The 267,147-nt window shown below is 44.0% G+C and overlaps 26 protein-coding genes across 28 annotated transcripts; 13 read left to right on the top strand and 13 right to left on the bottom strand.

Moving 5' to 3' along the window:
• Window positions 1-22,236: 22,236 nt before the first annotated feature.
• Window positions 22,237-22,966, bottom strand: LOC128715242 (uncharacterized). Its single transcript, XM_053810123.1, has 2 exons — window positions 22,659-22,966; window positions 22,237-22,570 (listed from the first exon to the last, which is right to left on the bottom strand). The coding sequence occupies exons 1-2, from the start codon at window positions 22,964-22,966 to the stop codon at window positions 22,237-22,239; spliced, it is 642 nt and encodes a 213-aa protein (XP_053666098.1).
• Window positions 22,967-40,251: 17,285 nt separating this feature from the next.
• Window positions 40,252-43,791, bottom strand: LOC128714605 (uncharacterized). Its single transcript, XM_053809478.1, has one exon. The coding sequence runs from the start codon at window positions 43,789-43,791 to the stop codon at window positions 40,252-40,254; it is 3,540 nt and encodes a 1,179-aa protein (XP_053665453.1).
• Window positions 43,792-54,789: 10,998 nt separating this feature from the next.
• On the top strand, window positions 54,790-57,021 carry LOC128711529 (sphingomyelin phosphodiesterase-like). The gene is made up of 3 exons (XM_053806408.1): window positions 54,790-54,937; window positions 55,176-56,605; window positions 56,683-57,021. The coding sequence occupies exons 1-3, from the start codon at window positions 54,790-54,792 to the stop codon at window positions 57,019-57,021; spliced, it is 1,917 nt and encodes a 638-aa protein (XP_053662383.1).
• Window positions 57,022-59,750: 2,729 nt separating this feature from the next.
• On the bottom strand, window positions 59,751-141,115 carry LOC128714585 (signal-induced proliferation-associated 1-like protein 2). The gene is made up of 4 exons (XM_053809458.1): window positions 141,013-141,115; window positions 122,346-122,424; window positions 60,352-65,277; window positions 59,751-60,281 (listed from the first exon to the last, which is right to left on the bottom strand). Exons 2-4 carry the CDS (start codon window positions 122,400-122,402, stop codon window positions 59,751-59,753), a joined length of 5,514 nt encoding a protein of 1,837 aa, XP_053665433.1. The 5' UTR covers window positions 122,403-122,424; window positions 141,013-141,115.
• A 1,594-nt stretch (window positions 141,116-142,709) lies between these two features.
• LOC128714417 (protein fuzzy homolog) lies at window positions 142,710-144,249 on the top strand. Its single transcript, XM_053809292.1, has 3 exons — window positions 142,710-142,787; window positions 142,866-143,944; window positions 144,192-144,249. Exons 1-3 carry the CDS (start codon window positions 142,710-142,712, stop codon window positions 144,247-144,249), a joined length of 1,215 nt encoding a protein of 404 aa, XP_053665267.1.
• A 1,726-nt stretch (window positions 144,250-145,975) lies between these two features.
• LOC128716065 (proton-coupled amino acid transporter-like protein CG1139) lies at window positions 145,976-153,234 on the bottom strand. The gene is made up of 4 exons (XM_053810987.1): window positions 153,202-153,234; window positions 146,845-147,604; window positions 146,466-146,775; window positions 145,976-146,393 (listed from the first exon to the last, which is right to left on the bottom strand). The coding sequence occupies exons 1-4, from the start codon at window positions 153,232-153,234 to the stop codon at window positions 145,976-145,978; spliced, it is 1,521 nt and encodes a 506-aa protein (XP_053666962.1).
• A 986-nt stretch (window positions 153,235-154,220) lies between these two features.
• Window positions 154,221-154,625, top strand: LOC128712104 (dolichyl-diphosphooligosaccharide--protein glycosyltransferase subunit DAD1). Its single transcript, XM_053807000.1, has 2 exons — window positions 154,221-154,428; window positions 154,495-154,625. The coding sequence occupies exons 1-2, from the start codon at window positions 154,221-154,223 to the stop codon at window positions 154,623-154,625; spliced, it is 339 nt and encodes a 112-aa protein (XP_053662975.1).
• Window positions 154,626-154,909: 284 nt separating this feature from the next.
• LOC128710838 (uncharacterized) lies at window positions 154,910-156,754 on the bottom strand. Its single transcript, XM_053805693.1, has 2 exons — window positions 155,054-156,754; window positions 154,910-154,996 (listed from the first exon to the last, which is right to left on the bottom strand). Exons 1-2 carry the CDS (start codon window positions 156,752-156,754, stop codon window positions 154,910-154,912), a joined length of 1,788 nt encoding a protein of 595 aa, XP_053661668.1.
• Window positions 156,755-159,573: 2,819 nt separating this feature from the next.
• Window positions 159,574-160,482, bottom strand: LOC128713813 (palmitoyltransferase ZDHHC3-A). Its single transcript, XM_053808682.1, has 2 exons — window positions 160,367-160,482; window positions 159,574-160,267 (listed from the first exon to the last, which is right to left on the bottom strand). Exons 1-2 carry the CDS (start codon window positions 160,480-160,482, stop codon window positions 159,574-159,576), a joined length of 810 nt encoding a protein of 269 aa, XP_053664657.1.
• A 1,424-nt stretch (window positions 160,483-161,906) lies between these two features.
• Window positions 161,907-166,079, top strand: LOC128715847 (signal transducing adapter molecule 1). Its single transcript, XM_053810764.1, has 6 exons — window positions 161,907-161,949; window positions 163,581-163,741; window positions 163,810-163,926; window positions 164,007-164,279; window positions 164,346-164,408; window positions 164,478-166,079. Exons 1-6 carry the CDS (start codon window positions 161,907-161,909, stop codon window positions 166,077-166,079), a joined length of 2,259 nt encoding a protein of 752 aa, XP_053666739.1.
• Window positions 166,080-167,579: 1,500 nt separating this feature from the next.
• On the top strand, window positions 167,580-168,526 carry LOC128715849 (uncharacterized). Its single transcript, XM_053810766.1, has 2 exons — window positions 167,580-167,645; window positions 167,720-168,526. Exons 1-2 carry the CDS (start codon window positions 167,580-167,582, stop codon window positions 168,524-168,526), a joined length of 873 nt encoding a protein of 290 aa, XP_053666741.1.
• A 414-nt stretch (window positions 168,527-168,940) lies between these two features.
• Window positions 168,941-169,482, bottom strand: LOC128715850 (bis(5'-nucleosyl)-tetraphosphatase [asymmetrical]). Its single transcript, XM_053810768.1, has 2 exons — window positions 169,282-169,482; window positions 168,941-169,193 (listed from the first exon to the last, which is right to left on the bottom strand). Exons 1-2 carry the CDS (start codon window positions 169,452-169,454, stop codon window positions 168,941-168,943), a joined length of 426 nt encoding a protein of 141 aa, XP_053666743.1. The 5' UTR covers window positions 169,455-169,482.
• Window positions 169,483-169,932: 450 nt separating this feature from the next.
• On the top strand, window positions 169,933-170,954 carry LOC128715848 (mediator of RNA polymerase II transcription subunit 30). The gene is made up of 2 exons (XM_053810765.1): window positions 169,933-170,053; window positions 170,125-170,954. Exons 1-2 carry the CDS (start codon window positions 169,933-169,935, stop codon window positions 170,952-170,954), a joined length of 951 nt encoding a protein of 316 aa, XP_053666740.1.
• Window positions 170,955-172,085: 1,131 nt separating this feature from the next.
• LOC128710795 (cysteine protease ATG4B) lies at window positions 172,086-173,520 on the top strand. Its single transcript, XM_053805648.1, has 5 exons — window positions 172,086-172,197; window positions 172,285-172,630; window positions 172,690-172,769; window positions 172,831-173,391; window positions 173,456-173,520. The coding sequence occupies exons 1-5, from the start codon at window positions 172,086-172,088 to the stop codon at window positions 173,518-173,520; spliced, it is 1,164 nt and encodes a 387-aa protein (XP_053661623.1).
• Window positions 173,521-174,175: 655 nt separating this feature from the next.
• LOC128714209 (PCI domain-containing protein 2 homolog) lies at window positions 174,176-175,363 on the bottom strand. Its single transcript, XM_053809085.1, has one exon. The coding sequence runs from the start codon at window positions 175,361-175,363 to the stop codon at window positions 174,176-174,178; it is 1,188 nt and encodes a 395-aa protein (XP_053665060.1).
• Window positions 175,364-175,821: 458 nt separating this feature from the next.
• Window positions 175,822-178,470, top strand: LOC128710836 (protein asteroid). Its single transcript, XM_053805691.1, has one exon. The coding sequence runs from the start codon at window positions 175,822-175,824 to the stop codon at window positions 178,468-178,470; it is 2,649 nt and encodes an 882-aa protein (XP_053661666.1).
• Window positions 178,471-178,968: 498 nt separating this feature from the next.
• LOC128710833 (uncharacterized) lies at window positions 178,969-179,499 on the top strand. The gene has a single exon (XM_053805687.1). It carries the CDS (start codon window positions 178,969-178,971, stop codon window positions 179,497-179,499), a length of 531 nt encoding a protein of 176 aa, XP_053661662.1.
• A 519-nt stretch (window positions 179,500-180,018) lies between these two features.
• On the top strand, window positions 180,019-180,534 carry LOC128710831 (uncharacterized). The gene has a single exon (XM_053805685.1). The coding sequence runs from the start codon at window positions 180,019-180,021 to the stop codon at window positions 180,532-180,534; it is 516 nt and encodes a 171-aa protein (XP_053661660.1).
• A 361-nt stretch (window positions 180,535-180,895) lies between these two features.
• Window positions 180,896-181,532, bottom strand: LOC128714973 (uncharacterized). Its single transcript, XM_053809856.1, has 2 exons — window positions 181,520-181,532; window positions 180,896-181,425 (listed from the first exon to the last, which is right to left on the bottom strand). The coding sequence occupies exons 1-2, from the start codon at window positions 181,530-181,532 to the stop codon at window positions 180,896-180,898; spliced, it is 543 nt and encodes a 180-aa protein (XP_053665831.1).
• A 950-nt stretch (window positions 181,533-182,482) lies between these two features.
• LOC128714972 (uncharacterized) lies at window positions 182,483-186,073 on the bottom strand. Of its 2 annotated transcripts, XM_053809854.1 has the most exons (4): window positions 186,061-186,073; window positions 183,701-183,937; window positions 183,168-183,442; window positions 182,483-183,094 (listed from the first exon to the last, which is right to left on the bottom strand). In XM_053809854.1, exons 1-4 carry the CDS (start codon window positions 186,071-186,073, stop codon window positions 182,483-182,485), a joined length of 1,137 nt encoding a protein of 378 aa, XP_053665829.1. The 2 variants fall into 2 exon arrangements, with proteins under 2 accessions (XP_053665829.1, XP_053665830.1); XM_053809855.1 differs by lacking the exon at window positions 183,701-183,937.
• A 2,062-nt stretch (window positions 186,074-188,135) lies between these two features.
• LOC128710826 (mitochondrial uncoupling protein 4) lies at window positions 188,136-192,983 on the bottom strand. Its single transcript, XM_053805679.1, has 5 exons — window positions 192,953-192,983; window positions 189,551-189,804; window positions 188,948-189,057; window positions 188,378-188,863; window positions 188,136-188,313 (listed from the first exon to the last, which is right to left on the bottom strand). Exons 1-5 carry the CDS (start codon window positions 192,981-192,983, stop codon window positions 188,136-188,138), a joined length of 1,059 nt encoding a protein of 352 aa, XP_053661654.1.
• Window positions 192,984-195,553: 2,570 nt separating this feature from the next.
• On the bottom strand, window positions 195,554-196,317 carry LOC128711849 (uncharacterized). The gene is made up of 3 exons (XM_053806735.1): window positions 195,999-196,317; window positions 195,806-195,907; window positions 195,554-195,694 (listed from the first exon to the last, which is right to left on the bottom strand). Exons 1-3 carry the CDS (start codon window positions 196,245-196,247, stop codon window positions 195,554-195,556), a joined length of 492 nt encoding a protein of 163 aa, XP_053662710.1. The 5' UTR covers window positions 196,248-196,317.
• Window positions 196,318-197,581: 1,264 nt separating this feature from the next.
• LOC128713758 (zinc finger protein swm) lies at window positions 197,582-203,732 on the top strand. Its single transcript, XM_053808625.1, has 2 exons — window positions 197,582-198,415; window positions 200,727-203,732. Exons 1-2 carry the CDS (start codon window positions 197,582-197,584, stop codon window positions 203,730-203,732), a joined length of 3,840 nt encoding a protein of 1,279 aa, XP_053664600.1.
• A 2,511-nt stretch (window positions 203,733-206,243) lies between these two features.
• On the top strand, window positions 206,244-209,495 carry LOC128713672 (exosome RNA helicase MTR4). The gene is made up of 3 exons (XM_053808534.1): window positions 206,244-206,383; window positions 206,452-206,562; window positions 206,633-209,495. The coding sequence occupies exons 1-3, from the start codon at window positions 206,244-206,246 to the stop codon at window positions 209,493-209,495; spliced, it is 3,114 nt and encodes a 1,037-aa protein (XP_053664509.1).
• A 5,119-nt stretch (window positions 209,496-214,614) lies between these two features.
• LOC128715875 (voltage-dependent calcium channel subunit alpha-2/delta-4) lies at window positions 214,615-266,630 on the top strand. Of its 2 annotated transcripts, XM_053810792.1 has the most exons (19): window positions 214,615-214,757; window positions 219,463-219,544; window positions 229,920-230,030; window positions 259,805-260,275; window positions 260,358-260,522; window positions 260,602-260,718; window positions 260,794-260,986; window positions 261,241-261,764; window positions 261,839-261,936; window positions 261,998-262,113; window positions 262,237-262,442; window positions 262,578-262,786; window positions 263,111-263,143; window positions 264,913-265,020; window positions 265,118-265,231; window positions 265,304-265,451; window positions 265,519-266,139; window positions 266,200-266,356; window positions 266,436-266,630. In XM_053810792.1, the coding sequence occupies exons 1-19, from the start codon at window positions 214,615-214,617 to the stop codon at window positions 266,618-266,620; spliced, it is 3,801 nt and encodes a 1,266-aa protein (XP_053666767.1). In that variant the 3' UTR covers window positions 266,621-266,630. The 2 variants fall into 2 exon arrangements, with proteins under 2 accessions (XP_053666767.1, XP_053666768.1); XM_053810793.1 differs by lacking the exon at window positions 263,111-263,143.
• LOC128715876 (collagen alpha-1(IX) chain-like) lies at window positions 240,265-243,097 on the bottom strand. The gene is made up of 8 exons (XM_053810794.1): window positions 243,075-243,097; window positions 242,932-242,975; window positions 242,419-242,843; window positions 241,972-242,346; window positions 241,833-241,904; window positions 241,419-241,763; window positions 240,462-241,359; window positions 240,265-240,389 (listed from the first exon to the last, which is right to left on the bottom strand). Exons 1-8 carry the CDS (start codon window positions 243,095-243,097, stop codon window positions 240,265-240,267), a joined length of 2,307 nt encoding a protein of 768 aa, XP_053666769.1.
• Window positions 266,631-267,147: the final 517 nt, after the last annotated feature.

Genomic DNA, 267,147 nt, shown 5'->3' with positions numbered 1-267,147 from the left:
GTTATAATTAGTGCTTTGCGTTTTGTGTTGCTTGCTTCAACACGTCGGTCGACTCGTTTTTATACATGCACAATTAAAATTGGCACCTAAAACTATCCCTTTCCCGGGCCCCGGTGGTACGACGATAAAATGGTAAAAACGCACATGTATGTGTGTGGTTGTGTGGAAAATCGCTTTCCCATGGAGCGTGAATTACACTCACGCTAGAAAGCAATACGTGTATAATAAATAAATTGAGCACAGTTTTCCCATTATTGACCTTTTCAGGAAAAATCACTACGAGCAAAAGAAAGGTTAAAGTGCTCTTATGAATATTCAAACAACAAGCATGAAACGAAACGAACGACAAACGAGGTGGGGGAAAAGGACGGGAGGTGGCAAGTGTGGTGGTATTATGAGAGAAACCAAACACATAGCCGTGTGGATGGAGCGGACACAAAATTTATTGTGACCCTTCCGGGCAATGCGCGAAGCACGGGAGACGGGCGCGTAAAGCGATTTACTCGCAAACAGTGGAAACACAATGCCAGGTCAACCGGAAGGAGTAATGAGAAAAAGTTTTACTTACTTTTCTGGAAAGTGTAAATTTATGCAGGCAATGTATGATAATTTTAGGGTATAGAAATATATTCATTCCAGGCATTGTGTGTTAAGCCGGTCGAATAAATGAAGATGAGTCTAATGTTGCGAGACACTGGCCTTTGACGCGGAACAGGGACATATAGTTTTTCAAACGTTAAGAAATGGCTTTGATATGTTAATAATAATAAAACTTTTGTTGTGCAAAGTAAATCAAGACATTTAAATGTGTTACAAAATGTGACAGAAAAACTGAACAACAGATTGCATACATTTAGGCGTTTTAAATTATCTCAAAAACGTAAACCTTTGGGACATCTATGTTTTAGCATGAAGTATAAATCTTTTTTGTATTTCTTTCCTTTCTTTTAGCCGGATTATCAGTCCTGATTTATGGTGTACGGAGGATTGGTCCGGATGGGAATTTGGACCAGTCCTGTCATGTGAAGACCGGCGGCGCTACGAAGGCACCATCGGGCCGCCCTAAGAGAAGCAAACATTTATAAAAAAACCGTTCTAATCATTTGTACTGCACAATTGTAAAACGATATTGCTTCACGATTAACTTATTAACCCGAAGTTCGATAGACAGACTGTCAACAACACGCAGAAACTACGGCGTGCCCACCATTTGTAACTCGGAAACCAAGCAAGCGGTGTACGGAAGGCACACGTATAGTGCCTCTTTACAAACATTTGCAATGATAACGACATAAACGAGCCCATTATAAATTTTTAAGTATCCTGCCTTTTTTGCGTTTTTGTTTGAGAACCATTTTGTCTTGCGAAGCGCTGAAGACTTCCTTCCAGCCGAGGACAAAAGATAGAAACTAACAACACGGGAAGACGGAATTCTTCCCAGCAAGAACAATAGCGAGGCGCACGGGTAAAGTTCAATTACCTTTTCTCGGCACGGTTCAGTGCGACCAAAACCACGCTACTTTATGCTTGCCACACCGTCTGTTATCGCTTAACGTTTGGGCCGCGCTTTGTTTGCTCGTTTATGCAAAATGATTGTACAGCAGCACAAACTCTTCGCTCTTTCGCTCTCTGTTTTTTCTTCTCATTGTTGCTCTGTTGCAACGTGAAAGTGCAGCACGGTACAGCGTCTCCTGCCGTGTATGTAGCATATCTTTCATGGCCAATTTGTGCATTATTTTACACCCCATGCGGCCACTGTACCTTCTTGTGGCTCACCTTTCTTGGTTGGCTTTTGGCGGGTCACTTTTATGTTTTTGTGCGCTCTTTTCATGCATGCGCTCGTTTTTGTGCGGCGCGAGCATAAGAAAATGGCTGACAAGCGGAATAAGTTCATTTATGTACCTCGGCAAGCTCTTGTGGCGTTAGCGATACGGATAAAGTAATTGGAGCTTGTTTCTTGCGAAAGTTTACATTTATGCTGCATGGTAGTGTGCAGGTGATGGTGGATTTCCATTACCTCACTACTTTGAAGCTAGTACTCGATTAAACGATTTGACAAATCATTTTTGAAGGGTTTAAGCATGGTTTTGGTATTAAAAAATTCACAAAGGTCTTCACACTGTCGAAAATATTCTAAAAGTAAGAGGATTGTATCATATTCCCATGATAAATGATTAAAAAATTAGTTTAGATCGCTGGTTTTTGGAGTATAAATCAAAAGATGATAAATTCAAGAATAAAACTATTAAATAAAGTAAGTGTTCAGACCAATATTTATGCAAAAATGACATACTTTCTCATGTCGTGGCGCATTCGGTAGCGGTAGCCGGTCTTCACATGGCAGGAACGGGACAAAATCCCAACCGGACCAATCCCCCGTACGCAGGACTGGCTATCAAGCTACACGTAAATAAAGTCGAATAAAGGCCAGAAATGGCAGGCACAAACTTCTAGCGGATGTAGTGCCAGTAAGCAAGAAGGAAGGATACTTTGTCATGTGTATTGCATATTTTTAGGCGCTCTTTTTCTCGGGTGGGCTTACATCAAAACGAACGCAGTAGGCATGACCAAACGACCAGACCACCTATCTTGCTATTATCTAGCAACACAAATAGTGTGTGTGTACCAGACAGGTTCAGATACGGCTTGGCAAGCTTTGCAAAAAATATGCATCGCAAAATGGAGACGCCTGGTACTTTATGACGCGAAACAAAATGTTCCTCTCATCACTCACCGTTGCTCTAGCACACAATTGTTTGTCTTTTGCTCTGGGGTGTTCACAACATTGTGAACAGCGCACACACACACTAAAGCAAATACTGCTCCAAATCCAGCAACATAAAAGAGGTTGAGAAAGGACAAATAAAAACGGCACCAAAAATATTGGACTGAGATTATCGCCACTAAAACTTTGTAAACGTGCGCTGTGTACGAGGCCGGGAGTGTAAATCATTCTCACTTCTGGGTTTTGGTTTTGTTTTGCTTCGCAATTAACCAATCCCCGTTGAATCAAAGCGCACAATTTTGCACGAAACATAAAGCTCAGCTCAACCGTATGGAACTTTAGGCGAGCGGAGGGCAGGGTTAGAGGACAGTGGATCCACACAATGACGACACGCGAATAGTGTACTACATTGTACGGGACGGGAATTCCCTGGGTGCAGTTGAACAACGTGAAAAAGGAAAACCGAGTAGATAATGCGTGAAAGAAAGGCTGTTTCTTTTTTGTTAGCAAAAGGTCTATGCTTTTGTTCTTGAGGGGAGTCCGGGGTCCCGTTTGTTGTGAAGTTTGTCTGTATGGTATGTTGGTTGGTTGTATTTGGAGTCGAATGGTTGAAAAGTTAGCATTTAGTTCATGGGGCTGTGAATAAACTGAATGCAACCACGGTTCGCTCGTGACAAAACAGCATTCAGTCCAGTTGAAATATGAAAAACAAAGGTGAAGGAAGAAGAACCTTTGACGTTTGCCACATACGCTTGAGCTCTTTATTGTGGCCAGAAGAGTTACATGTAAGATGAAAAAAAAAGTCAACTGACCTTTAAATTCCTCAACTATTCGCCTCTTGGTCGCATTACTATTTCACCCGTTTGTCGTAAGGTTTTATCTGTAGTGCAAAGAAAAAAAAAGGGTCGACATTGTGACATTCTTTACTATTATCTCTCACCAATGGGAATATAGCGAAGACCAAGCACAAAGGTATTAATTGAAAATTTACTGAGAAAAAAGAAGTACGTTTTGTTAGAGATAAATATCTGTTGGTGGAAATAGTGGTGAAGGTGATGAAAAAATTAATTCAATTAAAAAAGAAAAAGATAAATTCCTTGTATTCCAACATATTTTACGTGGAATTCATTACATAAAAGTGTGTTGCAATTTTCGTAAACAAGAAACACAATTCTTGATTTACTTTAAATACTACTACCACCGTTTTCAATCACGGATCCCAATGCAGCATCGTTTGCTCGTTTTTGCTGCAACAATAATGGCCGCTCATTTACGACACTGGGCTAACAAATGGTGTGACCGCTGCCTGAAATAACACATCCACTGCTACAAGCACCACAACGAAGCAGGATGCGATAAAATAGGTACAAATAGCCATAACCGGACGATGTCCATTGTTGAGGAACGATCGTTCGCTGCAACAGCCGAACGTTAACCTATTTAACAGTGCGCGCTTCGCCGGCAGCATCATTGCTACTGAACGGGAAGCAAAATGTTGACCATCATCCCAGGGTTTACAGAAAGCTTCCAGAGAAAAAGAGCATTCAAACAGTGCAGGCGAACAACAAAGCGCACATTAACGGACACTTCAGGCTGGCTGAGCTGGTTCCATTCATGCCTCAAGCCGCTGCAATACCATCGAGGAACAGCAAGCAAGTGCTAAACAAGAAAAGCAAAATAATCACCAATTCTATCGTTTGTGGAATTAGAGTGGGCGTGCTCTATGGAGATGGGTGGCAAAACTGCATCCCCGACGGTCAGCCCTTCCGTACGTGGCAAGCGGAATGAAAATCGTTCAGGTTGAAAGTTATGTTAATCCGATGTAAAAGTTACGATTATTGTTCCAACCATTCAGCATGCTATCGGCTGGAATCGAACTGCCAAAAAGGTCACTGCGAAGCATTATGACCGGCGTTACCGGCATTCGGTTTGATGAGGGAAAAATCCTACAATCGTGCGAAGCACCGGAGCATAGAGATGAAACGCGCCGGTGTTGTTTGAACTGCTGTTACGACAAGTTGGTCATTTGAGCCATGGTCACGAAGTGCAAATATTCTACAGTAAAACCTGAGACTGAGGTGTGGTGGTGACAGAATCGATGATGGATAATCGAGAAGCGGAAGGATAAATCGTGTGAAAGATGATGAAGCTGAAGGGAGTGAAGATAAGAAAAAGGAAATTCCAGATAAAAAGCGCCATTTTGTAAAGTAATCCCTCAATTGAAAGAAAAAGGGTACAGTTTAATAGGTAGGCAGAGGACAGAAAAAAGAGGATTACAAGTACATCAAATGATAATAAATTGAATAAGTACAAGGATTAATACAGGATAACATGAGCAGGTCTCAGTTTAGGGCGGCCCGGTCTTCACACGACAGGACCGGTTCAAAATCCCATCCAGACCAATACTCCGTACGCAGGACTGAGTATCCGGTTGAGGGTAAATAAAGGCAAAGAAAGCTAGAAATGGCATGTCTTGAGCACGTCTGTTAGGCCAATAAACAGTAAATTTGAGTTATTTGGGTAGCAATGTTATGTTAGTTTAATATACATTTAAATATTTTTAAAGAGCAAATGATTAAAGCCCGCTTGGTTTGCTATACAACTATTAAAAAAAAACAGTGATATCGTATTGTGTTGGTTGTTAGCAGTTGATTGAATAGTTTTCATTTAATTTAATAACTTAATGAAACCTGACAGTATGATTCCGTGACTGTTCTCGAGGACACGAATATAAATACAGTGTGTTATAAGACTTCTTCAAACTACCCAACCACGTAACAATCGGGCAAACGCTTCAAATATCTGTATACTATTCCATGAAACAGTTTCCCAACACTAGTTACACAAAACCGAAATGGATTGCCAAAGTGTCGCCAAAGTTTCGCGCTCTTATCCGGAGCCGTCACGCAAATGTCGTCCGAATAGGTAGAGTTGACTTTTAACTGACTGTAGCTTTTAATTAAACATTCACGTCATTCGGTTCCGCTACCATGCACGCGAAATATTATCGATTTTTGAACTTGCCTCATGCGCACCGGGGTTGATAAGTAATGCGTAAAACGTTCCACTTTTATACGCCTCTGTATGTCGCGCGTATCCATAGGAAATGGGGGCTCTCAGGCCAATCGATGATTAGGGCCAGGTCGAGTCACCGTCTTTTTTTTCTGTGCACCACAGGTTACAAAAAGGATGCGTCAATCGCTTTCAAGTAGACCACGGTGCCGGAAATTGGCTGTTGTTTGAATTATGAACTGCACTGTCTGCATTATGCACGCGTTGCGCTATGGTGCCGTGCAGGATATGGCACGCAATGTGGATGGACCCATACACACTCACATCCATATCTAAACTGGAGCACTCTTTGGGTACTTTCGTTCATTTATCGATCCGAGTTGGCCACTTTGCAACGCTCGTCGATAACGTTGGGTGTGTGGTTAAAGGTCGCATACCGGTTCGGACGCACATCCGCATCTAGCGTCCGGTTGTTCTTTTCCGTGAAACATCAGCGAGCTTTGTACGGAGGTGTGGATAATAGTCCTCTGGAGGTTACCCGGTTTTATAGCGTCGAGTTACAAGAGAAGCTCGTGTGGTTAGGTTGCCAGTTCAAACTCAAACACAGTACCGCTTTTTCGGCTGCAACAATGAGATGCCACAAAGGACGGTTTGCAGCAGTTTAGGACATTTTATGATAATGTTTATTTTTTAAATTTATTTTTCATTAATTTAGAAAGCAAAACTTCTAAAATGAAGATGCTCACTAAATTAGAGCAAGCAGAACCAATAATGTATACTGGATTGTATACTTTGGGGAGCAAATGTAAGGTTTGAAGTCAAGCTTTGAGCCTAAATTTATGCAAACCATCTGAACTGATTACTTCTTTATGAAAATTTATCAATAAAAGCGTTCGTTTTACACGTTCTTGTTATTTATTTTCCGGAATTTTGACCCAATAGCTACGCTCTTGTCCAGCATGCTCTATTTGTGTTCAATTGCGAGACAAAGTACGGGGAAAAATCACCACCACGAAGGGTTTTCCGGATGAGTGCACGACCATGTTGTGCCCTGTTGCATCAGGGTAACAGTTTGATTCAATCACGTCCTTACTTTCTGCACACCTCGAAAGAGCCATGTTCCGGTGGGGTATGGGAAAAACACAACCCACCGTCAACGCGCACCACCGCTAGGGGTCGTGTTCAAATCACGGTGACGGTGACGAAAGTGATGACCGTCATCGTTCGCTTCGCTTGCATCGATGTTTTCCAAATTTTACAACCCAAAAACCACATCCTTCCCGGTTAAAGCTCTCGACCAGGGACAGCAGGACAGCAGTGCTAAGCGTTCCTCTGGGTCACTCGAAACAATGGCACATAATTGATCATTTCCCTCCGATAAAGATGGTGGAATGCGGACGAATTATTCCACCCCGGGAACACGATCGATGGTACCCCTATTGTGCGATGAAATTCCTGAAACAACGCCACACTCTGCAGCGGTTGGGAACGATTTAATTAAACAAGGACTTTCGTATCCGCCGCTGGCCACCACCATGCGGACATCGCTCTCTCTCTCTCTCTCACTTTATTGCCCTGTGGCCAAGGACAAACTGAGTTTGACCCTTCGCTGCGAACACTTCATCACGATTTGCGCGATTAGAGCATGCAATTTGCGAAACTCCGATCCGGCCGGCTGGACAACAGAATGTATGGTGGGTAAGGATTTATGATGAAAAATAAGCCACCACGTGTTGCGAACATCGTTGGGTTGGGTGGAGATTTATTGTATGGCGCTAACGCCAGCGAATAAATTGTGTGACCAATTACTGGAAAAGCTTCGTCCAGTGGGCTTCATTCTAAATGCCTCACACAGCGGAACACGCAGCATACACGCGGGGGGTTTTTCCACAACAATGGCGCGTTGGGTAACGCCTCGATGTGTGTGTGTGTGTAACGTGCGTTTAAATCGCTTTTAATCATGCACTCACTCCCCCATCCCTGATGCGAAAGGTTTTCCTTATCGCGAAACGTCACCATATGAAAAGCGTCACACCTCTGTGCTATGCTACACAATGCTCCCCCTGGACCCCTCTGGATTTCCACGATCGCGCGCTTTCGCCTTGAATTTCTTTTGTGTGTTATGTGTACGCTCCGAATAAAGAGCCATACGGGGAGAAAATTTATGATACTTTCAGGGAATTAAACACCATCCGGTTAGTAGTGGGATGAAGTCAACAGGCTCCGGGAAGTGTGTGTGTGCTTCATTCCATGCGATTGTAGCGGAACAGCATCTGGAAAATAGCAGCATAGGGATAATACTACTGCTACTACTTCTACTACCACTACTCCACTCCTTTTCAGTGCGATCGTCATTTAGCGCGACATTCCGAACAATCGCTTTAACCAGAGTGCGTTGCTTCCAGCGTCATAAATCAACGAGGCTAATTTCGGAGCAGCGCACTCACGGCCGTTAATTTATAATTAAATCATTATTCATGGTGCTCCACTTACGGTCCACGGGGCCGGTGCATGCGGGATAACATGCGTGAAGTTTGCAAATTGTTTTCCTTTTTTCCACCTTTGTTTTGTTTTGCTTTTTTGAAATTCAAGAAATCAAGGATTCAAAAAGGGTAAACATTTGGCTTAAACTGTTGATGAAAAATGGAAACGATCATGTGCATCCAATCCAGCGCCCCTTTAGTCGTCGCTAAGGGGATGGTTATGTTTTTTTACCCATAATCGTGCCCCAGCGGCCCTTTTTATTCGTTGCGTGGCTGATAGCGTACTGACTGGAAACATTTTAATCTGCCACTGCTCATGGTGGTGCGTGATAGAGACAAAAGCCTTCAAAAGCTTGATGAAGTAGACACACGATGGTGCAGTTTAATCCCCAGTAGGGAGCGATCGGGTTCCGATGGACTCCGGAAGGGTATTTAAATATTGCCCCAAGGCGGAAATGGAAGGGCAGCTGAGGCGAATGATAAATCGCAATGACTCTTATGACGTGATGTCCTGTGTCAGTGGGCGGCAAAACTCATCCGTCAAGCTTTATCGCCATTGCCTGTGAGCAAGACGCGTAAACTGGTGAACGTAGCTGAGTGAGTGAACGTGAAGTGAGAACAAATGTATCTCAGTATATAGCATTAGATTATTAGACAGGATTTGACAGCGTATAGGAGGGATATGATGTAAATAATATTTCATAATTTTTGTAAACACTTAAGAAAGATTTCATCAGAAATTAAAAATTTATGCTCCTATTTGTCTGTTGTCTTTTTGTAGTGTTTTTGCATTAGTTAGAGAACTCATATTGTTTATTTGTATCATAATTGATGAATTCATCTTGTTTTAATTAAAAAAACGACCACGTTATACTGGTTGCTGCCGAGCGTTTTCTCTGAAGGGATTGTAACAATATTTTTAATTAAGAAAAGCAACCCGAAGGGACAATTAATTTGATTCGTGGCACACTTTTAAATGATTTCATTCAATTTGTCCCCCGTGAGCGGTGGGTACCGTAAACATAAACCGAACAAAATGGCCATGAACGCTTTTACGTATCAACTTTAGTGCCATTTTGATGACATCGGATATGATGACGTGTAGTAAATATTATATTTTAATCGATTTATTACAAAGCTGGAAAATTGGATCACTTCAATATTAAACCAATATACCACACTTTTTTTTTCAACATCATTGCTCTGTGTGTCCACTGTTACGGCCAAATGCAATCATAAATGTGGTTGTTTTCGTTTGCGTTCCGCCGGCTCTATCGTGGTCGATAAATATAACGATCGGATGGTATTTTCCGTGTGATTCCGAGTTTTCCAATATCCGGGAAAATGCGATTTTCAACCTCAACAATTACAACCGGCTTCAAAATTGAATCAACAGATACCGTACATTAAACAGGATTGGAAATAGTGTGGTACGCGTTCGGTGAAAAATGAATATGGAATCCTGTGGTGGAATGGCACGATAGTGTGAGAAGCGCAATCCAATGTTGTTAACAGCGCACATGACGCTTCCTTTTTTATGATGTTATTTGGCTGTCCAATAATCATAAATAAATCCATAATAACTTTGATACGCACCTTAACCTTAATGTGATTTTAGGAGCTTGTTTATCTTTATCAACATTGAGTTGGAAACTAGGGGCGTAAAAAAAATGTTTATAATGAAACCAATGGAATTATCTCATGAATTCGATGAGTTGGAAACAATTAAGGAATGGATCAACAACGAAAGTCCAATGATTGATCAAACACGAAAAGCAAAAACATGGCCTGTTGCCACCTTTATTTCTTTTGGAATGAAAACCGAGAAATAAAAACAAAAGCAAACCCACAAAACAACAGGCACAAAGCTGATCCGAGGTAGGTCGAAGTGGAAATTATTTGATTTTCTTCGTCTCGCTTTCATCAATTACATTACGCGTCGACGGGATACCGGTACAGTACGGTACAGTGAATTTTTATTGGTGACATAGCGCAGTTTGCTTTTCAGCACCGTGACACCAAGCAGAACAACGTGAAATTACGAAACAGGGTGGACAAAAAAAAGAAATTGTTAATTCTGTTATTATCCTCCGGCAGCTGGTTTTCACGCTGTTGCGTTTTCGTGTTTTTTTGTTGTTGCTGTTTTATTACCTTTTAGTGAGGGAACAAAGCGCACCCAACCATGGTGATGTAATTGCACGGATGTGTAAACTAGTTTCAGTAAAGAGAGAGAGAGAGAGAGAGAGAGAGAGAGAGAGAACGATACCGAGAGCGAAAAAGCAAAGCATATGCTAGCAATAAAACGTGTTTCGTTTTCTTTTTTCGTGCATCCATCGTGAACTACTGGGCGTCTCCATCGATGGGAGTAAATTTTTTCCTCAAAAATAAAAAAAAACTGATGAATAAATAGAGCCACAGTAGGCCAAACACTTACCGGTGGGGGAAAAACTGTACATCAATCACACACTGCGGACAATATGGTTCATGTGCCTGGTGTGCCGGTGGTGAGCGTGAGTCCTGTAAAGAAAATCGTAATAAAAGAAAAATCAATAAACATGATCAATACAGCCGCGGCAGGACGAACATTCGAACATGACAGGACGACTATATGATGACATACTGATGACGCGATTAAACGTACACCCATGGACCGACAGGTCGATACGTTCGTTTCCTCCTCGTACCCTACTCGCAACACACACACGCACTAAACCACTCCTGGGACAGATGTAAATATTTAATCAACCGATAAAGGCATCCCTGCCATGGTCATCACACAGTATGTGGTTTGAAAAAATCTGTCACAATCCATGCCTGTCAGACAGAAAGATTTGAAGAGGACATTCTTCAACACTTACCCCATCAGAACGCACAACCCATCATCTTATGGTAGTGAATAGGAAAGCGAAAAGAAAAAAAATACAAACAGGTGTGCCCTTTTCTCACCATTTTCGTTCGACACTTGACCGGAAAGCCGTATCGAAGTGGGAAAGAAAATAAGTAAAAAAAAAATCCCACCCACCCATGTCGGCACCCACACAAAAAGCCTTCGGAGGTGAAGTTGTCTTGCTCTGCTGCTTTGTGCAGCACTAAATGCTGATCATGATGATGTTCTTTCCAATCCGCCCAGTAAGTGTGTGGCTAAATATAGCCATCAAATGGATGGTTATTGGATACCGGTTGAGTCGTGTAACGTTCGACGTTGCACCTCCCGCCAAGACCACCCGAGATCTTCCCTTATAGCTGCAGCCACTAAAGGAAGTGCCCTTACCCGAAATGATAGAAAAAGGACAAGGAGGTCGCTCGCCATCTTCCTCTCTCTCTTTCGTCATGCAATCCCCACCGGGATACTCCGCGGTGAGAAGATGTGCATTTTATTTCGGTTTGTTTGTGTTGTTTTGGTTTGTAGCTTCCGTTTTGGTTCTTTTGTGAGCGGTTAGGTGTTCCGTTTATGACGATATCTGGGATTTTCCACCTCACCCAAGTGTTGCTGACACGGGAATGATTCTAGCAGCGATGTTGATTCTGTTCATTTGCGTATACCCATCGAAAAAAAAAAATACATTGCGTTTCGCTGTTTGGAACGTTCTACCTGTTTGGATTTTTGGGACTTTTTTTATCTCCATAACATTTAAACCACCGTTTAAGCTATTTTGTTTGCTCCCGTACGGTGCCATCTCGTTGATTGCAGCTACGAACGGTAACATCATTAAAATGGGTGGTTTGGAAGGAAGACGTTCAGTAATAATAACCTCTTTCACGCCATTAAATCGGCTATAGTCGTTTTGGGTTGACCTGCATCGGTTGACGTTTGGTAATTGTCCAAAAACACCCATAACAATAATAGTCGGCGCAATCCCGAAAGCCTTGTGGACGAACGCGAAAATGGACTTCATGCACGTTAAATCACATCCTGCTGTTTCGCTGTCCGCTTTATTCCCATCATTAGGGCGAAAATGGAAATTGTTTGAGGTTGGGATTATACTTCAATCCAATTTACGTGCATTATCGGGTAAACAGCTTCTATGTGCCAAAATGTGCCACACACGCAGTACCATTGGACCACACGTGTAGTGGTGAGCGCTCCCCACACCCCCATTTAAATTGAGTTCCGAGGAGTGGTTTCGCTTAATGAGGGTTTTTTACTGATTGGTCGAATAGTTCCGGGGCAGGCTAGGTAGGTGCATGCGGTTATGATTTGTTTCCTTGTTATAGTATAATAGTTGTTTTCCGCACACAAGTTTTAATTAATGCTGATTGAGCAGGTAGTAGTTGACCGCTTCAAATCACTGATGGAGGAAGTTTTTTGTTACATTTTGTGTATTTTTTGTACAAGGTGTACAACTATGAAACCAGTTTTCTGATGGTGCAATAAATAGCGCTTTATACGGCCAATAATGAATATTAATGGGTGGTAACACCTGCAGTTGATAATGCGATAAATAATCAGTAAACAGTAGAACAAATGATTAATATTCAATTTAAAATTACGCATTTAAAAGTTAATTAAAAAACAAAGAAAATAAATTTAAAACGAACATTAACAGAACATGAAATATCTAAATAAAAGGTTTGTGTGTTGCAGATTGCATAATTTAAGCGCATTAAGATCAATTTTAATCCAAGGCGCTATGACTGATCACTTTTACTAATACAGATAAGTTGGGAAGATACGGGTTTACTTTAACCTTGGTAACTATATGCTTAACTTATTTGTATTTTGATTGATGAGTGTAAGCAACACCCTTAAATGTATGCAATAAAATATTTTTATTCATTATTCACCAAACAAGTGGTTGAGATTGAGAGTAAAAGTGATTTTTTCTTCAGGAAATCATCATTAGCAAAATAACACATTTAACCCTACACCTCGGTATTAAAAGATGTCTTTCAATGAACGAAATAGTTTAAAGTTGAAGGTAACGATCGCTATATTACTTAAAGGCAGAACCAACGGGAGAGAAATGCTTTAAGTATATGGAACGACAGGCTGCTAACATTCAAACGAAGATATTATGCACTTTACGGTACTTAGTATAAGAGACTCTTAATCTGGCATTCCAAAGCTATTTGACGATTCCACTCCAACGACACGTTATATTCGACTTAACGTGTTTATATTTTATTTCGTTTTTTATCTGTGAGCTCTTTTCCCAGTGCTCGTGGAAATACGCAAACGATGGGAATGCACGCCCCAGTATCACCATGCACGGCTGGCTTTACGATGCAACTTATACGAACCAGCAGCCCATCATCTTCATGCCGGCGTTCTGACGGCGAAACAGATCTTCTGCAACAGATTGCAATCAACACAAGCGTATTGCTGCTGGTGATGCCGCTACCACTACTGCCGCTTATGGAAAATTGATTTTCCACGTTGCCAACAGGCAACATTCGGCACGACATGCAAGATCCGGAGACGGATCCGACATGGACAGACGGCAAAAGCAACAGAGGAGAGACAGCTTACCACAATAATCAAATCCCAGGCAAACCCACTTCCGTTGCATTTGCTGTTGCTGCTGCTTTTTTGGGGCACAAGGGCAACGCAAGGATCCTGGTTTTTGTTTTGTTCTTCATACCGTTCGTGGATGAGGTCGTGTATTCCAGGGTCGGGATATGGAAAAATCGATCCTTCAACCCCAAATCCAATCCTTTGCTGGCGTTCCCCCCCCCCAACCTCTCTTCCGATTTCCCGATTTCCGTCCTCAGGGAGCGACGACCTCCTTCATGACCCATCAACGCACCCATTTCCCGTCCGAGGGCTGACATCAAGTCGGGAATGATTATATTATGATGTTTTCCTTTGCTGCTGCCAAAAAGTCAGTCAGCATCCACGGCATCCGGAACACGTCCCGGTGGAAGCGCGAATGGGTACCGACTGGCGGAGAGACAAGCCTTGGTAAAATTATGTTTGGTATAAAATGAAATTTATGACTTTATTTATGACCTTCTCTTCCCTTGGTTAGCCTTGGGAGGGCTTGGCTAACGGGGAGTGTAAGAAAATGCGGCGATCAGGGGGAAGAAACGGCAATGCTTGCGATTTGCATTTTTTCTCCCTTTCGTTCGGTTCATCCCGCACGCTTAGTGCGTTTCCTTTTTGCGGGCTGGGTAGATGAGCAATTTAAGCAAGAACATACTACGCCTCTTCCTTGGCTGCGTCCTTACGAATAAATATTGCCTCATTTGGGGGGACAGTGTGTGTTGAACAATTTCATCAAAACCTCGCCCCAACGGTTGTTCCTCCACATGCAGCATTAAAACAATTTTAATTGTTTCCATTTTCTTCCGTGTGGGCGATTGGGGTGAATCCCATGGCCCCTTTGTATTCCGCCCCAACACAACCAAAATGTGTGTTGTGTAGCACATAAAGTGTCGGATATTTGCAAGGATTACGAGAATGCTGAAGCATAAAGACATTAAATTGCATCATCAACGTACCGGACGGGGAATCGATGTAAGAAGTGCAGAAGTTCCTGCCGTTTGCTAATCCTGGCGCTCTGGAAGCTTATCCGAATTTTGACTTTATTGGTTTGCGTAGGAAATGGACCAAAATGAGAAAAGCCACTTTCCATCCGGTGCGGAAAGAACCTCTTGCCGGAAACGGGTTCGACTACAGCGGCAGGATGAAAACGGTGCAAATTGCTATCAAAAGCATCCGCTTAAAGCAAGAAGTTGTTGCGATGAGGAACAACACCCCATCACACACACACACACGCACACAGGGGTTTTAACGTCGATCGTCTTGTGACGTGTTGTGTTCTACCGGAATGGACAAAAAAAACTTCTCGATTTTTCTCTTCGGCCACAATAAACACGATAGTCGGTGCTTTACAACAGATTTACCATAAATTAGTTTACAGCGCTAGGAAACCCTTCTTTACAAACTGAAAGAACGCTCCACCACATGAAGGTGATCTTAACGCTTTCGAAAAGAAGTGAGTGTCTGCTCGGTAACTGGAAAATCGCACTACACCTGGCATAAGCTTGCCGGGTTTGATGTGGTTGAAACCTTTTCCCTTTTTGTTATCTTGTTTTGCTCGAGACACAAACATCTTACCGGAGAGTACGCACAGGGAGAAAGTTTCATGCTAATACTACACCGTTGCCTTGGGCTTCTCGTTCAACTTGCCGGCACTAACAAGGCACCGTCATCGAGATAGTTCGTATACCAACACCGTACAACGGCACTGCGACACTGCTAATGCTGTAGCTAATGATAATAGTGTTGGCGAAAAGTTTTTCGCAATGCTTCGGTAAATGCAAATTTTGGGAATTTTCAGTTCCAACGTATAGTTTCACAGCATACATTGTGCGTTTTTCATGTGAGCTGTTGGTTTAGTTTAATGAATTCGACACATTTTTGTAATGAAAACAAAACTCATTATTAAATGTATTTCAATGTAGTATTGATTGCATACGTTTAGGAGTTTTTGAACGATGTATTATACCGTAAATTAATGTGCGTTGCACACATAGATTTCTTCGTTTGGTACAATATTACAATATTAATATTATATTATATAAATTATTCCTTTTTTGTAAAGTTTCAGACAATGTTCACTTTTGATGACTGCTTTGAGGAGTTCGAAAAGTTGTTATTTTCAAAGCCTCGATTACTTCGTCCAATGTCTAGCAATACATTGCATATCTTCAGGCGCATACAATCAAAAAGCAAACCAGCAGTAAACTAATAGTGAACTAATAACAATGTACATTCTTCTCATAGCTTATCCGATATTTTATGTTACTAAGAATCCAAATAGGTTATTTAAATATTACAGCTATTGTTTACTCTTTTCCACGAAGTAAAGCGTTTATGTCAACTTTAAACCAACATAAACTTATATCAGCATTAGCTGAATCTTCCGAAATTATCCGAATCTTAAAGTTCCTAAACGTAGTATTTTATACCAGCGATAAAGAAACACAAACAGTCTATTGAAAAAAATGTTCCCTAGCTTATCTTGTTACAAGTTGAAATCGATCTTTAAGGGTGTTTTTCTTGCTTTTTTGAATTAAGATAAAAAATGTTTCAATTTTTTTTCTTCAATGGTTTCAGGTCTATTCGTGATTTTCTTACTCTATTTCCCCACCTCCAGTTGGTGAGAAAAACAAATCAGATGAAAAATGGTGTGTTTTGCTTTCATTTTCTAATAACGTTGCATAAAAAGAGATGAATTTCCGCCTTCCGGCCAAAGCTTTTTTTGCTTCTTTTTTGATAAACTGAAATATCTTCCCGCTTGTTCCCGCTTCGATCAAATTTGTGTGAAAGAAAAACAATTTGTTTTCCTTTTCCCCCCGTGTTGCTGCTACGAAAAAGCTTTTCTTCATCTCTTTTTCAAGAACCTCGTACAATGTTTTTTTTTTATCATTTCGCATATCCCCCTTTTACGCTTCCACCCCGCCTTGAATGATACAGAATCGAATCCTTCTCAATTCCAGTTTGGGGAATCTGTACAGCTCCATTGAGTAGCAAAGGGGTACTGCAAGGCGTAGACAAGAATAAGGAAAAAAAATGCCCATTTAATTTTTATTGCAGCCCTTTTTTCGTCTAACGGCAATCGCGAACGAACGCTCATGAGCTGAAGGGTGCTTGAACGCTGTCACGCTCTTGTCACTTCGCTAGGGCGTAAACTGTTTTGGGGGACAAAAACGAACTCTAGCTATCTGTTGGTGTTGATAACGAGTGCGAACGGGCGCGACAGGGATCAGGGCCGGAAGCCTTCTAAGCGATGGTTCTTGTTGGATCCAGTTGAAGGACCTACTTGATGCTGATGATTAAGAGGCCGCTCGAGATCTCCTCCGCGAGGTACAAGTATTATCGTGTCTGGTAGAGTGTGGGGTTGCTGATAAAGGATGCTTCCTTGTTTTTTGTTTTTTGGGGGGGACAGAAAAATTACAAGCTGTTGTGAAGTACCTTTTTTATGGGATTTTGATTTGGACAACTTTGGGATAGATTAGCACGACAGGGTGGAACAACTTTCGTATTCATCCCCTATGGCAAGGGGAGATAATTTGTATGCATCTAATAGTTCTTCGCAAAATTAAGGATTTTTGTTAGAAAGTACTTTATGATATCTTTTTCCTTTCTTCCTAGGAAAGATTTTTTTCTACTATCGGTTGGAACTAAACCATGAGTTTGATTCCAAGCAAACAGGAAGTATTTGCTCAGCCAGACCGCTCGCTCGAACTGCTTCCGACGGACGAACACGGATCATATTCCAGGAAAATATTTTAGCTCCCAGCTTAACCGAACAAACAATCGGTGGTAAAGTTGAAGCGTCCGTACGGTGAACATTACCAAGATGCGACTCATCTCATTTACTGCCAAGTACCGCCACGACGTACACATAAGAAAGTTCCGTTTCCCGTTTGCTTTCCTGTGGGTTTTCTGCGCTGTTTCTTATTGCCCTGCCAACGTACGCCACTATCATTTGCAATCAGAGCAAATCCTTCTCCACTGCTGGGAAGACTTCATCGATTCGGCCAAACGCCAACACGGATTAGGGTCAAGGAAAATGGTGAAAAACGATAACTTCATCTCAAATTTGTTGTGGAAAACTTTCCGACACAACCACGCACGGTAGTAAGACGTGGTTCCGTTCGCCACAGAACACACACATACATGCGGACAAAACCCAGAAAGCCATAAAATGAGCGCAGGGATCAACTTTTCCTATGGTTTAGCTCTGTTGCAGCAAAATGATGCGTTCGTGCAAGAAATGCAACCGTCTTCCCGTACACTGCAAGCACAGATCTGGCCACGGGGCATTCTTCTGGAATGTCTGGATCATCAAGACGAGTAGGGAAAAAATGTGAAATACTTTTTTAATATATGTGTGTGTGTGTGTGTGTGCACAGGAGCACAAAAAAACTTGTTTGTGCTGCCAACTTTGCATTGGCAGCATGACCTGCTTGTTTGCGCCAGCAGAAGAAGCTGCAACAACGCTTTACGCTTCATAATCGTCTATTTACTTTCTAGATGGAGAACACTAAGTAAGAAAAAATCCCTGTTTTCTTTATACTTATTTGCGAACATTAGCGAACTACAGACAATTCGTAATTGTGTCTCTGATAAATATCTAAATTGTCTTATTGATGGCATACTTTTATAGAAAAGTAAAAGTGAGTATGTTTAGAATTCTTCAACTGTGTCGCCTGCTTGTATGCATTTTGCATACCCCTACATTTGACATTTTTATTAGCATTTTCAATAAATCTGTACGAATAAAAAATATAGAAAATTTTCAAATTAATTTTAATTGGAAATCGATCATTTAATTTTATGTAAATGGTCAGCATTGTGCAATAAATTTGTTCCATAAATTGAATTATTAAATACAAGGCAAAAATAAAAAATTAAATTGGTTTGCTGCTTTAATGTTATCAAAACTAATTAACCTCATTGCAGCTTTCATCCCACGTAGGAAATTAAAACCACTTTCGCGTAGATATTGTTCATTAAACAAATTGCTTAATACACTTCGTCTTCCCAAATCCTACCCAACACTCCGTAACAAGTGTCGTGTCGTTCCGGCACACACTCGGGAGAACTTTCGTGGGGTGCATTAAAATCAAAGTTCCAATTTAGTCTAAAACAAGCTAGCGCGAAAGGAGAGAGATAAAAAAATGAGATACCTCCGGTCAGACTGCATACAACCGCACGGGACCATAATCCTACCGAACCAAACAGCGCCAAGGACTCATGCTCAGAGTAAGTAATCACCATTAACATCATGACGATGGCGATGGTCCTCGACGTCATTAAAATCTCTATCTCTGCCCCGAGAGTGGTGGGCGCACTCCTGAACACCCGATGGACCCGCTTTTCGACACAACCGTGGCACCGTTTCTTCCAGGAGCGAAGATATTTCGCGGATCATTTCCACTGACACTGGGAAACGGCTAAAGTGGTTGCTATTGGGGCAAATAGAAATAAAAAAAAAAAATTCTCACCACTATAACCGAACGTGAAAAGGAACTTCCCCCCGGGTGAGCACATTTCAGTCTCGCCGTTCCGGATAGTTTAACACTGCATTTGGCTCGACATGTCAAAAGAGCGACCTGACGCTGGTCACCTCGGGGCAAGCGAAACAAGAAAAAAAACACAACAGCAGAGGAAGAAGAAAAAGCGAAAATGGCTCTAGCGTTAGCAACCAATCAATTCCGCTTGTCGCTTTAAGGCAAACCGGGCCAACCGGGCCGCCTCTCGGGACACGGTATCAGTCTTTATTTCCTGTCATCTACCCCTTTTGGGGGGGGGAGTGGTTGAATATGCTCGGCACGTCCATCCACACACAGCACCGGAAGACTGATACGGTTTCGTTTCTAGTGGTGTGTTAGCAAATGAATTCAGTGTGTCGCTTACATCCGGTTCTAGAACGATTCTAACACTCTCACGAGGACAAGTACCGGTGACACCTCCCGGGAGCTGCGTAGGTCTTTTGTATGGATAAATGTGTCCCTGCTGAGCATGTGTGTTTGGACGTTTAAAGACGAACACGGGCGTGATTGGGACTGACCAAGCGTAAACATCCAAGCGTCTCTTTTGCTAACGGTCGAAATAATGTCCCCCGAGTTTAGCGACGAAATGTCCCACACCTAGGGAAACCATTATCTTAAACCTGTCAAGTCGGTGCGTCACATTCTTCCATCACTAACGCGTGGATAGGCTTTCAGAACATTCCCGTCAGGTTGAATCAAGCATTGGGCTGTACGGTGAAATTGAACACCCAAGCACCACACGCTACCGTACACAAAACGTTAGGGCTGAAACTTTTGCACAGGGTTTCGTTTCCCCCGAAAACGGTCTTATTAGCGGGTGCCGAGAAGATGCGAAAATTTGGAACACCAAGAACAAAAGAAAGTGACAGACCATTAGCTAATTTATACCACATGATAAGTTTAGCAGCAGGATTAGTATAGATAGTAGCTTTGGTCGTGATTCTTGACAACAGTACACCACGCTCGCTACCAGTTCGTTGTCGCTGTGGACAGATCTAAAATACACCCCCAAAATCCGATAATGTGCCCAAACATATTGGGCCCATCAGTTTGCTACGTCTTAGTAGGGATAAACGAATCTGTTGCACAAAATGGCTGCAAATTAGCACCAGAAACTGTCAGCTCCACAGCTTATGGTTGGTTCGTTAACATCTTTTTCGGGTGTTGTTTGAACTTGTGATCAAATGACAGAACTTATCGTTATCTGCATTATATGGTATTTGTTGTCTATTGTTTACTTTACATAAATTCTACAGAGATATTTCTCTACAGACACTACTTATCTACAGACATATTGACGGACGAGAAATATTGTTAGAAAATTAATTGAATGTTTAAAACAAGAAAGAATATTATCCACTTAAAGGTTCAATCCCGCAGTCAAACGCCGAGTACAACAATCTAACATATACACAGCATATGCTGCTCATCAATTGTGTTCCACAAATATCATTACTCAGTGGTTAAATGTGAGGTTATAATTTTCACTTTTCCGATCGCATAAAGAGCAAACCCTGGCCACAACAAATTAGCGGTCACGTGGTCCTTTTTTTCTACCAGCCGTGATTGAAAAGTAGTATTACCAATCTAGCATTCGCTCTGTGTGGGAGTGTAATTGCTGCTTTTCTACTTGTTTGCCGATGGTTGTTCGTGTCCGTCGCGTTGCGTACTTGCATGTACCGAGGAGGAGCAAAAAGAAAAAAAAATCAAGTCCATTAAAACTTGGTCCACTACCAGTACTGCCCGGTGGACATAACAGAAAGTAAATACTGTGGTTGAAGCAGAAAATCAAACTGCTGCCCCAATTTTACAGCGAGTGCTTTTGGTGGGTTCCTGTGACCAAGCACGGGACCGACAACACAGGATAGAATGTGTGATATCGATCAGCGGACAGTAGCGTTGGTACCCGATGCACCTCCGACGGTTGACAGTCGTGAAGGGGCGATGGACGGCGAAAGTAGAATCAAAGCAGCCGGCAACGGAACACACTGGACGTCGTAAAGAATCGGACCAACGAAAAGCGTAAATGTCGGTGGCCCAGAACTAATCTAGCTCGATCCAGGGCAGTGGAATGTTTTTTTTTTCCTGCTACTGCCGTTCTGCTAGGTTTCATGTTCCTTTCGCTAGATGTGCATCGACCGCTTCGTCCGGCAAAGGCCAACAGTCATTGGGTACACTTTGCCAGCTGGCTCTAGCACGCGTACAAGTGTTACACGCGATGGAAACGGTTATAAGCTATCAACAAACAAAAAATGGGGGAAATCCTTACTCGATGCAATGTTGCATTTTGACCTCCTTTCCAAACGTTCGGATTGTTTTTTTGTTTCTTTTTTGGTCGGTTGAAAGTGGCACGCGTTGTTTTCTAAAGTACCTATCTTCAGTGACTGCGAGAAATGGATAAATCATCTTCATATTCTACGATATGGTACCATTGTTTTTCTTGGGCTAAACTGAAATGCACATACTTTTTTACTGCTGCTTTTTGCATAAAAAATCAAAGCATTTCTGCTTCGAAAAAAACTTTCTGCTTCGACGTACCCACAATATAAATACACATAAATTAGGAAAATCAAGATAACATTGAGATTCATTATACTGGATAGAACAATCCGCTGAAGCCTAAAAGGATTATTTTAAACCTCTTCAGCAAAATTACCGTATAAATAGAAAATAGAAAAACCCTAATGTAAAATCCAACCCCAACCCCAGCCATAAGGCTAAAGAATAAGTATGTATGAATGAAAGGATTACCGAGTAATTCCAACAAGATCTCACAACACATGTACCTTTGCCGCAGTCCCGTTGGATGAATAAAAGCTTTAAAAACAATTCTACGTACACGGGGAAAACTTTCAATGTATAAGTATGCAAAATGTATTAATGATCATAAATGATAAATTTAAAACCTATCATGTCTACTTATATCTAAAACTTTATCCCTAGGGTCGTATTAACAAACGGAACTAAAGGAACTATCACGATATATGCAGGTTTCGCACAAGTATCACGCTAATCAATCCACGAATCGCCGAAAAAACTATTCCCGATCGCCGTCTCATAAACGGCCATTTGTAGATGATCGTTCAAATCGTCGTCGATGTAGTAATCGTTTAGTAGTAGCGTAATTTCCTCCTCCAACGGTTGGTTCTTTGGCTTCATATCTGGCACTGGCATATCCCAAGCAATATCTTCCTCCAGTAAACACTCGTCGTACTCGTCCAGAAAGGTGCTCTGATAAACGTGGCTTATGTCACTGCAGTTAAAGTTGAAGTTATGCTCCTCTTCGTTGTCCTCGAACGGCGCGATCGCTTCGTAGGATGGTGGTTCCGGCTGGATGTGTTTACTACAAGAAAGAGTGGAGAGAGGAGGAGCAATTATTATAAAGTTCTGGAAGCGATTCTGTGCGGCACAGATAACTGCCACAAACTTACCAGAAACCGGCCGTTCGGAAGGGTTGCTGAAGGTTGTTCTCGTACAGGTGGTTCTGTGTCTGGTGCAGCGTGCGCGAGAAGTAGGAAGCCTTCCAATACTCGTCTGCTAGCTGACCGCAGGGCAGGCTACGCCGGGGCGAACATTCGTGGCAGTTGGGCAACACACTCAAACGCGGGAACATCTTCAGCAGCAACCGATACCACAGATACATCAGGATTCGTTGCACCAGCAGCATGAGGCTAATCTCTTCGAAGCACCAGCACATGTTGTCACGTTGGTTGGCACTTTGTTCCGCGAAGCTGCACATGGTGCTTGATTGATTAGAGTTCGCACTGGAAGTTTCACTCACTGGATGTGCTAAAGAACAGCAAATGCTATATACTGCACTTGCGCTAATACAACACAGATAGAGATGAAGATCGCGTAAAGTATTGCGGCTTGTAAGCGGTGACTGTTGCCCGTTGAGCTATCTGATAGCGAATGATGTTAGACACACCGGTGAGCGTAAGTTAAATACTGAAAAAAAAACCTTTTCTGTTGACCTGACCTATCCGGAGACCACCCATCCTAGCCTGTCCAATCCGTTTGTTCTAGTTGACCTGCAAAACAGATGGCCTACCTACACCATGTATGCACGTGAGCAGCATGCCTGCCTGCACAAGGAAAGGTTGGGATGCTGTGCAGAAAAGAAACAGAGGGCGTTACCGTTCCAACACGATCGCAAACATTGCAAAAGGTACAACCCGGACCACAACGTGCCCGATCATGCATTCTTCAGAACACCGGTAGGCATCTGCCCGTTTGTAATGTAGGTAACAAATCTCCGATATAGGACCAGGTACACCTTCGCACCCGTTTGAGATGTCAACGTGTAATGCTAATGTTGTTTTACACTCAGCCTTACCTGCCGCGTGTGAAATGGAACATAAAGAGGAAACCTCCTCCGTTGGCACCTCGTGCGGTAGCAAACAACGGTTATGTCGTTCTCTTCGAAGTGTGTGTATGTAGAGTGTTTTCTACCCACTGCTGAGGATCTCTTGATCGATCGAGTAATTTTAACCGAACGATCCGGGTGGATATAGTACAGGGACGATCAGGTGCGTTAGAAGGCTCCTACCCGTGTGGTGAAAAACATATACTTTCCATTTCACTGTACCGTTCCCAGTGTTACTCTCGCATGTCGTAACGTGTTCTGGTTTCAACATTGTCAGCTATGGGCCCTGCATGTGCTTCAGAGAACAAAAGAAATCCATCCACATAAAGGCACATCTTAGGGCAGTTACGGTCACAGAATTGTTTCATAAATAAAATTTGCACCCTTCATCGCCGGCTGAAGGATGCCTGATGATCTTCCTAGACCTTTTCGGGTTTGGGAAAGAGTCATAAAAAAAGTTGAATGAAGTGTACAGGTTGTCAATAAAGTTTCGATCGACCAAAAGGAGTGCTTTCTTTTAACAGCATAAGGCACTTCGTAATAGTTTCTAAAGCATCAATATTTGTTCTTTTCACAGATTCCAACTACAAACAAAAGGTCATTAAGTTACCATAATAGTTCCTTCGTTCTAGAGAAATTATGCAAAAGGAAAACTGTCATAAAAAATAAAAGCAATCTCCAAAACAAAAAAAAAACGGTATACTGCAATCAAGATCAACATACACAATCCCTTCTTGTCTTCATTGCCCTGAAAACGAAACGCCCCATGGTAGGGAGACGCTCGCAGCGAACGCTAACAAATTTATCATTATTCATATTCACACCCGAACCCTTGCCGTTATGTTCTAGCGCATATTGAAAACTTTTCCACAAGTTTTTCTCCCAATTCCCATCCTTGTCAACTCCCACCTCCCACCTTTCGCTGCACAGTAAAAACGCTTGATTCAGTTGCGGCACCCAGCGGGAGGTCGCCGGATAAGCAGGACGGCAAAAACCTGACAGGATTAATCTTCTGAGACGGTTCGCAACATACCGACCTGCGTTTCCGTCCATTCCAACGGGGGTTCGGCGCCGGCAGTAATCAGACACGATTGCGAGAGTTTGCGGCTTAGGCTGCCGTCTGTTAGGCTCGGGTGGAGCACAATTCGGGTTCGCCCCGGGTTGGGTTAGGCGGTTAGGTTTAAGCAATTGACGAAAGCGACATACGTGTATCATCTCATTAGAGACAAAACGGTTATTACCGTTTTGAGTGAGAGGTATGCCCCCTCCTCAAAAAAAAAAAAAAAAGAACAAGCTGATTAGTAATTGCAGCGGAAGCAGAACGGATAGCAGCAGTATGGGATCCGGCATAAAAGTGCCTTATTATCACGTGCTTTTGTGCGGCTACGGGTCTGGTTAGCAGTGCTGGAGAGGCACACGGGCAAAAGGTGGTAGTGTAAGTGTAAGTAAAAAAAAAACCCTCTACCGTGGAAAGTGTAATCAAGAACATTTTCGCTTAACAGGTGCTGTCGACACCTTTACCCACGATGGTGGTGGTACGCCGGCGAATAAATGGTGGCAATTTATTTGCGGAAGCAGTAGGATACGTCAGCAGCCAAGTTCATGCTTAAAATCCTAATCTCGGCGTAAAGCAATAAAGGCAAATAGATGTGAGGCTGTGGGATATCTAGCTAGGGGGACCAATTGTTATTTAATTTTTAATAATTTATTCCTTCACCTATCTATCGCATAACTTATCCAGTCATTTTGGAAGAGTTTTAGATAAGTAAAAGTGATGTGAAATATACGAAATATCAAATAATATATAAAATATCAAAATTCTAAAAGTATTCCTGTTAGCGATTTATTAGGACAGATATACTTTGTTAAACGTTTTGTTGAAGATCTGAATAGCTGTTTCTAGACATAAGATGAATATCTTGGATGAGATGATCTTAAAAGTGCCGGTACTGTAAGGAATTTTAAATTATGGTACATTAGTCTTCTACTATCTTATCTAACAGTAACTTGCCAAAATTTTGCCAATGTATATAACATTAAATAATTGCGAAGTGTGATATCACATAATATTGAGCTCTTTTGAATATCTGAAAGGATATTTTATACAAATATTTTCATTCAAAATATCCACAACACCACAATTTATTTAACTTGACTTTGCGGAGTCGTTTGCGGAGTGGTTTTGCGGAGTGGCCACTGATTGAGTGGCGTCGAAGGCATTGATGGTTGCGGTTTGAACTCAAGCTTGATATATTTTAACGATTTATAATTGATTTGTTTTGAAACGGCAGGTTAAACGAATTATTTGAGCGAGATAAAAGAAGGAAAGACTCTTTTTTATGAGGAACAAAAAAAAAAACGAAGGTTCTGTACCGTTCGTTTACTTCCTTATAACGAACGAATTAGTTCTCATCTTCGACCAGAACCTCGCCTCAAGTATAAAATTATTATCCTGATAAGCGATATAAATAAGTCAAGTTCGCCAAGCCAAAGACAAACAGACTTGGTTTGTCATTAGTAGGAAGGTAATAGTAGGAAGTGTAATAGAATCGCCCGGTTCAACAATCTTAACTTACAAAAGGTGATTTGCCTCGGCAAGTAAATTGTAGTATCAGTTAAATCGGTTTGCATAATCTTACAATTTGCTTTTATTGCAGCAGCAACCAAAATAAAAAAAATCATACCATTCCACCCAACAATCCAAACAGATGCAAAAGCATTGATAACACACACAAAACCGATTATATTTATCAAAAGGTGGCTGACCTTTCACCATTGTCAAATCGGCCTCCGGTTGCGAAAGGACCATTAATCTCAACCGATTACGATTATGATGTTTCGCTTGCTGCCACGTTCCGTTTCCCAAGGTTGCTGCTGAAGGCTTCGTTCTTTGCACCCCACTACACCGCCCTTCCCCCCACCAATCCACACCTCCATGAGGTTGCGGAACGTTTTGAAGATTATCCGTTTGCGATAGGAACCATTGAGTACCATCGAAATCCGCTTCCTTTTTTGTCCGTCCAAGGGTTTGGCTTTTCTTTTACACCGCAAATAAAGTGCCATTTTCTTTGCTTCTTACTTTTGAATTCACGCAAAGGCAGCGTCGATACACCGGGGGTCCCAAAAATTCAGCGAGCACGATTAAACGAGATTAGGAAAACGTGATTTTTCATATGAATTTTTTGGGGTGGCAAATAAAATGGTGGTCCTGAGTGGGGTGGATTTCAGCCCGGGACGTGTAAGCCCACCGGGGGAAGGAGCTCCTGGGGTGTGTGCGTGTGTGTATGGCTGTGTGCGGAATGCCAAGTTTCACTACTTTACCTGGCGATCGAGACATTTTTAGGGCCGTTGGCAAAATGTGAGGCAATGGTCTACCGTAGCTGTCGAAACGAGTCGAAGCAATTTGGGGTTTTCCCAGGGGTGATCTCTTTCTTATCTACTTTATTACATTAGCGAACGATGTTGTAGAATGTGCGGCATGGAATTAACCGCCTGGTAGTGAAAATAATAGAAGAAGATAGAATAAAAAAAAAGCGTAAGCAGTACATCGTTACGAGAAAACCCGCATTCCTACGGCTCGAGAATGGTAGGCATAAAGCGACCATATCCTGTGTTAAGTGGTTTGGAAAATTGAACATTTTAAACTGCTGCTCAAAACGATCATATGCAAGCATCCAAATTAAACTGTAATAAAATATTAAATTATTTTAAACAAACCCAACGTACGCACATTTTTGTATCTTTGGCCTGACTTCAAACCCTGGTTTTACATACCCGCCTGTATAGCCCATCCCGTCCCATCGACCCGGGTAATAGAAAGGAAACGAAACTAAAAGCTACAATCCATTACTGAATGGGCCAACCCATTTGACCGTCGGCGTAAAACAGGGCCTTCGTTTATATATATTTTTTGCACTGTTTGTTGCAAACCAAGGGCAGCCTTCTTGCTCTCTCGAGATGTAAACTTTCATCGGGTTTGCTTTATTTTTCGAATGTCGTTATGCATAAAAACGAGTAACGTAATTTTACAGCGTGACACAGGGCACACTTACCGGAACAAAGAACACAAAAAGGGACAGAGACCCGAAGGTCTATTATTTTTGGCAATCGTTGCCATTACAGAACCGACTTTTTCACACCATAAAGATTGAGGCAGAATTTTTGCAGGAGGTATCACATTTTCGTACCATTAACTTGCTTGTGAGAAGGGGGGGAAGGGTTTGTATTAGAATTCAGATTTTTTTCCGCGATGTAAGAACAAAAAATTACATATACCGGTGGAAAAGTTAGAACAAAAACCTTCAAACCTTCCGTCCCTTGTTCGTGTACTTTACGATCGGTACAGCGAACGTGTTTATGGAGAGCACAAATTGCTTCGATTTACTTTGCTTCTGCTACTTTTCTAGGACAAAGAAGTGTATGGACGATGCTACCAAACGATTGCAAACATTTTGCAATCTTCCATTTGGTCATAATTTGTCTACATTCTTCTTCAAGTGTGACGAGCTAAGAAATTCAATCTTGAACCTTCAATCACCGGATGCCTTCAGATGGGTAGCGACAAACGCGTGTTCATGATCACGACAAAAAAGGTTACATTTTCAATATATATATTAGCGTTTCTGGAACAGTTGATCGAGCTGTAAAAGCCTCTCAATCACTAGGAAGGAGATAAAATAAAATAAAATAAATTAAATTTACAAATTCGAGGAAAATGAGACTAGATAAGAGACTAGAGATGGTATTTAAAAACAAACAACGACGTCATCGAAAAATTTAATGCCAAACTTAATCTTAACTTAAACTATGATCAACTGTGAGCAGTTTTAACACTAGCTTATCGTAACGTATCGTATCGTTATTTCGTAACGTAGATGAGGATCTAAATTTCAATCCAATTCTAAATGGGATTTTTTCTCGTGGCACTCAGCCACAACCAAATCAACGAAAGCTGACGAGGGCAACATAACAACATACGTTAGAATTAAACGCTTGTTTATAACAATTTAAATCAATTTTAATGTTGGTCAATTTCGCAGAAAAGAGCTCATGATGTAGCTTTTTTGTAGCCTATTCGATTCGTAAAACTTTAATCGAAAGAAGAACGGTTCGCGGTACAAAGCATTCAACACGCTTTCAGATCGAACACGTGGATCCGACCGTTCCTAAATTCCTATTCCACTACCAGACTAGAGACCGGAGAAAAGCCCGAGACACACTCGGTCACGACCGGATTTCTGGCCGCCGGTCGCTTCCGGCAGAGAATTTATTTTGCGGGTGAGGCCGGATTCCGGGACACTTCGGACAAATCCACCGGGCGAAAAGGAAGCACACGGGTTTGATTGCTTCACGACGGGCGAAAGGAGTGCGCTGCTGGTGGTGGGTTGCCTATGTTCGACCTGCTTTCACACACGTCGCCCATCTCCGGGTTCCCGTCCGACGAGCGGGAAAAAAACACCGGCCGCTAGGTGGCTAATGCAACAAGGGAAGAAAAAAAACAGGAAAACTACCCGCAAGAAATCAAATCCGGTGTCCGATGTGAGGAAAGCTTCGGGAAGGACAAACGATTCGCGTGGCAAAAGCAAATATGTACACACAGACTCAAACGCACGCACACATGTGCGAATGACACAAGGCCACAAGGGAGAAAAATAAAGAAGCGGAAACTAGGACAGCTAAATTGTCCTCCGCGCGACTGAACACAAACTGTATGCATTCATTTGCATCTGATTCGTTCTGGGATTCTTTGGCGTTCGTTTTTTTTTTTCTTTCTTTCTTCGCCTGCTGTAGCGCTCTAGAAGAATAAGCGTGCAAATCGCGCCCGGAAATGGATTTTGGGTAGAGTATACGGCATACAGTGAGAAATAAGGCCACCCAGTTGGGGTGGGTGTACACACCATCCTACCATGGCGACAGGAAGTCAGCATCATGAAAGTGGCGCTCGAAACAACCGGTGCTCGAGCGGCCTTTGAGCGCGCTCCCAGTCCGGTGCTTGCGGGAATAGAAATAAGGGATGGAACGGTTAACGAGTGGTGAAAATTTGCACAAAAACTACCATACTCTGGATGAGATTTGGTTGGAATCTTTTTTTTTTTTGGTTCTTACTTCTACCAGGTATTTAACAGGAATTGCTCTTTAAAAGTTTCTCCCGCTGCAGTTGTTCGGATGAACTGCAAATCGATTTTAATGCAGTAAAATGAATATCATGTAGACAATCGAGGGAAGTTTTTGATCAGATCAGATAGGATGGATTACAAAAAATCAATGGCTCGAGCAGAGTGCAATAATGTCACAATTTTATTGCTCCAAATGTTGTTTTCCTTTTTGGAACGAACTCTTTCCTCTTTAGGCAAAATTGTTGTTAGGGAATTTACTGAAAGATTCCATCACGGCCAATATTAACATTAAATTATTCTGTTTACTTTCACTCAAACAACGGTTCTAACACACACACACGCACACACAGCCTCAACGGCATTGTACTTAGGAGGACCGTCGAAAAGTTCTTATCATCCCCACTACCATCTGCTCCTTTTGCTTACGGCACCACGAAGGGCCCATTTTTCACTTCAATATCTGCCATCCGTATGTCATCCATCCACTTACTGTCGTGTTTAGCCATTTTATATTTTTGTCTTGCCTACACCAAACCCACCAACGTGCCTCCCCTCCCAGCCCTCTCTTGTTTTAACCTACGCATCACCATGCCCAAAAGATACTCTTGAAACACCCCATGCGACAGTATAACAACGCCAGGTTAACCAACCAACAACATAACTCCAGCGTGAGGCTTTGTGTGTTTTCTTGCGGCACGCTTTCCAAACCTTCGGCATGCCCAGACCCTGCTGTCATAAAGCAACATTTTCCCTAGCTCGTGGCAAAAGCTGAAACATGGCACGCACGATGACGCGAAGGGCGGCTCAAGTGTTTGCGCCGTAAGGAACCGGCCTGGGTGGATAGGTAAATTCGATTTCACTCGAAAAACTTTTCCCTACTACACGCCAAAAAAAGTAAACACACCAGCTGGCGGGAAGGGGAAGAAGTGACAGCACGGGACAAGTTGGGCGGGCGGGACGTTACATGGTGGGATGAAAAGTTAGTCCCATTTCCAGCATCCTTTTTGCGCAGAAACATCCGTCTAAATCGTGGTTTCTCTAGCTACTGGAAAATATTCTTCGGTGGAAATAATTCTTCGTTAATGTTTCCCCTTGCGTACGATCGTGATATTGGATGCAAATTGGTTTGTTGTGCGTTAATAGTGGTGTCATACGTTAGAAAAACTTATTTACCAACGTACACTTTAAAAAGAGGTCACTAAATGTTTAGAATTTTTCAAGACACCTGGTGGTCGTCCCACCAGCCAGTAAGGAATATAAACTAACGTATGCAATAAAAACATTTTTACCAACAATAAAACTAAAATCGATGAAGTTTGTCGTTTTATTTTAATGCATACGTTAGGTGTCAGCTTCATCCGTTTATTTACGGTAGCTATGAGAAGAACAGTTAAAGATCTTCGATCTATGGCTTGTTCGTACCACCTGCTCCACCAAAGAATAAAAAAGTGGATCATTGTGACCCAATTCGTGATGGAAATTCGTGACAATCGAGGAAACATCTTTGATATTCTTTCACTTTTGTAAAACGGAGATCCATAGAACTGAAGCAAGGTTTCATCCATCATACGGAGTTAATTCGGAAGAAGGAAACGAAGAGAGAGATGAGAGAAACTTCAATGTTTCAAAGTCTCTATGATCTTACAGCCAACCAAACATACGGTAGATGGAATATATAACCGAAAAATATTCGAAAGTGTGTCGAAAAATATTTGTCTCAGATGGATATCCACATGAAAAAGCGTTACTGTAAGTCACAACGTTACTTTGACGGAGAATCAAGCGACAATCCAGAAACAACGGCAAAGAACTCTGGTCAAAGAGATTGTCGAGGTGAATTTGTTGTTCATTATGGACGACCGATCGAGAAGTTGTTTAGCAATTGGAAGAAGAGAACATATTCCAAATCCTTGAGATCGTCCACACGAACAGACGTGGTAGGACTCAAATTGAAATATAATGAGAAGGGCAGCCCAGTAGTGTATAGTGGAGCCGATCTTAACACGATAAGACCAGTCTAGAATCCTATCTGGAACATTCCCCCGTAGCAAGGACTGGAAATCCAGCTATCCAGTAAATAAAGTCAAAGATAGCCAAGAGAACTTCCCTCTTGGAGTTGTGTTGTGAGGTGTGTGTCGAAGAAGATGATGTTGATGTATCTTCCAAAAAGGCCTGGGATAACAGTTTGTCTGACGACAGCACTCGACGGTTTAGCACAATCCTGCCGGTCTACTCCCAAGAGACAAATCACATCAAAAATAATATTCTGTATAAAGCATTAAACAAATAATGTTTCGTACATTGTCAATTCACCAGAGATATTAGCTCGATATACTCAGAGCACTACTTTTTCATGCACTTGAAATGCAAGAGCAACTTTCGCAGAGTTTCAAACACAAATGGTCCGGTAGTTGGTTTGTCGCTTCTTAATTCAATAAAAATACAGAGAGCAACCATTAAACATTACATCAACCTTCGACTGTCAGCGTAATCGGATTAAAACACAGCACACCAGCATCGTTTATGTAAAGAGCATTACGCGAAGCGAAACAAACACAGCCATCAGGCATTTGTTACACATTTACCACATTTTTACTTCATTTTAAACAGCTTCACGCATCCGGCAACGAAAGAGGTCCGTTGAAAGCAACGTAACGACGCTTGAAAATAAACGGCGGAGGTCCCTCCAGGACTTGTGGAGAGCCTATTGTTGAAAAGGATTCGCAACCGGCGCCAATAAATTTCACACACAGAACATGCAACGAGAAAAGCTCCACCTTCATCATCAACATGATTACCGGCGAAAGTGTATCATTTGCTTCATTAAAACGGTACACCGTTCCACGCATTTATCATCGCAAAGCGCGACACGGCTTATAAAATAACTTCTCCCAACGAGCGAACCTTCATTTAGTTGCATTCGTGTACGGGGGAGGGGGGACACACCCGCGTTGTGGGGTCGCAAGCAAGGGGTTGGACGGACGTGTGAGTGAGTTGCGGTTTGACATTTAAGTCGATAAACAATGTAGTGCTCGGTGCGGTATCGACCGCATCAAATGACAACGGCACGATGGCAAAATGTGGAAAAGGGCCTCGGAAAAGTCATTCGACGTTATGGTATCGCGTTTGCGTTTCAATTGTGTCACCCTGTTCCGCATCACCGGCTCATTTTCATGTCGTCGTACCGCCGTGGGTGGCGGGAACAGATATCATCAATGCCACGCACGTACAGCGTTTGGGGCCCATGACTTTTCCGACGGCGCTTGCCGCCACCATTTTCCATGCTTTACGTGTTTCACTCTGTTTCGTAAATCGATCGGGAAGCAATACACCGCAAGGAAAGGAAACACTCCCTCCTTTTCGTGGACATGCGTGGAGGATTACTCCCTTCGGTCGGTCGCTAGTAGTTTTCTGCTGATCTTGAGGCGACTTGAGCGGGCTTGGCACGGTGTAGGGTAATAGGTGTCCCGGTACCATATTTATGTTCATTAGCCTAATGAACGGTGAACCGTGAATGCTTAATGTACCCACCGTATCTTCACGATGAATGGGCCCCGTGATTCGTTCGATGAACCGTGCCCGAAGCAACGCACAGGGAGGACCAACACGTTGCCGGAGGGAGTTGATTTAGATTTACACCTTTGCCGGAAGGAATCGCCATCTGGTTCCGTTTAGAACGTAACTAAAGGATAACTATTCGCCGACGGGAAAAGCCGATAGGTGGCACGTACTGGAAAGGGTAATGAAAACTAATTATTGAGCACGAACTACGAAACACCTGGTTCCACCAAACGACACAACATAGAAATCGAAAATAGACCATCATCGAGGAATCGTTCAGACTGTGCATTCTGTTATCTACGTCATACCAATAGGGGGGAGATTGCAGTTAAGTCTCCGTAGGTGACAAGATCTTTCACTGCAGATTCCGTCCACCAGTGTCGTGTGGTTCTGTCTATGATAACTGTTACAGTGAGTGTGTGTGTGTTTATTATTGCTACATCGCAAAATTACACCCTTTTGCAGTAACTTCTTGCCCGATTGCTTCCCGTATGGACTTACATGGAAGAAGTTTGATGACGAAGACGATGTGCACCCCAACTAAGGACAGTATGTTCATCTTCGCTTAGTAACGATGTAATTATCAAGCGTGATATGGGTGCATCGGATGCTTGCTTGATGACAAGAAATATGCAATAAAGTGTAAACGGTTGAAAATTATACACCTTGGCAAAGACCATAATGTAAATACCTTAACCTAATCTTTAATTAAATAATCTACAGATAGAACTAACAAAATGGAAAGACATCAAAGACGGGCACCATGGAAAAACCTACCTTCGTGTGTTATCTCCTCAAGTATCTGCTAAGTCTCCTAAAGAAAAAATACTTTAAACCCATTAAAAATCCTTGTAGCTTACTCAACAGTTCCTCTCGGACAAACCTGTTAAAACGGTTAAAAATTCAAATTTATACATTTTTCAACTCACGGATAATTCGCCCACCGGTTAATCAGGGCCCGGATAATCGACCATCTATTGTATAATGAAATGCTAGTCGATGTTTAATAAATGCTATTGATCAACATGGTAAAGTACACGGCTTTAGTTCCAATAACGAAGATCTCTGTGACCGCTCTCTCACATGATGAGAATAACGCCAGTAAAGAATTGGGGATTTTCTAGTAAAGACTAGTCAAGTTTTATACTACATGTAAACAAGTGAAAGCTTTAGAAAATGAAGAAATATTCAAGACATACCATTTCCACAAATTCCAAGATTATTTTCATCTATCTTACATGTTTTAATCTGCATGCTATAGCTAAGGATTCATTGAGATTCACACTAGTCAACATCATGTCCTAGTGATACTGACACAAATGAAGGGATTTTCTGCCCTTATTATCGGTGATATTGAACCTAATGAACATATCGATACGTCGAGCGTACAGCAGACCTGCGTTGGCAATTTTATTAACCTCTCCTCCTATCGGACCTTGAGAATTATGTGTCTTATACAACCGATGTCCTAACCAACAGTAACATCGGGAGAGCAGTTTTTCTGAAGACCAAAAGGAATTCGGGAGAAACGTTAGCAGTACACTGGGGAGCATGAACAGCACGGCATCTTTTGCCGTGCTGCATACGATTCCTGGACAGCTCGGCCCATTCAAGGACATCCAATAGACAAAACTAAGAAGCATCGGTTGAATGAAGGAAAATAGGTTTAAAATAAACTTGACCACAAGCAGGACTTGACCGCAAACCAATTATAGCGTTGGATGGACGAGTAATTAAAGTGTCAAGGCGTTTGAAAGCAATACATTTCTGATGGAAATTCTTTGACAATGCTATACTAAACGTATAAGCTAATCAACGTAGACTGCACAAAATAACAAGAAAAGCAACTATCTCATGATAACTTTGTTAAAATGACAAAAAAAAGCTAGCAAGATGAATTTGCAAATTGGTTCGAATAGCTTTAGGAGATTTTCTCTGTGGCCAATAAGGTTTGCCTAAACGTATACAAATCCTTGTGATGGCGTTAGTAATAGCTAGTATGTGGTGGTTTCTCATGATCATCATTACGGCACAGCGTCACATTTGGTTGAACAAGATACAATGCACCAAATTATGCCATCAAATCCTCTTTCACACATCGCACGTCCAACTCTTCTAATGAAGAGCCTAAAATGAATTAATGCATACCTTTTTGCATTTTTAGAGCAGCACCGCAAGCAGTGCGCACAAGGATACGCTAACCGAGAAAAGTGTGTACCTACTGCCGAACTCAATTTTACTCCACCACGGAGACGAGCACGGGTTCAATCAGCAGTCCACAGATTGAACACATGTGCGCCAAACATCGGCTGTACACCCGTTGGTGTATGTATGCAGAAGAAACACCATCACCGACAGGACTTTATTCAATTTCTCAAACCGGCCGCTGCTGTCGAACCAGTGAAGATGACACATCCAATCCAATGCGACACGAGGCGCCCCATCACACACTGAAGGTGATATGGTACTACCCGTGGCGGATGCCGCTGACGTTGAGAGTCGTGCCTGGGCGCCCTTCCCTATCTTTCGTACCAACGCTCTGCAACGCTGTTGTCGTTGGCCATGAATTATTTAACAGCTTTTTACCATCAAACCAGAGGAAACTTTGCTCGAAAAAAAAAGACCGACAGAACAAAAACTCTCATCCTTCGGAAAATATAACAGCCTGAGTGTTGTTGCCGTGGTTGGTGTGGTGCCGTGCGTGAATCCATTTTTCCGTACCTATTTATCAAGTGAACACGCTTAACAGCAACGAGCACAACAAAAAAGACCTGATCGAAACGAATATGATGCGAATAAATTTTGCGCACATCGGTACATCAACCATGATTGTCGCAACACACGGAGTACGGAGTTATTGTGCCGACGTTTGCTGTACGTTTTCGCCAAAAAGATGCTAATGGAAATGGGAAAAAAAAGAAGTATTCGGGCGAAAATATGCTTTCAACCAGATGATGAACATTAACGGACGAGTTTCAGTTACGGCTTGTGGTACATTTGGGTCTGCCAGGCATGGAGAGCAAACGAAGGATTGAAGGAGCTGTACGAAAACCACTCCTGAAGCCATCGTAGTCTGACACTTATTTTCAATCGTGTAAGCATTGAAGTAATCCTTCAACTTCACAGAAACATGCGATTACAAGCAATCGCACACAATTATTCGAAATCCGAATGCAATCAAAAGCTAACCTATCTCCGTAAGCCCCGGCACACTAACAGGCCAAAGCCCCGTTTGATTCGGTTCGCAGTAAGTACAACCGCAACATTAAAGCAACATCCCACTTCCCCCGTATGGGGCGCCTAGCGTCTCCAAAACCATCCACCCACCGACGTGGGACCATAAATCGGATAACGAACGAAATTACGCGCAACCTTCTGCTGTGTGTGAAACCTGACACAGACGAAAGCATAAAAAGGTACGGCACACCCGGGTCACGAACGCACATGGCTACTTTAGAACAGAGAAAAAAAGATATCGACTCGATCGGAAAATTCTTTTCCAAAACTCAATCCAGTCCAAAAAACAAACCGGGGCCACCACACCGGAGTGGCATTTTCTTCCGAAATGAAACGAAGGAAACACATATCTCACCGACCGGTGCGTGGAGAATGTGCGATCCTTAAGTGAGGATTTACGTGTTTGTCCTATGTTTGTGTGTGTATGGAAGGTAGAAATGTAGCGGCTGTGTGTAGAACGAAAGGACACACGAAAAGGTACGGAATGTTTGCTGCAGCAGCTGCTTCAATAGTTTGCCTCGGTGGATTGTGAATCAATAAAATCCGAATTTCTCCATCTTGGCATCGTTCGACGTTCGACATTTGCCTATGTGGTCAGGTTTTAAAGGGATTATTTACATGGAAATAGAAAGCGCCGGCCGGGAAGGAAACGATCCTCCATAATGTAATCTGCCTTTCGTGGTTCAAACTAGCAAACTGGCCGTGTTTAGAAGTGAAACCTTTAAAAATCTTTGTAAGCAGACCTTTTTTTTGGTGAAACTTTCAATATCAAAACAAAAATTAAAACATATCTCTTGCAATATAACACTTGCAATGTTCTTGGAACACTATTATTTTCATTGGTGTTAAACATTACGATCTTTGATTTTAACTCTCGTGAGAACGACTAAATAGTGGAGCGCCCATTATCCGCACACATCGGGACTCCACGGTTATAGTAGGCGGATCTCATTTGTATGATAAAAATGAGCGTGTATTGTATCATGGGCAGGGATTTTTAAGCGTATAATTAGTTTTTCCTGTGTGTTTTATTTTTTCCCAAAAATTTTAGTTGTTGAACTCTTTTTACCTTTTAAAATTTTGTCTTTCATTGCTTCTATCAACGATGTTGCATCGAATATGTCAAATTTCCGACATAGCACGGATAATAAGACACCCGGTTACATGGACCCGGATAATCGGTTTTACACTGTAATCTTAAGAGGAAATGAAAATCGTCGCAGAAAGAATCGAAAAATGTTTTTCACCAAACGTTTTTTTTTTCTGGTAACGAATCACCGCTGGCACAAAGTTCTTGGTGGGAATAGCTGGGGGTTGTTTATTGTGATTCACCTTGTTGGTGTCATTTCAAGGTACGACTTCAAGGCACACTTCCTTGCGTTATTAAAATATTAAAAATAATAATATAAATTTTAAGAAGGAAATTGCATAACGCGGGAAAAATATCTACAAAAATTTCAATAATAGTTTAGTTTTAATATTATTAGTCAGATTATGGATTTAAAAAAAACATCATATCATTTTGAAAAATTGAAAAAAAAGGAAATATGACCTTAAATTATAAAAAAAAGATTGTTATTACGCTCTGCAACCCTAGAAAAAAATTATATTTGATAGAGTCTTTACGCACTTCCCTTTGCAGTTTACTGTCTGTCATCAACAATTGAATCCCTAAACGCTTCCGTGGCGTCATTTGATCGTTTTGTTGTTTTCAAATAAACAAATATTTATTACTATGTATATAATATATCTTTCCCAACATCACACTCGTCTGGAACGGTTTTCCCCCTCTCCGTGCTCCCGGTTACACACATATAAACACATGCTCAAACGAGTCTGCACGTTTGTAACGCATTTATGTATTTTTTTTTTGTTTCATATTTTAATTTTCTCATCAAAATTACTACCTTTTCTGGCGGTGTATGGGTGTGTGTGGTTCTTTTTTTTGCACATATCCAACGCATCTATTCCACAATAAGGAAAAGCGACATAAAAAATAGCTCGTAATCCCATTCCAAACCAGTGTTTGTGTTACACATCCTTACTTAACGAGTGGGCGCACTTTTCTTATCACTCTATCCCACTACGAAGATGGGATTTTCATTCTAATGCAAGCCCCACTATCATTTCGTCGCTTTAGCGCAAAATTTAAAGGAATTATACCCTTTCGTTTTTATTCGACGTCTCGTTTGTTCACTCTGCTATTGTTGCCTTCCATCTTTGTTCCAAATATACTAGAGCACAGGGATGCTGAGTGTTACACCGGATAATAGTCTATGTTATGTTGGGTATAGATTTTTGCATTAAATTAGACGCGATATCTGCCCCCCTCACCCTCGTTCTTTACTGTTTCGTTTCCGTCGGTTACTTATTGGCAATGGAGAGTTGATAAATCTCACCTCGTGCGCCTACAGCGCGGAGGATGGGATGCCCTTGCCAACCCGACGCACACACGCTGATACACTGACTGATGGTACATGGAATTCAAATCATGAGAAAACACACGCCATTTCCAAGCACACAAACACCCACGATGTGATCGGTGTATCGGTGCCTGCCCTGTCTGTGCCGGTGTACGAATACGGATTTCTTTAGATTGGAAAGATCGGAAAAAGTGAAACGGAAAACCCGAGAAGAAATGGTTGGCAATACGTTACTTGAATTATTTAGAGGTTTGAAGCCAACATATACACACGCACACTCATTGCAAACACACACACACACATTGCGTACAGGTGTTTTAAGGAGACGAGGGTAGCGACCTATATTGATCATACGCACTACCATCCCCCCCCTCTGCCGAAACCTACAAGGCTCCTAACAAACAACGTGAAAAAGCGTTCCGGTTTTATTTATCCTCCTCATCGATACTAATCCTGGTTGATACGAAATCGCAATGTATACTCCGGCAACAACAAGTACCAAGTTCTGTACTACTGCATTATAATGCCACAAAAGGATTTCGTCCTCTTTTTGCATCTTTGCAAAACTTAACTCCTCAACCTCCACACACACACACTCACGTACTATTCGTATTTGTTATACAAAAAATTTGATTATCTACACTACACCTTTGGTTACTCGCGCTACTTGCATAACGATTTAAGCATCTTTTCGCTGCCCTTTGCAAACAACTACGCTGGCCGGAATAATGCTTACACGAACACTGCTTCCCCCATGCACGCACACGCTGTGCGCTGTTTTGATTTATGTTTCCCATTATTCTCTCTTCCACCTTTTGTTTCGTTGTATCGCATATATTTGTCCGTGTTTTTTTTTTTTGTTCTTTACTACCGACGGCCGAATACTTCGTTACGCTGTGTTGTGTATTTTACGTATCAGCCTCAAAGTCGATCACTTTGGATCTTAGTCTTAAAGCGCAATGGTAACACCGGTTTGGAGTTGTAGCATTCGTTTCACGGTTCACTGTACACCTCCTGCTAGGCAACGATTTATTCTACTACAACTCTATTACTCTTCCCTTCCGAACAGCACACAACAAACAACGACAGTACTCCTTATGATAGGCACCGAATGGGTGCAGATGACCTCACTTGGAAAATTCGCATCTCGGATAGGTGGATCTAGTTACTAGTCGTGGAGATACTTGCAGGGAATTGCCCAGCAAACAACAGAGTACAGAATCACCGAACGTGATTTCACATTCGTTTAGGACTCATTGGACGACATTCTTGGACATTCTAACTAGAGTTCCCGCGGTACCGCACGCATCGCTGTCGCATCTTAAGGTGACTGATCCGTGTAGCCAGTGGTGGTCACCAGCGGAATCAACCCGGAAGAACGTGCCCCACCACAGCTGGAGTTCGTGGTGGCTGAGCACGCGGGATAAACGTGTCGGCAGGGCTGAGGAGAGGTTGGATTCGATAGGCCGGACTCGTGGATCGGCGATAGTGTTGGGCTGCGGTTGCGAATAACATTCTTACGGCGACTTCGCCTGTAGTTCATCGGCGGATGGACCGGACCACGGACGGATGATCCCGACGTAGGGGACGGCGTCGTGATGTCTCCAATCAACTCCGGCAACTGTTCCACACAACCTGTACCGCCACCTTTTAGGCGACGCCGTGCCGGCGGTGGTAGAACCGGCATCGTGATGGCTGACGGTGACTCTGCCGCACCGCGAATCGTCGACGTGGGCAACAGCGAACGTAGCTGCACGGACGGAGATCCCGGTCCCCCGGTCGACGACCCGGACGGGGAGGCAGAGGCGGATGAAGAGGACGCGGCGGCCGCCGCCGCTGCTGCTGCTGCCAGTGCCGACGCACCAAACCCGGGCACCGTCAGTAGGGCACTCGCGAACTCGCTGGACGTAAGGGGGCGCACCTGATTCTGGCGGATCAGCGTGTGCTGCTGGAGGGTGGTGCTACTACTACTACCTCCGGAACTACCGCCACCAACAGTCACCGATGCGCTGGTCCCGCTGGTGCCGGCAAGATTCGTCCGACACCGTGGTCTACGGTACCGATCGATCATACGCATCATGTGCCGCAAACGGACCACCGGCCAGGGACGGACGAGTCGTGCCCGGGGTCGTTTCGGCACTGGGGAAACGCTGGCCTGCGAAGCCGTACTTGCATCTCGTTCGTAATCCAGCTCGTTCCCGTTGGCATCGGAGTTTAGAATTTCCATCGCAGAAGAGGCGGATGTGGGCATCGTGGTGTCTTGCTCGATGGCGGTCTCGTCCTCCTTGGCAGCACGCACGGCGGCCATCGCACGGGAGCTACTAACACTAACGCTACTACAGTTATTGTTGGCACAGTTTTCATTACAGGTCAGTTCTGGTGCGCCGTGTGAGTGACGCTCAATCGATGTCGCTGGTTGCTGCTCGCCGACGTTCCTGATCGTCGGCAGATTGGGCTGCGCACCCGTATCGAACTGTGCAGCCATTACCGTGCGGCTACCGGAAACGGATACCGTACCGGAGATGGTTCGCATATCAACCGGCACGTCCGGACTATCCGGTACACTCGAGCAACAGTTCCATTTCCTTTTCCATCGATGATGCGACTTCACCGCGGCGAGTGATTCGCTCGCACAGCACAACCGACGCCCACCTTGCTGCTCCACCAGCGTCGGCTTATCGGCACCGCGCCGGAAGGGATGCAAATCGTACGCGTGCAGGTGATGCCGGCGGGTGGATGGCGTCCCATCGTTCGGCGGTTGCGCGACGGGTTTCTGCATCTGAAAGCTGCAGCAGGAGCACCGTTCCGTGTACTGGATGTATGCCTCCTCGGACGTCGTGGTGGTCGTTGTCAAGGTGGTCATGGTGGTTGCGAGCAGCGTGGCTGCCGTTGCCGCGGCAAGAAAATCATTCCCGTGATGGTGGTGGGGCCGGTGGTGATTGTTGTTGTTCGTGGTCATCGTCGAGGAGGTATGTGCCGCTGCCATCTGACGACTGTACTGCGAACAGCAGTGAAATGTCCGAGTGCCCTGGCAATTGCCGGAGGTCTTGCCCACGGCAAGGTCTTCATGCGGATCATCCTCCAGCATCGAGCAGAGATAGAAGGCAGCCTTCTGCTGATGATGATGCTGCTGCTGCTGAAGATGTTGCCCCTGGGGGTCGTCATTGCTACCGTTGGCGGACGTCGTTACGGTGCTAGACGAGCTAGAAGCAACGTTAGCAGTTGCAGTCACGGTACGCAACCCGGCCGCTGTGATGTTGTTCCGGCATTCGGTGCTACTGCTATCGCAGCAGTGTAGGGTGCGTGGCCTCACGCGATTAAGATCGTTCAGTTGGCCGGGCAGAATGACGGCGGCCGCATTTGGCATCGTTGGACCACCTCTCCGTCCCATGAAAGACACCCCCGTCGGTGGACCGTTGATGGTGGCGGTAGTCTTCTGATTGATCGAGGAGCAAATGTACACCTCGGGGAATTTGCGTGACCCTGCATGGGTGCAGTTCGAAAACAGGGTAAACTTCGACGGTGCACTTTCAAGCTCTCCGCCAACTCGCGGTGGTCCATTGGCAAGGTGCGTTCCGTGCTCTCTACCACCCGCTCCGTTCTGTTGCGCTGCAGCAGCTTGGCGATTGTTGCGGATATACTCGTACGTAGTGAGTCCCAGAAACGAGATGTACACATGAAAGAAGCATAGATGTAGCAGTAGTCCGGCAGCAATGGCGGCCAGTATCCCAAGGGAGGCCACAAACACCAGAAACACCGTGTGATGAAGGGCAATTCCTTCGGCAGCAGCAGTAGCTACACTGGTTGTCGTGTTTGGTTGAGTCGTCGCGTTCGAAGAATTACCCATCGTACTGATGACGGTACTGTTCCCGTCTCCACCACCGAAAATACCCCCCACCGTCCCATTTAGCAAGATGTCCTGAGCGGACGTGGTCAAGTTTTCGAACAGCAACCCACCAGCGGTGCTCGTTTCGTCCGTAAACGTGGTGCCCACCGAGCTGCTCGAAGCTGTAGTCAGCTCGAGCTCGACACCCTCATCCGGCGCCGTTCGGTCGCCGACGTCCAGCAACCCAAACCAGGCAAGATTAAGCCAACCCACCGGCTGCACATGGTACAGCACGATCTCGACGATGGCTGCGGCCAGGATGACCAGCGCCGCTATGACCGCACTCACCACACACATCAGAAAGGCGACATAGTTCCGTCCACCGACGCAATGGTTCAACCATTTGCAGTGATGGTCGAAGATACCGACGCACTTGTTGCACACGCTGCAATGCTTCGTCCGGACGCTGGTCGTGCGGATGTTGCAAAGATGGCACCGTCCGTTCTCGATCACGTGCGAATGCCGGGTACGGTCGAACTCCGGTACCACGGTTTTGCTGGCCGGCGCCAACCGGCGCAACTCCGGATCAGCCGGATCAAGCAACAGTGCGGTAAGATGGGAGACCAGATGAAACCCGTACAGTGCGGCAAGGGCAACGTACAGCGGCGGTTGTAGCGAGGACTCTAGGGCCGGTATTAGCACACCGAACGTGGAGTAACCGAACAGTGCCAAAGCAAACCAACCGACCAGCTGCAGCGGATGGAGCGGCAACTGCAGACCGTGCACACGTCGATCCTTCCTGTACTCCGATGCACCGAGATTGTCCTGCGAGGAGCAGAACCGATTGCGCGTTAACTTACGCGCCCGTTTGGTGCACTGTTCGCGGCACCGCCGAAGCAGTGAAGTCGTCGCGGCGGTGTAGGAGTACGCTTTGCTGGTGCCGGTCTCCGGTCCGGTTGCTGCCGCGATACGGTTGCTTCTGCGGATGTTGCTTTTGTGGGGCGTCGCACGCTCGACGACAGACGCTGTGAGCATGATACTCGGTCCAGGAACGGCGAGGGGTAGCAGCGTCGTTAGGGATACAACCGGACAAGGGCATCCTATCGCGCGCGTCACCGGCCAAAGGTTTCATAAGATCCGTTACGTCGTTCGACGCCGTGGAACGCTGACGCTTGATACACCACCTGCAGCACGGACTGCACTCGCACACTGTACGCGGCCACACGAAGGTTTACGTTGTGGTACAGTTCTCAATCGCAGAAACTCATCACCAACGGTACTGGGTAGTGGCGTACACTGCATCCATCTACCACCACGTTCCGGTTTAGTTTGGTGACACCGTCAAAGTACGTGCCAGACCTTAGCAGGCGGTAAACGATGCGTTACTATGGGCAACAAACAAGACGTTCACAATCACACCATCGACTGCTTCGTGAGCCACTGTCAAGGCCTTACTACATCCACTCCCGACGGCCAATGTTCCGAAACCGAACATTCGCTGCTCGTCAGGGTGCCGAACGTTACACAACCACTGCTCGTTATCTATCACACAGACAAAAAGGCGCACACACAGGCGAAAGTTTCTCGCCTCCTTTTTATAAGCCACCCCTCTAACACACACACACGCACACAGATACCCTCGGAGGGGGGGGGGGAAGATACACCAGAAATTACATAAGCGGCATCGTGATCCACAATCCGACACGTTTCAAACCGTACACACACACACCGGGGCGGCGTTCCTGTTGCTCCTGGGTGTTGTTGGTGGGGGGGAGTGCAGCGATAGCCCGAACACGGCGAGACGATGACCAGATACAGACAGGAGATGAAGTGAAGGAATAGACAGAAAAGGACACAGTTTCGCAGGATGGTGGGAAGATAGAAACAGCGCACGGCATCAACGGTTGATGACGATGTGCCACAGTTGTGTTCCCATTTTCGGTCACGCGGTTTCACATTGTTGGCGGTGTAGCCTTCACCACGGTCCAACACATCGCAGCAGTCCCACACATCCCACCTCCCCATGTACCGTGAACGTGAAGCATCAATTTGTGTGTTGTTTCACTGCGGGATTGTTTTTTTGTTTTGTTCGTCCGCCACCCTGAAGGTTTCGCGTGCGCCTTCCAGTGCTCCGGGGGTGGTGGATTGCAAAAATCGAAGGACTACTTTTTTCGATCCAAAAACCGTCCCCGTTGGGCTGCTATCGTTGCCCCAATGGTGAAAGGACCAAACGTGCTGGCCCGTGTCCTCGCTGGTGGGCTTTGGGCGGAATTGTGCATTCGATCCGCTGCTGTGTGCGGTCTCGTGAAGCACACTACAAGAAAGCGTTCCCCCAGATACCACCGACCGAGTGGTGTTTTATGCTATCGTATCACTTTTCCCGACCCGTGCCGGGGTGTTGGGTGGAGCAAGAAATGGGCACAATATTCCACGTCCTCGCGTCACCACTACATAGCGACCGGTTCACAACACTGCCATCACTACGTGTACGCGGGCGGATAATGCGGGTTGATTACGTACGCACGCGGTGTACCGAAGGATATTTCCGTTTTGTCGTGTCATTCAGAACGCCATAGTAACCGCACACCACTTTTACACGCACCGGCCACCTACACAGCCCAACGTTACACACTCACGTACTCGGGCGCGGGTTTGTTGCTGTACAGTCTAATTTTAAGGAACTTGGTGGCCTGCCTTATGCCGCATTGCTAAAAATACTTCCACCCAAAAACCAACGGTAACAACGATTGCTTGGATCCACTTGGCTACTAAACAAACCGCCTACTAACGGCTCTCAAGCGAACGCCCGTCTGGGTACGTTCAGAGTCACCACTGGCGCACTGGGCGAGACGGCGGGCGTATAATGCGGGTGTGTCTGCAACTGTTGGTGTGAGCATGTGTGTGGTAGGTGTGTCTGTGCGAGGGCACGCGAACCGGATGCGATTTTGTTTCTGTCCTCACCGAACGCAGCACAACCAGGACTGACTGACCCCGGACAACCGACTCCCTGTATGGCTCAACTACTACTACTACTATTGGCAGACGAATGCCGAGTGCGAAACGCCGATCGCAAGGATACACCCGAACAGGACACAGATACAACCGAAAAAAGGCTAGCACGCGCGCCTCCATCGCCGTGACACGAAGTTTTATCAATACCGAAAGGGGAAGCGTACCGTTTAGAATCGTAGATTCAGCGATCGAGTGCGCCACACAGAAAGCCGGCTAGTGGAATTAAATGTTATTACACTTTACATAAAATTCGATTCAACTTCAAAGAAAGAAAATTTAATATTGTTCAAACAAAATCATTTAACGTAGCTTAAACAAATGAAAGGACTTTTTTGAATTCTCTTTCGCGGCAGAAGAACGGAACGTGCCTGAAGACGGCTTGAAATGCTTTGCCGACCCACAGCGCATGTGCGTTTCCTTGTTGTCGAACGTAAACAAACCATATTGCTTGTTTGCAATCGGGGGGGATTTTTTTGTTACCCTTCCCAACGGCGTCAGAGCAACCGTTTGTGTATGGGGGAGTTGGAATTTTACGTAAATCCCAAACAACGACGAAAGCGTTAGCGCCAACTCACACCCCAAAAGGAGGTCCCCAACCAGCCCGCTACACACGCTCGTAACGGTCCCAGTGCACAAATAGTTGTGCAGTTACCATAAGGTAGGAACTGATTAGTGCCGGTCGTCAGGATTTTAGCGATATTTTTGCTATTCTTCGCCTCAGGTAGTACACCTCATTCTTGTACCTACCACGTTAGGTAGATGACTGGGGCATTGCGCGTAGCATAACTGTAGGCGCAAGTAAAGGGTGGCACCGTTTTTCGAAGGTTCTTCCCATAGCCTGACGTCACCACACGCTCGTATGAATATCGCAGTCACGTACTTTTGTGAGTTTCTTTTCCTTCCTTAATCGATTGATGGTATGCCATCTTGGTAAGCCCCACTAGCCCCTCGTTAGAACTATTATTCATTGAGCAAAAGGGACAAAAATAAACGATGAGGAAGCTAAAAATAAAAGGGATAATGGAAATACAGAAATGTATGCCTAGAATTAGCTGCCGGTCGTATAGGTCGAGTGTGGCATGACTGTACGGAAAAGCTTCAACGGAAACAGCGACATTGTAGGAACGTGTAGGAGTTAGGTACATTTATGCTCCAAACACCCATTCAACTGCAAAGTTCGCTTAAACTCTCGAATTAATACGAGGAAAGGGCATTTATTGTATTTTACCCAAGTATATTTAAAGCTCTTTAATCCAATTAAATGACGAGGACATTGAATTGACATTGACCCCCCCCCCCCCCCCCCTAAACTAAGGTCTTATGAAAAAGAGATGAACTTGGCTGCCGTTCTGAGTAGCGCTAGTTTATGACCACTCTTGATTGTTCCGTTCACAAGCACAGTGAAAATACATTGAACATGAAATTGAATTCTCCCAATTCGCATTCTCGTCAATAGCGCCAAAATATAGGCAAATAATTTTACTAAATCACTATAAAGCGCCCTCCATGCTGTCTAAAACAGCTTGTCTAGATACAGACAGGGCCCAATTAGAAAATTAGTTTGAGCTGCTTATTAAAAGAAGAGTATCGTATAATTTAATATCAATTTCTTTTGTAGTACCAAAGGGTTTGTAGTTTACAAACATTAACTATTTTTGTTGTAAATTTAAACGTTGTATTTTAAATAAAATAATACCAGAAAAAAATATAATTTGCTTAATAAAAAGGAACAAAGTCCAGATACTATTATCAGTGTATTAAAACCCTTTAATAATATGTTGCAATGTACAAACCGAGAAGATCACTACTCAAATTTTTTTTTTTCTTTAGCCGTACAACAACTTCAAGTGGTCTAGGCCTGCTATTTCTGCCTTTTTACAGGGAATAAATAACTTTTATTTATTAAATTCATGTTTCCTGAAAGGTCTGAAGGTTATGAATATTTCTTGCTTGGATATTTTTCGAAAAATACACACAATTAATGAATATTCAAAAAACGAGCATGCCCGTGATGATATATTGTAAACTTTTCAGCCCATGGGCGGCTCACAATACGGCGAAAAGCCACAATTCTCAATAATAAAACAACAAAAACTTCATAAATATTCAAAATTAGTTGAATCAATAGCGGTCATATAAAATTGTGGCTCCAATAAATGGTTTGATCCCAGCACAATTTGTACGCCTACAAGGTATGCAATCACTTGCACGGTCACGTGTGGTGTGAACAATTTAAATTTGCCAAGAATGATAATAGTGGAGCGAATATATACATAAAACGTACTGCAACAAGTTGCCAATACATTATCAGCACTTTTATGGGATGTATTATCGCAAGAAATCACCGTCAAACAAACAAATCGCTGCAGTCCTTATCAGACCATCCATCTATCTCACGTGTGCAAGAAATGAAGTAATGAATTGGTAATCGCTTTGAAAGCAAACACCCCTCCCGTGCATTCGCTATTTCTTGCTGATGCCACATAATACACCGTTTCGGCTGGAAAATGGAATGGAATTAAAAGACACATCGCTACACAACAAGCCATTGCGGGTTAAAAGATCAAATAAAACATATCCACTCCGTTCCATTTACCTTATCATGCAACAGCATCGTGGCACAGTGTTGACGGCTGGCATTAGTAGTAGTGGAAGGAGTTTACTATGTAAAATTTGGTGAAAAAGAAACACCCGCACAACAGCGTACGTGTGACTCTCCCATCCACATGCTTCCCACAATTTCTAATTTGTGGAAAGTCTGTGTTGTGCTTCCACATTTTAGCATCAAATCGAATATCCCATAGCTTTATCACAACATCAACATAAAAACGTATGTGTGAAAGGCAACAACAGCCGCAAGATGGAGATTCGCGGGAAAGTGTGTGTGTGTGTGTGTGGAAGGCGGAAAAGTCGTCATATTAACTTTTATGTTTATGTCGGCGCAAATCGGGTTCCGAAAATTCGCAAACGACGACCCTTCGCCACCATCACCGTCACACCCTAGTCCCACAGGTCACCAAACAGCAAAACCATCGTTGCAGGCTTTTGCCGGCTTAATTTTTGCACCACCACGCATTCGTCGATGCGTTCCTTCCCCCCAAATGGAGTCGAAATCGTCGTTCCATTTCCATCTGTTGTCTCTTCTTCCTACTCGACCAGTGTGACGAGGTTTAATATTGCCATAAAACAACAGCTTTGCGTTTCCAATTTTACTTCCACACTGCACAAAGGTGCACAGAGAGAGGGGATGGTGAGTTCCGAACATAAAAATGAGTGAAAGAAAATATTCAAACCAACTTTTACTACATTTATCATGCCTTTTTTTGTTTTGGAGCAAGGGAATTCTATTTCCGCCTGCTTTCATTCTGCAACGGAGGGTCCACTTTGAATTGGGAAACAATATTTGCAACGGAAAATGGCAAATGGCAGAACATTAAAGATACGCATACGTACGGCGTACTGTTGCAGCTTTGCGGGAAGTGATTCTGTAAATATTCGCGCTCACGACTCTATCCACTTGAAGGCAGGGAAACAATGCACTGCAAAATGGACAATACCCACAGAGTGTCCTTTTGATTGTGTTTGGATATTTGAATTATTCGATAAGCGGGAGGGCTTAGAGGTTAATATTTTCGAACCAACTCCTTCCGCCAGGTCGTTTATATTACTTTTATACACGTTTTTTCCGCAATACGTGCTGGACGAACCACTGTCAGCAACCTTCTCTCTTTGACCGGAAAGTTATGCATGGGGAAAAGTATAAACCTCCTGTCCGCAAACCACCCATCCATCGCACAACTGGCGCAAACTGGCTCGGTACACCGAGAATGGAAGAGAAAAGATTTATCCATCCGTCCATCCTGTACGGCTGGTTGGACAGCTTCCGGTCGTACGATTTATGCATGCAAAGTAATAAAAAAGGCAAGCAAAGAAAGCAACACGAACCGAACTTCCCTTAGCAGATTGGCCGCTGGGGTCGCCATTATTGCGTCACCCTGTCCGTCCGTCCGTCCATCCGTTGTCCGAAGGCGCTGCGTCACGATGACTCGTTCAAAGTACATTAAATTATCATATTGTTGTGTTGCCTTTTTGCTTCGATCCATCAAGCGAGATTTGTCTCGTGGGTTAAGATGATTCCGGATTCACGATATTGCACTACGCAACTACGAAATCGCGTGCTGGAACTGATGGTATTAACACACACGCACACACAAAAATACCAAAAGGCAAATGACATAAGAGCAAGCAAATTTATCGTTTGGAAAGGTGTTGGAAAATTGGATATTGGATGATCATTTTTATGCCTTCCGGTAGCATATTGTGACAAAGGATGTATTGTATGCACCGGGGGAACCGATCCAAAATCCCCCGAAATCAAACAGAGATTATTAATAGATTTATGTATTCGAGGAAACATTGAATATTAAAGTTCAATTATAAGTGTAGGTCAGTTTAAAATTTCATTCATTCTCAAAAATAGTTTTATGTTTGGCTATTTTATAGTTTACATATAGCTTTATTATCCATATATTATACCTGTGATTGACAAATTTAACAGAATTGTTTAACATTTTTTACCGATCCTGGGTCAGTGAGTTGAAAAATGAAGATGGTAAACGAAGTTAAATGATAAATGCAAGCCTAAATATATTGCATACATCTAGGCGCATACGCGAGTAGTTTTCATCAATCAATTGTCGACTAACGAATGCAGTAAAAAGTAAAAAAAAAATAGTTTCCTTTAAATAGCAAGGTTTAGAAAAAAGAGTAATTGAAAAAGTTCCTCCATGGGTGCACTTTTACAATCACATTCAGCATGGACATAAAAAGGGAAACCACACTCAATGGATAAAATTCCATCCCATCAGCGAACTAACAACATCCGAACCAAATATGTAAATATGGTTTGAGTGAATAAAATAAATAATCCATCGGATGAACACTGCCCATTAATTGAGTTGAACGAGTGGAAGCGAAGGAAAGGACCAGTTTGCAGATAATGCCACAAATGATGGACTAGGGATTATGGTTATCGTCCTTGTTCGTGCAAGATTAAGCTTAATCGTTGCCAGATGGCGTTCACGAAGGACGAACTTTGAAATGTCGTCTCTTCTCTTTATCCAAGCGCTACTGGCAGCCCCTCCTCAAATGTTAAAATTGTGTCCTGTTTAATTTGTTTAGCTTTTTTTTTAAGGACAGAAGCAACAAACCAACCAGCAGAGTCCTTTTTTCCAAACCCAAGTTAAGCAACGAACATCATCCGTCTGGAAATGAGTGGTGAAGGTGGCTCGAAACCAAATAGATTAGCGTCAAAAAAGTAAATCAACGAAGGCGTTGTGACTTAAGAATCATACATAAACCTATTCCAATTCAGAAAGGATTACTCATTTGATGTGATAATCCACCATTTTTGTTTGCTAATTGCGTATATTAAGTCATTATATTGACTAACCCTATCTGTCTATGCATGATAAATCGTATAAAACGCCTAAAGTTATGCAATGAGCGTAACAAATTTCTTGCTTTTATGAGAGTTTTCTTATGCCCTATTTAAGAGGGAATATCTTTTACTACATCTAATGAATCCAAAGTATCTTGAACCCTTTCTTTCGGAACAAATTTTATAACAATGCTAATGCATGAGGCTTAAACATTGAAAAAAAAAAACAAGAAATCCATACCATTCTTCGTCAAACGATTTCCACTCAATCAATCCAGGTGCGGTGAAAGTAAATTGATGGTGATCGATCATAGTAGCCTTCCGACACCGTTAAATACACTTCATTGCGAATCTTCCTTCGCCGGGGAGGGCAAGTAACATTCGAAACCTGTAGCCATCTTTAGCCATCTCGCGAAAGGAAATAGAAATCCTCAACACTGAAGCGAGTGTGTTTGGCAAAAAAATAAATTGAAAACGATCGACGAACGAACGGGGGCATCAACCAAACAAGCAATAAAATACACATACAAAAAAATATAGAAAAGGCTGCAAAAGCTTCCCCGGATGTGCTAAGGCGCCGCTGGACGAACACGATAATCTACGGTGAAGTGGTGCAGCAACAACAGAAAAAAGGTGACGGGAAGGACGTTAGAACAGAAAGAAGAAAAACCCCAATTCATCCTTTCACCAGCAGCGGGGTTCTGCATCATCTACTTCCGATGTTCCACATTCGCTTCTAGTTGTTCTTCTCATCGATCAGCACCAATAAATCATCCAACCAGAGAGTCTTTGGATTTGGCAGGCGAATAAATAGATCCTTCTTCCCCGCGATTCCACAAGCAAAAACAACAACAACCAAAAAAAAAACTATCCCACAGGGAATGGCTGCTGCTCGGTTAGCCTCCCGTTAAGTTTCCCCAGCAGCGGAATGGTTTTTGACGTTCGGTTTGTTCCTTTTGACCATGGCAAATACCGCACCGCTTCCGCTCGGGTTCGGTTGATGAAGTTCCACCACGTGCCTCGTGACTTGTGAACGTTGGGTCTCAAAAAGGTACTAAACACAACCCGATCATGGGTTGGCCTTCCTTCCCCGCATCGAATGAAGGCGTTAGATATAAATAATTTCGTAGATGAATGACGGATTGCTTGGTAGAAGTTGGCTGTCGAGCTGAAAGGTTGCAAAGGCGAACTTCTTCCACAAACGGACCCTTCTCTATCGGAACTTTTCCAACCGGGGTTAGCGATGTGGGTTGCGGTCGATGATACGGTGGCAACAGCATCCGACGATTAATCTTTAATTGCGAAGATACAGCGGACGGCAAATCAATAACACCAGCACCTCAATAGAACGATAGAAAAGATTATCCGCGAATGAACGGATGTTGCACGAGATGTGTTACTACCGCTGCTAATCATTCTGTGAGAAACGAAATATAATCCTTAAAAAGACAAAACATTTCCCATTTTTTTAAATTTATCGACAATTGGCACTTGAACCAACTTCAAACGAGCTACTTCAAAATAATTAAGCTACTCGTTGAGCATGAAGTAATGAGCGTTGGAAAGTAAAAATGAAATCAAGTGCCTGTAATTGTTCTAGGAAGACGTACACAACGATTCATATTTCCCCTGCATAGATCGGAACTATCAGAAACCCTAACGAAAGATAGAAAAAAGCCGATTTTCCACGAGCCCTTTAATGCTCTCCGTCGATAGAAAAGCGGTTAAGAGGATGGTGGCAAACGATGCATATTTAATCTTTCTTTTCGCTTGAAGTCGTATTGATTCGACGAGTGCATACCGGGACAGGTTTTACCGAGAAGAACCCACAAGATGTGGGAGGAAAAGCTTCAATGACGGTGCTTGCAAGCAACCGGTAGATTTGCCAACCGAGCGGCGCTGTTCGTACTCTCAAGTGGTTACCGGTTTGTGTACCGTGTAGTTTCTGATCGGAAAGAAATTATTGATAAAAAAAACCGCCTCCCTGTAGCGCATTGCATTGCGTTCGAAGTGCAAGTTACCAGGGAAGCGGGCAAAAGAAAAAAAAGTGGTTGTTCCTTTTTAACAATGCTCTTTTCATCGCTTCACCACTGACCTGGAGCACTTGGCTGCCAGTATGGCATTACAAATAGTGTACACCCTTGCCATCTGGCGAAAGGCATTTCATCGTTTAACGAACATTGTTATTACAAATGGTCCTTCTTCCCGACCTGTGCAGTGGCGGACATTAAATGGTCAACGAGCACGAACGACGAAGCGGAGGTGAGCGCCACAGCAACCGTAGCAACTGAGCAACGCTATAAACTACAGCGTCTGGCCGAGTTAGCTTCGTTTTATAGCTCACAAGAGTATTTCCGCTTGAATAAAAATGGTCAGCCAATCTTGATTGGCTGTTAAATATACATTTTCTTCATCTATTGCAAAATAATTCCCGTCTTAAATTTATTTATTCACGTTTAAGGAAGATAAATCAAGCTCATTCGCTTCATAAGGCACTGTGTGTCATAAGGCACTAGTGTCCTTTTGACAGCTCATAACTGTCATTTTAAATGTGACAGGACAACCTACTTTGTACTACATATTTTACCATAGTGAAGCAGCAACCTTTTTGACAAATGAAATGAAAAATTTGGAAAAAAATATTATTCCCAGGATGACCTCAAGCTAATCGACATTAAGGTTTGACTCCAAGATAATTCAATTGATAGTGACAACAGTGATTGATTGACAGTGATAACTTCGAAACCAATTCATTGGAAATCATTTTTAAACGTTGAACTTGCGACCAAGTGCAAAGTATTATAAGTCCCATATACACATCACTTCATCATTGATGCTATTAATAATAAAACGTGAAGTAAAAATCAAACATAGAAATACTCCAAACGATTACTAATTGCGTGTAAAGTGTTTATGGACACTCCACTTTCACCAATAAATCATTATAGTAAAGTGAAAGTTTCTGTAATCACCAATAAATTACCTAGGCGTACTTTGACCGTACTTCTGCCTGAAGCGATCGTGCCTCAAAATCGTTACAAATCTTTCGCTCATAAACAGTAGATATTGCCCGATTTGCTAATCGGATTGCACGAATTAAATGTCCAACAGAGGCAACCCTCGTCGCGTGATCACGCAGTGTTTACTACTTCACCCTAGATGCTAGCCCTAGATCTTCCGCCAAATCACCCATCCAAAAGCCAATGATCCCTAACACGATCGTAAACCCAATATCGTTTAAGTAAAGCCACAGCAAATCTTCGCTTATCGCGTATTTCTCACCCACGCCACCGTCGAACCACACCGAAGGAAATTCATCTGGAGAACCTCCGTTCGTAAAGTGGTCAAGAGTGTCAAGTAATCAAGAAGACAGAGCTTTGTGCACGCGAATTCCGATACCGCGTTTCCAACCCATCACCATACGGTAGCGCAATTGATTGAGGCGTATTTGACTTACCTTATCGGGACGGTTTCCCGGCGTCGGTGGTATAAAAACTCACCGCAACAAGGCGATAGCACGCTATAGTGTGCTGGACATCTGGAGACGCGTGAACAAACAAGTGAAGTTAGCAAGCAGTGCAATGCAGCGCAAAACGTCGGTGCTGCTTGGGAGAGCCACGTTGCTGTCCCTGGCGTTGTTGGTGGCACTGCAGACACCTACAGCAGAGGCCGATCGGTTGCAACCGAAAGGATATCGCGAAACGGTCGAGAAGCTCCAAAAGTTTTACGGTAAGTGTGTGCCCACCAGTCCCTAAATGTGCCCTTTTCCGTGACGCAAACAAAGTTGTTATCAATAAAAACGTGCGTCGATCGAACGATCCTTAAGACCGTTGCTACTCGTACGCTTAATCTTATCACACCCTCATCACCGCAATTCAACACGTTCCTCTTCATGGGGGGTTATTGTGGGTGCTTGTGCTATAAAACGGATTATCATTAATTATCAAACGCTGTTTGTTTTGTGCAGTTAAGTTTGAGGACAAAGTCTCGCGGGAATTCCGTCGATGGAAGACGGACGGCACCATGTCGCCGCACTTCCGACAGCTGATCCACGGGTCCGCTATTAGCAAAAGTGAACGTGCTCAGGAAATACGCGAACTGCCAACGACCCGCGAGGGCCCGCTGTGTGCGATCTGTCGTGGGTTCGGTGGATCGGTTCTGGAGTTCCGCCGGGAAGGTGCCTCCCGGGAGGAAGTGTTCAACACGACGGTGGAACTGTGCACGATGCTCAATCTGCAGGAAGAATCCATCTGCCGGGGGCTGATAGAGCTCAACATTGATCCCATCCTTTATATTGTGGACAATCGACCGGATCTAACATCGGCATCGTTGTGCGCCGTGGTCTTCCAATCGGGTGCATGCGTGCTGGACGATGCCACCTTTACCGAGTGGCAGGTGGATGTTGATTCGAACGGAACACCAGTGACCGCGTCAAAGGCTGGTACGGCCCAGCGGGGTCCAAACGATCTGAAGATCGTCCAAATCACTGATCTTCACTTCGATCCGAACTATCGCACCGGATACAATGCGGAATGTGGGGCACCGGCCTGCTGCCGGGAGTCTCAAGGTATCCCAGACGACCCTGCAGCAGCCTCCGGACATTGGGGTGACTATCGAAACTGCGATACACCGTGGAACGCGGTCGAAGATCTTATCGATCGCGTAGCGGAAGAACATTCCGATGCGGACTTTGTCTACCACACCGGTGATATCATCGATCATGGTATCTGGGAGACCTCGATCGGTTACAATGTGCGCTCGATTAACCGAGTGATTAACAAACTGCGTGAAACGTTCCCCGAAACGCCCGTCTACAATATTCTTGGCAATCACGAAGCACACCCGACGAATGTGTACGAACTTGGTGAGGTGACGCGTCCGGACTTTTCCACGAACTGGCTGTACCACTTGTCCGCCGATCTCTGGAGTCACTGGTTGCCCCGTGCAACCGAGCAGACGATTCGGCTCGGCGGGTACTACACGGCCCTGGTACGACCCGGATTCCGTGTGATCGCACTCAACAACAACGACTGTTACACCTTCAACTGGTGGATCCTATACCAACCGGATGCGCTCAAGGGACAGCTGCAATGGTTGCATGACGTTTTGCTGCAGGCGGAACGGGCCGGCGAAAAGGTACACATCCTGGCCCACCTTCCAATCTCGTCCGACTGTTTCAGCGTGTGGCAGCGGGAGTATCGACGAATCTTAGAGCGCTTCCGTGATACGATCAGTGCGCAGTTCCACGGTCACACACACAAGGACGAGTTTAATGTGTTTTACGCGAGCGAAAATCCCGAGTTTGCTGTCGGTGTGGCGTGGAACGGTGGCAGTGGCACGGCACACACGAATGTCAACCCGAACTACGTCGTGTACTACGTCAATCCGGAGACTTATGTGAGTTTTTCTTCATAGAAGACCTTTTGGAAGTTTAAATCACTATAAGCCTTTTTTCTCTCCTCTTCGTCTTACAGGAAGTGACCGATTTTGAATCGTACGCGTACAATCTAACGTCCGCTAACTTGACACCGGATGAGCGCCCGGACTGGTTCCTTATGTATTCGTTCCAGGAGGAGTTTGGTTTGTCGGATCTGAGTCCAGCCGGTGTGGATGAGCTAATTCAACGGTTGGGAACGCCCGCGGGACGGGACGATTTGCGCCGGTACTGGGAGTATAAGGTTAAACTGGCGGATGCATCGCTTGCCAACGACTGTGAAGAGGATTGTCTGCTGAATCATCTGTGTGAGATCGTCACCAATCAGGCGGACGATCTCCGGAAGTGCCAGGAACTGTCGGACACATTCTTCGACTAAACGGTGTTTTATTGGCAAAATGATTACGTTTTATAAACGTAGTGAAGGAAAAATATATCTAAAATATGAATTTTTAAAATGAAATGAGCGCCAAAAATGCTGTTTTCATAGTCAAATAGTGATTGACCGTGTACGGAAACATTGGCCTTCATTGATGGTCATTTCCTGGGGTCATTACACATGACGTAATAATAATTAACCGATATCACGTATCGCGTGGGCTTGGTTGGATGATTCTTGTAAAAGGTGCCAACAATCAATGCCTCCAAAGTACACATGCAATCGATAAGGAACGCAACATTTGACGTTGGTTTTTGTCGGTCATGTTTTTAAGACAAAGTCGATTGAATCTTTTCAATGACAGTGATCGCGATGTCGCTGAAAGATGTGAGGTAAGGCTGATAAGGTTGATAGCCGAACGAATTTACGAAAGGTGGTAGCAAGTGGTTAGCAATATATAAGCAATACATTTATTACTTCAATAAATGGTATAAATATGATCAAATCATTCTACTTCACACGTGCCACACGTGAGGAAGTTGTCTATATAATTTAAGAAGTAATTTAAATAAAAATAGTAAAACAATCGTTACTCACCACGTGTGTTTCGCTCACAGTTGGTTGTGTTCAAATTCTGTGCTGTACGCAAGCTCGGGCACAAGCAGCCGTCACTTTGCACGCAAAACACTGTGCCGAATTTGTCGCAAAATAACACCACTTCCGAGAAACCTCTCGTACGCACGGTAAAGGTAATAATTGAAAGAAATTGATACTGTTTGGGACACTGTATGTTACTTATTTCACTGTAATTCAAGCAATTTTAGCAAAATGACACATTCAACATCATCTTGTTGAAGAGGAAGCTGCGTAATTTGCTTTGATCTTTTACATTGAACAGCTTACCGGCTAGTGTTAGCTTTCTTATCCTTCTTAGGTTAGCCTTTCTCACTATCTATAGAGTCACTCGGAAGGTACGTGAAAACCACGTTAACCGGTAAAATATCACCTAAAACTTTAGTATTTCTATTGCAGAAACAACGACCGAACACACCGCACCGGGGAGCACGAGTTAAAATGTAAACAAACCATTTGCACTGTGGGATACGCACGTCCATCACTAGTGACACCACATGGCGACGTCGGCATGAAACAGTTGAGTCGGCATTTTGTAAACAGTTGCGCTACCAACCGCATGGATTTAGTGGCGCTAATATCGGCTATCTGTTGCTTTGCTTCAAACATACAACATAATGCAAACAATTTAAAACTAAAATGTATTTTCAACCTCTTCGAGTGCTGAATGCTAAACAGCACTCAACTAAAAATCTTAATACTTGTTATGGCTCTATACGTTCTTTCTCCAATTTCATAATAAAATAGAAAACTGTTTAAGAGTTCTGTAACATTTTATTTCACTTTGCTTCATGGATTCGCACATTGCTTATTGGTCTAGTCTATTACAACAAAGAGTATAGCGATAGTATTACCGATAAATTAAGAGATACTAAGGAGATGTTCTTTACACTGTTCATGTCGCACCGTTCATGTTTTCGTTTTATGCACGAGAAATTATGCCGAAAGTTGATAGACAAAAAATTGGAAAAAAAATTTCTTCTTTTGTTTAATGTTTAATTAACATTTTCTCAAACCACGTCACTAACAGAAAGTTATGATCAATTCTGCAAACATGTATTTTCACTATTGTTCGGTGCACGTCTGTTTGACGGAAAACGAAGCTTATAAAATAACAACTTTACAAAACAGGAGAGCTTAACCATTCGCACCTGAAGCACCGAAAAAGGGGTGAAAATATCGTAATGGAAACACTGGTTCGCTTATTTGTCAGGACAGAAATCAATCAACCATCTGTCCTTTTGCTTTGTCGATACATTCATTCCATGGTGCTTGCACAGATTCAATACCAAACGATCAAAGAAGAGAGAAAAATAACTTTATAAATTAAGATCGAATTGCAGTGTCTATACACAACACATAAATCATACACAAATACCATAGCGATGCAAAAACGTTAGCGTTAGTAGTAGCAGAACTATATGAAGAGGCATTTTTGGCATATTATTTGTCCTTATCGCTTGCATGCATACGTGCACCTTGCACATTCTGGAAAATTGCCGTGCCAAGTTAAAAAGTAACACGATTGGCAAAATTATGGTACAATTTCCGTCTGCTTCGTTGCATGATTGCTTATGTATGTAAAGAGGGGTTTTTGTATATAATAACTACAGTCTAGCATATAATTGGTGTTTGCTGTTGTATACGCGCAGAAGAGAACAAAACTGTTCCTAACTTCGCTTACATATATCTACCTATAAACAGGGCTTTATATACCCACATATCAATGAACGTCTGCAGAGCAAAAAGCTTCTCTCGAGTGCCACACTGTGTTGTGTAAAGAATGTTTAACTTTTTCATACTGGTGCTCAATCTACCCACTAACGAGGCCTCCCGAAGTAACGTTGTAAGGTGTGCTCTTTAGTATATAAATGTTACACTTGTTTGTTCGCTAAAAGCGCACACACCTTGGCTTATATGTACATAATTTTTGGTCATTTATAAAAAAAAAACGAATGTCAATGTTTCCCTTCCTCACTTCCTTCCTTTATAAGATGATCACGCTTTGGAAGACACGGCATTTATACATGCGTGCGTGTGAGTGTGTGTGTGTTTTGAGTTTTTTATCTAGTGTCACCTACGAACCCTACGAACTATTACGATTGTCGATCGATCGTCTGGAAAAACCACTCGGTGAAACGACGCAACTGCTGCACAGCTGCCTGGCTTTCATCTTGCAGACGCCGGTTTTCTTCCGTTAACCGTCGGACGGCATGTTCGAGCGATCGGCGGCGACGTTGTTCGCGCAGTACGCGATCGGAAAGCTGAGTGACCTGGCACTGAAGTTCTGGCAGACTTGAACTGTTCTGCAGTGCCATCAGGGCTTGCTGCTGTGCGGCATTACTGCTACCGGTGGATACGGGTGAAGCTGAGCTCGGTGTGGAGGAGGACAGATCCGGCCCGCTCCCGATGCTACTACCGGTTCCGCTAACGCTGCTACATCCACCCGCTCCTCCTCCATTAACAATTGTCCCTACTGGACCGCCCCCATTCATAGTGCCATTGTGACCGGTTTGCTGTTGCTGCTGCAATTGATGCTGATTATGCACTCCGTTCAACACCTGGCTGATGTCGTCGTAATACACATTGCTTCCTGGGTGTTGCGATTTGGCCACAGATTCCGATAACTAAAAGTAACCAAAAATCAGATTTAGTTTCATTCTTTACTGGAAATTATAAAATGAACTGGTAACTCACCTGTGTCATTGCTTTGGTTGCCGTATCGACCAGACTGCTCCAATCCATCTCCTTCATGTCCGGCAAAGGAATTTTCCCTCCACCATTCTTTAGGATGCCACCGTTAACGAACTGTTGCTGCTGTTGCTTTCTGCTAGGGGACATCTTTAAGTGGTCCTCATTCATGTGATGCTTTCCGAGCAGCTCACTAGCCGGACTGGAACTGTTCGAGGTAGTCGACGAAATGACCGTTGCTGGGCGAGCCGTTGTAAAAATAACCTCCTCTTCGCCTCCATTGCTCGGACTGTTCGTACCACCACCATTCGCCAGCTTAAGTCCATTCCCATTAGCGGCCGAAAGTTGTTGATTTGAACCACCCAGATTGACACCTTCCCGCGAGCGACTCTTCTGCGGGATCGGTTTCAATCCACCGGCCAAGCTGGCAATATTTCCGAGACTGTGGCTGTTATGATGTCCCTTCTGCATTCGCTCCATGCCGCCCGCATTGAAGTTGTCATCGTTTGCAATATAGTCCGGGTTGATGAGCTTCATCAGATCTTCCTGCAGCGTGCTGCCAGTCGTGTAGTTCACACTATTGCGCTGTGGGTGATGTTGGACTCCACCTTTTAGGGCAGCTCCACTTCGTAGTTTTGCCGTTTCGCCGGTAACATTAGGTCGCGGACTATTATTGCGGCTGCTCGATGCACTACTGCCCGAGCAGGTTGTAGCACCACCGTTCGCTTTCTTGCCATTAATGCCGTATATGTTGGTCGTGGTTGCCGATCGTCTCAGCTGCGGTGAATTGTGTCGGGAAAGATCGTCCTCTTCCGCCGTGTGATTACCACCGGCCGCCATCAGTAGATGATGGTTTGAAAGATTCTTCAACGAACTGCTGTACAAAGGTTCTGGATGGTTTTGCTGTTGTTGCTGCTGCTGTTGAAGAACTCCAGCTCCATCTAAACCGCCATTCGGCGAATCAGCAATGATGAGTCGTTTCAACATTGCGATGTTGGCCGAATTGTCCCGCCCGACCGATTGTCCCGACACTTGACTTCCGTTACTGCGTGATGGTGACGATATCTGTCCGCTGTCATTGTGCAGAGATAGTGGACGGGGACTGGAACCTGCGAGAGGCAGCGAATTGCTCGACGCCGTTAACTTCGGATGATGGTAGTTAACGCTCGGATCAGAAGCAACGGATGGTGGACTCGCCATTATGGTGGATGCTTCCTGCGGTGGATCCAGTACGTCGTACCAGCGTTCATCATTGGACGAGTGTCCACTCGAAGACGAGGTCAGAGTGCCCATATCAGCCCCGTTAGGCTGAGTAGCTGCAGGAACCTGCTGACCAGTAGCACCGACAGCTGCGGTAAACGATCGACTACTACTTCCCGTACCATATCCCGAACTGTTGCTTGATCGTGGTGGTGAAAAATTACGCTCATATCGTCGTCGGTGGCTGGCGGATGATTGGAGTTGCCCGCTAGGGAGTACCTTCTTACTGCCGCCGCTACCACTGCCTCCACCGCTTTGACCGCTGGTACCATTTTTATTACCACCATCCAGTACCATATTGTCGTACTCGCTTTCGTAGTTGATGGAATTGAAGCGACAGTTCTGCAAGGTACAACCGCGCCGCGGTGTAAAGTCAGCAAAAGATTCGATTACCGTGACCGTAACCTGGGCGGAAGTTTTCAGTAGATCGACCATCTGATCGTGAGAGAGCGTCGCTACGGCAACCTTGCAGATCTCCACCAGTCGATATCCCTGCCGTAGCCCGGCGGCCCACGCTTGTCCCGAGATCTCCACCTGCGTCACTACACCATCCGGTTGTACGTGGAATCCAAGCTGTCCCATCGGATTCCGGCGCAGGCTGAGTTCAAGCGCACCGCACCCATTTGTCACGGCACGTAACCGCTCGATTACCTCCAACTGCTCGTCTCGGTCGCCGGTGTCGCGCATGTTAAGCGTCACGCACTCACCCTGATGGTAGTACACCCGCAGCGCATTCTGGCTCGTCGACCAGCCGAGAATTGCTCGGCAAGGCGTCACAAAGATGATCTGCCGCGTACACTCCTCAATCAGCACGAACGTTTCCGCCGAGATGCCAAGGAAGCAATCGACGTGTGTCGATTGGCCACTGTCATGCAACACCACCTGCCAACAGAATGCACCCCGCTGTGACAGATCGCCCGAGAAGCGTGGTTTAGTCGGACGTTCGCGCTTTTTGCTCGGGAAGATCGAAAACCGCTGGCCCGTTTCGACTACCGTCGCCGTGCTGTAGTTGGTGGCCAAATCCTTTAGGTACTCTTGGCGCGTCCGGATCGCCATCATCGCAAACTTCACCGATCGATGTGCCGCATTCTCCGCGTTGATCACCTTCGATAGCAGAAAATCGGCAAACTGTTTGCCCCGCGGATAGTGCGACCCAGCCCGCACCGGTGGACCAAACACGGGCACATCCTTCGAGCGTGATACTGCCACCCGGTACTGGGTATGTTCACTGCACGGGTTTACCGCGCGCACAATCACAAACACATGCTGGAACTGGCTGCGGATGTTTTTCGGCGTGAACGGTAGCGCGCCCGGTTCCTGGAACACGATCGTCACAATATCGTTGCCGATGTGACGCTTGCGGAGCAACTGTTGCCGATTGTTTGGCGTGAACGGTAGCATCGTCGATACGTGAAACATAATCTCACAATCCTGTTGCGTTGCGTACAGCGAATGCGTCCCAGTGGAGTCGGTTTTATTGTCCAGGCCCGCTTTATAGTGCTCGAAGCCTTTCAGCCGGACCCGCCGTCCAATGGTGTCGAGGAACTCGTTAAACGCCGGACCAGCATCCTCGTTGTTGTACATATCCTCCTCGGAGGATTGCCCAGCCCGGCAGTACAGGATGCCCACCTTGTACTTGTTGGTGAGCCCCTGCTCGTCCAGCTTCAGCAACTGCTGCTCGCACTGGGGCGTGCTGACTGCCAACCGCAGGCAACCGATTTGTACTTCCGGCGCAACGTACTCCAGAATCTCTTTGGTATTGGCGTGCTTGCCGGCACCGCGCGCATTCGGGATCGAGTCCTCGATCACCGAACCGCGCAACGTTAGCAGCTCCGAGGTGCGCACAATCAACCGATACAGGTACTGTTCGGCCGGGTGCGTCGTCGTCGGTGCCACATCCGAGCCGTGTAACGCGAGCGTCTGCACCGGCGTCGGGTTGATCTTTTCTCGCTTGATCGAGATCGCGACCGGTCCGAGATGTTCGTCCATCCCGAACCAGTTCTGGTGCTCCTGGCCGAAGAAGTGCTGCCGGTAGTAGAGTGCCCCGTTGTCAATCTGTTCGATTGGACGGGGTCCTTTCTGGTACGGGCAGGTGTAACCCTTCCACAGCGTATCGTTGACGCCACATTCTAGCACGGACACGCCGTACGCAAGGGCTGGCCGGTGGATAGGTCGCCGTTGCTGACCATTTACTGTTCCACCGGCACCCGAGGACGATGTCGTTGATGACGCCATTCTCGTAAGGCTAACCTCACGCTCCTCCTCACCGCCAATCTCATTGCGGAAAAAGGGACAATTCTCCAGCAGTTCATTCTGTTGCCCATCACCGTAGTCCTCGTCTACACTATCCCCGTCGGGGGTGGACGATCGTGTGCCGTACGTGGCCGCTGCTGACGCTCCTGTGGTCGTATTACGCCGGCGCTCCAACAGAAATCCTCGTAACTTCGCCGCATACCCCAGATTGGCCGTAAGCGAACGACAATCGAAATGAGCAAATGCCCTTCGACGCTGTCGCTCTTCAATGTCGGCCGAGGAAACAGTTGTTGTCGTCGAACTCGTACTCACGTTCAACGCCGCGCACAGCTGACTGTCGTCCAGAGAGACTGTCGTGCTGGTGGCCCCTCCATTGGCCACCTGTCTGGATTGTTTCCCGTTCGCAGATCCATTGCTTCCAGCCGCACCAGCCCCCGTACTGGAACCCCAAAGGCGGTGAAATTTGTTCCTTAGCTTCGGACTTGCATTTCCTCCCCGATCAACCACGTCATCCCCGGTGAGGGCGATTGGATTTGTAGGCGCAGCAGCACCTCCATTACCACTTCCATGCGCATGCCCTGTGTGATGTTTGTTCAGCGAATACAGCAGCGACGACCCATCCAGTCCGAACGGTTGATACTCTTGCAGCATTGTGAGGAAGCTTTCCCCCGCACTCGGTGCACCAACATGACCCGGATGGTGGTGGTGATGGTGTGGATGTCGGTCAGATGAGATCACATCTATTGAACCGTGGCTACCGTACTCGCGCCTTAGATTCGTTCCTCCGCCCGGATGGAGATGATCCGGTATGCCACCGGCACCGTGATCGTGAATCAGCTCCAAACTAGAATTACTTCGATAGAGATGATCGGTGTGACCATGAGGCGATAGCTTTGTTCCTACCACACCATTACCGTTGCCCATCGTCGCCATCTGACGCTGGACGTACGAGTAGCGCTCGTGAAGCGAATTCCGGGCCAAGCCCGCATCAACACGCGCTCGCCGCACATTGCTTTTGTAGTACTCAACGGCATGCATCGCCCGTTCACGTGCCGAAGGACGATTTTGCGGTGCGCTTCCGGCCGGTGTCAGATGATGTGGGGGTGGTGGCGGTGGTCCACCCATACCGACACCTGGTGGTGGTGGCGGTGGTCCATGTGGATGATGCATACCCGACGGAGGCAACTGATGTGGTGCACCACCAACAAGGCGTTGTTGTGGATGGGACGGTTGTGGTTGTTGTTGCTGCTGCTGCTGTTGTTGTTGCTGCTGATGATGTTGACCCATCATTGCAATACCGGCACCGGCCACAACCGGTGTTGGCATCATGTGCGGCAAACCAGCCACAGCTGGTCCTCCGTTGATGTGAGGTGGTTGTCCTCCAACCTCCGCCAGATTTATCATCCCATTGCTAGAGTCCTGGAAAAGATGAGGAAAAACAGAGATTAGAGAACAGAATTTAGAAATTTAGTCTTACAAGCTTATGTTCCGATCATTCTCCTGAACACACGCTTCATTAGTTACACCATGATCGCCACAATGTTCAAGGTCCTGGTCAAATAGAAAGCTCCAAGGGGGAACGATCAATCAGCAACACCACGAAACACGGCCAACAGTAAATGAACGATTGAACCGGTTGCCCTAATTATTGGCAATTGTTTTTACCTTTCAGTGGGTGCGCTGTACTACTGGCCCGGACTGTCCAAATTATTGTGTACAGCATCTTCACTCAATATGAAAAGCGTTTCCAAACGGCAAATATTCACCCCAAAAAGGAAAAAAAGCAGCACGGAAGGAGGATGTAAAAGTGTGACCCGTATACACTTGGGAATGTTATTATGTTGCTGCTACGATCTAAATCGCACGCCAAAAGCTTAACCTCAAATTAAAAGACTCTTAAAAACGTGAGCACATCACGTTCGCGTTGCACATTTTCAAAAAGTATCAACAAAACTTGACTAGAAGTTTGGGGGGTTGGGGTTGGAAGTGAACGCTCACAAAAAAAACAACATTACGCTTGTGCTCATTACGAAATGAGCTTCATCACCATTGACGGATGGTTTGAAGGTTTAATTTCCGGAGGCTAGAGAGATCACCCCGTGTGTCATTCGTTAGAGCGTGACCCGGAAGTTAACCGTGGAACAGATCGTAGTTGTTGAACAGGTTCGCTTCATGGTTTTGGAAGAGAATCTGTGCGATGTTATCGATACGTGACATGTTCGATTCAGAGTATTTTTTACTGCCAATGTTTTATATGGACATATTTTTTTCGGGGAGAAAGTTCAATGCGCACAGAGAGAGCTTTGTTACGCTTCATTAACAAAATGGATAGGCAGCACAGGTTGATTGAAAACCATGTGACATATTTTGTAGATGGTGTGGAGGCCTATATTGTGATGTTTTATTTATATTGAAAGTAAAGCAACGATTGCTCGATAAAACGCGTTGTATCAAACATAAAAGCGCTGCACCGGATGTGATAAGAAAGTACACATCTCGAGGATATAAAAAGACACACACACACACATTTCACTCTCATGCACCATTTCCTTAATCCCGAATTTTCCCGTCATTCTGAGCTACGAACGGGCACGTCTCGATCGCAAACAATGCGTTCGCTGCGCCTGCAATCTAATCTAATTTTATAGCGCATTAACACTTCATTTCAGACGTCCCATTCATCGCTAATGAAGCGCTGAGCAGCGTCGGAAGGCGCGGCGGCGGTGCCAGAATTCGAACGAGCATCAATCATGAAGCAGGATGATGATTATAAAAAAAAGGTTCTACCTCCAATTTCTTAAACCCAGTGAATACTTCTTCGCCTTCACGATGTGTCCGCGATGTTTGCTTGTTCGGTGCTCGAACACAGCAAAAAAGGAAATGAGAACGTACTACACTAATACTAGACAGAAGGAGAAAAAAAAACAATGCTGCAATTGGACTCAATCATGTCTATTTGTGATGGATCTAGTCTTTACACTCTTCTGCCTTGGCGTAATATGCGTCGTTTCTGTCTATTCTTGTGTGTGCACGAGTTAAGGTGCACAGGAGGGCGACTACAAGAGACGAGAATAGCCCTCGGACCGATTGTGCTTGTGGGTATGTGTGTCTATGTTGAAGATTTGTAGTGATCCTTCCATTCTTTTCACTGCAACAGCTGCATCACGTGCGCCTTCATCATGATGATGGTGCCTTCGTGCATTTTAGAAGGAAGTGCAATGGAGAAATAGAAACTTGCGCAAGGGTAGATGAACTACACCCAAACACACACCCGCCAGTAGGTTGATCAATCGATTCGATCCCGTGTCTGGAATTCCGTTTTAGTCGCTGTTTCCCTTACGAACTTGTTGGGCATGCTTAAATCTATTGAAGTTAAAAAATACGAACAACGGGTGGGATCTAGATCGACTTCCTTCCGAATCGATTTGCTTGTTTTTGCTGAGTTTTCAAGGTGCGTTTTATTTCGGTGTTGTGCAATTACTATTGACTTTACCCAATTAAACTGTCGATTGTCACGCTGGCAAGGATAGGGTTAATTCTTTGTGCAACATTGAACACTTGGGAACATTTCCAAACAGCCTTATAGCCTTCGAATTTTCTACGATGAGTGCATCGTTCTTCCAAACGAGAAGAGCCTCGTTTCTGGCTCTCGTGTCAATCACAAACAGCCACAAATACGACACGGACAGACCAAACGACCGGAAAAGGTGGTTTGGAACCATTCTAGCCAGTAAGTTCTACGTTGTACAGCAACAAACGTGCGTAACGGGGTTTTTTTTTTCTTAATACACGTAGAACAACTACGATACCGTTGAGTTTTGTCGTCTGTCTAGCAGCGCGTTGAATCTCGCCGGTGTACAGAACACACACAAAGAGACCTTAAACTTGGTACCGGAGTACACAAACGGGTCAGAGCAAACAAACCGGCCCCGGGGGAAGAAAACCAGCCTACCAGAAAGTCAACCGAACCAACCGGGAGTTGAAAAGACGAAAGTAGGAAAACGTGTTTAAGTCGCGCGAGCGCGCGTAAATACACCGAGACGGAACGCGCCAAAACCGCGTCGTCTTGCATCGCACCGGCAAGTCTCTCCGTTGCGGTATCACGAACTGCACCGCTTTAGGAAGATCTTTGTAAGACCCCGCGCGTGTAGACGACGGAGAGACCCCTATCCATCAACCGGTCTTTTCAAACCCGGCTGCATCTCTCACATTGCATTACAATTGCATCGGAGACTAACACTACCACGAGATCTTCCGCCATTGCATAGCTTATTATGGTGCTCTTCGAACGCTAGTGGAAGAAAAAACGTAAACAAACGATCCTCTTCCTCGAACGCGGGATGGTGGTGATGCCCGGCGGACAAACACTGGAACTGGTGATGACACAAAAGACACTCCAACCGACGCACTGGTATAACCACCAGTATAATACACCGTCCACCCCTAACCGTTGGGGATATTGTATCACCAACTCCACCACACGCACTTATACGCGTTTGGCTTCCTTCTTCTTGTGAATTTGCACAACGCACTGTTTGTCGCTTCTTTGGAGCTTGGAACACCACGCGGCAGCAGTCTTCCTAGAAGCATCGTACCATCCACGACACGATATACTGTTGTTGTTTGCAATACACGGCCATGTAAGTTCGTCACTCTTACGCCATATATCTACGGCGAGAAGAAGCAACATGTTTCATATTGCGTGTGTGCGTACACCTCCTTCTTCTGCTGGTGCTGCACAAGCTATCGGCAACAATTACGAGCCGTTTATGGCCTCATCATATCGTGTTGTTGGATGCACCTACGATGCGATGGCCATGTTGGTACGGTGTCGGCCATTGTGATGTGTCCCATGTATGTGGTTTACCCTGAAACCGTATGACCGGTGATGGAAAACCTCTCGGTTCTCAAAGCCTTACCCTTGCCTTATCTACCGCACCGCACTTAATCGGCATGATTTAATCGTCGGAATGAATTGCAATCATTACGGCTCTTCGGGGGTAACTGTGTAACCATTCGTACGTAGAATGATTTCTTCCTGAAGCATCAGTAAGACATCCCTTTTTTGCAAAGCACGCACAACACGGTGTGACCATATTTGATTGATTTAATGATAAATACATTGATCAAGTTGCTTAAGGTACCGTTCGGAACTTGCGGCTAGCTTGCACAGGAAACTAATCCTCTCCGATCTAGGAAGTGTCCATGTTCCTTTATCTGATTTTGGATAAACACAAAGAGCAGGAAAGGAAGTGCGTTACTTATCTTCAACGATATCAACGTCAACATGCGTAATAACTGAGACTCCACAGGTCCGGATGTCTTCAAAGATATTCAAGGTCTTAACGAGATCATCTCAGCAAGTGACACTAACAGTTAAAAAAAAAGGCAACAGCAAATGCACAATTTGTGCCACAATTGCCCCTATTGTGTAAGAGTGCAGAGAAAAAAAACTTCTGCTACGGAAATGGTACTGCTTACGTTTACATCATGAAGACTTCCTCCACCCCTTCAAGTGTGTGGTCCAGGCGAATAGATGGATCAGTTACGTTGATCGCGATCCCCCTTCCCGCTGTGACTCCTTTCTGTGATACGGGTGGTCTCTGGTGCATTAATGGAGTGTAATTTGTGATATGATAATATTATTACCCTCTTTTGGGAAGCCACCTCAAACGGTGGATAGACTTCGTCAAACGTCAAACATCCGAAGTACGGTGACTGTCCAAACCATCCCGGATGAACCGTCGGATGCTGGCAAAAGAACAGAGTAATGTAATGCATATCATGTGGTAACGAATCACACATCCCTCAGTGGAGCAGTAAATAAATAAATAAAGTCGCACACACTCCTGATGCTGCGCCGGTTCCTTCCGCCAACCTACATATCTTTACCTCCCGGTGGTGTGTGAGCGTTGTCTGATCCCTCATACCGATAGTCGGTTGACGGGGTGTATCGGAACCGTATCGGAGAGCCGCACAACGGATGGGAATAGAACACAAGTGGTCTGTGTTCCGTGACCAAGACCGACCGAAGGGTGAAGTTGGAGGTGCTTGTGGAACGAAACCTGCCACAGTGCATCGCGCAAGTGCGCTCAGTATCAGTTACCAGTGCCCTGAGTCGAGTCAAACATGCATCACGGCCCAGTGCTCCCGAGATGTTCTAGATTGTGTTGCAATCGGGGTGGAGCGCACATGGCGCACTTGTGCACTTCATAAATATGCAACCACTCACTTAAGCCTCCCCCCCTCCCCCTACATACAAACATGTTCCCTTTCCGTTTTCCTTCCCGTAAAACAAAAAAGCAAGAAGAATTGCAACAGATACGCGACTGTGTGCATCAGAATTTTATGACTTCGTTCTAGTGCAGTAGAGGAATAACAGGTATAAACTACCGTAATACCACATACAACGCACAGCGGCGTATATACACTATATCCTACATAACCTATTCCCCGTTTTTAGCAAGTACCACTACATGCACAGCCCATATCGGGGTGGAATTGAATAATCTCATTATGGTAGCGTCACGGTTTGGTTTGCCTTCAAATAAAATTAAAAATAGTCACCCGTCAACCTACGATTCCAACGGGCCGTCGCGAGGTGTGAGAACTTCGTGAGTTCGGCCCCCACCCCGGTTGGTAGCCTCTCGGCGTAGAATTTAGCCAAAAGATGCAAGTTAATCCCGCATCGTTGCTAGCTTGTAAGTTATCCCTGTGGCCTAGTTCCCAGTTCTGCAGGCATTTCAGCTGATCAACAGGCACAAAACACAATGCGCGATTGCGTCGGTGGGTATTTATACCGTGTGTGGCTCTCTCTCTCCCGCCCGATAGTCCAGTGGAAGTCTCCCCACGTCTGAAAGCGGTATCTAAGAGGCGGCCATCTTTGAATTCTAGCTGTCGCCTTGGCGGTGTGTTGGCGTTCCTTCAAGGGACGGCAACTACACAGTTGACATGGTCATCGCACATTTTAATGACCGTTTGTACCGACACCAAACACATATGACGCCCATGTTTTCTCTTACCCAGTCAGCAGCAGTACCGAGGAATTAAAGTGACGTTGACTCGGTATAAAAACAAACCAGATCCTTTGTGCTATTTAACCACAATGAAAATCTCGATCGATTCATGAATCTGCATTAATCTCTGACCGGGATGGATTAGTCCGAATCTCCATTTCAAAAATCCGAGAATTCTCAAAGATTTGTAACTCCTGTAAGAGTCATTAATCTTCCAATATTTATGACTTCCAAGGAGCTTAACCCCTGCTCTTAGAATTCATGAATCTATTGGAAGTCGATTCTTGATCCTCACTTAAGATCCTCACTCTTCTCAGAAGATTTATAACGCACAACATTACAATCTACACTATCACCAAGCGAATATAAATGTAGTCCAACGAATTCCTCTACAAACGGAACCCACTTTCAAAGGTGCTCCCGAATGTCCACAGTTCCAGAATTTCTTCCTCCACTGAGCTATGGTATGCGATACAACGAGACTGGCGCCAACAGTTTTTGCGTGTTGTTTTGCGAAAGCACAAAGTATAAAACGCGAGGACAACGACCTTTCTAACCGTCTGTTCCGAATCGTCTTATGTAGGCGTCGTCCTCAGTAGCCGGGCCGCCCATTAACATCTCTCCACGCTGGTGATCGCGAATCACCGACTCTTATTAATTCGCTCTGACCCCATCATGTGGGACATATTGCGAAGGAGAACATAAGACGACCGATCAGCCGTCCATATTACTTTCATTAGACGCATTACACTACAGTAGACACTAGCGACAGCGAATGAGAACGGCATCTCGGTGTTTACATATTCTAGCTGACTTTTCCATTAGCTACTGGTGGTCTCTCCCCGCATACATAAACAACCACACACAGGCTAGTCATTGTAGCAATTCAAATATTAAAGTGTGCGGGGGGGGGGGCAAACAACCTCCGAACCGGAATCGTACATCTTTATTTGCGCGACCAATTTGTCCCTTCGTTTTACGCCATCTTGACATGTCCGGGGCAACGACACAATGCGGAAAACTTATGAGACCTAGAGCATTGCGGGTTTAGAGTGATTCCGTTTCAACGCAATTCGATCGGAATCCAGGTATCTCGTGCCGCGAAAGATCGGAAGAATGTCAGTAGAGTTTTATGAGCAGAATTGAAAAAAAAGAACGTCATTCAATAGTGTACATTCTTTGCATTCTTCTCGCCATTGCAGAGCCGGCATCAGTTCCGAGGAGAGAGCCTTGGAATGGACGCGAACCAACTGCTTCGAACATTAATTAACATTGGCGACAGTAACTCTCGGGTAACTCTCGGTAACGGTATAAGCTACCCCTCTAGACGTACTTTGTTTGCTGCAGTTTGAACCATCACTCATGCCCTGCCTGCCTCCTCTTCGCCCTGTCACACCACGGATTGTTTAAGCTTGACTAAGACAATTAGAAAAGAGTATGTTGCAAAATGGAATGTGTGCTACACTATTGGGCCCCCAGAAACATTACGGTACTGACCGGAACAGAATGAGAATGGTTTCGAAATCGGATATCATGCACAGGTCAAGCACTGCCGTTCGACCGTTACCAGAAGCTTACGCAACGCTCAATAAGGACGATCAAAGCCAGCGCGCGGCACCCAACCCATAAGAAGCGCGAGAGGCAATAAAAATAGAGAAACGGCCCCCAACATGAAGCACACTCAACTAGCGCCTCGTATCACACCATTGTTCGACAATTCCTTCCCGGTTGTCACTGTGTTCGCGCGACAAGGTGCGCCTCTTTCGCCAAGAAAGTGTTGGAATTTTTCACCTGTCGCTGAATTCTCGACCGTGGAAGACGTAGAAGTTGTTGGCACAGAGATTTTACCACCCGTAGCGTCTCAAGAGTGTCGTCACGTATTGGTAAGTCCGCCGATCATAAGCATGAAACCCAGACAGCGTCATGGTTCGGAGCGCAATATTGCAGGGCTGCTTGTCATGTTGTTCGGTGGATTTGCGCTACTCCACTGTCATTTAATTTACTGCCCGTATCTTACCATGCAGGCAAATGGCCGGAACTGCCCGGAGACGTCTCGTTCCTGACCCCGTCGCTGACACAGTAGCTGTCCGGGAAATGAATCTCAACAAGCGCGTTCCGCAACAGGAATGCAGTTTAACATTTTGAAACACTGTGTGTTCACCATGCGAAAGGGAGTTTCCCAGAACGCATTCCTACCCTAACGCCGAAGCGCACCCATGCGGTAGTACGGTTGATAATCTCCGGGAGTCGCGTCCCCGAGGGTGTTCTTTTCCCTTCCATCCATCCATCCAATCCATCTCGTATGCAAATATCAGACTCGGTTTCAATCGGTTCTGGATGTCAAGAAGCGAAAATGAAGAGAAGACAGTCTGGGCATGTCGTACAGTCACAACTTCACGCAAGCGACGCAAGATCGCGAGACCGCATGACGAAAGCGTTTGAATAATTCATCCAAGTGTCGACATAATGAGTCGATTGTTTTGGAAGAGAGCAACCAACGAAAACGGAATGTTCTTCAAGTGATCTCTGCTGGCCACGCATATGAAGAATGCCCTCGTCCAGATCCAGTGTGTGTTTATTCTTTCTATAGTTTCCACGTGAAATGAAGACGGAGCTTGGTCTACCGTGCCACCAAGAGAAGTTAGAAAAATGGACTCCGTTTGTTGAGTGTTTGAGGGGAGTTGTTGTCCCCCCGGGGGGCTCTGGTTCAATTTTAACCGAATAGCAATTATTCACTGTACGCAACTCGTTCCATTTGTGGCAATTCCACGCTTGACAGACGATCGTATTGACACCTTATGGCGATGTTAAACATCCCACTTTTTTCGCTTTCATACGATTACAACAATTGATGAATGTTTCATTTTCTGATTCTTTCACCAACTCACCCACACACGCTCCTCGCTTTGGAGTGATTGAATTATGACGCATTTTATGGTTATGGTGTCTGTTAGATGAGTTATGATGAGGTGCATATAGAGTGTGCCCAGAACGATAGAGGCATTTTATTGCGGCAACGTTCGGAGAAGACAAAGAGAACTGACTCCACTGAAACACAAAGGCATCTTTTCTTTTTGCCTAGAGCTAATCTCTTTGGACGTGTCGTTGCATTGGGTCGCTTTCAAAACGACATATCCAACACACAGCAAAACACTATTCGCGCGCATAATCATTCAAAGCCGAACGAATATTAACCAAAAAGTGCAAGCGGAAGCAAACACCCGAAGGAGCTTGATCAGCAAATCGAAACGTACGTGATACGAAGTGACATGCATGTCGCTCGCTCTGCTAGTGTGGATCGTGACTTTAATGCACAGACCTTGCCCTCCGGACTCAGATGACGCGTGCTGGGTGTGTTGATTTTTGCTGACAATGCTACGGTGCTTTATGCTGAAACTGACACTCATAACCAGCTGCTGCTCGATAGATTAAAGCACAAAACCATCCCTTGTGAACGCTTCTCTCTCCTTCTCGCATGGCATTCTGGGTCGCTGTTGTATAATCTATGCGAATGTCTCCACCGGGTTTGCCTGCCAGACCTAGAATTTCTGGATATTCACGATGACGGCGTTCGGAGTTCCGCAAGCGCAATTGATGTCAATTGCAGTCAATTGGTGGAAGATTTCTTCGCTATCGAACTAAATTGAGATATTCAATTTACACACCGCCATCCATCTCCGGGATTCTAGTTGAAAATTCTTCCTAACTTAATCAAATTGTCAACTCGTCTGAGTCGTGACATTTAAGTGTTACGTGTTCGTACAGTACGTTGCGTCGGACTCGTATCCGTACACTGATCTCACATACTTAGTGCCACGAGAAACTCTATTCCCAATGAAATCGATTTCTCGTTAGACATGCCATCTCTCCATACAAATCTGGGTAGGCGTGGGCCATCTCATCATCTCCCGACCATCCCGAATGATTCCGCAATCGGTCAGATCACCGACCAACTCGACGGCTCGAGTGCGAGAAGTGGAAGCAATAACAGGGCGATAATTTACATCGCACAGCTCGCACGACACACAAGAAATGCCAAGAGAGAGAGCTAGAGACCGGCGGCAAGAAGACAAAACCCTGACCTGGACTAAACAGCAGCAGCCGTCCACAGCCAAGAATGCCGCCCGGAAACGCGTCGCGAACCACGACCTGCACACACAACACACCGGGGGTCATTACCGGGTCGCGTGGGTCGGCGCATTCTACTTTATTTTATTCGACGGCCCAACCTTTATTTTTGTATCGGATCAATTTCGTTGTAGGCAATAAGAACCACAGAAAAAAAAACTTCTAACACACTCTAAAAAAAAAAAAAAAAAAGGCACACGAAAAAAGGTCGGATGCGTTTTTGGGTTTTTGGGGTACGTGGCCAGTAGAAGATGCGATCATAATTTACGACCGTCTCACGCTCTCGATGCAGGCATAGGTTGGACACGATCCCTGATGAGTTGTGTCCTGGGATAGAGGAAGGTAAAATGAAATAGGAATTTTAACTTCTGCGCCAGGCGGTCGTCTAAGATGAGCGAGAATAAAATAAAACTAGATCAAGCTTGGTGTTGTCTTTCACTTCAACCACAGTTTCGTGACCCATACGGTCGTCGGGATTTGTTTTATCCTTGGCCCATGTCCTGGTCGAACATGAAAAATGTGTAGAACTAAAATTAAAAGGAACCAGGAAAAAAAGAACATTCTATCTCTGTGAACATCCCACCAAAGGGTAACAGCAAACAGATATTGGATCACCATAATTTAATTTCATTATTTTTAAATTCTGACCAGCGACACAAAGAGCGAAGAAAATAAGTCCTCCACATTCTATCGCACCAAGAGGATAGCCTTGAATGGTAAAGAATAGCCGACACAACACAACTTCGTGTCGGAATCTTGAAGAGGTTATTAAATTAGTCTTATCAAAACTTATACGACTTTAATGGCAGTGGATACGACACGGCACTACGGTGAGAACCTGTTTCTTTGCACCGGTACGGTGACACGGGAACGGAGAAGCTCGAGTACGAGATGTCTTTTAATGATGTTTCGCTTATGAATGAACTCCGTTGACAGGCGGGGCAAATATGAATTCCAACCCAAAAAGAAAAAAACACATACTGCAAAGCAAACCGACATCTTCAAGCTTAGTCTCCTGTTTACTCAAGTGTTTGGCCGTCCTTCCAAGATCAAGAAACTGTACCCGTAGCCATACTCGCATAGCAAGCCCTCGTCAATGTTGAAGATGACTTCACAGAATCACTACAAGCTCGCGGGGAATAGTGCGTCGATGGGAAAGTAACAAACGTAAGTCTGTCATTGTCCGAGAGTACTATTAGAACAGAGCGCGACTACCCTTTCCCAAGGTACACCAAATACAGAGCAGCCTCACAAGACAAACTCCCGCTACACAGTAAGATCGTCCGAGTATAATTTGATTATTAATACGTTTCTATAGCTTTCACTCGGGATATAGTCCCGCATACCATCATCATCGGATGCCCGTGGGTTATTTCAGTGGAGCGCAAGAATATGCGCAAACATTGTGCGCCTAAAATTTGCTTCCCTAATGATCGAGCACTTCCTTTGCTGCGCTCGGTCTAGAATTCCATAATTTCAGTGCTCCAACCACTCGCGATCGTGAACCTATTCGTAACGCCAATAGGAACAATACTGACAGTTCAGGCTGCTTCAGGAATAGTTCATACCTTTCCACCGTACACACAAAGCAAACAGCGGATTTGTATTTCGAGCTCATTTCAATGTCCGGAAAATATTCCCAGCACTGCAATACAATTTAAACGTAAGCACCCGGAGCGCAGATAATTTGATCTGTTTGCTCTTGTATCTTTTTTTTTTTTGGTGTGCGTAAATTTACCCTTCCCCAAACGATTGTTAATTTTGTTTGTTTATCTGGTTTTCCACCCTAGGGAGCCGCTACGAAAATTTGCCACGGCACGGACCACACTGCCCCATTAGCCAATTTCGACTGTAAAGACAGTTGGCAGGAGGAGGGAGAACATGGGCCGAGGAAGAGATGCTACAAATTCTGGAAAAATCTACATTTCCGATGATCGCGGAACAAAAACCGTACGCACCACTCTCTGGCGTCTATAAGACGCGTTTATAAACCGGACCGGACAGACACAGAGGGATAGATAGAAAAAAATAATCGCATTCGTCACGGGCGCGATACCTTAAGAACTCCGGTAAGACCACAAACCAAACCAGCGGAAAGAATCAATTTCCCTTTTCGTATCATCTCAAGAGCCACAGCAGTAGGTTCCTGCGCAACGCAAATCGTACGGATGTTGTACGGGTTGTACGAGTAGCAACTCCACAAACCCACTACTGCTGCTCGGTTCCTTCTCTGTAGCGAACTAGTAGCTACCTCCACTATAACCCAACGTTCCCATCTTTCGATAATTTCGCTTTATGTTGCGCTGTGTGTGTTTCTTATTCTCGCTCTTCAATTCCTCCAGGAAATCGATGCCTAATTAACTCGTTCTGTTCAGGTTCGATTCACCGATTTCATCCGACCAAACACCGCCGGACCGGAAAGATTAAATTATCCGATATCCCCACCCGGGCGGGAGAACTTAAACTCCCGTACGTATGGAACCTTCCCTAACAGCAAGCTTTACCGATCCTGTACGGCGGCGGTAAGCCCAACTCATTGACTCATAAGTGATCGATTGTACGAAGCACAATCGCAAATCGAATCTGGCTTCTATTTAAGGGCTAAATAACAAAACACGTACGGGTCTTGGCTAAACAATGACATGAAACACCGAGAAGCATATGGTAGATAACATCTATTCCCACCTGTTAATAAATAAACACGGCTATTAGGAGCCACGTGCCATCATATTGAACACCGTCTTACCGTGAGTCATCTGGAGGCCGATGATCACGGACGATGTCATACCTGGGAACCTGTGGTGGAGTGACATAATATCACAGCAATACGGAACAGCAGCTCTCAACTAATTCCATCATACAATGACGTCTCAGAACAGATGCCTCCATAGAGTTAATAGACGATTCGAGACCGGGGAAACCTGGTCCCCATGTCCCACCATCGTGTAATTATCGGAAGCCAAGCTTTGCTGAGGTGATTATTAGTTTATTAGTTTTGGAAATAATTACTCCACAGCTCGCCCGCTCGTGGGTCTCAATTCGTATTGTGACTGTGAATGATGATTCGTACCTTCATCAAACTATCCAAAAAAGGAACCAATTAGTGATGGTGCAGGTGTACAACACCGCTTCCAACGGTGTTCCCGTCGTATTGATTGCCCCTTTCGCGCAAGTGGATACCTTGTCATTCATTTTAACTATCTTACGGTACGAAATATGAAGGGCAACAGTATATTCCACATGGCATGTTTAAGCATCGCTAAATGATTCTTCCCGTTAGGAGGACTCGAGAAGAATCGACGATACTCACATCGACGACATGGCCGCACAATTTAGACATGAAATTTCTCCCACAAAACGTCCAAGTTCAATCACGACTTGATCGTCTCCTCGTCATGAAATCGGTCAACCCAAATGTGCTCTGGCGGTAAATATTCCATAAAATTCACTGGTTTTGCTATTCCCTTTTTGGCTTCGCTCTCCAAAGAATTCCTATTACCGATCTTCGATTGGTAGTAATGCACCACCGTGCCAGCTGCAATGAGTAGTTTAAGCAATTTTCCGAGCATTCCTCCAGAGCTGGCCGGATTTAAACGAATCCACACCGGAAGGCATTTTGCGGTACAGAAAAACAGAGCAAATGGAACCAAACAAACGTTGCAAACCAACCGGGTGTGAGTTTAACCGAAGTTGAAGGTATGTTTGTCTTCTGCTTTGGACACTTTTACCACTGAACCGCAGAGGATTGCCTCGACAACGGCTCAAAGTTTCGAACGGGGAACTCACGATTCCCAATCAAATGGCTGCAATCTTTGGTGTGTCCCCTTTCTTATGATTCCATCCCCCGCGGGAAAACCGCCCTCTTGACGCTTCGGGGTAGTATGGTTTCGTGACGGCATGACTAAAGCATCAAGACACGGCTGAGATCCGTCGACCATCGCGAAGGTGGGGGGGGGGGGGGCGATGTACCGTGCTTAAGTGAGCCAATTTCGCAACCACCACAAATGGGCTTTAAATAAAATGTTTTAAACGGTACTAAATTCTACTTCTTTCGTTGCTTTAGGTGCTTCGAATTCAAATGTAGCTTCAACTCGAGCCCAATCCGCGATGCTCGCGACCGATGGATCGGGAACAAAAGCGAAGTGCAGAAAACTGGCACGACTCTCGGAGTTGGAAAAAGGAAAGCTTGCGGAAAACGATAATATGCTAAAGTAAAACGATGTGTACAATGACGGACGGCTAAATATGGCAATGCAGAATATTGTGCCCCATTGCCAAATCGAACACTGCGCTGAGCGAGCAGGGTTAGAAACAACGCTCTACCAGACCATCCGAAGACAGAATGTGAGACATAAAGTGATCTTTGGATCAAATGTCAGACAACACTCGTGAGACGTTTGTGAGACTCCACAAGTACTGACGAAAATTCGTTGCTTGGTGGAAAAGTAATGTTCTCGCTTTTCCTTCCACCCATCACAATATCTCTTTCCCTTTTCCCACCTTGGTGTGGTGGTTTCCGCTCTGGCCAGAAAGTATTCTAGATTCGCCAGACAACGAGAGTAAGGCTGGTGAGCTTCGGGCTTACATTAGTTTAATGTCGGTGCCTTCCGCTTTTATTTTCCGAGCGGCCAAATGCGTTCAAACATCGTCCCGGGACCGGACTCGGGTGGCTAGCTAGGGCCCTGGAGTTCTCGGCGGGTTCGTAGAGTTCAGATTCGGCTCCCGCCGAGCGGATGGAGCCGTCAATCTTCCACGATCCGCTACCTCCACAGGAAGGGAGCACGGAGCGGTAGCAGTTTTTGTTTTAATTTTGTGTAAATGTATTTCATCGTTTACGCATTTTAATTTCATTCGCTTTTCGCTGCGCTTCCGCCGTTGGCATGGCGAGGATTGAGGAACCGAGTGGTAGCGAGTGTTTGACTGCGGAAACGGGGGGAGAATTGTTTTCGCTAGCGGTGGAGTGTAGTTTACTACTACTCGCGGTTGTGGCACATAAGAAACTCGCGTAAAGATGCCCGGCACTGAGCAAGATTCCTGGAGAAGGAAGAAGATGCGGCTTAGAATGGGCCAGGAATAGGTTCTTGGCCTAGCCACACGTAAAAGCTGAGCATTGCGAGGGCATGACCTTTTTTGTTGGGGTTTGCTTGGGGGTTTCTTTGTCTTGTCGAGGGGTTTGAATTGGGTAATCCGTCGCTTCTCGGGACAAATCAGCGTAACGCAGAACCAGAATATCATAACGGAGACACTTCAGTAACGTGAGCAACAGCTCAGAGCCTGTTGCACAAACTCGCACATTTGTAAATATTAAACATCTACTACTGACCTTCAAAAAGGTTCCTGATGTCTCATAAACGAGGAGCTTTGATTTACTACAAAAGCACTAATATTCGTGAGAAAAATTTATGCATGCGTTTTGCTTTTTACGAAACGAAATAAAATGGATGAACCCAGGTGAGCAATTTACTGCCCAACACATCACTTTGGACATTAAAAGCTTATGTCTGTCCGAGAGATATACAATTGCTAACGTGTAATTTACGAAGATAGAGAAGCAACCCAAATTCTAAACGTTATGAGCATTATTAAATGAACGCTAGTGTTGCTGCTGACGGCTTTATCAAGTGTGACGTTTATTGCATGTCGTCCAACTTGAAGACCCTTCTTCATCACCATCTGCTCACGCTCTTCGAGTGACATCGAAACTATTTCTAAACCTCATCTCGTAATGTATTACCCACAGTTCTTAGCTTCCTTTGGTTTCCTTGTTATCTTATACGCACCCCGCTCGGGAAATCACCTTTCACTTCCGGTTTGCAAATTTGATGGTAAATTAAAAACAAAACAAAATTCAAAACCCCGTTCTGTTCTACATTATGAACCGAATATCCAAAATATATGCGTCACACAGCGGTGACGGTGTGCTCCAGTTCATCCAGTCGTATCTTCACAGGAAGCAGCAAACCGGGAACGGGTTTTCTACATGCCGGTTGCTTTTGGGGACAGGTTCTTTACTCCAGCAAACCGCACAACCAAACACAGCGTCGTGTACGTTAAGCTTCGGCCACTCTTCCCTTTTTCCTACCAAAGGAAAAAGATCCACCAGGAGTTTTAATCATGATGGTAATAAACCTTCCTTCCAGGGTTCAGTTTTCAATGAAGTTTCTTCTCGTTGCGGCAATTGCTGTTCTCCCTTGCTCTTTTACATTTGCGTTTCATATGCAGCATCAAGTTCTTTAAAACACTCGATAAAAAATCCTCATACATAGGCTGTTTTTCTCCCCGCCCCACTCTGTTTCTGGTGTATACCACAACCGCACCAGAACCCATCATGCTCGTGATGAATTAAACAGAGGAAAAAAAAAACACACACTTTTAAAATCCCTTCAAAGCATTTGTGAGGCAAGAAGCAAGAATTGAAAGAAGATAAAAAAGAGCACGTTACTACTTGAAATCGATAACCGATGTTTCTCCGTGTCGCTCTCGTCCTGTACCGCATTTGCTTCAGGTCCTCCGTGTCCCGTGGACAACCATTTTTTTTGTAGCTTCCCATCTTGTTCGCTTGCGAGGAGAGAATAAAGCATGATCGTGATGACGAAAATGGTGTACACCAAAAAAAACGAAGAAGGTTTCGTTCATTCTGACCCGCATCTTCCGGACCTTGTAGTTTGAAGAGTATACCTGCGAGGCCAACCAAACAGCAACCACCTCTTGGCGCGATTCAAACGCAGCAATATCCTGTGTGTTGATGATTCTTCTCTTTTTCGCCTTGAGATCACCAAACTCCACATCACACACACACACACACACACCCGGTAGCTGTTTTGGGTTGGTTCGTTTAGGTTGGAAAGTTGTCCTACGCAACGGTTTCCTGACGAGGCGAACTTTTGCAACCATTTAGACAAAGAGCCAGGCGAAGGGCGAGACTTGGGGATTGCAAGAACCTGTACCGGCATGCTGCGAGCAATCGTTACCTTACTTCCTTACACATCCTTCAACAGAACTTGATAGTTCTTAAGTGATACAGAGCTGGTTTGCAAGTTTTTAGCTTCGCTGTAGAAGACTACCTCCTCTCTGAAGATCGCCGTATGTCCATAACTCTCGATTTGCGAAAAACTTCAAAGACTAATGCTTAGACGCTTCAAAACTTTCCAGATTTCCAGGATTTCAATACGTCACTTCAACTCGGTTTGTCTCGGAGGCAGATTGAAAAAAAAAAACAACATGCCTCTTGCATCGCAAGTTGAAAATCATGACCTCACATTTGACCGTGGATCGCGTCCAACATCCCATTCACGGTCAGGCGAATTGGCGAAACGGCACCCAAAGGTAGCCATCATATCTGCGACACGCAAATGGAGTCCCAAAAGACTTTCTTTCCCTCACCACCTGTGGGACTTCTTCCTAAACAGCGTCTACCTTCTTTCTAGGTCCACAATTCCATGTCAGCGTTTCGTACTGGTTTCCATCAGCTTCATCAGCTAAGGCTAGGGGGCGCGGGCCTGTTTGTATTGGTGCGTTCGCAATCTCGCCCAAGATCGTGATTGTCACAAACACACATGTACGGGGCGCAAACCACACAACCGGGAAGCCTTTTCTCGAACGGTAGGAGAAAGACCTCTTTTGATCCGTCGTATCGCGGCATTCGGGCACAGAGAAAGAAAACATTAAAACCCATACACCTGGGAACCATTGCGATGGGTCAATGGCGGTTTGGGGTGCTTGTGTGGTTGGTTGTGTCCCTACGGGTTTCCTCTCAGCATCGATCGTTCTGGAGTAAAGAAACCGGTTTTCTTCACCGGCTTTACCAGGTTTCTACCGCCAAGTCGTCGTTCGCTGTGCCTGAACACGTTTTTATGTTGTGACGTGCTCCGGCAATCGAGAAGGAGCACAAAACCTCTTTTCTGCAACAACTCCGACCGCATCCGTGCGCTTTGCCCCTTTCGTGGCGAGTGGGGGAGCGAGTGGGGAGGAAATTGGGAAGAGCACACTTTCCGTACGTCCTTCTACCACCCTTTGCATGTTTCATGTTTCATCTACCAAGATCACCCACTGCCCGGAAGGGTTTACTACCATAACAAGCTTGTTCTCCCTTTCAGACGCAAAAACCACCGAAAGCAGACAAGAAAAGACGCTTGAACCCTTTTTTTTTCTTTCTTGTTGCTGCTACGCCATATTTAAATGTCCCAAACAAACGCAAACGTTGGTCGAAGACGATGACGCTTCGCCGGAGGAAACGCGTCGTCTACTGCTCAAGCTCAACCTCACAGATTGAGGTTAGGTCGATCGATCAGGCCAAGAGGTTCGCGGTTTTATGGTGCCCAAAATGTGCGCGGCGCACGTGCTCCATCCGCGATGAAGCACTGAAGAATGGATTGTTTCTTTTTGGTGGAATAAATTAATTTATGATTACCTTAAAAAGAGAGTAGTGTATCATAAACTCCATGGCTGTCGTACGGCTTTTTTTTCCTACGGAGTGCGAGAATTAACGCTGATCGATGAGCATGAGGAGATAATGATAATCAAGCACACGCACACACACACACGCACAAACTTAACAGATTCACAGCTCACCCACGCCACTTTTGAACTATAAAGTCAACCGTCCCTGCTGTATTCAAATCCCCGACGTTCACCACTGGATCTATTTTTGGGAACGAAAAATCACTGTCTAGGTCACACTTTAAACCATTTACCACCATCTGTACGTCAAGGGAAAGATGGTAGATAGTTTATACAAATAATTTTCTAAATGTTGTTCCACTTGTTCTCCAAGACACTCACACACGCACCATCTTGATCGCGAGAACAGCAAGATTAATCGATTGTTTATGTTGGTCGCTTCTGCTTGGGGACTCCCTGTCGTACGCGACGAGACACACAGCACGGCAACCAACCACCATGCTGAACCGTTCCGAGCGAAGTGTTCGGAAAAAATGTGTCGAAATGTGAATCACGGGCTGTGTTGTGTGGCCGTATTTTTCAAAACAAAACGTAAGCAAAAAAAACTCCACTAATCCCGCTCACTTTGCGATTTTCCTTGCCGTTGTTATTCCCTCTGTCCCTGACGGAATCTTCACTCCATTTTGCGTCCCAACTCACAAACATATAATCTGCAGCTCCTCCACCAAACGGATAGTATGATTAAAAGCTCACTTTTAGCGGATCTCCATTGTTTACAAATAAAGATCGTTTAAATATCCGTCTGCTCTAACGATCGGGGCAACAGATGATCATGCTGATATGGTGTTGTGGGTGATGGTCAGGCTAAGACATTTACTTCACAAGCTCATTATCGTCAACTCAGCACCCTCACTCCAGCGACTTTTTGGTTTTCATGGGGTGTTAAAACGATTGTTTTACGCATTTACCACACCACCACGGGTGATGTCCCTTTTACTTTAGTTTTTGTGCTTTTTTTTTTTGTCTATTTCGCCAAAAATAAAACCATCTCCACGTTGGTGTTGGAGAGGCAGCAACAAAAGCTCAAGGAAATGTGCATCCCAATTTTTAGAAGCTCATCCATTGCCCAACAACAACCTGTCACTTCCTGCAGAAGGCTAGGAAGGCCCGGGAAGAGTGGGCGGGTGCAGACGGAAAGGCTCGGTTTTCCATCTTAGGCAAGATCCGAGTGCGAAGCTAATTAAATCAAGGTTCAGCGCGGGCGCTTATCAGCGCTGCATTAATTCGCGATCGTTTTTCCCCACAACACAACTCCACTGACGACTGAAGTTCGGCGCCAATGCGACAACAATTATGCATGGATGTTTCGGGTCTTTTCGTTCCTTGGTTTTTATGTCATTTTCCGCCAATTTTACAATCCATTAGCCCATCTGCCAAAACTGTGGATGGGCGGAAGGGCGGAGAGGATCGTAACAGTGTCGGTTACGCAATTTGCCCATCGTTTTCCGCAGCCCATTCAACAGGTCATTTAGTGTTCGCTGTCACACTGCCGTGCCACCTGTTGTACCAACTTGTGAGTGGTTTTTTTCTTCTTCAATGAAACAAAAGAACCACACCGGAAACAGACATTAGATTCACACTTTTGTTGCGCATTAGAAGACGCTTCGTTAGTAGCATCCTCCCTCCTTCGAAAGCCACCCGCACAGTGGTGGCAGCACTGGGGGGTAGTTTGAAAAACAAAATGGTAAAAACCGCCTCCGCGTGGTTCCATGCACTTGGAACAACCTCGTCCATCATACAATCGGAGCACGGGCGCCGAGGTGCCATTTAGATTTATTTTTTGACAACATTATTTCCACCATTCAATTGTGTTCGTTTAGCGTTTTCAATGAGCTACTTGCCTGCATTCACTATTGTCATCTTCATTTTTTGCTTTTGGTTGTCCAGATCATGGCAGTGGGTTTCCGCAGTCTTATTGCTAGCGTCCATTAAAACGTCACCCATCGCTTCGGTGGTGTTTGTGTGTGTGGAAATTAAAATTTTTGCTCATTCATAACCAAGACGTAACCCTGCTCCTTCGGTCCGGAACCGATAGGCTGGATGGATTCGGTGAGGGAGAAAGATAATGAGACAGCCCCTCAAAAAAAGACAATTCACGACATCCGATTAGATAGCGAAACGCAGTCACACTTACCGATTTCGCACCGAATAGTAACGTTCGCAACAATGAAGTGCCGCTCCTCCACCCCAAAAGCTCCATCACGACGTTACGACGCTAATACGCGTGCGAGTCTCAATGCTCAATTGAGCGTTAATGTTTCTTTGACGAGTTAAATGGCTTACACAAAAATGTGCACCACATTGGAGCTCACCGCTAAGCCCGTTTGCCCGGTGTTTTCTTAGTGCGGCCGAACCGTTAGAGGGGGCTTGATAAGTGCGTCGATTGTGTCACACAATTGCTTAGCACTGTAACAATGAGTGCCTTGCCGTCCAGGCGGTACCTACGTCAAACCAACCGAAGCGAATTACGCACTTCTATACCCGCTGCAACGCAACGTGCACACATACAAAATGTACGACCAAAACAAAAAGATCGGTAATGTGTCGTTGTAATGAAACAATCGTTTCCTTCGTTTGTCTCCCTCATCAAACTGGCCGCTGCTTACCTCTTTCACCGCAAACCGAAGACCTCTCGTAACTTAATTGAGACCTCAGTGACGGATGAGATGTTAATGGTGACGTTACACCGAGGAGAATGTCAAACTTGTGGGCGATCCGCGTTCCGAAAGCGTTATTGTTTGCATTGTAAGAGTCGGACGAGCTTCACATATTACGCACAGTGTCACAAAACTTCCTTCTCTTTGGGGCTAAATTGCTTCATTCAACTGAAACAGTTGCCCTAATGTTCACGACACCCATCCCAGCCGGGGAGCCGGGGGGCGGTAAAAGGGACAGGAAACATGCCGACCAGCTAATCAAGATCCAAGAGTGCACTATTCGTGAACATTCACAGCACGGTGTAATTAGTGTATCACATTTTCATAATGGAACGTGTAGTGTACATAGCGCCATCTGTGTGTCAAACGCAGGTATCAAACGCATATAAAAACGCACACTCACACATCGATAATGTTGATTAGAAAACGTAAGTTAGAGATGAGATAAGGTATCGGATCGGATGCACCGATCTGCTAGGACACTCACATTCCTGACCTGGAGCGATACACTACGGAACCGAATAAATTGTATAAGTATCGACACAACCAACAAGTGGTGACCCCGACGTGATCGGTACAAGTAAAATACAAAAGTGAACCGTTTTCATCGCCGGCACATGAACGAGTGCAACGCACCTTTATTCTATTCCGGGTGTTAATAAAAGAGCACAAACAATACCTGTGGGTACAAGCAGTAAAGACGGATAGTGAGACATGTGTGTGAAAGGGTGTATAACGTGAGTGCAATGTGAAAGCCGTCCGTAAAAAAATCGCGAATACGCGTCGGATTGACGCTACCACGAGGTCCGGCCATCGCGAATACACGTCGGATTGACGCTACCACGAGGTCCGGCCATCGCGAATACACGTCGGATTGACGCTACCACGAGGTCCGGCCATCGCGAATACACGTCGGATTGACGCTACCACGAGGTCCGGCCATCGCGAATACACGTCGGATTGACGCAACCACGAGGTCCGGCCATCGCGAATACACGTCGGATTGACGCTACCACGAGGTCCGGCCATCGCGAATACACGTCGGATTGACGCAACCACGAGGTCCGGCCATCGCGAATACACGTCGGATTGACGCTACCACGAGGTCCGGCCATCGCGAATACACGTCGGATTGACGCAACCACGAGGTCCGGCCATCGCGAATACACGTCGGACGGACGCTACTACGAGGTCCAGCCATCGCGAATACGTCGGAAGGACACACCCACAAGTATTCGGTTATTCCTCGGATATTCGTCGGACGGGCGAAAATCACGATCACCGCCGTCGCAGAGATACGTTGGACGGACGTAGCCTAGCGGGACAACAACCACGAGGTCTGGCTATCGCGAAAATACGTCGGACGGACGTAGTCACGCGAACGATCGTCGCAAATATACGTCGCACGGACGTTGGCACACGGGACCGCCATCGCAAAAACTCGTCGGATGGACGTTGCCATCCCGATCGGCTATCGCAAACATTCGTGGGGCGGACGTTACCACGCGGGACGGCCATCGCATTAATTCCGCAGCTAAGCAATTTTAATTTTTTTCACTTATCCTTAAAACATTTTTTTCCTTTGTCATTTTTTTCTTTTTCTCAAAATATTTAACACTCTTATTAGCAAGGGTTAGTTAGGTTTATTACTTCCATTCACATTCACACAATGAAAGATTCTCAATTAATCCTTCAATTATTAGATAATTAGATTATAAGATACAGTAAGAGTAGGTTTTATTTCAGTGAAGTGTGCATTTTGATTTCCGTTTGAAAATTTTTTTTATTCTCGTTATGACTGAAGAAAGTAGTAAAACTTCTGTAGCCGTCAGTGGGGAAACATCCAAAGCGCCGGGCGCTGGATGTTATGATGCATTTAAATCGTCTAACCCCCCACCAGCGATTGAAAAAATTTCAACAAAGCTTCCAGAATTCTGGGAGGATGCTCCGGACGTTTGGTTTGCCCAGGCAGAGGCGGAGTTTGAGGTTTCAAAAATTGTTCGAGAAAGAACGAAATACTCATATTTGTTGGGTGCCTTGCCTAAACAAATATTGGTGAAAGTGATTGACATTATTAAAAGTCCCGACACAGAACTACCATATACCACTCTTAAAAATCACATCCTAAATAGAGTGACACAGAGTGAAGAAGCAAGATTAACCAAATTGCTTTATCATGTAGAAATTGGCGACAGAAAACCATCCGATTTATTTCGCCATATGGTGCAGTTAGCGGGAAATTCAGGGATGGTAGGATCAGCTCTCATACAGAAACTATGGAAATCAAGATTGCCAAAAGCAATTGAAACAACACTGATCGCAGTTGATACCAAAGAGCAAGAAGAACAACTGAGGATCGCGGATAGATTGTGGGAATGTTCCCAGTCTGGAGATGTGTCCGAAGTAAAAAATAGGGCTACCTCCGAAAACAATTCTGAAAATTCTACAGCTATTCTTAGAGCCGAGATCCGTGAACTTCGAGAGGCGGTAAAAAGACTAACAACCAGAGAACGAGGTAGAAGTACGTCACGATTTCATGATAATCGAACTAGGACACAGTCTAAACCTCCTCGGTCAAATTCACGGCCACGCATGTGTTGGTATCATTTCAGATTTGGTAAAGATGCCGAAAAGTGCACAGAACCGTGCACATTCAACAATGAAAATAAAAAAAACTAACCAACTCGCAGGAACTAGCGGATGTTCCGCGAGATCATGTTAACTTCTCGCCACGACTATTCGTCGAGGATGAAACGTCGAAGTTAACATTCCTGGTAGACACAGGAGCTGACGTGTCAGTTATTCCGCACACCTTGATAGGAAAAGCATTGCACAAAACTGAGGCATTGCTCACGGCAGCCAACGGAAGTTCCATCGCAACATATGGCACAATGCTGCTAAGAGTGAGCCTCGGACTACGACGTGTTTTCAACCATATTTTTATGGTAGCAGCAGTTAATCGCCCTATACTGGGAGCTGACTTTTTGTTTCGAAACGACTTATTGGTAGACCTTAAACGTCGCCGTCTAGTAGATTCATCCACTCAAATAACGGCGAGAGGTACAATTGCACAAGTCGATACGCCGACACCAAAACACTTTTCACATAAACAAACAGATTTCACAAAGGTATTGGAAGAATTTCCATCCTTACTTAAACCTCCCGATTATAACGAACCGGTCCGCCATTCGGTACAGCATTACATAGAAACCAAAGGAACCCTTCCTTTTGCGAAACCTCGGCGCCTAGACCCAAAGAAACTGAAGATCGCACAGGCAGAATTCCAACAAATGTTGGAACTAGGGATATGCCGTGTGTCATCATCTCCTGTTTCATCGCCACTACACATGGTGCCTAAACCAGATCAGGATTGGCGACCGTGTGGTGACTATCGGCGACTCAATGCAATCACTACTCCGGATCGCTATCCGATACCCCACGTTCAGGACTTTACAATGAACCTGAATGGTTGCAAATTTTTCTCAAAGCTGGACATCATCAGAGCATACCACCTGATTCCGGTTGCCGAAGAGGACATCCACAAAACGGCTATAACTACACCGTTTGGATTGTTCGAATTTGTTAGGATGCCTTTCGGGCTTAGGAACGCTGGACAGACTTTTCAACGTTTCATGAACACTATCTTCAGGGACCTAGAGTTCGTTTTTATCTATATAGACGACATTCTAATTGCCAGTCCATCAAAAGAAGAACATATGGAACATCTTCGGATAGTATTTAAACGTCTATCCACAAACGGAGTGAAAATAAAATCTAGTAAGTGCAGTCTCGGAGTAAACGAGATAGATTTTCTCAGCCACCGCATAACAGCTGAGGGAATCACTCCATGTCCGGGCAAGGTAATTGCAATTCGAAATTTTCCTACTCCGAATTCAGTTAAACAAGCTCAACGTATAGTCGGAATGGTGAACTATTACCATCGGTTTATTAAGAATGTTTCAGGAAAACTGCGTCCTATTCATCAACTAATAGCTGAGCACAGCAACAAGAAAAAGAAAAAGGATTTCGTATGGTCAGATGAATGCGAGCAAGCATTGCAATCAATAAAAAGCGACTTAGAAACCACAACATTGTTGGCCCATCCCAACAGTGATGCTGAGCTATCGGTCACAACGGATGCCTCAAACTATGCTGTGGGAGCAGTTTTGGAACAAACAGCTGATGGAAAAAGAGTGCCTTTAGCGTTTTTTTCAAAAACATTAACGCCAACGGAAACAAGGTACTCGACATTCGATCGCGAACTACTTGCGATAGTTCTTGCCATTAAACAATTTAAACATTTCCTTGAAGGACGCATTTTTACGGTATTTACGGATCATAAACCGTTGACTTCTGCTCTAACTTCAAAAACTGAGAAGTCACCGCGCCAAAGCCGGCAGCTAGATTTTATTTCTCAATACACTGCCGATATTCGGTACATTGCGGGGGATAGCAACGTAATAGCCGACGCGCTTTCGCGGATAGGAGAGACAGAAGCAATCACAAATACCTACGGAAATTTTTCGAAGGAGCAGGAAAAAGATGAGCAATTAGTGAAACTTATGAATAACACAGAAGACAAGAACACAAAATTCAGATTAGAACGACTAACCTTGCATAACACAGACTTAGTGTTCGAGTCTTCAACGGGGACTAACCGATTGTATGTTCCATCAACTCTTAGGAGACAAACTTTCGAGAGCCTCCATAATTTGGCACATCCGGGCATACGCGCCTCACGCAAGCTAGTAACGGATAGATTTTTCTGGCCGTCTATGAAAAAAGACATTGGAAATTGGACACGTTGCTGTCAAGGATGCCAAAAAGCTAAAGTAGTTCGACACATAAAATTTCCAATCGAAGAATTTAAAACAACAAAGGGAAGATTCGAGCATATACACATGGACCTCGTTGGACCATTGCCGCCGTCAGAAAACATGACATACCTGCTTACCATAGTCGATAGATTCACAAGGTGGCCAGAGTGTTACCCAATAAACGACATAACCGCATCTACAGTAGCTAGGAAATTCGTTGACGAATACATGTCACGTTTTGGCTGCCCAGCAGTTATTACCACCGACAGAGGAAGGCAATTCACATCGAAGCTATTCGACGAATTAACTCGTATATTGGGAGTACACCATATAAAAACAACGGCATACCACCCTCAATCTAACGGGATGGTAGAGCGTTTCCACCGACATCTGAAGGAAGCACTAAAGGCAAATGGAAATACCACACATTGGACGAAATGCTTGCCTTTGATTCTTTTAGGGATTAGAGTAGCTTTCAAAGAGGACCTTAAAGGTACACCAGCCGAAATGGTTTACGGCCAAAACCTTAGGTTACCTTCAGAAATATTTATCCCTTCTAAAGATGGAAACTTCACAGATCACACCGAATTCATTAAAGATTTGAAAGAGAGTTTCAAATCAATACAACCGAAGGCTCCAAGACATGATAATCAATCCAGGTTTTACGTTCCAAAGTCCATAGAGGATTGCAGACAGGTTTATGTACGGGTAGATAAAGTAAGAACAGGATTAACTGCACCATACGAGGGACCATATGATGTGATACGACGATTTCGAAAATATTACATCGTGAAAATCAATGAAAAAAATGAATCTATTTCTGTCGACCGCCTTAAACCAGCTTTCGAATCTGTAGAAAACTCAAACAACGCAACGCCACAAACCTCGGGTACGAAGGGTAATGCCAGAAAAAAGACAGTACGTTTCAGAGAATAACAAGAGTCCGCGTTTCGCGTTTGACTGCCTCATTCAAATCGTGACTGAGTCACTGGGGGAGGGTCATGTAGTGTACATAGCGCCATCTGTGTGTCAAACGCAGGTATCAAACGCATATAAAAACGCACACTCACACATCGATAATGTTGATTAGAAAACGTAAGTTAGAGATGAGATAAGGTATCGGATCGGATGCACCGATCTGCTAGGACACTCACATTCCTGACCTGGAGCGATACACTACGGAACCGAATAAATTGTATAAGTATCGACACAACCAACAAACGTATTTCTTTAAGTCAAATGTCATCTGTATCTTGCCATGGTGAACCTAAGTTCGCCCTTCAAAACCATTCCATTCGCTCTGATTATGGAGGCTGTGATGACACGATCATTCCCTTTCCTGCTGGGTTGATGCTTTGTCATACTTCGAGGTTAGATGGTTAAATTTTCCGCCGCACAGCTACTGTGCTGTACGACGATCATTATGGATACCCGATTGTTGCATTCCTCACAGATTTGCCACATTTCCTGCCACCATCCTACAAAAGAGCTCAATAATATAGGAACCTTTTTATAGTGTCTCTTCCTTCTGTTTGCTCTTCAGATGAAAATTAATCCCATAAACTATACAGTAACACCAGGAAAACCAATTTGAAATTTAATCAGCTAATTGGTTTCCTCATTTTTACACCCAGAATGGTATATCCATCTATCTTTACTACAAATTTTGACTAACCCAAATTAACCCACAATAGTGAGAACTGATTTCCACGATACGTCATTATCGTCCTCTACCAAAAAAATGTTGATTGCTTGTTGCTTTGCGCCACTTAAAATCATCCCATCCTGATTTGATTCTATTAACTCACGGAACTGGTATTGTTTCTGTCGTTGGATATTCTGGAGATGCTTACCTGTAAATGGGAAAGAAAACGAATTAGTTAAACAATCGAAATTCTAGATATTTTTGCAGCTAATTTAATTGTATCCGCAGTTTTTTTGGTTTTTAGGTCACAACATCTAATGGAGTGGTATATGGGAAGGTATTTGTTGTACATATAATTGATTTCCTACAACGAACGAATGATCTTCTTCTACCAAATAAGATCGTAATTTAAATATCTGGTGATTTAAAATATTTACAATTGTGAAATAATGAGAGTATAGAGAAATTAAATCCAGTAAGGGCTTGGTTATAGACATACGCATATTAAAAAAAACTGACTTTTTGACGATATTTGTACGTTAAATTGAATCAGCAAATTTTAAATAATCCCAAAAACACGTTACATTTTATTATCATAAAAAATTACTTTTCATAAAATTGTATATCTCATTAATTTTATATCTTGCAACGACTGTAGAAATGTCAATGTTGAATGTGCCTCGTATCGTGGAAATCCCCTAATGCGACATATCAAAGACGCCCATGACTTGCCCTACGATCTCGAGCAAAACAGAAGCTGCATTAACATATATTCCATTCCATTTTTTATTGCATCAATCAAATATTTTTTACAGGACTAATAAAACCAATTTATTAGTGGAGGCAAAATCCAGCATCCATGAAGTATTCTCTTAAAGACCAGTGAGTACAATCCATTCTAGAAATTAAAAAAAAAAAAAACTTTGCTTGTCGTACAACTTGTTTTCTGTTGCGCAATACAACAAGCTTAAATTTATGTGCTTCTTCCTGAGCCAATTGCATTTCCGTTCTGCTTTGCAACAACAGCGCGTCTTAAAACCCGGACCCCTCCCCTCATTTTACGTTCTCAAGAGACAATCCAACCAGCAAACCAACGAACACAAGACGCCCGCAGCACAACGTCAGCACCGGAAATCAGTTGATAATAAATTGTGCATCGGTTCGTTGCACACCCGCGAAATTGTACTGTGGGTAGACGGGCATTTTTTTTTTTTGCTTGCATTGTATCCGAACACTGTGCAGTTAGGTTTTGTATCACGTTTCTTATCTTTTTCTTACTTCTTTTTGTACTTGCAAAAAAACGACACCAATCAAACAAAAAAAACAGCAAGCTTAAGAGCCCTCAGACAAAAACAAATGCATCCATCGCACGAATGCACCATCCTCTGCTGAAATCTGTACCACTCGGTGCGGTGGTGAATTGGAAGGAAAAGTCATCGATCTCGTTCCGACTGAAAAGAGACGCTGTTGTATTTGTACTTGAAACGAGTGAGATTTGCTGTGTTCTGCATCGACCCCTGCACCAACTGTGGGGTGCATCGCTGCATTTGTCTTAAAAAAAGAGCATCCTCCGATAAAAAAAACCAGAGGGGAGAAAAATGTGCGTTTATACTCTCCTTTGTTTTGATTCTTCGCGCAAAAAAAACCCATGTTTGCCGCCGGTCTGCCCATCATGATTAGCTGTTATTAGAAAATTACCATACAATCGTATCGATGCTTTGTTGTGTTCGCTGTGCTCCTGTCTTTTGCACCCTTCATCACACACACACGGGAACGGCAGTCAACCGATCGTGCCTTGAAGTTGCAGCTGTTTTTGCCGACCGAAAATACAAGAAAGATCTCTCACTAATTATTGTTTGAATGCAGCTACCCGTTGCACCCTTTTCTTTCTACCCTCTGCCCCCGAGTGGAGCGCAGTAGCTGTTGTAGTAAGGCAAACAATCTTATCCAAAAATCACATGTCAAGACAGTTCCACATTTACCACCCCCCCTCTCAAAACCCGGTCGAGAAAATGTATCTTGCGAAACAATTAATTTGCATACACGATCTTTACCGGGATATGGAGTGACGTCTTACCCAAGCGGGAAAGCGAAAGCATCACAGCACGATAAAGCAAAGACAATCAGCACAGTAAAGTAAATCACCTTTCGGTCACTTCTCAGGGCTGGGAAGAAAGTCTCTTTAATACCCCTCCTCCTCATCTCTGTGGACACCGCAGCGGACCCCTGGCTCTGACTCACAACCTTCACAACCGCCACACAATAATATCTAACGTGCGCAGCACCCGATAATGAAAGCATGCGGAAAGTATTAAAAGTGAAAACTAACTTTTTCTTCACGCTGGGCCGCACACACAAAGAAGCAGAGCGCACGCTTTTCTTTCAATCGCTTCATTTTGTATTTTTTGTCATTTTTTTTAAGTAGACCGATGGGTTCGTCGCTTAACCGATCGTTCAAGGTTTTTGAATTAAATCGCTTTTAATACATTGAAAGTTTGGCTCATGATAGCAGCAAGAAAAGGCCAAAAAAAGAAAGGAAGCACCCTGCTGCTGAATTTCGTTTACGATAACGTTTGCTGTGTAGAGGTTAATGAGCTTTTTTTAATGCGTAAAGGCTTCAATTTCATCTCAGTTTTTTATAGCACAAAATAAAATGTATAGCACTGAAAAATGTGACACTTTCTTACCCATACCGACGATGAACACACTTTACGCCGATCATGTTCGGTTATATCGCTGTTAACTAGAGCAAAGATCAAAAGATAACGAATGCACTAAAGATCAACGGGAAAGATCACCAAAAAAAAATCAGTTGCAAATTTGCTGCCCTATTTTTCACCTCATCCGGTTCATTCAGAAGCAACAGAAAGAAAGAAACCACGAGCGCCGACAGACGTAAACCTTCAACGGGTTGCAGACTTTGAAGGGCAGCTAAGTAACACACCGCTCAACACAAGATATTTATCATTTTCTGTTCTATTTACTGCTCAACCGGGTGTTTGCGATGATTTAAATGAATGGATATAATTAAAAGTAAAAAGCGAAAGGAATTCAGTTACGCTACACTACACGCAAACGATCATCATGCTAACCATCCCAAAAAGAAAGGAAAGTAACAGCACCACTGAGCGGAGTGGTAAATACTTTTCGGAACATTATTCAGGGTTGGGAAAAGCTTTTCTTTTGCCTTTCATCTCTTTCTCCCTCGCTGGGAAGTCCGATAAGTTTCAGCATTCTATTTGCAAATTGTCCATCAAACGTCATTTACCGTTCGTGGTTGCGGTGTACTTTATAGGTCGCTCCACATTTACAAGCAACATAATGCACAAATACTAACATTATACAAAACCATGCACCATAAAGTCAATGCACGCGATCGTGTATCGGGGGATGCCGGAGAAATGATGCCTACGAACAATGTTTGTTGGTTCTCCATCGTGATACGATTTAGATTCCAAATTATGAAATCGCTCATGCAAATAAAAAAAAGGCTTCCATCTTGTACAGGAACCATCACGCGCGCTTGAAGAGAAATGGGCATCTCGTGCACACACATTAAGAACAGATTGTGCCCACTCCGTATACTGTGTCTCCGTATCGTTTGGCGAACCACGACGCTCCAGAAAAACCAGTTTGCCAATCGGGTGAGGAAAAGTTGATCGACTTACTTTCCGACTTGCGCCACAAAAAGCCTAGCGTTCTTGAAGCGCTAAACACACCCGCTGGAAGAGAGTTCAGGAGCCTCCACAAGGTTCTCCTTCGTTTTGCTGAACCCAAACCAACCACAACACACCGATTGGCGAGACGATTATAAGCCAAAATCCCTTTCCCCTTTGGTGAAGTTTGACGCTGGCTAAGAGCCGCTGGGACTGAAGCTGGAACACACAAACGGGAACCGGTCAGAGCTGGGGCAGTGTCTCGGTGCGCTGACGCTTGGAACACCGTGAGTCACACCAACACACCAGCGTCATCGTGCGAGGTTCAATAACGGCAATGTAGCAAATGGCGGTAAAATCCAATGGCACACACGGGCAAACAAGACGTCAAAAGACCGATCGTTTCAAGTCCAACCGGTAGCGCGATGCTGTATGAATCATCGACCCATTACAGCAGATTATTGTCAGGAATATACGTTTTCATTTTGCGACCTAAGGCATTGACATACACGCGTGAATGTGTGTTAAAGATGGAGAAGGAAATTGTAAAATGGCGCTATTGTGAAATATAATTGATCCCAATTCAAATGTAACATAAATTTGAGCTTTAATATCGATTACGAAACGATGCAGTGGAAACACACGTGGGTGATCATCAATCGGATGAGAGTTCCCACATCATCCCACATGCCACTGGGTGCAACTTGCCGATGTATCGCGATGCACCTGCATCAACCTAGCAATCGATCGTCCCATTTTTGGTTGATGCCTTCCGACATCGGCCGGTAATGCAATTGATGCAGTCTTGCGACGCAATAGTTAGAAAGTGTGTCAGCAGGCGTCGGCGATCTCAACAGCGGAGTTCGAGGGAATCTTGATGATGACTAATATAATCTCATGAGATGGGATTTGTAAAGTACGTCTTTGCCATACGCTTTGGAGAAACCGGATACACGGTACAGATAGCCTTAGTAAAATGCCATGTAAGATTTTTTTCAACAGATATTCGGAGACTGTGGAGAATATTCGTAATACTTAAACATAAACTAGAACGCCTTATCTATAAATATTCAATCATAAATATTGTTTCGAATCATTATTTGGACATTAAACATTCATTATTTAATGTTTATTTGTACGTAACTCTACACCTTCTGCAGATGTCCGTAGTTCAATGAGTCGCTCCTCAATTAACACCTTTAGACAAATTGAACTCCATTTCGAAAAAAAGCCATTCATCAGCGCACAAACACACCCCCCTACGGCTACGAAACAAACGGTGGTGGCCAACCCGGGTCTCTCACTCTCCAGTTCAAAACCGGCCAGCAGACACTCGCCTGTTGATCGACGAAACTAGCAAATGTCAGTTAATTCTACTATTTTCTAAGCATCACCCCTTCCCGACTATGGGGTGCCTTCTAAACAGCTGAATACACCCCGACAGTTGTGACGGGTACGCGAAGGGAAGGGAGACGCCGCAAGAGAAGCGGATATATTTATTTTACACCACTTCACTCGGCGTGCCGGACGGGTCTAGGTGGTCCACCGTCGATCGATCCTCGTGCAATAGCAGCAGTTGAATAATTAGAAGCTGAAAAGCATGCGCACATTACATACCGAGGAGGAGCTTGCAATGCAGATACTACGGCGACTGTCGACCGGTCGGCTCGCGATGCGACACTCCCTCGGACAACCCAACCCTACCACCATCATATCGACTGTCAATGGAACCACCAGAAACTAGAGCCACGAGCCGTGAAGTTCCCGTTCCACTGGTACGAGAGATCAAGGGCGTCGCTGCTGGCGTTGTAATGGTATGCACAAAGACGTGTATTACATGTGAGAACGCAAGATCAAAACGTTGATTCACTGACGCTACCTACTCTGTGCAGACATTTTAGATCATAATTCAGATGTCGTAAAAACGTGTGACACCATAAAATCGAGCTGTGTAGGTTTGTATGGTGATATAGAATTGCGTTTCGTGTGGAGTGGAATTATTATTAAAGGAAGCATCTCTCATTAATCATGTATCTAACCACACCATTTTTCATAGCGAAGTGAAACAGTACAATTGCACGGGTATCGATCTACAAAATCAGTAGGATGCATCGTTCTATTTCGTGATGTGTGGTTCAATTGTTGGTTCAAATGTTCATTAACATGATTTTCATATTTTTTTGATAATTTAAGTTTATTTTTGAGGCCTTACAATTATTCTTCGACGATAAATTTTATGTACAATTTAATTATTTATTTATTGATAGTTATTTAGATTTAAGCCTGACTAAAGACTGGCCTACACCACTATACTAAAGCTCACGTTGTACAGATAACAACAAAGAAAACGTATTCGTATATTCCAAAACGTGCTGCGCAAGATTAACTTAAAATAACTTACACTATAGTTGAGATGCTCGACAATTTACTATTTTAAAAGAGAGCCGTTTGAGCCAAATTTTGTTGATCTAATTTCCTTTCATAAGAGTGAATTTAATTCATCAAATATAAATTAAAAGTTTATGTAATCATTTTGTAACTTAGACTGGCCTTCTTCCAACCGTTTTGCAGCGCTTCTTACACAGCGACAGATGCTCGGGGACGAATGGCACAACCAAAGCTCTTAACCATACACTCTCTCAATCAAACTCCTATCGACCCTGCATGCACTGAACAAATAACACATCGAATCAATGTTTACACACGGTGTATTAAAAAAGCGAGGGTGAGTCGAGTAATGAAAACAGGCTACATTTCCTGATTGGAAAAAAAAATCTTATCAGTGCCAATGATTGAAAAAAAAAATCCCTTCCACAGGCAAACCTTGGTGGACAGTGCGACGCTAAAACGCTTTTATTAGACCCACCCGTCACTGATAACGCGACACGGGCATCCGGAGCCTGTTGACGTGCGCTCGCGTGGAGTGCCCTGAAATAGATACAGACACGATAAGAGGACAACCCTTTCGAACACAAACAGTACACACACTCGAACCGAAACTCACTTTTTTACACGTGGGGGTCTCTCGAAACGGAAATGATTTTCTTTTCTTCGTTTTTTTTTTTGCTGCTGCTGCTGCAAAAGCAGTGAGAAGGCTGTCCAAGGTAAATAAACAAACAAATGCATATTACAGCACCAGAGAAAACTCGTTATCGGAGCGAGGTGAAAGGCTGAGATTGATAAGACTGGCGGCGATGACCGGTGAAATCGAACGCTTTGTGTTTGTTGTTGCCCTTTGCGTGCCCCTTTAAATAAAAATGCGCCACAACATGATACTAAAGGTAAATTGATTTAAATTTGTGCTTTGTGTTTAATTTAATCCCTCCCTTACCAAATTGTAAGTCTCTTCGAGCGTTTTATCAAAATTTAAATGTTTTACACTGCGCGTTCGAAATTCAATACCTGTAGATTCAATCGTCGAACAATTAATTACACATATCATTTTTAGCTTCCTTTACATCCCAACCCCCGGAAGTACATCCCGTCGGGTTCCTTCAACAGCAGAAAGAGTACTGCTCTGCAACATATAAAAGCACACCACACCACGCGAACGCGCTCCCCGGCATTACAGCTTCACTCCGTGGACGAACAAACATACAGCGCCTCAGCATGAAAAGCTTCCACACAATGAAAACAATTGGAACGGCAGGCAGACAGTAGAAAATAAAGCACCGAAAAATCTTCCCGACACACACGATGTAAATCATACAATTTCATTCAATCAAAACAAAGAAACCATTTCCGGTACCTCCTCTTCGGTGTACTTAGGTGCGAGAAAACAAAACAATGCTCTTTTTGTCTTCTTCTTGAGGAAACGATGATATGGCAACACAGGGAAAGAAATAAAAAAAGTGCTATTCCTCCCATTTTTTCTTATAAAAACTTACGATGAGATAAATCGAATACATTTCCTATCGAGCCGGCAAATTATGAGCTTGAATTGAGAGAATCGAACTAAATGTTTCTTCCTCTCCATTGTATCCTTTGATTTGGTCAAATCAGTGGCCGTCGCTTGTTACCATCGCAGCAACCATATGTTCGATGTGAGAAAGTAAAAATCAACACAAAAAAAAAAAACACAACGAAAGCCAACAAAACACCACGACCGGACCGGAGCAATTAGCATGCGCCCATTTGCCCATGAGACTTCCGAAGCTTCCTAATACAATTCACCTTGGAAGTGCGTGAGCTATTTATGTTCCATTAAAAGGAAGCTCTCTTCAGGTTAAACCACCCACAACAATGCTTCCTGTTGGGTTGGGTGTGTGTATTTTGTCAAGATTTTCCGTTTTTTTTTTTTCACTTGTGATCACAACATATTTCTTTAACCGTATCGCTAAATTCGACACCGCAACGCATTATTTATGATGCTTGTAGTATTAACGTGGGAGGAGGTACACGACGTACAACTGCAAAAATAAGCTGCTGTTGATCGATTTTCGCAGCTTTGTGCTGTATGTGTCCCCTAATACTTAATAAAACTCCAATTTTTTAATTCAAAAATGATAATTTGCTTGAGATTTTAAATGAAACTTTAGTACAAATTAAATATTAAGTACAAATAAAGTGAAATAATAATGATAATTTGATTTAAATAATCTTCCAACACAAAAAAGTTAAACTTATTGAACTTCATAACTTGCTTTGTCATCATTTGCATTCGCTCATAGAATACTGACTGTGTGTGGATAATCATTCGTTGCACGCAGTTAATGGTACATTTTAAAATTTGTTTTTTATTTTAAATTCATGAAAATCTACCCACCACGATACTCTTCTACACCGTAGTAATTTTCCGAAGAGGAAAATTGAGCCTCATTATCCCAAGGTACATACAAACAAACATCATTAAACGCTTTTTTGTGTGTTTGCATCAGTGGTGAACATCGAACGCTTAAAAAAAACAGTTGTTGATAGCTTTAAACCATGCCTCCCAGGCATACCGTGTCACATTCAAGTTTACAGGTGGTTAAAAGCAGCAATTAGAGGATTTATTAAAGGAAATTAGTAACGAAAGGCGAATGTACGTTTTTAGCTGATGTGTCGTTCTTTTTTTTCAGTTCATACCCATCGTTACTCTTAATCCAAACGGGCACTGGAGTATGATTAATCAGATGTCCTTGAATTTAGCACATCCGCTGTTGAACGACATACGCCGCACGAATTATCTTATCTAAGGTACACCATATTATGGAGCACCGAACCATTTTGTTTGGTTCGTTTTTTTTTATATTCGTAAATCACATTTTACCTCTTACTTTGAATCATTCAAACGGAACCCTTTCGCTACTGTGTTTACAAGGACAAATGGTCATGCGGGACTTTTTCTTTGCTCAATACAGAAAACACAATTAGTATTACGAATCGATGGAGACAGTGGTGTCCGTCTTGGCCTAGTGAATGAATAGATCACGCAGCAGAGATCAATCTAGTTTCGAAGGAAATTTCAATCAATTTTTTATTCATCGTACCGATCTAATGCGCGGATACAACACACACCCTTCAATACAATAGACTTAATCGTGGCGGTTCGTCGCTTGATGTATCACTCGGTAGCAAAAGTCTTTTGATTACGTATGCAGGGTTTTCAGGGGCTCTCTTTGTGCTGTTTTGGGAAGTGTTATTGTACCATTTCATTTCGAGAGAAGAAAGAAAAAAAACTCATAAAACAATAAACTTAGTTCCATTCCTAACAAACGAACCGTTTAGTTTATATTTACTAATTACGGGTTTACATCTCGATACGGTAGCCGGAACACGCACGCAAAAGTAAAGAGCATTTTTAGCGGTTTACTATTTGGTGTGCTTCCTTCCATCTCATTGACCTACATTTTTCACAAAAAAGGGAAAACCCTTTTCTTACTCACGTGTTTCGCCTACCACTGACTGTGCCACCCGACTGTCGACCATTGCATGCTCCATTACCGGTTGTAAATTTCACGCTGGACAGCTGTGTTTATTTGACGTTGCACAGAGCCGTCGAATAGAAAAGCAGCACATATTATTGAAGTGCATAATTCTCACACCGAAATAGCTTATATGCATCGCAGCACTAGAGACCCGTTACGGTACGTTGGAGCACATTGCGTTAGGCATTTTCCCCCACGATCTGCCCCATGAATATCGGTACTTTCCCAACACTCACACACACTCCCTCGCATTCCGAAGCATTTAAACTATTGGCTCATGCAATAAATCGGACGGAATATGTAATTTACTTCCACCGGGGTTGCATCCTGCAACTGAAAAACCGTTTAATACGGATTAAACGCTTTTTTTCCCCCATTTTTCGTTGCGCTTTAAGCTTTACGATTAAGCTTAAGTAATAACAAAAAAAAACACAAAAATGGTTACGAATTTTGTCGACCCGAACCGATCAGTTTCGGGGTGTTACTTTTTTAATGGGGAGGCTTTTAATTTTCTTTCCATTCCATTCGTCAAGAAGATCCGTTATTAGAACGGAAAATAATACTGCTCTTCGAACGAAACCATCTGAAGTGGATGGAATCTTAAAGTCACAGCAGGAAGCACCATAATAGCTTGTTTAAGAATTTAATTATTTACACCCAGAGACGACGGGTTCACCACTTCCAACTCGTCAGCCAAAATCATTTGAGGTCAGTAGAAATAATAAAGCGACCACCACCACCACCACCACCACTATGTTTAGGTTTTTCCAGCCGGCCATCGAATTGCACTATCGTCGTTAGTTCGCACGGTTAATAATAACGGAAGCATGGAAGGACGTCACATTGATCGGCCGTCCGCAGCCAAATCTGCCATCATCATGGGAAGTATCTGCTGATTGTGTGGCGGGAAAGCTTTTCGGCTAACGTTTTTCCTGCCTCGCCGAACGCTTTTCGGTGGGAGGGTGGTAGTTGTGAATGATAAAGCAAATTAAGCGCACAACTTGGTGACTTGGTGGAACCGACGCGGTCGCGTTCTAGTAACCCTTGCCCCGCCGCGTGCCGGAAACCGTTTCTAGCGACCATTGACCCCATGGCTGGTGGAACATACTGAAGAAGCGGCAAAAAGTCATCATGGTGATGGAAATACCATTGTTCTAGGGATGACGTATTTGCTCGCACCAGCTTCACGCACACTCCCGGATTCATTAGGTTCTTGCGGGTGGTGCTAGATTCTCACAGTCACAACAATCACAGAACCATTGTTGTACAATGTACCGGAAAGGGAAGGAACAGAACGGGGGAAAAAAAACGAAAAACAAACCCGTACACATCTACCGGATCTGGCTCTGGAACGGGCGCCCCGAGGAACAAAGTGACAGGTTCTTTTTTTCCACAATACTAATATGCCCCACAAGCCACCGATGCGCATCGCTACACAGCCGAGTGTTGGCTTTACGCTCTGTCCTTACAGAGTACACACATTCGCAACAATTCGTCGCGCGATTGCACTGGCAGACTTCGGTGCGCGCCCAGACGAGCGTAACGAGGCGGAAAGGTTAGATAGGCGGGCGCGTTGGTTGAACTAAAAGAGCAAACACCAAAGTCAAACTGACGCAGTTTCCTGTTTATCATTACGGGTTGTAAAATAAAAAAAACGGGGCGTTGAGAGTGAAACTTTCAAAAAGAGCTATTTTCACTTTAGTTTTAAACGGTTTAAGTCGAGTTGAAAAAAAAAATAGATTCGCCTGCCGAAAGAGTACATTTCTTTAAAACCATAAATCAAACGTCAATGAAACATTTATTAGTGAAAATGAAGATGTTGACAGCAGTAACCGTCTCCATACACAAACAAACTCTATTCATTGGGGGGGCACTATTCACTTTTATTTAAGTTATTTAACAACAAAAAAGATAAATAAAAGAAGAAAATATTAACAATTCAAGAAAATTGCAACCAACACACCCCAAAACGCGTATCAACCACAAACAGTGGTTCGTGTTCCGGGGGGAGACAAGCTGCTGCTTACTTTCGCAGAAGACGTGTTGCCTTTTTTTTCCATTTGCCTTACGGCGGTTTAATTTACGCTCGTGTTCGATCACAGTGGCCGGATGTGTTTTAATTATAATTCATAATAATTTCACCTCACATCGGCGTGTCGTCATCGCGGTTGCATAAGAGGAAAAAAGGTGCAACAACGTGTTTCCTCAACTATACTTAAAAAAAAAACAAGAAGTGAAAATTCATCTGTAGCGATGATAAAATTATTGCAAACAATTCGGGGTTCTACCGTTTATTGCATTGTTTCATCAATTTGTATTTGTTTTTGAACGAATTAACACATGATGTACAATTCGACTAACAACTTATAATTAGTTACATTATAAAAAAGTCACTTAATTGTGAAAGAAAAACTGCTCAAAAGCGCTTACAAGTTTATATGTTACTGATTTACTCAGCTGAATTAGGAACAATGATCAAAATTAGGAAATCTATCGAAAAAACTTAACTGTTATTGTGATCGAAAACCCCTGCAAAATGATATGAAAACAACAAAATCATCCATTTTTAATCATCAACAACAGCGCGGCACCAAGCAGGTGAACATAAACTGACCCGCAGGGAGTAGCGCAAAAAAAAACCTACGCACGTAATTCACTGTTTCGAGGAAGAGGCAGTCCACAACAACAGCAACAACTTCGATGTCCACTACCGGGAACCATTATTTTCACTAACAGGTTTTCCGCGACCCATCCACGAGATGAAGTTCATTTCGCGTTTTGCTTTCTCGACCGTACACAAAACCGGTCACAGTCCGTGTATCGTTTCTTCGCCAACAACGGGCAGCTTTGAACTTGGGGATGCAGCCAACAAAAACCGAAGAAACCGGCACACGAAGCAGCTGGACATCAGCATCCACACAACGTTCGACACTTCCTGTCTCGTGTCTCGCCATATCATCCGAAGTTGGTGACTTTTTGCGCAGTATGGTACGTGTCATATGCCGCAAAAGCTGATACCGTAAGGTGTATCAACAACAAACTCCAGTGCAGGAAGCAGACTCCCGAAAAACACGAAATAATCGAAGGGACTTTTTCGGTGAGCGCGCTTTCGTACTGTGTAACCCGGCCCGTTGCAGACGCTTCCTACAAAAGCATGATCATTATCTACCGCAAGCGTGTCCAGTGGACGCGTACGAGATGGAACCGGAAAGGGTTCGTCGTCTCGTTGGCACACTGCTGCAACAGTACACAGGGGAGAAAGAATATTTCATCCCCAAACCCCCTCCAATCGGCACACATTTGCGTGCGCTGCCGAAGAGATTCGAAATTATACACTCCTTGTTGTGAGAGCGCTGAAAGAAAGCAGCACAGGGGTGGCCGGCACTATGTACGCCGAACGCACTCAAGAAGCGTCGAAAAGTGCTTCCTCTCTTTGAATCCTTTCCGCAACCAGCCGGCTACCGAACATCGTTATTAACGATTCCGAGAGGTGTGTCGTTCTGTTTTTCCTTCGTTCGCCTTAGTTCACCCGGTTGCCCGTAGCACACAGATCGAAAGCTTGCACATTTTAGGGACTAATGAAACTAACAGACCCTTCGGAATGATCATAGGGCGTTTTTTTATAAGTGCGGAAGAGATGGAAAAAAGCGGAAAGCACAAGGGTGGGCCTAGGCCGCCCGGTTTGGCTAAGTAGTGACGTTCTTGGCGACAGAAAGTACCGCTAGGTCCGGTACTGATTGCATCTTCCCACGCTGTCTGCCCCGCGTTGCTGCTACTACTGGAGGAGAGAACCATTAGGGATGCTCCAGATATTTTCGGTGAGAAATTGTCTGCGTTACGATTTATTAATTTTTTTCGATACGCTTTGCTGTTCGGGCGCACAAGGCACCGTCACCGTAGAAGGTGTAAAAAAATAAGAAAATGAACCTATTAGTGGGTCGTGTGATTCGGTGATGGTTGCATTAAAGGGCTATAATTTCATTTAAAAAAATAACCACACATTACCGTGAGAATTTTCTCTTTTATATTACAATTGTTTTTAATTTATTGAATAAAAACTGAAACGAACTGAATAAAAAGGATATAAAGAAAAGGAAGATATTCTTCCTTTTATCAGTTCCAAATTCATTTAAACCATCTATAAAATATTTAGATTAAAATGACATCTTTAGGGGTTGTAGAAGTTCTTAAATATTCATTGTACTTTGTACATGGTCTCCATTTTTTGTTTTTATTTAATTAGTTAACTAGGATAAGGTATTATTTCAGACGATTATACACTCATTGTCCTAATCAATAGATGGAAAATTGTGGAAATATAAATTTATTAGCTAGCACCTTCGCCACCATTTTTTGCTAATTGCGATGGTGACATTGTAGGGCCGCAGGAAATTTCACTGATTCGCTCTCGGCACCGAACGGTTTTTTGGTTTTGGTTAGGTTTATTTTTTCCACCAAATAAATTTATCAAATAAATAATAAATTACACAGCAAAAATTAAAATCGATAAAAATTTAATAAAAATCATTGGCTCTGTTCCAAACTCCATTTTGCATAACCTTCCACCGCTGAGTGTTCTTGGCATGTGAGTGACCCGCAACAAATTGCCCTACCCACCTGTGTGTGGGGGGGAGGGGGGTAGTTCGCGTGCACAATTTATTTACCAAACGCAGCAAAAAACCAATATCACACACGAACACACCCCAAACACTAGAGTGCGAAAGTTAAATCATTAAATCATTTATTTATGCGTACACACAATAAGCCACGCGAAACGTTCGGCGCGCGTTACGCACGCAGCATTCCACACCAAGCCGTACCACACCAACACTATCGAAAGCCGAGAGAGAAGTTGGTGGTACACTATTTGCTGCATAATTTGACGCTCATTGCATGCGTTATTGCGTACGTCTGTAGTACATGCATGCCGGTAGCAGGAGCAACACATGAAAAAAAAAAACTGTTCGCCACAACAGAACATTTAAATGCCAGAACGATGGAACATCGGCAAACATGTACACGCGGCTGCTGCAGCTCCTCCTGGCTTGTGTGCTCGGGGAGACACAACCGGGAGAAGAAAAAACACAGCACAAAAAAGCCTGAATTGATTCTCTGCGTGTGAGCATTTCATGCAGCTTGGGATTTTTTTTTGTGCCTTCTTTATCCAGCACATGTTTTTGAACGCGTGAAGCGCACGTACGGTGAAATGGGTGCAGGAATCCACCGCAAACACACTCTCGCAAGGCAAGCGCGAGCATCCCCCACGCGCGCGCTTAGGAGAAATGGAAATGCAAAGAAAACAAAATTCAGCCCCCGCCAAAAACTGGGTCATCGACGCCAGCCGGAGAAGAGACCTCCAAATGGATCGCAAGTGTGCGTTTTTTTTTTCGTGACTTTGTTCGCGCAAGGTAAAAGAGAAGGAGGAAAGCTGTTTTTCGCGGACGCCGCGAGGCGTGTCGCGCAACATTGGAAAGCCACGGATTGCGGCTAACGCCACACCGGACCGCAGCCTCGAAAAGCGTGTGCACACACACACCCCCAGATAGCGCGCCATTAATGCGTGGTGCGCGTTTGAGCCGCTTGATTTGATTTGCGCTTCGATTCGGTTGACCGTTTCTCGAGCATTTCTCACCTCTCGTTACGCTAACAGATTTCGATGGCTCTTAAATCAAAGCTTGTTAGGATGGGTTAAATAAGTTGAATTTGGTACAAAAAAGCACAACAAAAATCACACTTTCTGCCCTTTTCCTTAGCTTGCTTTGATGTACTTTCAATTTTAGAACCTTCATGTGCATTTTCCGCTCCTTTTTTCTTCAAAAAAAAACGAAATAAAATTCTTGAAACACGTCACGCGTACGACACAGATTATCTCCTGAATTGGGAATGCTAAATAATTCACTTTCTTTCGTATTGCAGCACCAGGATTAGCTAGCTATGGAGGCGTACACCTTTACGCATTTTTCCACGAGTACCCCAATCAATACCAACCCCATCCCAAAGTGGTCACGGTTAGTCGGTCATGATGATAGGATTCGCAATAGCGAACTTCACCTCCACTGCACACAACAACAAGTCAACCGTCACTTCACCGTGAAGAAGACACAGGCCGAAAGCACTAATCGATCCCTCGACATTGCGGCGACTATTGCAAACACGCTTCAGTAACGCATGGCTGTTGGGAGATTTCGCAAAAACCGATCCTTTTATGATGTGCGCATTTTCAGTGGAAAAGAAATTTGTAATGCTTCGGCGGGGGCGCTGCTGCATCCGCCAATTGTGGTTGCAACTACTGTCGTAGCACCGCCGGCCATAGGAAAAGCATTTAATCTCTAGCGGTTGGTTGAATGGCTTTTCATCTAAGCGATGAACGCAATTTTGATGCAACTTTGATATGCGTTTTCTAGAAAGCGGTGTGGTATTGGATTCGGTAGCACGTTCCAACAACCCAGTACTTATCGAACTCATATTTTACGCTTGAGAGAATCAAAAGCGGTGAAAGTAAATCCAAATTGTATCATAGTTAAAGTAATTGCTTGTAGAAATTTTATATTTTGCATGCATCCAAGGACGTTTCATTTGCACGTGAATTGTTTCAATTTGTTTCCGTTTTAATGCAATATCATAAAAAACGGATAAGACTTTACAAGAACAAGTTTAAAAACTACCTTTTTAGTCCTCTACAACGATCGCAACTAAAATCAAGCGGAACTTACCTGAAAAGAAAATAAAACAAACCATTAATTTATTATTAATAAATAACTAACAACAGAATACGAAAGAGAAAAGTCTAAAGTAAAAATGAATCTAAATGGAAAGTAATGACTAAACATATGTATTCGTAAAGTAATTAAAAAAGAAGAATATATAAGAACCATAAACAAAATAAAAGTAACAAATTAATACAAGAAATTTAAAAAAAAAACATACAGGAATACAAACAAATACAGAAAAGGAAATAAAATAGAAAACAAATAAACTAAAATGAAATAATTAACTCTTAAATAAAACGATGCTAAAAACTTGAGCGACAATCTTGTTTACAACAAAAATTTATTCCAACAAAAAAAAACACCAAACACCGAAAACAAACATTATACATGGGAAAACCCATCAGAAACACGGAGCAATGGAAATTTCCTTGTTACCTTCCAATGGCGTGCAAAACTGCTTCTCTAATGTTCAAACTTTCCCACCACTAAAAGCGAAAAGAATACGCAAAAACCCGATAGAAAAAAAAACCCCAAAAATCTTCCATAAAACACACCAAAACACCGGAAAAGATGAAAGATTTGGAAATAATGATAATTATCCAATAACATCTAAATGGCTTTCGTGAAAGGATGAGTTGCGATGAGATGATCCTCTCCACAATGTTCGTGTTACTACGGGGATCGCGCGCGCGTGTGTACCAAATTTCTGATTTCTCAGGATAGAAAAATGCTGTTCCCTTTTCCTGCTTTTTTGTCCAAGTCATTGACTCTTCATTGACTGACGGCCCGAGGCCACAATCCCTTCGAATGAAATCTTTTCGTATTTTTCGTTTTTTTTTGTTTTGTTGCAGTCGCACCATGATGCAATCGAACCGTTAGCCTTTATTTCCATGTGATCGAACTCCGATTCCTTCTGCCGCAGTTGTCTGCGCGCTCAGTTCTGACATTGACATACTAAGTGGAAGATTACCGCCCGAAATGCGAAACCAGATAGCTCCAGGGCGAAAAACAAATAACCGACGAAATTGGCACCGCGCTCGAAGCGTTACTTTTGGTTTGGTTTTGTCTATGTTAAATGTGCGAGGAGTTACCAAATTTCGTGCAAAGTTTCACAATTGAAGGGAATGAAGCTTCAGAAACAGATTATGTCTATAAATAACTTAGATAAGGAAGGAAAGCTGTAAATTTTCGCTGTATTTTTACTGCCACTAATCAAGCTAAACACTATAAAAAAAAAAACTTGATGCTCACGCTTCACAAACCGCGTTCTACGTCTACGCAATAGGACTAAATCACAAATGACAAAGAGATCCCTTCCATTTTGTAAATACAGCTGATAATGGTTGTCTTTTTTCTTTCTCTGTCTCAGTCATAAAACTATTCAAGCTGTCGATTATGCGCCACGACGCGAAAACAAATGAAGATTACTGAGACGGAGGAAGACTGCAAATGAAGCGATCAACTTCTCGCGTGTGTGCGTGTTAACGCACTCATTTCAGCATTAACAAGTACACGAGTGTTCTCGAGTAGGGTGACCTTTAACATCAGATCAGCTTATGCTACAAAAGAATAATGCTCACGAGTACTACCTTCTTCAAAACCGTCACTCAAAGCGAATCACTTTCAAAATGATGTCAGACACAATTGATCCCTTCGGCTCATGATGATGATTCACCCCCACACACACACGGATACACAAGGTGACGCAAATTTAAATGTGATATTTATGAAGCTTCATTTTGCTCGTCTAAACGCTACCACTTGCTTGATCGTCCCGCCAGTCTTCCGACGTTTTGCTCTTCCCCAGCGCGGTTGGATGATTCACGATTACTATGTTCACTAAATACGCACGCCCACAACACCTTGTTCCCTGCCGTTCGGTACGAAACCTTCCCGGGTTTGCGCTATTCGCTCCGGTGATCGAAGAAATCAGTGGCAAAAGACCAGCGGGAAGTGTGGTGACAGGGCAAACGACACTCTAAGGGCGAACTGGTCACGTTTTATGGGATGACATTTTTATGGTGGCTGCGACACCAATCAGACCCACGACACACACACACACGCGCGCGGCATGAAACCATTCCAAATGGACTAATTAGCATTTTACACGCATGATTGTGTCAACAAATATTAATAAAATCGCTTTGAAAAAAACCCACCCCACGCTCCTTCACTATGTAAATCTTGAAGCAGTGTGTCCTACGTTTGTATTGTGCAGTACGAATAGTAAATCGTAACATTTTATTGCTGTCCGAATCAATCTTCGATCCATTTTGAACAGGTGAACAAAGATTTACTGCTGTTTGAGGGATTATTATTTTGGAAGAGCACTACGATAACGCAAATTATGCTTGCCATAAAATGGAAGAAAATCCACTCAAAAACACAGGATGGAACAACGGCAGACTTTTAATCCGGCTTTATTATTATTGATAATTAATATTTGGAACATGTTAATCTTGATTTATATAATTTCCACACATTTAAATTATGCCACAATGTTGAAAGTGGAAATATTTGAAAGATATTTATTTCGCACCCTTTTGGAACTAAGAACTACACGTAAAAAGCACATAACGTAAATGGTACTCGGAAGAGCTTGCATCGAGAACTTTGTTCCTCCCGTACTCCTGTCTAAGATTTTCTGAATCTCATTAAGCAAACAGAGCAGAGACAGCTCTCCACTTTGTACACATTCCATTAGAACGTTAATTAAATGATAAGTTCAAACAATTGACATAATTCCAAGGCAAGTGCTTTTAATCAGTCGATTTAAATTACAGTCTACAGTAGCAATGCCATTAAACTAACGATTAAACGCTCCATCGCGTTCCAGTCACTCGGACTTGCAACTCCACACACTTAACAAGGGAATAGTATAATACTGGCTTTACATAATTAGTGATAACACCAACGATGCACCGTGTAGATCATCTTCGACCTTCCGTCGCGAGATTATCAGTAAACGCGAGCGATTGATGTTGTGAAACTTTGTTTCATTATAGCTGTACACCCCACGTGCTTTTGCTGCTACTACGTTATTACAGCATACTTACAAGCGAATGACTGAACGGCCGATGAAATCTCAACCCCGATGACCGATGATGACCGACGACAAGTTCACTAAAACGATTCTACTAATTCTCATAGTGTGCGCCCGCGCCTCCGTCCACCGACACCACTATCGGCTAATTAAAAATGCATCGTATTTCCGCTCTGCGGGGCTTTCCTCTATCTTACGAAGTTTATCTCGAGAAAGATTAAGCTAATCATTTTCCACTTAGCGTGGAAAACCTTCAACCAGCAACGCACGATCGTTAATCTGGTGGCTCTGCGTAAATTTGTGCAAATGAAGAACTGGACTGGAAGTGACAGACACGCGATGCGATTATGAAATCCTTCCTCACCCACGAATGGTTCCATCTTGATGGGAAGAAATCAACAACAGCAACAACGAAAAAAGCGCATTCATAAGTAGCTTTTTTTTGTATCAGCAAGATGAACCACCAAACATCTTCAGGCCATTTATCTTTATGTCGGAGAGCTTTTTTAATTTCCCTTACATTTGTACCACATTTTATTCCCTCGTTCAGCGAGTGGCACTTGGAATAACTTTTCATTTTTCAACCATTCAATGCAGATTGTACCAGCATGAATTTTCAACACCGAAACAACCATTAGTGCGCCACACGCATTGCGAAACCTAGCCACAAAACTCGATACGCAAATGATTTTGAGCATTTGTTTTCCCGTGGAAATGTTCAATTCCAGCTCGACCGTCGCCCGTACTACTGACCAGCATTTTTGTTTTCCTGTGCAATTCCTGACTTGTTCCCTTTGTTTTCTATTGTTTCGTGCTGATGAGCATCACCATGCACGCAAAGGGAAAGCGAACTGGTCAAGCTAGTGTCAGACCACGAGTTTGCCCATATGTTGGGGCCCGGGATGGATGAGGCAAACTGTCTCTAATGGATAGATGTGAAGACGAGATACATATCTAATTCGATACGCTCCCTCATCGACGCATTCACACACGCACGACGCAATTAACAGACTACAAATTAATGTCCGAGCGTTTGGAAAGAGTTTTTTAGGGATTATTCTCAGTAAATCCACCCAATAACAAGGGTTGATATGAAAAACTCTGTTCGAAAAGTACGAAGCTCTTCTGTTACCTTGCGCGATGAGCTAAATTAATTCTGCTCCCAAGTGGCCCAACGTGGTTAGTGTAACTAAACTCGTAAACCCACTGGGAATAACACCATCGGGAGTCCGGCCAAATATTAAAAGGTGGACGTAGCGGTTAAATTTTAAGGGGGAAATAAAATACACTATTTTGACCCATTACTGCTGAAAACTGTCGAACGTTGAGGAGAATCGTCCTAATAAAACATTTATGTGAGCTTTTTGGAATATTCATGCAAATTAACGCTGCCCGCCCGTCTGTTCTACCACACACAAAATACCGCACGGAAGTAAACCCCTTTAAAACATATGCTGCTAGAAGCGGTTGGGTTTTTTTTTTGTTTTCGCTATCGAGTGATTCCTCATTTGTTTCTTTAACACTTTTCAAGCCGGCGGTGGGTTTCGAGGCAGAGTTCTACCAGCAAACTATAGTTTTGGATTTTTCCTAATAGCCAGATGTTCGGTTTCCTCACACTTGCTTACACTTTTTAGTCGTGTTTGATTTTGTTACTCCACAGTTGATGGACAGCTAAAGAACACTTCGATGTTCGATGCCTCCCGCAAAAGACCGACGGTTTATTATTCCATTCAGAAACACACATCATCATCACCCACCACCATCCGATCGCGATCGTTCCTTTTGATGGAAAACCATTGTGTTGCATACGTTAATGCTATGTTCCTGGCTTTAGTTCATCCCCGAAAAACAACACAATCGGAATAAATTTTACCGAAACGTACGCAAAACGACGAATGAATCACGGTGACAGATGATTTATTCAAAAAAGCAGTGAAGCTTACAATTCCTGTCGCTTTTCAAGAAGGGCAAAATTGTAAAAATAAACTTGCATCCGTCACCATCTCTCGCTGGAACAAAATAAAGCCGCTTTCAAAAAAGAAATATCGTTCAACGTGTGGGCGTCGGTAAAAGAAACAACCGTGTCAACCTCGGCCGATCGTCTTTAATTGCTATCTTGATCGACTGTCGCGTACCGCCACCGCTGTTGAATGTCTGCTGCCAAAGTGTCTCTCTGTTGCTGTACTGCTGGAAGACATTTTAATCTTTGCGTACAACATCTCCTAAGTGTTAAAAAAAAAACACACATGATGAGTAATACCCTTTTTTGCTCTAGAATACAAATACCGCATCGGGATTGTATTCTGTAGCATCTCGGGATTATTGTTTGCAGATTGTATGAAACATTTAAATGTTTTATAAAACATATTACACTTTCTTTTTAAAAATTGAGCAAAAAAGAAATGAATTGACACAAATTTCACTGCCTGTAATGGTCAGAAAAAGGAAAAATAGTTTACTTAAAAAAAAAGCTTAAAGTAAAAACAAACGAACCGTCAAAGACACACGAACACCCCAGCTGTACCAGTGCCTGTACCACTTTCATTTCGCTCTCAATTTCTATTAATGAATTCAGCTCACTCACTATTTCATTTGGCGTGGGTGTATGTACGCCCCACCTGATCAATAAAGCTAACTTCTCTTCATGCAACACCCTCCTCCTCAGAAGCCCATCGAAATCGATTTATCGCGAGCAGTACGCATCCAAAAGAAATGGAGATAAAAAGAAAAACAACACGACCGATTTAGTACACAGAGCATTTGAAACAACAGTTTGTCCCGAAAGGATTAACCTTCTTGTTAAAGTAAACAGAAATTTGACTCAATTTTGAGCTTGTCAATCAGTTTCATTTGTTTATAGCTGGGAACTTGAAGTTGGGCTGCATTTTTGTGCTAATTAAAACTACTTTCTGAAGGCAACATTTCCTTTCCGAGCAAGTTTGTTTTTGTTGTTAAAGGCCACAAATTAGTTTCAATGGTGCTTGTACAGGCCAGGGCATGTCATATTACCAATCATGTAAAAATGTTACCAAAAAAAAGATAAAAAGGTGGAAAGATAAAAAAGTTTTAAGAGCATCTAAAACAAGGAAAAAATAAATAAAATCAACCACATCCGGTATAATGATTGACATGAAACAATTAAAAGAAGAGAGGCAAATGGAGAGCCCCAGACCGAGCGTAATTAATATAACCGCGCAACGTAAATCACGCATTATGTGCCATTGCAACAACACACACGCTTGGATTCACTTTCGTGGTCACGAGTCAGCGCACACGCGTCATTTCAGCCACACGGGTCCATGGAGAACTGTACCAAGTTCGATGGTTTGTCATAATGCTATTGTAGTCATTTCATTTTCTGTTTGAAACACACACCACCACAACCGGTGCGTACAGTCATGTCAAAAGTGATGAACGCACATACAAGCGTAGGTGAAATAGAACGATACACAAATAATGTTTTAAAACAACTCTTAATTAACGATTGAAGCTCGATTTCCTCGTGAAGCATAGATGCATGCGATAACAAAAATTTTAAAACAATATAATCAATTTAAGGAAAACACAGAGACAAACTTACGGAAGCAGATTCACCCGAACACGTTATTTAATAGTGTGCTTCATACAGACATGTTTCAATGAATGGTTTCGCGGTGTCATAAATGCCGCTATAGTGTGTTCATTCTTTCCCCTCAACACCTTCCAGCCACCTCCAACCGATGGCAGCAGTCACACCTTTTTGGCTACGATCCAACAGCAGCCCATATCATTGTCTCCTTTACCGGTGGGGTTTTGTACCAGGAAGCCACGCTCCAACACTGTTCTACTTTTCCTCCCCCCTCCCCTGACTTCGTTCTGTCATCGTGGAAATTATGTGGATGGGGAGACGTCCGGTTCTGTTCCGGGTGGCCCCATTTTCCAACGAACAGTTTTGCGGAACATATTCAACATATTCCTTTGCTGTCAGTTTGGGGCACGGAGCATCGTGATGAGTTCATTGCTCCATGCTTGAACAATTTATGTACACTGCCATTTATGTTTTTAAGGGAAAATGTTTTTTTATGATTTCATTAGTTATAGCTGAGAAGCATTCTAATTAAATCCAATCTTTAACCTTTGTAATAAAATCTATGTAAATATTATACATTCTACACGACTTATCATCAATGCCATTTCAAAGCACAGACAATATAAACTTTAATAAATCCTAACTAATTTTTAAAGCGTTGTGAAACAATCCAACCTAGGGAATAAACATTATCCCAAACATTTCATAGCAGCGTAGAATAAATCAACATGTACGCAGCTCCATTCAAATGTGCGCCACTTTCGGCAATCATCATCAAAATATGATTTGTAATTCAGCTGACCCACGGTGCGGAAAAGTGCTTTTCGTATTTTTTTTTTTTTATTCGAACCGTTTCTTCACTTCCAATCTAACTACCAGTTGCGAGCGTCATTAGATGTAAAGAAGCTGGAAACAATTAAAATTATACTTCGAAATACGAAAACGAAGCTGTGGCTGTGAATATGTGCTGCTGCCTAAACACGCCTAGTGAAGGGGGTGTGGGAAGGAAAGGGCGCACGTGGCCATCTTTCAAACGTGGATTTTAAGCATCTACTCACTTACACATCTGCGATCTTGCTGCTGCTGCTGCTGCTCCCTGGCTTGCGGTGGTAGCTTTAAAATGCATGCATCAGCGCTAACCCTGGCCGAGGGCCACAATGCCGATGGGTCCACCCAAGCCGATCCACAGCGCCGCCGTGGTGGCAATTAAAAATCACAAACTGTAGCCCATAAATCAATCACAACAGTTTTATGCGACGCAACCACCCTCCGTGCGGGAGGAGGGAGGTGTGTCCCGTCACTTCTTCTTTCCCAATACGAAACACATCGCACGCATCGTTCCCCACCCCCAGCACCCGGGAATGATGACCATCAATGAAATCTGTTGCAGTTTTCGCTTTATTAAAATTTCCTTTCCAATTGCCTCACTGAAGAAGGGTGACGCGGCTGACCACATTGGCTGAAAATTCATCATCATCAGAAATTGAACCACGGCTAGGCACGGCCACCGTGTGATGGAGTGAAGGAAGGAGGGCGACTCGCGAAATGTTGAAGAGTCAGCTTTAAATTAAGCATTTCCGGTTTCAATTAATTCCACCAGTGGCGAGTGGCAATTTCGTGTCGCCCTCGAGACTGTGATGCCATCGCTTGACGGTAGGGCTTTTCCTTATGACAGGCTTAAGCCACCCAGCCAGCACAATCGTGACGACGAGGGATTGTTTTAGTTTCCATTCTGATAAAATACGCATTTAATATTGCTGCGGTTTTGATTACATTCACCGCACTTTCGTGTGGAGTTTTCCCAGCACTATCTCCAACCCCGGCGTTGTCATCTTGCATGGGAAATCTAGTCTTTCGGAGTGTGTCCCGTCTGCTGTTCTGCTTCCTCGCTAAAGAATGCCATCCACCAAACCTCACAAATCACTCGACGACAGTTGAATAATTCTTCTCCCTTCACACATAATTCATAAAACATGAAACATGATGGTTAACCCCATCTAATGAGCGCGAAGATAAGCGGAGGCGTACGTGCGTGTGGGAGTGGGTACCGTTTGGGTCCTACAGAAATCTTCCCCAGACAGCTACTGTGTGTCGCTAGAAATGCACCCGTCGTCTGATATGCTGCATCTAAATCAAACAAATCATCAAAAGTATCATCATCCGACTGCAGTCCGACCACAACCGAGAGGAAGGGAGATCGTCGGGTGGGCAAATAAATTTAAAACAATTAGCCATTTCAGTAGCATTTCTCGCCGTCTTTCTTTAAAGTTCGCCATAGCTCACCACTAATGAATGAAACAATTTTGTGTTAACAAAATGGGCTGCATCGTTCAACATTGCAGCAGATTAATCTTCTCCTTCTGTCAAGGGCAAAGTAGAAACGACTGGCTGAGCTGATTAATGTGATGCTTTTTGCATTTGCGGCGCTTATAAATGATAATTTTGACGTAATCGGAACGCACAAACAATAACAAAACATATTTCCACGTGATGTGTGTCAAGAAATAGTGTGTGATGTGTGCCGTCGAGCACATAGTATTCAACAAGCATCAGGAGTTTAATAAATTTTACAAAATTTCAGAAACAACTTCATACAAAGAACTTAACAAAAGCTCGGAAACGTAATGTTAAGTCTTTGGCGTTTCATTAGAATAAGTTATTAATATGAAATGTAGCAACTTTCTTACTTGTATAGCATTATAAGATGGTATAATAAGTCCTCAAGAAAAAAAAACCTTATTTGGTGCTTCTTACGATATTCTTATTTTGTTTGATCCAAGTTTCAATTTTACTACATCAAATGTGGATCGCAAAAAACCGGTTTCGCAAACATCTGCAGAGTATAATCCTTTCCTGATGCGCATTCTTCATGTATGACTCACACTCATCTGCGAGGAAGAGAGCTACTCCTGATGAAAGAATAGTGTGCAAAATATTTCACTGGTAAAAACTAAAATTGTTTCCAAACATTCTAGAGTTATATGCATAAAACATTGTTTGAATCCTGTACACCGGCCTCTTTTTTAACGATTCAGTAAGCATTTCGATGCGATAACTCCAACAACTTTAGCAACATAACTTCACATTCTTGATCCGTCGCACGCAGAAGAATATGAAGTCGTGCAATAGACAGCTAGACTCCTCCCTAACAGCAGCAAAGAGTCCTCCTCGTATGGACGACTTTTGGAGAAGCGCCAAAACCCATTCTAACTTTTATGCGCTCCATTCAGTCTACTCGACCATTCATAAGATAATTTTCTTAGAGCACAGTGCGAGACACGATTGAAAAAACAACCCGGCTCGACCTCGTTAAATTTGAAGCTTGGAAGGAAACGAGCGAAAAGAATGAAACAACAAGTCCTAAAGTTTGCCACCGTTTGCCCACCGTGCCGGTGTTCCTGCCGGACATGCAGGATGTCAGCAACGTCTGGTAATGATGCTCGCTGTCTCGCTGCACCGAGCATCGTGAAGCATCAGAGTATCCCCGCAGAAGAAGTTTATAAAAAAAAGAAACTCAGATCCTGAACGACATCAACAGCACCGGAACGTGAGAATTTTCGCATTCCCGTAATTAGTCGGCAAAAGCCATTAAACTGCGAATGCATTTAGCTGGGGCTGTGTGCTGCTGCAGCGGTCCCCCGGAGGGCAGAGTTCTACTCCTTTTTCTGCACACGCATCTACCGGCACCGGATGGTTAGTGCATCATCGTCCAGGCCAACGTCATTTAGGCATCGCCTCCCTTCCCATGTTGCAGAACGTGGCGAAAGTCGGGCGAAAAGCAAACCCGGAAAAAAGGACAGCACCGAAAGAGGCTCTCGCGGGCCCAGGGTCCGGGATCGCTTCGTTGAAAAGTGAGGTGAAATTAAACGCCAGATCCGGTGGAAGAAGTCGTTTCAGACACAGGATGCAAACGTTATTACGTGACGTTTTTCGACCGGTCGTGAAACGTTCTTGAGGCCGATGAAAGGCATGAGTAGCTGCGGAATGAGACCGTGTGACGTGTGCTGTCGTCCTGCTAGACAACGACACTTCACAGATGATGAAAAAGTTCCAAAAGCAATTTAACATCTTCAAGCTTTTGTTTGTGAGTTCTGTCGAGGTGCTCAGACAGTCGCACAGCTTAACGTATAGGCCAACCAATAAAATCAAACATTGGTAAACCATATCATGAATACTGAGCGGTCAGCGGTTTTTAGTAGAATTTAATATGAATTTGAACAATTCAAGAATTGGATTCTTCTTTTTTATTAATACTGTTTAAATTATTTTCTCAATTTTCCAGTAAAAATGCACAGTTATAAACCCAACCAATAATCTTGCTTCACACATAGAATTTACTCATCATGAAAAAAAACTCAAAGCAAAACATTAAAAAAGAATCTCCAAGAGAATCTCTCAGTGAAGAATCGCTGTATTGATAATTGAAACGCAACACACAACGAGTGCAATTTTTCATTTCGGTTCAAGTTTGATGTTCTTATTTGATTTACTGCTATTTGTGCAGTGATAAGAAAACATCGTTATGCGGTCGGTGACAACACAACAACAAAAAAGCTAGCAAACATCTGCGACAAAGTGTTCAATAAATTGCAAATTCTTCATCTTGATACCAAATGATTCCAAAAAATGGCACCCATTTTCCAAGGAGAATCGAATGGAACAATGAGTATTTATTGTTTATTCATTGCACGATATTTAAAAAAAAAAAAAATAGAATACTCTAGACCGACTATATACAGATTTGCCGACCCCATAAGCTGCCATCCCATAAATTTCACCCGGATACTGCGAAACAATTCATCGGGCCAATGATTTTTAACACCGGAAAGAACAACCGATTCAGAATCGGTAAAGGTTTCGTTTTCGATTGCGATCATTAAAATAATAACGATGACTTGACTCTCCGGCAAAGGAGCCCACACACCAACAAAACTCCATTCCCCCATTGCCCTTAGAAGCTTCTACCCGTAAGCGTCTATAAAACGTGGCTACCACATCCACATCCGGTGGATGGGTTTTGATTGCGAAAGTGAAACGCACTTTGCAACAGCACAACTTAAAGCCATAGCGAGCATAAGAAGATCACACCACATCAACAGGGATAGAATTAAACCGCAAGCGCATCAGAACCGGCACCGGTATAAACACAGTCTGTGAATGAGATGCTGGATTTTTATTTTTTATTTTTACACAAACATAAACACACTCACAGCGCAAGTGAGCGAAAGGCAAGAGAAGCGATGCATCATCCGGCAATACACACGCAAAACCCTTCCACCGCTCGTCCTCGTGCACAAGGCACGCATCGCCGATCGTTTGGTTGATCTTTACCGACCGAACTACTAAAGAAGGGCCCGCATCTTTAATCGTGCCCATACGGATTGAGTGCTAGCACTTTTTTTTTTTGTTTTTGCGCATCACAATCTCAGACGGTCGATTTACACTTTCGCGCCGGATTCCAACACCCCTAGGGGTGGGTTAAATCTACCAATAAGTAGAGAGCGTCGCCCATAAAATTTTCCAAAACCCCCCCTACCCCCCAACCACTGTTGTGTGTCGCCATGCTGTGCACAAATCTTTGTTTTTGCCGAAGACGTTGGGCGCGAGAAAGGGTCTGGAATGCAACCAGACCGTATGCGGTTATAAGTTGAAACTTGTGTGGGGTTCGAAATGAAGTAAAAAGGAAGTTTATAGTTACCAGCCTCTTGCGATACCCTTTCGCATTCGTTTTTCTTGTTCGCTTCCTTTCCTTGGACGCGATTTCTTGTGTGTTCAGGAAATGTACTTAACCGGAAATGCCGGGCAAATCTTGGCCGGCACACTGATACAACTATTTTAAAAATACCCCGCAAATTTGTCATGCTGGTTTACACTCCGGAATGTAGGAAAGCATTATTTCGCATTTACTTTCCCCGACAGAATCCGGCGTGAACAAAGCAGTGTACACTTTCCAATGCGGAACACTAAAAATTCGACTAATACGTAAGTGTATAGAAGATTGAACGCCATCTAGAGACAATAACAACATTATCTTACACACTTGGCGATAAAGATGGACTGTATTGCATTTCATTCGTGCACAACGAAAACATTAAACAGCGCAATCCAAAGGTCACGAACTCCAATTAGAGCGATTTTGGAATTTGACAAACGCCAAACACAGTTTTGCACACCACCGGTACAGTGAACAAATTGGGACCTGTGGTTGAAAGTAATTTCCGGTAAAAAATAAACAACCGATAAGAGGCTCCTTGCTGAAATGTTCTCTCTTTTTCGCTTTATATTTGCACTTGAAAACTCAAAACGGAAACAGATGCATAAAGGTTGGGCGTTATCAAGGTTCGGAGCATTGAACAACATTATCAACCACTGGCCCGATGTGATGAATTCTTCTTAGCTTGGGGGAAACGTTTTTCGCTATATAATAACCCGGGATAATCAACGTATATTTTTTCTATGAAAATTAACTAAAAATTAAAATTGTACAAAAACTTTTATAAAGAACCGTTATTAAAAAAGTAATAATAATAAAGCATTATTACTATAAGGAGCAAATAACAAACGCAAACGAGAGGCAACCCAAATTAAAAATAAATAAAGTAAACACGTCAAAGAAATCATAATAAAACAAAACTAAACAAAAAAAATACCAATTTACGCTAAAACATACGAAATTAAAACATCTACTAAACACAAGTAAAAAAAGAAAACAAAACTATTCGGAGATAAGAATATACGCAAAATTATCATAAATATTTAAAAATGATAGGTAAAATGAAGAAACATCATACAACAAATATACCAATCAGACCACAAGCATAAAAAGGGAAGAATTTCACAAACTAACAAAAAACAAAACAAAACAAAACACACTTTACCTTGGTCTTCTTAGCGATCGGATAATGGACGGAGGAAGCTCTGGTTCTATGATACATGCAAAGTGTACTGGCGACTTACCTGAAATAAAAAAGAGAAGAGAGAGAAAAAGAACGCATAAGCACAAAGTAATAAATTGCATGCAAACCCGTAAAAAAACAGCAAAAGGTTAAACATAAATTGCCACCAGTTCATGCTTCAACAAAGGAAAAAAACAGGTATGTCGAAAAACATGTTTCTGGCTACATCCGAGGCACTGCTGCAACAACAGTCACAATCGCGAAAACGTGTATTGTTCTATCATGCACACCATTCGGCTCCTCTTTTTTTATTGCCTATCCATTTCACGATAGGCAACACCACATGCGAAAATGGTTTATGTTCATATCTCCAACCGGCTCCGGGTCCGTGTTTTCATTCCCTCGCGGGAACTATTCAAAACCCGAAAAGAACGACTTTCGGCAAGTGTTCTTGTAGTGCAATTTGAATTCCGGTATATGCAGCATGGCCAACATACGCTCCCCGATTGCACCTGTGTGCATGGTTTGAGGAGCAAGTCCGAACACCATTCCCTTCCGTTCGGGGGGTCCGTAGCTTCAAGTGTGCTCAATCAAGCGGAAAAGAGAATAATAAAAACCGGGCAACATCGAGCAACAGACGACAGGCAGTGCCGCGCGTTCACAGAACAAAAAAACACACACACACGACAGCAGCAGCACACATGTGCGCAAGGCAAAAGGTTGCACTTTTATCGTGTATTTTATTGCTTGGAGCTGAGAAAAAAATGAATTCAAATACATTCGAAATAAGTCAAACCACCGGCAACTAATTTAGCTATGGCGCCAAATGATGCATGAAATCAACCGTGGGTAAACACAATCAAATATTTTGAATTTTATTACTACACGAACGTAACAGTCGGTAAGCGGTAAGAGAGTCATCATATTGTGATTAATTTGCATTTCCCTTTTCATTTACAAGCGTGTTTTGATGGAACTTCTCGAAAGGAAGAATAACATATATCCGAGATGGTTCATTATATGGTACTTTATTACTAAACGGTGTTTTTGCCTTGGTAATTAAAAATTTTTTTCATATACTTTTTTTGTATCTGTCCTTCAGAAACCTTCACCAGCACCGGACAATCGAAAAAATACAATAGTTACGCAGCTTTCAATGCAGGAAATTTTGCGACAAGCGAACCACGCCATATATCGAACACACATTAGTCCCCAATTCGCCCGAAAGCGAATGTCAACGGGAAACTGGACGTAATTTGCCGGATAACGATGTAAAATTACAAAATATGACACCAGCCCAGGTAAGACGAACAACTCGCCGCCATGAAGCAGTTACACAAACATCCATTGTAAAGTTCCCTTTTTCGGAGCTGCACAATAGTATGTGCAACTCCGTGCGTACCCGACGTGCCCCTTCCTGAGGTGCTACTACTACAGCGTAGCCGTATAATTATTTGCACCGGTGCACTGCTGCTGCCTCTTCGCTTACCCGGCGAGATCCGAGGAAAACATTTGCACGGTAATCACATTTTTCCTGCAGCCTCCTATAGCTCGCTGCATACCGAACTGATGGATGAATGATGTTTGCGCATGTGTAAAACCGCACACGGGCGACACCGGTCGTGCGACATTACAGTGCGCCAAAACTTAAAACCCTAGCCTTACCCGCCGATAAGCAACAAACAACCGTAAAATGAGTTGCCGGCTGCGAGTCGCGTCATCGCCACCCCGCAGCAAAACACGGTGGTAACACACAGCTGGAGAAGAGACTTAATTGCAAAAAAAAAAAACGGCGGCACCGTTGCATAATGACAACACACGGAACTCCGGTGTGCAAGAGGTGGTAGGTAGCAACAGCAGCATCATCATCATCATCATAAGCTCCCGTGTTGACCGGCTTTAGGTTTATGGAGCATTCTGGGGCGGTAGCGAATCGATTTGCATTATCATTTACCATCATCAGCAGCAGTGTGCATGATATCTTTGCATCACGTCACCCAAAGAAAACGGTGAAGCGGTTGTGGGAGAACTAATAACGTTTGTGTAACAACACCGGGTGCCATACCCAAAAACCAATTGGTGTTACAGAATATGCGGAAAAAACACAATTCCAGTTCAATTGTGAAGACAAATAGGTAATTTAACGCGCACGGTAGCTAAGACATTACGCGTAAATGGGATGACGCAGTAACTAACAATTAAAATCTGTCCATGTATCTTAATGTCTAAAGACGTCTAGACTTTCGAAACAGATTATGAGACAGCTGGTAGATAACATAAATTAAGAAAGCGAATAAGCAGCAGTTGATATCGCTACGGAGTCGCAATTTAAGACAATCATATTAAACCAAATTTCAAATAATTATTTTCAACATTTGACACAGGAAATTCGCAGTAGTGAATACAATACCCTTCCTAAAAAAATCGTAACTAGAATTATGAATGATTAAAGATAACCAACCACAATGTTATGTTTGCCTTAAATTGTGCCACAGTTGTTATATCATCTGATTTCCATAGTTTAAATCATGAACAGCAACCTAATCTAAAGCTTCTGGGGCTTCGGAATCCCTGGAGAATTGATATCGACATAAAATAATAATTATTTTATACTACAAAAAGAGTATTTTTGATCTTATCAGTATCATTTTTTTTCTAACACATATAAACATATAAACATACATATAAAAAAAACTTCCAATGACATTTAGAAATCGGATATTTGGACTTAATTTTTAGTTAATCACCTAGGTCTTGATGATCTTGTGTAAAGTGACTTTACTTTTAAGCTGTATTGGTTGTAAGTTTTTCCCCCTTTAAACTATTAACATGATGAAAAATAAATCATTTACTCAGGCCTCAATTCCGACCACTGATACTTCCCCATGGATGATATTATATACGCACAAACAAATATGTTAAACCGTACGAGTTCTCTGCAGATATCATCTGGCACCACAACTGCTTTATCGAATATCACCTTTTTCTCTTCAGTCCTTGTACGTTTACGATTGCGAAAACAGATGTTGCTCATCTCCCTTTCAGTGCCAACCGATGTTTATTTTTGGATTGGACAGTTGACCAACAAAAAAGGAAGGAACCTGAACTCTGGAGGTAACGCAAACAAACACCAGAAGTCTTACCACCCAAACTCTTTTATTTAAATTCTTCCCGATAAAGGATTCTTTTACTATTTGCTTTATTTCTTCTTCGAATGAGTTCGGACCTAACTAAACAGTAGGAACTGTGGATAAAACCTTAACAAAATACCCAACTACGTATGAATAACACATCTGGCGTTTAGTGCCCGACGATGGTGAGATAAGACAGAAGCGGAAGGAAGCATGTGCAGAAATTTCCGGTCCAACATATCGCTACGGGGTTCGTTGTTGCACAAACAGCTCCGTAAGGCGATTGGTGATTTGTTGCACATTTGGGAAACCACGATACATAACCGTGCCCCCCTCCCACTACGGATGGCATTGACGCTGGAATACACTGAAACCATTGGTGATACTGATAAGGAAAGTTGTTGGAGCAAGGAGAGAGAAAAAAAACTTGCTATTACTTAAACTATGCCACGATAGCTATTTGTCGTTTGTCACCACGTTTGATACTTGCTAGCACCAAATTAAGCGTGTCTTTTAAACGATTTTTCCCAAGTTGCTCTTTTTTTTCTATGCCCACCCAGCGAGCAATCAAGCTCAAGTTGTCTGTGCCAGTAAAAACCATCGATACCTTCGATGGTGCGCTAAATGGACATGATAATCGAGGGCCGTACGTGAATAAGATCATGCGAAAATACGTTCCACGGTACACCCAGCGCATTGGGGTGCTATCATACGGTGGAAGGTTATGGATTGTGCATGATTGATTGCAATTGCAGTCAGCGATCAATCGATTCCTCCGAGGTAAAGGTCTGTAATAAACCGTAGACAGCAAATCAGAAGGTGTCGCATATTTTGGACAGGCTAGACGTGACGTGATGGACAATCATGGGGCGCCAGATAACGTTTAATTTCCAAACCGGATCCATCGTCTGTGAGTGTGAGAGCCATGCACGCATCTTTAAAATAGTAAATTAATTTAAAATTCAAATACAACGATATTGGAACCCCTTAATCAGGTGGAGGGCAATTATCCATTTTAGGTAAAATCGTATCTAGACAGGGATTTGCGATTAAAGTATCGCTCGACGAAACAAAGTAGCGAAGCGAATACAATGTTTATCTTTACTCGAAATGGAAAAAAAACTTATTTCAATAATAAACTAACTTAACTTTAGTTCCTATCCGCGGGGGAGACAACTTATTTTCACAAAACCCCACCTCATGTTATTTAATCTAACCAACACACCGATAATGTATTTATTTGGCAAATAACTAAACACCCCAACCATTAGGACCGTTTATCACCACCACGGACAAGCGAATACACCCTCAACATTGGGGGAAATTGGACGGAAAACTTCAATGCAAGGGAAGCGCGTAAAAATGATGTTTACATTACGCTATCCCTATCACACCGTTCGATTCTAGCGTCCGAGATAGGAAGTTTATTTCCCTGCCTTACTAATGTTTTTGGTGGAAATAGAATCGCAGAACTCTAATCGAATAAACTGTCATTCCTTCCTTTTCCGGTTATTTCGTATTAAACTAGCCGCAGGGCAACAATCTCCCCCATCGAGATTCCAATAACACAATTGCAGACACGTGCAGATCATTTTGGCTCACTAGAATTTAATGGCCAAATTGAGCATCCTAAAAGTCAATTTCCTATTCATACTATTAAGGGGTGTCTCGCTTGTTCGAATGAGTACAGAATTCGATTATTTCTTGCGTTCCCTTACTGAGCACCGCTATAGACCTTTTTATCCTTGTCCAGTCATACCATCGTCATTGTTCATGCTTGGTACTTACAAGGACATGAAGACACATCTGGTTGAGTTAAACCATCGATGGGAAATAACGTCGCTAGGAAAGAAAAACTCCAGCTCAAACATTTTCCACTCAATTTCCCAATCACACTGCTGAAAGTCGCACAGAACTCTCAACAGTGCATCATTTTACAATACCAGTCCCTTGTTACACTCGCAGGCTGCAGAACCATCCCTTAACAACTTATCCCCATTTACGCTGCGTGTCATTTGGAGATTTATGGTCGACCTCGTATTAAGCCCGTACACTCCCATTTTATGGTACCCAGCATCGGCAGCATCGCCCACCACACCACCTCGTAGCGATGAGCTTGCAATATAAGATGACAGGAACGCTCAACCTTTCAATGAAAGCGTAACCTTTACCAGCGCATCGCAGTGCCAAATATGGACTGTTTTTTATTGTTCTTTTTGTTTCGTATGCACTAACACACGCAAGAAGTTTGATTAAACTTTCCTTTAACGTTGTTCCGCGCTGACTTCACAGTACAACACAAAACAGACGCAGTAAGAAGTAGAAGAACCCATAAAGAGGAAGTAATCGAATGAACCACCCCAAAAAACGCGAAAGAAAATTAACCAACCAGACAAAACAAAGCCATAAACCACACCAGAAACAACGAAATACCTTCACCCGTTGAGGGCGAGCGACCAACAACAAAAAAAAAACCCCCGAAAGGGAAACATTCAATTTTCGGGGTAGTAAAACGCACCCCGAAGGTCGTTCGCCAAAAGGTAGTCCACGCGCATTCCGGACAACACGGGGCACTAAAACTGCTCCACTCGCGCAACCAAATCAAAAAAGGGTGGAAAAGTGGAAAATAATACACAATCGGAATGCAACTTCAGCAAAACAAAAAACAAAAAAGCGGAACAAACGCACACACATGACCAAAACAGTGCGCCGGCGGCATCTCGAAAAGCCGCCAAACCTTTTGCAAACACAAATCGAGCCACACGCACACACGCACGATGCAACACGGAACGTTTCACCTGTCCACACAACAACAAGCGCTATACAAAAAAACCTTCTCAACAGGTTAATTTTGGGCTTTCTTTTTCGAGAAGGGAAGCGTTTCTGGGTGTTGCTTTCTTTTTTAAGCCAACATACACTAAAAGACTTGTTTAGTGAATGAAGAAGGTTCGTCGCCTGTTATCAATCCACATAAAGTAATGCAAAATATTTTAGATATATATTTTTACTCTACATAGCCTACCGTATGGTACAGTTTTATGTGAGGAAAACGTATGAATGACAAATGACAGGTGCAAATTGGTACACTATGCTTACCCAAAACTAGGGTTCGTCACTTGTGGCGTATCAAACGATTTCAAGGCTTCCATAACTGGTGCATTGTAACAAACATCGAAAAAAAAAATTCGTCGCATCTTATAACTAACAATGAGATGAATTGCTTATAGAACATTAAAGGACAAACACTCACTACTCTTCCAAAAATGAGACTCAAATTCAAAAGAAAAGTCAATTTTGCTAAACGCAACCAACCGTGCAGAGCGGGTAAAGGAAAAAAGGAAATCTTTAAACAATTTCAAACAATAGTCACGAAAGGAATTCCGTCCTCTCTTCACATTCGCAATGGGCTCGAAGAAAAGAAAATGAAAAAAAGCGAGGAGAATTTATTACGAAAAGGCATCCGATATGAGAGCAAAAAATACTTCAAAAAGAAAACATTCCTAACGGATATTTTTACAATCGATCAGAAAGAATCAAATTTCTTGCACAAAGGCAACGTATCTTTAAAGTAAAACGGTTGTAGAAAGGAAGACAAAACATATAAACCCACTACTATGTTTGCAGCCATTCTCAATTCCTACGGTTACGCTGCAAAGACATTCCCATTCAAACGCATCGCGATCGTGTTGTGTGTGTATGTGTGTGTAGAAGCGTTCATTTTGTTCCTTTTGTTCCCGTTTTCCGTTTCATTCCCGCAGCGCTTCGATGCGTCATACCGGTCGCAAATTTTAATCTGCCGTACTATTTATCAGCCCAACGAGAAGAAGGCGACCGAAAAAAAAATATGCCCGTAAGTTACAGGGTTTTTGAGATGACAGAACAACGCCAGAGCCCTTTCACCACAAGCGCAACACATGACATTTCAACGGCCTTACTAGACACCATATCCGCAGCAGGCATACTTCATTGGAAGCACATGATATCACAATCGCAGCGCAGCTTACCACAAAACTCGTACGACGCTAGAAGTGAAGTACGATTCGAGGAATATAAACGTGTTCTAGGATGGTTGGATGGAAACATATTTAATTCTATAAATGCAGTTAATATTTTTTTTGGATCAAAACGAACATTTGATTTGGTTGGCAAAATCCTTCTCAGAGCGCGTTTATACTCCTCGGTTCGAACTTCACTTGGAATGTCATGTGCTGCGCTTGTGGTGATAGGCGCTTGTCTTCTAAAAAACCCTGTAAATTACTTAGTGAAGAATGTCTAATGCTACCATACGGTTTAATTCATTGTATATTTGAACCTCATACTAACTTCGATTTACTTCACTAAACAAAACAAACATAGATCTCATTGCGGGACAATTTTCAAAATTAAAACTAGAAAATCCTTTTCTTTTTAATTATACCATGCCTAAAAAAACCACTCGTTAGTATTGCTGTTGGTAGGGTGTTGCATGTGCACTTTTCACCAAAACCATTTCCCCGATTAAACTTACAATCCCTTGGATGGATGAAGATTTTCATTTGTTAAAAACACAATCCGAATACTGCGAATGGCATTGAACCAACAAAAAATCTTTTTTTTTTGTTGTAGCGCCGTTGACATGAGGAGGAATTTTATAGCCACCATCGTTCCCTTCGAGCCGGGTTTTACGATATCACACACCGAAGAAACGTGTTTTATATGTGCGCCATATTTCCCTTCTGTGTGCGAAAAAAGGAAGTGCAAGTAGGGAAAGGCAAAAAAGGATCATTGAAGTTCTGCAAAGAACGGTACGGGCATGTGTGTGTGTGGTATGTTGCATTTCTCGTAGGATTGTAAACGTCCAACGTGGCGAGCAGCAAGATGGAAAAAAGAAATAAAGGAGCAGCAGCATGAGTTATCCCTTCCGACATCTGTTAGTTGCTGAAAGGCTGATAGCTGTCACATGGGATGGTTTGGTTTTATCCAAACATGTTTTCGGGGACAGAAATTTTTTCACAGGACTCATCTCTTCTCACTACTTTATTGACATTAAAATGCACACTGCATATGCAACCAAGCATTCGCATGGATTGTGGTGAGCATTTTTCTTCATAGTAAATTTTAAAACCCTCATTATCTAAGCAAATGGTTGGCCAACCCAAAACGGTAGTATAATTCGACTTTGCATTAAACATATGTTTCCACATGTTCCACAAATAACCGCACGGAAACGATCCAATGGTGCTGAGTCTTTTTTTTGTTTTACTGGTCGTTTTCCTATTTCCCGCACACTCCACACAAATTAGAACCAGCTGTCGGGGGAGAAAGAGATTATTTTGCACAACTTCATGCCATCCTCGGACATAATGTTTCTTTCCCCGGTACAGACAAGATAAGCCATTAGTATGCACCATCCGTATCCGTACCGAGAGAGAAGCAGAATAGATTTTCATATAAAAAAAAAACCAAAACAAAAAACCTCCGACGTGACGTGAACGTGATGCGTTGCGAATGGCGCAACACATCACAAAACTATTCATATTTTTCACAGACGGGCTCTCGTGCGCGTAAAGCAAGAAATGCGCAACGCATCATATAAAACAACCAAAATTTGCCAGGTTAAGGAATATTTTGTCCACTAGCAAAAACGTGCGATTACGACCGGTGCCAACTATCCGGTGGCATGCGACAAACGCCAACCAGCGAGCGATATTCCGCCCCTTGTCAGACCTGGTGGCGGAACGTGAAACATGAAAATCACGTCACGTTTGGAGGGGGGTAGGCCGAATGGTGTCGAATTATTAATCGACTAGTTTGTCTTGTTTTTTTTTCGACGCCAAACAATGCAAATTCATCCAAACAGTAGCACAGTCGCTGTTTTTTTTTTATTTCTACATATTTTAACGCGCATATCTGTGCTTTTTTCCGAAACAAGGCGCATAAAGCATCCTATCTGAGGTACGTGTTAATATTTCTCCCTGTTTTTTTTTATAACTGCATGATGTTCAACAAATTTTCCTTTCAATAAGTCTGTTGAAACATAGGTTAAATCCAAACAGCTTGGTAATGGTAATGGTAATGGGTTCCATCATTCACACGAAAAAAATAAAACTGAAACAACCAGAAATGATATAAATACAAATGATTTTTTTAAAATAGTTTAAAGATTTTTATATTTAATTATTTATTGGAGTCTATTATAAAACAGATCTACAGAAATCATATGCAATGCAATTGTTTAACATTAGTACTATCGGACCAGCCATTTTGCCTGAAACGCTTCTATTAAGCCACGTTATTTGTTAAACAATGCTTCAATATAATACACTTCTAAAACATAATCCAGCTCTTTCAAATAGTTTGCATAGTGACTTTCAATACAAAAAAAAAACTTAAAACGCTCAAGGAAGTGCTCTATTTCCATTGTACCAGTGATCACCCGGAAAAATAATTCTCCTAAAATAAAGCGTACCTGGACCACCTCAAGGCTAACAACAACTCTTTCCACAAACACTGATATTCGTGTCTTCAAAAATTAGAACTTCAAAGCTATGACACAAGACAGAGTGCATTCCCACGACGGGCACACAGCGCTGTTAAATAATCATACGCAAAACCTCGAGCACATTTGCACTGTTCGTGTGTCTGCAGACAGTGAGGGCGAAGGGCACGGAAGGGTGGTTGTTCCGTAGCATACTCGTACTTCATCTCCCTCGCCCCGCATTAGGCCCCCATTAGCTTGGTGGGCAAAAATTAAATGAAGCCCTACGTAGAACACACGGCTTTAAACTCTCACAACTACACCAAACCCTTCCGGGCGCAGCATTGATCGTGACCAAACCGCTTACATTTGCTACAATACACACACACACACAACATACAAGCACAGCCGGGAGCTTAACCAATACACACAGTAATGATTCCATGGGCAAAAGACGTCGGTCGACAGACGACCCCCGCGACTTACTGACTCTGACTGATTGGAGAGTACCCCACTTATGCAAATATCCAGAAATAAACCGCGTCTTTCAAGAGATTGCGCACGCCATAGAGAGCATACCGATGTTGGGGAGAACGAGGCAGGGCGACCAGGGGAAGGATAAGTGACCAACCAACCTTTCCGGTTTCGATCCAAATGGTGGATGTTGGGTGATTTGAAAAAAAATACAAGAGCGGCTCAGTCGGTGACGTTTGCAAAATCGCATGTTTTACATGTTACTCACTAATTTATCTCATTCGCTTTGCGTGGTTTATGTTTTAGCCATGGGGTTTTGAACTCCGATAATGATCGATGAAATGTCTGGTATAGCAAAGAGATACTGATAAAAGTTAAACATCGGTTGCTCCTGGATGTTTTATCAGGCACAGAGGGGGATTTTCAAGGACATTGTGGTTTTTGGAGGTTTCTGGTATTTACAAATATACTTCTTACAGGGTTTGGATGGTTGTTAAACGATGTCGTAAATATAATTATTAATTACTTGACTGAACTAATTTATATACTAAAAAATACTGCCGAAATTGAAACAACATAACAATTGACAGATTGCTCTTCAGAACGTTTTTAGGAAAAATGTCCATGTATGTTGGCACGTTTATCTCTTTATGATTGCAAATTTCTCTTCATCGACTTAAAATAACTCCCAATGACTTGCAAAACTACACCAAACGGTTGACATGTTCCCTTATATGATTCGAAACCGTGTAAAACTTTAAAAGAAAGAAAATGCCAATAATTGAAGTATCTCTCGCATTATTAAAGAGATCATAACGATCAGTTAATCATAACCAAGGCATTGGGTATCAATACTATCCTTTTGATTTTGGTCCTGTTAATTTATTTATAATGATAAGATAGGATAATGTATTTGAAAATTGTTTAAGAACTTATCAATGTATTCTTTTACGAAAATGATAGATGATTATCAATCCTTAATAAGCAAACCCCTGCCATCCAAGTATATTAATCCATTGAGGTAAAACAAAATGGGTGAAAATAATTTGTCACAACAGACAACAAAACAGTTGAACTTCTTAATTTCGTTAGATATTTTACTCACACTAGTGATTCCTCTCTCTACTGTTTTTTTGATGGACATTTCTTTTTCCTCTTAGCGAAATGTTGCAAAATGAGACCCAAACCCCGTTAGCGCGTAAAGCTCCCGCGTTCCTTAACAACAACAAAATAATGTACGCAAATGCGTTATGCTTCCGCTAGCTTTGTTTCCCTCGCACACCACACAGCCCTCTAACCATTTGTGGCTAATTATGCATTCCCATATATGTGCGAAACGGTGTGTCACTTCACCGATCCGTTCCGCTCTTTCCTTTTGCGTAGCCGGGCGGGCGTTCATGTTCGCGAGCTCGGTAGCATATAAATGAATTCATGTGCATAAACGAGTTCGAATCTCCTGTTGGGGCGAACCGAATGTATGCCACCTTTGGTTGGCCTTCCCCCTGATAGGTGGTGGACAATTATTTACTACTGTTTGAACAATTTTGCTGCACCACACGCACGGCATGCTGGAGAAAAACAAAACACCACAGCAAATAGGCTGTGGTTGTGTTGTTCCAAAACATCAGCGAACAAACTGAGGAAATGCTGTTAAATAAATTCAAAATGATAATGTAATGTACACTACTTTTTGATCCGCCCCAAGTTCCCAATTTGCTCAAAATCTAAACATTAATGATGGAAAAAAACGAAGAAAGAAAAAGGTATCACGCTACAATAGCGATGCGACCCGGGCGAGGGGGGATTTACCCACTCTGTAGTACCATTCGCAAACATGAAAACATTGAGTGAAAACATTAAATATCGTTCACTTAATTTCTTACCTTTCACAGCCCAAAAAAAAAAACGAGAACAGAAAGACACAATGTTTTCGTCGAAATGTCATAATTAACACACGCACAGCAGCAACACAACACGGACGGCGGGAACACGCCTAAAACATTACACCACCATCGGGGCGCGTTTGAATACATTGCCATTGTGCGGATGTGGGGAGAGATGCAGCCAACAGGCGCGTTGTCGAAGTGTTGTGAGAAGATACACAAAATATACACACAACTCCACATCGCATTTAAAACTCGACGGTGCAAACCGACAACGTTCCATTGTTTTTTGCCCTCTGATTGCATGCAACGGTAACAAACAAAATGGACAATGAAGTGGTTGACTTTTATCACGTTGTTGCTGCAACTTGGAGACTCAAACGAACCGAATGTGATGCTTCTTCGCTAGAACTGCACGCGCATAAATCCTTCCGCTTTAGGGGGGGGGACCTTCCGCCCAACAACGACCAACGGTGTAATCCGGTTCGATTTATCGGTCACGTGGTATTCTAACTTCTACAAAAAAAATATCTGCTTACGACACGGACTACAACTCCACGGAGCACCCTAACCCGATAAGAACAATCAAAGGTTAAATAAAGGTACCAAAACCATCGATGGTTCTGCTGCAGGCATTTGTTTCGCACGGTTACACGGAAACAATACACAACTACAAGTGTACTGTTCTGTTCCCAAAACTCGCTACTAGACACCCATAGCACACACCAATGGGTGCCCACCCGTTCACGAAGCGTATGCTCACACATCACCCAGGCGTGTTGGTGGGTGACCAATTAGTGTTGTATTGCCGGTTGGGGACGTTGTGGGTTTCGCGCGGCGTGGTTCGGTGGTAAGTCTTGCCACAACGACGTCCACCAAACGTGGTTCCTTAGCATTCCCGAGCAAAGAAAATGACGCAAAGCCTCCGCAAGCGCAACAATGAACGCAAACAAAAGCGTATTCCTTCGCTCCGTGCGTCGACTGGCGAGTAAAATACGGCTGGTACCTTATTAAAAGGTCTGCCATACTTTGGTTAAAGTTATGGTTTGGACTCACTTTTTTTTTGCACTATCTTGCAATACTCGCCACACAGAAGGTGAGAAAAGAATAAGTAAGTTGGTTCTAATTAAGTGTCTTAAACATTTGCGGAACATTTTTTCCACTACGGTACATTCCGTAAAGCCTTTGAAGTTATTAACGGAATAGTTAAGCCGCACAATGCAGGGTTCTTCGTGTGCCATGTTTCATCACTTTCATTCGCTTTACTCAAAGATAACTTCAAACTTTCGAAAAGAGACTGTAATACCTTCAAAAACATGAACATAAAAACAAACAACATTCAAAAACAACATACATTATTTCGGTTAACTAAAATATTGTTTCATATTCTACAATATTTACACTCTATTGCCATGACGACTTTTGTTCATGTAAAAACGTATTGAATTCTCTAATGTGACAACATTGGACGCAAATATTCGACGCTTTATGGAGAGGTTTTTTTTTGTGAAAAATAGTCTAAAAAATAATTCAAAAGGCGTATTATACGAGTAACCCTGTAACGATGTGCTTACGCATGAAAACGAACGCTACACCTAAATTGGCACTGATTGCGCTTTGCGCAAGTATATGCGGCTGTAACGAAGGTATAATTAAAAAAGAATTACATAGAAACAGCAAAATAACAAACAGAGCATTTAAATATTTAATAACTTCAAGAAAAATGGCTTAAACACACCTTGTTTTGCAAATCGAAACAAGTCTAAGCAACTCTTAAATCCTTGTCGTTTTAAAGTGTTTCTCAATAAAAAAAAACAACAGCACGGGTACAAACAAAAATGTTGTCCCAAATCATGGAACACGTGCAACTTCGAAAGCATGAAGCATGATTGTCACCAATATTGTACCTCAATCTCGTTTAAGACACCCTTGGTGGCATGTGGCTCACACTCAGAGAAGCATGAATGAACTGGTTTCCTGTTTTGGTCCCCAAAACACGACAACACTACCCGCGCACGGTGTCTACCAGATTTGATATTTGACGCATCGGAATTCGGGTCAACATCAACAACAGTGTATATCGATCACGTTTTTTCACACCGATAAGCCACCGTCGCGCACACACTTCGCTTATCATCACGGACTGCCACCAGCCAAACAAAAGCGAACCAAACAATCAGGTCACACCACGCAGGCAATGAGCTGAGCGAGGAAAATTGGGGAGGGAAAAGTGATACGGATAAAATGGAGAGTGGAATTCCGGCCAAAAGAAGCTTCCAAATACACCGCATCACAAAAAGGAATAAAAAAAACAAGAAAAGACCCATCAAAAACAGCAATTATCCGCACAATCGGTTGGTAATCATAATCGTAAAATGGCCAGTTCTCCAGGAAGAAGTCACCCGGTTGTCGTGCACGAACATAAAAATTGGAACAGATCCGGAGGAATGCATTTCTCCTTAGACCCACTCACACACACACGTGTGGGGAAATTAAAAGGGAAAAGGTGGCGCCTGGGTCGCGTAGGCAGGAAGGACGTTTCAGTCTGGAATGTCTCCCAACAGCAACAGAGCTTGTGTCTTTCCGCACGTCATCATCTTCAAATGTCCAATGCATCTTCACACTTACGCTATCGGAACCTGCCTCTTCTATCCAAAGCAAAGTTGTTGGTGGTTAATGACGGATGAGAAGTACTGTCCACATTGCGCATTGCCTGCGGTCCACTATCAAAACCCTTCCACCACTATCGTTTATCCACGGTTTGTCACTCGATCGGCACAAAATCCGCGGGGTGGCCCCAGACGACTTCAAATTCGCTTTCTCCTTTCCTCGCTGGGAGAGTTTTGTGATCGGCAAACTCGACACGCTACGTACCGCACCACTTGACGAACGGATGTAAGCAGACATCCGCTGACTTGCAGAAGCTGGACACATCCGCAACGTGTGTAGGGTGGACGACGTCGTGATAGCGAAATACATCGCTTTAAAACTTCCCATCAAACATCCAGAGTAGGGTGCGGGTATCGATAAAGGGAGAAAGTTTTTCCTCGCCTTTAAACACTTCCCAGCGGACATTATTGTTGTTCTTCTCACGCTGCAGAAGTACCACATTGTCGGCACTCGTGGCGGTTGACCGTTCTTTTCAGCGAGCATTTTCCAACTGTCTAACTAGAGACAGGTTTATGATATGGTAGAAGAATTCATCCCCAACTGGAGACGAATCGCAAAAAAGGACGGGAGGAAAAGTTTTCCTTCCACCATCGAAACATGTCAGACAAACCGCTTTTTGGGAACTCCCGGAAGGCGCTACCCATTTTCACAGCTGGTGGACACACACTTCCGCCGCACCCGTAGCCAGTTGCATTTCGCGAACCCCAGTCAAATGTGTCACCTTGGCTTTTCCGAAATGATTTTCCGTTCCACATTCCGGCGCCACGCCTTGATTACGGCCCTGCCACCATTAGAAGTGGTTAATGAACCGAACATAGCACAAACTAACTCGCCATCCACAATCGACCACCATCACACGGTTTAATGAAGCCATTTCTTCCCAAAACTACCGGATCAATCTTGATGGTGTTTAATCTTTATTTACCCCGCTGTCAACGAAGCGAAAAAAAGCGACCTAAACCGAGCTCCGTCCATCATCCAATAAAACGGGGATGCTGAAGACGCCAGTCTGCAGCGTCTAAAGCCATCGCGCGGTCCAACTTTTATCAATTCTATGATGATGAATTACCAGCACCCGGTCGGGCAGAAGCATTTCCAACGGCATGGCATCTGGGCAACGCGTCATCATCTCCGTCCGTGGAAAGTACCAGCAGGGCATAGAAAAAAAAGGCCTGATGACCCCGTTTCCGAAAAAAAAAATCCACAAATCCCCAATGTAACTGAGCAACACCGCCGGATGGCCTATCGTCCGACCAACGACAAATACAATACTATCGCGACGGAAATCTTTCTTACACACGCACCGTGCTTACTTGCGTGTATCGTACCCCCTCAATCCCTTTCTCGATGGCGTTCTCTGCTCCCGCGGCCTCTGTACGTAACGCACTGCTGTTCCCACACAGCCGACCGATACGCAGACCGGCCAGTAATGCTCCAAGCCACAGCGCGCCACTCTGGTCGCGGTTGCATTATGCGCGCACGCGAGAACAACGGACAGTTGTTTTTTTTTTTTGCACAACCGTCTTCCACTCGGTCTCACTTTTGGGTTGCAACGAGTGTGTGTGTGCTGAAGAGACCACGACCGCAAAGCAATGTGTAAACCCGCGATCACTCTGGGTCACTAATTTTCGTGCACAAACTGGCTCAGAAAGAGCAATGGCCTTCTGCTCAAGAACAGACCGAAATGTCGGGAAAAAAAAACGTTGGAGAAGGCTGGGGACACATGCATCATGCGACTGTCGCGTTTTGCGCTGTGGTGGACACGACTGCCCAACATTTGTGGAACGAGGAGTCACATCCAATTGCTGGATAAATTGCTGTGCGTTCAAGTGACGTTAGGAAAGCACTTCAAGGTTGGCAATGTGTATTTTCCCCAAGAATTCCCGGACCCTTTACGGCGAAAGACCCAATAGACACAACTGACGTTGAAGGAACCGTTTGTGATTTAATGTTCGATCACAGGGGCATCTCTAGTTCTAAAAACCGCTTTTTAATTGTTCCTTCTATATTGACTTTAGCTCAGTGAAACCGAAAGGAACAATTAGTTTCATTTTGTAACGCTTTTAGTTTTCTTCTGATTTACTTTCAACACTGCGCAAGCTTCCAGGTACATCAACTTAAATCTACACCATCATTGTTGTGGAAGCTGTTTCGCCCAATAAGGTTTAAACCCGACACGATAGCATAATCATGTGTAACTAACTGATTCCGATCCGAAAACATCTAGAAGAAATAAAGGGTTCAGAGCTTCGAGCTGAGGCTTCTTCTTTTTGTTGTAAATTTAACACTAATCTTCCTTAAGAATAGCTATGAAATCAGTAATGCACGACTAGAAATTATAAAACATTGCCCTTTGGAACGTCTTTCGGAAGCTGCCCACGAATAATTGGTGTTGCGCTGTACGTTCGACGATCTCGAGGGCATGATCGAGCAGCGATTGCACGAAGATGTTCAACACACATCAGAGCAAGATGAAAAGCTAGCATGCACGCAGCAAATAAACCCCCAAAAACCGATCGGCGTTACTTATAAATTTTACCCGGTAACACTATTCTTATTATCGATCAATTCGGTTCGGTCGCTTCCGAACGCAACGAATAAAGTTGGATAGCTGGAAGTCGAATCCAACCAACTATTGGATGCCGAGGACGGGGCATCGTTAGGCATCGTTATGTGCGATTGCGAAAATAGAGCACCAAGCGCCATCAGCGCCCACCGCAGAGTGCTCGGACACGCGGCAAGTTACATTAATTACACACATCATAACCCCTGTTTCGCTAATATGCCTCGGCAGAGAGAGTGAGTGAGATGGAAGTAAAGAGTCCGAGTAGCAACCGCCTGAGACCGGACAAATAAAGGCGCCACAGCAGCCACAAATTAGCGCCACGAGCGCGTCTCTGATGATCCTTCTTCCTCATGGCGAACTCATCATGATTGAAAAATGCTGTACCGCGTTCTCGCATTCGCACCCGGTATAGTAACAGCTGAATCTCGCACACTCAATGCACGGCTCTTCATTCATTGTATCGACACGAAAAAGAGAAAATAACTATATTCAATCAGCTTCCCCGTGTACAAAAAAAAAAACCTTCAAAATTTTGCTAAGCGTCCGAACAAAACGGTTGCTTGGTTTCGTTATTAGCATAATGCGCGTATGATTCGATCGTGAAGATGATCGCCGTGTGATGTCTGGTGGTGGATGGGGACTCCATTATACATCCATATTGCTTAATTAATCTGTGAGGTTCGTTGTAATGAAGACAAATCAAATGCAAATGGGCCAAGAAAATAATGACACGCGATCATCTATTTTAAATTTGAAATAGAAATCTTCCTTATTACAGGCGTTCTAACGCCCCTCTTCGAACGCGAAAATGGGATTTCAAACTTCAATCGTCACCCAAATCGGTCACCCAAACAAATAAAATTCGTCACAAAAAAAAAAACATTAAAGCTCTCCTACACCCCGATGGCACGGAATCGAAATGATGATGCACACAGGCCAGGTGGAATTTCTTCACCGTACGTCACCCATCCGCGTCACAGTGCCAAAAAGCATGCGGACTGAAGATGATCTCATGGGCCAATCATTCAACCAAGCATGGCGGCATGGGGTTGTCTTCTTTTGGCGATCTTATCGTTCTGTTGTCGTCTGGAGGAAGTCGAATGATGTTACTATTTAATCGCAATTGAGAATTCGCAGTAGTGCAGCGTTAAAACGAGCTCCTTACATGATCGAAGCTTGTTCAATAACCATGCATTAATTCCTCAGAAAAGAAAAGAAAGAAATTGATGAGAGTTCTACTGCCAGCTCCAACATAAATTGAACTCAAAAATGCTCAGCGTAATGCGATATTTGGGGCGGCCAGTTGACATGATGATAGCGGCGCCGGTCTTCACACTTTAATTTTAAACTTTAATGCATATATTGAGTTGATCCACACTTGAAACTAATTGCAAGTAGTCTATTTAAAATGTACTCCATAAGGTTTAACGTACTCCATAGATCAGACTAACAACACATTCATACTTACATTCACAACATCCGAAGAATCCGACGATAAGCGCTGCTTCACCGGAACACAGAACAGAGCCAGATTTGCTGTCCTCTTCTAACCTTCGCGCACAACGAGGAAGGGAGAATGGGGCACTTTTGTTATATCCGGGATTATTTTACAGCAAATACCCGCGGCGGCTTTTTCGATGGACACGCCAAACAAATGCACACGGTGGCGGTTTGTTTCTTTCGCTTTTCACTTTATGCACCCGAAAAATTTAATTAGATCGTATTTTTTTTCACGTACACTTTTTTAATGCCCGATGTGGTAGTATTCTTCTTTTGCACTTTTATGCTGCCAGCTTCATTCGCTTTTGAATTGCACTTTTCTCGCTGGTGTCGTTGTGTCGTGGTCGTTTGATAGTTGCATACGGAAGCTTGCACTTTCGCATGCTCCTACGTACGTGCGTATGTATGTATGTATATGCGTGCGTGTGTACAAACACTAAACCTTCTTCAAGCACCACCTTCACAAACCGCGTGCGAAAAGGCGAAAAAGATCGTGTTAATCAACACTCAGCACACCACTAATCGAGGGGCACAACTGTATGATCACATGCAGCAGAGCGCAACATTCGTCATATAGCATAAATCGATGCTTTGCTTTTTCTTTCGAAATTTGCTTTAAATCATTCTTTGGTTACAGGACGCTTTCTCGCTTGGTATTGTTGCGTTCTGAAAACACTTCTTCTTCACTGCACCGTCATAACTTGTTGCTCTTCACATGCGATGAAACTATTTGCTGGAATGCTTCTGCACAACAGAACGACGTATGTGTGTGTGTGCATATGAGGTGCTTTAATAAAAGGCACAAAATCTAACTGTTGTCACTGTTTTAATCGCATAACACTATTCGTCAAAAAACTCCTTTTTTTCACAAGAAACACACCAAAAGAGCACTTTATTGTTCACCAAAACCGCTTACAAAAAGAGACGCTTGTACGCGCACCAAAATCAAGCACAGAGCAAAACTGCATCCGTACACTTCGACGTTTCGAACTAAAGTGAGAAAAGACGCCTGACTGCTCATTCTTCGCGTTAACGCAAAATGTCTCTCCCGCTCTCGATTCCATAATCGCTCGTTATGTGAGAAGCCATTGCAATAATAATGAATAAGAAGATTGACAGTTGCATACCGGTCGCCAATGTTGCGCTCTAGCGTTTGTTGCACGCAATAAACCACAAAAATGATTTTATCTACCAAGAAAGATTTGAAAGCGCATTTTCCTTCATTAGAACAATTTAAGAGGGATAAAATTACCCACTCCTAACACAAAGAGATCACTTTTAAACGGTTGACAATGATAGGGTAGATAATATAATAGCATAATAGAGTCAAATATGCTGTTATTTTGCTGTGTGCCGTCAACAAGACCCGCCTTTATGAATTAACACAATACGCTTTGCTTAAACAATACGCTACAACACGACAAGACAAATATAATTCCTATTTTCCTAGAACTAATAAACTATGATCGAAGCTAAACGGCCATTTTTGCTTGCCGTTTTGTTTTAGCTGTCAAATATCTCCACGCGTACCAGCCTGCTTGAAACACGCTTGGGCCGATCTGTTGCGATCGTGTTTGTTTACAACTTTATTTTATTTACAGTTACACATTTTCCTTACATTTTTACCTTATCACAAACTATCGTCAAAAGTTCCCAGAGACTAGCATGTCCATACACCTGATGTGCCTTACCTCTGATGGTGGTGTGCCTATTTATTCGAAAAAAAGAGGCGATAGCGAGAACGTAACTAGAACACAATAACGATCCGACATGATCGTACATTGATCGCGGCTAATACACGCATATCTGTCCCTTTTACAGCTTCCCTTTTCCACGATCGCCTCGCTGAATGGAGTTCATATGTTTTGTAAATCGCAGGGCGTCGATCTGCCCATCACGTACCTCGAAGACAGCATGATCATGTGGAAAGAGTTCGAGGGTACGATCGTGATGATCGGCATTGCGAGGGACATTACCGAGAAGACACTGCGCCATCTGCTCGATTACTCCTACCAGGCGATGGTGTTTTGCGTTGGCATACATTCCATCAAGAAGATTAAGAACATCGATCGTTTTAAGCGAGAGTTGAAGAATTACTATCCCCTGATCGATCAGCTGCTTGAGGTGGTGGAAAGTGATCTATTTCGCTACGTCGATTGTGTCCTGTGCTCGGAAAGTATGGGCATGTTGACGAAGCTCAACGAATTTAGCGTCCAGATAGGTTCGCCCTTTTGTGCGCTTCTGGTCCGGCAGCGAATCGCTTGTGGAACGGAAGGTTGGTGGGATCTGGATGTGATCGATCGGAAATTGCTAATGTTGCTGCTAAACGCTTCCAGCACCATCCAGCAAGATGTACCGGTTTATTTGCCAAAAAAATCACCCAGCATTGCGTATCGCTTCATAAGCATACCGCTGACGCAAGGAGTCAGCATCTGTGCGCTTTGCGGTGCCGAACCGAAGTATGATGTGTTGCAGGGACTAAGCCAACAGTTCTGGATGAGCGAACTCGACGTGCTAATTTCGGCCGAGCAAAAGTATCCGAAAAGTTTCAACACTGGTGCCGAGCTGGATTCGCACATTTTGGGCTTTTTGTTGCTAAATCGCGAGCACGCTAAATACGTCATGTCACGGGGTGCTGTGCAATCGCATAACAATGCTCCCGGTGGAAAATCACGAACGGGCACAATGTCCAGTGGAACATCCGCACATCGGTTAGACATTCTGCGATCGTTCTTCCATCAGTCGGTCGATGTGATGGAGGACACGCTTCGGGAAGGCGATAGGGTAATTAATCTTGAACAGTACTGGTGTTCCGACTATCACAAATGTCACGCCCTTATCGAGGGAAGCAACGTTCTGTGCGTGCTCTACACGTCCGCCATTCCAACGCCCATCATGAGGTAAATGATTTTTTATTTGAAAACAAAATTTAAAACATGGGCCCAATTAATTATTAAAATATTTTGTTAAAATTGTATATTTTATTATCATCGGTTACACAGTTTGCATGCTTATTTAGTGTGTGTGTAATGCTTTTGTTGTCCATTAATCGTGATCGTTACGAAACACGTACACATAAACTTAATATTCACACGTTTCTTCACCTTCCCTCTACACCTTTATCATTCTCTTCCTTTGGCTAAATAGGATAGTAACACAAAAAACACTGAACACGTTGATATCGGATAAGGATGTGTGCTGGTAGCTGAATCGACGCGGACGACAACTGGGTGACCGTGCTGGTTATATCATCATTCAATCATCTCATCCATACGGTTTATTTATATTCCATATTATTATGCCCATTTGCCTGCGTTTGCGCAATCAAATAAAAAATCATACACACACAACGAATCATAAAACAATTGCATGGTGTGTTCGAGGAGCCTTTTGCGCAATTAGCATTAAATGTTGTCTTTTACATGTTTCTAATGAGGGCTTTGCGGGTAATGCAATGTGGTTAGGACGTACTTTATGTTTACTACTCATAATGATTTGGCTAATGCTTATGTGGGCTCTTGAGAAGAGCAGTGGTAAATAAGGAAAAGAGGAAATAACAGATAGAGTAAAAAGTGAAAAATGTAGCAACATACATTACTACACCTTACCCACTCGTTATTGTCTAGTATAATTGAAATTATCTAATGGAAGCGAAAGAACTTTGACAGCTAGATAGAACCGAACCGATTTGAACTTGATTCCATTTCCTTCGTATTCGTTGCTAAATTCGTTCATGGTCCCTCAACTCGGGATATCCTTCGAATGATTTTTCCTCCCCAAACTAATTGTCTATAAACAAAATTACTAGCATAGTATAGAAATAACAGAGTGACAGAGTTTCAACGATAATTTTCTAGTTCCCGTCAATAGTTTCCACTTCGCTAAAGAAATATTTGTTATCCCCACCTTTTTCCTTCTTCCTACGTACTTATTATGTATCAAGCGCTTACAAATTAATAATGCTGCGCTTCTACAGGGTTACGGTTACGAACCGACTCTTATTCTTAGTTGATAAACAAAACATTCTAAACAGCCTTTTCTCGTATGGTACTAGCACTAGAGTTTGCTAAACGACTAAAGTTTGAAGGATTTTTGAGCGTTCTGCCGAAGGTTTGCTGCTAAGTTTGTGACCGAAACCGAACCACACCTAAATACTAACAGACACTAATGTTTCGTCCAACGGCTAGGATGGGTTTGTTGGGTAATATCAACACTAAACTAGGTTATTGTATATGTTTTTTACAGTATTATCACCATCAATAGATGTTGTATTTCCACTGCGCGATGGAACATATTCCTCTTCCTATAGCTTGATTCACACGTCCATTGCACGCACTGTTCGAGTAAATATTATTGTCATGCGCTTTTAATCCATCACTTTGAATGATTATAGCAATCATCCTCCATTCTATTACTTTTCTATGTGAATTATTACGATTATTATTTCAACCGCAAGTTGGTATAAGATGGAAGCATTTGCTGCACACACTGGCAAAAATTATTTTAATCATCAACTAGTTCCAATGTTAATTTTCCTGGTAACAGAGAGATTTATCCAGATAATCAAAATACCCGACCCGGCTATTGGGTAACGACGATAGACCAGTTTTTAAAAGATGTTCCTTTCGTTGAAATGAGATATTAATCCTTTTACTTTCGTCTTCTCAACCAATTGTTTTTCTGATAATATTATTTCAATTTTTGAGTTTTCATGGTTTACTACAGAATCGATTATTGCCATTCACAAACATAATAGAAAAACAAACCAGTGTCTGTGAGACACTATCGAATCACGAATCAACTAAAGCGAACGAACACAAACGAAAAATACATTTACAATACACATACCTCAAAATGTACAACATACGGTTACATATCCCTGTGATTGATCATCCTAAGATCATTCTAGCCTCCAATAGATTTTCTCTACTTTAAACCAGATCAGGATTCAATATCTGTGCCACGCTTGTGTACGTGCCGAAGATGAAGCCCAAAATACCAAACACCATAATTGCAACATCCTTCCACAGTATCCAATAGTGCCGTCCCAATCTATCCGGCCAAAAGGTAACGATTTCAATCAGTGGCGGAAAAATGAGCGCCAACGTGGAACTACTCACTGCCCCGACGAGGGATATAACTGCACCGAGATTCGGTATCATGGCGGCCAGTATGAAGGTAAACACGACCAACGAAACGCGCGTCAAATATTCACCGATAAGTCGCGACTGCTCCGTGTGTAACTTCCGCCGAATGTGCACACTCAGTATGGACATTGGGACAAAGAACTGTAGCGAATAGGAGAAGAAGATTGCGAGCGCCATCATAATCCGCACCAGCTGTGCAATGCTGCAGATGTGGAAAAAGAGGAAATTAATTAATAACAATGTCCAATTGAAAATGGTAATCACATTCACTTACAACTCTTCGCCGGGAAGATTTAGCGTAATGCTGCCCTTGACCGCATCGCCGTACTTTAGATAACCGAAGAAACCGACGGCGGTATATAGACAGGCGACAATCACCATGCCCGTATTTAGTACACCTGACCACCCGCCAAAATCTTCTGGTGTTTTCATGTTATTCTCCAGTGGTAGTACCATCCCGATGCCCTCGAACGCATAGATCGCTGTACCGAAATAAAGCGGTAGCTGGGCCCATGTAGAATACGGCTTGACCGTATGTGTGTTTGGTAAATCTTGCAGCATGTAGTAGAAGGTACAGGAAAGACCTAAAATGACAAAATAGGTCGACAAATTAATATTTTCTTGATTGATATTCAATGCGTCCGTTAACTCACCCGTAACCGTAAGTAATGCAGCAATCAGCGAAATTGGTGTGAGATACTTTAAATTCTTTACCAAATTTAGTAGAACCATCGGAATAAGCAACAGGAGCAAGTAGACGCGCGTGTGCAGATCGAAGAAGTAGTGTGCGATAACTTCCCGCAGATTGGCCGCTACAAACACGAAGTACACGCAACAGAACCCGAGCTGCGTAATTACCAGAAACATGTTGATCAGATTCGTTGCCAGTTTCGAGTAGCGACGCAGCCCGATTGGACCAGATTCAAACGCTCGCTGGCATACGTCGGCAAAGCTTAGCGAGGGCACCTGCAGCCGCCGGCATAGCTCGTGCGAACAGTTCACCAACATGTGCATACAGTGCGTACAAACGGCACCCATAAACAGCGTCCCGAACAGACCGACGTACAGCCCGGCGTGTTTGAATGCGTCCGGCATGGCCAGAATGCCGGTGCCGATGTTACCCTTCAGCAGGTGGATCATAGTGTCGAGGTTTGTCGTTGGATGTTCCAGCGTGCGGTGCATCGACGGTTCGTACGGTTCACCCGAGGACGACCCGTACGCGGAGTCCTCCTTCTCTACCAGACTTTCCGTATCGTTTGATGCGTCCACGATCATGTTTTCTGGCGAGCTGCGTAGATCGGGACGGGCCAGTAACCGCTGGTGTTCGGCTGCATCCAAACCAGACCCATTGCTGCCAGCGTCGGACGCATGTCCCAGCAGGGGTTCACGTTCATTTTTCATCTTGCGTGCGCCCTGGTTGGGTGATAAATGAGAAAAGTGTTAATAGGTAAATTGGTGCAGAAAAAAGACTTCAAATATGATCAAGGTTAGTGTTTATCAAACTAATTGCAAGGTTGTTGTGAGTTTGTAAAGTAAAACAGCTGTGGCTAAGGAATAAATACACGCCATTATATGAATGTAAGGTGTGCAAGTGCTTCGGAAACAACAGGGTAATTGGTGCTATGTAAAAATTATTGGCAAAGTTAATCAAATTTGTAAAGATTTGTATCAACCGCACTTTGAACGATATATTATAGAGTTCCGTTTTATATTTGTTGTTATATCAAGTAAAACGACTGGTTTCAACCTGTTGAGGTAGTCGTAGTGCCTTAATTTCTGCGCAGAATAGCATTTTAGACATTTTAAACAGCGTAGCCCAGTTTGAGTCTATGCATGTTTAAGAGCTCTTTAGAATGTTTTTTGATTTGAAAATTATGGTTTTGATAATAGGAAAACGTATCTCCAACGCCACCAAGAATCTTATCAACCCTCATTAAGCAAATGAATTTGAATGCCATTGTTGCAGAACCGAAAAGAACTTATTTCTCTCGTCCTCGTCTTGTTCGATCGATGAGGGTATCATATCAAGATTTTTGGCTGTAAATCTAACTGTTAGTTTGTATGAACTAACTGTGACCCGTAACGTAAGGAGTGTGTGGCAGCTGGGAAATGAAAGTAGAAGTCCTTTGATCAAAAAGATGTTTGGGTTGTATTTAAACAATATTAGAACCCTCAAATCTCGCTCATATATAGAGAAAATGAGACCGAGACTTGATTATTCAAGTATGTTACGAATATCACGAGTTGCAGACATAAACATCACTAGAGACTGTGGCTATGGCCACGGCCCTATGGCCGCCATAATAAAAGCAATGAATAAATAATAACTCTGTCTCAAACTACCAGCAAAAAGAGAGATTCATATGAATGACTCTTCTCACAAGATTCATTAAGCACAACAGTAATTTAGACCATATTAGATACCAATAGGTATGAAAATGAAAAATATAAAACTTTCTTAACTTAAACACTTAAACTTAAAAACTTAAACTTCAAATAATCTTTGGCGTCTTTCATTTTTCTTCTCTCTTACACAAGACGGCATCGCTATCGCACTAGCATAAAGTGAACATATCTAATTACTTTAGATGATTGCATTTAAACAAATGCCATTTATTATCTTTCCACCGGAGGTCACAGAAATGTCTGCTATCTCCAGAACTAGGCATCCCTCGCTGCAAAAGAATACAAACAACTGGAAATGGAAATTTTCCATCCAGATTAGACGATCGCTGCTAGCTGGTTTTTCCTGCAAATCACCAATTTTCCTTATGATGCGATTCTATTTGTCCTACATAAACACAACGTACCGTCACAGCCGTAGCCGGACGCGTGTATGTTGAACAACGGCGATAAGAGAACACAAGGCGCGTGATGGCGTGAAGAGTTTGCAGGCAGAGTTGGTTTGCCTGGGGGCGATTTTTCGGATCGAACTACCACGGTTCTCACCAAGCGGACAAGTTCGGGTGGGTACTAACCAAACAGACTAGGTGTGTACAAAGTAAACGGACGGAGAAAAAGGTAAAGATTGAAAACAAAACAATATTATAATGTTGAAAATCATTTAAAACCTTAATTCAAATTATGAGAACAAGGAACAATTTTGCGGCCATTAACATTAATTCCCCTCGGGTTCCCCTAGCACAAATGAATTTTCCCCATCTAAAATTCAAATTTAATAAATTTGGTGCAATTTTACATAAATTTCACACGGACCAGATATTCTCTGACCAAACCACATTCGTCCTCGGTAAGAAAACGAATTTACCGGCAGAAAATACAACGCTACGGTATCACAGAATGCCAGCGATTTCAAATGGTAAAATTACATTCTATTTCTCCAACATCTTCAGCCTTTTCGAAAGGGATCTGCCAGGTGGAAAAAATATCTTTCAAATTCCTCTAACATTTGTGGTTCCGGACAGTCGGAATGTCGAGCAACAATGGGGCAGTTTTCATACTATTTTTAAGTACACCAACAAAAAATGTAAGTCCTTGTTTGGTGCGAGATAGCGAGAATATTATTTAAACTTATTATATTTTATGAATTATTCGCAAAAACTATATAGTTGAGAGACAATATTTTAATGTAAAACAAATTAAGTATCTACAAAGTACGATTCGTTATAAGTTAAATAGATGGAAAACAATGAAATTACACCAACCTCGGGGATGTGTCACACGAAGTAAGATGCTGTCCAATCTGAGGGCACCCCACACAACGCCCTTTTATTATCAAATATTCTTTTTGATATGATTTTTTTTTGCTTGCGTTACGTCCCTCTTACATTTCACGGCATCCCTCAAAAGCCTCTTAGTTGACCGTAGTTGGGTGAGAAACGGTTCGCACCTTCATACCCCATGCGGAGTCTGTGAAGTACCACATATCCGCATTGCTATGAAAGTGACATCGTTTGTGTGCGTGGTGCCATGCCAACAAAGCTGCGGTGCGTCATCTTCATACACGTTTCCCTCTACGTTGCAAGCAGAAAAGTAATGGAGAAATATTTCCACGTTCGCATTGTAACCTGGACAAGTAGGACCAGCAACCCCGACCATTTCACAGCCATGTGGAAGCATCAGTTAAGACCATTGATGTCCAGTGACAAGGATCCTTCGGGTGTTTCGGTGTGTTATAATAAAGAACTGTACACTTGCAAAGAAGTTTAGCGGAAGGTTGCAACAACTAAATGGAGTAAAAGGTACCTAAAAATACGTATCATATGAACAAAGTCACTCTTTTGTGCACTACAACCAGTTCGGTAGAACTTCCCAACTTAAAACTTCATAATAAACGTAACAGAAATCGTGTGCGTTACTTTAAATCATCGCAAAACTTTTGACGCATTGGTCCTGAGCTAATTGTGGATTGGACATTTAAGTGAACCAACCCAACCAATATGTCTGGCTGACAACAGGAACAAGAAAAACCCCATCCAACCAGTAAGCTGATGTTTAAACGGTTCAATTAGCGCGATTTCGGCTTATCGCAAACAGCTGATGTGACGCCGTTCTTGCCCAAAAAAGACCCATTGAACTACATAAGCCAGCCAATCATTCTTCTCATTCAACATGTAGCTGTGTGCAATTGGTGTGTCGGTCGAAGTGATTGCATTTTTTTCAAGTTTTACACTCTGCCTTCGTGCAAAACGTTTTCTGACGGAACGGAATGTGGATTATACGCCCTTTTGCTAACCTGATAAGCGTCTTCGTGTGTCTTCTTTTGGTTGTCCTTTACTGTGATTCGTCTTGCCACGTGTTGTCTTTGGGTGGTTGTTTTCTTTGTTTCGTACACATTTGTTTCATAAAACAAAGCACCTGTTTGCTTGCAACAAACAAAATAATTAATGGCATGGCGTGGTTTGGGAAGCCAGCTAGTACCTGCTAACCTTTATCATAAACAAAAACGCAAATCAAATACAAATGCAGACTAATGAATCATTATGTGCTTCACAGAAACCATTCAAAGCGGTTTCCTCTTATCGGAACTAACTACGTACGTTCCATGTATCACACCGTCCGTTGGTGGAAGTTTACCGTGCTGCGCATAAATGCTTCCACCAGCAATCAAATGGCTAGCTATAGATTTTTGCTATGCTTAGCGCCTTTTTTACCCAACAAGGATCAAATTACTTAGCACAACTAATAACACATCCAAGAGCACACCCAATTAATACTGGTGTACTGTTAGCAGCACGTTCCCTCTATTTATCAACCCAATGGTCCATCGGTGCGGGAAGGATGATGCTGTCTGTCTGGGGGTATGCATCATCCGACCACGAACCATTCGCCACTGGGTGCTAAGCTTCTTATTTGTATTCATACACCGTCATCATACATCCGGGTGAAGATGGAACGACGTTCGGAGGGAGCTGTTGCTTCCAGCCAGAACCTTTCCCGTTCAGGAACTAGCCATTTCAACAAACTTTTGACGCAAGATAAATTGGAGTAGAGTTGTATGCTTTCGGTACTTTCCGGACATTCTTCCGGTTCAAATCGACGACGGTTCATAAAGGTTTCTAAAATGGACGGGAAATAATGAAAATAAATTCTGCATAAGCAGGGGGTTTCAAAATTTTACAAACTCCGGGAATGGAACGGCGAATGTTTTATAACAATCTTTCGCCGCTTTTTTCAAATCGTTTCGATGCGTTTATATTGATTCCATCGAATGGCAAAGAAGTGCGAAAATGATTGCACGATGGCTTTTAAACGATTATGACATGAGCTGTGCGCTTGCATGCGTGTCCCCGTTCTGACCATCGAATAGGAAACAAAGTCTTATCGAAGTAATAGCAGCAGTATAAGCTTCTATAACCAGTTCACCCTTAAAAAGGCGGGAGGCCCCTATCATCAGAAAACAGACGTATAAAATTGAGGTTGAATAGTGCGGGTTCTTAATGTAATAGTGTTTGTAAGGGGAACCAAACGCTAATAGGGATCCTTCTCTTTAGGAACGATATTTCCATTGAATAAATTATTGTTAGTATTTAAAGTGCATAGCAAATTGTACACCAAGTGCAATAAATGGACTCCAAGCAACAGGTGCTACAACTTAAAGGAAAACGTGTCTAAATGTACTAAACTAAATGTAATGAAAAATAGAAAGAAAATAACCAAGTGCATTGAGAAATGAAATAGAAAACATAGAAACAAAAATACAAAACTTACAAACAATTAATCCTGCTCTTTGCTGGGTGGAACACAATTATGTGGGTTTATCTCAACCCGTTTTGTACGTGTAGCGTTCTCCTTTGCCGGCTAGCCTTCTTCCTGTTTTGAGTCGCACTGAAACGAAGTTCCCTTTCCGGGTGGTGAACCAGCTCTTGTGTTGCAATTGCACCGGGTATGCTTTTATGCTTTTTTATCACAAACTTCTTATGATGATGCTGGGTTTTTTTCTTTGCTTTCCTGGATTTGTTTTCCTTTTTGTGTTCTTCAATGACTCGCCAGTGTGAGTCAACAGGCGAATTGTGCGGCTCGTTATAATGAAAGCGGCAGGAGGAGGAGTTACATAGAGTTGCGTCTAGTTATCTGCAATTTTATTCTGTTACTCGCTTCCAAATGCAATTTTCGTCTCGTTTTGTTACTGTCGGTACTGTTGCAAGGCAGTACAATATGGATTGAAATGAAATCGCGTACAGTTTTTTTAAAGTTTGAACTAAAACGAAAACAAAAACGAAATAATTGAAATAACAAAATAATGAAATCAGAAACGTAATTTATTACTCCTATCCATGTTGTGAACGAAGGCGCACGTGTGTATTATATAATTTAAATCAGTTTTTACCGGGGTTTCCCTCGGTTTGTTTTACACTTCCTTCAGCTACCTTCGCTTCAAAGGGCGATGCCCTTTAGTGGTAACACCATCATCATAGCAGGCACAGTAAAAACAGGTAGCTACAAAGCAGGCTGATTATATGTTGCCTTCATAAGCGGAAAATTTTCAATATTTGCTAGATGGGATGAAAATCGATAGCATCTGGTGCGTCAGGAAATTAGAATCCTACCTGTAGATTGATCAGTGGTGTAAAGTCTTCCATTGTGTGTATGTGACGAGGGGCAACACCAAAACTATTTCTTTCTTCTCACACCCCGCACTACTGCACGCTGAAAGAAAACTACACTTGTTAAACCGAGCAGCTTTACACAACAAAACTGTGCACATTTAAAGGGCGCATAAACACATCCGAACCATTCTCGAAACACAAACACTCGAAAGCTAAATAAATACAAATGCAAACAAATCACTACTATCGATGGAACCACCTTATGTATTACTGTGTGGTTAAATCACAGATAAACGATAGCCTTTCGCTATTGCAACAAAGGAGACCACGGAGGAATGCAGGAACACACATACAATGGGCACGGATCGTGTTGCACTAACTGTAGAACGTATACACTATGAAATTTGTTAAGTTTGTCGATCTTTCGAAACGGCAGCTCCTTCCCAATGTCGTGCTGCAATGCCCACTACAGAATGTTTCTCGTCCAAACTCCGCACCCTCTCGAATAGGAAAATAAACACCTATTTTGCAGTGTGTTTTTCGTACCTCCGTTCTGTGCCTCGGTCGCTACCCAACTCACAACTTTGACAGATTGTGGCAGTGGCCTTCGGAATAATAAGGCAATGGTCTATACGGAAAAAAGTCGGAAAATAGTTAGTCGGAAATAATCGTTTTACAACATATTCAGTTAAATGCATTATTTGGAATTCAATTTGTGTATTAGCCGTTTAATATAGATACCAATAAATTGTATGATTTTTTTTCAACTCACTCACACTTCCCGATGACCGTAGACAAGAAGGTACCGCATTTTTTTAAGTCACCCTGTGATTATAATCGCAGAAATCAACATAACGATTTAGACAACCGGGCAGTTTCTCTACGCCTGTCAACGACGAATAGCACACGTCATAAATACAACAATATAAAAAATCGGCATAATCAGAAGATCTACGATCGGTACGTTTCCTTTGCATTAAATCGAGCTCCAGCCTTCCTAGCAGCGTTTACCATCCATCATGAAAAACCTTACGGAAGTGTTGCACAAGTTCTACGATGAGTACACGCACAAAACGCCCAAGAAGCTGAAAATCGTCGACGCCTACTTGCTGTACATTCTGCTGACCGGCATCACGCAGTTTGTTTACTGCTGCCTCGTTGGAACATTCCCGTTCAACTCATTCCTGGCTGGCTTTATCAGCACGGTGAGCTGCTTCGTGCTGGGTGGTACGTAACGATTGCTCCAAACGCTCACCACCGTCGTTGCTAACTGTGCCGCTTTTACTGTTTCAGTGTGCCTCCGCCTGCAGTCAAACCCCCAGAACAAGGAACAATTTTTGGGAATCTCGCCTGAGCGTGGCTTCGCTGATTTCGTGTTTGCTCACATAATTCTTCACTTGGTTGTGGTCAATTTCATCGGTTAAAAATCAATCCCTGCAGGGGCTGTATTGCGTGTGCAATTAGGTGTTGTAAGTTGATAAAATTACACGAGTAAGAAACTGGTAAATACAGATGAAGCATGACCGAGCGTGAGTGAACAAATCAATCAAACGGTTGTGTAGATCTTTTCGTCAAAGTAATAGCCGCTTATCCGAAGTAATGTATAATGCCTTTGTATAATGCCTTTTTGTAAACTGTATAATTCAATCCTGAAACACTTTCAGGGCACTTTGGGAGCTTTATTTTATTTTACTAGTCTGTCTTATATTCAATCCTTTTGTTGTTTTGACTCTGCCAGAATTCGCCTTAGTTCTTGCTCCAAAACATCCGGTGTATCCAATCTACACAGATTAACCTGAAAAACAAAAACAATTCAGAACTTTATCAAATAACATGTCATCAATACGCTTACCATTGCTTGATCGATGGATTTATCTTTCAATATTCGCGTCTTCAGTTTCATGAGTCCAACAGGTGATTCTCCATCACTCAGAGTGTGCTTTTCATCAAGTACGTCCAAATTCTTTTCGACACCAGTGGCCATTTTAACTAAAATACCAGCAATATTCAAATGCTTCACTGGAAGATTAAAGCTAATACTTGATATGGGCAATTGCTTCGATTCTTTTAATCGCTCTAAACATTCCGCTACTTTCTTTAAGTCAGGTCTCAGCAAAAATGGTTGTGCAGGTCGGTTTAGAACAAACGCATCTTCCGATGGTTTTCTCACCGATTTCATCACATCCGTCGCATCGGGCAAGTCTATTTCGGCACAGCTGAGTAGCAGATCCTTTTTCGATTCTAGCTTCGAGCGATCTTTGCGAAGATTTTGAACCAACGTTCGATCCTTAAACAGGAGCTGGAACAGTCCAATCGATTTGCGCTCACAAATCCACAGTGAAAGGATTGTATCGACAAGCACGTCTGGGATGTACCGATACTCCCCGGCGTTAACTTTCAATCGGATCGCTTTTTCGAACATGTTTAAATTAATACCACTGTAAGCTTCCATCGGTACGCCGAGAGTGGCACAGCTCCATAAGAACGTTCCAATATCCTTCGGACGGCAGGATTGCGTTTGTGTTTCGAACCCATGCTTACCAACTTCCGCCTCGAATCGAGTCCAGCATCCTTGCACGAAAAGTTCAGCCAAGGTGTCGTCCTTTATCCGATTGTCTGCTACGTACGCAAACAGATGGGAGAGGCCACGGAAATCTAGCTCTTTACGTGTTATGTTCTCCTCTGTAAACGAGTGTACTTTCTCCATGATCTCGTCCGACGAAAGCCGATTCATTCGGGCACATTTTATCAGCGTAACTAGTAGCGCCGAATCATCTTCATTGTCGAACTGAACTATCTCTTGCGTTAGTCTACTCTTGAATGCTTCCGATTCGTCCACCATTCGTAGACTCGTTTTGTACGTTGCATTCGCAAGTATGACGAAATCCATCCGAGTTAGGTCCGGTGTCAGGTAACGGTCCAAATATTGTTGAAGAAACTCCTTCATCAATATCGTTCCGGTTTTGTTGCGCTTCCACAGACCGAGGAAGAAAACGATCGACAAGAAATTGCGCTCATTTTCTGATGCTCCACTGCCAAACAGTTGAATAAGCTTTGGCATGGCCGTTTGGTACGATTTTAGCTGGGCCATTTTGTTCGGCAACAGATACATGAAGCAGTGCAACATTTCCAACAGTTCGTACATTGTTGCATTCGTCACCCGGCGTACACACTCCTCGTCGAGCGCATTCACGATTTCCGTGTAGGACCGGAAATCCGTTTTGCTGCGAAAATCCGTCGTAAAGGTGATCAACTTAGCCAAATCGATGGTCTCCAGATCACGTATCTGTTGACCATAGGTGTTCACATTCGGCAGGGGGTAGAAATTGGATACCTTGAATCCATACTTTGTTTTGTCGGTGAAATCACGCTTCGTAAGGGACACGTGCCGGGAAAAGCGATGCATCAAGGTGCCACTTTCGCCATCCGATGTTTCGTATTGAAATTCACGCGGTGCGAATGTGCCTAATCGTGCCAGCAAGTTGGTCAGTGGTTGAGACGATTTTAAGGCTCTCGTCTCTGGAGAACTAAATATTCGTATTAAGCGCAACATTACACAACTTTTACAAACTTTGCATGCACAGCAGAACCACCTTTTTCTCTTCCTTTCCAAACAACGGTTCGCGGTAAACAAAAGAGCATGCGATAGCTGTCAAAACGGTGCATTTTGTGCCCAGGTGGCATAAGAAAATGAATTTAAATTTAGCAACTAATGCACAGTGGTTCATTCTGTTTTGTCATTTCGTGGGAATTTTAAAAAACCGTTTAAATTATCAACTTAAAAGTTGCACAAATATTTAAGCTTAATATCGATGTATGTATTGTGATCTGAAGGACTAAAACAAAATTATGGAGTTCTGGTTTTTGTATAAAAAATGGAACGAAGAGGAACAATTCAAAGATTCGAAGGGGTAGAGATTTGGGAATTAAATCTTCTGAAATGAGTATGGATTTTTCAGTTTTGGACAAAGTCCATGTCTGACTCTGTGAGGTGTTATAAGATTCCTTGAAGTAACAAGGAGTATACTGGGAAATAATCGAATATTTGAAATATCAAAGGATCTTATGTTTAAAATTCAAATAAATCATTGTTCCAAATCACTCTAATTACATTTTTCTCAAAACATTAAACCAAAACTAGGCAAAATGCAATTGTACGAAAGCACATTTAAATTGCACATCAGTTGATACATTTATTTGCGGATCACAAAAATATAAATATTGATGCATAGTAGTTTTCCCTGCCTTTTTTTTCTTGTCCATTCACAAAATAGGTGAAAACGCATGTTAATGCTCTCGGAGGACCCAGTATGTTTATGTTTTTACACAATCTGCCCAAACAAATGCATCTGTTACCTATATGTAAAAGTTTCCTTGCGTACACGTGTCCGTGTGTCTGCTGTAAAACGATTTGATTAATACAAACGTATCCCGTGTTGCAGTACCTCTGGAACTATGTACTATAGCTTGTTCGTCTATTAAAAAAGCTACACTGAACGATGAGTTCGAAATGATTGACATCAAATGGATGAATTATTTACACCAGTACGAAAGTGGTTCTCGCATCGCTGGGACACACTACCAGTTTGTGTTGCTATTGCTCTTCCTACACTTTAAACTACTGTTTCTCGTGCTAAATGATCTACGTGCGAGTGAGAGGCAAGGGTGGGAGGGTATACGTGGGGGAGAGGCAAGCGAACGTTAGTAAACTGTTTCGAGACACGTTCGTTTGGCAAATTAAACGTTTAAAAATAAAACTAAACCCAAAACACACATCTGCACGACTTGTACCCGAAATTAATGCTAATTGCGCTTAATACAATCCGTGTTACACAATGCTTTGTAATACTATAACTGTACATACATAATTCAACCGGAAGCTGTCGGAGAAGAAACTATCTTACGGCTATTTACGAATAATTAAAGCAACTAGAAAATAGAACAAAACAGAATCTAGAAAGTAATCAACAATAGGCTGAAATGCTTAAGCTCGTTTCGGATCGATCGAGCGGGATCGAAGTAGGGCAGTGTGAGGAAGTGCGTTTTCTTTACAAAAAGATTCTAATTTGGGTACATTCCTGTTTGCTGCTTGCATATGCTTGTGCAATTAATTCATTCCCCGCTCCTCTCTAGATGGATGTGCGTGGATTCTAAATTCGATCACTAAACTAGAATGCATCCAATTTTGCGTGATTGTTTGCCTTTGTTCAATGTACGAGGTCAAGAGTTACTGTTCAATAGGAAACCACTCTGGTTGGTCAGTTTGTTTTCTTGATCACTATTATAAACACCAGAAATAAGGCTAATTAAACTAACTATACGTGTACAGAGGATGAAGTAAATCTAGATTAGTTTCACCTTCAAACAAATAACCCGAAACGGTAACAGAACCAAACCTGTTCATTTTTGCAGCGCACTAAATGCTACTTTAACTCGATGTATTATAATGTAATTTGTAATATCAGCTCGACTTGTTACTGAAGGGTATATAAGTATACCTGACCTGTTTGGTTTGCATCCGTTTGTTCGAGGATCGGTCAGCTACTTTGGTACACAAATTTACATCAATTCCTAGACAATTCTTGGTGTGTTTTAGGGATTGTTTACGCACCCTTCCCAGGTGGAAGATTATTCCTTGGATAATCGATTCCTTCGGTTCAGGGGAAAGTGAACATTAGCTAGCACCATTCCGGAAAGGGGCTGTTGTTTTTAACATTGCTATTGCTTAGATACCTCCCGGGAAGCTTCCAAAAAAACTGAAGAAACCTTACAAAATTCTACCACAAAACTCCTCGCAACTAAATTAATGCAAAGACAACATTTTAGTAACACATAATTAAACCAATAAAAAAACGTACAAAACTGTCCACCCCAGCAGACGACAGCAGCTAGAGGTTCCAACCGCGAATCGAAAATAACCCTTACTACAGAAGCAAATACGACCCTGTTTTTCCCAAGTCTTTGGTCACGCGAAGGAATTTGCGCCATGGGAAAATTGTAGCGCGCACACCACCACACACAAACATGCACACGCCCGTCGACATCGCATACCACACCGTTCGTGGTGTAATGAAACAAAAAAACTAATTAGCCAAGGTAGTACGTACGATCATAAATGCACGATAATGCAAATGGGCTCAATGGGCTACCCAGTCGTCTGGCGCCAAAGGTGTCTGTCTAGAGCGCTTCAGAGCCCATTGGATAGGAATTTGTGTTTCCCAAGCATGTTTTTTCTTCGCTGTTTTTTTTTTGTTTGCACGTGCTACCTCCCTGCGTCAATTCCATTCCATTCAGTTGGATCCGTTTCACTTACTCTACAATTACCCTTATCTCAGCCTTTGGGAGGGCACTTCGCGCACGGAGTGTGGTCTTTTACACATCGTGGCTCAGTAACGGCACATCGTGATGCTTTCGGTTCAGGCTAGTACAGGGCAGCATCCATAGCATCGGATGTCCACGGCCACAAACCTCCGCCAGCAAGGCCATCTTCGGTCGATGGATCCGGTACGGGCCCTTTTGCTGGACCGCCTCTACTGCCGTCTCGTCGTACAGTATTGCATGCATCTGATCAACCATGATTGCAATAACGAAAAGCCCGAACAGAGCCGATTCTAGCAACAGCAGCACACTGTGCATCATCCGGCTCTGGGCTTGCGTCACATCCGTGTGACAGTCTTCGCACGGATACACCCATGAGATCACGATCAGAAAGATCGAATAGACGGCAAGTGCGCAAACGTACATCAGGAACTGGAGGAAATATTTCTGGTTTCTCTCGCCGACACAGTTGTTAATCCACGGACAGTGATGGTCCATGCGCCGGATGCACCGTTTACAGATACGGCAGTGGTGTGCCCTTGGCGGTCGGTACGTTTCACACCGTGTGCACATCGTCCATTCTTCCCGCTCGTGGCCATAGTTTTTCTCCGAGTGCAGGTCGGAAAAGTCGATACGGATTTGGGGCAATGGGACCGTGCCAGGATCGAGCAGTACCGCTTTCAGATGAGCCATTGCTAGCAGGAACACGATCGTATTGAACGCCACTACATGAAACGGTGCCCAGAGACTGCCATAGGAATGCATAAAATTGGCAAAAAAAAAGATTATATTATATTACAGCAAGCTGCTATACCATTGATAATAGTTATCATTTAGCCGATCGTACCTGTTGGGCATTGTTTGCAGAATGATCCAATGCGTTACCACATAGTCTGCGTACAGGACAGCCATATAGGTGACCAGCACGCAAACAATACCGCAGGGATCTTTGACGAAAGCCATTATGCAGGCCTTACGGCAGGTGGTGGTGAAAATTGGGTACCACTTGCCGTTGAGTAATTGATAAATGCTGCCCTGCTTTATCTGGTCTTGTTTGTTGATTTCCACCTTTCCTCTCAGTGTCCCCTTCGGGGTCAAAATTCACTTTCACAATCACACAGACTAAAAAGAACACAAAACTTCCTACCTCGGCTTCCTCTTCGCTCGGCCCTTCTTTACTTTGTACGGAAAACTACACAACACAAAACTACGGCCCAACGATGACGAAAACACGGCAACATCTCTACCATAGCGCAATCATCCAGCTGGACCATCGCAAGACCCGCCTGAATGTACGATTTTTGCTTCACAATTCCATGGAGCGTCCGGTACGATTATCGGCGAACGGATTAATCACCTTTTCCGTACCGATTTGTGACAGCAAATGTTCTACAAAGCCGACAAAATAGAGGTGCCTGTTTCGCGCAAGAGCAATTCAAATTTTGCTCCAATACACAATCCGCGAGTTTCCACTACGTACACGCACCAGCAGAACTGTCAAACAGGGTGTATACTGTAAATGAAACAGGCAAAAAGCTGACATTTTTATTCACAGCAATTTGTTCGTTTCTGCACATTTGGTGGAGTGTATTAATTTTTTTCTAGACAGATGTACAAATAAAGAAATTTTTAAATCACATTTCGCATTGTATTTCTTCATGGAAATGAAATAAAAAAATATATATTTGAATTTTCGTGACCCTATCGCTTCACAGTGTATTCGTTCGTGGTGCGTATTATGACAGGTGAAAAATACAAAAAAAGAACCACCTCTACGAAGAAGAGGAAAAACACAACCTGTCATCTTTGTCGATTTGATTCATCATCGCCTGCTGAAACACACAGAGAGGAAAAGTACATAATTTGGAACACTTCGCAACACTTTCTCCCGAAATTATGCACCGTACAGTGTAGTGTGTCGTTCGGTTGGAAAAGTTCTTTACGGACTGCGTGCAATAGTAAATTGGAGGTTCGCAAAATTAACGTCGCATCGTTTGCAACTCCGGGCAAGTACGGGCGAAGGTGTAAACGTCAATAGCGGAAACAAAAGAGGGCGAAATAGCACGAAAAAATCCCGTCCCGCAGTGGTCCTTTGTAGGAGTGGGATTTGTGTGCGTGCGTGTGCGTATAGAGGGTGAAAGTGAGCTCTTGGAGTTCCGGGACACACTAGACGGGAGTTTACATTCTGTCCTAGTGCTGGACAGCAACGTACTGATAAGCGGAAGACATAGTACAATCCACACCCGAAAATCTTGTCCGGGGTCCGGTTGGTTAAAGTACGTGGCGCACTAGGAAGGATCGTTAACGCCGAGCAATAGCAGCAGCAGCAGCAGGACTGAAGCTATCCAGCGTAGTACCCAACCGGAACATCTTTCACGCCAGCAAACATGAGTCTGTTTGGGACGTCGTCTACACTCAACGCGGATATAGGTAAGGGCATGAAGAACCTCTGTCCCCACTCGTGACATCAATGCACGAAGGACAACAACTTCACGACTCGTCATGTCCCATGTGACGGGTCAATAATAAATCTTTGCCACAACTAGTATTTTAGCAAGAAATAACCTAGGTAAAACATGTGTAGCGGTGTACATCCCTAAGTATCGCAGCAAAACGTACCAATATCGCGACGCATTCCTGCAATTGAGGTTTATTAATTAAATTAGGATGTGTGCACTGATGGTGTGCCGTCACGGTAGATGAATGAAAACGCTCCTCGGCGATGATGGAAACCGGAGAGGTCAACAGTGTTAGGTAAAGTGTGACGTGATACCGTTGATAACGCATGACCAAAGCTGCAAAGTTTACTTTGTTAACGACGCAGACAAATCAATACACATTGTGGGTTTGAGGTATGAAAGCCAAAAATTATAGAATCGCGGCCTAATTTGATTCAGACCATTGTTCACTGTACGGCACAACACCAGCATACGGTCCTTCTGGTTCTATTGTGCTGGAAATTGCCCTTGTTCCCGTTCGGTATAGCATTCTTTATTTAGCGCTGGAAATGGCACAACAGACTCTGTGGTACAGTTGTTTGTTTACATGTTCTTTAACGCCTTCTTATTCAGGGACATGTACGGATTAATATGTGCATACTGATACAGATGATGGTAGGAATCAGGAAAAACAAACAAGACAACACGCAGCCCAAGCTGTTGACTAATATCAGCAGCAAGCAGGTTGTCCGAATTGCGTAGCCGCTTATCGCTACAAAGTGCGAGCTCCGGAAATCGTACAAGTTCTAATCGAACGTTCGTTCTCTGATTTCATTGTTTCAGAATGTCTGTCTTTTGTGTGTTTTCCAGGAATGTTTAAGAACTTGTTTATGGCAGATCGCTTTCATTACCGTTTGGGCTGCTCCAGTTTTATACATAAAGCTGCTGTTCTTGCTCAACATTCAATTATCACTTTCAACGTTGTGTTTGTTTTCGTTATTTTATTTTAGGCAATGGCAAAACCAAACTGGACCATTTCTCACTTCATCAATTAATGATTGTACTGTGCAGTGCTGCCTATTTGTACACCGCATATGAGTCATTTGTACGGATTCACATAGAAAAGCATCCGCCCAGCCACCATTGATTTGTCATTGTGTGTTATTTTGAAGCTGATCTTTGCCCGATAACTGATACGGGGGTTTGCACACACATTCTGGTTTTGAAATATGACCTCGCGATACACGTTCAGCACCAACCGCAAATGTATATTTTTTATTTGTTTGTATACAGGTGCGCTAAACAGGCTTACGATGTAATAAAATGATAACTATCGATATTAAGTCATTAAGTTAATTCTGGACAAGAACCTAGTCGGTTTAGCGTCCTGGGAAGTTAATGCCTTAACTATGTATGAACTGAAGTTCCATAACTATATTTTCATTCTTCTTTCTTAAAATCTATTTCAATGATTAATATTAATTTTAAAGCTATAAAAACATTTATGTATAAATACATTATTACGTTTAAATTCTACTTCTAATCCAATCTTGAAATACAAAGGGATTTAATCAGTTACATTTAAATAACTTTTTTCATTTTGTGTTGATTGTTTTTTTTCAGAGAAAACGACCAGCGAAAACAATACGACGGAAAATTGGGGTCTTATATTGGATATCTGTGACCGTGTAAACAATGGATCGGCGACACCGAAGGATTGCCTAAAATGCATAATAAAAAGATTAAATTCGCTCAACCCCCATGTGGTTATGAAAGCGATCACGGTACATACTTTACTATCTGTGTAAAACAAATGTACAAACATTAATCTAACACTGTTGTTACATTTCAGCTTCTCGATGCATGCGTTAATAATTGTGGCAAGCAGTTTCACCTGGAAGTCGCCTCTCGAGAGTTTGAGACAGAGTTTAAGAAGCTGCTGCAGAAAAGTCAACCAAAAGTGAATACGGTAAGTAACGAAAGAAGGATTTCTACTTGAAAATTTGTGTTTGAATTCTTTTCGATTTGTATTTCTTTTGCAATAAACAGAAACTAAAGCTGACCCTCAAACGTTGGGCAGAGGATGTATTCAAGTCCGACCCGCAGCTCGATCTGATACCTTCGCTATACAAAAAGCTGCGTGAGGAGGGGCATGATTTTAGCGATCCATCCGCTACACCAAAGCGCGAAACGACGCTCAGCAAAGACCCGAACGTCGTGTCTAGTCAGCAGGAGGAAGATGACATTGCGAAAGCGATCGAACTTTCGCTAAAGGAAGTCAAGAACACGCAATCGCCGAAAATGATGTCATCATCAGGAACGGTAAGTTAGGAATTGAAACGACCGGAATGATGCAATAATGATGTGTCCTTCTTTTTTTCATTACAGACCGCCACGTCTTTGTATCCTTCCGCTTTGTTATCCACGGCACCGGTTGTTGAACCAAGAAAGGTAGAAAAGTTGTAAATGTTGTATCTTAAGAAGGAGTTAATTTAGAGATTTATTTTTACATTTCAACAGGTGCGCGCGCTGTATGATTTCGAAGCGGCCGAAGATAATGAGCTAACGTTTCAAGCAGGAGAAATCATTATGGTTCTGGATGATTCCGATCCTAACTGGTGGAAGGGACAGAACCAACGCGGCGAGGGTCTTTTCCCATCCAACTTTGTCACGGCGGATCTGTCCGTGGAGCCGGAATCCCTTTCGGCAGCATCCGGAGGAAAGGGTGCGAAGAAGAGTGTGCAATTTTCGGACGAGCAGAAGCTGGACGGTGATAAGGATGGACAGCAGAAGCAGCTACAGTTGGAGACGGTTGAAATTAATGAGGAAAAGATCGATCGTTTGCTGCATCTCATACACGAAGCCGACCCGGAAGATCCTTCCCAGGACACCGAGGAAATGTTGCAGCTCGAACAGCTCGTAAATCAAATGGGGCCGATGATTGATGCGGAGTTGGAGCGAGTCGATCGAAAGCATGCCCAGTTGACGCAGCTCAGCAGCGATCTGGTGGATGCGATCAATCTGTACCACAATCTGATGCGCGAACCGGACCGGTCGGCGATGATGTCAATGGGAGGTGCTGCGGGTGGCTATGCTGCGCCCGGTGGATATGTGGGCGGACCAATGAACCCAATGTACGGTATGCCGGCCATGTACCAGAGCCTACCGGGCGTGGGGATGTATCCTATGGCACCGGGAGGACCACCATCGATGCCGGGTGGTCAACCGATGCCGGGATACAACATGGCCCATCTTCGGCACGATATGTCGCAGATGAATGTTGGCACGATGCAACAGTTCCCCACGCCACAACAGCAACAGCCTCCGCAAACGGCGATGCACCATCACCACCAGCCTCATCCGGCACAGGGTGGATCCATGCAGACAGTCTCGCAAAATGGTCCAACCACAAACGGGATGCTTTCGCAGGTTGCACCGACCACATCGTTGGCTGGAGTAGGCAGTCAACAGTCAACCACGACGGTTGCTCCACAGACGATGCCAAATATGACCGGAGGGCTACCGATGCCTCCGCAGCACGGGGCGATACCACAAGGTTTCGCCAATCCCACGTCGCCCCCGCCAGTCGGTATGGCCGGTCCTTCGTCTCACCATCAACTGCAGCAAGCGCCACCAAACCCAAATCAGCATTCGCTTCCCCAAATGCGACCAACTGGCCAGCCTCCGGTCAGCTATCCCAGCTACGTTCCTCAACAACCGCAACAACAAACCCAACCGGCAGTGTCTCAACCCGTACAGCAAAATGTCGCATCGCAAGGCATGCAACCGGGTGTTGGTGCGGTACCCGTAACTGGCGGACCACCCACAACGTCCACCCAGCCGGTTCAACCGAATTTGAACCATCACCATCATCCAGCCCAACATATACCCATGAACATGCAGCCGAATCATTTTCCTCCCGCTTCTGGTGTGCCGCCAACCCATCAACAGCAGCAACAGTTCATGCCTCAGATGGGTCCGCCGATGGGGAATTTTGCTCCAATGGGTGGTCCAATGAATATGTTCCCTCCCGGTGGACCCGGTGGTGTCGGTGGACCTTTGTCGATCAACACAAACCATCCGGGACCCCAAAACATTCCCATTTATCAGCAGCAGCGGTAAGCAGGAATAGGGGATAGAAAGTGGGAGCGGGCCCGTGTCCCGATCACCCAAAAATCGAAACAAACATTTTGACCAACAGCCACAGTTTTTGGATTGAATTTAGGCTCGGTTCGGTACGGAACCGGATGCTCGGGGTAGCGGCATTGGTTTAATGAATTGGATTGGGTGTATTGGTATGGTCGCCTAAAGGTTTAGAAGGTATGCTTTTTAACTAAACTTTTCTAGCCATAATTGAGCGTAAGAAAAAATTAGCTTTCTGTTGTCTGTAACATTTTCTGTTGACTGTCTCGCCCTTATGAAGAAGATAAATTATACACTGTTTTGTTTCGGTGATCGTTCGGTGATAGCTGCACGAAAATGATATTCCCTGACGCAAAAAGGAAATTCCTAGCCTTACTTTGCGCGCTGGGCTGATTTAGCCGGCAAAGCATGCCGCTTGATAATGGATCAGATTGTGCAACCCCACTGGCTGGCAATAATAATTATAATAATACATTACTAAACACATTACGTTTTTGAAACAGTATAGCAGAATTGCCGCTAGAGACGTTTCCGGCAGTGTGATTAGCGAAGGAAGAAACAAAACAAAAAATTGAGCTGCGGTGGACGGTGGATTTATGAAGGCATGTGTAAGGGCTTATTTTTGAACATTCGCAGAATCTACAAACGATTAGGATTTAGCGTAAAAAGTGAATATATAGGATATGTATTTATATGCGCAATATCATGGAGAGGCCGGCCAGTCGCTCGGTAGTTAGTGCGGCCCCGAGTTGGGTTGGGTGTTTGTTATCCTTGGTAAAACGGTGTGTCGCGCTGCTCCGGTGGCAACAGGAGCCGAAGTGGACGTATGGTGAAAGATGAACCCGGTTGGAATGCTGTATATTAGTTGAGCTACGTACATACATACACACCCTACATTGAAAAATAAATATACTAAATTAATAACAGTTTTATGTAATTTTGTTGGGTGTTTCGTTGGAAGATGATGAAACTTTCACTTTTTGATTCAAGTTCCCTCCAGCTACGATGGTTGTACATTTGAGGGTTAATACACCAGTTCAACATAGCTGTCAAGGATTACAGTACAGTCATTTCCCGAGTTACGCGAATAATTTTTCATGTTCCCCGTGCCAGAGAAATTTCGCGTAATTCGATTTTTTTAGTGCATGTATACAAATTTAGTACACTGCTATATATTAGAAATGTACTAATTTAGTATCCGCATGCTAATTAATTTTTTAAAGTAATAAAAAAACTCTTTTTTAAACATATTCGTAGTCACATTCCTAAATTTTAATTGATTACAATTGCAATTACAATTACAAAAAAAAACATTTGTTTACATACATTGCAAAAGAAAATGAAACCAACCAAGAAAAAAGTAAACCATTGTCCCATCTCATCTTTGAGCTACTGTGCCGATTTGTTATTGTTTTGATATCGCACGCGTTGCAGGATTGCCGTACATCGCGTTACCAGCTGGAATAGAATATTTTCACCATGTTTACTAGATTTTCAGCAACATTTCTGCGAAGGTATTGCTCTACAAGCAGCTCATCAAAATTGGTAACTATTGACACGGTATAATGTTCACTAACCGCAAAATCTAACCACAACGTGTTCGCTTCCACGATTTCCAGGCTGAAGCGATCGCTGCTTCTATTGAAGGTGTGGACAAGGCAAGCATTGGTGCCCTGCTAACTACCGTACCAGAACTAACAAAATACGCCCCAGAGCAATGGTACCGCACAGTGAACCAACTCACCACTGAAGGTTTGGAGGTGGAAAAAATGCTTTCCATTATCGGTGGCCACCCGAGCATACTGGTAAGGCCGCCGGAAAAGATCGCAGAAAGTCTTCACTGTTGGCGATCCTGCCAGTTTGGAGATGCGAACATGAAAGTGCTCCTATCGGCTCATCCCTGCTTGCTGGATTTCACAAATTATGGCCAGCTGGCGCAACGTGTCGCCTTTCTTCACTCACATTTTGAGACGCGTAAAAACGTGTATCGATTGTTTCTGAACGCACCGAACCTGGTGGTGGATGAGCACCACGTGACGGAAGCGAAGATCCTCTATCTGATGCAAACCATGCGCCACGAAGTGCTGGAAGTGGTGAAGTCTTGTGCCTTTGCTCATGATCTGGAGCATTTGCGTTGTCGGCATACATTTCTGGAGCGGTTGGGATTGTTTAAACCGCGTCCGCTGAAGGTGGATAAAAGTACACCGACCGGCAATCCGCCGGTTCATCAGATTACCGACACGAGCGATAAGCGGTTTGCGGTGAAAGTGGCTTACGTTACGCTGGAAGAGTACGAAGTGTTCCAGGAGTTGTTTCGGCGCGAGATGGACCAGGATGATGAACGAGACGGCATGGACAATGAACTAGAGCCGATTGAAATGGAAAGTGAACCAAGCAAAAGTGCGTACCGTAAGAAAGGTAGGTAGAGCGTGGGTCAGTAGGTGTGGCATTTTCGCGACTCTATAGTTAGTTACACAGGCAATAAATACACGCGTTTGCAATGATCGTAATGCGATGGGTAAACAATGGCAGACTGTCGTTATAACATGACTTCATTTATTAGTTTGTTTAAAGTGAACAGTTTCACTTGCCGATACATCATATATAATCGAGGCTAAAGTTACAATCAGTAGTCGTAAAGAACAATCGATAATTTTCATTATCCAATTAGAGAAAGCGTTTGGCGCGCGCGCATATTTGTGTGTGTGTGGTTTGTATATAATATATATAGATATTAAAGTGTAAAACGGCATAGCGCGGAGAAAGACGGTGCAAGACGGGAGGATAAATAAGTTGTACTCGTAACATGCTACCGCACACACCACCACCGCATCATCCATTCACAGCTCGTTTGCCTTAATTTTAGCATCAAATTGGCGTACCATCTTTGCGAAATCTTCGTAGCCCGCAATTTGGATCGCTCCATCACAGTCCAGCCACTTCATGTCCTGATGCTCGTCAGATAGCTTTGCCTCCTGGGAAGGATTGCGTAGTTCCGCCAACCAGTAAACGACAACCTTATCGTGTCCCTTCACTTTGTACTCCAGCGTGCAGGATTGCTTCCGATAGATGTTGAGGTCACTTTCGGCATAACTAAAAAAAAGCAGTACAGTGACGGAAGAAGAGCATTTGACCTTGCCGTCTTTTGGGTGGAGGGGCGGGACAGGCAAGTACTACATACCCGGCTTCTTCGGTCGTTTCACGCAGGGCTGTCGCGTAATCATCTTCACCCGGATCGACGTGACCTTTCGGCGGTGACCAGTGATGTTGACCATAGGAGGCCTGCAGCATAAGATACTCGATACGTTCGCGCAATCGGCGAAATATGAGAAAGCCGGCCGCTCGCTTTGCCATCTTGCTGTCCTTGTGTTCAATGGTTGGTCCTTTTTTACGTCAAACCAAAAACACAAAAATGCAACGACGCAGATAGAAGAAATCCGTTGCAGAGGTGGAAATGCTGAGTAACGCAAACAGTATTTGTACAGTTAAGCTCAATATGTGCACGTGTGTGTGTATGCTTCACTGCACTGAAACGCGGAAACGGGACGAAATGGGTGAACTTTGTCCGATGCAACGCGGCGTGTTTGAAATGAAATCACGGAAAATAGTGCAGCGCACCAAGCAAAACAAAAACCATCTGTGACTGTCATCGGCCAGCACAGGGTGTACCGGTTTTAACGAACCGGTTTGAAAACGGTGCAATTTTAGCCTGCTGTCAGTTTGACACAATGAATGGTGTCAAAACAAGTTTGCCGCATCCGTAGCGCAAACCAAGCGGACGAGGGAATTGTGGAACAAGTTTGTGAAAAACACGATTTTTTGTCGATCAAATATGTCCGGCCAGTTCCCGGGAGGATATCAGAGCCCCAGCGGGCATCGGGGTAATTATAATAGCCCCATCATTCAGCAACACCTAAACCAAATGAACGTTCCCAACCAAATGGGCATGATGGGTATGTAGATGATGCCTGTGCTTGTTCCGAATCCCATATTGAAAGTTTACCTCTGTCTTCACGCTGTACAGGATTCAATCAAAACAACGTTATGAACAACCCACAAATGCAAGGTGTACCCGGGCAGGGCAACCAGGAGATGGGTCTCAATCCCGGCATGATGCAGCAAAACCAACAGCAACAGCAGCAGCAACAACAAATCGCACAAGGAATGCAACCCAATCCCCAGCAGATACCGTCCAACCAGCATCAGCCGGGTCAAAATCAAATGGTCGGACAGAATCCGAACCATCAGCCTACCCAACCATCCGCACAGATGGGCATGCAACAACCGGGCGGCAATGTTGGTCCCGGCAACGTGATGAGTAATCCTCAGTCACAGAACCAATCGGTGCCGCCCAATCAACCGGGTGGAGGAACTACCGTACAGCAGCAACAGAAAGCCGAATTTAATCTTCTCTCGCTGTGCCGAATCGGGCAAGAAACGGTACAGGATATTGTGAGCCGATTCCAGGAAGTGTTCGGCATACTGCGCTCGATACAACCCCCGAACGGGACGAACCAGGGTCAGCTGTCGAGCAACGACAAGAAGGCGAAGGTGCAAGAACAGTTCCGCACGATTCGATTACTGTTCAAAAGGCTGCGGCTTTTGTACGATAAGTGTAACGACAATTGCCAGCAGGGTATGGAGTACACACACGTGGAAAGTTTGATCCCGCTGAAGGGTGAGATTGAGCGCACCGAGCCAGTCCACACGGAGGAGTACAAGAAGGCGCTGCAGGAAAACCGCGAACTGGTCGCGATGGTACAGCTAAAGAACAAACAGTTGCGTGAAATTATCGACAAAATACGACTGACTATATGGGAGATAAACACGATGCTAAGTATGAGACGATGCTAGGATTATGAACGCAATGGATTTAGGTTAAGATAATCAAATAATGATGCACCACTCCAATATACGCTCCAAAGTGCGTGTTTAAAATTACCTGCAGTATTCGGTTCTTTAGTTATGCTACACAGAAAAATCGTTCCCACACTAGTGTGCGGCAAATGGTATTTTTGAAAGGAATATTTTTAGAAACCATCACGTTGTGTTATAAGCGAATGTTCTCCTTTTCTTTTTACTTATTTTCCCATCTCACGAAAACGCATCCGTTTCATAAAACTTCACGCTCGGTGAAGGCTGTCGTGCGTTATCCCACGATAAAAATGCATCGTCGAAACATGGACTATGGGACTGTGGAGAACAACTCACGATCAGAAATATGTTTTTTTTCTATTTAAATTTAGAAGAAATGAATCGATGTGAAATGTGTGTTAAGATGTATCTGAAATAAGTTAGCAAGCAGAAGATGCCTTTCCAAATTTCCATTTATCCGTTTGAAATAAAAATATATAAAACCATGTAAAATATGTTTGACCACTTTCATCCGTAGTGTGCGTATATGTAGCATGCATAGACGCGCGACGCATAACGTCAAACGAATGGAGGGGGATGAAAATAATAACAAACACGAACAAAAGAAATTTCACTCACAGCCCCTTCTCGTCGTTGTCGCTGGTGCTGGTATGCACGCTTCTTTGTCACTGCAGTTTCACGACTATTACGAGGATAGCATCAGCGAATGCAACAAATGCGGGAACATTTGGGCTTGTGGTCGGAATTGTCTGTAATCCGGGATTCTGAGTGGTTTTTAATGTGGTAAAGTGAGAAAATTGTGTGTGTGTTTTTTGTACCGTTTCGTCAACAAGACGTAGTAGTTGCGTGTACCAGCGATTGGACACATACTGGTTGCAACGAAAACATTCGTTCTGGCCGTTTGCGACGTTCGTATCATAATTACAACACGTAGCTCTCAAAGTAGTCGGTGCACCGTCATCCTGGTGGGTGATAAGTGGTGTCCCAATAATTATCTCCCCACCCAGTGTAGCCGTCGTCCTGCGGTGCTGTGTAGTGCGCACATAAGTAGGCCAATGTTATCACCCAACCAGCGGGCTACGAACGAACGATAACATAATTTCACCAAAAATGCTGGACGCATATGTTGGGTACGATCTGAGCAGCGCCATCGAACCGGATGACATACCGAAGACGAACGACACTGTGTTTATACTGGGAAAGCAATATCACGCTACCGATGGTAAGTTACCTCGATGTGTTCCGTGTGTTTCCATAATGTAGTATTATGTTTTACACAGTCTCTCTCTCTATCCTTTGCTCCAACTAGATCTCGAAATCATACGACAGGATGTGCAATCTCGCCTGTGGTGTACCTATCGCAAAGGATTCGTACCGATCGGCAATACACAGCTAACCACGGATAAAGGATGGGGCTGTATGTTGCGTTGCGGACAGATGGTACTAGCACAGGCACTGATACAGCTGCATCTTGGACGGAACTGGGTGTGGGAAGCGGAAACGAAAGATGAAATCTATCTCAATATTGTGAACCGTTTCGAGGACAGCAAGCAGGCACCGTTTTCCCTGCACCAGATTGCCCTGATGGGTGATTCCTCTGAGGAGAAACGAATCGGCGAATGGTTCGGGCCGAACACGGTCGCGCAGGTGTTGAAGTAGGTTGCAACGGACTGTGTCGGGTCATGGCATTTAACGAATGTGATTCCATTTTCAGAAAGCTGGTGAAATTTGACGACTGGTGCAGGCTAGTCATTCATGTAGCGTTGGACAATACGGTAGCAACGGATGAGATAGGTAAGTGAAAGCATTCTCCCAGATATTTGTGACCGATCCTTACACTCCACTTTCGTTCTAGTGGAATTATGTGCAGATAAGAAAGATCCCGATGTTTGGAAGCCGCTGCTGTTGGTAGTCCCACTGCGGTTGGGTCTTAGCGAAGTAAATCCAATCTATATTGAGGGTCTGAAGAAATGTTTTCAGCTACCGGGAAGCTGTGGTATGATCGGTGGCCGACCTAATCAAGCGCTCTACTTTATCGGGTATGTCGGGGAGGAAGCACTCTATCTCGATCCTCACACGGTCCAGCGGGTGGGGACGGTTGGCAACAAGCAGGAACCAGCCGAACAGGAGCAAGATGAAACGTTTCACCAGCGGTACGCTAGCCGGATCAGTTTCACCTCAATGGATCCGTCGCTGGCCGTTTGCTTTGTGTGCGTTAGCCGGCAGCAGTTTGATCTGCTTGTGAGCCGGTTTAACGATAGTTTGAACGGTGGCACCAGCCAAGCATTGTTCGAGGTAGCGAAAACACGCCAAGCACCGTGGACACCGACGACGGCATCGTCCGGATCTTCGCGTAAGAACAGTGGACCAACCGAGGCCTTCAATGTGATATCGGCGACCGAAATTCCGAACGAAGGTAAGGTGTTGTTGCGGGAGAAACAAGCAATATGTTCACGATTTTGTTTCCAATTTTGCTTTAGAATTCGAAGAGGTGGAACCACGCACGCTCGACGATTCGGATGAGGAGTTCGAGATTATAGCCTAGCAGCCTGGGCACGGCACACTGCACGATCTCTCGAGTAAAGTGATCGAACATGATAGCGCTATAAGCTTCCCGCCAGAATAATTGTTGCGGAACTCATACTGCTGCAACACCCACCCCCTTTTTGTCACACGCGCGCAGTACACAATAGTTTTATTCAATGGGAGAAAACATCGAGAAAACGATGGAACAGTTATAATTCAACTTTTTGCCGCTTTTCGCGCTCGGTATGTGGTAAAGCTGATGTTTAGCGTTACGAAACAAACTACTTGGAGCGGCCCGGTGGTGTCCAAAATCCCATCCGGACCGGTATCCTCCGTACGCAGTACTGACTATCCGGCTACGGACAAATAAAGTCAAAGAAAGTCAGAAATGGCAAGCCTAGACCTCTTTAGGTTGTTGTGCCGATAAAGAAAAAGTAGAACCAAGCAACTTGAAGAAGTTTGTTGAATGGATGCTGGAATGGATAACACATCAACCCATTTCGGAGGACTAAAAGAAAAACAATTCAATAAAATGCGTAACAACATCTGTTGGCGGATATGTTTCCCACGCTTGCGGTATCTGTGTGTCACGAAGAGACATGTGTTCTCGTATATTAAATGATTCATGTTTGTATAATGTTTGGCATCGCGCCGAAAACGTCCTCCTGTCTGGATCAAGCGGCCACCACACTCGGGAATGCGTTCTGCTTCGATATGACGAGCTTGTTGTGCTGGTAGCTAATGTATCCCTTGATGCGCCCTTCGTATATCAAGTTTGCCACGATACAGTGCGTCTCGTCCATGGAAACATCCTCCACGCCGGAAAATTGTAGCGCCGTCTGGAACGCGTTCATATCGATCTGATGCGTTTGCAGCGTTTGGTGTACCTTTTTGAATAGGTTCCGGTACGTAAGTATCTTCATCTTTTCCACGATTAAATAAACGCCCGCATTGATGAAGAACATCTCATGCCGGCGGATCGCTTCGTCGAACCGTCGCACATTGCCTTCCTTTACGGCCGAAGCCAGATCGTGAAACTGTAGCACATTGTACCGCTCGAGTACCTCCTTCCGGGGCATATACCCAAGCAGCATCTTGACCGGGGTGAGATAGATCAGTATAAGCCGCTTGTTTTTCGTAAACCTTCGCGGGCAGTTGTCGAACGCAAAGCTGAGATATTCTTCCGCATTTTTAAAATCCGAATCGTACATCGCTTTCCGGCCGGCAAAGTATTTGTACGTGATGCGTTGCGCTAGGGAAAAGCTGTCCTTAAAGTTTGAACTATCGATCGCACGGATAAGCGGTTTGCACAGGTGTAGCTTGTTAATGCGGAAGTACACCTTCAGCAGCTGGTTGACCAGATTTAGCATCCCGAGCCGCTTCGTGTCTTCATCTGAGGAACGCGTATCGCCGGCACATACACGAAAACACGACATAAGACTTTCAGCGGCCTTTTCCAAGATTTCTCCACACTTGGAGAAATTCGTTTGCTGTTCACATTTAGTGGCCAGTAGTCGCAAATCGATCGAAACGACGTACATAATCGGGAGGATCCAATTTTCTTCCTTCATCTGTTGCAACAGCTTCACGACCGCCTGGATGCAGCTCGTTTGGTGACGGTACGCCTCGGTGTAGTTTGGTGCTTCGGAACGCATCAGATGGTAGACGGCTTTCAGGTGGGCAGAAACGATTTCATCCAGCGGAGTAGGTAACTGCCGGCTGACAGCGGCATCCGGGTTTTCCTTGTACAGGTTGGCATCGTTAACGTGAATATCTTGGAGCGACAGAAACCGAGCCACTGCCTGGCCCTCGTACGCATTCCACACGCGCATTATCTTATTTAAATAGTCGTGCAGATACATGATTTCGTTTTTGTCACTTAAGTAATGGAATCACTTTCACTAGTTTTATCAAAGGTCTTCTTATGTTTTTGCAGAGATACAGAAACTATTCCAAATCGCGCTGTATTTGTAGAAATATGCGGGACTACAAACATCAACAATCGTTTGACAGTTTGATCAGTTGGGTGTTTGGATAAGTTATGTAGGCAGGTTTTTAGATAAGGGAAAAGAGCAGAAAATCAAGCTACCAACAATGTAAATAAACTAAAAGTAACACTTTCCAATTTATTTTTGATTGAAACATTAGGAAAAGCAATATTTTTACGGAAGATAAGTGATATGAACTGCCAACTTTGGAACTACACATCATAAACATTGGACGAAGTTTGAACCATTTGCTCTGTTGGTAAACAAATCGCACGTGCATGGGCAGAATATAAATTTTAGCGAGGCGGTTCTACCGTAAACCCATAGCAAAAATGGGAGTGCGTGGTTTAACAACATTCATCGGTGCAAATGCAGCAGTTTATCTGAAGCCTTTCGAACTGCACGACTCCAAATTGGTCATAGATGGCGACAATCTGTGCCTGCAGCTGTTCAAACGATCCCAAAACAGCGCGGTGGCGCTCGGTGGAAACTACGACGTTTACTATCGGATTGTGGTGGATTTTTTCGAAAAGCTAAAACTGGTTAACGTTACTCCTTACGTGCTTCTAGATGGTGGGTACGAATCGCGAAAGATGTCCGTCGTGCGGTACCGGATGGTGCAAAGGATTCAGAAAATGAAAGGATTCCACCTTGCCGCCATCAGCCTCACTACGCCGCCCATGTTACGTGAGGTGTTTGTCGATGCATTGAAGGCGTCGGGAGTTTCCTTCATGCGCTGTGCCTTTGAAGCAGACGATGAGGTGGCGATTTTGGCCAGAAAACTTAACTGCCCAGTGCTGAGTTACGATTCGGATTTTTACATTCATGACGTTCAGTACATACCGTTCGTAACGCTGTCGAACAAAGTGTTCCACAAGGTGTCGGACAAGGAAGGGGAAAACTTTAAGATAGGCGTTATTGACCGGAAGCAGCACAAGAATGCAAAGCATCGCTCCGATGGTATAAAATATGTCGCTCACTATGGTGATGAGGATGCAATTGAAGGTGATGGAGTACAAACGTATACCTATCTAGACTGCTGCCTGTACACGATCGACAATCTAACTGGGCCACATGAACGGCTCGGAAAAGAGATGATACCACTGTTTGCTGTACTGCTCGGGAACGATTACATCGAACGTAACGTGCTGAAGCCATTCTATCAGGCGATACAGTCAGGTCGAGTAAATCGCAAAATCAACCGATACGAGCGGCGTATAAAGGTGCTGCTTAAGTGGTTACAAAATCACACACTACAATCGGCTACGCGGGCAATTATTTGCCACATCAAAGGAGAACACAAGCTGACCGTCTACCGACAAATTCTGACGGCGATGCGTGGCTACAATTGTGAGGACTGTACAGCTTTACATTATTTTGGGTTGCAGGATAATCAAGTGGTCGGTGCTCCATTGGAAGATCAAGATCTTGAGCAAGAACTACAAACTCAATTAGAAGAAGTTGATGAAGGGGCAAAACCGGAAGGAGAGTTCGATGTGGAATGTTTGTTAGACAATGAAGATGGGAATGAGAATGTTCAGGACGAACCGATGTCAGAGACTGACGATGCAGAGGACAATCAATCGTCACTAAATAATTCTTGCGCGGAAGAAAGTGTTAAAGGCGAAGAGGGAAACACCCCTCCTTCTACCGAAGGATCAAATTCAGATGAAGAAATTATAGATGGCCAAGATCCTCTAATAGAGCAGGTTCTGATACGCAACAATTACACCGATCGTAACTGGCCCGAATGGTTTAAAGAACTTTATCGTGACGCGAAAGTGCCACGCGTTTTGGCTGATTTGTTGCATTCAAATTTCTACCTAAACTATCCCCAAATCGAGGACATCCGGAAACCGGATTCCAATGCATTAAGTCTACCGATTTTGCGAACCATTTTTGCAATACTTAAAACTGGGTTCAAGGTTAAAACAACCGAATTCAAATACATCACTAGAATAAGAAACGGTACCGGAATCAAAAACTTTTATATTAAAGACGTGTCTTTACCTGCAGGTACAGCATACGATCCGGTAAAATTGCCCAACGTTATCCTGCTGCAAAAGCTCTTCGAAGAGTCCGGTATTGAACAGTGGCAAGACTTGTTTCGAACGATTAAAAGCGTTCCCAGCAATTTAAGGTTGTATTTTTTGGCGATGATCTATTGGGCTAAAAACTGTTGGAGCGTAAACCTGGCGCACGTACATGCACTGATTATATGCATTTTACAGCTGCAAATTATTGACAAGGCGTTGAAAAGCATGAACCGCAATGTGGACCAGTTCCGGAAACAGAATCAATCATATCTGGATCAGCAGCGAAAAACGAACCTAACGAACGGTAGTAAAGGCAAGGAGCAGAAGAACACCAAACCATCTGGGGCTGAATTTAATCGAACGTTTTACAACAAGCTAACTGGTGGGACTTCCCGAGCTGAACTGATGCTAGCGTACGATGAGTTAATACATCATTTTTCAATTAATGAAAAGCCTCCCGGTGAACGTAAAGTAACGATTGACCCCGGTACCATGCACACACTGGCCAACTTCCAGTCGGTTTGTTTCAACTTGTATGCCCTGATCCCGCTGTTAGGCTACCCGTACGATAATCTGCACATGCACGAGCTGTACAACAGCGTGTTCGTGTACAACGTGTACGATTGGATAAAGGCACGTGCTGATCTGTTTGAATATGAGCGTTCGGCCATGTTTCGACACTCGCCGGCACTGTTATCAGCGATTCGAATTATGGTAGAATATGTACAAAAATATGTGCCAGAGCTGAAGGACCGGAAACGTGTGGCAAAGGCAAAGGTGAAGGCAAAGAAGCCAAACCAGGCGACACGACTAGCAAAACGAAACGCTCAGGAACAAGTAAGACCAGCGAATGATTGGGAAAAGCAGGATAATACGAGCGAAAGCGAAGATGAATCGTTTGTTGATACAAATAATAAATTTAGCCAGCTTTTGTTAGCTGCTTGAAGCGAAATAAAACGTGTTGATGGGGAAGCGTTTAATGGATAAAATAGAGCGAAGTGAGAAAAGCTAATGAAGGAATCATGTCAAAGAAAGCCCCTGACCCCTGCATATGCCTCGACTTTACTTGCATGAAAAAGCCGTCGACAGCATATGCCGACTTTACTTGCATGAAAAAAACTAAATAATTTTACAACAAAAAAATTTGACATTTGAAAATTGCACGTGCTACAGCGTCTGACCACGTGTACGTGAATTTAAACCACTGTGCGAATATCGATCCAAGCAACGGTCGACAAGAAGTATGCTGAGCGCAACATACCCAAACATATGACGAATTGTGCGTATGTACGCATCGAACGCTGTGTGCGTGATACGAATATTTTTGATGAAAACAAACCTATAAAAAAAGATCGCGACACTGTGGCGCCAGCGCTGCAAAGTATTGTTGGTGGACATTACCTCCGATTAAAGAAAGTTCAAACAAATCGAGCATAAAGGACCATGTATAATAGGCAACACGTTGAGGGATTTGATCAACCTCATCCACAGTATCCTTCGTATGGTTACAACGATTGCTACAACTGGAGCGGTGCCCGGTGGGTGCAGGCTGCAGAAGGTGTTATACCGCCGGATGCGGTTGTCGGCGGGTTCGTAGGAGAAACGACCTACATTGGACGAGCAAAGCACGGCAAATCGATCGTACCGGGACGAGTGATTCCTTCGCGGAAGGCTTGTTTGATCGGTCACGATCGTGCAGAAGTCGCGAAACACGATTACCAGGTGCTGTGTGGATTCGAGGGAAAATTTGTACAAACCTCTGCCGGATACGTTCCGGTCGGTGCCCTGCAAGCCGGTGTAACAAAAAGTGGAAAACCCATGTACATTGGATTGGTACGATTAGGATTGTTGACGATTGTTGGACGAATAGTGCCGGAAGACTTTTGCTGCTATGCCATGGTGCAGAAGTTTGAGAGAAGCTTCAAGGATTATGAGATATTTGTATCGCTGGCGGAGTATCCATATCCGTCCTAGAGAATTCCCGTCAAGGTGAAAGGAGCACCACGTATATATACATTAAATTTAATCGTGCAGCTAAAAGTGAATCAAAAATATGGATTAATGATCGTGGATAGTCAAACGTTAAGGAAAATCAAAGAAATTCTATATTAAAAACAGTGATTTGGAAACCACACCTCAGCATACAAAAGCGTTTTCACAACAACAAAAAATACAGATAGTAAAAACGTAACTTAAAAAAAATTTGCTGATGGTGTGCGTGTGTGCATAAACGGGTACAACCCAACGCAAAACGCGATATGCTGCTATTCCAATGCTACAGACTATTTTTTTGGCAGTGTATGCGTGAAATGTATTCGCTGAAATTCTTCACCATGCCGAAAAAAGCAACGCATATAGAATAAGTGGAATACATACAATTTGGGCATTGATAGCAAACTGCTTTGCTACGCTTTCGTTCATTGGGCACACACATTTGCTAAGTGTTCCGTTTCGTTTGGAAGAAAGTGCGGTGATATTTTAGCATAGTTCGCAATGTACAACCAACAATGGCCTTATCATGTTACCCACAATATGCCCTCACAAGGGTACAATGAAAGTGTCCACTGGGACAGTGCCCGATGGGTACAGGCGGCGGAAGGATTAGTACCACCGGATGCTGTCGTCGGTGGATATGAAGGCGAAACCACGTTCATTGGACGGGCAAAGCACCGTGGATCGATAGTACCCGGCCGGGTTGTGCCATCAAAGAAGGCCTGCTTCATTGTGTGGGGCGGTGAAGAACATGAAAAGCGCGACTACCAGGTGCTGTGCGGGTACGAAGGAAGATTTGTACGCATTGGCAGAGGTTACGTCCCGGAAGGTGCGCTGCGAGGTGGTGTGTCCGAGCAAGGAAATCCGCTCTACATTGGACTGGTGCGTTTGGGCCTTACCACCATTGTCGGTAAGGTGCAACCGGAACATTTGTGCTGCTACGTCGGAATCGATGGTGTAGAGAGAGCATTTACTGAATACGACATTTTCGTTTCCATGACCGGATACAAGGGATAACTTTAATATCCGTGTAGGGGAGGTCCGCGACTTTCTGTCTATAAACTTTCTCGAAACTGCCCACTCATTAACTGTTATCTACCTCTAAGCAATGAAATAAATTATTCACACGATTTACAAGCAATTAAATACTGTTTTGGGTTACTTCATATTCCCTCCTCAGTCGAAGTTTACGTCAACAGTGTAAAATATATCTTCTTTATTTGCATACTGTTACTTGTTTGTGTAGTAATTAACACCACATTGAAATCGATGAATTCAATCGATTCCTTCCTACCTATGTCATGTTTCGCACAGCCATTTAAATATCGCTCTCGCTTTGTAAGCATAATCTGTGTAATAAGTATTGTCGCGCTGAGTTTTAGGATCTTATAAACACTTCAAATTCTACGTTATGTTTCTCCTTTTCGTTTAACGGTATGTAACAAACGGCATGTGACCGTTGCACCTTTCCGCAGACAAGCTTCCCGTTCACATTTACCCTACCAATGTACAATGGTTCACCCTGCTCGGATACGCCGGCCGGTGTGGCACGCAGCAGTATGTTCGAATCGGTACACTGTACAAACTCGCCCGCTGTGCACAGGAATTCGTACACCTTTTTCTCGTGAGCCTCACCACCCCACGGTATAAAGCACACCTTCTTGGCCGGATCGATGAATCCGGGTGTAATGGAACCGGCGTGTTCCGCACGTCCCAAATACAGTTTCTTTCGCCTGCTGGTACCACATTCGACGGCACTCGGTGGAATTGTGTCTCTTTCTTGAGAAAGAACCCATTTCATGCTGTGCAACGAGTCCCAGCGATACACCTGCTGCTTTCTCGATATTCGCGGATTGCGATCATCATCATCTAGAAAACCATGGAAATGAACATTACTTGGAGCTGAGGCTAAAAAAAAACAAACAAAATACGCTGTGAGTCATCGCACGAAAAAAAGGATTTTGGGCTGACGTATTAAATGCGACACACCCGAAGCACTTACCGTGATTCACCATACTATCAGTAAGGAGTAATAAGTTATTAATTGCAAGCTTCCAGTAACTTCGTCACTACTAAACGATCTCCGTTTTCTAATTCAACAATAACCACACCGCATCGCAATATCAGCCCGCTTCAACTGAGGTCTTCCGCCGGGTGAGCGCGTAATGTCATAACAAGTGAGACGTGAGTAAAATCGATCAAGTGAGCGCTCCTTCACTCATGCGTAGTGCAACAGGTTGAACGTACATTTTGCATTTAAGGTTAGTGAATAACAACCAAAACATGTATGTATACGTAGAAAAATACCGTTTTATTTCGTATTTATAGTTCTACAATATGTGTATGTGATATTGTTGGTATGTTCTGTGTGGAATACAATTCGCGTTTCGATGTAAACAAATGAGAATATATCGTGATCTCAGCGGTGAGCTTTCAAAATCGATATTGCGATGTTAAAATGTTTGTCTTGACTGTTATGTCGACGTAAAGATGAGATCAGTAGAAATACCGCCAAATCACGAGGATTCTTCAATTGAGAGTTACGGCCTTGTTTTCGTTTGCCTTCGCTGATTTCAAACATTTATTGATTTATTGGGAATATTTGCAACGTGAAATCAATAAACTCTTTACGGGATAGGAAGCGACAAATTCCCTTCTTTGTTTGTTATTTTAGATAATTTATTTTATCGAACTTTTGCGTGTTGCTTCTTAATGAATTTTATCATACTGTTTCTCGTTGTGGTATTATAAATATCTAAAGCTACATAGTTTAACATTTGCAAGCATGCTTTTTAAAAGTAAGCTCGACGGTTTGACTGTGCGCTTTTGCATGCCTTTAATGTTGTTTTCAATATATATGTGTGTATGTGTGCGTGTGTGTGCTTGTGAGTATGTGTGCTAGGCGTAATCCTAAACCAACTTCCCGGGTTGCAGGGCAATTGTTAACTTCCTCCTATTTAGCATCCTAAGGATTGACGTAGATTTCGTACTCGGCAAACGCGAGCTCCTGGCCACCGTACGGAATGTAGCAAACGCCATGCGAAGGTTGTACCTTGCCCACCGTCAGCGTGCCCTCGTGCATAACACGCCCAATGAACAGCGGTTCACCATCCTCGGACTCACCCGCTGGTAATGCGGTCGGTGGTATGTCACCACCGGCGACCGGCACAAACTCCCCACGGAAATCGCACAACACTTCGTACTCTGCCTTCGGGTTTTCGACACCACCCCACGCAATGTAGCACACACCGTGGGATGCTACCACCTTACCCGGGATAATACCACCCTCGTGCTGGGCACGTCCAATATACATGTCCTCCCCATCCGCACCGCCGACGACGGCATTCGGGGGGATTTCACCGTTGGCGGCCGCAACCCAACAGGCAGCACCACCACCACCATGCAACGCAGCGGCCGTCGGTGCGGATGGACTAGCCTGTTCCGAAGCCGGCTCAATCAGCCACGAACCGCTGGCACCCCAACCGGTACAAAAACCGACACAATTGATCGGGAACGGTTCCGGGTTTTCGAACGACAAAAAGGCGGCCGCAGATCCTTCCATTCCGACCGTGATCACCTGAAATTGAGATGGAAAAAGTGATTTCAATGAGTAAGTTCTCCCTTTATACACTACCCTTCGTTCGCCTTACATTGTCCAACCAACGGATCCAGAATCCACGGAACTCTCCGGCATTGAGAATGTCGGGCGTTTCTACCTCGGCAACGTCTGGCTTGGTGCGGTTCTTGCGAATAACCGATTTCGTGTTCTTCCAGCCACCGATAAACACCTCCAGCATCGGGTCGGATTCATGTGGGTTGGTGGTGAGCGCGATGTGTGCATCGTTCGGTGCACGTACCTTGAAGTTGACCACGCGGTTACCGGCCGGCACAAAGCGGTACTCCAGCTTGTCCTCAGTTTCCAGCTCTAGGAAGTTTCGCAGTTCAGAAAGATGGAATGAAACAGAAAATGGAAAAAAAACAAACGGCAACGATAAACCATCGTGTTTAAGAGTACTGTGCGGCACTATGGAATAGAAGGTTGCAAGCGATTGTAGCGGCCCGTTCCCACATCAATCTTTCTACCAAGAGTCGAACCTGACCGCAAACCATAAATACATTCTATATTTAATGTACACCACCCCCTGCACGTGACCTGATGGAGTGTGGCACGCGATCTACTTACCGATCGGGTCACGTCGTGCGAGTGATGGTGGTGTAGTACTGTGCGCCGTGGCAGTATTCTCTGCAGTACTACTATTAGCACTAGCAGCAGCAGCAGCACTGCCGGTCACATTTTCTTCCGATTCTTTCTCTTCTTCGCACATCACCACATTCTGTTCAGCCTCGTGGGCATCGTGGGTAGCTGCTGGGTGGTTAGTTAGTATCTTTTTCTCCTTGTATCTACGGTGTGCACCGGGATCTGAGGTGTGCAGTATTAGTCACGTAAGGACAGGTCGCAGAAGTACAAAAATGGGATAACAATGACATGAAACACCATGTGAAAATGATAAAGCCGGTAATCGAAAAAATTGAATCGTTAGTAAATTTTGATTAAAGGCGCAAATGATACTTGTAATATTTTACAACAATACACATCTCTACAGGCTTTTAATGCAAAATTGCTTAGTGGTATTCCCTGCTGTATGCAGTCATACTCTCGCTGTTGACCTTAGCTAGCATATTGGTGAAGGTGTTAATTGATCGTTTCTTTAATGTGCTGCTGACCATGAGTCGCTCGTTAGCATGCTTCCTACACACTCTCCTCCGCAAGCTGCTAATAATGTTAAGCAGTTGAGTACTGTAAAATGTAACACTTATTTTGTTATTCTAAACTTTCTAACCAACAACAACAGTACGCACAACTGCACAAGGCTTCATGCTTTAATGTAAAGAAAAAATAATTGACTCATCCATCCAACGTCTCCGAGTAATGCTGCGGGACAAAACATGTGCCAAATTGTGTGTTTGAAGAGAGACGGCCTACATAGTAGAATAAAATGGTACGGATACGCTTCGTTGGCCACAGCTGAGGTAGAACCGATTGCATTCTTCTACACATCTTCGTGCAATGTTTTACCTGTTCTACATTTTTTGTCACAGCTGTATTCGCATGCCGGTTTGGTCAGCAAAATGTAGTGCGTGGACTTTCGCCGCCGTTTTGTCTCGAAAACAGAGCGAACCGGAAAAGAAAATCGATAACTTCCAAAAAAGGTCTCTTTCAAACTCCCAGTCCAAATCCGTCGCATTGCATCATCGCCGTCAAACGGGGAGATAAAAGCCGGTTGTGCTAAAAATCGATCGACTTGCAAGTTAGGGAACATTTAACACCGTGTCTTTACGCATCCATTCCCTAGTCTAAAAGCTACAGGCCATAAAAGAAAGCGCTGAGTATTGCGATTAGGGGGAAATTATTTCGTCTTACTGTACCGTTGCATTTGTTAGTATGCAGGTGTGCACCTTTCACCGGCTTTTGTACCATTTTGTATTATTTCATGCCCGAACCTACGCTACCGGCTGTACACGGGTGGGAATAATATAACCATTTGGCTAACTGAAAACGATAGATCTGTACCGGGTGGTGATGATGAGCATGCAACACCACCTGCGACTCCTGAAACCCAAGGTGATACCTTCGGTTCGCTAGCGTCATTCCGACCAACCCCAAAGCTGGATAACTTCTCGAATAACAACCGCATTTTATTAGCATGTACGTGAGCGGCTAAGGGACGCGAATGAGGAGTGCGGACCGCAACGCTTATATTCCGAAGGCTTTACTAGCGGTGATGTTGATGACTATACTGACTAAAACTTACGATGGAAGACGGTGACATCACCATCCTCACCATGTTATATACACAGTGGAGAGAGACAGGGAGTGAGATTTGATCGTACGGTCAGATCCCGCCAACATTCACTCGCGATCATGGGCAACGGAATGTTCTGCCCCGTGTGCAGCTCGACCGACGGCCACACGGATCGACGATAAGCGACGCGGGCGGTGTGTGCATGTGTGGTTGTTGATTAAATTCAACTGCTGACCTCATCAACCATGGTTAAACAAAAATTGACCTTCCACAGGCGAAACCAACAAACATAGTATGCAGCTGAGCGACACTCATGATTATTCCCCCGATCGATCTGGTGCGTCCCTTAGCGTTGAATGCTCGGATTTGGCCAACCAATCCATACACAACTGAGTCACACGAGACGTGAAAAGCAAAATTTTCACCTTTATTTTTAGAAACACTTCGAATGTTTTCTTCCTGTGTTTGTTCTTCAGCTACTTTCACCATACCATACCGGCAAATGGCAAAACGAGAATGATGGTGGAAGAAAACATCTTGAAATGGAAAATCACATATGTTTTCTTCACGCTTCTCAAGTGGAAACCCGCTTCATCACAGCTTTACACCACTGAAACACCGTGACATATTTGGTTAAGTACGTTTCAGTTTTTGTTACATTAATTCAGTCTCGACAAACAACAATTTCTTTTTTTTGTACAAACCCTTAAAAGACGTGGAAGTTTATGTTTCTACTTACCAATGTTGGCCATGCTTGTTGCAGGGAAGCAACCTTGTAATAGACAATCGAACAATACAACACAGGAACAACACGTATACCGACGACCGGTGTGGTTGAAGCGCACAATGGATTTAACGCTCCGCAGTACAAGTCGTAATATCCGTTACAATGATGATGTTTGGCCGTTTTTTGCGGGATCGAACCGGTCTCGGTTGCACATTGGCCACGTGGTGCAGCAAATAGTGGCCAAAATGCGCAATCTCATCAGCAACAGAATAAAGCAAAATAAGCGTGTTACAAGATTTGTATTACAATTCCCTGTTTCGCTTTAAACCGACCCCTTTTTTAAATGGTGAAGCAGTTTTTCTTTGCTAGTTTGCTCATATGCTCAATCACGCACCTTTTAGATGTTGAACACATCGTTTTTGTCCATTGTGCTACGGAACGGATCCACGAAATTAGCGATTCAGGTCAACGTTGTATCTCGCTTTTTCCTACAGTTCAAACGGCATGGCTCTCGGTAAATTGCGCCGTTTGACTCTCTGGGAGTAGTGCTCTGTGCCGTTAAGTTACAGTGTTGCTCTGAACGGTTGCTTTCAACGGTTTCATAATATCTGCAACTGGATAGGAGGTACAGTTCTGAATTACAATTCTAGAGTCGATTTGACCCGTATGGTTAGCCGAAACAGAAAATAAATTACTGATTAGACCTTTAGTTTTTGGGAATTCTGAGTAAAAATAAAAAAATAAGTAATAATAAAACAGTAGCTTAAGTTATACTACAAAAATTTGAAAAACAAACAATAATATGTGATATTTGTAGATGATCCTCAACCATATCACCCACGTTCTATTATTTTCCTTTATTCATCGTTTGCTTTTTTTCTAACGCAACGCTTCAAAACTTTTTCAAACCCCCTCCCGCTAATAGTGATGGCGTTAACATAATATTACTGAACCATTTTTCACTAACCTACCGCTATGTACAATTTACAATAGTTTCGAGAAGATTCAATATCGGCTAGTTATGTTTTGCGTTGTATTGGTTGTTGTGTTGCTGCACACAAAAGTAATGTGTGGTTAATGTTCTTGTTAGATAGCACTAGGTTTACATTTATTTCGTATGATATCTCATCGTAAAACGGTGGCAATTCTGCTCGAACAATCTAACAACGCGCACCAAGGAAGTCTTCTACTCTAGTTCTTGATATTGCTGTGCTGCCTACTAGTAACGATTGCGCCCCCTTTTTCTAAAACGTTGTGTAATGTTTCTTATATTGTACAAAAATTTGGTATTGTCGTCGTTGGTTGAGGGCGTGATGAAGGGTTTTATACGATTTTTGGAAAACGCTCACCACACGAAAAGGGGGGTTTTAAGGAACATCCAGGGAAGTGTTCTGGTAAAGGGAGAATAATCTTGTTCCTACTACTAGTGGTCATTCACAAAATCCAACACACTTTTCAGAAAGAATGGTTTACAATATTGTTTTAATGTACTCCCTGAGCGGTAGATGCATGACAAACGGGGATGATGAATGGCACCAACCATCACGAGACGAGGTACCCGGTCTTCTATACCAGGAGTCGGACCAGGCGACAAGGAACGCTCAATACTTTCAATCCAAACACAATTAACGTACACTAATTGGGACCAAGTTGTCTAATTCCGCTGAGCGAACATCTACATCTAAAACAGGCAGCTGCTTGTGCCGCCTCTCGTAAGGCTTTGCTTTCTACCAAAACTACTCTAAATCACAGTTTCAAATAAGAAAACAGCTGAACAAACATTCACTATTGCTCGAACGTGGTTGAAAGTGTCAGCGAGGAGTTTCGATATGAGGAGCGCGATTTGGCAATTATATTTACAAGACAAAAAAAAAAACAGACACATAGTACAGGGCATGTTGAAAACAATAATGGCGTAAACGGAAATGACACAGGCAAAAGGGAATACGGGGAGGAAAAGAACACAACGCCACTATTCTCGATATTGCTGCGCAAAATGAACTGCTAACGAATTATAAGTGACTTAACAATTAAGATACCTAAGCTTTGTGCACTTTCACTTTTGTTTGAGAACGATGCAACGTAATTCACCAGTATCCGCTAGCACCAAGACTGGCCCGAATCTGCTCAAACGAAAGCCAAAACGTAAGCGACCACGGGGCCATTCGTATCCATACGGGCAGAAAACCCTTGTACAGTGCGAAAAATCCTTCTTTTCCGATAGTTTGCTGCAGACAATCGATCGAACCTTTGTACAGCAGTCCTCTACAATGAAACGAAATTGAGTGTAAAAGAAGTAACGTTTTGGGTCTGCACGTCGTTCGCTTACCGGCCACTCGCATCTGTCGGTTGGTTCATGATGCGCGTCTTCACGACGTCCGCCGGTGTGCCCATGGTGGCCGCCACTAGACCTGCACAGATCGACGACATAATGTGCACCAGATGGCAATCGGGCAGGCCTGTTTTGTGCATAATGAAGTGCTTGACCGTATCGTACGTAGTCAGATCTCCCAGATTAACAAGTGCCGCACGCTGCACATTCGGTACGCTGCCTTTCCACAGTCCAAAGATACCACCGCGGCTAACTATTTCGCGAAAAGCGTGTGCCGCACTGTGTACACGTGGCTCTAGTCCCAGCAGACGCCGTTTACCTTCCATCTGGATGTGTACCTTTACCAGATCAGCCGGTGAAGCGAGCCATTGGGCGAGTGCACCAGCACCGACACCGGACAGGGCAGATTGCCAGAGAGAAAAATGTTCCTTTCCGTTGCGCAGCTTCTTGCGTAGCGCATCGTACGTTACGATGCGAACTCCGCTGAAATGAAGATATGGAGTGAACAGTATTATTTTTGTGGCGCTTAAAGCTTTGCTGAAGAAATATTGGCACCTCTGTTCTTACCTGTACACTAGATGTCGGTACAGAGCGGGTGTGATACCTTGCCACAACTTGAGGGCACCTTCCTCGCGGATGATACCGGTCGCAGTGGCGAACATGCCACGATATTTGAGCTGTAATAGAAATATTTAAAATAAATGGTTTATTAAAATAAATGTAAATTAGTTAATAGTCATCAAAATTAAGAAAATATAATATCTTCTAATGTATATTCCCCGTATTTATGAAAAGTAATGCAGATTTTGCTTGACTATCCTTTGAATGTTTTCTCCGGTATTCAAAACATATCCATTAACGTAATTTATGCAGGTGTCGTTACAGCGCGATTATTGTAAAGCTGCAAATTGACCGAATAAACAAGTGACAAGTGCTCTACATATTAACAGCACCTTTTCGACCTATCAGGCTAACTTTGTACAATACAAGACTATCTCACGCTTCACAAATAGCAAAACAGCAACTACTAACTAATAGGCTGGTAACATAATAGTTATCTCGACTGCCTGTGATTTTACGGTCACTTCATCCTCAACTGTTATGCCCGATAGATTGCGTAGTTAAAGAATGATTAGATAGCGACATTCACACCATCTGGACTGTTAATACCTTCTTGACGGCACCTTCTGCATCGACTGCTGCCGCTTCACCCTGTATCTGGAGGCGTGTTTTGGTCAGATCCAGCGGATAGGTAACCGTTTCGGCGATGCTGGCCGCAAACACCGACACCAGGTAGGTGCACCAGAACGAGTCGGCGTAATGATACTTGACCGGACGCATCTCCGTCCGGCCGGTAGCTGCCGTTTGCTGCATGGTCTCGTCGCCGGTTGTTGTCGCCTCTCCGGAAGCTGGTGCCGTAGTTTCTAAAACAAATCACAAGAAAATAGTTATTAAAAAGTGTTTAAACGAATGAATGAATTCGTATTACATCACATGGGAAGGGAATTCACATACGAAAAAAAGCTTATAGAGTTCAATAACGCCACCACAAGCTTCTGCGACCTTCGCGCTATCGGCACATTATCACAACTGATCGTGAACGTGTCGTGCCTCCCAAAATTGAAAGTCGTAAATTGTTCCACCAAACAAACACACTCACGCCGCAGATGCGTCTACTTACGGCTGGGAAGATTGTATAAGATCCCACAGGAAAGTTCTTAGACCGCGCTTCATCACCAGTGAAGCCTGAGCGATAATAACTGGTTTCGTAGTGTTTGTATGATAAGGAGATTAATGTTTGTTGTTATGATCATTTGCCAATTTTACTCGTCCCACCCTTACAATATAAACCTGTCCTTTGTAGAGCTTTATGACCACACATCAGGGGTCGGCAAAGTCTCCTGCTGCTCGCTTCAAGTTTGCCCAAAATTAAATCACGGAAGGGTTCCGCGGAGAAGTTCTATAACATCGGTAAATAGCTCCGGTATTCACATACGTCTCGGAGATATGGACTTTGTCCAAAGTTGACTATGTTATTGACCTTTTTTGAGACGAAGAGAATACTCAGAAGATACTCAGAAGAAGGGAGTTTTGACCCAGTATGTGTGGGAGGAGCAGCAGCTCAACGCTGCGCTGGTCCGGTGATGTAATGAAAATGACACCGGACGACCCAGCCATTTTAGATGCAAAGTTCTAGAAGACGGTCAGAGCAGTAGTATTAGTGAAATAAACTGCTACTAAGCTTTTTACGTAAACTTATTTGATAATCTTTGTCAACCCCTGCCATAGCTGATAAGGAGCATGATGGAAAGGTGCGTTTTTTTTTGTTAGCGAACACGAGATAAGCACTGTTTGGCAAAACGTTGATACTACACACGGCTTAATACGCAGATTGCTATGAGATAATAATAGTGTATTGGAAGTTGTACCTGTTCGTGCCAGATTGTTCATCGAAGTCGTGAAAGTAACTGACTACGATTGATTATCAGTTGAATGAATCAGGTATTTGATTTTTACTATACGGTAGAAAATGTGTAGGCTTATCAATGATCGAGGGTTTATAAATAACTGCACAGCCTACGGATTCTTGTTACATGTGCAATATATGCTTTTTTTCGTCTAATTCGTTTAATTTTTTGAAGCTAATGACGTAAGTTTGTATTATTACTTTGATCGATCTTCCTTTAATATGTTATCTTACACACAAATAAGGAAATTGAAGGTAACCTTGCACACATTATCTAACGCATTATAAACGAAAGTGCACTGATTTTTTCAACCTACGGTGTATTTGAACAGTCAAAACAAAAGAATTACCCCCTAATACATGCCGTAAAATTTCCTGTCGGTAGTGGCCTCATTTCATGTCGATTTTATTTCATCGATTATCTTATCATTAAAACATGTGCAGGCCGTTGTTAGGTAGCCGTGTTCAGCCACTGCCATTATTTACCGTCAAACCGTTGTGGCCTATTCTGTATGAATTAAAAATTCAAGTTCACCACGACGTCCAGGGTGACCCCAGCCAACCGAATCCACGATTTGGATGACGCAAAAGCCTCTGACACGGCGCTTCTTTCTGTCGCTTCCAATGTTTTGTGTGCGAAAATAATGACGCCGCACATAACAAACACACTTACCACGCCGTTGTCGAGAAGGATGTTCATATAAATGTGCCAAGCATAGCGTATCTTTATTCCACGGATGGTTTATGCGCTACGCCATTATAAATCAGTGTGTCCTTACGAATTGACCTCCCTCTGTCAGGGTACGTTTCGGTGCTGGAAAAAAAGGTGATGGTTGGTGGGCGGTGTTTTTAATCAAAAGAAATTGATATCATTCTATAGAACAGACCCGCAACATTATAGCATGGGATGTGGCCGAAATACCTTTCGGCAGCAGCACACACATCACCAACGCCATGCAAACAGGCACAACGCAATAAGCCAAGCCCTATGATGCTTGTCCTATCGCCAAAAATAAACAATCGCACACCGTGAACCTTCTTCTACCCTGGGGACAGAACCGATGCCTTCCTTCTGACTTCCCAGTGCGAGCGATACATTGCTATATTTTTTTTTGTGGCGCTTCACTCTATAAAGAGGCTTGTTTCGTGCCTATGATGTTCCGGCTTTAATGTGCCTTTTTCTTTTGTTCTATTCGATAAGACAGCTTAAACGGCGTCGTGAACAACAAAGACTGTGTCCTTCATGTTCAATGCATTGAACTTGCAACAGTAAATGCGTGTCTCTTGACGACTTTGTGGGACCCAGACACGACAATGCCGGAAGCCGACAAAATGAAACATAGCGATTGCAATTGAGAGAAAGCGAGTTTTCTACCTTGGGGTAGATCGTGTCTATGATCGTAAATTTGAGAATCACATAAGATCTACCCAGCGACACAGGGGAAAATTCGAACGGAGCAGAACGGCGGTCGGGTGATTTGTTTTGGTTTTAATTTTAGATCCTCAGGAAGGGTTTGAAGATATTCTCTTAGGTAAGCGGATGCACGTGCTAATTTTGAAGGGCAATCTGCCCGGCAAACCCTTAGCAACACACAGCTGATAGCGCGTCCAATGTACGGGAGGAAAATAGACACATTCGATGTACTAGCGCGCGTGTAAACTTGCCAAAGAGTCAAATCCCACTTCCTGGCAGGTCGCACACGATCGTGCGGAACATCCTTGAATATTTGATTCTTGCTTTCTGGGAAGTGTAACACATACGCCAGTATGCGAGTGAGTCACTGGATTTTTCCGCGATGACTCCAACGTCCAAGAGAAGTAACGATTTCCAATCACATTAGCATAATGGTGTTCCGTTTGAAACCAATCCAACTGTACTTTGGCTTTAAGGGGTAGCGAAATCGAAGCAATCGATTAGTTTCATGAATATTACAGTCACTTACTGCAGCAAGTACAATGATTTTGCCAATAGTTTTTGAACGACAAGGCACGGTCGGCAATATTGCAAACACATTCATTGCACTAAAAAAACATAAGGATGTATAGCGTGCTTGAGGAAGGTACGTACAAATTTAAATAAGCCACCGCAACGCCAAGTAACTTACTGCCATTCTCCACAACGTTGGCGACCACCATGTTGCTCGCTGGTTTCTGTGCGTACACCACAAATGGTTCGTTGTGCACTTCCGCTTGCTGGTTACAGCAATTAAATTATCTGAAATCACTTTATATCCGTTTCTGGCCCAGTTTCATCGTGAAGCGTTCGTTACCGTGTGGCGAACTAAGATCGACTACTTCTGGTGGCGCGGCAATACCCAAATGGGGTTTGCCGAGCGGGATGAATAGAACAGCAACTTCGGGCACACTACACACCTACTGCCCTGAATCTAACTTCGCGCGGTACTGGCAACTTTCGTTCGGGATATTGCATCCCGCAAAATCGCACCTAAGCATCTGCTCGTATGCAGAAGAAACTGTCGCGTAAGGGCGCCTGATGACTGCCGGCGACGAACGACTCGTTCACTAAAGAACAACAGCCAACAGTTTCCTTTCGGAGGCGACTGTTCGGGGCAGTCGTTTATAAATAGGCTATCCAATGCCAAAAGTACCGGTGAGGTAAGAAAAAAAAAAACCTTCCGGATGCGCCCAATCGTCTATGCTTGTCGATTGCATTGGTGTTGCACATGTACTGTGTCGGATGCCAACTATTCAATAGAAGGATTTTGTGGGGTTTTAAGCTCCATTTCGTACTAGTAATCCGATATCGTGTGTGGGTGTTTTTTTCGGGTGCATTTTCTCTCCACTTTCCTAAAACTAAATCTAGGTTGTGCATGAGGTATAAGACATAATTTTAAAATGCTTACCACTGGTGCAGTAGAGACTGGTTCGGTGCGATCGTTAAAATGGATTAAAGAGCGGTACGAAAATCCTTCCCACAGGTGCATCCGTTCGTGAACGACACAATACCAGGGGTCGATACAGAACGGAATTGAAACAGATTCCAATCCAGTTGCTACAACTTTACCGTTAGTGCCTTTTTCTTTGGTCAATTTGGTCGCCAATAATCATCTGCAGCTGCGGTGAACGATGCTATCCTTTCATCCTCTATTTCGCCCGGTTCTTCTTCACCCTTAACAGACCAAGCCATCCAACAGTTTGTGCGTTCCGATTTGTACCGATTTGCCGTATCTGATAGGAAAAACGGTGCCGGGACCGAAATACGATGATAGTTTTTGTTTATGTTTTCGTGCTGCGCCAAACAGCCGTGATCGGAATACAACCAAACAACAGAAAGGTGCCGGCTGTCAGGTTGTCATGGAGAATGGCTAGCTGTTTGTGTGTGTATAACGGCGGTTGTGGTAGTGGTGGTATCGTAGTACGTAGTAGAAAGTGCGTGACTACTGCGTTGCATTAACACTGCATTACATAATTCTCTCTATTGCAACGGGCCATTTAATCATGCAGACTGGTGGGTCTCGTATTAGGTCAGCAACCTCTCAGCCCTGCCACGCTCCTGCTGCGTTGGTGATGATGATGATGTATTCAAACGATTACAATACAATGTTGCAATGTGAACGGGAAAGTGAACCTCCAAATAACTATTCGAAGCAATTTGAAAACATTACAGCCTTTGGTCGTGCGAAGGAATGAGGACAAACAGGAAAAAACTTATGTAAACACACATACACACGAACGCCGACAAAACGGGAACCTTTCTACACACGGAACGTTAACACGCGCGGGTTGAAGGGACTTATTTCCACCCTTTAGTAACCTTCTATCAGAAAGCTTTTTCTCAGGTTTATGATAAACACGTACTGTCCGCTAGTGGCCATCGTGGTTTGCCCTTGTGCAACTTTCGCCAATTCGGTCCGCGACGGCACACCGATCGTAGCACTGAACACATTAAACTTTACACTGTCGATAAACCGCACCGTCAAGTGGTGGGGTACACGAAAATGTAAATATACAACCAAAACAGCACAAGTAAATGTTTGGACACTTTGTATAAACGGTGGGTAAGGAACGATGAGCTAGAATTTGCTTCAGTTCGGTTCGAAGCAAAACTGCGACATGTTTCCGCCTTCGCGGACACAACACAAATGACGATAATGGTGAGTGTACGAGCACGGTTCAATGTTTCCCATGTTGTTTCACGCACAGCTGTTTTGTTTCGCCACACCGAAACAACCCAGAACAAGTGGTGAAGCTGTATTATGTTGGGCAGGCAATAGCAGAATGGTTCTGGTTTTGGAAGTGGCTCAAATTAATTTGTAAACTGCTTTGAAAAATGAAATAAAATTAATTTGTTTCCAAACAAACGCATCGCCCAACAAAAACGGTTGTCATAACTGATTTGATCCGGCTGTCAGTTTTGCAAATGTATAGATCTTGGATACGAGAAAGGTTGCTACATATAAGTGGGGACAGAATTGAAAACTATTTTTCCCTTTTCATAAAATTCCTGATTGAATTTTGGGTTCAAACCATATCAAACGCAAGCCGTCCGCAATGCGTTTCATCCAATAATTTCCAAATCGCATATCTTCATGTTTGGTATACATTCCGGCTCAAATGATACACATTAACGACAATTTGTTTAGATCAGTATAACTCCAATCAAGAGAATGCTTTAGCATCGTGCCGTTTCGTTATTTATTATCTACAAACATATCGACCACTGATTTGATGCGATTTGGGAACATTTAGATAGGCGCCTGCTTGAAGCCTCTGGCGGCGTAATCTGCCGGAGTATCGCGCTTCGGGAAGTTAGGATAGCCTGGATCTCCGGGCACCACCGCTTCACGCGAGTGAATCACCCGCCAGCCACCCTTGCGGGTCCAATCCTACAACGAAAACGAGAATAATTAGTTTGTTTGCGAAGTGATGCAGAACGATGGACGACGCACTGTAAACAAAACGTCCATCCGCACCGCAGTTCGATGATCCATACTCACATTCTGGTTATACTTGAAATAGTAGGCAGTCGATAGAACAACGAAAGCACCCAGTGCAATTTTACCCGTCCAGAAACGAACAGCGTGAGCCCATTCAAGACCCTGTCGAGTAAGAAAAGTGTTTGTGCACAATCATTACATAACTCTCAAACACAACCAGCGCACTGGATTCCGTGTTGCTGGCAATACGTACAATAACCGGCGTGAGGACGTTCTGGACCATGTTCAGCGGGGCACGGTATGCACGGCGAATCGGATTGTATCGTTCCTTCCAGTATTCGGGCACGTACTTGGGTTCGTTCGGGGACAGTTGCTGATCCTTCAGCCATTGCGCTCTCCAGGCACGTTCCTCTTTGCTCATGCCCAACAGCCGCTCCCGCTCACGGACCATACGGCCCGTGATGGACATCGGCTTAACGCCCCCAGTTTCGGATGAAGCCATTGCTGGGACGATGAAAATTACCGAACGAGACGGTGCGGAAACAAAATAAACCGCAATCTGCGAAGACTTCTTCGCACGAATATCGTTCCGTGATGAAAGCTGTCAAATTTGGTAGAGGAAAAATAAAACAAAATAAAAAAAAACAACACCATTTCATTTTGACAGCTGCAATGGCCGAAGGACAGGGTGGATGAAAAGAACGTCGATGTTCGAAATGAAAAATAATTATGATGATATTATTTTCCTGCCGATGAATAGACATTTGGTAAAAGAGGGCGGTAAACAAAAGAAAATTGGTAAAAATGGAGGTAAGCTATCTCATCCCGCAAGAAGGCAATAAAAAAAAACATAAAATCAAAATATCTATAATGTCAGAGCGCACTTTTCATGGTCACCGGTATACATACCTTGTGTTCGAATTACCACGCTTGGTCTGTATGTTTACAACCCCTCGAGTTCGGTACAGCTGACGACTGCTGCCTTTGCACAGTTTTCCCTATTGAAAGAGTTTTTTCTTCTGGAAAGTACAGAAAAGCGAAGGCCCAAAATAGAGCAGCTCGATCAAGTGTAGAGCAAATACAGTTCGCTTGCAAATAAGTTGATCGACGGGAGCGTGTGTTCAAAACGATCGCACATCGTTGCGGACTGAGCGTACGGTTGCAGTTTGGAAAATTTGTTTCAGTACGAAAGGCAAAGGAAAAGCTGTACGGTCCACACATCATCATTTCGTTATCTGACACACACACGCGCGCACACGAACCTCAAGGGGGTTCAGGGCACAAGATTTCCCCTGTCATGGCGGCGTATTCGTGAAGCCAGAACAGATTTTCTTTTCAACTTTTGTTACAGAAAACATCCCTCTTCGGTCGTTGGATGCGTGCGAACGTGTGAAGTACTTGCTGCACGACAAGGAAAATTTATAAGTCATTGACTGAGCGGGTGTGGTGACAAGTGGTGTGGAAGCACATAGTCTGTAGGTGGACAACAACACGCGGGACATATTATTACACAATCGACCGAAACAGTGAAGCCATCGTAGCCGTCGTGGTTGTGTTGTAGTCGTGGCCAAAGAAAGGGCGCAAGTTAGTGCACGCGTAGTGTTAATACAGATCACAGATCCAAACGTGCACGTGTATGTGCGTGTGTGTGTTTGTGTGAATCGTGTAGTGACCGTCGACGAAAGTGAAATAGTAACCCCGCAGCTTGAAAGGCAACAACAGCAATCGCGCGCCTCTTTTACTGTTGAGCAAAGCAAAGTAAGCAAGGCGTTAAAGGAGTGTGCTAGTGAGAGGAAGAAGAAAGGTCATCTTAGACACGTTGCTAACTGAGTAGTCATGTACATCAACAATACGGAGGCGCTAAAGATATGGCTGACGGCGGTTCTGGAACCGCTGTGCGATGCGGACCCGGCCGCACTGGCCCGGTACGTGCTCGCCCTGCTAAAGAAGGACAAACCGGAGAAGGATCTGATCGTATCGATGAAGGAGCAGCTGGACGTATTCCTGTCCGAGCAAACGATGCCCTTTCTCGAGCGGTTGTTCAAGATGATCAAGAGCGAGGAATACCTGAAGTGTGCCCCAGCCGCTCCGGCTGCCGGCCCGGTTGTTAGCAATGGTGCTACAGCGACGGCCGCTGTAGCTTCCTCTACCACCAGTGGCAGTGCCAGCACCCAGCAGGGGTCGGTCTCAGCGGCACCCGCCGCAACGTCGCACGCTTCCACCAATCATCAACACGCCGAAGAGGTGACCAGCAGTTCTCGAATGCGGATAAAGCGAGAATTTACGCCACCGTTGCAGGAGTCTGCGACACGTTCCAGTAAAGACGCGCTGTCCAGTTCCGCCACCTCGAACTACACCTCCGGATCATCCTCATCAACGGGAGGAGGAGCGTCAACGGCGGCTAGTGGTGCCACGGTGAGCGGCGGAACTTCCACGTCGGAACGATCCACATCACACCATCATCATCACAGCGAACAGCGCTCGGAAAAGGGTCGTGCCAGCGAAATGACATCCGCCAGCGTTGCGCATAATTCCTCGCCATCCGTCAGCAGCAGTAGTGGTGGTGGAGGGACATCAGCAGGAACGGGCGGTGGTATCACTAACCAAAAGTCCACCTCCACCCACCACCAGCAGCATTCGCCAATCAAAGGTTCCAGCAAGGATGATCATGTAAGTGTGTCTGGTCCTCCCATCGTTAGAAATGTATGCATCGTGACTAACGTGCAGCAAACTGCACGATGCGTGTGAGCAGCAGCAGTATGCGTGTAGATGTACACATTGTATCCACCCTTTCCGGCGCTAGGCCCGACAGAGAGTCCGGGGAGATTGGGATCTCTTGTAGCGCGTGGCACGAGATGAGTTGGGTGCTAAATTTATCCCGCGCGTTCTCGCTGACTATAAATATTATTAACAGCGAATGAAAATGGGTTTGCTTTAGCGCACCCAATAGTCGTGGTAGTAGAACGCATTGCGTATGGTATAAAACTCACGCATCACGTTTCCATGTAGGAGGCAACTGTTAATAATAATACCTTTATTCGATTTCAGTACTGGCCATACATAAGCACGGGAATTGGGGAATAAATTATTTACTGCGATAAAAATAAAATTAAATCTTTTAAGCAGAGTCACGTGAAAAACTGTTCCAATCAAGAATTGACTCTCACAATCATGATAACTGCTCAAGGATCTCAGGACTTCGATAAGAAGGAAGAAATCGCTAAGAATACATGGGTTGTCCCCTTTTCAATTTTACTACCAGAAATAAGATTTTGATTACTGATAACAATTTGGCCAGTCAATTTAGCAGAGTTTGTTGTACTATCCAATTCCGATTATTTGTTTCCCTAACGACACATGAATCCTTGAGAGGTAACGAATCAACGAAAGTTGATAAGGTTCAATCAACGTTAGGATTATATATTACGTTTCTTCGTACAACATTTTTCTATTCACTATGATAACATGTTAGAGGATTAAATAGTTTTTTTTTGAGTGGTATTTGTTGACTATTTGACTGTTAATGATAAAAAAAAAACCATTATTCGGCCCTATTTAATATTCTATTTTACTAAAGTTTATTCCTCCTGTATGGTGCTGGAGCGCTAACAGACCAAACCACGTCAATGGCAAGTGACATTCGACGTGTTACAGAACGTGGCAGATCATGTAACAGCATCCGGACCAGCTTTGAATTGCTCGTGAGCGAAAGGGAATGCGTGTACCCGCGAACGAGAACGGCTATCCTTGACCTCCTTCTCAGTCGATTTGACAATTTTTACACTCCACGCTATGCATAAAACGCTTTTGATTAAGCTATTTGTGTGAATATTGAGAGTGTTTGCGTGAAGGAAGAAAGTGGCGTTGCAGCTTTGGTATACAATTGATTGGTATTTTAAATGACCATACTGGCTGGCGAACCAGTTCAAACGCATTTTCAATATTAGATTGCATTAAAAATTAAATTTGTGTATTACCCACCCGAAAATATGATCACTGTTGTGTGATCAGATCGTGACCAAGCACAGCTCGCCGTGGAGCAGATATGCAAATACGGTCGCACTGTGTTCCGTACGCTAGCGAAAGCAGGATGGAACAAAATAGATGCATTCATCATCATTATGATCAACAACAAAAGCCATTTTCAATTCATCCCCTATCGGGTGTGTGCGTAATTGCCCAGTGCTCGGGCCTGCGACGCATTTGCTATGATGTAGCGGACGTTTTCTAGTGGTTTTGTGTGTGCGTATTGGTTTCCATTAGATTTTTGTAGACTGTTTTGCCTTTTGACGCACTACAGTACGATTATTTGATCTGAATTTTGATCCTTTTTTGAAGTTATGTTGCTTGAGTTGTAGATTGTACTTTTTTATAGGATGTGTACATTTTAATTGCATTATAATTGAATGATTGGGTAATTATCTCGCGGATAATTTGTAAGATAATTTTAAGCACCACCATCACACCGCTTGTACTATTTGAGAGATCTCTTAAACAAACACTCCTTCGGCGTAACATAGCGTTTCGGAAACCCCTGCACACGTACCGATGCAATCATCCTATTTACGTGGGAAGCCATTACTCAGTACGGTCCGATTCTCCCCCCTGGATCGTGTTGATGACTGCGCGCGCACCTCGTTGCTAAACGCAGTCTGAGCGGGCTGGCATACCATACACATCGTGCATGAACTTGTTCAGACCTGCCAAGCATCAGTTGGCCGCTTCTGTGTTACGTATTCCATACGCTGGGGAATCGGTATTTGCGATTAGGGTCTATTTGTTTGATACTGGTGACCATCGGCGGGGTACACATTAGATGCTTATGGGATGTTGGATTAGGGAATGTACAGTTCATTGGCATGACTGATGAAAGCGTCTGTCCCTCGGTGTGTTGCTCATCAAATGTTTACGCTTTATGTGAGATGTGACATTAATAAAAGCACTAATTGAAATCTGTTTTGTTAATTTTCAACACTTCCAGAGCAATAGCAGCAGCAGTACCCGCCGTAGTCGCCGTATGCAGAATCGATCACGCAGCCGGTCCCGGTCCCGTTCGAGATCGTTTGAACGTACGCGTGATACGCGCCGATCGCGCTCCCGCGAGCTACAGCTACGTACGCGAGGTGGAGGCGGAAGTGGTAACGGTGCCAGTGGGAATGACTCCAAATCGGGCGGACGCTCGTATCGCAACAAGTCACCGTTACGCAGCAGCGATTCGTTCCGACGCTACGAGCGAAAGGGGTACGATAGGCGCAACAGCGGCCCGAATGCATCCGGTGGAAGCAACAGCGGAATGACGGGATCGTCGGGCACGAACGTAGCAAGTTCCGGTGGCAGCAGTGGTAATGGCGTTCCCAGTAGTCGCTTACAACGGATCCGCTCGCATTCACGCAGCCGTTCACCGTCCCCGAACTCGGATCGGAGGAAGATTGCCCGATCGATGACGCCGGTCCGACAGGCAGCGGCACGTTCAGCGGCGGCAACCGGTGCGCCGGTGTCCGGTGATACAGCAGCAGCCGTTGCAGCAGCTGCGGTAGATGCGGCGGTTATCAATCCGGCCACTGCGCTGGTTCCTCCAGTTGCGGGCGGTGTACCGATCATTCCTGTCGGAGCTGGTGGAACGGTGGTGCCAACGATTGCGCCTGTACCACCACCATCGGTCGGTTCGCTCGATCGCGTACTGAATGCGACGGCGGGCGAAGGAGGTGCGGCATCGGCCGCTCCGCTCGGTGGAGGTTCTTCCAAGCGACAGCGTTGCCGTGATTTCGACGAAAAGGGTTACTGTATGCGTGGTGAAACGTGTCCCTGGGATCATGGAATCGATCCGGTCGTGCTGGATGGTCTTAGCGATCCTGCCATGATCGCACAAATGCGCGGTACGATTGTGCCCGAGTATAGCCCTGATGCGCCCGAACTGTGGAACAAACCCCCGAACATACCGGGCGGACCGATCGGTGGTGTTCCTGCTATCCGCCCCGGACCGGCACAACGTCTCGGCGGCGGTATTGGAGGTTTTGGACCGCGCGGTGGACCCGTCGGTATGGGACTAACGTTTCGTGGTGTGGCTCCCGTCTTCCCGATGCAGGGTTTCCCAGGCAATCCGATCGGTGCGACACCGTTGCAGCGCGAACTGATCTCCGTGCCGGTGGTGGATGCTAATAAGGGAGGCGATGTGTCCGCCGATCACCGGAACAGCCGTTTCGAGCCGGAAGATGCGGTCGCAGTCGCTGACGGTCCGATGCTGATGGGTGGTGGCGGTAAGCGCAAAATGGCCATGAACAATCGGCACGGTCCGCGCGTGCTTGGTGGTGGCCATGGTGGTGTGGGCGGTCCCGGAGGACCTGGCTCGATGCTAATGAACCCGCAGCACAACTGTTCGCTGGAGCTGCGTAAAATACCGCGCGGTTTGAACGAGATTTCGCATTTGAACGATCACTTTTCGAAGTTTGGCAAGATCACCAACATTCAGATACGGTACGATAACGACCCGGAGGCGGCTATTGTAACGTTTACGTCGCATGCGGAAGCGAACGTGGCGTACCGAAGCACCGAGGCGGTGCTGAACAATCGCTTTATCAAAGTGTTTTGGCATATACCGCCAGCTGGCGGTGAGCAGCCCGCCATTACCGCACCGGCCAAGACGGAGCATTCACTGCGAAGATCGTACCCGAATCAGTATAGCATCAACAACAACCTTAGCACGGCCGGCGCAACCGGTACGACACAAACGGGTCCAACCGTTGCAGGTGGTAAAACGCTACAGGCGAAAGACGACGCAAACAGTACCCCGGTGGTGGCGAACGGCAATGAGAATCTCGCACCGCAGCAGCAAATCGTGGGTGGTGGTCCGAAAGGGCACGGTAACAGTGCCACGAAGTACATCAGCCCTGCCTCGGGGGCGCCGCTGGCGGGTGGTGGTCCCGCGGCCAACAAGATTTCCCGTGCGCAGAATGAAATGTTACGCAAGCGGCAGGAACAGTTCAACAAGGGCATTAACGAGCGCAAAGTCATTCTGATGGACGGATACCTGAAAGAGCAACGGAAGCTGCTCGAGCTGATCGTAACGTACGAGGTGAGCGATCCGCGTCGGCCACAGCTGAAGGAATCGCTCGACGAGCTGCAGATAAAGATTAACAATCTGCGCAAAGAGATTCAGCAGGACCAGCAGCTGTTCAAGGCCAACTCGGTAAGGGTCCCAACCCACGGTCCGAAACATAAGACGAAAGCGCAGCACGAACGCGAGCAGCTGGATGCGGAGTTGGAGCAGATTGCGCAGGAACAGCGTACGTTCCGCGCACCAGACGGTCCTCCAGCAGCGCCAGCACCTGGTCAAAAGCCGTACGGTGGTGGTTCGCGCAAAGGTGCTGGATCGGTCGTGAGGGTAGCACCGCCCGGTTCGACCAGCGTCGATCGAAGGCCGACGACCATCCTGATAACCGGGTTCGTCGAGGAGGAGGCAGAAACCTTGCTGGATCATTTCAAGCAGTTCGGTGAGGTAACGAAACATCAGCTGGACAAGGTGGAACCATCGTTAACGATTAGTTTCAGCACGAGGCCGGTAGCGGAGAAGGCGTTGGCCCGTGGTAAGCAGTTTAACAAGAAGCTGCTATCGATAGTTTGGCAGACAACGGCGGCAGTCGCACCGACAACACCGGCCGGAGCGTCGGCACCGAATGCTGTGGCAGCAACGCCCGCCGACACTGGCAAGGATGAGGGAAATCATCCGCTCGTTCATTCTAGCAGCGGTGGTAGCGATGGTGATAACGTAGATGATGCCCTGACGTCCACGAAGCTCTTGGACATTGATGAATCGAGCGACGGTGCGGATCGGATGGTGCTAATTGGGAGCGGTGGCGTCGGTACCGACATCAACTCATCCTCGATAGAGACTCTGAACGAGACGGACGAGCTGATCGAGATGCCGCACATGGTGGAGGAGGAGGAAGACGATGACGACATGGAGGGTGAACGTTCCTGGCGCCGTTAGTAAGCCAATGTAGGGGCATGTCTTCTGATTTAATGTTTTCTCTTTTGGCGCATAGCCTTCGCCATTGCGGCCGCCGGATCAGCGAATGGGGACAGGCGGGGTTAGGAGTTTTGTTTGTTGGTTTTTTTAAAATAGGAATTAGCGGAACGTGTGCATGTGTGTGTATGTGTGGTTGTGTGAAGCTTTTGTTTTCTAAATGCTGAAAATTCATTACATTTCAATCAACCCCCGGCTCGTTCGAATCGATTCCGATTGATTGAAACGTTCTCTTGTTATAATACTATTTGACGGTAACTATGCTTGTTAATTCAATGCCACGAAGCTGGCGTGGTTGGAAGATTAACTACTTTACGGTTTAATGATGTATATGCTTTATACGCATAGACTATAGAAGGATTTGGATTGAGGAGAATTAAAGTATATAGGAAGTTAGATGATAATTTTATTTTTTGTTGTTACAATGAAGATTCGGTTCTACCATTTTGCATGGAATATGTGGTGTTTTATGTTCGCTGCGGTTCTGATTCGAGCCCAGGCCCAGGAACACGCTATTGTTGTTGATCATCTGCATCAACAGCAGTGTTTCTTTGCCATAGGATAGATTGTTCGTAGGTGCTTAGGTTTCCTGTACCTATTCGATTTGTTCTATATCTTCACCATTTTGCGATGTTTTAAGTTCATATGCTCTTTTTTGTAATGGTTACGCCTGTCTATTGCTATTTGATTTAAATTTGAGCTATTAACAATTTGCGTTCGGAATGCAGTATGTTTGCGCTAGCGTATGCGTGAGTGTGCAAAGAAAAGAAACCAAACGAATCAATGTTGCGAACGGCTACCGAAGCTATGCGGAGTACGGAAGAGCAGCGCATTGATGAAGCCAGGGCGGGATAGTTTACCGAACACAGCAATTCGTTGACGGCAGCGATAGATAGAACTAGGTGTATGTAAAATAAAACCGTTTTGTAATTTGTTCCGCAGAGACAACAGCACGAAATCTGTAAACAAATTGATGATGGATGTAAAGCAATTGTAAGATCAATCGCGCCCGCTTAACATGTCATCGCTTAAATTATCGCTCAAAAGATACAACAAAACTTGAAAAGGATTGTGTTTCTTTAAGCACAATTGTTTTATGTTTAAGGCGGAATTTATGCGAGGGGCCACTTTAACACCACAAAAGCAAAACGGGCGCGACTGGTCATTGATACGTATACCACAACACGAACTGTAGTAGCTCGTAAGTCGAAGCCAAACAAAAAAAAAAACACCACTCTGGATATGATTTGGCAGTAATGAAAATGGAAAAAAGAAAACAATGAACTGTGAAACGGAAAAATGAAAAAAAAAAACAATCCACTAAAAAAATCAATGATGAACCAAAAGATAATGAAAAAAAGAGAAACAAAAAAAACAACCTATCACAGCAACATAAAACAAAAGAGCCACAAGCACATGGTAAATGGCAAAAAAAATGCATCAGAAACAGAAAAGAAATCGCAACAAATGCATAATGCAACCCTGCACGAACTAAAAAGAAGAAAAACAGCAAACACATTAGTATCTTTGAATATAATAATAATAATAATAAAGTGAGTTTAAGTAATGATTTCAAAACAGAAATTGCAAAGCGAACAACTCAAATTTGCGATAGGAGTTGTAATAGTCATACAAACAAAATGAATGTGTTTTATTTGTTCGGGAATGGGAATCAACAGGAGTGAATGGGAAGAATTTGAGAAAATTATGGGTGGGTGGGTTATAGATATTGTGCAGAGTTTATTTTTATGTGTATACTGCTTCTAAATTAATTAGAATCGCGAAATATGATGTTTTGAAAACTTTATATTACCTACGTTGTAATTTACCATATAGAAGGGTAACTATAGGTGCTCCTACACAACTCATTTACCTAAAAGTCCCTCCCGGATTCTGGTGTTCCAGTTGCGGTGGGATATACACGCTGAGATTTAGTCTCCCTATAGCTCAGTGCCTAACACGTGTTCAATTGATGTTAAGTCTATTGCACATTTGCCTCGAGTCCATGATAAAAGACTATCCAGACCTAGACTGAGACATCTCCATAAGGTTTGATGAAACGAATTTGTCCCCTTTCTACTTTCTAATTTGATACTTTCTAATTAATTTCACATTCTAATGTAGTCTCCAAGGGTAAGTTTCCAAGATTCTAAGTCTCCAAAGTTTCTAGTAAGTGCAAGGACAAAGTAAAATAGATTTTACGTAAAAAAACATTCTCATTATATAAACTGACAGTTACAATTCAAAGTTTGATTTGTCATCCACGCGGTTGATCGCGCTGCACTTTATTTCCTGAACGACTTGCAGTCTGTCACTTGGGTGCGTGAGCAAACATATCAACATCAACAACCAACGCACGTGCATGTATAAAACTATAGAAACCTGTGCACATTAAAGCAGTGTAAAAGGAATCTTTAAAACGTAGTGTACACCTCTTCCCTCCAGCCGTATTGTCCTGAACAGAAGTCGCTGAGGATGTCGAATGTGGACGATTTGTTTAGTGTGTTCGAAGAGGAGAAAGACGACGACAATGGACCCGTGCCGGTAGTTTTGACCGAAACAACGACGACGTCGTCCGTAAATGATTCGAATAACGATGATATCGCCATGAAAGGGTTTGTAGTCACGCGTTGGCAGAATATTCATGGTGTTTTGTGATCTAATTTGCACACTTTTTTACCAGAGAGTTGGCACCGACGGGTACCAAGCGCGACCTGGAAGTGGTCGAAGTCGAAAGCGACGAGGAACAAGTATCGAAAAAAACAAAGGTGGAATCGATACTGGACGATATAAAGTAAGTAGCAGGCACCGTATCATGCACTACTACGATATGGTAACGTAACTAATCACATCCCTTTTTACAGTCTGGACAACATTGAGAGTCGCATCAAGGTACACACGATACAGTCACCGGAAGCTTGTACGCATGAGGTGGCTGTGTATCCGGATCAAAAATATATGCCACTAGCACCGGCCACGGGCAAACCAGCGAAAGAGTACGCATTCGTGTTGGATCCATTCCAGAAGGAGGCAATTCTGTGCATCGAAAACAATCAGTCCGTTCTCGTGTCCGCACATACGTCCGCCGGAAAAACGGTGGTGGCTGAATATGCCATTGCGAAATCACTCGCAGACAAACAGCGCGTTATCTACACCACTCCGATTAAGGCACTTTCCAATCAGAAGTATCGTGAATTTCACGAAGAGTTTAAGGATGTCGGTCTGGTAACGGGCGATGTGACGATCAACCCGAGTGCCTCATGTTTAATAATGACCACAGAAATTCTAAGGAACATGCTGTACCGTGGATCGGAGATAATGCGCGAGGTTGGATGGGTTGTGTTCGATGAGATTCATTACATGCGCGACAAAGAACGTGGTGTAGTGTGGGAGGAAACGTTGATTCTGTTACCGGACAATGTGCACTACGTGTTCCTGTCAGCTACAATACCTAACGCGCGCCAGTTTGCAGAATGGGTGTGCCATCTGCACAAACAACCCTGCCATGTGGTGTATACCGATTATCGACCCACCCCACTTCAGCATTACCTGTTTCCGGCCGGTGGTGACGGGATTCACCTGGTGGTGGATGAACGTGGTCAATTTAAGGAGGACAACTTCAACACGGCCATGAACGTGCTGCAGTCGGCTGGAGAGGCTGCGAAGGGTGATCAGAAGGGTAAGAAGGGTGGTCTAAAAGCGTCCAATGCGGGTGAAACGAACATCTTCAAGATTGTGAAGATGATAATGGAGCGAAACTTTGCACCGGTCATCATATTCTCCTTCAGCAAGAAGGACTGCGAGGTGTACGCGATGCAGATGGCAAAGCTTGACTTTAACTCGACGATGGAGAAAAAGCTCGTCGATGAAGTGTTCAACAATGCGATGGATGTGCTGACGGAGGAGGATCGTCAGTTGCCACAGGTTGAGAACGTGTTACCCTTGCTGCGTCGTGGCATCGGTATACATCACGGTGGACTGCTACCCATTTTGAAGGAAACGATCGAGATTCTGTTCGGCGAGGGGTTGATCAAGGCACTGTTTGCTACGGAAACGTTTGCAATGGGATTGAACATGCCTGCGCGAACCGTTCTATTTACCGGACCGCGTAAATTTGATGGAAAAAACTTCCGTTGGGTAACGTCCGGCGAGTACATTCAAATGTCGGGTCGGGCCGGTCGGCGTGGTTTGGACGACAAGGGTATCGTTATTCTGATGATCGACGAAGCCGTTTCACCGACGGTTGGAAAGGAAATTGTACAGGGCAAACCGGATCCGATCAATTCCGCATTTCATCTAACGTACAATATGGTGCTGAACTTGCTGCGCGTGGAGGAGATCAATCCCGAGTACATGCTGGAACGGTCGTTCTTCCAGTTTCAGAACCAATCGTCCATACCGGAAATTTACAAGCGCGTGCAACAGAAACAGAAGCAGCTGCAAGGGGTGGAGATTAAGGATGAACAGTCGATCGCATCGTACCATCACATTCGTGCGCAGCTGGACCGGCTTGGGCAAGAATTCCGGGAGTACATTACGCGCCCAGTATATCTGGTACCGTTCCTGCAACCGGGTCGTATGATCAAGATCCAATCGGATGCGGGCGAGTTCGAATGGGGCATCATAGTGAACTTCAAGAAGGAAAATGCCGATTCGAAGCAAAACCCACTCAAGACGGAGCAGAAGGTTGTTATCGATGTGTTGCTTCACGTTGCCGATGGGTTCGAGAAGGAGGGCATCCCCAAACCTTGCCCACCGGGAAAGCGTGGCTCGGTAGAGGTAGTTCCCGTGCTGCACAAGCTCGTGTCACGCATCAGCTCGCTGCGTGTCTACTATCCGAACGATCTACGCCCATCGGATAATCGTCGATCGGTGTTAAAAACGATCGAGGAAGTAAAGAAGCGTTTCCCTCAGGGTCCACCACTGCTGAATCCGATGACCGATATGCACATCCAGGAGAAGCCATTTCAGGGCATTGTGGAGATGATTGATAAGTTTGAGAAGCGTCTGTTTGCTCACCCGCTGCATGAATCGTCCGATCTGGAGCGTGTGTACGCCCAGTACATGAATAAGCTAGAGCTGGAGAATGAGTTGCGAAACGAAAAGAACGCACTACGGGAAGCACGCAGTCTGCTGCAGATGAGCGAATTGAAACACAGGAAAAGAGTGCTTCGACGATTGGGTTACTGCACTACGGCCGATGTGATCGAGTTCAAGGGCAGAGTGGCATGCGAACTGAGCTGTGCCGATGAATTGCTCATCACGGAGATGGTGTTTAACGGAACGTTTACCGAACTGACGCCGGCGCAATCGTGCGCCTTGTTGAGCTGTTTCGTGTGCGATGAGAAAAGCAGTGAAATGCCGGCTGCAACGGAGGAACTATCCGGACCGTTGCGTCAGATGCAGGATTTAGCCCGACGGATAGCGAAGGTATCGAACGAGTGTAAGGTGGAAGTTGATGAGGAGCGGTACGTGGAGTCGTTCAAACCGTTCCTGATGGATGTGGTGTTGAGCTGGTGCAAGGGCGCCTCGTTTGCGCAGCTCTGCAAGATGACGGACATTTTCGAGGGTTCCATTATTCGGTGCATGCGTCGTTTGGAGGAATTGTTGCGGCAGATGGTGCAAGCATCGAAGACGATCGGAAACACGGATCTGGAGAATAAGTTCGCCGAAGCGATTCGGTTGCTAAAGCGTGATATCGTGTTCGCGGCTTCGCTCTACCTGTAGAGGGTTGATAAGACAATGAGACGTTAGATATTAATGTGAAAGAAAAACGATACATTAAAAAATAAATAAAGTAACATGATACTTTTTGGCCTTTGATATTTGTGAAGGCATAGGGAAGAAAGAGGGAATAGTCTCAATTATAATCATTGCATTGAGAAAGCTGAGATATAAAAGGATATTGAGAAACGAAACGAGGAAACCCTGAATCGTAGCCAGTTCAAATCAATTCTACACGCGATAAGAAGAATCAGATCAGAAGATCAGATTGGATGAGAATCCAGAGAGGGAAATAGGAAATCTATGGGTCCAGAATACGTTCCTAATGAGTTTTAAACGGGATAGCTACAGCGTATAGAGTTCCCGATGTATTTGCATATTTCCACCAACATCTTCCGAGGCGTAGGTTTCGTCAGTTGGGTACGCCGTGGTGTACTGAGGTCGCTTTTCCGAAAAGGCTTTTCCGACCGATTTTCCGAAAGCCCTGTCAAACAGGACATTTCAAACGCTTCTATCGATCGCACTCCATGTGTCAGATGAGTTTTTCCCCCAAATTTCAACGTAAGGACAAAAGCGCTTGACAGTGGCGGCGTTCCCGTGTCCCTTGTTGGATGCCTTCCAGAAGGTGTGTTTTCCTTCGTCAAGCGCCAACCGAACGAGATTGGAGTGGTTTAAAATTACAGCACAAAGGTAAAACGGTGTGATAAAGGTGAACAAAAGTGTTTAGCGCCATCAAGAGCGCGTTGTCCGCGTTGGGTTGGGTTGGCTATTTTTCAAACGTTTTTGACTCTTTTTTCTCCCTCCCCACGATCCCCCAAACACGAGACGGCCACGACGGTGGGAATTGCTTGGTGGACCGGTGGAAACAAAAACGCTCCCAATAATCTCTCTCTCTCTCTCACTCAGAAGGTCTCGTGAGTTTTCCAGGCGCGTGCGCATCCGGTCTGTGACTCGCGCAAAAACGAACCACCGCGTTTTGGGGGGAACCTGTATAAAAGTGTATGTGTGTGTGTGTCTAGGCAACGAGTGGAGGAAAATTCTCTCCACGGTATCAGGATGGAAAAAGTGGCTCGCAGGAATACGCGCGTTTCCCATCGGTCTCAGTAGTATCGGCTAGCGTACGCGTACGGTTCGTGTGGTCCCATCGTACCGTGGGCTCCGGTTTCGGTCAAAACGGTGTTGGGGACGCTTCCTTGTCCCCTTTCCCGGTTCGGATTGCTGGTACATCGGGGGGCATGGGGCATGATATTTACGGCTGGAATCAATTACTGTGCATTGTGTGGTGAAATTTGGTGAAAACTGAACACACTTTTCCTACCGTGCTTCGAATTGTGACCCGAATAGATGGCGAGAAGGACCAAACAGGGACATTTTTGCCACCGCTAATGGAGAGCCCGTTTTATTCTGCACTGTGGAGTACACGTGTGTGTGTGTTTGGTCTAAATTCGGCTGTGATTCGGGCGGGTGGGTGGTTGTGTAAATTCATACCTATACAAGAACCGCCACACCAATCCTTACTCAACATTTCTGCCTTGCAAATGGAACAAACAAACAAAAAAAAATCCTGCGTAACGCACCACCGTAACGCTTACCGTAAATGAGTGCCCGAGCAAAGCAATACAACACTCACACGCACACAGGAAAAGAAAGAGGAAAAAACACCTCCCAAACGCGCTTCTTTTTGCGGATTGGTAAACTTCTCATCAACTTTCTCCCCGTTCGGCTTGCCGTTTTTTTTTCTGTTTCGTTGTTGTTGGGTTGGTGCCACCCAAAAGTTTTGCATCTCACCGATCCCACCTTCGAAACGGTCTCCCAATCCTTCCCCTCCCTCCGCTGCCCCTTTTTTGTGCAAATAACGCGGGCTTCACCGCCGAAGGTAGCTGAACCGAAAAATCGTTTCCATTTCGCTGTGCTCTCCGATCGGTGGTGATTATACTAACTCGATTAGACGGATGTTAGACGACGGTGCCGAAGTGACGTGCCCTGTCTCCGCTGGCGCGCTCCTCACTTACTCACGGTTCGCTCTCTTTCTCTCGCTCTGCTGCTGGGAAAGCGTGTAGCTGGATGGGTGGAAGTGTCCTTTCCCGTGTGGCACGCGTGCGTGCATGTGATCATGTGCTTTCCGTGTCCGTGAATCGTACGGTAGGCGGAAAGGGACAGCAAACCACCGACCCACCGAAGACGCCCGTTGTGAATTTGCGAGAGTGCCGCACACTTCACACACCTGCACACCCCTCTTTTTTGTGGAGAGATGAGAAGGAGGAGGATGAGGGAGGCGGGAAGGGGGAGGGGGTGATTTTTCGGTGTCGGAAGGAAAGCATCCTTCATTCGCAATGGTGGGATGGGAGAATGCTTGCGTGCGGTGGGAGTGTGGTACGGGTGGCCAGAAAATGTAAGTGCAGGCAGGCAGCGAAAGAAAGGATCGTACCACCACCCCGCCCAACGGGATTGGATTTCCCAGCAGCCGTGTTGAGTCGTGCTCCGTTTTCGGATGCTGTGATGAACTGAGATTACGAATCTGCTAAATCTGCCGTTTGGAGCAGCAGCTGCAAGTGCAGCGGAGAAGATTGCATCCCTCGGCGTGTTCAGTGTTCAGTGTTCTGGCCTTGAAGCATGTGACCTGTAACCGTTTTGTGTCGGTTTTTGCGAGTGTGTGTGGTGCTCTAGCGTGTCCTACGGATATTGAATTCTAGGGAATTTGATGATTGGTAACGAGGGAAAGGGTGCCATTTTCGGGGTGATATTTTGTTAGAACGAACCATCGCACAGCTTACAATGGATATATCTGTGTTTTATCACATTTGTGGTTGTATATGTGACTTGTGTGGAATACTATCGCAAACACGCACTACTATAAGCTAAAACTTGGAGTACCAGCTACCAGCAAATAGTAAATAGGGAAAAAGGACTTCCCGACCCGAGTGGTCAGTATTCGTGTGAATGTGTGTGTGTGTGTAAAGCAATGAGTTGTAGGCAAGCAGATGCTGCGGCGGATTACGCTTCGTATCGTACCAGAATTGCATTCGCTTTTTGTGCCAAAAAGAAAGCAACAACAACCCCAAAAAAAAAACCCCAGCACAACGCATACACCTACAATCTTCTTCGTAACCTCCGTGCTGAACAGGGTGAAGATTTTGCTGGGGAAAAGCGATGGAAAATGGATTCTCGTTTTGTGTGCGGCGAGCGAAGCTGAACGCGCGAAACAGCGAGAGAAATGTTCACGGGAGGAGAACTGTAGTACATTGTGCTTTATCTGTGGAAAAATAGAAAGGACATGCTGTGCGGGTGATGGAGTGTGTGTGTGTGTGTGTATGAGTGTGTGCATAAGAAATGTGAGCCATCGGTAAGGCAACGCTGGCGAGAAGCATTAATCAAACTCCGATGGCTGCGGGTTAGTGTAGAGATGGTCCAGTTCTGTATGGAAGTTCGGCTCTCGATTCAATACAAAAACGGATAAAAGTGGAGAAAAAGCTCAAAACTAACCAAGTGTAATATGTGTTTTCTAAGGAAAACTTGATCTCAGTGTGTTATGTGTTTCCTAGTTATCTACTTAGGCATTTTGTTTTGTTTTCCAGTTTCATGTGTTTTATATCTTTAGCTTCATTTTTGTTTACTTTAATTTCTTTTCATTTATTATTTTTCTCTAATTTTTCTTCGTTTTTCTTCTTTTTTAGTCATCTTCTTTGTTGTTTTTCTTTTAAATAGTATTATAGTGAAAGTTTTTGCATTCTTATCACGTATAAATGAATCAAAAGAAGATGCAACGATAGGTGAAAATAATTGCGTTTCGGGTCCAAAATGCATTACGCTCCCGGATGCACAACCACCCCGACCACGGGCGACGTCCGTACTTGCAGTTCAGCACACCACCAGTTCAACCGCGCAAGGTCATGCGTATGTGTGTAGCGTAAAGGGTAAAAAGTGTGTGAGAACATTAAAAAAAAAACAACTATACATAATGGGCGATTGAATCGATGGGTATATATTTGCCTACGGTGTACAGACACCCTGGGTGCGAGTGAGAGTGTAGTCGTATTTCCGCATCCTACGCACCACGAGACGCCACGACCACGCACCACGTGCTCTTACGCTGCACTTCCGGTCCGGGCGGCGTGTAGGCGAAGCCATCCGTAATCATCCCGTTTGCAGCACGTGCGTGGATGTGTTGGTTTCGGGTGTTTCTTGCGTGTGCAGGCTACTACACACAGCAACACACCCCGTGACGCTAGATGGTGGTAGTATACTATGTGCGGTTGTGTGTGAGTTTGGAGTTGTGTGAAACTGCAGTTGCTGGAGAGTGCTGTGAAGCGAGAGACAAGCCCTGTATGGATGCAGTTGCACATCGAACGATGCAATGGGGAGGGGGCCAACATTGGCAGGGTCCAAGGTGTTTTTTTTTATTCGCTTCAACCTTTCAAATCTCTTCAGCGAAATTTACACACCAAACTTCCTCATGAACGTGCAAGTGGCACAGTCGTTACCGTGGTAACGACGACGGTTACCTAGTACCATAAAATGTTATGCGTTCAATTTCGCCCCGAAAGGCTGCGTGTATGGTGTAATTTATATTTAAATTGTATGTTTTATTGATAAACACCAATGTGTTTTGTTCTTCTCTTTCCACCTTCCCCACTGTGTAGGTTCCAACGTATACTTGCAGTGCCGCGTTACGGGTGAACGTGTCCTTCTGTAGACATGTGGTTTGCGGACGGTTCGCGATACTAAACCGCGAGGTGAATGCATTTACTCGCGCGTGTATGTGTTTGTGCGCGCGTTTCCGAGGCGCGCTCTGGCCTTGGGTCGTAAAGCAAAGATAAATAAACCATAAAGCCCGTAGGGTAGTCTAAAATTGGCCCACAAGAAGCCGAAGCTCATCTCCAAAACCTGACGACGTGTTTCCGTGGCGTAGGAAAGCATTCCTGCTTGCCCCACCGGTGTACAGTGGTTGTCCGGACAGTGTGTGTTTGAGTGCGCGTCGTTTGTGGTGTGTGTGTGTGTGTGTTTTTATTTTTACTTAGAACGGCCAATTCGGCTGAGTGTAACACGAAATTGAAACAGAGCGCATCGATCGAGATCCTGCACGGTGTGTTCCCGATCCCCGATCGGAAGTGGTCGGTGCGCGATGGAGCTGCCCCAGAGTAGGTGGTGGCGCTGGAGACGGCGCCATTTGCTAACGGGATCGTTATTGTTGCTGGTTTGTTTGTTGTTTGCGCTGGATCCTGCCCCGGTGAATGCCGACCCGGATGAGGATATACCGCATAACGAGTAAGTGTACTGCGGAGGGAAGGGGAAATATTGCAAAAGGATGAAGGAAACATAATGTTATATTGTACGAGGTGTATGTGTCCCTTAAGATGCTAGTGAAAAAATTGAAGCATGTTCCCCAAAAAGGACAACCCATTTTAGCGTGATGTACAGAGCCCTCGAGGCTTGCAAACTTATTATTTAAATTATATGCCAAAGAAATTAAGAAAGTTTAGAAAACTGGAAAATTTATTTACTATAAGAATTCAGTGCAGGTTTTCACATTGAAATTTTGAAAGAATAATATTTTCTCAAAAAAGAAATCCTAATTTTCTTAATGTACCAGTATAGATTTGAACATTGTGAAGAGATTTTTTTTAATTGTAATATTATTTACTACAATATTGGATTGTGATCAGATCTAATGATAACTGATAATATATTACACTTTTAGAGTATTATTTAAATTTATTGCTAGTATATAATTCGTAAATATAAAACATAAAACCAAAGATAAAAAAAGACATCGGAGTTTAAAATTTGAGTTCCGGCTATAAATAAAAACGTTTTTATATCTGTTCAGTGTTAAGTTTTTAAGGTAATAATTGCACAACTACTGGCCAATATTAATCTGAACAAACTAAAAAGCGGTAGGTCAATTGTTGCACCAGCTGAACTCTCGGTTCGCAGTTGATCCCTCACTAGCAAGCAATTGATTTTGTTATATTGTTCTCCGTTTTTGTGGCAACTCATCTCCATGTTGGTAGCGTTATGAATCGATTCTAACGATTGCAACGAGCATGTCCCACCATCTCAACCCTGTCGGCAGCTTCAAGGGGACTTGTCTTCACTGCTTTATTCCATTCGCGTTCCTCTAAATCCTTGTTATCGTTGCAAACTCCCCGCCAGATTGCAGTGCCATGTTTTCCATTCCCGAACGAACCGGGGAGCGTTTTCGAGGAGCTGAGCACGTAGCGCGTTCTGCTTTTTCCCGCAACCCGATTGTTGGGCGTGTTTCCCTGTAGAGTTGCTAGTGTGCTGCAACCAGGGCCAGCCCTTTTCAATACCACCGGGGACGAGCTGCGGAATAGTGGCAAAGTTTAAATTGTTTAAATTATCTCGACAAAAGTGCAGAGAGTTTTGTGCAAACGTGAAGACGGTGAAACGGTGCTGCACTACTGGGACTCATCGCTTTTCGTTTGATGCAGCAGGCTAGGCTTCGTGAAGATTTATATTTATTCATGAAAAAATACATAATCACCTCGGGGAAGTGTTGTCTCTGGATGGTTTTGTGAGGTCTTGGGCATCCTTACGTCAGCCTTATGGGAAGTTTGGCTGTAGCTGAGAGCCGCGTTTCGCTCCCAAGTGCACTACAGCGTTGCGATTGAGCAGGAGTTTTGAATTCTTCATTGACCACCTTGTTAATCCGTGCGGTGTCAGACATTCTCGCGGTTTCGGTAAAGACTTTCGGCTCAAAAAGCTCGCCGAATCTATGCGTGCTGGAAGTTTGTCAATAGTTGAATACTAAGAAGACGGAATAGAAACATTCGTTCGGGGTAAATGAGTTACTTTTCTCTACGTAGTTATGTGTATTGTATTTGTAACGCCTGAAAGTATGCAATTACCAACATTAGGAATAAGTTATGGATTACTCCGAGAGGATTATGAGCGATAATTATGAAACTCTTTGGATTTGGCTAGTTAGCGACTTCCAAGTCATTGTTGAGTGCTTCGCGATTTAACAAAGCTTGCATAACTTTAGGCGGCAGCACAACCCAGCAGCAAGTCGTGGAGAGGAAGTTATACACGGATATCACATCTTTCCCCACTTTCGAAAGCTTATGTTCGTTTCGTTTCTAGCTACAATAAATTGAAACTGAGCAAGGCTGCACGTTGGGGCATATACATGCACCACCAGCATGAGCGTAAAGTTGCATTACGCAACACCATAAAACCTTGCCGGATCGGAGAAGGACGGCTCTCCAAGTAATGTGGTTCCCTCAGGAGTGGCATTTACAGGAATACAAATGCATTCCAGCGCTAGTTAGGTGAGCAACTTTAACATTTCAGCCTGCAAGTATGATTGCCTTGATTACCACATTGTTGGGATGCACTTTTCCGAACTCGTTCGTACATGGAACTAGCTCGTTCATATGATATCGACCAGCAACCAGCAACAATGTTGTTCTTATTTCTTTACAATGAAGCCAGTCGAAAAAATGTTGGTAAAACGTTCCAAACACACCCAGCGGCATTACGACCAGCAGCTTTTTGTTGCGTAATACGTATGCGATTGATTTCCCCACCATCACCTGACGGTTGTTTGTGTCGTCCAAATGGAAACGTCACTTGCATCTTTGGCGCGCCGTTTCGTTTCGCCCTGCCCGGAAGCTAAATGTGGGCAACCGATGTTAAGATTGATGGGGCGTGCAAGGCAATAAAAGAAAACAAGACCGGAGGACACCGTTGTTGTTTCTTTGCTTTTATTGGGTTATAACGTTCATATTATTTCATGTTGTTTTTCTTGTGTGTGTGTGTTTTTTTTATTTGCACCAGCGTCGTGCGCAACAAAGAAAGAAAATACCATCCGGAAGGAAGCGAATTTTCACAGTCGTAACGGTCATAACTTTTTTGCAAAGCGTTTTATCGCTTTTTAAGGTTGGAAAAAATATGAGCCAAGGAAATCGATTTGGATGAAAGTGGGAGGGAGGTAGGAGGGAGGGCGGGAGTTATGCCAGGGGGGGAAATATGTAGAATGCACTTAAAGTCTGTCTTAAAGTGGAAATCCCTGTCATAAAGCTTTTGTATGAAAAATCTTAAAGAATATGCAGGGCGTGGGGTTGTTTAATGTTGTATACTTATTTTTTTTATTAATGTAAACAAGGTTTATTATACCGGTGTTATGGTTAGATACATAAATATACATAATATACATAACTGTTTGTAGCTAGTCTTGACATTTTTTCTCTTACACCCCCTAAACAGTGGCTTTATTCATAGTGGTGTAAAGAGGAAAGCTCACAATAACTAATCTTTAGCTCACCACAATCGTATGGGAAGGGTTTAGTGTTATTATATATATTTTGCCTAATTTTCTGTTGTTTGAAATTACACTATTTTACATAATACATTTTGGTAGGGGCCATTACTAAAAACAAATATATTCTTTCAATTTGAGAAATTAGATAAGCTAGATAATAATTTTGTGTGTTTAAGTTTAACTAATTTTGTTCATCACCTTAAAGGGGCACTCTTGAAGTTGATTTTACCCAAACTTGTCGCGTTTTTTTAGACATAATTTTAAAAGAAACATATCCTGTCACTTGCAACCCGCTCGAATACACTATTGCACACGGACTTACCATCGACCGGAAAGGAGTAGCATTTTCATCAATGTCCGGATCCAATCAATCCACTTCACTATCGGACGGGGAGTAAAGCAGTGTATTAACAGTGAGCCGGTAAGAAGTGGCTCTGTGGCCGGAATTGGATGCCAAACCATCATACCACGGAAGGGTGCCAGGACAGGGCTGCATCCGAGAGCAGTGTACATCGGAAGCATCCTTTTCGGACTGCCGTATGTGGCAGGTTTGGCTGGTAAACCCAAGCGTTGTGCATTAGGCGCGGGGTAGGCATGCTGGAAGGAAGACAAGTGGTACTAGGGGCTGCCTAGACTCCCGATTACTTGTGGCTGACAGCTGGAGCTTTTGAGTGAAAAGAATTTTCAATAAATCTTGCCACCGTATCGAAAACGTGTGTCGCTCTGTGAACGTGTTTCGTGGTATAGTGTGAAATGCCACTCGCTGCCACTCCGCTCCTTTATCATGTGAGAATTGGAGGGAGAAAAAAAAAGAACCAAGGTTGAGTTCGAAAAACTTTCACAACTTCCCCACCATCGATACATTTTGCATCCTGTGGAATTCTTTTTTTTTGTTGAGATATTTTCCTCCTATAGCTCGGAGGCTTTGAGGTTATGGTAGATCTGGTACCTTTCGATCGACGGACTAGTGTGCGCCATCCGGTGCGACAACAGCACACGCCTTCACATGTATGCGTGCAAAGTGTGTGTGTATGTTTCGGTGTGAATTGCAAAGAACCTCCCATAGCGCGAAAATGCGTTTCCACCCATCAAACCAACCCTTCACCACCCCCCCGAGCCCCCCCCCCCCAACCCAGTAGGAGGGTTTGGATGGTAAAATTTATGTAGGAATTTGAATAGAAAGGAATGCTCCGTCCGTTCGTTGGTGGCGCGTGTTTGGTGGTTTTCGTACTGTCTTTGCCCTCCGGCCACTGGGTGGGTGCTTGCCGTTTGGGGCACTGCAGTATATTGACAGATATTACATCGCTCGGTTTTGTCGCACCGTGTTCACGCTGCCACCGCACAACCACCCTTCGGGGAAAGTTTTCTCCACTAACCAAACCGGGTAAGCCAATCATATCCGTGGCTGCTTCCCCAGGGGTGCCCGGAATGTTTCTTTGCTGGGTGGGTGGGTCTTTTTCCCCCGGTGCACACGGCCAGAGGTTGCAATCATTTCATCGATAATGGACATGATAAATTTCACCTTCACACTCACACGCACACCAACAAACAGTGCGCGTAAAGTGAAGAAGAAATATCCAAACTTCTCGTTTCGTCCTTAGAAAATGTGCAGCTCGACGTGGGGCAATTTCGTTCCATAGCAAATGTTCTTTTCTCACAAATTTTCCTTTTTTCTCCTTTCCGCAGAGTACGAAACTGGGCCATCCGTTTCGGTGTCGATCTGTGGGAGTTTGGACGACAGTTTACCAAAGTGAACGACATCAGAAATGTAAGTATCATGTTCATCGTTCCTGTGTGTTTCTGTGTTTTAACTTTCAGCAGCAGCAGCTCTTGCCATCTTGGAAAGCGAAAAGGATTAATTTTGTGTGCGTCCCTGTGCAGCTTTGGCCGTTTGCTTACTGCTGATGTGCAAAAGAAGGAGGATTTCTTGCTAATTTTTGGGACTCCCACCCACGTTGACTTGCTGCCCCCATGGTGGAGGATTAGCAGCGTTGTAGTTTTGTCGTACAGCCCCATTGATTGGCCGACCGATGTTGTCGGTTCTGGTCGGGTCTACCTGCCAGATATGAAGGGTTGGCAACTGTTAAACGGGACGGTCCTTTAAATGATTCTGCTATGCGGTTTGCGCTGTAAGCCAACAAAGCATTTCCCGGCATTTTACCTGAAGACCCAATAATGTGTGCCATCCTTCCAGGAGCCCCACGCCCCCGATGGTGAGGAAAAGCGGGTCAAGATTAGTCAAGCGCAATAAAGCGAAGGGATGGGGCAGGTACCGAAGCAAGGGGCCCGAAATCCTTTCGGTTTACTCTGGCAGGTGTGGTACGGTTTGGACAAGGAATAGAAGGGGGTTCGCAGAGATTTCCAGTGGCTGGCTGGCTGGCCGTGTATGTAACAGCTTTGCTAGTTTGCCGAGAAAGCTTACATTTTCCATCCGATACCCAGTTTAGTGCCTTGAAGCGAGGAGTCCCATTGTCCTGATGTGAGGCTCGTGTGTGAGACTTTGTATACGTGTAGGTTTGTTCGTGTATAGTTGTATGTACCACCGGTAAGTGTATTTTCGGGACAAACCCACCCTCAAACGCGATCCGGACGGTGGACGGTTGGAGTGAAGCTTTGTGGGAAATTTTCTACCAAAGTAAAGATATCTCGATGTGGCATCCACGCATACATGTATGTAAGGAAATCGGAACCGAAGGGTGTCCGGGACAAGTGGGACAAGTGGAAGATATGTGCTGAAAGTTTTTACTTTCCCACCATGCCCCCTTCAAATGAAAACCGTTTGGAAAAGCGCACCGCCGACGGCCCTTTTTCATATGTGTGTGTGTGTGTGATTTCCCGCACATACCGGCTACGGAGGGAACGAGTGGTGGTGTGTACTGTCAGGTGCTGTCGCTACGACACATTGACAGAGCGTTTTGTAGCGTCGCCATCGGCATAATCGGCGAGCGGCGAAAGAAACGGACGAATGAGACGCCGCACCTCTCTGGAGGATATGGCTCGTTACTTGTCGTGCTACCTGCACGCCGTGCAGCCGAATGTGCCACGGATTTTCACGGCCCGTAGGAATCGATTTTATGTCCACCAGGCTTTTCCGGGCTTACTGGAGGCGTGTGTGTGTGATTTTCTCGCAAGAAGCCTCCAAGCCGGTTGGGCTTGGGCTGTAAAGATAGAATTTGATGGATCAGAAGTGATTCTTGCAGATGGGTTGGTATGGGCGAACGGTGGTGCCACCCGCAGCTGGTGGTTTTAAAGCGAATGGAAAACCTTGAAGACGATGCCATGTATCGACCGAGTGTGCAAGGTGAAAAGCATTCGCCTTCGAACGTTGGTACAACTCGTTCGTCAGTTGCCGCGTGTACGAACAGGCTGCTGGTGCCAGAAGTCTCAGGTGTGCCGTATGTTAGGCGAGGTTGGGCGGATAAGAGTTAGCTTGAAATTAGTTACCCGACGAAACGAGCCTTAACGTGCAACGGTGGTATGTGATGCAACGTTGTGAAGCCAATTTTCAACGAGAAGGCTCTTTGTGTATGTGTCTGGTTACGGTGGCATTGAGAACGATGAGTTTCTTGCGAAAGCACATTGCTTACTTTCTTTTTCGTATTATGCTGTTCGGTAAACACATGCAACTAACATAGCGTATGGGAAATTTTACGGCAAGATGAAGCGCAAGAATCTTGCAAGGATGATTAGCAAGGATAGCAGAAGAGAAAAATAAACATCAAATTTATCTTCATTTTGTGTAGTAAGTTGCATATAATTTATTACTATTTTTATTTACTTTTCCAATGTGGTGGCATTTGCCGTTTCTTGAAATTGCACATAAAATAATTGCTTTCTAAAGCAATAAGTTTTCATAATTGAAAAATTGTTAATAAATAGCAGACAATAGCATAACCAAAAATATTGTTGCTACTGAAAAACACCGTGCGTCTCCATCCGGTTGAATGAATTTTCCCATCTTAAGGAATGTTAAATTTTTCGTCTTCACTTTTCTCATCACTTTGAATGAATTTTGTTTGATATTTCGATTAAAATGAAACACTTATAGAAATTAGCACGTTATTGTTAAAATATATTCTTTTTACGTTTCGATTTTATGTGAGCAACCATGCGTCTCCATCGGAAGGTGTCTCAATAAGTAGCGTACTGTTGGGCATCTATTTACTATGTTAGAGTTTCATTGGGCATGCATATGATAGTGTTTAATCAAAGCAAAAAGCGAAAAGGGTCTATTTTCGTACGAGATAAAACTGTTTCACTCAACATAGCAGGCCTGCACTGTCAGTTATTGTTCCCACGGCTGCACACGCCGACATGCAACGTGAATGCACGATTACCTGCCTCAACACGCTTTCGCACCGCTCAGCAGATGGAAGATAAGAGGTAAAGTCTAGAAAACAATGATTTTTAACGTGTTCATGAGGTGTTCGAGTTAAATGTTGATTGCGATGTAGCGCTTCGCCGTGTAACAACGCCGTACCGGTCTTTTCGCCCAGTTTCTCAAACCAGAATCTCAACGGTGTGAAGCCGAAGGATGGAAAGGTGTGTGGAGTGAAGGGAGGTGGTGGTTTTTTTTTATATACACACGCTCACCGCATTGATGCTGCAGCGGAAGAGGTGCAACAGCGTGTGCAGAGCGTACATTATAGTGTGTATGTGTGTGCGAACGGATCGCATTTGCATTGGCCAGCTGTGCCGTTGCCGTGCTAGAAGACGGTTAATGTATCGTGTTCGGTGTTTACCTCTGCTTACACATCGTTAGCCACGGCGGCTTGCGCACGTCGAACTGTTGACCAGGGAGGGCTTTTGTTTGGGGCAGTGTTTTTTGCTGTTGTTGCCTTGCTATAAAAACACGTTCGTTGCCGTTGGAGTTGGATTAAAACAGTGCATTAACATTTTTTTGCATTCATCGCAATGGTGCCCTAAGGAGAATATGCTAGGTGTTGGATAGTGGAACGATTTATGATTAACATTTCCGTTGGTAAATAGAGCGTGCTGGAGTGAAAAGGCCGCAGTCAAGATTATGATGTAGTGCAGTTTGTTGATGCATGGGTAATAGAGTAGAGTTGAGCTGCAGTTTTCGTGTGTTTATGTAGTATGAAAGGTAGACGGCTAGAAATATTTAGGAATAGGGTTTCCGTGCAGTACAAGTGCATTTTTTGTTTGTCATGAGATGCGCAGATGTTGACCAAAAAATCCAGTTCACACCATCAACAGGAAAAGTTGTCACGTCAATGGAGAATAAGTAACTAACTCAACTTCAACAATCTGTCTTTACTTCCACTAGCGTTCTTTGTATGCGTTTTGACATTCGGGGTCTTTTCCGCTTCTTACTTTGCATATAAAATGACAAGCCAAGATAGACTTTGTATTAAAGATACGATTGTTTCAGAATTAATTTATTTTCGATTAATTGAAGAGTAGTTTGATTATGCATGATAGCCCCATGAGTCAACAAATAGATACGGTTGTTTCCTGCTCCTCATCCTATTCTTGCTCCTTATTCACCGAGCGATATTTCTTTGAAGGCTATCTTCTTCAGATTTTAGCATTCTAAGTTAAGATATTATTGATGCCAACGGTAGTACCACTCTCAACAGCGTGAATTTTTTTACTAGATCGGTGTTGACGTTGGTTTGGTCTCTCTGAAGCGGATATGTCAAACATGTGGACCTTGAGGTCTTTCAATCTGTCTGATGTGAAGTTGATGTACCGGATGAGAAGAGGCAGATATTTTCAAATTGAACAGCAAGAAATTTTACACGTGATAGGTCTACTGCTATAAGGTTTAATTTTCTACTCAACAATGTTAAGTACTCGAAAATAATTTAAATTAATACAGTATGATCCAACGTACAATAATTGTCTGTCAAGTTTCTAGCAGTGGTTTGGAAATTATTACATATGACCCACAAATGAAGCTACCACTCGACAACACTAGGCACAATTCTATCCCATTCTACACCCATTCCGAGTAAGTAAGGCATGATGCCTTAAAGTGTTATAGACGCCACAAATAAAACCCATCCAGGCGTCGGACGGAAACGAAATCTCGGCAATGTTTTAGCACCCATTTTTTGAAGTGTTTTATTTCGGATCAAATGGAAAGGTTAACAGGTTATGTTGCGGCGCATTGCCCGTGAGTGCTCTTCAGCATGGCATAAAATATTTGCCACGCTCCGGCACTTAGCAAAACGAATATATATTGAATATTTTATCCACCCCGGGACGTAGATTAATGGTGGCTCGTGCCCGTCGATCGTGTACTTCGGCCGGGGTTGTTTCAGCTGCTGGTCTTTGCATAGCTGGTGGGAAAGAAGACAAAAAAATACACATTCTGTTTGTATATTTGTGTGAGTTTTATCAGATCCACACACAGCCAGCAAGCAGTGGAACGTGCGCTCCGTAGGGGGAGGGTGTTGTTTGGATGAAAGGGAAAGCTTACCACCGGGTAAGGGGTGGTCGTGAGCGAACAACTGGCTAGCGATCGCCCATTACCGCTGGAAACGACGATTGTCCCGGTGATACGTGATCCGTGTGCAGAAGTAAGCTCCATTTCGTCCCAATTCCGTACCATGCTGCCCGGGGGCATCGTGCGCTCGAGGTAAAGACAGCACTGTGCCAGAGCACCGTTGTGCCAACTACATAACTCGCTTGCGGAAAGCTGATGGTGGTGGTGATGGTGGCAAATCACTAAATTAAGTCTCATTGGGCAGTGGTTTTTCTTTCGGTTCGCATGTGACTGGCAAGCGGTACGGCAAACCGTTTTCGAGGTAAAATCTACGAGGTGATGCAGTAGATGTACTCCAGATCCTGTCGCGAGTTGCAGGACGTACAGTGTATTAGATACGAAACCCCTCCGGTACCGTTTTGCGTTGAAGGTTTCGCTGCTAGTCGCGTGGCAAGATGTCTATTATGGAGTAAGTTGTGCTGGTAGTGGGATTTCACCGATGGTTATCTTCGTGTGGGAATGTGCCCCCCGTAGCGCCGCTGGTGGATCAACTGGGAGTTATCCTTAAATCTCTGTTTGTGCGGTGAGTGCAACGATGCTACAGCCACGGGTGATTTGTTGATGGTGGCAATTTAAACAATTTTATCAATTGCTGCAACACTTCTTTCGAGGGCGTGCGGATTGAAACAACACGCTAACAAGCTGTTTGCATCAGACGGCTGGCATTGCTGAGATTCACATTCCTGCCGTATTATTATGTTGGTGTGTAATGAAGCTTTCCGTTGATTAAACCCGGTTAAGCTGGAGCTTTTTATTGGGGGAATTTTATACTTCCAATCAAAATTGTAGCTTGGCAAGGATATTGTGGAGCCAGATGCAATCGAAAGAGCGCCTCGTTTTAACTTTAATTATTTTGCAAAGAATGATAAACATTATTATTGTTTCCATGGCTCTGTTTTTTTTTTGGTGCCGTGACCGGGATCCATTTTTGCTGTCTTATTATCTGATGATTATTTTTTTTAAATGTGTTTGATAATTAAAAGGCACACTCAACACGCTCTTTACGCCTACCGTAAATTGAAATTTTCGCTGTACAGAAACGTCATTAGCAAAACTCTTCGCAGCAAATGGAAAAGCTTTAAGCGGGGCCTTCATTTTCGTACCCATCGGCGGTTTGACGGTTTCTGTTCGTGAGTGTTTTCACCCGCTTTGAAGTGCTCAGGGCCAAGGGTAACGGGTTGTCTGGCAGCAAAAAGGTGTGTATTGTACCGTATCCCCTCCGTGTCTTCCCACTGCACTACAACCACCCAATCACGTTGCCATTTTACCGGAACGGAACCGAAACGGATGTGCACAGGTAAATCGAAAGGAAAATTTCTCAGCGCTTCATTTTCCTTCCGTTCATCATTGACAACCACGGCCTTATTGGTGGCCGTTGGGCTTACTGTGCGGAAGGTTGTGTTGAAATGGGGGGGGGGGGGGGGGGGGGGGGGGGGGGCCGTAGCAGCACACGAAGCCGAAGGATGGCAGTTGGAGTAGGTTTTAATTGCCTCGCTCTTGATTCGCCATCCATTCCGGTTGGGTACGGTGAGTGAATTCCTGGAACTACGGGAAAGGGAAAGCATAGAAGGGATTGGCGTTGAAAGGGAAACTGAGTATTTCATTTCATAAGGCGACCCAATCCATACACCTCGCCCGGCTCCGCGTTCCGTTTGCCTCCCGCAATGAACGGAAGGACGAGCTGTTGTTTTTCCAAACGGTCGAGTATTTCCCGTTCACCTTGCTTTAGGTCATTTTCTCGTGTTTTCACGTTCCCATCATTTACTTTCCCGCTGTGCGTTTGTGTATGTGGCAGTTCGAATAAACGCGAACCGTTTTTCGCTGCGGTTGCCGTTAAGGATGAAAGGATGGGTCATCTTTGAGGGTTTGTATTGTTTCCAGGGTTTTTTTTGTGGAGAAATGGGAAAGCAAAGAGAGAGAGAGAGAGAGAGAGAGAGAGAGAGGAAGAACGAGCCGAGCGAGTTGACGGTTATGAGAAAAAGGGCTGGGACGCACCAAAATTTAGCGAGCAGATTTTCCGTGAAATCATTTCTATGGCATTAAAATTCAAATTGAATGGATAATTGTTATTAGCGCTTCGCGTCTTCCATCCATCCGGTGCACAGGACGGGGATAGTCCCTTTTTCGAGGATGTTTTCGTTTGAATGAAGAGTGCTGCACGTACACAGAAACAGTCGGTTCCCGGAAAAGAAGAGAACCGGAATATTTTTTTTTCCCGCAACGAACCTTGGAACTCGTACGTCCAAGCGAAACTCACTGTAAGGGGGCAACGGTGGGTTGGTATTCGAGCGTTGAAATGTGTTTGGATTAATTTGCTGAAGCCGACGGTTTATTGGCAGGTGTCAGCGTTAATCGCGCGCTGTCACCGGTGACGGATGATGATGGGGCCGGGCAGGAACGATGACGGATCGAAAAGTATGCAGCAAATTGGCAGGCAGGATCTAATTAAACCGAACCGAACATCTCTTTACCCAGAGCCAACAACCTAACACCGTATGTGGCGCTGATTGTGGAAAAATACAGTTTAGTTGAGCTGAACATACTAAAAATTGGTTTGACCACCATTTGATAATCTTTAGGGAACTAGTTGTTGGAGCACTCATTATGTTGAATGTATTCTGCGAAAAAGATTTTCCATTTTTGAAGCACATAACTTTGGTAGCAAATTAATTAGCAGAAGCATGAAAGAATTGACCAAAATGTAGCATCCTTTTATTTGTAAGAGTCACTTAGTATTAGTTCTCAAAACAATCAAGCCTGCGAGAACCCAATTAGGTACTTATGCTTATCATTGAGCAATTATTTTTGACACTTACTATTTACTGATATTAAATTCTAGCAAACCTAAAGAAGATAAATTTCATCAACTTTCTTTAAAAAACACTAAAATAAAATAATAGTATAAAATTTAAAATGGAAACCTTTTAAAGTGTATTTTTGTTTGAGTACTTATCAATCCGGCTACATAAATTTCATAAAACAAAGTTAAAGTAACAAAGTTAAGGACCTTTTATAATAAATATGACTAGCACGGCTTTAACGTTTAAAGTTGGTACATAGAAATCCAAATTATCCGCTCTGGCTATTGAAGTCAGACTTATGAACCTAATTGCATACCTGCAGGCGCTAACGATACTACCGATTGATGTACGATGAGCTAAATATGTTTCCTCTTAACCTTACAATAATCGTAATAAACCATATTAACGATAATTGAAATCGATACAATGAATAGAACGTCATTAAATAATTTAAACAATTATCAATATGTTTATCACCCATTATTGATGCTCTTGGGTCCATTGTCCTAGTCGTCCCACATTTGTGCTACTATGCTACAAGGTTATGTGCGGGAACGGTCAAGTGGAACGATGGCAGTAACTGGACATAATAACACAAATTCCAGACATTCATCGTCAGCAGATTCACTAACGAGCGGATTTCTACACCAAGTGCTAATAGGCCACAGCCTGACCACATTCCATTTCGATCTGTATAGATACCGGCGGGATACTACCGCCTGGAACCGTCTCGCACGCAATCGGTTATGGTTTTAACATTAAACCCACGCACTACTACACTGTGTTGGGCAGGACAGTTGTGTCGGCTCGACCATCCGGTTCTCTGCGGTTCCTTTACCGAGATAGGCAGTGCCCAATGGGCGACGGATCGATTAGCGCATCGCTTTTAACTGTCTTTTCGGCCGTCCTGTCGATTCGAACAAAAGCTGTAATGAGTTTCCTTTCCGATACGTAATTTGCGGTAGAACCAACCTTCAACGGTTCTGGACGGTTCTTACACTCATACGTGCTCATTACGACGGCACGTGATTGTTTCCGTAACGCACACTGTGGAACATGGATCGGAAAGGTAGCGTAAAGCCATCCTACAGGCTTGTTCCTATCACGTTCTCATTTTGAACCGGATAAACAGTATGTGTTAGTGTAAAACGATGTCCTACTGGCACGGATGTGATATGGCGTGCGAGGTAGGAACGGAACCGTACGGTTGTTTTGCGAGAGGAGGCGATAGAAGGTCGTGTCGATTTGACGCGATGCTTGCTAACGAACCGAAACGGTTACGCTTCGGAGGGATCGTGGAAACATGATTTCCGAATTACCTTGATTGATAACGGATAAGCGATAAAATATGATTGATAATTAGATTAATATGTCATTCGATACTAATTCGTTTTACAATTCATATTCAACATGATTCTACGCTTCTGGCAGCAGTGGGTAATGGTCGAACCGGGTATCGTTGAGGAGCAGAGTGTTTTGTTGGAATGGATTCGTGGAGGTTTTTCGATGATTTCAATCGATGAATGAAAAGGGCTAAATATGTTGGCGGTTCATTTGGAATGTATTTAATTCCCAGTATTTGCTGTTTGTTGGTTTAACTAATTACGCAACTTATGATGAGATTAACAAGTTGTTTAAAGCACAATTTGGATGACGACAAAACAATACGAACGCGCTTTTTGCGTATTGCACATAAAATGAGAATAAACGTTAATGTTGACAGCTCGTAAAATAAATACTAAATTAGTCAAAATTAGGTTTGTGTTTAACTGTATTACTAACTTGAATAGACTTGAATAAAACTTGTTTAAAATAAAATTAACATCAATATTTGTTAATTTTATCGGAAATGTTGAATTAGCCCTCTAAAGTCATTAAAAAGATAGGAAATAAATCAACTGAAAAAATTGAACCCTTTTCAACCCAACTGCGACTAATGATACGACGAAGATATTAATCATATTCACTTAGCTTCAACTTGAAACAACTAAAAACTAGATTCAATTTAAGCGTAAGTACGATGGGTTCCTTCACTACTTTCCATGGAGTATCTTTTGCGCCTAAAAGTATGCAAACCAAATAAAAATAGCAGAGAAAGCATTTGGTTGCATTATATATATATCATTATACCAAAGATACATTTTAAGAAAAGTTAGATGGTTTTCAATGTTGTATAAACCTTTTTTTATATAACTTATCCGTATGATATTTGTTCTTAACATTATCATATTGGTTGTTATTGTGAAATTCTTTTGAAAATTAATTAATAGTTGCGGTGGTCTAAAGATTGCTCCAAAATATTGTTTAAATATTACGTAAATACGTAAATATTTGTAAATACGTTTTACTCCGATATGGATTTGAATTTCAGGTAAAAATCCTTTGACTTTGAAATCCTTTGACTAGCCATTACTCGGAGTAATGTTTTATAATTATAGTTCTCGTAATTGATGTGGTTGAAAATTGTGACCTCTTTTGATGAAACTATGACCACTGATAGCTAGAGACTGTTCTTTAATCGTTGGTTTAATTCCCATCAGCCTTGGATGACGGTGCAGCTTAATGGTGTTAATGGTTTAAAATGGAATTGCATTAGACGGTATCTGTATACTAAATGCACCGCATACAAAAAGCTCCCTAAATGCATTAAATTCATAAGCAACCACCGTTTGAAATCGTTTGCCGACAATTTCCAGCCAATCATCGTTGTTAGCGATTTAGATGATGACGTCTTAAAATGGGTTGGCCCTCCCCGTGCACTCGTACCGTACCGTTAAAGCACTAAACACACCCGCTTACCGTTACGTTTTTTTTTTGCTTTCCACTTGCAGCGCTTCAAGGATTCGGACGTGGACGTGACCAGGAAGGATGGTATTCTGCTGCTGCGCGAGCTGGCGGGCGAAGTGAAGAACTTTATGGATTTCAAAATGAACGCCGTAATGGTGAGTAGCGCAATGCGTCCTGTGCGAGAAACGTTTGTTCTTTACCGTACGTGTACCGAATGTTTTCCGAAACACCTTCCTCTAAACACCTGCAGCACAGGTGTGCTCCGGAATGCTCCGGGTGTTGTCTAAGAAGCTTCAACATTCTCCTGGAGCACATCGATATGGGGAGGTTCTTCTTCCAACCTATCTCAAGCGAACGTAGGTGTGGTGCAGTAGCAAGAAACTACTCAGCAATGCTTGTTTGGAAGCTGTTGGAAGGCCATGCAAAAAAAGGCCCCTCAGAAAGAGGAGAAGAAAAAATCCACCCTATCGAAGACCGGGTGCAGTGCAGATCTCGGAGGCCTGATTTGGCAGTGGCTTTCTTCTTCGTTTCAGCGTCAGATTAACGTTTGATTACCTTTCGAACGGAAATTTCTCCGTAAATTGGATTTAGCCTTAAGGCTATCGGGCCACCCTCCGGCACCCTCATTGTCCGCTGTACCGTACTTCGATGGGGGTAATGGGGTTTTCTGGGAAGCTTATCGAACAAGAATCGTTGTGCGGGAGGGGTGGTGGGATTTCCAGAAAAAAAAACCCAGTCCAAGTCCAAGAAGAAAGCGAAATAGAGATCGCCTGAAGCGGTTTGCGAACGTTGCATTGAGTGGAAGGAAAAAAGAAAATAAAGCACACCCCCAATGCCACTTACCGTGGAGGTGGGTTTTCCTGTGTCTGTGTGTTTTTTTTTCTTGGCCTACGGCACCGTATAGCAAGCATGATAAATGAGGTCGGAGTGGAAGGATCCTCCTCTCTTGCTATCTTGCCGGTGGGCACAGCGAAGGAAAAGTGAAAGGTAGAGGTGTACTACCACTACGCTCTAAACTTGTTTCGCTTCCATTGTGATTGGGAGATGCTTTGACTTAACCATGCAATCGTACTGGCTCATAGAATGGGAACCAATTGTTGACGAAGGGAACCCAGTTAGGGTACAAGAAAAAGTAAATGGTGTACCGAAGAAGAAAGAAAAAGCCCAACAAAAAAAAAACACATCGGATCAATTTTTCTCCTCCAGTCAATCGGTTTGCTGGGGCTTATTTGATTATTGGTCCCGGCAGGGCTTATTTCGATTCACTCGAGAACGGGTATGCTTAATGGTTTAAATCGCATCGTCGGTTAGTGGGTTCTCTTGAAGGAAAATGTTGGTGACAGTTACCTACAGCTTCTGATGACGTTGAAATTACATCGCTTAGCTATGAGCGAAAACTTAACGGACTAAATTGTGAACGTTATTTCTACAAAACCTATTCCGGCTGTGATTGTAAATATGGTTTTATAAAAGAACAATTCTCAATTTTAAGTATTTTAGCATTAAATATCATTTACATATTTACGTTAAAGCTTCTGTCTTAGAATACGCCTAAATGTATGCAACACGCGAAGCAAAGATGTCAGAGACACTGAATTTAGTATTGATGTTTATCACTTTTAAGCATTTTTTTACATTATTCTTAACAAATCAACTATAACTGCTTCATTTTTGAATGGTTTCGTTACAAATAGTCTAAAAGTCAAATTACTAGCTGTATTCTGATAAATCATGTATTTTTTTGCTTTGATGAATGAACAAATAATAGTACTAAATTAAAGCTAGTTATTTAATTCCTTTGAAATCGATTTTTTTTCACCCATTTTAATTGTTCTGTGCGAACTCAATGTAAATGTAAAAAATACTGGCTGGAAGCAAAAACGTTGTTTCATTTCACAATAAAATAAAATTAAATTACAGCAAAAAACAAATTTTCTATAGGCATAAAACCACTCAGCAGTGGGCAAAGGCGTACAAAAACTGAACTTTCTTTCTAGATTTTTTTTATTTCTGCAACACTTTTTTCTAAGAATACAAAAAAAGAATACAAAAACACACACACTACTGCCACTGTCTAACACCAAAAACTCCACGCGGCGAGCTTTATTTCTGGTGACTTAATGCCTTGCGCTACCTGGCATTTTACATGAGGTCAGTTCAGGGACAACGCGATTGCGAGTGAGAATTCAGTTCCATCCCGTAGCACATAATTTTTAATTCCTCCTCACTGCGCTGAAGATCGTTCGACCAATCTGTACACCCTCTGCTGGAAGGTGGGCGACAGAACGCGAGCAAGTACAATTTAGCATTTCCCACGTTTTGATCCCTTTTTTGCGCACCGAATTCATCGTGCACCGTTCGGGAACAGGTGGCAACAGGGATTTTGGTACGAGAATATCCACCCGACCAAAGCGCGAATAAAGCAAAGGAGAAACCTTTTGAAAAATTGGTCATTCAGAGTAGCGCAAAGGAAGCATGTTTAAAAAAATGGCAAGAATAAAAATGAACCCAAACCGATGCAAAACATCAAAAGTAAATCGCTTACTCGAGAAATAACTTTACCGTAGGGTTTTCATTTTTTGTTGTTGTGTGCGTTGTGTGGCCTGTCTTTGAATGAAGATTTTTATGCTTGTTATAAGGGTATTTTTTTTTAAGTTGGGCTTAGAACGTCCATAGTCCAAAGGCAGAGCCGCAATAATCAGAAGAAGAGTCTCATAGGAAAAAACAGCAAAAAAAAGGAGAAAAAGAGATGAAAATTCTCATGCTAAGCTGACGGGAAGACAACTTGTGACAACTTGGGTTTCGGTACTTTTTTGTCCTGGGGGGTTGGAGTTGTATGAAGGTATATTCGAAAAATGTGTATATCCTAGTAAGCGCACCGTTCCCAGAATGAACTTGGCACACATTCCAGCGTGGGCAAAGGAAAAACAAACTCTCTCTCGTAGATTTCTCCTACGGTGTTTATCTTCCCACAAGCCAGTTGGGATAAGAACAGAATGAGAGCGATAGAGACAGAGAGGGCTAATAAATTTTCCCTGTTCTAAGGTGCTTTTGTTTCCGTATTGCACAAAGAGCCTCTCGGAATCGGAACGAGATTGTTATAATGCCGTATCGAGGATCTGTCGTGGACTAGTATGTTAGAGGGTAATACCTTTTCAATTCAATTGACACGGTTGTAAGGAGCGTTAGGCGTTAAAAACGCTGCAACTAATGAACATATCCGTAGAAAGTCTGGAATGAGTATAATCTACTCATAATTACTTTAATATGTGATAAACAAGTAGGTTTCTTACTATACATGCTGGTCTAATACTTTGGTTTAACAGGGGTATAGGTAAACTCCATCTGTATTATCCTCTTGGTCGAAAAACGCCATGAAAACTACACCGGACAATCGCAGTCTTTTTTATTCAAAACGAACGACCTGTCTGTAGTACTTATAACTCAAGGCAGTTTAATCGAAGGTACAATTCACATTCGTTTAAAGACATTTCCTTCACTAAACAATGAAAGGTTACCTTATCCCAGGTGTACTCGACCTTCAATCACAGCCTTATCTATTTCTTAATAAGGCGATATAAAAGTGATGTTCAATCTGATCTATACATAATCACTCAAAACGATGTATTGTATACTAAAACAAGAAATTAAATAGTTATCTAAAAAAGATACAAAATAAGAAATACTTACAGCAAATAAATAGTTTATCTTACAAAATCATTGTTGTACCCTGCATGGAAACATAACTCCACTTCCACATAAATATGCTGATTGAAAATAGTAATGGCGGGTGAGCGATTCGTATGGTAATTTAATTGCACAAAATAGGGTTATGAAATTTGTATTGATTTGTCCTAGCTTAAAAATGTCGGCATGTCGCCCGGTATTGATTGCCTCCGCATAATAAAGCACATTTTAGGCCGCACCATTGTTGAGACGCTAATGGTGCCATTATTATTCAATAGCGTCGCTCCCGCTGCCCGGGAACGGGCACGCGGAAATTGTTGGGCAAGGGGTGTATAAAAAAAAAATCAGCGGTACGTCCTTTTCCCCGCGGTTTGTATTTCCGATGGCACGGGGGGTTAAGCTTTTGGAAGCAATCCTCAACAATCAATTTCCGGTCAGTAGTGCGAGCAAAATTTATCGTTGTATCCGTATCGTCCCATAATAATTAACAAGCCTTAGCTAGAGACACTGGCGCCGTCGTCCCTTAGTGCCGCGAACCACGTTTCGGTACGATCGATTCGCATCAAATCAAATCCAACTAAAACCCCCACTAAACGCAAGCACACACACACACACACATAGAATGCCAATAATAATCACTCAGCAAATGATGAATTCGTAAATTGGCACCATAAAATTTGCTTCGACGGGCGCAAGCATTAGTGCGTAATATCGAGTGTCATGATGAGAATATAAAATCAATATATTCTATATTGCCGTCCGTGCGTTAATGGCGGACTCCATCGGTCGGCTGATGGCCGTAAAAGGGTGATGGGCACAGTGCCTGAAGATGACGTGGTTATCTTGCGTTTGTTCTAAGTACAATGATTTTGCTCAGTTCTGCCTCTGGTGCTAAACATTGGTACAAGCGTTGTTTCTTGCATGATGGTGCAGCAGCAGTTTCGCTACACGAAATGGATTCGGCGAACAAGACCAGCACAACAGCGACAGCTCGAGCAAGTGGTCGAAATGCGCCTAATATGTCTATTGCCTGCTAGTTGCCGGTAATGTGTTTCACATTCCGCACCAAACTTTCGCTACAGTGTGGAAAAGTGTTCTCGTTTGTTTGGCAAATTCAATTAAAAATTCCACTGCACGTTGGCACTCATTGTGTATGCGCGTAAAAATTCCTCCCATCCAGGCGGGGGGGGGGGGGGGAGGGCATCATAAAATCCGGTGCCACCCGGATTGGTGCGTGTCGTTCGGTGAGAAGGACGAAACACAGCTGAAACAAACGGGTGAAGGTACGGTGCTGGGCAGGCACTGTGCCGACCGGGCATCCTACCAGACGAGATAGTCCAACTTTAACTCGTTTGGGTAAGATGATGCTGTAAATGTTTGGTAATGATGGGGAAGGTTTCGGTTCGGTCGGTCGGTTGGACGTTGTATTTTGGCCGAAACGTGCTTCCGAAACATGACGAAACACACCGTGCGTCCGCTCATTAAGTGTTGTCCATTGCCCGTGTACCCTACATTATTACACACCGATTTCGTTTTGTTAGCACATTTGAATTCGGGGTGTAGCGAAAGTGTCGCATCGGATGGACGTAATGAAGGCCGTTGTTAGGAATGGACTGTTGCTGGGGTTTTTTTTTCCAGCATTTGAAACACTGTTTTCTGTTCACGGTCAGTTGAAACCCCCGTGTACTTCTTACCTGACGTTGACGTCGGTGTGCTGTATTAAAATGGTTTTGGAAAAAAAATAATGCTATGTGTCGCTAAGGAGACTGTTGATAATCTCGAGCAACCTCACCTTTCAGTTGACAGTAAAATTTGATAATTATGGTTTTTTTTTCCTTTATTTTCCATCTTTTTTATGATACTCTGTGCAACATAGTATATTTGTTTAATTTTTAAACTCGTTTATGAGAAACGAGCTTGCAAGTGAAGGTTTTGTGAGGCTTATAAGAGCTGCCAGAAAGCTCAACATATCAGATAAAATATCGTTTATCACAATCTTAATTTAAGTGTCACTATGAAATGAACCATCATTTACAAGAACAGTTTCAATAGGACAGAGGTATGCGTCCGTTTAAATAATTACTTAGAGCCGCAACAATCGAAATGTAGAACAGAACGCCTAAAGTTATGCAATTGTAATGTTAAAATCCTATTTGTTTATTTTAGCATTTGCTCTATCAAGATGCTCTTTCAAAATGCTAAAAGATATTTATTTTCCTTTCGGTCATAATTAATGGTCAATATCTGTCCTTAACAATATAAAGTTAATATAAATATGAACTATATGTATAAACCTAAAGTTATTTTTACTAACTTTTCCAAAGACGTTCATGGCATGTTTAGGACTAATGTGCCATTTTCTTTTTGTAAAGAAGAATATTATTTTTAATGAAGTACGACCAGGACATGTTGCTGAGAATCTAATCTAGGCAGATATCTATAGAGCTTAAATTAAATGGGGTCACACTATCATAACAATGCCACGCTACTCCAGTTTTTATGGATTGCTCAGTTCCGAACAATGAGTTGTCTGAAAAACGTACGAAAAAACGCTCCACGTTGTAGCATACATGTTATTCACACACGCACACGCGCTGATATGTGCGAATGCTTTGTGTCGGCGTCGTTGTCACCGTCGACAGTGTTTTGGATAGCAGCAACATCGGCAAGCTGGCGAACTCAGCTGATGCGTCTGTCACGGCGGATGGGCGTACAATATGGACAAGAAGATTGAATTTTTGGTGGTGACGAGAGCTAAGCTTGTAAAATTTAGCCACATTACGTTAAGGGACCCGCTTGCCTTACGTGCGATGACGTCTAAACGGCACAGCCAGCATCACGCCGACCTTTCGAGCCAACGCCGTACGCCATCCGGTTGCAAAGCATGGGATTGGGTGTGGGCAGGTTCGTTGGTGGTGTTTTTATTTTTTGTTTTGCTTCTTTACTCCGTAGGTCAATTTTCCCGTAGTGGTTTGAGGTTTTATGTTTCGCTAGAAATCGGCCGCAGTTTGTTGGACATGCTGGAGGAAAATGTTTTATGGAGGATGAAAAGTTTGTCGGTACGATCGTGCGGGTGGTTCGGTTCGGACCGGCAGGAGGAAAAGCTACCCTTCCCGACCCATAAGCCCACTTCGCACAATGGCCGTATTCTACAGTTTTAAACTCTGGCAGAATTTATCCTTGCTGCCACGTTCCGCATACCAATGAGAGCGATAATCGATAATTTTTGTCGTATATCTGCTGAACGATGCTGAAGAGATCGGAGTGTGTGGCACATAGAACGCCAAGGTAGGCATACACACATACATACAAACGCACACACGTGTCGAGATTTTCTGACGCCATTTGAAAGTGACCCCGGGAAGTGTGCTCTCCCTGCTGTCCCACAGGTCATGAATTATGGGGTTTGACTTATTTATGGTTTCAAATTTGCCAGTGAAAACTGGCGGGTGGAATCATCGCTACGGGTAGCGATCGGGTGAAACAAAGGGCTAAGGCCAGAGTTTGTGGATCAAACGTGTTTCTCTGAAAGAAAAGCTTACGATTGAAGTTTTGCTACCGATGGAAAAGTTTTGTTTTATATTTTCAAGAAAATAAAAACGCTTTCTTCGGAGGTTTGCCGACGCAGCAGCGGTGTTCACGTAGCACTACTGGTATCGGTAGCCGGGGGATGTGCATTGGAAGAACAGGGCCACACTGCAGGAGTTTGATTTTTAATAGAATATTTTATGTGACGGTGATTGAAGAAGGTATACGGAGAAAATTGTACCCCGGTACGAGAAATCCATTTCGGTTCGGTGCCGTCTTTTGACATGCCCACACCATCGGAAACCCGTCCCGAATATTGGGAGGGTCTGGGTGTCGGTCAATGCAAGGGAAAATGGGAAAACTGGACCCTTTTTCCCCATGACTTATTGATGAAGGGTCCCGTTTATGAATTAATGCTACGCGCGAACGGAGTCGGGGTGTTTTTGGTGTAAAAATTGATGAATTTAATCAGCCATGTTGGCTACAGGATGGTCCAACCGTTGGGTATTGCGATGGGACGATCTAGTCGTTATGGAGAAAATTATTTTTGGGACAACAATTGAAACGACACGCGAAAGCGCACGAGAAACGTGTTTGATTTTAATCAAAAACCACCGCACGAAACCACTTTGGTGTTTAATTATTTAATCAGAGATGTTGTGGTATCGATGTCTTCGGTAATAATTTTCCATGCTAGCGGTGGGCTCTTGTGCGTAGTTTTTCTCGCTGAATTATTTATTGTTAATCAAAGAAACTGTGAGAAAATTCTCACAATGCATTGAAGTATAGATAAGAAATGAATAAAAATTTCTTTTAACATTTATCCTTATCAAACAGTTTTGTTTTCATTTGTATTGCGATATTGATAGCTCAATTGCATACTTTCAGGGGTAGAAGTGGTTATGTATTTCGTAGACTGAACAATACGCCTGAATTTATACAATTTGCATGTGAGCTTTTCCATTCGTTTTAGTAAGACGAACAAGGCTACATCGATAAGATTCTCCTACGAATCTTCTAGAGCCCGTGGATGGTTTTGTGAGTCATTTCTTTTTAATAAATTTATAGCCAGATCAGCAAAATAGTACCATTTTAAATTAGAAAAATGATTTGATACTGTTTCTAAAATTTCGCAAAATGGTTCTTTCACAATCACAGCAACCATCAACTCGTGAAAAATTCCAACCTTTTTCTTTATCAGCGTACATTTTCCAAGAAGTAAGAGATGTGACAAACTTCTTCCCCTACTCCAGTTGGCATTAGCATGAAATGAGAGTGTAATATTTATTGTTTATTGCATCCATTGCGAGGTGTTAGTGGTGGTGTTGTCGGTCTTAATGGTGTCGGTGCGTTCGCTGGGCTCATCACACACGCGTACCGAGCATAATTTCGAACCCCAAGACGAAACAACCGAACAACATCCCGTGCAAGAGCGTATCCTTCCGTGGTGCCCTCGGTACGGTTTTGTGTAGCCCCCGCGCATCGTATCTTCTCATTGACTGTGGCCAACAAGCGTAAATGGTTCATCCGAAAAATGTGGAACCGTTTTCCAGATAAAAGCGAAAATCTAAAAGCCCGTTCCGCGAGTGTTCTTTTGCTGCGAGGGACACTTCGAGCGCAGGAGTGGAAAAGTCACTAGCCGATGCTTGGAAGCGAAGGGTGCGTGTTGTAGCTGGTGGCAAATAAGAAGAAGAAATGGTAAGAAATAATGCAAACGGAGAGTGGAAAGTGCGGCTAAATGTCGTGTGCTTACGTTCATGTAAGTGAACGGTACCAGCAGAAAAGTGGTACACGTTTGTGGGTACAGGCGCAGAACGGAACGATCCTCCATGTCAGTTTCGGATGGCGCAGTGCACATACACACACAGCCACACAGAGAATTGTGCATACGGGAGGGTGGAAAAATAAAGGGCGAAATAAAAAGAAAGTCGTAAGTACTGAGCCAGGACACTAGCGCAAGCCAAAGATGGGACAAGGATAAAGGAGTGTTCAAGTTAAAGTCGATGTAAAAGACAGCCAAGTCATAGCATCTGCTGCACGACGGTGCCCCGTGTCGTCGTTGTCGTCCCCCGTCCGTCGGTTCCACTGTGAGAAAACCCTCCCCCAGCCAGCAGAGTGAAACCGAATGCCGGAAGGGTGTGTGATACGTGGGAGGATTTTGGGCGTAATAATGGTAGGCTCAACAGAACAGCACGGGTGAGACAAAGAGTGACGGAGCGCACAAACACTCAGCAGCCGTTGTGGCAAAGAATAAAAACGAAGCCATCGGGGGAAAAAGTCGCCAGTGACACCAAGACGCAAATGGTGGTTCTGGTGGACAGGGTGGTGATACATGGGTACAGAAAAGTGAAAAACATTTCACTTCCTGAGCGGAAAACATAAGGAAAATGGCGAGATAAACTTCGCGATTGTTTGACTCTGCTCAGCTCGTGCCTCGTGCAAGATCCACGCCTTGTAATGTTCCGTTTGGGGGCATGTGCTTGCTGTGCGTGTGTTTGTGTATGCACGTGTATGGGAGACACTGCTAGTGTGCAGTTGTGTGTCGTACCCGGAAAAAGCGGGGATGGTTGGCCAGTGAGGGCAGTCGTTTTTTTTGCCCCTCTGTTCTCAACAATCACAATGTGTATTACGGCATTAGTTTGATGGAATGTAATGATGGGGTTGTGTTGAAAGTGTTGAATGAATAATTATGCTGCTTTACCGCTATTATCATGCCTCATTGACAAGTAGGCACGTGCATTAGCGCTGGCTTGCAGCACAGTGAAAGCACGTGAATTATTATGCTACCGGGAGTATTCATTACGGATCGATTAGAGTGTTAGTTTATTGGTTTTGTGTTGTGTAAGTGGAGGTTAAGTTAAGCCTTTTTGCCATGCCATTGTCGTAAAATGGTATGTAAATGTGTTTCTTTTTGGATTTGTATACTATACGTCAGTAATTGAATGAACTTGAGGAATGAATAAGGCTAGATTTATGCAATTCCCATGACAACTGCAGCATCATATTGTCACGATAAAAACTAAGTTTTTGTAAAATCATCGAGTCGATGGCAAAAGAAAAGCTCAGAGTGAATTACTTTCGTTTCGGATGACATATATTTCGGTGAACTAATTGTAATTGAAATGCAAAGATGATTTTATTGTTTTTACTCCAACTGTATCCTGCTACTGCAGATTAATAGTTTGGACCCTTGGTTTGTTGGTTTGTACGGAAGCTCTGAGCCGCAGCCGCAGCCGCCATGTAGCAATCGTTCGGACAAGCGCCTGGAACACCAGGTGCTCCACGAACGCCAGGATGGCCTGTCGAAGATGTTATTTTAGAGCAATTGTGATCTCAACATAAACTATACGAAACGTTCTCTCTACACTTACCCGCCTTGCCAGGCTCTCCACGTTCACCCGCCCTGCCCGGTGGACCTATCACGGAATCGCCCGGGGGACCGGGAAGACCGACCGGACCTTGCGGACCAACGTAACCCACACCATCGCGTCCATTCTCACCCGGTACACCAGGTTCTCCACGTTCACCGGGTGGGCCAGCAACACCAGGTGCTCCCATTTCACCCGGTATACCTCTATCCCCGGCAAATCCTGGGAACCCACGCTCTCCCTTCTCTCCCGGACGTCCAGGAGTGCCGGGTTTACCGGGCCGCGAAACACCCGGGGGTCCAGGAGGTCCAATTAATCCTTCCGTAAGCTCGGCAATGTGATCTCTCAAAACTGCGCGACAGATGTCGCTTACTTCCGCCTCTGTATAGCTTCGTCCTGGGACGCCAGGAACACCAGGTGGGCCCGTTTGTCCCGATAGCCCCGGTATGCCTTGCGGTCCAGGAGCACCATCGACGCCCGGTGGACCTGGTACTCCTGGTGCACCTTCCGGACCGCGAAGGCCACCAGCACCACGCTCACCGGGCAAGCCGGTGTATCCCGTAGGGCCACGGTGGCCATACGACATGAGATTTTCAAAGTATCGTCCACCACCTCCACCGCCTTCGGAGGAGCCTTCACCGGGTGGACCGGGAGGTCCCGGAAGACCTGGCGCTCCGGGAAGTCCGGGTAGTCCTTGGGTGCCAGGGAGTCCTCTCTTTCCGGACTCACCTTTCTCTCCTTTCGATCCATCATTTCCTTGCGGTCCGGTTAATCCAGGCGGTCCGGCAACTCCTGCAGCTGCTCTTACATTTCCAGGTTCACCTTTCTGCCCCATGGGACCTGGTTCTCCAGGGTATCCTACCCCGTCTTCACCTCTTGCGCCTGGTGCACCTCGTTCTCCCTGTAACAATAAGAGACAGAACGTAAGAGAGCACATTCGTAAAGAAACTAGTTGCTCACCTTTTGACCTGAGGCTCCTGGTAACCCATCAGCTCCTGGAAGTCCTGCTGCCCCGGGAGGACCGATAAGACCGCGCGGACCAGCTATTGATTGCCCATCACGTCCGGGAGAACCAGTGTCGCCTTTTTCACCTCTCAATCCTGTGCCAGGAGGACCTTGTGGTCCGGGGAGACCTCTCGGACCAACGGGTCCAGCTACAGCCGCTCCAGCGACCGCAGCTGCACCTGGTTCTCCTTTTTGACCTTTCAATCCAGCAATACCTACACCGATTTCGCCTTTTTCTCCCCTCTGTCCGATTCCTGGAACACCCGGTGGACCTTCTAATCCGCGTGGTCCAGGAGGACCCTAAGGAAATGGGGAAATATGTAGTGGTGAAATGTGTTTTTAGAGTATAGGGGATGGGAATAATTTTACCCGTCTGCCAAAAGCTCCCGCTTCTCCCTTTAGACCTGGTAACCCAGGAGGACCTGCCGGACCTGGCGAACCCTGAAAAATGAAGAGCGACCACGAACGTGTGAATAAAGTTGTCGTTTCTCCTGTGGCAATAACCCACATCAGTTCCATTGTATCCCGGGGGACAAACGGCATCGCAGTCCGGTTTCGGAGTGGGTCCTTCCGGGAGTTTCGCCGTTAAAGATGCCACGTCATATACAGGCAGCTCGTCACAATTACCACGCGCCGGTCGGGTAGGGTCGCAGTTCATCACCATCCACTGTAGGTCGATCACTGGTGATTCTGGTTCAAAGACGGACGTTTCCGCGAACCTGGATATTGAAACGTAGCCATCCGATATGTCAAAGCGGTCCCTCGGCTCCAAGGGCACGTTCAGATTCCCATCAGTATCCCGCACTGGACGGCAATCGACCCAAAGGTTAAGGTAATCGTTGGTCACACCGAGCATTATCTTATGCCAGTTGTGATCGAACAGCTAGAAGAAGCACGTAAAGCTTTCCTGTAAACGAGTGTTTTGGGATGCCATTTTGTCTGTCGGTCGGCTCACCGAAGTGTGATGGTACTCCACAATCTGCTGTTCGCCCTCGGTCGCTGGTAAACCAATCTGTAGAATCTGCCTGCCAGGATTCAGCGTGATTGCCAGCTGGCTCTCCTGCACCTCGTTCGTTACCTCAAACAGGTGCCAGGAGGAATCACCCTCGTCCTCGATGCGGTACGTACACTCGAAGGAAAACTGATGAGGTAATCCGAGCGGAAAAGCGTCTACCGAGCGCATCGTGAGGTTGGCTTCCTTCTCGAATCGGTAGGCCGTCTGGTACTCGTTGGTGCCTTGCAAGCGATGCATGTGCTTGCTGCTAGCCTCAATCTGATCCAAGCGGAATTCACGGATCAAATCAAACGATCGCAGATCCACATCACCCGGTCTCCAACGTCCACATGGGCCTTCTTCATATTCCTCCTCGTCATCGATTTCTACCGAATATGGTCATAGAACATTTACACGGACGGTCGATATTAGATTGATTTGACCCTGAGTACTGTGATTATTGCACAAACTTACGTGACTCCACCAGACCAACTAGACATATTAAAAGCATACACAGTCTATGCGGCAGTATTTTGTGAATATGTGAATGATAAAGAATACCATTAAATGAGCACTATTGAAACCGGAAACATACACCTTGGCTAGCTAGCACACACCTTGCTATGGAAATTCGAACCATTTTGGAACGGACATAAATCACAATTCTTCCTTTGTGCCCTATTTTATAGACATACTTCACACAGCAAAAATTCACGCTCACCAATAGTCAAGAAACGAGATCCACCCTAGATCAAATCTAACCACCAACTGATCAGTAACGATTAGCCGGAGCCCGTTCCGAACATTCCCAGCACACTGACATTGGCACTCAAAAGTGGAGAAATTAATTCAACTACCATATGCTTCCACAACCGATGAGCGGCTAGCTCATCGTCAATCCAATCTCGCATCCAACGCCATCGGATCGGTGCGGAACATGAGGACGATGCTAGAGCATTTGAAGCCATGGATGTAACATAAATTAACTCCATTGGCATTCACAGCCCTGAATGCAAAGCTGTTCGCCAGATGTTTTTGCCTGCCGTAAGGCGACACTTCTTGCCTTTTCGTTGGGTGTCAATTCTGGGGAGAATTATTAAGAACTGGGTCACATGATTTCACGCTAGCTGGGTGGAAAAGTGGAGTTTTGTTTATTTTCTATTTTTCTCTGCTCTTTGTCCCAGTTGTCTAACAAGGGAGATTTTATTCTAGTTCAAAATGGGATTGAGATCGCAGACAAAAAAACATTTATTGTATTCTAAGCTTTTTGATTTAGTTATTTTAGAGAATATTTGGGGTAGGGTGTATTAATCATTTCTTTACAACTAGATGCTTGGCTGTAGGCTTGGTTTGCTAAGCTTAGTTAGATCTAAAATCTCCGTTTAGCTGGACGAAGCTTTGTAGATAAACCTTTTAAAAAGTTCTTTAGTTGATTGGTTTTTATGTGTTCTTCTGGATGAACCTTACACCTTTGCTTTGATTAATTTATTTTGGTTTTATTTTATTATTCTAAATTTATTATTTATGGATATTCTATTCATTTATTGTTCATTATATTTTATATTATTCTATTTAATTGATTTGTATAGTTTAGAATCAGAATGGAATAATTAATTGTCCCAATGGAATATCTCATGATGACGGTATTTGCCATAATTTTTAATGTTTTAAGTAATTGTTCAATTACAAGAATGATTATTTGTGAATGTTTTTTTTCATAAATTGTGTGTTTAATTATGTTTATCACCACTAAATATCTTACATCTTAGACCATAGGCAATTATTTATAGTTTTTTGTTAATCGTCGAAAGATTTAATGTTTTAGTAGTTCTAATTAAAAGCAGAAAATTGTACTGCAATTGTGCAAAAATCTTTGCTATTATTTGACAAAAATCATATTATTGAAATAAGTAGTGACAAAACCATGAAGAGTGAAGTAAAATTGTGTCTTATTTTTTCACAAAATCAAGTATATAATTGAGTTTATTGCACGACTTGAAACCCTTTTTAAAGAGATTTCTTTCAAATGTTTTTGGCTCTTTTCAAATGCAGCGTTACCTATTGTCTGTGAATTTACGGTTCAATTCTTTTGCGAAGGCAATTCTTAGAACGAACCGTCTCATACAGCCATCGGCAGGTGAAGTATGGAACGAGCGTGAATAGAATCTTTAAATTACTTCGAACATCAAATCCGACATCGTTAGACGAAAAACTTTACTAACGAGCGACGCAAGCATGCATGTGTGTATGTGTGTGTGTGTGTGTGTGTGTATGTTGAATGTTCATCCTCGTTCTGGCTTCATTCGGAAAACTTGAACGTAAAAACGGTCCAAAGTCAACGGGCCAATTGATGAACGGGAAACTTTTCATCGTTTGCTTCAGAAATTACTCATTAAGTGCTGCTTAAAGCCATCGATGTGCAGCACACCCCGTGCCACTAAATATAAAGCGCACGAGCTTCTGGGACGGGGCAGGGTCGAACGTTTTTCCGACTGGTGTACCGCTTTTAACCAGCATTTGCCCAAGTACGGCACACTTCGTGTTACCGTTTTGCACATTTGATGTCGATTTTCGGAAGTCTCTTTCCCCTAGACGATGATGGGAGGAGGATCGGGAGCCGAAGGGATTGGGGGTGAGTAAACTGTTTGCACGACCCGTATTTCCATCGCATTTTCACGAACCATTCGCGATGACGAATGACGAAACGGTGACGAACGGAGCCGTTATCGCAACCGGCAAACAGATTCTTCCACCTACCGGGGTTTTGATCTCGTCTCGAACACGGTTTACGCCGTGCATGGGAAGGCCCCCCCCCCTCCCCCCCTTCTGGGGGAAGTGGTACGGGTGGAAAGCAAAAGAGTGTTGGAATAAAATGTGCGTCACTTTCCCTACCTTCACAGCCAATAGAACAGGCAGGCACGAGGAACGAATCGTAAAATTATCGTGGAATTTATTGTCTCCCATTTTGTTGGGGTGGGTGCTGAGCTTTCTCCACACCCTTTCAGCTGTTTATTTACTTTTGGAGCACCAAAGCGCCATGGCGCCAGGACGAATGGATGCCTGAGTGTTTTTTTTTTTTCTCACGGCGCTGCTTTTTTTTTTTACTCGGCTTCCTTCAACTTCCATCGCCCCGTTTTGCCACCCACCCGTCGTGGCAGCTCGTGTGATATGTAAATGTGTTTGTAGCGGAAGTGTTGCCACAAAGCACACGCCGTTTGCAGCCACGGCAGGAAGCAGATTAGATGATTAAGAAGAGGTTAATTTATTTGTAGCGTGAACAATTATTTTCCACTTAGGTTGCGCGCGGAAAACGAGCCTCACTTCGCTTTGCACCGTTTTGGGCCTCCGCTATCCCGCAAGCGGTCGCACCGATTGCTTTATCAGTCGCAACTCTTTCGTGAAATACGGTGGTACGTTGTAAGTGTTGGTCTTTAAAATGAATGTTTTTACTGATGAGTGAGCTTTGACGGGCTGAACCATTCCGGTGGGGTGGTTTCGTTTGAGTGTTTCTTTTGTGTTTTATGTTGCGTTCTGCTCAACAAGTGCCAATGGCGCAGCGAGTGCGATGTTTCAGCACTAGTGGGAAAAGCGTGTGGAATTTAATGACACATTTAACAATACTATTAAGATAACATTAATGCTACTTTGCGTACTAGAACGGGTTTGGCAGGAAGGGAAATTAGTTGATTTTTTTTTATAATCGAAGTATTTCGGTTCCGTAGCATTGACGTAACTATTTTGTTACGACGCAGCCTAAATGTATGCAATTGTAATGTTTTTTAGTAGTTATAGATCTGTGCTTTATTTAAAATTTGAGTTGTTTATCTTTATCGTAAAAGAATTTGTTGTTAAATATAATAAACTACTGCCCTAGATTAAGAGATATTATAATTTTGATGTGTATAACGTCTCAATCTGAATTAAGAATGAGGAAAGAGATTTGTAGCATTTGTAATTGAAATTGAGCACATGAACTCGTGATGTACAAGTGATGTCCAGTCACGTGCCAGTGAATGTAGTCGTATGGTGGGCTATTTATGTGATACAAGGTTTACATCTTATGCATTTTCCAAGTCTTCTGCACTATGCGAGTACAGGAATCGTTATATTTTGCGAGTAAAGCATTCTGAAAGCATGTATTTTGTACTCGTTTTATTCATCATGTTTTCAACCCTATTCGTTGCGTATATGAACGTTTAGTCACGTTTTAGTGTTAGTGGCAGTGTATGTAATAGTCATAGTTTTTAAATATTTATTTACTTTGCGTTTTTATAAGATGATCGGTATCAAAAATGATAGTTAAAAGAAACAAAGCGGCATTTATGTTGCTCTTCTTGTTGACGCCTAAAGATATGCAATGTTTTCGGATGCTTAAGAAGAGATAATAAAATTAGTGGTGGACCAATTCCTGTTTACAGGGTTGTTGAAGGAGATAAAAAGTAGTCAAACTGCTCCCAAATACTTAGTATCGTGCCTAAAAACATCTCAAAAACAGTGATTGCATACTTTCAGGCGATAAAATACAAACAGATTGCTATTGTACCTGCAATAGGTTGCTTCTAAAGGAGTAATAGTTTGCACATCGGTGTATCGACCTGAAAAATAAAAACACACACACGTTTTGTTAGGATCCCTTCCCACCTGTCAAACCCAAAATGCATGTTACCCCACAGTGTTCGACATCGTGTAGATTCATCAGAACATCAGACTGCGACACGTTAGCGAAAGTTTGTGTACGGTTGAAAGTTTTTGTTGCTGTTGCACAATTAAAATCATTCCGTAACGTCAATAATACGTACACGGCGTTCCAAAACACTCTCGGCGTGATTACTTCAATTAATTACAAGCTGCACGGAAAGTTTGCACATTTTACAACCCAACTGGCTCCCGCCTCGCCCGACCATGCACCATGGGAGTACGGGTACGGGGGCAGCGTTTACATGTGACCCGAAATGCGCAAGTGCACAACTTTTCCAACGTGTTTCCTTTTTTTCTTTTGCTGTGTATGTATGGGTGTGTGTGTGTTATTAAAGCAGCGTCAAGTTGCAGCACGGCCCTAGAGTGTGGCTAGGAGTTTCGCACGTCCGTTCATCGTTCCCGTATCGTCTTTATCGTGTTTCTAATTTCCTAATGTTTCCATAAACAGACACGATCCAATTATGATGGGAACTTGCCCATGGACGTCCATTTGCTGGTGCTGTTTCATTCCCCTCGGGTCGGTGCCAGCTGGGGCCGGGTGTCGGGCAGGCACAACTTGCGGGTGATAAACTTTCGCTATAACTTATCTGTGCATTAAAATCACTTTGACACCAATTTGTTGGCATACATCTGTAAAAGTTGGAAACTTTTTTATGCTCTGCTGGGTCGTTTTTTTTTCTGCCTCTGCTTTGCCTTTGCTCTCGGATCTGCGGAATTTTTGCTCGACAGGTTTCCTCGGTACGCATCACAATCCGGTGCGCGTTTGTGAAGGATTTTGTGCGCTTTCCAGCAGCAAGCACCGACTGCCTTGGCTTTCTTTGGGTGGTCCGTGTGAACCAGAGTTTCATTCCTACTTTCAATTTGAAGCAATTACCAACCCGGACCCGAAAAGCCGAAGATGATGAGATGGCCGTCAGAGGATTGTTGAAAAAAAAGAATAGCGCATTGCATTGGAAAAGCCAGGCAGGCAGTCCGGTCAGGGGTTTCTGCATGAAGCAACTTTCTACGGGCTTGCTTTAAAAGGCTTCGAACGGAACGGAAGGCAAACTAGACAAAGAAAGGAGGCGAGAACTAAAATAAAAAAAATCAAGAGCGGAAGAAGGAAATAAAGATGTGCCCATGTCCGGGGAAAGATTTTTCCTGCAAATGAGATGGGTGGAAAGAGGGAATGGAAACTAGATATAAAAGGATGGCAAAGAATACTTTAGTTTCAAGTTTCCACCGGGCATGGGCAAACCAGGCAGAAGCATGGGCAGAATGTTGGAATATCGTTGGCTATCATTGCCGTTGGTTGATTTCGTTATAATTTTCACCGGTTCGTTGGCCATTTGGTTGGTTGCTGGTTGCTGTACTTCCGGTCACTATTTCCCGAAGGGAACGTTGGGATGAACTGCAACCAACACGGAACTGTCGGGGGGAAAACCCGCAGTTCGGACAAGGCGCAAAAGCGGAAATAGAAAACGGCCTGGTTAGTGGTTCTGGTTGCCCTGCATCGATAAGATGCTGTTCCCTTTTGCCTTGTGGCAGTGTCGTTTGCTTCGTGTAGGGGGTTTTGGTGTTTTTTTCCTCCCTTTTTCGTGCGTCCTTCTTCGTATAGTTGCTTAATGATGAAAGTTTTATTATAAGTAATCATCTATAGCAATTAGAGTTTCGTTCGCATTTTCTTCTTCTTTTTTTATTGTACAAACGTAAGTTTTTCATCTTTTGAATTTGCGTTTGTTGAAATCATCTCGCAGTAAGATGGCTTCTTTGCAGCATGAACCGAAAGCTAAAGTTTAAGGATTTTTTACATAATTTGAGAAAGTGGGAGTATAAAATACGTTTACCGTTATTTATAAAAGGTTTTAAATGTTTGCTAAAGTGTTTTTCTGTTCTTGTTTTATTATTTTTCTGCGATTCTTAACTTTATCAAATTATCGTGATTTCAGGCAATATGTTTAATTACTTACAGGTTTAAGTACTAATTTATATTTTTACATTAAGTATTTGTTCTTAAGATATATTTTTATTGTTTAATAATTAGTACTAAATAATATTAGGTAACAAGCCAACGGCATAAAACATTCTCGTTAGACGAAGGCACATAACAACGCGAGGAATATACCACGTACCCTGCATCTTCCCCGTTCAATTGGTACCCTTTATGGTGTTGTGTTTATGGCCTGTGCATTGTTTGTGTGGCATTGTGCCCGTTTGTTCGTTCATACACCCAATTGCACCGAAGCGACGTTTCACGTCCCGAAGCGATCTCTTATGCCGTTGTGCATGAAATCAGTTTTCTATTTTCGATTTTTCAATTGTTCTTTTCGTGCGAAACAGCCCTGAATGCTTTTTCATCTCCTCCAGCGTATAGCTGCATGATGAAACGATTCTCATCTTAAGGAAACATCTGGAAGAATAGGAAAAAAAATCCGGCCAGAACCCGGGTCGAAGCTCTGTTGATTTGATGATCCGCTAGGTTCTTCACGGTTGTGTTTTCCTTCGATGCTGTGTGGCTGCAGATCCTTGGCAGAAAAGACACGCGGCCTGGGAGCGCCTTTCGAGCGCCAAGTTACGTAAAGAAAATGTGCTCTTAAATCTTGTAAAAGCGAGTACTTCAAAGGGCAGGGTGGGTGTGATTTTTTGTTTGCTTTGGTGTTGCCGCTACAGCTGCTGCCTCTGTTGCTGCTGCTGTGAAGCACAACAAGATAAGTGGTACAAATTGAATAGGGCCGGGTTTTGGTATTGTTTTTGGGGCAGCTCTTCGAGGGGTAAAGTATTGTGGATCAAGCCCATCCTTGACCGAAGGATCGGGAGTCGTTGAATTTGAATAGAATAATTTAGCTACCAGTTGTGTGCTGAAACGCGCTGAAAGAAGCACTCGGGGGTTTTTTGTGTGTGGTGTTTGTTCACATCATCTCAATAACATTATCTAGCGATGGTGATTATTTTTTCCTTTGTCGGTGGATATTAATACTCAGCGCTTAGAGCGCTGAGGAGAGTGAACTTGTAGCAAGGAAAACAAAAAATAGATTAGCGAGCTTAAAACATTTAGTGAAAGAGAAGCATATGTTGTCATGCATTTTGGAGTACATTTTTCATTATGTTAGGAGATTACACTTTTTAGGTCGCTTCGAGCATCGATTTAGGAGCTGAAACAGGCCGTTTATAATTATTTTGCATACCTTTAGGCGTAATAATCAAAGTAATATTTTATATAAGAATATCGTAATGATTTGTATATATTTATCGTATCAAGTATTGAATTTAAATATTTATACTGCTTAAATCATGATCAATTCAATAGATGCTGCTAGTTTCTTGCAAATATTCGATAAATCATGCTATGCGGTATTTGAGCATTTTGTAGGGCGGATTGCATACTTGCAGGTAGTTTTTGAAGCATGCCTTATACAATATGTTCTCATTTTACATTCTTTATAGTAGTTTTGCTTCACGCATATTTTCTAAAACTTGTTTGTTAAAGAAAAGTTATTACTCCAATAGTATGAAGTATTCATGACATAAAATGATCCATCCAGTCATAAATCAGGCCTGTGCGTTTCATCAATAGAGATCATCCTCTGATTATTTGACTGGTTGATTATTTCCCAAATTCATCAAAATGTGCAAAGCGTAACAAACGAGAGCAACGAAAATCCCAAAAAAAAAACAACAAATTTGCTGCTAATTTAATATTACCACCCACTGCGTTAGGGGCTCGATTGTGGGCGGGAATGATGTGACTGTTGCCGCAAATCAACAACAGATTGGAAAAGCTTCCCACTACCTTCCCGTTTCATTGCGAGTTCGTTTTGTTTTCTCAACCGGTTGCGACCGGGGCGGGCAAATAATCAGAATGACAATAAAAAAAGTACAAATAAAGGAAGAAGAAGTGAAAACAACCAGCTCGAACCAAAACAGCAAGTAAAGGTACAGTGACACATTCTCATCATGTTTCCGGGGTCCTTAATCCCGCTACCGGAAGGTGGCGAAAGTAGACAAATGTTTCAATTATTATCCCTCCACTGTTTGGCGCTGAGCGTCAGGCAAATTGGTGCGCATTTGTGACAGGACGACTAAACACAGACACACACACACACACACACCGCGGGACCTCCGGCTGACATCATCTTAGCGCGGCCAACGTGTATCATCGATTTGTGTTTTGGTTGGGGTTGGCACGGAAGGAGCCTTTTCGCATTAACATTTTCTTTTCATCCTTACCACAAGGGACATTCGCTGCAAATGGCGGTAGCTCAGCAGTGCGTAGGCAATGGTACAGTTACCGAGTTCCATTTTCGGTGAAGTGACAGTTTTCTGTCCTCGGTGCAAATTCAATCGGACCATCACCATCCCGCGGTCCGATGAATGGGTGGTGGAGCTTGGTGGTAGGTGCAGAAGAAGCATTAGCTCTGCAGCTTCCGGTGTGTAGTGTCTGGGTGCGTTTTGGGGGCCGTACTCCGAGACCCCGAGACGTCTGCGAAATGAAATGGAACGGAACGGAACGGTGGCAATGATTTTCCCAGACATTAGCCTGGAATCTTGACGATTATTCATCATGTCAGTTGTGTTGCCGTTCCATCACGCCGTCCTGCGTCCTCCTCCAGTGCTGATCCGGACGGGTGGGAATGTATGTGGGAAGCATAGGGAGGTTTTCCTTCGAGTGGAACCGCCTTCATCCTTCCATTCTTTCCGGCTTTCCGAGCTCGTTGCTCGGTGAAGGATAAAGCACTGAATTTCTTGTTCTAGGGTTCGGTTCGGTCGGTTGCGATTACGTCAGGAACGCTTCATTGAGGGTGCAGATAAAGTGAAAAGCTAAAAGGACGCCGGAGCCGAATCCCCTCGGCATTCGAGGGGTGTTTTTTTTTTTTTGGGGGAGGTGTATCTTTTTCCCCGCGTTGCAGATGGGAAATACGGGAAAGGAGGATAAATTCTTCACTCCCCGTAGTAAAGTTCTTTGCGAAGAACGGGCAACGCAGCTTTTCACGTTAGTTTGACAAAGGACATAAACGGAAGATGTGACATTTTTCTAAGGCATCCAAGCTTTTTTGCCGGTGACAGCAAAAAGAGTGAAAGTAAGGGAGGGTAGAGCAGGAAAAGGGGAAAACATCGCGACCAGACACATCAGTAGGCCATGTTCTTGGGTTTGCTTCAGTGGCTTCGGAAGAACGAGCGGCTTCTTTTAATGATCTGTGTCTACTGGGTGCATGGGACGTGGTAATGTGCACGGCGCTGTACCGGAGATGGCCATGAAAGACACCAAACGAAGAAAAAGGAAGAATGGCTGTGAGGCGAAAATTAAAGATTTGCCATTTTGCGTGACAGATTATGATTAATTGATTGTAAAACGGAGACCCGCGCATTCATAGTAGACGCAACATATTCGTAGTTGTGTTCGTGTTAGAAGTAGTAGTAGTAGTCGTAGTAGTAGCCGTAATATTATTTGTGAATACTAGTATCCGTTTATTAGAGGTTTTCCTGTACTATTCACCTTTAAAGTACACCCAGCTTAGGTTGAATCATTTGTGGTCCGAAAGTACACCATTTCATTGGTGTAGACGTGGTCTAAATTTTTGGAGGGTGCGTTTTTGCATCGTATTCTTCATGTTTCAGTGGTGTTAAATGGTATCGTTTAGCGTCACCGCCGCTTGATATTGCGCTGAAGAAAAGAAGCGGTTGGAAGCGTGCTGGTGTGTCGCTTTGAGGTCATTTTATGGGTTTGTTCAGATGGTTCCGTTGAGTGACAGATAGGATGACTGATGGTATAAGCTCGTGCAGTGTGGTCGGTCCCAGACCGACGCTGGTGTGTGCTTTAAGAGTAGGTGCCTTTAAACGACCCGTCACAATATGGCCGAACGCTTCGGCTTTTTGTTTGAAACGAGATGCGCCATTTCGTCTATCCGCTGCGTCCCTGTTTGCGTTGGGTGAGCGAGAGTGTGAGTGTGAAAAAAAAAACACGAGAACAACGCTTTGTGTGTGAGCGTTATGTTATTGGCTAGGGCGGATAAAATAACCATCCTGTCTGCTGGCCTCCCGTAAAGAATTATTATCTGCCAGTAATAAAAGCCAATATTACGGCAATAATAAAATATTTGCTGACTTTAGCAGCCGTCAAACGTGGTTGTGTTGTAGGTGGGCATATGGATGCGGTATCCTTCAGTCTAGCGTGTCAAGTCTATTGATCCAACGCGAACGCTGACGTGAGGATGACAGCCTAGTCGCATCTCGCAGTAACGCGTTACAATTCGTACGTAACTTGCCCCAACCCGCGTGCTCGCGTAGTAATCCCACCGAACGATGGCAACCTATCCATAACGAGGCGGACCAATTTCGCTCGAAGGCAAAATTGTTCTTGCAAAAGTGTTTCGAAACTATACGGGTGCTCCGCGGGCCGCATCGTAGCCGTTTTTTTTTTTGCGGAGAATGTGTGCGCGATCGATCGGATCGAATCGATTCCTTTCCGGGTGCCGTGAAGCTCACCCGCTGCGAGTGTGAACTAATGGCCCTATCTGTTGTTGTTCTCGTTGATTTTTCCTTCGCCTCTGTACACGGCATGTGCCGCCATGCGGGCAGTGGGTGTGAGGAGGCGGGACGCGTGTGGGCCGTGAATTATGATAGTGCGTCAGCGATTTTTATTCGATCCGGTTCGGGATTTAATGAGGATTTGGTGTTGGCTTGTGTGGTTTAGCGTACCGGGGGACGCTGTTCCCCGCGATGATGGATGTGGTTGACGTGACGGGTAAGAAGAAGCAACATCGGATGTCCTTGGCGATCATGCTGGGTAGATGGGAAAGCGGAAAGTTTATCCGATTTTTCACATAATTTTCCTTCCGAGATAGTGCCTATTGTTTTACGCAAGTATAGTAGCTAATAGTAAGTTCGTATGGACGAAAGAAATATTAGAGAAGAATGCTTCCTGTTTTGTGTTATCCATTCTGCTTCGTTACGAGCAATTTTTCCTGCTGGTTTATGAATACTTGTTTAATTAATATTATCAGCGCCCATTTTTTCCCTTTTCATTTTTTCGAACCTATAATAGAGATCAATGATTAAATCTAGTTAAACATAACACACTGCTTGTAAAATTGGGACCTAACTCACTCAAAACTGAATGTTCCATGGTGCGCCCTGAACGTACAGCCATATGCACACAAAGAGACATACAATCATTCAGTTACCAGACGAGAAGGAGTTACGAACTGTCCGGCGGTGCTAGTATTGCCTTCTATGGAACCTTTCTCCGGATGTGCTATGCAGGACTAAATATTATTAGGTCAACAGATTGAGGTTAACTTTCGCAAAAGGTCAATGGCATATTGTGCGATGGGTATGGGTTGCCGGTAGCCTTGCAGAGTGGGAAGAAACGGAAATTGTTCCATTGGAGTGGATCGTGGGTGGGTCGAAATGTATCGAAACATCAGCGAACAGTGGAACAGAATGTCCCAAATATGCTACATCTACTACGGCACAGTTCCCTAAGCGCTTTGTGGCACCATCGCTTTTGTAATTTCCAAATGTGGCAGAAGCGCATTGTTGTATTAAGTTTCCATTCTGTAAGTTAACGTTTCAAATAAAGCAGTCAAAACGGTTCGTGGGTTTAGCAGTCCGTGCAGATACTTTATACCTACCCCAACTGTTGTGTTGGTAGGTTGCCAAATGTCGAGGAACCATTTTGAGCGGCAGTATCAATCGTTTCTCGTTCATGAACGACCGTAGGATCTTTAATTTAAAAGATGTGGTAAAATTTTTTTACTCAGGATTGATTGAGGTTGATTCTTGAATAGCTATTAGAAAGATTATGGATATTGTCAAAATCTTTAGTTTTAATTCTGGTTAACTGAACAGATTGATTGTTTTTAAGTTAAAGGTTCAATTTGAAATATACAAAAGTCTAATTTTGCAAATGAGTTGCATAATTTTAGGCATTTTAAATTTGATATGATATATGGTATTATATTGATATTTTATTGAAGGACAATTTGTGCCTTTCATTATGCAATTGACTTCATAATTCAGAATCATTTAATTTTTGAAATGTATTTCAAAATAATATAAAAATATCTTTCACTTCTTTCAAACTTTTACCAGGGATGTTTTAAAATGCTTTTTTAAACCATATATCATTCGACTCACGCGACAAAACAGCATTTATCATCTAAAAATGCTCTACTTTTCCCCTCTAATGATTTTTATAAAAGTGCTCCTCCACAAATGTTGGTTTGAGTGAGTGGGTTTTTTTTATTCTTTCGTTTCGGCTACATCATCTCTGGCGTGGTTGAAACGATTTGAATCTACACTGTGTGGTGGCAAATCCCAAACAAAAAAAAAAAAGGAACTCACTATAAGTGTTCATAGTTTGAAGATTTTGCTCAATTCCTTTCTCGCCCATTCACCCCATACTGCTGCACAACACTTTTGGCTCAGTTTGTGGACGGAAATTGTCGTATGTTTTGTGAAATTGGCCACCAGTGTTCCAGTGTGTCCCGGCGACGTTGCAAACAAACAGTGACAGCGACGGGCGTGCGAGTGTGGTCGATGCCAGTCCGTTCGGTGCAGCTACCGTTTGGTGGGAAAGTTTTTTTTTCCTCCGCCCCATGTTACTGTGCTCGATGCAGCAATGTACGAACAGGTGGAGGGCAGGTAGACCCCAAAAAAAAAAGAAAGTTGGGATTTGGCAAACAATTTTTCTCCCGCACTCCCGGTGCCCGGGTTTCAAATGCTGGTTCCGTGGAATGAATTGCTCGTCCTGTTGTTCAAACGGCTAGTTTGGGTAAAATGTTGTTGCTGCGTTGCTAGGTGGTTAGGTGTGCAAACGTGTATCGAAATTGCTAATGCTAACAACGTTCTCGCATTCTGGGTGGACAGGTTTTGTGTTTCGCGTTCGCCATCGCCAACGGTTCGTACTTCATCGGAACCTTTTTACGCTACCGTTGAAGTGCGATGCTTCGGGTGTGGTGTTTATTCTTTCTGTTTGCACACTACCGCAAGACGTTGCCACTCGGTAAATGGAACAAATGCAGTTGAAGAATTCGGCTACATGCTGTACAGCCGGTGGGTACGATACATAGTACAACTATTGATTAATAGCAGTGCCATTGGATTGGAGGGTTTACGTGATAGGGTTTTAGGGATGATGGTTGGTACGGGGATTGTGTAGAAATCGATTTGGAAAAGAAGATAAATAGGACATAACGTACAGGAAGCTTGATTGAATCGTCACTCATTGAAGCTAATGTGTAGTAAAGATTTACTATTTGATCACGTGTGAAAACTGGACTGAATGTATAGAACATTGCTTTTAGGTACAGAGAGATAGATAGAAGGGAAAACATTGCATAGAAACAGGCGTTAAAATGAATGTTTCTCGTTTCTATTTGACTGTGTGATAAGTTCGCCTAAAAGTATGCAATGACAATTATAGCTAATTTGACTCTGCTGGGCAATCAACTAGGTGAAATTATTAAAAAAAAAACACTATGATATTTAAGTTTTCCATTAAAATTGTATAATGTTTTGACTCACTTGCTGAGTGATTTGTATTATGTTTTGATTGCAATGACAGAAATTTTCATTGTCCCGACCCGCAACTTGCGAGAAGAATTATCGTACAAAATTGCAATGCTTATGTTTATGTTGTAACAAATAGGTTATGCTAGCAAACAAAATGTTCGAATTGTTTTAGCGGTTCGAGATAAAATGAAGCACACAAAGGCAATCAGCGGCAGCGGAGTGCCGGTCGGAAAACATATTTAGAAATTTATTTCGAAGTCAAGCGTAATATCAGAAACGTCCTTGGCATGTAAGTTATACGCTTTAATTTCGATATTTTTATTGTCCCCGTGTTGGTTGTCCCGGGGTACGGCTGACGTAGAGGAAGCAACTCGCGAACAGCGTAGTTTGCTGCCTGTTTCTTTTGCCACTAGCGAGACCGCCGGCGCTTGCCGTAATATGTCTTCCGAAGGCAGTTGCGGTAAGTAAAACGGAAGAAACCTACAGCCGTGCAGACCTGCATGTGAAGGCCAATAATGTGGGCCTGACTTTCGAGTGTACGACATGGTGGTCCAAGAAGACTGGCCAGAATGGGTTTCCTTCGCTGTGTTCCGGTACATCCCTACCGGCTGGCTGGTGGTCCGGGTGGAAGGAACGTTCTCTATTAAATTAAAATTGAAAATATAGTTTATATGTACACACGGATACAGTTCCTTGTGCGACCAATGCAAGCTTAGCGGCAAGTAGGTGTCCCGCACAAAAATTGTGCCACGTGAGGAGCCACGGACAAGAAGCAACTGGTACGGAAGAGATGGAAATAATGGTATCGCACGGAAAGACGCAACAGCACCGATATTTCCTTCTCCAGAATGCAGACAGAGCACCGGGCATGGCTAGTGAAGTATGGTGGTTGGGCTTGGGAGGGTTCGGTAGATGGCACGTGGTACGGGTGGAAATCCTTTTACCATTGTTACCGAAAGTTGTGCCAAGCGTATGGATGAAACCATCGACCGGCATCTCGTTGGCCGGAAGCGTCTCAAACGTGAAGCAAGAAAAGGATTCCGCTGCCTGGTGCGATATAGATACACGGACATACATTGCCACACACACACACACATGCACCGAACCGCCCAGCACAAAATGATAATAGTTATTCCGCTCACGTTATCTATTAAGGAGGCGCACTGGGAGACGATATCCGATGTTGGGGCGCACATGCAGGAAAGTGTGGAATAGTAGCAGAATACGCCGGCGACCGTTGTTGCAACGATGGATGCTCGTACGCTTGTAAAATTTGCTTAACGCCGATTCGATTAATTTGTACGACTTACAAACAGTATTATGGTGGGGTTTTATGTGCAACAGTGTATTCGCCCATTCGTCCGTACACCAAACGGCCACACGAAATGGGTGAAATTTAAATATTGTTGTCCGTGCACTGGGTGCGATTGCAAACATTTAATTGCTGTACGGTACGTGTGAGGAATTATTTTGTTTCGCAACGGAAATTTGTGGAAGTTTAGAAACTAATTAAAGAAAAACTCTGCGATAATTTTGTTCGATTTTGTGTTTATTCATGCGAATTGCATACTTTTAGGCGGTGGTTTTTAATGGAATGGTTATGCTGAGCAATGAGCTAGCTAAATTACGTTTAGTAAAGCAATTTACGCAGAGGGATATTAGAATATTCTGATGTAGTTAATTGTTTGTTTAATACTATTGCAGTGAGTTATTAGTAGTGTTATCATCAGTGTTTTCCCCCCAAACTAAAACCTCGACAAGATTGTAACTACCTAGTTGAGTATGGGTAATGCAAGTCCTGGATACTCAGCTGTTAAGCAAACAGGCTGATGGCCGGCGTAGAACCAAAGTTGTCAGTATATGTCGGCAATCGTCACGAGTATTGCATACTTTTAGGAGTAATTACTCATAATATTTCAAACAAACATATAAGCTATAAACATCATACCATTGTGCAGAGACGACTGTTTACTGTTTTCTTTTTATTTTACAAAATTAATGAGCAAAATAAAAACTGGTTGTGCTATTACTTAGAGTTCATTGAGATATGACAATAAATAATAAATCTCGTGATACGCTTATAACGAACCAGCATTGAAATGTGTTACGTTTTAAGATGACGATAAGCTTTTAGTTTGTTTTAGTAAATCAATTACTCGGTCCGCTGTCCTACCCCTGCACAATAGCGTACACATTTACCCTCGGGGATCGTCTGCTTTAAACTTTAAAGCGTAAAGCCAACAGCTTATTTTTTAAACAGACATGTCATCATTGCAATCTCCATTAGCCTTGTTGTTCAGCTCTTTGAAATGGCGGCACGGAGGTGTATTTGGTAGCGGCGACGGTCTTCATACAACGCGACCCGGTCCAAAATCCCATCCGGACCATTCCCGCAGTGGCAACGTCAGCACTGGCTATTCAGCTACGGGTAAAAAGAAGTCAAAGAAGGCAAGCAAAGGCAGGCCCTAGTCCTCTTGAGGATGTAGGGCCGGTAAAAAAAAGTTCTTTCAACAGATGCACTGTAAAAGCTGGTTTCTGTCGAAATCGGCCACTTTTGCTCCACAGCATATCAATTTTCCGTGCGGTAAGTGCGTGTGCGCAGACATGGAATTCCCGAGTACTCGTTGAAAGGATGTTCCTTCTCTAGCAAAAAGCTATCTTTGTGATCCGATGCGATGGAAGGTAGTGAGGTCAATGCTGGTTTACAACGGAAAAAAGAAGAATGAAATTGGTTACTGATGGACAGCTTCTTTGACGCTCAGGATTGGCTTCGCTTGTAACGATGAACGGAAAACACTTTCGATCGGGTTATTTCCGTCCATTAGTGATGAATCGGTAGGAAGAGTTTGGAGTTTCGGTTATTTTTTTGTGTATTTCGCTGCAAACATGCTACAAAGATGGACATTCCATAGCGCTTCATATTTGTCATCGAGGCAATCTGACGATGTTATTCAAGTGTGAAGTGAACCAGAGAGCAGGAATGCGGATTAGCCATTCGCTTAATGTGTCTTTTGAGCAAAGATGACGTTCGGGGGGTTTTTCCATTGAGTAAAGCTTTCGTGTACACGACAAGAAGCTTATGTTTAACGGGAGTGTTTTTTTTTTTGCGTGTAACCTAACTTTTTTCTCCCTTGCTTGCTTCTACCTTCATTCACAGCGAATAATGGATTCGGCAGAACAGGCCGCCCTGTCGGAATCGGATCCAGAGTCAGCTACATCCAAAGCACACCCAAGCGCATTCTACGACGCGCGGCGTATTAATGAGTATCAGTCGGACGGTCGGTTAGCGGAAGGTTCCCGACAGATGCTACTGCGACATATGCGCCGTTTCGAGGGCTATCCGGTCAATATTAGTCTGAGCTCGGTACTGATGCCCGCCGGCGTTAGTTTGGACGAACCGGAGACACAGAGCGCCATCAAGTGGTCGTCCCATCTGGATCCGTTGTTTGCGAATAACATTGAGCGTGATTCGGCCCTGTCGTGGCAGTACTTTGGGAGTAGCACTGGATTCTTGAGACGGTTCCCGGGTACCGCTTGGCCACCGGAAACGTCATATGGCAGCAAGGAGATCAACGATTTCCGCTCGGAGGATTGGTTCATACAGGCGGCTTCCTCACCGAAGGATGTGGTAAGATGGCATGCATTCACGACACTAATGTTAGCGACACTTGCCTTCGATACTAACCTCACTTCTGTGTGAATGTGTGCAGATAATTCTTCTCGATTCGTCCGGATCAATGAGTGGCAAGGAGTACCAGCTAGCGGTAGCAACCGCCAGCGCCATCTTGGACACACTCGGCGATGATGATTTTTTCAACCTGATCTCATTCTCGGATCAAGCACGAGTGATTGTGCCCTGTTTCCAGGATAAAATGGTAAGTGGCGAGAAAAAAAACCCCTTCGCGAATCTTCCTGTGCTTATGTACTTACCGTCCGGATTGTCGCTATCGAAAGGTACGAGCCACCCCGGACAACGTGAAGGAAGTGAAGACAGCCATCAATGCGGTGGAGTGCGAGAATACGGCCAATTTTTCGGCTGCCCTTGAGACGGCTTTTGAGCTGCTCCGTAAGGTAAGCAGGCACTGCCGCTGCCGCCGATAATCCGACAACCTTTCTTTCACGTGCTCCGTTTCTTTCGCTGCACAGTACAACCAAAGCTCCCAAGGCAGCCAGTGCAATCAGGCCATTATGCTAATTACCGATGGGCCCAGCGATACGTTCATGGAGGTGATCAAGCATTACAACCACCCGCATATGCCGGTACGCATTTTCACCTACCTGATCGGGACGGACAAGAGTGGTGGAAAAAATCTGTATAAAATGGCGTGCGAAAATAAAGGTAAGTACGATGCTGGCGACCCCCGGTTGGAAGATGTGAGTGTACATCCGGCTAGAGGATTAGCCGGTTTTGTTACGTTGGAACGAGTACGGCTATATTATTAAGCCGATAATAAATTGAAGTCTACTGCCGTGGTCCTCCAGCGGACGGGGAAGTTTAAAGCGTGTAGATCTTTTAACGATTTCCCAGAAATTATGTACTTCACGGTAGATGTTTCATACTAACACTTTGGGGTTGTTGTTGCTGCTACTTAGGCTTTTTCGCGCAGATAAACAGTGCCGAGGAGGCAAGGAAGAAGGTGGTGGAATATGCACTAGTTATGGCCCGTCCGATGGTGCTGTATCAGGCCGACCATCCAGTGCACTGGAGTCCAGTGTTTATGGGCGGCCGTAGCGGTATACTTGGGCGGGAGAGTGAAAACCGTCGCAAGCTCGTTACGACCGTCTCGACGCCCGTGTTTGATCGAAGAAACCACTCGACCAGGGCCGCCAATCTGCTCGGCGTAGTTGGTACGGACGTCCCGATAGAGGAGATCCAGAAGATGATTCCACAGCACAAGCTGGGCGTCAATGGGTACGCGTTCATTGTGGACAATAACGGACGGGTGCTGTGCCATCCCGATCTGAGGCCACTGAGCGATAACGATCAGTACAGTGCGACACTGAAGCACAAGTACAATTCGGTCGATTTAACCGAGGTCGAGCTGCCGGAGGTGGACAATCCGAGTAACACCATCAACGAGCGGCACGACCAGCGATACGCCAACACGCTACAGGAGGTAGGAACGGTGGTTCGTCGGGGCACCGGAACCTGTGAGAATGCAGCTAATGTACATTTTCACACCTCTTACAGCTACGCAATGAGATGGTTCTGCAGAAGGAAGGCGAGAACGAACTCACTGTGCTGACGCATCTGGACACGATGAAGCGTGTGTCCTTGCGCTTTCAGAAGTAAGTAATGTCCCGGTCCGAAGCGTAACGCTCGTTAACTCATGCTCTTCCTTTGTTGCAGATACTTTTACGGTCCGATCGATGGTACACCTTTCTCGTTGGGTATAGCCCTGCCCGATTCGTACGGTGTTCATGAGCTGAATGCCCAGCAGGAGATTAGGCATTCCCATATTAATGGTGAGTAGCGATGCTTTGTACAGAAATGGTTCCCTCTGTTGATCAATGATGCAAGACTACAAGTAAAGGTTGATTTGATTCGTGGTCTAAAAATGTTCTCCCTCTTTCTATCTTCTCTATCAGTGACCGAACATTTTAAGGGTAACAATTGGAAGGTACACCCGGATTGGGTGTACTGTGAGTACAACAGTTTGAAAGATGCGGACGGTAATGGCGAGGGTACGGAGGAGTCCACCTACCGGGATAAGGACGAAAGTTTCGATACGCCCGAGGAACAGGTGCTCCATTTTTTGGCCCGTGTCGGCAGGCCCGGCTGGAAGTGGATGTCGGTAAGCGACGGAATGGCGTGGAACGTAGCACTCGGCAAGCCAAGACTAACTGCAATCTTTTGCTCTCTTTTCCCCTTTCCCAACCTGTCCTGTTTTATCATTTTTTTACAACACACTATCTCTCTCTCACTTTAGGTACGTCCACGATCGCCACAACCACACCACGGACACGGTGGCATACCGGTTGGGCATTATGCTCAGCACCATTTTAACTCGCAAGGTTCACGCAAAGCGGAACCGTACTATTGTGACCGTACCCTCGTCCAGAGCCTCGTGCGGGATGCGATCGTCACCGATGGGTTGGATCGTACACCAACTCATCCATCGCGGAAGGAAGATCGAAGGTAGGTACTGTGGGTAAACACACAGATTCAACCGCTAATCATCGGTGTGTAGCGTAGTGCAGCCATCTCACTATGACGCATACACACACACCGCTCATACATCTCACACCGCTCACTTTACCACATCTAACCAGCACTAGCATGCACCACCACAGCAAAGGAAGAATACTGATGTACTAACAAATGCACTCTTCTTTTTTGCACCGCAACCGTGTACCGTGTGTTTTTGTGTGTCTTTTTTGTGTCTTTTTTCGCCCTCTTTTTATTCTTCCTTTATCTGCGCCAAACAAAAAAAATATTTGATTTCTATTCACCACTTTATAGCCCCATTGCCACGTTGATGGCATTGCTGCACAGGTAATCTTGAGTGTCCACATCACCACTAGTCAACCATTTCGTTTCTTTGTCTTTCTCTTTGTTTCACGAGTTGTGGCCATTTTGTGGGTGGGGTTTGAGTAATTATTATAGTCTTATTATTAGTAATTTGGGAAATAATTAACAGGATAAGTATGGTAAAGATAGCTGTTCTACTCGGCTGCTAGTTAGCTGGTGTACTGTTCTACTAGTTCATAACGCCTGGAAGTATGCAATCATTTCAAATTTATTCTTTCTTGAGGGTCTAATGGGTGCTAAAAGACGTCATCACCTCACTGTAGGGCCTCACTGCAGAAGACCTCACTGTAGGTCTTCTTACACACTTAAGCTATTGTAATAATTCTAAATCGCTTACCTCCGTTGCCGAAAGACAAAAAAAATGCATAACTTCAGGGGTTTGGAAACGCTTCTTACTAAATGTAAAGCAATTTTTAATGAAAGAAAAATCACTTTGTCACATCATAAAAATGTGTGCAATTAATTTTTCCCAAATCTTTTAATCTACTTCCGATACACATGATACAGTAAGATCAGAAATGTGCAAACACAGCCCGTGAGATACGACGGTGAAGGTAAAAAAAGCACAGTTCAGGTCAAATCGCTCTACTGTTCCGTCGGGTTTTAACGATGTGCTGGAAAACCCTTACACGGGTTCCAGGTTCAGTACCGTCCACTTGCTCTCCAAGCTTTCCTTGTGACCCCCATTACAAACCCCATCCCCATCCCTAGGATTGAAGGGATTTTCCGAAGTACACGCGAACAGTACACACCGTAATGAAGCTTATCCTACTTTTCTGCCTCACTGTCCTTTTGCGCTCTCTCCACGCACACTCATGCCGGCATCCCGGTACCCGGGCTGATGGTTACTAATCATGATCATTATGAGCGCCGGGCAAATGAAGTGGTGTGGTGGGCAAATTAATTTAAATTTTTCACCCATTAAAACAACCTCCCCCGGGGAGGGAGCAACGTAACCCCACCGGAGTTTGGGAGGAAACGGGAGGGGAGGGGGTGGAGGTGTGTTCTCGGAGTTTGGGTCCCTGGGACCGGAAGCTTGAATCTTTAAACGACTCCGTTGGACCAACCGATGTGTTCTTGCGATTGGCCACCGGCAAGCGGACCGTAATCATTAGTCAAGCCGGACGGGATAATGAATTGGCAGTGAGCCGATGAGCGTACCAGGGCTTTGCTTTTTACGACCGGTAAGGGTCCGGGTTTTGGTTGGTTTCGGCTTCGGGGTGTTTTTTGGGCTATGGATAAGACACGCCGTTGCCGACAGTGAGAGAGTGCGAGTGGAAACACGGGAAATTGAGTGTAGAACGCATGCATATTTAATTGGCTAGCGGTCAGATATCAGGCAGCTTCGGGGTTGGGAAGGCTGTGAAGCACCCCATCCTCAGTAGAATTGAATAAAGCACCGAAAAATCGTGTGTAAGGGATGTTGTTTGCTACTCGTGCCGGAATAAAAGCAAACGGCCAAGAAATAGAGAGAGAGAGAGAGAGACAGAGAGACCAGTGGAAGAGTTCCTCTAGCAGCTTGCTTCGGCAAAAAAGATTGTCGCCCAAAGATAATCCAATAATGGCGTACCGTGCCGATGGGAATATGTTCACTGACGCGTGTTCAACAAGTACTTTAACTGGTGTTTCTTCCCTTTTGCCTTCTTCTTTTTTTTAACCCATCGGCTGGACTCGTGCCAAACAACACGCACACTTGCTTGGACACATTTCGGTTGCGGTATTACGACCACCAGTCGGCTTGGCTTCAGCATGTTCAGCGTGAAGACAACGTTCGTGGCAACCCGATCGGGGCTGTTGCGCTGGATCGATCATTTGCCCCACTCGGAGGACGCGTCGGAACAGTAAGTGTGGCACGCTGGATCGACCGCCGGTTTCAATTGGTTTCCGAAGCAGGGGAACGTTAATAATGCGCGATTACCGCAACTAACCTCTTTGCAGACACTTTAGCGAAACGAACGCGAGAGCAATGGACATGAGCTGGTACAAGCGTGCGGTCGATCTGTACGCGACCGAACCGGAAGGGTTCGTGTTTAGCGTACCGTTTAATTCTGGGTAAAGTGTGGCTGATTGTGGAGCAAGATTTTTCCCTGGTGCTAAATCGTTCATTTCTCTCCGCTCGCACAGATACTCCGGCAAGAACAGTTCCACGCTGGTGACTGCAAGTCACGCCATATTCATCGATCATCGTGGCCATAAGGCACCGGCTGCCGTAGTGGGATTGCAGTTTTTGCACGAATCACTGTTCAAGCACTTTATCAACATAACGTCAAAGGTAACTATATCTGCTATCTGCTTCGGGAAGGCATTTCTACATGGGTTGCGTTAATCCTTTTCGTTAGTGTACCGCATCGACGACGTGCAAGAAGAATTGCGCCTCGGACGAGCTCGATTGCTACCTGCTAGATGACAACGGGTTCGTCATACTGTCCGAGCGCAGTGAACATACGGGGAAATTCTTCGGCCAGATCGACGGTACGATTATGGATTCGTTGGTGCAGGACCGTATCTATCGCCGGGTACCGCTGATGGACTATCAGGGTATCTGTTCCGACCGGGACAATCCGTACACCGGGGCCAGCGAACCGTTGAAGCCTGTTCGTCCGATGTCGTGGTTGTTGAAGTACTTCGTGTCATTCGCCACGTACTGGTTGTCCGTGCTGCCCACACCGATCGGTGCCTGGCAGAACTCAAACTACAACTACGACGGTACGGACGATGTGGAGGATGAGGATACGTACGATTACGAGCAACCGGACTACGATCTACCACCAGAGCACAGTGACGTGACGACACCAGACTACGATCAACGGTCCACACCGACACCGCAACGCTCCCACACCCAGGCAGGACCGCGTGTTGCACCGGATCCCGCACACGCCCGACCATGCGATCTCAAGACGGACTTGTACGTACTGCAACCGGAACGCTTAAACTCGAGCGGTCAAAACAATCCGCTAAAGGTAAGCGAATTTAGTACACGCCTTAGAACATTGTGCTAAATGAATGGTTTGTTTACATAGGGCAAACTCACGAACTGTCACTCGTCGGGATGCGAACGTCCGTTTAGTGTGCAGAAAATACCGAACAGTAATCTCATTCTGCTGGTAGTAGACGTGTTGTGTCCCTGTGGCTCCAAGCAGTTGGACATTGAGCCGCAAGAGGTCGTTGGCGGAGCGGGTATGTAGCATATATTCGAGTGGCTTTGTACGTCTGTTCGACACTAATGCATGGTTCCGATTTTCCCGTTCGAACGCAGGCGCGTGCGGTGTTCGTCGTATGGCCAAAGAGAAGATGCTCCGAAAGCGTCCGGGCAAATGCATCAGCTACCATCCGGAGGAGATCGAAATCAAGCAGTGCGGCACGGCCACGACACTGTTCCGTGCGTCCCTTTACTCGACGATAGCTACCTTTATTGTGATATGGGTGTTGGCCAGCGCGTGATACTAAGTGTTGGTGGCAGTAACATTTTAAAGTGTTGAAACACACAGTTACGAACTGTTTTTTTCCGTTTCTTCTCCCAATAACATAGCTGCACGGCAGGTGTGGGCATCGCAGCCCTGCAACTCTTTTGAGTGGCACGAGACTGCGCGGTGCCGTATGCAAAAAAAAAAAAACGTTTACGTGAAGGTGACACTGTACGGTGTTATGTTACGGCCGAACGATGGTTACGTTTATGTGTTACGCTTCGGTTTTGCGATGAGACTTTCGGTTTGTGTGTGGCACCGGCTGAGATACGGCCCCCGTTTTGATGACGTTTAGAACGTGTTGAAGACGTGTAGACAAGCTAGTCGTTAAAGCCAAACCCGGACTAGCGCACCATCGAGACAGTGTGCTCGGAAGCTATCAGAATCTAATACTATTCTACGCTAAGGAAACGTTATAAATGTATACAGTTCGGTTGCTGAGGCAGCAAAGAAACCCCCGTTGACAAGACAAGGAAGAATACCTACCATCCATAAATTGCTCGT

The sequence above is a fragment of the Anopheles marshallii genome, chromosome 3 (genome assembly GCF_943734725.1).
Source record: "Anopheles marshallii chromosome 3, idAnoMarsDA_429_01, whole genome shotgun sequence".
NCBI lineage: Eukaryota > Metazoa > Arthropoda > Insecta > Diptera > Culicidae > Anopheles > Anopheles marshallii.
This window is presented reverse-complemented; position numbering and strand designations above follow the sequence as displayed.

What these genes read in the sequence shown, in the direction of transcription:
- LOC128715242 (XM_053810123.1), bottom strand. Translation starts at nt 22,966, where the DNA reads ATGTGCAGCTTCGCGGAACAAAGTGCCAACCAACGTGACAACATGTGC. An exon ending in TTCCGAACGGCCGGTTTCTG is followed by an intron (nt 22,571 to 22,658) that starts GTAAGTTTGTGG and finishes TCTTTCTTGTAG; the next exon opens with TAAACACATCCAGCCGGAAC.
- LOC128714605 (XM_053809478.1), bottom strand. Translation starts at nt 43,791, where the DNA reads ATGCTCACAGCGTCTGTCGTCGAGCGTGCGACGCCCCACAAAAGCAAC.
- LOC128711529 (XM_053806408.1), top strand. Translation starts at nt 54,790, where the DNA reads ATGCAGCGCAAAACGTCGGTGCTGCTTGGGAGAGCCACGTTGCTGTCC. An exon ending in GAAGCTCCAAAAGTTTTACG is followed by an intron (nt 54,938 to 55,175) that starts GTAAGTGTGTGC and finishes TGTTTTGTGCAG; the next exon opens with TTAAGTTTGAGGACAAAGTC. An exon ending in ACGTCAATCCGGAGACTTAT is followed by an intron (nt 56,606 to 56,682) that starts GTGAGTTTTTCT and finishes TTCGTCTTACAG; the next exon opens with GAAGTGACCGATTTTGAATC.
- LOC128714585 (XM_053809458.1), bottom strand. Translation starts at nt 122,402, where the DNA reads ATGTATCATAGAACCAGAGCTTCCTCCGTCCATTATCCGATCGCTAAG. An exon ending in CGATCGCTAAGAAGACCAAG is followed by an intron (nt 65,278 to 122,345) that starts GTAAAGTGTGTT and finishes CATCTTTTCCAG; the next exon opens with GACTCTAGCAATGGGATGAT. An exon ending in CAACCAAAGCAATGACACAG is followed by an intron (nt 60,282 to 60,351) that starts GTGAGTTACCAG and finishes GGTTACTTTTAG; the next exon opens with TTATCGGAATCTGTGGCCAA.
- LOC128714417 (XM_053809292.1), top strand. Translation starts at nt 142,710, where the DNA reads ATGTCCATACACCTGATGTGCCTTACCTCTGATGGTGGTGTGCCTATT. An exon ending in AAAGAGGCGATAGCGAGAAC is followed by an intron (nt 142,788 to 142,865) that starts GTAACTAGAACA and finishes TCCCTTTTACAG; the next exon opens with CTTCCCTTTTCCACGATCGC. An exon ending in ATTCCAACGCCCATCATGAG is followed by an intron (nt 143,945 to 144,191) that starts GTAAATGATTTT and finishes TTGGCTAAATAG; the next exon opens with GATAGTAACACAAAAAACAC.
- LOC128716065 (XM_053810987.1), bottom strand. Translation starts at nt 153,234, where the DNA reads ATGGAAGACTTTACACCACTGATCAATCTACAG. An exon ending in CACCACTGATCAATCTACAG is followed by an intron (nt 147,605 to 153,201) that starts GTAGGATTCTAA and finishes TCACCCAACCAG; the next exon opens with GGCGCACGCAAGATGAAAAA. An exon ending in TGCATTACTTACGGTTACGG is followed by an intron (nt 146,776 to 146,844) that starts GTGAGTTAACGG and finishes TTGTCATTTTAG; the next exon opens with GTCTTTCCTGTACCTTCTAC.
- LOC128712104 (XM_053807000.1), top strand. Translation starts at nt 154,221, where the DNA reads ATGAAAAACCTTACGGAAGTGTTGCACAAGTTCTACGATGAGTACACG. An exon ending in GAGCTGCTTCGTGCTGGGTG is followed by an intron (nt 154,429 to 154,494) that starts GTACGTAACGAT and finishes TTACTGTTTCAG; the next exon opens with TGTGCCTCCGCCTGCAGTCA.
- LOC128710838 (XM_053805693.1), bottom strand. Translation starts at nt 156,754, where the DNA reads ATGTTGCGCTTAATACGAATATTTAGTTCTCCAGAGACGAGAGCCTTA. An exon ending in AATCCATCGATCAAGCAATG is followed by an intron (nt 154,997 to 155,053) that starts GTAAGCGTATTG and finishes TTTGTTTTTCAG; the next exon opens with GTTAATCTGTGTAGATTGGA.
- LOC128713813 (XM_053808682.1), bottom strand. Translation starts at nt 160,482, where the DNA reads ATGGCTTTCGTCAAAGATCCCTGCGGTATTGTTTGCGTGCTGGTCACC. An exon ending in CTGCAAACAATGCCCAACAG is followed by an intron (nt 160,268 to 160,366) that starts GTACGATCGGCT and finishes TTCCTATGGCAG; the next exon opens with TCTCTGGGCACCGTTTCATG.
- LOC128715847 (XM_053810764.1), top strand. Translation starts at nt 161,907, where the DNA reads ATGAGTCTGTTTGGGACGTCGTCTACACTCAACGCGGATATAG. An exon ending in TGGTTATGAAAGCGATCACG is followed by an intron (nt 163,742 to 163,809) that starts GTACATACTTTA and finishes GTTACATTTCAG; the next exon opens with CTTCTCGATGCATGCGTTAA. An exon ending in TGATGTCATCATCAGGAACG is followed by an intron (nt 164,280 to 164,345) that starts GTAAGTTAGGAA and finishes TTTTCATTACAG; the next exon opens with ACCGCCACGTCTTTGTATCC.
- LOC128715849 (XM_053810766.1), top strand. Translation starts at nt 167,580, where the DNA reads ATGTTTACTAGATTTTCAGCAACATTTCTGCGAAGGTATTGCTCTACA. An exon ending in CAAGCAGCTCATCAAAATTG is followed by an intron (nt 167,646 to 167,719) that starts GTAACTATTGAC and finishes CACGATTTCCAG; the next exon opens with GCTGAAGCGATCGCTGCTTC.
- LOC128715850 (XM_053810768.1), bottom strand. Translation starts at nt 169,454, where the DNA reads ATGGCAAAGCGAGCGGCCGGCTTTCTCATATTTCGCCGATTGCGCGAA. An exon ending in GAAACGACCGAAGAAGCCGG is followed by an intron (nt 169,194 to 169,281) that starts GTATGTAGTACT and finishes GCTTTTTTTTAG; the next exon opens with TTATGCCGAAAGTGACCTCA.
- LOC128715848 (XM_053810765.1), top strand. Translation starts at nt 169,933, where the DNA reads ATGTCCGGCCAGTTCCCGGGAGGATATCAGAGCCCCAGCGGGCATCGG. An exon ending in CAACCAAATGGGCATGATGG is followed by an intron (nt 170,054 to 170,124) that starts GTATGTAGATGA and finishes CACGCTGTACAG; the next exon opens with GATTCAATCAAAACAACGTT.
- LOC128710795 (XM_053805648.1), top strand. Translation starts at nt 172,086, where the DNA reads ATGCTGGACGCATATGTTGGGTACGATCTGAGCAGCGCCATCGAACCG. An exon ending in GCAATATCACGCTACCGATG is followed by an intron (nt 172,198 to 172,284) that starts GTAAGTTACCTC and finishes TGCTCCAACTAG; the next exon opens with ATCTCGAAATCATACGACAG. An exon ending in ACGGTCGCGCAGGTGTTGAA is followed by an intron (nt 172,631 to 172,689) that starts GTAGGTTGCAAC and finishes TTCCATTTTCAG; the next exon opens with AAAGCTGGTGAAATTTGACG.
- LOC128714209 (XM_053809085.1), bottom strand. Translation starts at nt 175,363, where the DNA reads ATGTATCTGCACGACTATTTAAATAAGATAATGCGCGTGTGGAATGCG.
- LOC128710836 (XM_053805691.1), top strand. Translation starts at nt 175,822, where the DNA reads ATGGGAGTGCGTGGTTTAACAACATTCATCGGTGCAAATGCAGCAGTT.
- LOC128710833 (XM_053805687.1), top strand. Translation starts at nt 178,969, where the DNA reads ATGTATAATAGGCAACACGTTGAGGGATTTGATCAACCTCATCCACAG.
- LOC128710831 (XM_053805685.1), top strand. Translation starts at nt 180,019, where the DNA reads ATGTACAACCAACAATGGCCTTATCATGTTACCCACAATATGCCCTCA.
- LOC128714972 (XM_053809854.1), bottom strand. An exon ending in CGCACGACGTGACCCGATCG is followed by an intron (nt 183,443 to 183,700) that starts GTAAGTAGATCG and finishes GAAACTTCCTAG; the next exon opens with AGCTGGAAACTGAGGACAAG. An exon ending in GGATCCGTTGGTTGGACAAT is followed by an intron (nt 183,095 to 183,167) that starts GTAAGGCGAACG and finishes TCTCAATTTCAG; the next exon opens with GTGATCACGGTCGGAATGGA.
- LOC128710826 (XM_053805679.1), bottom strand. Translation starts at nt 192,983, where the DNA reads ATGGTGGTCGCCAACGTTGTGGAGAATGGCA. An exon ending in TACCGACATCTAGTGTACAG is followed by an intron (nt 188,864 to 188,947) that starts GTAAGAACAGAG and finishes TCTTCATTTCAG; the next exon opens with CGGAGTTCGCATCGTAACGT. An exon ending in CCGACAGATGCGAGTGGCCG is followed by an intron (nt 188,314 to 188,377) that starts GTAAGCGAACGA and finishes GTTTCATTGTAG; the next exon opens with AGGACTGCTGTACAAAGGTT.
- LOC128711849 (XM_053806735.1), bottom strand. Translation starts at nt 196,247, where the DNA reads ATGGCTTCATCCGAAACTGGGGGCGTTAAGCCGATGTCCATCACGGGC. An exon ending in ACGTCCTCACGCCGGTTATT is followed by an intron (nt 195,908 to 195,998) that starts GTACGTATTGCC and finishes CTTACTCGACAG; the next exon opens with GGTCTTGAATGGGCTCACGC. An exon ending in ATTTCAAGTATAACCAGAAT is followed by an intron (nt 195,695 to 195,805) that starts GTGAGTATGGAT and finishes TTTTCGTTGTAG; the next exon opens with GATTGGACCCGCAAGGGTGG.
- LOC128713758 (XM_053808625.1), top strand. Translation starts at nt 197,582, where the DNA reads ATGTACATCAACAATACGGAGGCGCTAAAGATATGGCTGACGGCGGTT. An exon ending in GTTCCAGCAAGGATGATCAT is followed by an intron (nt 198,416 to 200,726) that starts GTAAGTGTGTCT and finishes CAACACTTCCAG; the next exon opens with AGCAATAGCAGCAGCAGTAC.
- LOC128713672 (XM_053808534.1), top strand. Translation starts at nt 206,244, where the DNA reads ATGTCGAATGTGGACGATTTGTTTAGTGTGTTCGAAGAGGAGAAAGAC. An exon ending in GATGATATCGCCATGAAAGG is followed by an intron (nt 206,384 to 206,451) that starts GTTTGTAGTCAC and finishes CTTTTTTACCAG; the next exon opens with AGAGTTGGCACCGACGGGTA. An exon ending in TCGATACTGGACGATATAAA is followed by an intron (nt 206,563 to 206,632) that starts GTAAGTAGCAGG and finishes CCCTTTTTACAG; the next exon opens with TCTGGACAACATTGAGAGTC.
- LOC128715875 (XM_053810792.1), top strand. Translation starts at nt 214,615, where the DNA reads ATGGAGCTGCCCCAGAGTAGGTGGTGGCGCTGGAGACGGCGCCATTTG. An exon ending in CCTGTTTCCAGGATAAAATG is followed by an intron (nt 260,523 to 260,601) that starts GTAAGTGGCGAG and finishes CGCTATCGAAAG; the next exon opens with GTACGAGCCACCCCGGACAA. An exon ending in AGAGGTCGTTGGCGGAGCGG is followed by an intron (nt 266,357 to 266,435) that starts GTATGTAGCATA and finishes GTTCGAACGCAG; the next exon opens with GCGCGTGCGGTGTTCGTCGT.
- LOC128715876 (XM_053810794.1), bottom strand. Translation starts at nt 243,097, where the DNA reads ATGGTTCGAATTTCCATAGCAAG. An exon ending in CGGGATACAATGGAACTGAT is followed by an intron (nt 241,905 to 241,971) that starts GTGGGTTATTGC and finishes TTCATTTTTCAG; the next exon opens with GGTTCGCCAGGTCCGGCAGG. An exon ending in CGGGAGCTTTTGGCAGACGG is followed by an intron (nt 241,764 to 241,832) that starts GTAAAATTATTC and finishes CCATTTCCTTAG; the next exon opens with GGTCCTCCTGGACCACGCGG.